This window comes from Sinohyriopsis cumingii, chromosome 11 (assembly GCF_028554795.1).
Source record: "Sinohyriopsis cumingii isolate HCF-2022 chromosome 11, ASM2855479v2, whole genome shotgun sequence".
Classification (NCBI taxonomy): domain Eukaryota; kingdom Metazoa; phylum Mollusca; class Bivalvia; order Unionida; family Unionidae; genus Sinohyriopsis; species Sinohyriopsis cumingii.
This window is the reverse complement of record NC_142971.1, coordinates 32,208,819-32,497,176: the sequence shown is the minus strand read 5'-3', so window position 1 is coordinate 32,497,176 and position 288,358 is coordinate 32,208,819. Positions and strand designations below refer to the sequence as shown.

General features: G+C 37.1%; 5 protein-coding genes across 8 annotated transcripts in view; 3 read left to right on the top strand and 2 right to left on the bottom strand.

The window, feature by feature from the left end:
- The window catches only part of LOC149787871 (uncharacterized), an 18,888-nt gene extending 8,117 nt beyond the window's left edge, over positions 1–10,771 (bottom strand). Inside the window, exons 1-2 of the mRNA XM_089974105.1 lie at positions 10,569–10,771; positions 2,748–3,432 (exon numbers count right to left, since the gene is read on the bottom strand). Of these exons, the coding sequence (XP_089830231.1) occupies positions 2,748–2,928 (181 nt within the window). The 5' untranslated portion in view covers positions 2,929–3,432; positions 10,569–10,771. The remainder of the gene's footprint in view (positions 1–2,747; positions 3,433–10,568) is intronic.
- Positions 10,772–70,772: 60,001 nt separating this feature from the next.
- Positions 70,773–142,027, top strand: LOC149787870 (monocarboxylate transporter 12-like). The gene is made up of 6 exons (XM_089974103.1): positions 70,773–71,131; positions 124,835–125,038; positions 125,966–126,109; positions 132,877–133,962; positions 135,880–136,005; positions 136,303–142,027. Exons 2-6 carry the CDS (start codon positions 124,849–124,851, stop codon positions 136,449–136,451), a joined length of 1,695 nt encoding a protein of 564 aa, XP_089830229.1. The 5' UTR covers positions 70,773–71,131; positions 124,835–124,848; the 3' UTR covers positions 136,452–142,027.
- On the bottom strand, positions 141,827–205,332 carry LOC149787868 (succinate--CoA ligase [GDP-forming] subunit beta, mitochondrial-like). Its single transcript, XM_089974104.1, has 11 exons — positions 205,234–205,332; positions 197,384–197,528; positions 176,653–176,752; positions 171,115–171,205; positions 163,972–164,124; positions 160,948–161,037; positions 158,860–158,956; positions 154,368–154,529; positions 151,380–151,522; positions 149,803–149,923; positions 141,827–149,072 (listed from the first exon to the last, which is right to left on the bottom strand). The coding sequence occupies exons 1-11, from the start codon at positions 205,306–205,308 to the stop codon at positions 148,954–148,956; spliced, it is 1,296 nt and encodes a 431-aa protein (XP_089830230.1). The 5' UTR covers positions 205,309–205,332; the 3' UTR covers positions 141,827–148,953.
- On the top strand, positions 201,881–203,050 carry LOC149787869 (uncharacterized). The gene is made up of 4 exons (XM_089975566.1): positions 201,881–201,947; positions 202,229–202,377; positions 202,532–202,660; positions 202,891–203,050. Exons 2-4 carry the CDS (start codon positions 202,250–202,252, stop codon positions 203,048–203,050), a joined length of 417 nt encoding a protein of 138 aa, XP_089831692.1. The 5' UTR covers positions 201,881–201,947; positions 202,229–202,249.
- A 76-nt stretch (positions 205,333–205,408) lies between the features above and the next one.
- LOC149787867 (cyclin-D-binding Myb-like transcription factor 1) lies at positions 205,409–267,007 on the top strand. 4 transcript variants are annotated; one of them, XM_089974101.1, is made up of 16 exons: positions 205,409–205,430; positions 208,541–208,783; positions 215,483–215,602; positions 217,396–217,448; positions 221,015–221,123; positions 228,512–228,588; positions 233,112–233,302; positions 237,940–238,049; positions 239,940–240,008; positions 240,566–240,725; positions 241,324–241,392; positions 248,551–248,633; positions 253,092–253,217; positions 257,719–257,909; positions 259,786–259,954; positions 265,243–267,007. In XM_089974101.1, exons 2-16 carry the CDS (start codon positions 208,543–208,545, stop codon positions 265,356–265,358), a joined length of 1,884 nt encoding a protein of 627 aa, XP_089830227.1. In that variant the 5' UTR covers positions 205,409–205,430; positions 208,541–208,542; the 3' UTR covers positions 265,359–267,007. The 4 variants fall into 4 exon arrangements, with proteins under 4 accessions (XP_089830227.1, XP_089830224.1, XP_089830226.1 ...); XM_089974098.1 differs by lacking the exon at positions 205,409–205,430 and adding an exon at positions 205,559–205,645; XM_089974100.1 differs by lacking the exon at positions 205,409–205,430 and adding an exon at positions 205,662–205,801.
- Positions 267,008–288,358: the final 21,351 nt, after the last annotated feature.

Below are 288,358 nucleotides of genomic sequence, written 5' to 3'. Positions count from 1 at the left end.
GTATCTAGAATCATCTAACAAATCTAAAGTGACAAGTAGGTTTTAAATGATGTTGTGTAAGTAAACAGTGACATGATGTCATATAACTTTCAACAACTTTTGCACAAAATCTTCACAAGTCAAAGCAGGTAGGAGAAAAATTAATCGTACCGTATTTACCGTACATGCTGGGACACCCTATTTGTTGGGACACCATAATTTTATTTTAAATGTAATTTTTTTTGTGCACTGTATGTTCTGGGACACCGTTTTTTTCTCGAGTCATAAGTTGTGGGACACCATTTAAATCATTTGGAAAATGCACTCAAATGTAAATTTTATTAAAGAAATGTTTTAAAAAACACTGAGTGTTGTTTGTTTACACTTTTCTTTCTAAATGCAAATTTGTTAAGAACAAGAGGTCAGGTAAGAATGAATTGTGTGTGTATATGAGAACGAGTTCAACTTTTTCTGTTCTAATTTATGCTTCAACAAAGTTTTTTGAAGACAAAAATGTCAAGGTTTATTTGCCATTCATGCTCGTTACATGACTTATTTTGGCAAATGTATAAACTATTCACTTTAATTACGTAAAAATATATTCACAGACAGAGAGAAAGAGAGAGATACCAGTAGGTGGTAATGGTACAGAGTGATTGTCCATATTATTAATTGTCCAGTCAACCGCCTCAGGCTAAAATCCATCAAATTCGTCCTCTTCACTGTTACTGCCATCTCATTCAGTATCTTTTATGATACTGTATTTACATCCATTCAAGTTATTGTTAATACCACAAACTTTAAATGACTTTCGGATCAGATCTGGCTTGTCCTGAAGCAATTTGAACATCTTTTATTTACACAGCAGTGATATCTGACATAATCCAACTGCTGAACAAACGTGAATGCCGCTAATATATTTTAAAAAACCTGTTGCCTAGTTCCTACTGGCTTGAAACTCAATTTCTGGATGTTCACTTGACACAAATTCCTTGGTATAAGTGCATATAGTGTCCACACTAACAGGGATCTGCAGATCGCATTGGATGAGAACCCAAATTGCAATTTTTCCATCTAACTCATTGCCATATGATACTGGTCTCCCACTCCTTGCTAAATGTCCCCATTCATTCAGCTGCTGAGAAAAATCTATTTTTAACCAATCTGCAATTGTTGATTTGGGGATTTTTAAATGTCTTGCTTTAACTTGAATTTTGTGCATTTTTGAGAAACTTACAACTTCCTCTTTTTGCTTTAATGTAAAACACTTGTAATGCCCTTGCCTGTTATCATCATTTTCGTAGACATCACCTCTCTCCTGACTGGGGTCTCCAATTTCATGACTTTTTACACCTGGTTCATTTTCTTTTACATCACACTCCTCCTCTCTAGCATGTTTTTTCGGTTGACCTACGGGCCTCTTAGGTGAAGCTTTAGGCAATGCATTTTCTTTCCACGCATGAGGCAAGGCCTCTTCACTACTCGAGTATTGCACTACAAACTTGTTTTATTTTTATTCCCCTTTATATATGCAATGTTAGTGATAACAATGACTGCGAGGAATCACTTTTTGTGGAAATGTGTGAGAAGTTTTTGTTTAAAGTGTTCCACTGTTTCTATTTATTTTCAAAATCCCAGTGAAAACCAGTGTAAAGAAATCAAAGTTGGCTTCCCTATGTCGGCAGACTTTGTATACATAAGTATATCCATGCTAAAAGGAATCCAAAGTCTGCTTCTGGGGTTGGCTTGCTTTGTAATAAATTAACCTTTGTATTTGATATCCTACCGGTAAGTTCAAACAATGAGTTTATGGGTGTTACAAGGTGTGTTGATTCAACACCTGGGCTTTCATTTATATGCCATCTGCAGTCATAATTGACACAAATGGGTTTCAAGTTCTTCAGTGTAAATAGTATACACAGCATTAACTTGCGTTAGTAATTCTTTTTGTAACCATGGAATCAAAAAGATTAGCCATTTCTACTCACAATGAATGTATTTCTAATAATGATTTTAGTTTGTGAGATATTGTCATATTGTTACCCTGGATATAATACACTCCGAGTTATTTTGTACCTTACACTGTGTCACGCATGAATGGCAGGTGCTTTCAAGCAATGGGGTTGATAATTCTCACTATCTCTCTCATTCATATGTGATTTTGCAGGATCCATTTTTCATTCTCATGACATTCATACCTTTGAGGACATCCAAACACGATTCGTTTCTCTTATTCATGTCAACGACCAACGTGTTGTGTTGTCTGACGAAAAGCGATAACACTATAGATACATGCGCTACTTATACGGAGTTCGTTGATATTTTTTCCTTTAACAAAATGCTAATGTCGACCAAAAAAGTGAAAAAATGATAACAGTACATGGTTAGTTTCTTTTATTTTATTATCAAATAAGCATTTTATCTATTTTATTGTAACATTCAGTGTGGCCGGTTGCGGCAGGGGGTGGGGGATACAAATTGAACACAATTTATTTTAATTCCTAAGTCTTGGGACATATGATGTAGGTTAAAAAAATTCACCCTAAGTTCAGGGACACAAAGAACAAAAAACTATTTTTTCATGTCCCACCATATGCAGTAAATATGGTATATATAATAATAATAATAATAATAATGACCTTATTTAAAGAGGGTAACACAATTAGCTAAAAACTAATCTACCTTGAGGCCCTCATACAAAGGAATTCATTTATCTGACATTTTGTCTGCACTTTATGTAAACTAAGCAAACAATGTATCATACTTACAACTAGCGTAGATATCAGGAGCTTTCTGAACTTGTCTCATTGGTCTGGAGTTTTTATCATTGCTCTTTCTGGAAGCAATGAAGCAGTAGACTATGATGCCAACTATCACCATAATAACGGCAACTCCAGCCACTGCTATTCCTGCTAGAGCTCCACTGGACATACCACCACCGTCTGACATTTTGTCTGATTGTTGTTAAATCTTCAAGGAAAATAACTATTGTGTTTGAGCAAAATATAATCCTGCTTCAAGTACTGTGAGGATCTTTCTCTTTCTTACATGTAAATGTACTTCTTTCACTACTTTCCGGAATAAATAATTCTTGTATGCTTGAACCAACATGAACTACAATGCAAGTACTCCAAACCTGTCACATATATCACTATATTCCTTTTATGAATCCAAGTAAAAAAAAAGATATCAGAATTCTGATGTCACATAAATTTTAAAAAAATGACCAGAATATACTCTAAGAATAAGAATAAACATGACACACTATCTATTGTTAGAGACAGTAAAGCTGAATTAGATGATGTATCAATCCTAATGCCAATGGCTGATTCAAAATACTCCAACATTAATTACACTTCTGAAATATATGCAGTAATGTGACTGTCCCTTGGAGAAGACAGCTGAATTCATTTCAAGCTGTTGAAAACTGTCCAAGTGCCCTCAATTATAAACCTGAAAGAGAACAATTCAAAATTAATCATTTCACAAAGGTTATTCTCTACAATCTACATTTTACTATGTAACTAATGTATATATTAACTTTCATCCTATGATTTTACTGATGACAAATGAACACATCTACAAATATATCCCGGAAATAAATACATGTAACATGTAAATAGATAAATTCCAAATCAGCACATGGATAAGGTAGTAAATGCAATGCTTACAACCAGTATGCTACCAATGCATCATTTAGTAAAGCTAAAATTATGTACAAGGTATTTACAAAATCTGACCCCCAAGTACCTGAACCATATTTTCCAGCAAATAGAATCCACACCTTATCTATGATCATTAACGTGTCAAAATTTTGAAGTATCCAATCTGAAAACGAAGCAATCCAAAAATAGTTTATTCAGGTACACTTCCTTGTAATAGCATTTCTCATGATATTAAATCACCTGCAAGTATTTATTTTCTTTCCAAAAAGGTGAATTAGACAGATGAAGTTATAAAAATGGGTTACTTAATAAGTTCAAGATATGCAACATACCTCTTTTTTTAAATTTATGCAGCAATAAAGCATTTGTATCTGGGGAGAGTGCATATGTGCTTGTGTTTACTGTCTATACTCGCTTACAAGTTGAGTCAAACTGCAATCAACAAAGATCCTGATCTGCCACAGCATAATTTGCCTGCAGAGTAGGGTCTATATTGTTTGCCCTACTGATTACTCTTATCAGACTGCACAGACTCAGATCTGCCTGCGTATTATGAGCCAGCAGATCTTGGTCTGTGAGGTTTGAAGTTGGACTTGTCTTATAAGCAAGTATATACTATATGTGTGAACATATCTGCTTCTTTCTACATGTATATACATAATGGAAACCTAAAGGTAGATAACTTTTATAACTAATTGTGTCTCTCTCTGAAAATAAATTATTATTACCATTATAAATGTATTATCTAGATGCAATTAACACTACTTTACAGTCATATCTCACAGGAGATTAAGCAAACTTTTAAAATTAATTATATGTGATTGAGGAACTCTCTCAGACCATTAATCGCCTTTTTAACAAGAACTTTCAATTCATACCTCACTCTAATCCTGCTTACATCTTTATATACGCAGACATTCACTGTACAATATCTGACACATAATCTTTGGATTTTATTATTCTGTATACAATCATGTTTATTTAAGATGTTTACAATGTATATTTATGTATATATGCATGGTTAATTACATAATTTATGCAAAATGACAGATGGATAGACTTTTCAATCACAACTGTAATTGTATCCATTCGCTGTGATTTTCAAAAAGAAATAAACAAACTGATCACTTTAAAAAAAAAAAAAAACTATATATTTGAATAGTAAAATTCTGATGGAAATCTCACTATGGCCTCTCAGGATCAAGAACTTTGTCAATTTTTATCTACTTATCCACAGACATTTTTGTCACACATTGGCAAAGTTACATATATATTTACACACTGGCATAGTTACATATATATTTACACACTGGCATAGTTACATATATATTTACACACTGGCAAAGTTACATATATATTAGACCCATCATTAACTTAACATCACAGTAAAAAAAGTTATGTCGAAAATCTATCAAATTATATATCTAAAACAACCTCCTTCATTGGTTGCAAACCACTGGCAAATGTGACTAGTATATAAACCATCCAGACAATGCATCTACCCTTCATCTAGGTAAGAAAACATTTCGTTTTATGATGTCAACATACTTCAGTCCTCTTCACCTGAAAAACATGTTTCTACTCACAAGAAACCATATACAAGTCGTTTCATCTATATTTCAAGAGCCATTCTTCTAGCACTCATTCAACAAGATTTAAATCTCTTTATGTGAACTGCCACATAGCTCAGCCTTCTTACGACAACATAAGTACCCTACTTAGGGAGGAATGTCTGAAGAATTCCCTTCAGGTTGAAACCAAATTTGGTCTGCCATGTTTTACCTTCATGCATTACACTTCTGGATACAATGATAGAAGATACTAACAGAAGAAATGTAGAGGAATTCCCTCTGATCTGCTGTGTGGTCTTGTCATCCACAGCTCATGACCAGTTTTATTATCTTTGTAACTCAACAGAGGGAAAAATTCTTCTTGACTCATGTTTAAGTCATTGCTGTTTCTGGTCAGAGTGGGGTTTCTATACCCTACTGCCACCAGTGCAGCCACTCTTTGGGTCATGTGACATTAGCACTCTGGTTTATGGTAGGCCATAATATAACGTGTTTGCATATGGGTGTCTCTACAGAAATGCACCAGTATTTCTTACTCAAGTCTCTCTGGAGTACTTTAGAACTTCTATTTAGCTGTTTTACTAAAAGAAACAGTCTATCAGAAGATAACTGTGTCCTAGTTAGTGAGCCCTAAAACTAAGCATCTACTATTTCCTATCTACTTACTCACCTTTTTAACAAAAGTATCAAGATAATCATATTCAAGTATGTCAAGTTACTAAAAATAGCTGACTACCAGCAATGGTACAGCTGTAAAAGCTAAACAGCATGTTAGATGTACAGGTTGCCAAGATTTTGAGCTGTTGCAGAACAATGTCTTAACCTTGAAATAAATATATGCCAGCCTGACCATTATCGATACACTCAACAGATATGAACCTTTCAAAAAGCCAGAAAATGTTTTAATTGGTAAATCATTGGCAAATGAAGTACTGGATTACAATACTAGCTGTACTATTTGCACTTCAATGAAAAAATCCACAATCTTTAAAAGCTCTTATACACATCAAATACATTTAAAATCTGAAGAGGTCATCGTACAACATGCATTGCTGTATATTTACTGACCTGCTACATGTGGCAAGTAATAGGTAGGTGAGGTGAGACCAAAGGGGAATTTCAATTGAAATATAGAATACCTCAGGGGCATCCATTATAAAGGATACCTCATTTTCAAAACAATATTCATGATAATCAGATTAAAGAAATTATCTTGTCTCACTCAAATATTTTATCTGCAACATCAAGCTTAAAAACAGAATATATATATATATATATATATATATATATATATATATATATATACACACACACACACACACACCAATAACACTCGGCAAATTGGATAGGGATCAATCTCTCTTTAAACTGAAGTTCAGTCCAGGCATTTTTAACTGCTGGTGTCTGATGGTAATCCTTAAGTAAAGTTGGTACATGTATGTGTACATCTTTATGAATTCAAGAGGGAGTTCATTAAAATCTGATTTGATGTGATCATGTCCTTAGCTACATAAAGTATATAGATTTGAAGCACACATTTTGAAGACTGTTTCATCTTTGACAATAGAAGCAGGCACTGACATTTTCCCTGGCATTATCAGTTTGTTTCAAGTTTTCATTAGTTAACATTTCCTGAGCTCTTTTCACACCCGGGATGGACACAGTATGTACCCATAAAAGTAAAATCAAACTTCAGAGACCCAGATCTGCCATTGTGTCATGTGCTGTCAGATTTAAGTACATACAGTTTGTATGGCATAATCAGTAAAACAGACAACAAAGAACCTGATATGCTAGTACCTTATGAACAAGATAAGATCTACATTCTTGTACTTGGATTTAACTTGTAAGTGACAATTTCTGATAATTATTATGAAGACAATTCATTCTGAAAACTAGCTTCTCGTGGGTCGGTGGTTCTTTCTGGGGTTTTCCCGGGTTCTTCCTCCACCATTAATACTGGCCGCCATGTATAGCCTATCATGTGCTGAAAAATGGCATTAAACCCTACAACAACAACAACAACATTCTGCAAAACAGTTGCTATTTTTGTCATGTGGTCAAAATAACAGGTTTTACTGACAAAATGCCTTATCAGGACTCAACACACAGACCCTAGCTAGTCTCCTTGTTTGAATTAAACAGCATGCATGCATACCAACATTTAAGTGATTTACTCGTGTGTTTTGAAGTAAATGTGACAAGTTTTTAAAAACTACATGCTTAAATCCACACACGAGTTTGAATATTTGTCAAAAATTCATGGTTGTCCAGCTGCAACAAGCTCTTATAGAAGTCAACTTGCACATGGGGGATTTGTTGTTGTTTTGGGTTTACTGCCATTTCTCAGCACAAGATACACTATAAATGGTGGCCAGTATAACTGGTAAAGGAAGAACCCCAGAAAAGCCCATTACAAACCACTGACCCAAGAGAAGCTACGGGCAAGAATTCTCACATAACCCACACTGGCCAAGCCCAGGATTCAAACCCATGTGACTGCGATGAGATAGAAGTGAATGATAAAGGCGAACATTTTAGAAAATTGAGCCACCTGATGCCTTAGGAGATTTGTGCTTTAAAAAAAATTGAATAATAAAAGTTTAAAAAATTAGGCAAAATATGAAATGTTTTCTTGAAATTGTATTCCATGTACATTTATTTACTGCATATACTAGACAGGTATATGAGACAAGGATTAGAATGCAAAATAGCCAGAAATGCATAATGGATTTAGAAATTGCTTGATTTTTAAGACAGAGAAATATGTTAAGGTAATAAACACTTTTTTAGTCTAACTCAGCTCAGTAAATAAAAATTATTGAACAATTGCTTTTTCTTGTATGTACCTTATTGTCCATCCACTTTCTAGTTCTGTAGTTGGTCAATCACTGACCAGATCTTCTTTTACGCACATTGTAAATTTATCAGAGGATAAATAATCCAATATTATTAACCAGTATAACTGTCAGGTTCTATACACTCTCCACATATGTATTTTGTTTATGAGCTATTTTCCTGTGTGCAAATACAGTGGGCAGTTAGATTGTTGAATTTTATATATTCTTAAGAAACAGCTGTCACATGCTCTACAAGACTTGTTTCTTCAAAAGACATATGAGAAACCATAATACATCTTGAGCAATGTGTGTCAAGCCGAAGATGAAACAAACTGCTATCACATGTTGGTGTCCTGATAATAAATGCATTTGCAAGTCTTGTTTCTTCTGGATATACCTTAAGGTGTTGGTAGCACTGACTGTTTGGTGGCATAGTGGTCTAAAGTGCTCGCCTTTACTGATCACTGCCACCTCATCTCTGTCCATGTGGGTTTGAGTCTTGGGCTCCGCCAATGTGGGTATGTGGGAAAGCTTGCCAGTGGCTTCCCATGGGACAGTGGTTCTTTCTGTGGTCTTCCTCCACCAAAATGTACTGACCATGTAATGTATAGCCTATCCAGCACTAAGAAATGGCATTAAACAACCAAAAAAACCCAAACAACAGCTCTGACTGTGCTTCCTTAATCTAATCATAAGCAGCCGAAACCTTTTGTTAAGCACCCCAAAACCAAAATTCAGGCTTATGACAAGCTTGCAGCAAGCTTATGACAAACTAGCCGATGTTGTGCAAACTAGTAAGGGTGATTGCACAAACTTGAGCAAGCTTGCAAAAGGTATATTTCGAAGCCTGTGAGTTTACAAGCTTGCAAAATCTAAAATTCAAGCTTGCACAAAATTGCAAAATGAATTTTTCCAAGACTGCAAGCTTGCAAAATCTAAAATACTTGATGTAAGCTTACAATAATCAGTCGTGAAAGTTGAAAGTTCTGCATGAGATCATAATCTAGTTTTTATTTATAGCATCTGATAATGCACCCGAGTTAAATAATATACATTTTTCAGTGTTGCAAAATGCTGAGAACTTGAATTACTTGTAATTAGCTGATACATAAACAAAATATATTATTCCAACATTTCTCTACGTTTAAATTAACTATATACATGTACATGTATTTCAAAATAAACTGAATTATTTCTTGACCAAGGCAAAATATAAAATGTTACTTTTTCTACAAATGTCTTTTTTCTCATTTTTAAATTTTTACAAATATTATACATGTTAGAGAAACAATGGAGATTTTATGCACAAATGAAATTCTTTATGTGATTGTACGCTCAATTAGCTATGCAGTCATTTTTATCTGGGAATGGAAGACTGGATAGAACGTACAATCAGCCAACCCACAAATCTCTTGCAAGAAGAGGGGACTTTGTGTAAGGTTTCTACAAAGTGGACCGTGGGTCGCTTACACATAGTCATTTCATTCATTAATTTATAATTTCTAACCTCAATGTCAACAAGGGGGGATGGGGGCAAACACTATAAAGTTGTTTTCAATTGGAATTAAACAAGGAGTTCCTTTAGTAACATGATCGCCAAATCTGTATGGGCGAGTCAGTGTTTTCATGAAAAAAATGTGATGTAATTCACCGTCTGTGATGATCTCAATAATTCTGTAAATTCTGGAGTTACATCTCTTTGAACATATGCATACAAGAGTTCCCCCATTTCGTTTCTTTAAAATTTTCTTTATAAGTATTACAACCATACACTGCAAAAAATTTGAAAGACACAGTTCGTACTGAAATGGACTGTTCTAGATACCAAAAGAGGCCAGTGAACAGTCTGTCTGCTTGATTACTAAGCACAAATTTCAGCAAATGTTGGTCTTCAATAACTTTGCTTGGAGTGAGGCTAGAATCTGTTACTAATATTAGTACCATCTGTCTTTGCCCTGTCCAAATGTCAGGCTACACTGTCACTTTTAGTTAATCAAAATCATGAAAATGTTGGGTTCATCTTATTCTTATATTTTTTTGCCAGCATGTCAGTTTCAACCATACTAGTATGTTATTTTTGGCGTCTGATTTCAACTTTTCTGTTCAACAGTTTCGCTACTATGGAGTCAAAATATTTATAATTTAAAACAATCAAAAGAGGCTGGGTACAATTCATACAAACTGCTATTCTTATATCAGTCTTATAATGACCGTGGTAACCTTGTTTTGAGGACTGGCCATTTTATTTGGCCGAGGAATTTTATTTTTTCCTTGCTTACTACACTGCTTCACGAACTATGATATGTAAGCAAAAAAAGAACTTATATCAATCATATCACAGAATGGAAACAATTATCTTGATGGAAAAGTTAAAATTATATACCAGACAGTCCCACTGAAACAGGATATCAAAGGAAGAAACGAAAGAAATAACACTGACAAGAATGAGTCAGACATGGCTTAAGAACTAAATTTACGCGATACCTTCATGTGAATGACGCACACGGCATTACCTGAAGTTACAAGTTTGTTGAATCCATTGGCCATTTTTCAAATCCATAGGCCATTTTACAAAAACACAATACTTCCTGCACAGATACTTTTCTGAACAATCAATGGAATTTTGTAAAACACGTCAGTATTTCTTGTGACGACCTACATATTTTCATTTGTACTACCTCGATATTCATCAATGCATACCTTTATTATACCTGTTCGTCCGTTATGGCTGATAAACAATTGATGGCGCCACCTGGCGTCAATTATGATATCGAGACCAGTGAACCTTTAAGCGATTACGATGACTGACAAAGCTGTTTTCCGTTAAATCACAGGGGTTCGTTACAAAGAAAATTAGGGGTATCCGTCCATGAATCAAGGGATGGAGGTTATATTGTTACAGGTTAGACCCCACCCCCATCCCTTGATTCATGGACGGATAATCCTAAATTTCTTTGTAACGAACCCCAGTGGTTAAAATGGGAAGTGTGTGTGTGTGTGTGTGTGATCTGGATTTTTAACGTAGCTTTAAAAAAAATTAATTCATATCGGTACGATGTCTGTAGTGTGGTAGTTTATAATGATGACTAGCACTGGGGCGTCATGCCGCAGACATGTATGATGATGCCCTAGACCAACAAGTTGTTCTCCACCTTTTTTTTTTTTTTTTTTTTCTTTCACTTGCCACATCAAATATTAAACGGCCACAGTACTGGTTCGCGTTTTGAAACTGACAGGCATTTTTAATCTTCCTCAAACATTTTGACAAGCACACTCACGTCAGTAGAGACAGAAGTGTAAAATATCGGTTAGCCAATGAAGTCACTTACAATGTGTAACACATTGTTTGGTTGTAAATTCAGGGCAAGTAGTGTAGCGGCCAGCTGCAGAATAATAAAAAACACGTCCGATCTTGTCCCTGTGCGAAAAGGTACTGACGTCAATTCGAAGCGAACGTGGTCAGAAAATAAGTATAGCCAATGAAATCGTTTATGATGAGTGATGCATTGTTTTTTTGTTTTTTTTTTCCAAGGTAGTGTGGCAATATAATGCCAACGCAAGAGCGTTGTTACCATTGCAGTGCAGACAGATTGGAGTGTAAACTTACAAACCCTTTGTTTCGTATTGTACCATTTCTTCTTGCCACATCAAATATTAAACGGATAGTAAATGTCTATTTAGTTGTTTGCTTCTCCGCGTGTGCGGATATTAGAATTTGGGTTTAATTTGGTTTATTACCGTGTGTGGATAGTAGATTATGGTTATAATGTTGCTTCTTCGCGTGTGTGGATAGTAGATTATTGGGTTTTGTAAGCGCTCATATACGTTTGTGTGGATAGTAGAGTGTGTGGTTATTTAACCTTCCCTTCTGTGTGGATGGTAGATTTTGGGTTTGACTTGGCTTCTTCGCGCGTGAGGATAGTATATTATGGTTACGATTTGGCTTCTCCACATGTGTGGATAGTATATTATTGGGTTTTGTAAGCGCTCACGTACGTTTGTGTGGATAGTAGAGTGTGTGGTTATTTAACCTTCCCTGCTGTGTGGATGGCAGATTTGGGGTTTGATTTGGCTTCTTCGCATGTGTGGATAGTAGATTTGGGGTTTGATTTGGCTTCCCCGCGTGTGTGGATAGTAGATGAGTGTTTAGTTTTGGCTCCTTCGCGTGTGTGGATAGTATATAATGGGGTTTGTGGATAGTAAAGTAAGAGTTTGTTTTGCTTCTTCGCGTGTGTGGATAGTATATTGGTGGTTATGTTTTGGCTTCTTCGCGTGTGTGGATAGTAGATTATTGGGTTTTGTAAGCGCTCACGTACGTTTGTGTGGATAGTAGAGTGTGTGGTTATTTAACCTTCCCTTCTGTGTGCATGGTAGATTTTGGGTTTGATTTGGCTTCTTCGCATGTGTGGATAGTAGATTTGGGGTTTGATTTGGCTTCCCCGCATGTGTGGATAGTAGACTGGCTTTTTAGTTTTGGCTTCTTTGCCTGTGTGGATAGTATATAATGGATTTGTGGATAGTAGTGTAAGAGTTTGTTTTGCTTCTTCGCGTGTGTGGATAGTACATTTGGGTTTGATTTTGATCCTTTGCGTGTGTGGATAGTATAATAAGGTTAGTTTTTGCTTCTTCGCTTGTGTGGATAGTAGATTGGTGTTTAGTTTTGGCTCCTTCGCGTATGTGGATAGTAAATTATTGTGTTTAATGTTTGGCTTCTTCGCGTGTGTGGATAGTAGATTATGGTTATGTTTCTGCTTCTCCAGTGCGTGGATAGTATAGTTTGGGTTTAATTTGGCTTCTTCGCGTGTGTGGATAGTAGATTTGGGGTTTGATTTGGCTTCCCCGCTTGTGTGGATAGTAGATTGTTTTTTTAGTTTTGGCTTCTTCGCGTGTGTGGATAGTATAATGGGGTTTGTTTTGCTTCTTCGCGTGTGTGGATAGTATATTGGTGGTTATGTTTTGGCTTCTTCGCTTGTGTGGATAGTAGATTATGGTTATGTTTTTGCTTCTCCAGTGTGTGGATAGTATATTTTGGGTTTGATTTGGCTTATTCGCGTGTGTGGATAGTATATTTGGGGTTTGATTTATGTTCTTCGCGTGTGTGGATAGTAGATGAGTGTTTAGTTTTGGCTCCTTCGCGTGTGTGGATAGTATATAATGGGGTTTGTGGATAATAAAGTAAGGGTTTGTTTTGCTTTTTCGCGTGTGTGGATAGTATATTGGAGGTTATGTTTTAGCTTCTTCGCGTGTGTGGGTAGTGGATGAGTGTTAGTTTAGGCTCCTTCGCGTGTGTGGATAGTATATAATTGGGTTTGTGGATAGTAAAGTAAGAATTTGTTTTGCTGCTTCCCGTGTGTGGATAGTAGATTTGGGTTTGATTTTGCTTCTTCCCGTGTGTGGATATTATATTATGGTTATGTTTTTGCTGCTTCGCATGTGTGGATAGTATATTATGGTTATGATTTGGCTCCTCCGCGTGTGTGGATAATAGATTATTGGGTTTTGTAAGAGCTCACGTACGTTTGTGTGGATAGTAGATTATTGTTATGCTTTTTTGCTGCTTCCTGTGCGTAGATAGTGTATTATGGCTATGTTTATGCTGCTTCCCCTATGAGGATAGTATAATTTGGGTTTGATTTTTTCTGCTTCCCGTGTGTGGATAGTATATAATGGTTATGTTTTGGCTGCTTCGCGTGTGTGGATAGTAGATTATGGTTTTGGTTTTTTTTTGTTGCTGCTTCCCGTGTGTGGATGGTATGTTTGGATTTTGTTTTTTTGCTCCTTCGCGTGTGGATAGTATAATTTGGGTTTGATTTTGCTGCTTCGCGTGTGTGGATAGTAAAAGAAAGGGTTTGTTTTTCTCCTTTGAGTGTGTGGATAGTACATAATATGGTTGGTTATTTGTCAGGTCATTATTGTGTGGATAGTAGATAATATGTGAAGAGAAAAGTAGGGGATGTTTTCCTTCACGTCCGTGCTTTACATATAAATCCCATAGCGTTCGTCATTCGCGCCATTCTACGGAATAAGCAAGGAAGAAGATGACAGCAGTAAGAGATATGTTTAACCAGTTGAAGGACATTTGGCATTGGATGGTGGATGGAGCCTATGTAGTGGAAAGGCTTGAAAGTGAATGGAAGGATGAAGTTACAACTGAAAATGATTTCATAGATTGATCTTAAAACACGAATGACTAATTGTTTACCAAATCTCATCTGATACATATTTCACTTGACAATAGAATGTTCTGGAATAAATAATCATTTCCATGGAAAATTTCATTGATCCTTGAACACAAATGCAAGTAAACTTCATGTTTACGACGAATAATCATAATGAAGGTCAGGCATGCAAAAACTCTATCCACCACCCCAATCGCGGACAAAAGCAAGCATACAATATACATTAAACATACATAACGGTAAGGTTGGAAATAAAGAAAGCATATCTAGTAATAAGAATGAATATGACACTAAAACAGGAATGAATTAATGACAGACAAATGCAATTAACACAGGATTGTCAATGCAGTCCACACAGAGTTACTTGTATTGAAAAATGATGACTAGTTTTTAGAATGAGGTTTTATAGATGTCACTTAACTACTCAGCTCACATTTACCGCGAAAATATTGTGACAATTTATTGCTAGATGACCATAATCTCAAATGGTCCATGGCACGACTGTAGTTTTTCTTTAATACAATAGACAGAAGAAAGAAAAAAAAACATAAGGAAACTAAGAACGTCATAACGCAATGAATATGACAAAGTGACCTAGGAAGTGGAAGCACTGTTACCTACTTTGGTGTTAATTTTATAGATGTACCTATGGCGATTTATGATCGGATAGTGCTGAAGGCAAATAGAAAGAATTGAACATAGACATAGCCACACGATTATTCTCACATCAACAAAAGTGTTAATATGGTCAAAAGTATGTATAGGGACAAAGAAAAGTGTAATGTTAACTTTTTGATAGTTGTAAGCCGCTTCCTTGTTAAAGAGTGTATTGGGTCGTGCGGAAAATGAAATGTTAGCACATTTAGATAATATCCAACACACTTCTTTTAGTACTATCAAGCACCCGCTTTTTTAATTACAATCCAAACAGACCACATATATAATACAACACTCGCTTTTGATTACTGTCTAACATGTATCAGGGCCTCTAGGAAATTAACATGAGAAGAAAGAGTCGAAAGTGTATAGCTTCAAATGGTCGAAAGTTTATGGGGTTCTACGAGAAATTAATATGGGAATATATATCTACTATCCAATTATTTAGTTTTCTACTATCCAACACCCTATAAACGCTCCTTGTAATGTCTAACAAAAAAGAACAGTAGTGAAGGGAGATACTATGGGGCATATGAGAATACATAAGGAAAAACAGGGGTTTGTACCCTGGGGCAGTATATGGGAATTTAATATGGTGGGACTGTAAAGTCGATGATGTTGTCTTCCATAAGCGGTAATCCATACGAATCAAAATATTCCACATGACCATCTTCAGGGAAAGTAGACGGCTACCCAGTGGGTTCCTGGGAAATGAATGTCGTATATGTTGATGACATAAGCTTGATGGGATTTTCCCGGGTTCTTTTTCCACCATTAATACTGGCCGCAATGTATAGCCTATCGTGTGCTGAAAATGGCGTTAAACCCTACAACAATAACAATAACAACCATCGACTCTTCGTCTTTGTCTTTTGGTTCTGCTTCCACGATATCATCACATTCACCATTCAAAGAAGGATAAGATTTTTCCATAGCTTCTAATAGTCTAGAATTACTTCTCTCAAGCTGTTGATTTCTAGAGTGTTGTCGAATTCGGCCTAAAGGATGACGTCCACCATCTCGGTTAGAGCTTCTGCACACGCATTTGACCAGATTTTATAGGGTGGAAATGTCCCTTGTCGCTGCCTTGGTCCGGAGTGAAATCAAAAGTCCACAAGGTATAGCCTCCTGAATAATTCTCGTACGAAATGATGAGGCTGTTGTTGGTCCCTAACTGTCCCGTGGCTTTACTACAGGGACAAGTACGATCTCAAGTAATTCGTCTCTGCAAACGTAGGTTCGAAGGGTCTGATACACATGGTTTTGCCATCGCAACTTACTTCGATTTTGGACACTATATAGTGCTTAAACTAGAAAAGATTGTCAATGACCACTCCGTTGAGGGCTTCGTTGCTGACAATACCAATGACGATTAAACGTTTGGGTAACTGTCATTGATGCAGATGATCTTATATCTTGGATCAGAGCCCAGCAGCAAGGGTGAAGGTTTTCACTTACTCGCGTCGTATCAAACACTTGGCGGTTGTTCTGCTCAAAGAGTGACTGATATCGTTTCCCACTTTAGGTAACACTTCCACACGTCGCACGTAGAGTCTGGCTTCTTGGATGATGGTTTTGTACTCGTTGGCATTAGCCATCAAATGGAAAAAGGTACTGCTGAGATTTAATCTCAGGCGGACATCCACCCCGTCCAGGAAATACTTTTCTTTCAACCGCATGTCCAAATGAAGACGATCCATCAGTTTTGCATTATTTTCTTTCAACGGTCGTTAAAGCTCTCATTGTGAGGATCGACAGTTGATGTCACGGCTGTATCATTAACTTATCATCGCCCTCTGTGTCAGGTTTCCATGCGACGCAACCATCCAAACGAGTGTTCTTGGCATCTTTTCGGTACGTCAAGAGATTTTCCAGGTACGCTTGGTAAGGATAAGTATCCATGCTGCTGCTGACTAGTTTGTTATTCAAGTACAAATCCATTTCTGTGAACAAGGAATACACGAAATTGTTGCCCGGGGCTACTCCAGCATCAGTTTCTGGAGCGGTGTGTCCGTTTAGATCACTCCGAATTTCAGGTATATGTAACTGCTATTCGGATCGATGTAATCTTCGGGCTGTCCTTTTATTTAAAATTCGACGGAGGCTGATTTTGTTAAAAAGGAGATGGGAGGAAATTCTACCCATTGGCATTCTTGCATCGTCATCTTGGTGGTTGGAATGGCAAACATATCCACTTCCGACTTGGAACATTCGAAAGACTCCGGAGCATCATTTTTTCTCTGTTATTTAATAATGAAAAACGTCTAATTCTCGGACGTTTCTTCTTTTCTTGGTCTTTCTAGTTTTGGGTGTGTAAAGTCCTCTTGAGGGGTGTCTTCGTCGTCTCTTTCTGCTTTACTTTGGTGTCTGGGAAACAGGAATAACTGACTGGGCAGCGTCCAGGACATTTATAGGAGTTTCTGGTCGAACCAAAATGTCTTTACCTGGTTGAAGCAAAACATTTTTGCATGCTCTCAAGAAGGCTTCTTGTGTTTTTTTGATTGTCGATGATGATATTTTGGAGAAATTCTTTGCCTTGCGTCAAAGCGGCATCTTTCAAGGCGTGCAATCCTCGCGTCATCATCAGTTTCAAAACCAGGACCACCGAACAAAACGCCAGTTTCAGCATATCTCTTAAACCATGTCCTCATTGCCGAGCGACACATCGGTATACAGGATACATAACTTACAAGTCGTTAGAGAATCGTTTTCAAAAATGGAGTTTCACCGTGAATTTCCCTTTGGAGAATGAAATATTTTGTCCAAATCTCCATTCATACCAATGTTGACACTGTCGAAATACGACTCAGTGACAGATAAATAGTGAGGATGTACAAATTCGCGTTGAACGTGATATGTTTTCCAACTTCCTCGGAATCCGCTTTGAAAGGAATGACTGGAAGTAACGGTGCGGATGTGTGTCCCACCACGTTGTACTCAACCCCATCAGAGTACACAAGTATCAAATTTAATCCTTGTAATGGACAACGTTTTGGCATACGAAAATTTCATCAGTAGGCGAATAGCCACTTTACGGTACTCGTTGATGACATTTCGTTGAATTAGGAAGCAACCGTGTCCACCCGATATTGACGACCAAAATAAATGCCTGCAGGAATTTTCAACATAAAGATGTACCAAGGAGTATTGGGGGACACTGTTCGTTTCATGAGATATTTACTGTTTCGTTTTGATTCAAGTATTGTTGCACTTGTTCATTCAGAACTTCGACCTCCAAAAGTGTTTTGATTTTCAGTGATGTTTTTATTATGTTTAGGCTGAACTATTTCGACCAAAACCACTTCCCAATGGGCTTCGTAATTCATATGCATGACCTGAGGTAATTTGGCCGCGAAACAGCACAAAGTATTGTAGGGAAACGCATCCATGGAACTGTCACTGGGTAAAGAATAGTAAAATTGGTTATTCATAATTCCAGAGTTATGCTGTCTGAGGGGTCACAGGAGGTCAGAGGAGTGTCTAAAAAAGGACTGTTGTTGTTGTGACTGTTGAGATGGTTACTGAAGTTGTTACCGTTAGAGTATTTCAGGGAAGGATTGGGGGTAAGATAACCGATGCAACTGCTCAGTAAAATGGTCCACAACTGTTTGTCTCCTTGTTGAAAACTCAAACTGGCAATGGCAGCACCAACGATGACACAATACACCACAAAGATTTGGCAGAAAAAAACGATTTGCGTTTTAGGCACACGTTCTCCACAATGCGCACCCAATCTTCATCGTCCACATTTCTCCTTTCTTGGGGACACCTACAGTCGGGGACGTACCAAACAGACGCTCAAAGACGGTCACTTCGTTTTCGGAAGTCACTTCTTGGTGGGCTCATCCGATGCTCTGAAAGTTGTACGATTTGACCAGGTGCGGTAAGACGTCAATGTACTTGAGAGTGTGTTGATGGATAACATAATTCCACATGCGTTCTTTCATGGTGCGTTGAAAACGTTCTCGATTTGGTTTCGGGATTCTTGGTGGTTCAAAAATGAATGTACTGTGTCTTCAATTCTTTTTGGAAAGCTTGGTTAAGAAATTCGGTGCCCTGTCGGTATGCCATCCAAGAGGTGACGACCGTTTTATTTCAACACAAGTTTTAGGGCTCGTACTAACTCAGTGCTCGATTTGGAAGTCAGTGGCACGAACCAGGCACATTTGGAAAAGACCTCGATGACACAAAACAAATATTTGTAGCCACGATTGTAGGTGGCCAAATGAGATATATCGGCTAAATCGGCTTGCCATTGATGACCGGTGCCCACCACTAGGGTACGATTTCTTGAAAATTTTCGTCAAATGGGTTTGTGTAAAGTGTACGTGGCTTGTTCTTGTAACCATCGTTGCACTTGAGGTAAAAGGACATTTTTCAATTGTGTTTTGGCAGCACGATACAATTTCTGATCTCCTCCGTATCCTGTAGGATGGGATGGATTGTAGGAAATGCTGGCTAACTAATTCTCAATCAGGAACTCATGGTTTCTATTTCTTTATTTTTCACTTCTGTCGAAGGAGCAGTGGACATCATCTTTTTAACCCAAGCTTTGAGTTATACTTGTTGGGGTGTGGGGGGAAGTGGTCAACAAGGACGCTGAAATCTTACTAGGGATGGGAGCTGATGTCGTTGTTTGAAATACTTCTCGTGCCTGTTCCTCCTCAGGCATCCTTGGGGCTGCGTCTGTTTTGGTCACTGGGGTGGTGGTGGTGGTGGTAATGGACTTTTTTAATTAGGATCTGAAAATCTTTTAAAGTCGGTCGAGCTGTTTCGTCTAAAGGTTTATGTTGAAAGAGTTGAAGTCATTGCAGCACTTTATCGTACCATTGCGATTTTTCCGTTTTGGACAAATCGCTGCGATCCATCAACAATTGCAATTCGAGTTGTATCTGGGACATCTCAGTCAAATGAGGATTGGGAGGTAAATGATGGGTGCGTTGCTCTTGCCAACGATGGTATTCCATCCATCGTTTGTAAGGCACTAAAAATAGTTTTCGTCCTTCCATCAGATTCCATAGGTCACGTCTGAGATCTTTTGAACCCAGATGTCTCTTTTTATCTTTTTGTTCCTTTTAGTCTTTGACCTATTCCTTGTCATGCAGCTCCCGTAATGAGTCCTGTAATCACTGTTCAAAATGATTCTTTCACCAAAGGTGAATAAAACAAGTGCAAAAATCATCGGCGTTGCACGATCTTTTCCTTTTGACGGATGGGTATTTTCTTTTGGACCATTTGGCCAAGACCGTGTCGATGCTTAGCTAAGCATTCTTTCTGGTGTTGACATAAAGGTATCGTGCCATTTAAGACATTCAGACAACATTCGCACACGGTATCGACGACGTATTTGGAGGCTGTTTGAATGAGGTGTTTTCGCGTGGGTGGCGGAGCTTTGTACAGGACGGACAACGCGTCCTAATGTTTGGCTAAACGAGGGGTAAGTCCTTTCCTTTTCTTTTCCTTGGGGGTAGAAGATGGGTGGCTTCTGGGGGGTGACATCTTTGTATGTTCCGGTTCACACACAAAAATACACTGATGTCGATGAATTGGCACACACCCTATTATCTTATTTTATGGAAAAGTTGGTTGGGTGTGTTACCAGTCTTTTTGACGAACCCTTTGACTATCGCTTCGTCAAAAATGTGATGACTTTTTTCTGTATCGTCCAACAACCCTCCTCTTTGGTTACTCCTCGTTTTCTTTGGAGGGTGTTGTCTTTTTGGGGGTAGACGTCGATGCTTGGCTAATTGTTTCTACGGATGTGGGGTCAAACGAAGAGACGGTTTCTTATCTTTTTCCATTTCTTTTTTGGACAGGAGAACGACGATGGTGATGGTGTGCACTTCTCGTGGGTGACATCTTCGTTTGTCACGGAGCACAAAAGTACTGATATCCATCGTTTACCCCCGGTCTTTTTTTAAAAAGTGGAATGCGTTGCCACTTATTGTCGGTCCGTCGTATCATTTTCATGGCAGGCATCACTCGATGTTTAGGGGTTCGCAACGGACTAAATCCAGTAAACTTTTTAACATCCCCGATCTCTCTTGGACTTTAATTTTTGGGGCAGGTAATTTGTTAGCAGCTGCCACTGCAGCTAAAGAGGAGGAGGGTGTCACCGCTGGAGGAGAATTTCCTGGAGACACGGGATTCCATTTGTTCATCGAATTAGGAAAGAAGTGTGTCAAATTGGGCTTGACTTGGCTTCTCAGCAAAAACGGAGAAGTGAAAGAACCTGAGGCTACTGGAGACGCTGTCACCGTCACTGCAGGTCGTGGCTTGGGGATGTAAGGTTTATTCCAGGCCGAAGTAACTCTCTTGCGGGTAGAAGTTGCTTTCTGGGTTTTGTTCTTGGGGGTTGTCTCGCCGCTTTCGTTATCGGATTTTGGTCAAAGCCACGGATTGGATGCGTAGGTATGCAATGCATTGGGCTTTTCTTTTTCTGGGGAATTTTCTTCTGAGTACGTTTCGGGTCTGGGGGTGGCTTTTTTTGGGGGGACGACTTTTGGGGCATTGGGATCCCATTTTAAGAGGTAGCGAATTATGGCTCCTCCTAGAGAACCGCTACCTCGAGGTTTCAAAATGATCTGCCGTTTGTTTTGAGTGTCTATCAGGGGATCGGCCAGTTTTGTTTGATGTGAGATGTGAATGATGCCCTGCAGTATCTGGCGTGCTGTCACGGTAAACCATCACAAAACTTCGCTGAGACTGGCTTCTAAGACACCAGCACATATTTGTTGATTTTTTTACCGCAACTCATGCCGTACAAGGCACGAATCAATTTTACGGGAAGGTGAGACTGATGAAACGTGACGTTGACGATGTGTGAGACAGACCAAAATATTACTGATTTTGTTAAGTCGACGGGGACCTGTATACAAAGAATTCCTAATTGTTTGTTAAACACTTGCACTTTATCTCTAGGACTTTTAAACAAGACCACGTAATGAGAACTGAGACTGATGGTCCACAGATTTTGGGTGATGTAAATGACACTGGCATTACGATCATGCCCTTTGCGCATAAACCACTGTTTAGTTTCTTCTTCGTCGAAGATGACCATATGGGTTTGACTGGGGTCAGACACGATCCCATCGTCTTCGCCAGGAATGCTTCAACAACACGAGGGAATCGCCTTGACTTTCTCGCAGGAGGTTGTACGCCGAATGCCACTCTTTGTAACACCGCACGATACGCTGAGGTGGACGATCGATCAAATGATTTTTATGTTCGGTCAAACGTTTGACAAATTCGGTTTTGCCTGAACCGCTGGGTCCAGCAATTAACATGTTAAAGGGATGACGAAGATACAGGACCTCCCAACTGGCACGATCTAAGTTTTATCGATGAATTTCAAAGTGGAAGAAAAGGAATGAAAGACAGCGAGGTAGCCACAGTGAATGGAATATCACTTTGGAAACGAACACAGACAAGACTAGAGTTTTTATACTTTTTCATAACACGTTTATTTGAAAACATTTTTAAAATTTAACACGAAAGACAAAAATACATGAAAGCCAAAGTTAAGTTCATCAATAAAATATACATCAAAACGATCAGATTGGAATATAAACTAATCATTGTACAACATTTGTTTGTGACGAAGGTCCAAGGGACGCTGGGTAATGTTCTTATAGTCTCTACACTTGACACAGTCAAACAGGGGTCCTCCCGGAATGGCCTTTCAACGGTGTCTTTGTCGATGACAGTCCTGTCCTGAATGGGGTGGTTTACCTAGGTGTTGGGTTCTTCTTCTGATACTGTGGCCAACACAGGTTTAAATGTACATTTTTCACTGGACGTTTGAATTTATGATCACTTATCTCTGCCGCTTCTTTTGGCCAAACATCGAAACGAAAAATTTTCCAGTCACGTACATCTTGCCAGTGAGGGTGTAAGTCACGAGCTAAGCACAAATCTTCATCACCTTCTTCGGTGACTAAAAGCTGACGAATCTTTGTTCCCGTAAAAGTCGAGAAGTATCGAGATGAAAGCGCAAGGCTTTTAACAGAATGAGTCTCTCGTGTACATTTAAAGGTACCACCTTCATGTTTTTGGTAGTACTGTGATCGTAAAGAGCCATCAAGGAATCGGCTTGTAAACAAATACCCAGAAAGGAAGTCACTAAGACAACACCACAAGACGACCCAGATTCATTGGATTCAGATCTCCTAAAACGTGTTGGTAATCCGCCAATCTGAACTGTTATTCATTTCCTTCCACGGCAACTTTTGTATTGTTAATAATAAAGGTCGTGGCATTGATTGGTTGTTTAGTTGGATTAAAGTGGTGTGCATACATAAATAAATACATGTACCACTAGTTTCTGACTGCACACCGGCCTGATAATTGTTCCTGGGGGAAGGAAAGAGAGTCTCATCCCCCAGGCGTTTATGTGCACAAAGTGCACTGATAATTTTAGCCTCAGCCACCCATTGCGGTCCGACTAGAGGGCTGTTTCATGAGAGGGAATAAACCCACGAACTCAGGATCCTAAAAAAAAATTGTTTACCAATCACTGTGGTGTCAACCAATGCAGTTTGTAACGCTAGTCGCGATTGGCCTGCGACAATGACGTCACACTGGGACACCTAATTAAGGCCGGTAGAAATGGTTCCACATCTCCGCACATATGTACGAATGTCCGGACGTGGGAAGAGGGGAAGATTCCGGCAAGAAGGCAATGCGCAGTAGAGTAACTGAACAACCAGCCCGTACTTAACCAAACTTAAATCCAGTTGTATTAATGGATCCTAACAAAGCTAATATTGTGTAAGCCACCTGTGCAGTTGAGTCAAATTCAATTAAGTGTTGCAATTTCCCTAACTCCTAACAATTCCTAATTAACCTAGTACAAAGTGTACATAATAAATAGCCATAACATTATAAATTAATTAATTGTCTAAGCGACAAATAAAAGTGTAGTCACTGTTAGGTAATTTGGTTTGAAATTCGATGCAGGCGACAAAAAGATCAAGTCAGTTCACACAAAGACAAAAAAGATTTGTCATATGGGTTCTCTAGCAAAAATGAGAACCAACTTCATTCAACCAGGCAATGTGATGTGTTGCTCGATCTTTTTCAAATCGAGAGCAAGAAAGTCAGCCAGGCAGGTCCGGAAATGGTCTCCACTGCTGTTTTCACAGTCAGGACGACTTTTCGGCATCAGCATTTATACTGTGCTATTAATAACCGGTCACTTGTAATCCGATCATTTTTGTTTATTATGATTCTAAGGCTGGGTAGTTAGGTCTCCCTTGGCCGCAGCAGGTGTGTATGGCACGCGCTTCCTTTTTCTTCTGTTTTAATTTTTAGTCATGGCCCACGTGCTGCATGCTTTTCCACTCCCTACTCCCTCCTTTTTTTAACTTAGTGACGACCACTCCGGTGCATTTTCCCTGTGACTTTCTATTATCTTCCATCGAAGCCTTTATGCGGCAATGCCCTTTGTTATTCACTGCAACAATTTGTCCTTTGTCTTCGTAGCACATGGTCGCTGCACTGCAACTCTCTGCGATGTTCACTGGACGAGGTTCCCTGGATGAATGCTTATGAATCGTGGCAAGGTAGCAAGTTTTTATACCTCATTTTATTGTAGGAAATAAGTGTACTTTCTGCACAGAGCCGATCGTTGAACCAGGTTTAGATTGTGTAAAAGATTTTGGTAACCCTCTAACTCTTCCTCTGGAATTTGCTGCAGTAAGTGTACCTTGTAGTAAATAGAATCAGTAGCAAACCAATCCTTCCGGTCATTGAGTAATTTCTGGCCACTGGAACGCTTTCATCAGAATCAGTCATCTTATTGCGTTTTAAATGTCTTAAGACAAACTCTCGGTAAATGCGATCTCTCAACTCCACAGGCAGACTACGAATGTTCTCTTGCAAAGTATCCATGAAGAGATTACTGGGGTCCTACAAAAGGTGGGTAGTGACATTGCAGAGACCATCGAGCATGTTCTAGATAAGCCGATTCTTTCTGCTTCCACTCGTGTAGTGACACACAACAATGGACACACTTGAATTTATCATCTTTGCCCAAGTATATAAATCCGACCCTGGCTAATTCTTCGGGTTAGGTCCTCCAGGCCACATTTAGGACACTTTTCGTGGAAGGTTTGGAAACGGCATTCAAAGTCGCAATATTCAGATCAACGCACTGGGAATGAATATTCTTCTTTCACAGGTTCATTTCGATGAGGGTACGGTGAAACCCGCAATACTTTGCTCAGGCATAGATGACATCCATAGAGTGTCAGCCGCATGGTTTCACATCGAGGATGACAATGACAATAAAAACCAGTAAAGAGTCAACGGTAACGAGAGGCATCGCTTTTGCATCCGTCAGGTTTGACACGTACAACATTACTTTCCATGGTAGGTGTAGTAGTATTAGTAGTCATAGCAAAATTCCCATAATGTTGTGGTGAATCGCTGAAATTACAGCGTACGGCATCCCTGCAATCGCAAGGCACATCATATCAATCCACTTGAGAATCACTAAACTTGAATAGTGTCTCTTTAAAAGGATTCATCTTTCTCGCTTGGCAATGTTAGTCACAATGAACTATCGGTCTTTGACGTTTGCACTTTTTATATGCTGACCAACCTTGCCGTATCCGTACGGTAAAGTGAAGTGGTTAGGAAGCCGTACTTGCTTGTGGTACACGATTTGATACAGTTTATCCAAAGGCCGACTGAAGATTTGGTGTGTGGCTAAACGTACAATTCGTGTGCACTTCTCCTTCTTGGTCCCGGTATTCATAGCCGTAATTTTTGGGACCGCCACTAGCAGGACTCAGAATCATGTCGTCGGGGTGCTCGTCCGTCCAGCCTCTTATACGGTCTCCCTCGATGTCAGGGTGCTGGTGACAAAGGCGATCGATGTAGATGCAACTGTCCGTGTCAAAATACAGCACACGATCTCCAAACAGTACTAAAGCTTCGTACAACTTTAAGCGATCATGGGCTGTCACGCAGGCCGCGATGATGACATTTCCAAATTCGCCGCTACTACATAGTCAAGTTCTTCTTTGTAACTGACCAGAGTCAGGTCTTCACGAATGACGTCCATGTGTTTTATGTATCTGGTTTGTCGTAAACCATCTGGAAGTAGTGGGAAGGTTCTGTCAGATATACCGTCTTGGGTAAATACGGCCGTTGTGCCATTTTTCCCCATAAGCAATTCAACATCACTTTGGCAAGCGATGGTCGACCTTCGTTTTCCTCGATGTGGTCTAAAGTGATGGCTTCCTGCTCCAATTATTTCACTTTAAATATCATTTGATCTTCGGGAGTGTGACACCAGGAAGGATAGCCGCCGACTTCTTGTTTCAGTTTCAAAAAGGCATCCAAGTAGTCTGCGAAAATATCTTTCTGAGTTTCGTCGCCTTTGTGGTACTGTTCTGTCTTGGGAACGTGGTAACTTCTAACAATTAGTATCACAGATCCAGAGCTTTGAACAATTCCACGCTGACCCACATTCCTGTCAAGGCACGTTCCTCCTGGGTATTCTGACAATATTGGTCTTGGCTGCACGTTTCGGCAAAAGTACGACACAAGGGAAGCATCAGTTTTCCTTGACAATAGTGAGGTAAAACGGGATGGTACACGTTCTTGGCAGACTTTACATTTAATCAACACTTCTAATGTGGAATGTTGTCCAGGTCCACGTGTTCCGTTAGCAATTGTGGGTGCTCTGCGTGAAAGTGACAATATTTGCACACGTAAGGATACAGCGAACACGCGTTCATGTATTTGATTTCTTCTCCTTTCTCAGTGGCCGCGTGGTACAGTAAACAGGGGGCATTCCTCCGTTCTCCATACAAACTGTCCAGGGGGTTTAGAGAGTCCACCAACTTGTGACTTTCCACGATACGTTTAAACTTGGGATCGGTTTAAAACGGTGATCGTACTCGGGTTCCCACATTTCCACGAGTTGGTATCCTTGCTGTTCTAACTTTAAGCGTCGCTGACAAGTGGCCTCGTACAAGTCTTCAGAGGTCCGTTGTAAAAACTGATTTTGGATGTATCGTTGAGGGTAGCAGATGTGACATCCGTGAAATAAGCAACCGTTAAACTCGTACACGATCTTAGTGTTTTCTTAGCCCCAGCCATCCACCGATTACGTTCCGATGGTCTTTTCACCTCCTCTGTTTATGGCGTGTTGGATCTATTTGTCTTCCTTGTCACGCAAAGAATGTAGCCAGCGTAGGGCTTTGACCGAGTTTTGACGTTTGACAAAATTGGTCTTTTAAGTGCGAATGACAGCCAGGGACTTCTCGGACATGAATCGCATGCGGTACACTAAGGAACAGGCTTTGTCAATGGTTCAGGCTTTTTTCAAAAGATCGACCTCTCCGTGCTCCATGAATAATTCTCGAAGTTTTTTTACAGCATCGCTGTAAAATATTCACGTCGGAACGACAATATTTTAACCTTTCTTCCTGAAAGTTGAAGGGGCCCTAGGCGTGAGTTAGGTACTAAGTGTATAAATCTTCTCGTTGTTCGGCGCGTATGTTGTCGGGGTCATAGTAGTGAACATCAGGCAAATGGAGTAAAACGGCATGTTGACTGACTTCGGTATTGAAAGAGTGCGGAAATAACATTTGGCCATTTCTGTCATTCCAAACGTTTTAGGCATTCGACTTAAAAGCATTGGTCAAGTAACTCATCGAATCTTTAAACTGCACTTGTCGCACTTGCATGGAAATGAGTTTGGCTCCGTTCAAAGTGACTTTAGGACGTTCGGGGCTTTGATCCGTATATTATTTCAGAAGAAATTGTCGATCGTATCCCTAGAAATTGTGAGCCATCAACGTGGCATAACGATGTCAATCTCCGTAACGTTCGATGTCCTCTTGGCTCCACGTCTCGTCGATAGGGTCTAAGATCCATTGGGCGAAATCTGCCGGCGCGTTAGGTCCTCGAAAGATTTTGTCACGTCCTCCAGGAATCTTGCTACAATGGAGGCAATGGCAAAAAATAGATTTCTGGATGCACTTCTCGCACGCTCCATGAGCCACGCAGAAATTAGGAATGTGAAAGCCCATGTTGTCGGGATCATAGTAGTGAACATCAGGCAAATGGAGTAAAACGGCATGCTGACTGACTTCAGTATTAAAAGAATGCGGAAATAACATTTGGCCATTCTGTCATTCTAAACTTTTTAGGCATTCGACTTAAAAGCATTGGTCATGTAACTCCCGAGAAATTGTGAGCCATCACCGTAGCATAACGATGGCAATCTCCGTAACGTTCGATGTCCTCTTGGCTCCACGTCTCGTCGATAGGGTCTAAGATCTATTGGGCAAAATCTGCCGGCGTGTTAGGTCCTCGAAAGATTTTTTCACGTCCTCCAGGAATCTTTCTAACATAGATTCCTGGATGCACTTCTCGCACGCTCGATGAGCCACACAGAAATTAGGAATGTGAAAGCCAGTTTCTTGCATTCATTCGAAATCGAAAAAGATGAAAATTCCTTTCTTCTTGTGGTCATCTTCTTCCTCTTGATGTTTTGAATTTTATTTTTGAATGCAGCATTCGTGTTCCAAGTCCACGATTTGGTGACAAATGTAACGTTTCTTTCCTGGACAAATATGTGTATTGGCATAATTGCTACGTATGCCTTGTCCACAAGTAGAACACAATCTCAGGAATTAACAAGCACTTTTCTGATGTGAACATGGCGTCTTCAGATGTTGGTAAGCGTCTGAGCTGACAAAAGTTCGCTGACAAGTTGGGCAATGCACTCGTTGTTGTCCTTCGTCAAGACAGGATTGAGAGGCCAAACATCCCTCACAATTTGATCCAAAACGCTTGTATTGCTCTCGAATGTTATAGCCATAATCACATTTCTCACATTAATTACCGTATCAAAGCAAGGTTGTGATACTGGTAATCGCCTCAAAATGTTCATCGTGATGATAGACGTGAATATATTTTCCGTCTTTGAAAGTTTTGTCTCAAAACAACAGAGGTCCACGCACATCTTGATGGTACACTTTCAAGGTGTAGCGTGGACCCAAGACGTCTGACAGTTTTTGCATTTCAGGAATGCCACAAGGTGCGTCTTTAGCCACACCAGCTTGTTGTAACATGAGTTCTGCTTCTCTTTATTATTTGGTTCGGTTCCATTTTATAATAGTTTGCCAGGCTCTTTTACATTCTACCGTATCGTTCTTATCGGCACACGTTCGTCCCACCACGATGGCACGGGCTAAACACATCTTGTTTTGAGTTTTGTTAATTTTGACCATTCTGCGCTTGATGCTGCGAAGGTTGTTCACCAGTAACACCTTTCTGCGACCGGACCCATTGGGAAGAGAAACGTGTTCATGTACAGTGATGTGAAACGTGTAGTTGAACTGCTGAAGGTGTTGAATCTTGTCGATGACATTGGAAGATGTCAGTTCAAGTCTGCTAAAGTCGATCCAACGGGGGTTCTTTAGACTGTCGTGATAAATGGAAAGTGTCAAATGATCGTCTTCTTTGGCTTAACATTGCCGTTTCAGTGTGGTTAACAAAGAATCCCACAAAGCGGTGATGAACCCCTCTGTTTACTTCAGCAGTACGTAGAACTTGAATTCTCTAAATTTCACCGTGTACGTGTAGGCCGTGGTTCTAAATTTTCTAGAGAAGCGCTTTTCCGTCTCTGGAATGTGGTAATAATTTTCAGGGGTTACTGGTGGTGGACTTTGATTTTACTTTGACTCTCTGTGTCTGGAGTCTGGCTCACTCGTGTCATCTTGAAAATCGCTGGCATGGATCTGAGCCACGACTTCAGCTACTGTGCGAGGTGATAGGCCACGTTTCTGTCTCTTGCCTTCTTTTCCTTTCTTCACGAAATGCGATCGTTTCATCATGAATGTATAATTGTTTGTTGGATAAATTTATATCCATCAATCTGGGTATGTATATGTCTCTTACCTTGTCCCTAACCCTGTCTCTAACCACGTCTCTATGTCTATGTCTTTATTTTTCCCATGAGTAGCGCGTATTCAGGTCAACGTCTTGCCACACTGTTGCGCCCGATTGAGGTCAGCCACTTGCAACATTGTTGCCATTGTTTCCCCAGTGTTCAGTACCGAGAAGTTACCCCTGTTAAATTCCCATTGTCCCTATACAGTCCCATCCATGTTCAATTCCTATCTAGTGTCCCAGATAGTTCCACCATGTTAAATTCCCATGTATTGCCTCAGGGTACAACCCTTGTTTTTCTTTATATGTTCTCAAATGCACCACGGTATCCCCCCTTCACTACTAAGAACAAAACAACAAGCTCACACCTACTATCAGACGGAAAGAGGATGATGTAAAAGAAGGGGATAAAATCACACAAACATACCATTCAATACACTACCTATACTATCTAATGCGCTCCTCCCCATTACACTATCAAAACGCTTTTGTAATATCTATTTAAAAAATCCCACATCTACTATCAGACGGAAAAGGTATGATTTAAAAGATCTTAAATAAATCACACAAACATATTATTCAACGCTCACTATTTTACTACTATCAAACAAATGCTGTTTATATGATATCCAACAACCTGATATCCATACCATCTTGTTTTAATGAAAGACAAACAACAAAACAAATATCGTTATTTTTTTATTAAAAAATTACATGTTTAATGATAATAATAGGAAGCTTCTTTAACACAAGTACAAACAATCAAACGACAAATAACCAAACATGATGGTGTTTGCAATGCTGACAACGTTGTGAATTTAAAATTTACTTCCGGTGATCAATGGCACTGTCATGTTTCCATCAATGCATACTTCGCTTCTGAGCTCAAGAGAAGAGATAGCCACTCTGTTCACAAAATCAATGTACAAGTATAGCATTATTTAGAGAGTACTCATGTTTAAACAAAGCCGCTAAATGTTATAACGGAAATCCAAAACTGCGTTGACGAAGTATTCAACTGAGTCGATTCAGTATTTCTTCTCATAAAGTCAGTAATGTTCTTCCTGAGGAGATTATCCTTAGAAGTCAAATCAGTCCACACTGTGATTGTTGGTAAAGTAGATTGCTACCTATTGGTTCATAATTTTATGACTGCCGAACGTGTTAATGACATAGGCTTCAACAACTTTATGTTTTGCGATGAGAAAGTTCATCTTTTCACACACCACAAGATTCAAGGACACTGTGTACCAACTCTGAGTCAGACGGCAAAGATGTTCCCAATATCCATTTTTTTGATGTTTTTCGCAGGTAATGCTAAGTCATTAATTCATATTTGATTTTTTGCCTGAAAACTTCTCTCAAGTTAATAGATTATTTGTCTCTCTACTCTCTTGCAAGAGTTTACATGTCTTTGGTCTCCAGAGAAGTCGATGTGGTAATGAATGTCAAGAAAGACTTTATACCACTTTCTACAAAATCTTCTCTTTACCAGATACTCTTCCAACGTTTCTTCTTGAACCATCATTATACATTTGTCGAGTATTTTCCAACTCAGATGATCGATTTGACATACATAACAATGTTTTCTGTCGAAACCTGCAATTCATTCAGCTAAGTCCTGGACAAAATAGTAAACTAAATGTTGGTATTTATCTGGCCTTATTGAAATCACGACTGCAAGCGATTTCACCAGGACATTGCAACAATGGAGAAACGCGCTCAGGGCAAATGAAGTCCATCAGTGCTTGCAGACTGTTGCTGGACAGTGACAAGAGATGCTCCATTCAATGAATATTAGAGACAAGCCAAGAAGCGCCGAGTAGACTGTCACGGAATTGTATATAATTATCGCTGGTTTTTTTTTTAATTATTTAGATCAAACTCGGGTTTCATTTTTGTGTATAGCGTTATCAGAAGGTGATTTATGTCATCGTTTATTATTTCGAAATGGTGAGTTCGGTTCATACTATGCTACACGAGCAAAGTGCCTATGATGGGGAAAACCGATATACCTTGAGCGCACAGGCAGTGTATGGCTACATTGACTGTGCATAAATTACCTCGTCGTCGAGTAAAACATCACATTACGAGAAGTCTTGTCAGTGATCTGTCGACTTTAATAACATGCGATCTCCACCTTTAGACGTATGTGAGTTAAATATTATTTTCTTATTTTGTATCCTTTAATTCCTTTATCATAAGCTACATCTCCGTTTCAGATACTCACTTTCCTCGTGTTTTAACTCCATTTATCTCACTATACTTATTGTTTAAATTTGTCATTTTTCTGTATTTTATTCCCGGAATTTCACCCCCAATCCAACATAACCACTTAGAAGCTGTGATCTACTATATTTGGTGACTGGTTGGATTACTGCATCAATTTTATTCGCAACACAAAGGAGGGAAGCTTTCTATTTGTGTTACAAAGAGGATGGGTAGGTAGATCTTTGTGTGAGGACTGGGGGTCAGTGACCACACGTATCTGCAGACAGTGTAAAAAGTTCAAAGCTTATACTTTATAATAAGATTGGGTCATGTCCACCTGTCTCTGATGCTAAGTTCTGCAACTACTAAACAAATATAAAGTCCTTTATTTTAGGAGAATTTTACTTTTTGAAGTAGGAAAGGTACACAATATTTGGCACATTGACCTTTGACCTAGTTATTACATAATATGATACAATGTGATTTATCCCATATCACCCATGTGAAGTTCATTAAGTGCTGATATGAATAAAACTCATGGTTAAAACAATTCATTTTATTCGCAATATGTAGTTAGGTAGTAGAGCAAAAATATGAAAACATCAGAAGATATAATTCAAGGACAATTACATACCCATTAATATAAGACACAGCTTGGTACCTCATAAAACTGTTTTTGACAAGCGAGAATAAGTACACTTGTTACTTGTACAGTCTGCCGGTAGCTTCTCGTGGGTCGGTGGTTCTTTCCGGGGTTTTCCCGGGTAGCAGCAGGGAGGGCGAATCATACAAGGTTTCCAGGCAAAACAACCCGTTCCACCAATCAATTTACAACAGTATCTCGCGTTCGGGAAAACAAACCCCTTCCTTAGCCACAACGACAGCAGAGATGTCTGCGCGTTAAAATAACGGGTTTAACCGGGTAGTCAAATCGGTTGACACGTTATTGCTTCCGCGGTTACCCATGAAAACCATCGTGGATTCGCCCTCCCTGCTGCTCCCAATTTTTAACTAAGGAATTAAAAATTTGGGTTAAACAATAATGGCCAACATCGGAGAATCACATTCTGCTAAACTAGCTCGAGAGCGACTAGAAGCAATAAAAAAATTTCTTCCCGTACGAGATTCTGTCAAAGAAAAATTACAATCGCGTCAGCAAGCACAGGTTGAATTTGCAGCAGGTGCAGAACAATTATTTAAACCAATTACTGAGCCAACAAAAAAGATCGCTGAGGCCACCGCGCTGACACAACAAGTTATCGCGGAATTACCAAAACAGATCAGCGAAGCAATAACATCTGGTGATAAAACACGTGCTGAAATTGTAGACGTTAAAGAAATTGTCGAGGGTCTTAAACCAGAATTAAAAACTAAATATTTCTCTCAGCAGGGTTATGCAGAGGTTATAGGCAATCCTGTTGCGGTCGCTGCAGCGGGATATCAAATACGTCATCAGCTTCTAAAACCAGAATTTTATAACACTCCAGAACATGAATGGAACGCTAAAGTATTTCGTGAGCATTAAGGTATTTCACAGATCAGCAAAAAATATAAGCGCGAATATGATGAGTTTGTTGAGCGAGTTAATGAAACGAAAAAGGGTTTACCAGCTGCTGAAACACCAACAAAGCATCGATCTCGACCACGAAGACAACCATCACCGACTCCGGTAACCGGTAGTGGTCTCGGTGATATCTGTCCTGATAGCGTTATCAACGATGTGTCACGGTTGGAGGTTCTCATCGGAGGAAAACGTGCTGGAAATAATTCTCCGGAAATAATTAATGAAGCGGCTGATATCTGTCAGCAACTATTTCGCAGCGGCATCATGGACGCGCCCATCTATCGCGAACTTATTGATGAGCTTATCGACGATTAGAGAAATAATAAATAAATAAATGTTAGTACACAATTCTCAACGCAGACCAGTCATGGTCCACGTAGTAAATTCACGACTACCTGTATACAGGATGACTTACGGAGACGGTTTTGGTGATGTTGTTACGAAATTCTTTGCTGGAGTGGCACCTAAAGCAATTCCGTTCGTAAAACAATTAGGAGCAAAAGCTTTTGATGCTGTTAAAGATAGCGCTATTAGCGCCGTTGGTAGCTCCGCCGGTAAAGCAGTCTCGTATGTCAAGGACAAACTAGCACGATTGGTGCGCAGAAAAAAACCACCACGGGTAGCATTACCAGCCACCGCAGACATGCCAGCGAGTGTCAATAAAGTAATAAACGAAGCCGCAAATCAAAGGCTGGCCGCGCTAGTCGACGAACTCCCTGAGCAAATGAACACAAGTTTGGTCGCGGGGAGTGGCCTTCGTTTTAGACGATAACTTTTACAATAAAATGTACAAATATGAATCTGACACCGCATTCGACGTAGACGAGCCAGTCTCTAAAAATGTGTCGGTACGTGATTATCAGTATTATTCGTATGACGCACGAGAACCAAACGGACGAAGACGAATTGAACTTCAGGTTCAGGATACAAGTAGATATTTTCTGCCTTCTGAAGCATTTATCGAGGTAGAAGGAAAAATTACAAAAGCCGACGGCACAGAATACGGACCCAACTTTAAAGTCGGTTTTGTCAACAACGGAATTATGGCGCTGTTTAGTAGCGCTATTTACATGATTGATGGAAAAAATATCGAAGCGATTCAGAATGATGTCGATGTTGCCACAACAATAATTGGTTTAGCGAGATATTCTGACGATTATACAAGATCATCTGGTCCATCAATGATGTTTGCCAAGGATAATACTGATCATCCTAATCCAGATCAATTTCGTTATGTACAGGTGCCGCGTGATACTGCAACTGATCCACAGCCAGCTGGAGCTATAGCAAGACCAGGTGCTGCATTTTTGATACCACAGAGCCACAACCCTGAATATAACCTAGGTTTTGCGACGCGTAAAGTAATGCTAAAAAGTAATAGCAGAAATTTTTCGTGTGCAATCCCGCTGTCTCATATATTTGGATTTTGCCGGGGCGTCAGAAAGGTAATTTTCGGAGCAAAGCATACAGTCGTGCTTGTTAGAAAAGGCGACGACAGTGATGCGCTATGGCGAGAAGCTGGTGATGATGGTAACGTAGAAATAACAAAACTGTCACTGTGGATGCCAGTACTGTCTCCTGCGCTTGCCCAAGAACAGCGACTGCTTTCCTTCATGGATCAAGGTGGCAAAACGCTGATACAGTGGCTTACAACAACCACAGATAGTATTCAAAGTAACGTTAATAATTTATTCACGTGGAATATAGCAACACAGCAGGGGGTTTCAGCACCGAGGCATATTTTCATTGCTTTTCAGGATATTACACGATTAAACTCACAAACACGTTCGCATGTGATATTTGATCGACTTGGTGTCACTGACGTTTCTCTGAGAATAAACGGTCATCAAAAACCAGCTGAAAATATACAATTAAATTTTGATAACAACCATGTTGCACGTGCATATCACCGATTGACAAAGTATTTAGCGCGTGATCTAAATATCGACACTGGTTTGCAAATATCACAGTTGGATTTTATATCTCATTATCCAATCTATTACATCTCTCTGGAGCATCTTGATCTAACCAGACAGTCTGTCGTTGATATTCACTTCAAGGCTAATGTATATAGAGACCTAACATCAGCAGGAGCTATAGCTAATTACAGAGCCGTCGCGGTTATACTTTCCGATAAAGCAATGTTGCTTGAAGGTACTGGCGGCAGAATGAGAGTCATTGATGCACCAGTGGAAAATCTATAAGTTTTCGAAAGCGTGTCAATTAGAACAATCCCTGATAAATAAAATGTCATATCATCACGCCAACGTCGCTCTGACTCCTGGTCAGATCAACAAACTGAAATCCAAGCAATCATCAGCGTCTGGAACGTCAATAACACTTAAACACGCACAACTTAGTGGTGGTCAAAATAAGTTATCGGTTACTCAAACACAGCTTAATCAAATTAATCGCGCAAGAGCATCAGGAACCGGAATCAGACTTGATTTTACTGCCACAGCTGTCCGTGACATGATTAAATCCGGTGGAATCTTTCCCTTTCTCGCAGCGATACCAGCGTTGATTGCCGCAGCAGCACCAGCTGTAGCAAAGGCCGCAGCACTAGGAGCAGTTGGAACCGCAGCAGGAATAGGTCTCAAAAAAGCACTCGGACAAGGATATAGCAAACAAGGAGGAAATGTATTAGCATCATTACTATCACGTAACCCAGCATCTAAAGCATTACTACAAATTGTTGGCAAAAGACCCGGATCATCCAGAACTCTTGCTTCCCAAATACAACAATCTGTTGTCCCAGCTATTATGGCATCAATGGCGCCAGCTATAGCAGCAGCAGGAGTACCAGGAAGATTCACAATAAGACAAACAGGATCAGGTTATAAAAAAAACAGGCCGCTGTCTCAGACTTCCAGGAACTCCCGCGTCATGGTACCCAAAACGGTTTTAAAAACACTTCCAGCAAGTAATTTTGATTTACTTGATGCTGTCAAAAAATTGCGCATAAAAAAATTCCGGGGTGTATTTATGCGAGATGAATTACCGGCACGGCCAAACAGCGTTGAGACAGGAATTATTAATCTTGACAACCGAGAAGGCCCTGGAACTCATTGGGTTGCTTACGCGATCGATCCACGTGGAATTATCTATTTCGATTCGTACGGGCTAGCATCGCCAGTTGAGTTTCTCAGGTACATCCAAAGATTTTCAATTCCAGTTTGGCAGTCAACACTGCCAACCCAAACACTAACTGATCCACCTATCTGTGGGCAGCAGGTGCTAAATGTTCTCGACGCAATATCAAGAAACCCAGCAACCCCTCCTCACAAAGTCGTGCACGAATACACCACATTTGAAAACGGCGGTAACAAATAATGGTTGACATTTACGGAAGATCAAGCAGAACCAAGGAGCGCCGCGAAGACGTCGATTTATCGAAGTATGCAACCAAAGATGACGTTGATAATCTTTTAAATCTGGCCGGAGTTGAACCAGATGAGGTTGTTATTTTTCAGGACACACACGGCAAACTAAAAACCAGTAATGTTAAATTGGGCGACATAATTATCAAAGTTTCTGGAGCTGTCCGGGACAACATCGTTGTACTTACTGACGGCGGCAAAATCAGAGATTCGTTGATATCAATTGCGATGCTGCGAGAGGACGCACGAAGAGTTGCAGCGACGCGTGTAGCAAAGACCGGTGATATAATGACAGGCGAACTCAGCATGAACAACAACAAAATAACTGTGTTAGCCGATCCAATAGGTCCCGAAGATGCCGCAAATAAACAATACGTCGACGCGCAGTACAAACTCGTTGTTGGCCTAATCAGCGACAGAGTAATAAAATCCGGCGACACAATGACACGCGAACTCCGCATGAGCGGCAACAAAATAACCACGTTAGCGAATCCCGAATCCAACCAAGATGCCGCAAACAAACAGTACGTAGACGACGTTGACGGTAAACTAGCCACGTTGCGGGCAGAGTATGATGTTCACGTGGGCGCGTTTGCAAGATTTCGAAGAAACGCTCAAAAAACTAGTGAGACCGTAGATAAGTTCTTTGGGGCTCCTCCAGTCGTCGATGTGAAACTCGCCGATGTAAAGACCGACATCAGCACGATCAAACAAACACACCAAGATATCGTATTGGGTATTCCTGATATCGTTAACAAAACCAGTCTGATTAAAGTCCCCGTTACAGTTACTCCCGGGCATATCACCAACATCGTATTCACGGTATCATCGGGAATTCGCAACATGGTCACGACAAAATAATACTATCAAATACACAGCAACAGCCACCGGTGTGTACAGGCTGTCTGTGTTTTCCGCTGCTAAGTTTGAAATCTTCACAACATATCCTTGGAGACACTCCACTGATAAGTATTCCGGGGTTTGCACTGTAATACTAAACAGCGGAACCGAGGAAACATTTATGCTTGAAGCCGAAGATGATAATTTAACCGCAACATCTTACTGGTGGTGTTTGGAATTCGTCGCAACAACTCCTCAGTTGGTGACCGCGTAATTGAAAATCGCCAGTGATTTTAAATAATGTCAACGATGACGTTGAATCCAGATGCTCAACAATATCGATACAATCAGGTACGTGAGTGGCAGTCAGCGTTGAAAAACACCGTTGACATGTGCATGACAAAAATAAAAAAACACCGACGCCGTGTGACCGTGCTGGACATAACAGTGTATTCGGTATCCGCGGTGGTTGCGTCCGCGGGTGTGATATTGTCAGCGCTAACTCTGGTAACCGCCGCTATCGCGATCCCCATAGCGATTTCAGCGTCAACGACGATCGCAGGAGTTGCCAACATCATCGCGAAAAAAATATCCTCGTGCGCGACGACAAAACTACACGAGTATCAACAACTGTCCAACGCGGCCAGCAGCGCTTACTCAAGGCTGTCTTCGTTGATATCATCCAGCGTCGACGACAACAACATATCAGATTCTGAATTCGCGTTGATGTCTAGCTGCTACAAAGATTACGAGCGCGCGGCTGAAACCGCAAACGGTTTTCATTTGAAAACGATGAAGATAAATAGCGATGGAGATACTTCAACACCGAGCGCTGCTCGACATAGCAGCAAATACAACTCCGACAAGGACCACAATGATATCAATATCGTCGCAACCAGAGTTCAGTATTAATTTTCCAACTGCAATTCCAGTGAAGGAAATCGCGTTGGCACAATTACGAGTATATCACAGTTGGCCCAACATCAGGTCGACATCATTTCACGGACAATTGTCGAATAATTCGTTTGTATTCTCGTATAAAAACCGCGACGACGGCACACCAGAATGGAGCACTATCACGTTACCAAATGGGAGTTATCAGATAGAAGAAATCAGCAAAGAAATACAGCGTCAAATAAAACGAATCATCGGAAGTGAAGCAAAAATTAGCATATCAGCACACGAGCCAACGTTGTCAACGGTCATCGAAATTTCAGCGCCGGGTTACGCCGTTGATATATATAACAGTTCAATCAGAACCGTGCTAGGGTGGCCGGCGGAGAAGCCACAAACGATACACCCACCAGAGCCTGTAAAATCGGATTACATAACTGATAACGAATCGTCTCATGATATCCGCGCAAATTATATGCTCTTTGAAGGACAGTCATTTGTACCTTTACCCATTGGCGGTGGCATGGCGATATTAGCGGGGCGGATAGAGAGGGGTCAACAGGACGATGTTCCTAGTTATCAGCTGGATGAGATAGATTCTAAATTATTTACTCCTATTAAACAGGAACATAAAAAAACAGCTACAACTGCTACGAGGATACCTCCAGGAACATCTTATTGATCCAGCAATTCCGCGTGATAATATCATCAAGACCATAGAAATATTAAATAATCTTGCGTCGGTTATGGAAAAGATAAATATGAAAATAATCAACATTATTTGGGATGATAATAATTGGTATAATACGGAGCTTGCAGCCACGTATAGATTAGAATTTGCAACCAAATATGGCATACGCGTAGAAGATATTCCTGATTTTAAATTTTCCGGATATAACGCACCCGAGCTGAGAAACTCAGTCTCTGATCTCATCGATAAATCCTTCGATGAGATTCTTGCCGCGTACAAGCGAGCACTACCATAACCTGACATCTTAAAACACGATAATTCCACATCAGGTGATGGCCGGCACATCTCTCCGGGGATAGTAAATATCACCGACGTCGTCGCGGTCAATCTTGTATGTGACGTCATCGATGGCAGTTACAGCGTAACCACGACGTAATCAAATCAAGCCCCGCAGGGGTTTATATTGTATTCGTTTACTCCTACACAACCGCCTGGGTTTTTGATTGTGCAAGAGCCAATCAATCCGGTGTTTCTTCGGTGTCATAACCCGACACTGACAAGAATAAATTTTAAAGTCACTGACCAACAACAGCGACTGTTGGACCTGCGCGGGGAAACGATCAGTATAAACCTGCTAGTGAAATCCTAGGACTTTCAATTAGCGATATCAAACGCGTAATAGTATATGTCTTCGAAACGATCTTACAACAAACAAAGTGATTCCGATGACAGCGACTGGGAACCCGAATCTGAATCTGAATCTGAATCACGAAGTGATTCCAGTGATTGTAGTGATTGTAGTGATTCCGATGATAGCCCGGTGGGCAACAACATAACAATCAACGACAGCAACGTCGTGATAAATTATGTTAAATAAACACAATAAATATATGGCGACTGAAGGATTTTACCAGCATGTGCGCGTGCACATACTTGACCGAAAAGAACTTGCCGACGCAATCAGGGCTGTGTTTACAAACAACGAAACGCAGCGATAGCAGCTGAAGGACACGCGGATACGCATAACAAATAATGGCACCGATAAAATGTTGCTGCACAGCGACGATATCACGCGGCTACACGACAGCGACTACTTTGTTGTATTCTTCAGCGATGATGAAATTTTGAATTATGCACACTCATGTTTGTCCCGGGAGCAGTTAGTTGATGTTCTCGCTGGCGGAAATATTCCTTGATATAACATTTAAACATATATATTTTGGTTAAATATAGTAATGAGATTTTCGCGTTTTATAGACAATCGCTGCCCAACCTGGTATCGCAGCAACAAAACAGTATATGATACCGGACCCAAATACCTGTCGGTGTTTGAAAATATCAAGTACGTCCCTGTTTGTCACCCCAATTGGGATGTTTTCCCACATCTTCGCGTGTCTCCGCTGTCGCTGCCGCTGAGGTTTACCCGAGATGGTCTTCTTCTAGAGGAGTATAAAGATTGTAAAAAAATTTTCTTTTTCAAAATCATGTACGGGTACAATAACCGCCACAGATCCCACGAGGACTACCACGAGTACAACTTCAAGGGACAACCGGTACACGGCGTTGACGCGCTTAAGGTTCTTGAACGGATTATGATAACATTATTGTTTTGTTGAGCTCTCGTTCGAAATCGTCGTCAAGTTGACACAGTTGTTGATCCCAGTCGGAAACACTCTGTGTTTTAGCAGTTGCTGCTGGCGGGGTGAATTTTATCCGCTTCTTCTTCTTTTTTGGTGCTGTTGCAGCTAATATGCTGTTATCTTGCTTCAGCTTGTTGAGCTTCTCGCTGAGCTCGCTGTTGCTGCCGGTTAAACTCTTGTTCGATTACAGCTCTATTTTTTTTCAGCTGTTGAATTGTCTTTTCGAGATGCATAGTTACGCCCAGTTCGAGACACTTCGCATCCATGGAGGCTATCGTGGCCGATAATTTAGTTGATTCTTCGCGGGCGTTCAGCAGGTCAATCACGAGCTGGTTATTAGCCGTGGTTAACTGCGCTGCTTTTTCTTCAAGTTGTTTGCAGCGCTCCACAGCGGAATCTCGCTGGCGTGTCAACGATGCTATCTCGGTTTGGTTTGGTTTTGTTGAAATTTTTGGTCTGATCGACTCAGGGTCTTGTTGGCGCCATATTTCGTAAATTCTGTTATACCCGACGTGAAACTGTTTGGCGATATCAGCGATCGGAACAACTCCGCGTTTAAGCTGAATTTGTTTGACTTGCTCAGGATCAAGAGTAATCCTCATATTGTAACCGGAATAAAAATTACCACGCGATAATTATTACGTGAGTTTTCGGCGGCGTAAAAAAATGTCTTGATAATTTTTTTTTGTCAAAAATGCTGTAAATGCTCGTAAAATAATTGTTATCGTAATTGTTATCGAAAACTGTTATCGAAAATTCTTTTCGGGAATTGTTGTTGAAAATTATTACTCGTCGATGAGTAATTTATCGAGCTTGTCCGAGAGAACCTTTGAGAGTTTTTCCTGCTCAAATATTTTTCCGATGTCGTCAAGGATCTTTTTCAGCGTACGGGCTATTGGCACGAAGACTTTGATCTGATCTCGATGCTGGCAGATAATTTTGTACCGGAGTTCATCATTGAGCAGCTTTATAGTTCTGTACTCGCGCTTGTGAGTTTTGTAACCTTGTGCGCGAGATTCTGAGATGCTATCATACTGATCCTGCAGCCAGTCCGCGCTGAATATCTCACTTGATGCTGTGTATTTTTTTATCGCCTTAATCTCATCGATAAGTGTTGCAACTGCTGTCTCGTCCATATACTTATAGCTGATTTGTCTCTTTAACATAAAGTTAAGGCTGATCAGGTTCATAGAATGATATGAGTTTATCGTGTTTGGTCGAGTACACAAATTTTGTCACGAGATTAATATTTCGATGGATTGATGCCGAGTTTATCTCGAAGTATTTAGCAGCAGAAGTCATCGACGGGAACTCAATTTCATCTGAATCCATGACAGCAACAACTGGTCTTCGAGAAATCTTTTGAGCAGCCCTTGTTGAGTTAAGGGTGTTCTCGCGCTGAGTAACAGCTCTTAGATTCTCTAAACGATAATCTAGTTTATCTCGGTTAATGTGATCGATAACTAATCCCTGCTTGATCGGACCGTGGAAACACTCGAAAACAAATCGATGTACAAGATAATGTTTTTCCTCGCCTGATTTACATACCCTAATTCGTTTATAGCCGCTATTATTAATAACTCCAAGTGATTTTTTTAATCTGTAGTGTCTAACTGTTCCTGTTGCTGAGGCTTCGTAGCAATCGTAGATTGGATGTCTTCTGAACTCCATTTGGTTATATTAGATGGCATTTGTTTGTCTAAATAGTATATCGGGTGATCGTTGATGTACTCCTGTTCGGTGTACACGCGGTTGTGTTTACGCAGATAATATCTGGCTAGCTCACGAAATCGTTTGCCGCCGCATTCCAAACATAACTTTGTTTTGCCGCGTACTGCAACACCGCACACCGCGCAGTTAAGTCCACCGTTGGATCCTCGCTTGAAATTTTGATTATGTGATGCGCAATATTCGCCGACACATTTTCGTTGGCACTGCTGTTTGGTTCCCATAATTTTCCACGCACAATAGTTTTTAGGCATATATATGATGTTTTTTTAATTAAACATATTTGCCTTACTGTTATATATGAATGAATTTGGAGGATCGTCATCGACGAGGTCAACCAGCAGTCGGTTTGATCTTGACATTTAACCAGCGATCCGCAACGAAAAAAACTGACCGAGCTAAACAGCATCATCGAACAGACGAAACAAGAATTTCTTGCCGACGGTGCATCCCACGTATTCTCTACTTATAAAATTATCAGCGAGTATTCCCCTGAAGAATTATTCGGCGACGATGTCATCGACGGCACAATGACCGATGATCGCGCTCGTGCCGTTGTCGAACATCTCGGCGATACCAATTACACTCTGCTGATAAAATTTATAACCGGAATTGTCGACGAGGACGGCGAGGAAAAATGGATCATCCGTGATAAACGCGATCCTGTTCTTGCTAACGGTAAAACAGTTTTGTTGAGTCGCGCTAGCAGACCAGGTATGCTTGTTGGAATTGATGGTCCATACTACAACAGAGCGTATCCTGAGACCGGAGTAGTGTACGGGTTGTATCCGATGGAGAATCCAGAAATCGATAAACTTTGCTCCGATGCGGATGTCTGCAGGAAACGCAAGCGTTTCTAAGCTGAACTGTGTAGCTGTGCGAGTAATGGAACATTTCAGCAACGCCGTGCGAGGCAACGGTTTAACACCATCAAGAAAATCCAAAATAATAACGTGGGATAATCGAGTCAGCAACAGCGGAGCAACAATAACTGATGTTGTCGCGTTAGAACGGCTGCTAAGATTCCCTATAACTGTGAAGTCGCTGACCGGAGAACAACTATACAAATCAAAATACAACTGTTAGGATCTCCGATTGAAATTATTGATCACAACAGTCACGCCTGGACTAAATCAGTTATGGTGTTTCCACAAGACCGTGTTGTAAGACACTACGACGGTAACATATTTGATTACATCTATGAAACAAGCAAAACAGATCCCGTGTCGGTGTGGTTGTTTAAAAGCGACAAAGAATCCGAGTATGATCAGTTTGTAAGACCAAACGGAGAAATATACAGAACCGAGTCGTTGCAGTGTGATATGAGAAAACTCGCAGAAAACTACTCAGTTCCCGCTGACTCGTTGGATCAGTTGTTGACGCGCTGTTTCACTGTTCCCAGTGTTGCCGCGCACATAGCCAGGGATAGAAACGCGTGGAAACCAACCAGCGACAGATTCCTTGAGGATGTCAAACTGAGTTGTGTTGAATACGGTCACGGCGGATTGTGGAATATTCCGTATGATTACCGCGACATGATATCCGTGGACATGACCGCGTGTTACCCGGGAAGCTTCCTTGGGTACGGAGAGTGCAGTGAATACTTTAACAGATTTGGTCACCCCACCGCGTTGATGACCAGAGTAGCCATCGATGGTCCGCTGCCCGATTTTGACCTCACAGGATTTGCCAGGGTAACATCGTTTCGATTCGCTGCGGGCTTGCATCCGATCAACTACGCGTGGTTTGGCAAGCATCTTGCCGAGAAAGCGTGGGCGCCTATTGTGCTGCTACGGTACATGCTAGACAGCGGCATACTAACATCGCTGACCGTCGGCGAAGCAATTATATGCTACCAGAAACAAACTGGTTACCAACGCCAGTTGTTTTCGTCGAAAAAGAAATCATTTCACAATGGACTCCAGAAAGGGTCAGCAGATACATGGCCGCCAGGGAAAGCGCAGCGAAGGACCTTGGACGAAGGTTAATAGGGAAGTTTACTCAGGGCGCAGCATTTGATCACAAAATACATCACAGCAGATTAATCCTTGATGAGGCCGAGCTGAATTTTATAATAGCTGATGCCGCCGCCAGAGATGTGTTTTGTCACCGCGAAGATGCGATGTTATCGAACGGGAAAAAATTAGGCACAATTGTTAGTTACCTTGACGGAGAGTCGCGTCAGTATACCCACCTGAGGTCGTCGATGTTGTCTTATGTTTCTATAAACCTGTTGTCGATGATAAACAGATTTCCCCGGACCGCGGTGAGAGTTGCAACGGATTCATTTTATATATCACGAGAACATCTGCCGCTGGTAAACAGCATTGTCGGGGAATCATCAGAGTGGGGATGCTGGCGAGTAAAAAAAGAGCGGCTACACGAATACTGTGAATCAACCGATGTTGAAATTGAAGACGGCTATGTTGAATCAGCGATGACATCTTCGCCAGCGTCAACGTTACCATCAGTGCATGATCCTGTTGCCAGACACAGAACCGTTTATCTAAACGGGCCAGGCGGCTGTGGTAAGACAACCAGAGTAATTGAGCTGTTTCGAAACTCAGATATGATAGTGTTAACTCCCACGCACAGACTTGCGCGAGAGATGAAACAACGCGGAGTTAACGCCTGTACTTATCACAGTTTTTTCAAATACAGCGGAGGCACGTGGACTCCTGAGCGGATGGGCACAAAGTATATCCCTGAGAAGGTTTTGTGGGATGAGGTAGCCGTTGTGCCGCTGGATACACTAAAGCGGTTCCTCGAGTGGTTGTTGACAAAGAATACTGCGGTCATCATGTGCGGCGATCACGGGCAGCCACCACCGTTTACGGGTGAGTCTCCGCATGATTGGTTGAAGAATTTTGTTGACTATTACAAAGAGATCGACGACGACATCAGGGCGATTGATGATCGACTAAAGAAGTTTAAGAAACTAATTAGGTTGCAAAACAATAAAACTCAGTGCATGGTTATGCGCAAGGTAATTCCGAGGACATCCATGAAAGACTTCCTTGCAGTGTGGACACCAAATGATCTTATAACGGCAAGTAGAAAAGTAGTCAGAGACGCACTTCAGCGGCGATTATTTCAGCTGCATCGAGAAAAGTTTTCCATGTTGCCGGTGCCGTTGTGTTACAGACCAACAGATACACGATTGCAAAATATTGATGTTGTCATCCCGGGGAAATCTGAGAAGCAGCAGCTGGTGTTAAATGATATTGTGTTGGTCGATATTGATGCCGTTGATGCTGCACTTGCCGCTGATAAATCCCCGTGGATGCTAGGATACGCTATGACAATTCATTCCGCGCAGGGATTAACCATCGAGGTCACAAAAGTCTGGATTGTTGATGATCGCATCGAGTGGTCAAATTTAGTTTACTTAGCCGTGCCAAGAGTGCGAAGAATGTCTCAACTGGGAAGAATTGTGCTAGATACGTCAACGACATCGGTCGTCGACGAGTCAGCGATGATCGACACGATAAGAAAAAAATTAACCGATTACAAGCACAGCGACAAAAAAATAATCAGGAGTTTGATTTGGATGTTGAATTCGTAATTACGCTACGACGTCAACAACGTAATCGTTGCGCGGAATGCAACTGTGTAATGTTATGGCGATATCCGAAAAATGACCCAAGACAGTTCACGTTAGACAGAAAGCATAGCAAACTTGGTCACACACGTGAAAATATCATGTTGACCTGTCTTGAGTGTAATAGACGCAGAGGCGCAGCTACGCTAACGGAATCACTTTAGTGATCAAAATCACTTCAGTGATTTAGGTGGCAATTGTGTATCATCGGGAATCACCTGAAGCTGCTCACGGGTAAATCCGCGTTGAGGAGCAGTTGAATCTAATCTGTAGATTGCTGGTCTGCCAGTTGATCTTGTCACGGTGGATATCTTGTGTGTGGTAACACTCCAAATGGGATCAGTCGCTCTTCGTTTACCACCTTCAAGTTCGCCTGGTTCGTATAAATATCTAACTGTAACATTACCCAACACTGGCTGTGTTGAAATATTATTTCGTTGTAATTGTATGTATTTTTTTGTGATTGCGATGGCAGGTTTCATGTTGGTTGTTCGAGTTATTTCATTATTTAGCGCAGTTATCACACTTGGTAATCTTGCAACCCATTCGCGCGATCTCGCATCCTGAATAAATTCTTTCGCGTATTGATACCCAAATAATCTTTCGGCAAGTGTTCGATTAAATCTCTCAACGATTGCCTGATCACGATGAATTTCAGTATGTCCTCGTCGTATGGTAACGTTATGTTGCTTCATCAGCGATGATACTGCACCCTGAAATTCTTTGCCAGGATCAACTTGTAGCAGATGTGGCCATCGCAGAGGTCCTCGCTGATAAATTCGTTTAAACGCATCGGCCACTTCAGATGCTGTCTTTGTTGTCAACGGCGTTGCTTCCTTGTATCTGCTTGCAACATCAACTACTGTTAACGCGTATTTGTACGTTTTCCGACGAACTGTATCATGTGGCAAAAACAGTATGTCGGCCTGATGAACTTCGTTGGGCACACTAACATCAAAATGTGCAAAATTGATTTGGCTAGGCGGCGGTAGGTAAATTTGCCATATTGCCTGTTTCGATAGCCAATTTTTGGCAGTAACCGCCGTAACCCCTGCTGCGCTAGCGAGTTTACTGATTGCCGCGTTACCTCTCCAGTATCCGATCGGGGAATAATAAATCGCCTCCATTATTAATTACTAGCGCCTAATACTAGTTTAGCTTTCATTGCGGATTTTATTAACCAATTAGCGAGTGATTCTCTGAGGGATTTATTTTTGATGGAGTTTAACGAGTGAATTAATTTCACGTCTGCGATATGTCGTTGCTGCAAATCAGGATTTTTATAAGCTACATCATGAACATGACAAGCTGCATCAATAGCATTTATCGGATACTCGCCAGGTTTAGGCTGATTGTCGCTGCCAAGTCTTATGTCAAGTCTGGTTCCAGGGCCGCAGTAGTTGTATCCGGGGAGATGTTTCTCTCCGGGATACTTTGCCCAGGAAGCGCCAGGGAGCTTTCCAAGTTGGGCTGTGATGTCACCACCGCTAAACCTTTTTTTTGGAATCTAAATTTCTTTGTGCCACATCGAGCACATTTTCCTGTAAGCGCTTCTCGGTTATATTTTGTTGTAATTGTTGTTAGATCGTTTGTGGGAGTTCGTGCCCGGCACTTCACACAATATAAATCCATAATATTATTCATTTGTATACAAATGGAAGTTACTGACTTTTCTGCGACGAAGCAGCGAGAACCAATTAAACATAACAGTGTGCTACCCAACTCTATCCGGATGATTATCATCGGGCCATCTGGGTCAGGCAAAACACAGTTGCTGCTGAATATGATAATGAAGTGGATGAAGTGGGACAAACTATATTTGGTAGCACCGTCCGTGGACGATCAGCGATGCTATCAGGTACTAAAAGATTTCAACGAGAGTGCAAAAGCAGCAATTGACAGCGACGAAGACATAATTGAGTTTATAACTGACATCAATGATGCACCTGGCATTGATGACATCGATGGATCAATTAACAATCTGGTTGTGTACGACGATGTGATGCTAGATAAGCAAACAAACCCGGCAAGAATATTTTCCCGCGGTCGCCATAAAAACACTGATGTGATTTATGTGACTCAACGGTATACACAAATTCCAAAAGTGATCAGAGACAATTGTAACATCCTCGCGGTGTTCAACGGAGTTGACGCACACACGTTAAGAAATATTCACCAAACCTGGTGCAGCGGAGATATGGATTTAGTTAAATTTAGGAATTTCTTTAGTCGTGCACAGCAGCGCCCGCACGGGTTTGTAACGATAAATTTACACGACCCGCGAACACGATATCGAGTTGGACTTGATACACTTTTTAGTTAAAAATTGGGAGCAGCAGGGAGGGCGAATCCACGATGGTTTTCATGGGTAACCGCGGAAGCAATAACGTGTCAACCGATTTGACTACCCGGTTAAACCCGTTATTTTAACGCGCAGACATCTCTGCTGTCGTTGTGGCTAAGGAAGGGGTTTGTTTTCCCGAACGCGAGATACTGTTGTAAATTGATTGGTGGAATGGGTTGTTTTGCCTGGAAACCTTGTATGATTCGCCCTCCCTGCTGCTCGGGTTCTTCCTCCACCATTAATACTGGCCGCCATGTATAGTCTATCTTGTGCTGAAAAATGGCGTTAAACCCTATAACAACAACAACAACAACAACAACTACTACTTGTACAGTCCCGAGCTATATCACAGATTATTGAATAAATTAGGTTTGGCTATAGGTATAACGGTACCAATTGTACAAGCCCAGGTGGACAGAGCTTAATGTGTAGGGAACATTGTATACAGAAATAAACAACAACACTAGCTGTGATTGGTGCTTTATATAAGAGTTGTACTTTCTGTTAGGCTTTAAAAAGTTTATCCTCTTGGCAACATGTGAGATTATGTTAATTCATATCTAGATCATTTTTTTATGATTTGTTTTTAACGTGGTACACATGGCTGAAAATATATATGTTGTGACCAGATAATTCTTACCCCTGTCTAGTTCCAGCAGAGTTATCTCTCTTAAATGCATTGGTGTAACTGTTTTGTCCTTGTCAAATTGACAATCTAACGTTGTATTCTATGACAGTTGTGACATGCATGCTGAGGTAGGATAGAAAGTATATTTATTTCACAAAACATTAGCATTGAGGTCTATGGAAAAACATATGGTACCGTGATACCTGCAGTAAATATGTATTAGGGTTTAATAATCGTATCGAACAAAGCGCAGAATCTGTGTTATCTTTTAATGCGAGGGAAATTTTTACACACACACACACACACACACACACGCACACACACACATAGGCCTACATACATACATACATACATACTACATACAGTTGGTGATAGCGTTCAGACTGTCCTCGCATTGCATACACATTAATCCTGATAATTTTAGTACTTTGTGTTACCTGCCTCATCTGTCTGTCTGTTTCTCTCTCTCTCTCTCTCTCTCTCTCTCTCTCTCTCTCTCTCTCACACACACACACACACACACACACACACACACACACACACATAACCATCATCATCAATGGTTAATCAGTGGTGTAAAGTAGCAGCTTTTCTCCTTTCTACTGTTTTTTATCTCTCTGTATCAATATCATCATCATGATAAGAAATAGTACATCTCTCATACAAGTATCATATTTTCTTCTTCCCTGTTATTTTCTGGTTGAAAAAATCTCGGTACAAACAACAGACGATTTTACCAGGTGGCAACTTCTATAACGTTTATCAAACACATTTTTAAATCTACCGGGTCCAGCATCCGTTCTAGGCTTTAATATTTGCAGTGTGATGACGTCATCAATCGTTATTTATACTATCATAACTGTAACTACGTACTTCTGTTCTGGAAATTTGTATAAAAGTATCATATGATGCAATCTGAAATAAAAAGCAAGTTAAACATGTTATCTTGTGAAATTACTTTCATGTCTTATTGAGCCCGTGGTAGAATGGACTACTTCCACCAGATGTATTTTGTTAGAAATGGCTTGTGACCGTAATGGTAAAAATAAAGGTTCATTCTATGGGCAGCCGTCACTGCCAAAATTGCATTAATCAAATGATGTCTAATTCGCCTGACTGGATTCATGCAATTGTCGCCCGAGAGTTATGCGTTGGTACGTTACTGTCTGTTGAATGGATAGATATGTGTAGTTTTTCAGTCTTCTTGCGATTCTGAAGCAATACAATATTCATAGGACAGGCCCAAAATATTTAGATAGGTTCAATCCATGGTAATATGCCCCCCGCCCCACGCCCCCACCCCCCACCCCCACCCCCCGTTGAATAGCCCTCTGCTATCAACGTCCCAAGCCCATGCCTGTGTGATCCGGATGAGTTCTTCCAGGCTTATGTAAACTACTGTATGCACCCGGTTATTAGTTCACAGAACGACCAAACATGCAATTGAAGCAGGTAGGTGTCTGACAATATAACGAATGTCATTTTATATGCATTTCAGTCTACTATAAAGGCTTATTACTTCATTTTTCCCTACCACATATCAACATTTTGTATGCATTCCAGTATACTATAAAGGCTTATTACTTCATTTTTTCCCTACCACATATCAACATTTTATATGCATTCCAGTCTCCTATAAGGTATCACGGAACCAATTGTTTTTCCATATACCTCAATGCTATTGTTCTGTGAAATAAATATACTTTCTGTCCTACTTGGGCATGCATGTCACACACTGCCATATAGAACAATGCTAGATTGTCAATTTGACAATGACATAACCAGGTACTCCATTGCATTTAAGAGAGATAACTCTACTGGAACTAGACAGGGGTAAGAGTTATCTAGTCACAACAAGCACATTTTCAGCCATGTGTACCATATTTTAAAAAAATCATAAAAAATACAAAATATGATCTAGATAGAAATTAACACAAACTCACATGTTGCCAAGAGGCTCAACATTTTTTTAAGCCAAACAGAAAGTACAACTCTTACATAATGCACCAATCACAGCTAGTGTTGTTCTTTAATTCTGAATACAATGTTCCATACACCTTAAGATCCGCCCACCTGGACTTGCGCAATTGGTACCGTTATACCTATAGCAAACCTTAATTTTTCCAATAATCTGTGAAATAGTTCGGGACTGTATAAGTAACAAATATACGTAGTCTCACTTGTGAAAAACAATTTGATGAGGTACTAGCCTATGTCTTATATGAATGTGTATAGAAATGTCATTGAGCTGTTTGAACTATTGTTTTCATACTTTTGCTTCACCATCAAAATCATCTTTTGAAATAAAATGAATTCTTTCAACTATGAGTTGTATCTTATTCATATCAGCACTTATTGAACTTCACATAGGTGATATGGGATAAATCACATTATGTCATATTATGTAATAACTAGGTCAAAGGTCAATGTACCAAATAGTATGTACCTGTCCTACTTCAAAATGTACAATTCACCTAAAAGAAAGGAATTTATATTTGTTTGGTAGGTGCAGAACTTAACATCAGAGACTGGTGGACATGACCCAATCTTATTATAAAGTATAAGCTTTGACCACTTTACACTATCTGCAGATACAAGAGGTCACTAACCACCAGTCCTCACACAAAGGTCCATCTACCCATCCTCTTTGTAACACAGATAGTAAGCTTTCCTCCTTTGTAATGTGAATAAAATTGTTTCAATAAGCCAATCAGTCACCAAATATAGTAAATCACAGCTTATAAGTGGTTATGTTGGATTAGGGGGTGAAATTAGGGGAATAAAATACAGAAAAATGCCAAATATAAACACTAAGTATAGCACATCAAATGGAGTTAAAAACAGGAGGAAAGTGTTTATCTAAAAGGGAGAGGTAGCTTATGATAAAGGAATTAAAGGAGGCAAAATCAGCAATGCGAGAAATGAGAAGTGAAAGTTTGATGACCTTACCTTGGACAAATATATGGGGCAGGGCCCAACAGGTCCAAGGACAGCCCAAAGGCAACTGTGCTATAACATCCCTTACAGGTACCCAAATTTCAAGTGAAGTTGTGTTCATTTCCATCTAATATAAAAGGGTGAATAATTTAGATAATATAGATACATATAAAGTATATTTCTTCTATACATGTATAAGAATTTAATAATAATTGGCATAAGATAGAGATAAACTTATCTCAGATCCAAGCAGAACATACCTTATCAGTTTTTAAACTTGTAAACTTTACTGTGAGAAATTATTAAATTGCTTCTACTTACATTTGCATCAAGATTGAGGGCTAATATAATACTTCACAAATCTTCTCTTTATTTTAATAACCGGGGCCCCGAGTGGCCGAGTGGTCTAAAGCGCTCTCCGTTATGGATCACTACCATCTCACCTCTGTCTGCGTGGGTTCGAGTCCAGGATTCGGCAAATGTGGATATGTGAGAAAGCATGCCAGTAGCTTCTCGTGGGTCGGTGGTTCTTCCCGGGGGTTTCCCGGGTTCTTCCTCCACCATTAATACTGGCCGCCATGCATAGCCTATCGTGTGCTGAAAAATGGCGTTAAACCGCACAACAACAACATTTTAATAACCAGTCACTGAAAATGTGAGATTTTATTTCCTTGAAATGTTATGACTGGTGTAAGGGAGATAACTGAATGATATACATAAGGTGTGGTAACCTCTAATACAGTATCCATGTAATATAGATGAGTTCATCAACAACCTGTATTAACTTCATTGCAATTAAATTATCTCAAAATACATTACTGATAAAGTGAGAACCTAACATTTAGACTCCTATATTTAGTGGAGGCCTCAAGAGTCATGTAATTTTAATTTCTAAGATGACGCAGCTCTTTCATATCACATAGTTCATATTTTCTACAATGCCGGCATGTAGAGTGCAGCCTTCCATAACCATGCAGATATCATCTCATGCCAATTTGGATTCTTGCGATGGGATGCAAAGTTTCAAGAACAGTGTGGATTTGAATGGAATGAATACGCACTGTGTGACTAAAATGGTTATCATTCTGTAATGTTGGACCAAACATGGAAATTCCACAAGAGCAGCTTGACAGAAAGAAATAGGATTAATTGAAAGTCAATAGTAGATTATAATTGGGCTTATACAAGTGCCAATGGGAAATGATGACTTAAGGAAACTGTTCTTGATTGTTGGTATTCACTGCTACTTCAACAAAAGGGAATGCAAGAGAACTGAACTAACTACATGAACAATTTCAAAGCAGGAAAGTGTAAAAAAAAAAATGGACAATTAGAGCAGGACAATTCAAATCAAAGTGTGAAGGAATACCATATCCTTAATAAATTACCTAAAAATTACTCATGCCAGAACATCCCACATGGTACAAGTGATCTCTCTACAAGTGTACTTAGAGTGTTCTCTATCCTGGTTTATGGCATGCCTTACAAGAACAAGAAAGCTGTTTTTGTACACATGATTTTTCATCTTTTGCAGGTAAAATAGCCAATATTTGGCTAAAATCAACTATATTATGTTTCCATAACTTATTTTGTTGCATGCATTCCAATCTAGGAGGTAACAGCACATACATAAAGGCATCAGGTAACACAAGTCTATATCTATCATAGCTATAGTTATCAAAAGTCCCCATCCAAAGCCAACTTGTGCTATTTTCTGAAGATTTCATACATTTTATTCTTAAAGAACTTTCAATATTTGACCAAAACTGTTCAGCACACATTTGTTTTCCTACATCAAACTAGTATAGTTCATAAATGCCGCCCACATGTATGCGTTTCTATGGATACACTGTGAGGCTATTCTTTCCTTTAGGTATCACGGTACCAATTGTTTTTCCATATACCTCAATGCTAATGTTCTGTGAAATAAATGTACTTTCTGTCCTACTTGGGCATGCATGTCACACACTGCCATATAGAACAATGCTAGATTGTCAATTTGACAATGACATAACCAGGTACTCCATTGCATTTAAGAGAGATAACTCTACTGGAACTAGACAGGGGTAAGAGTTATCTAGTCACAACAAGCACATTTTCAGCCATGTGTACCATATTTTAAAAAAATCATAAAAAATACAAAATATGATCTAGATAGAAATTAACACAAACTCACATGTTGCCAAGAGGCTCAACATTTTTTTAAGCCAAACAGAAAGTACAACTCTTACATAATGCACCAATCACAGCTAGTGTTGTTCTTTAATTCTGAATACAATGTTCCATACACCTTAAGATCCGCCCACCTGGACTTGCGCAATTGGTACCGTTATACCTATAGCAAACCTTAATTTTTCCAATAATCTGTGAAATAGTTCGGGACTGTATAAGTAACAAATATACGTAGTCTCACTTGTGAAAAACAATTTGATGAGGTACTAGCCTATGTCTTATATGAATGTGTATAGAAATGTCATTGAGCTGTTTGAACTATTGTTTTCATACTTTTGCTTCACCATCAAAATCATCTTTTGAAATAAAATGAATTCTTTCAACTATGAGTTGTATCTTATTCATATCAGCACTTATTGAACTTCACATAGGTGATATGGGATAAATCACATTATGTCATATTATGTAATAACTAGGTCAAAGGTCAATGTACCAAATAGTATGTACCTGTCCTACTTCAAAATGTACAATTCACCTAAAAGAAAGGAATTTATATTTGTTTGGTAGGTGCAGAACTTAACATCAGAGACTGGTGGACATGACCCAATCTTATTATAAAGTATAAGCTTTGACCACTTTACACTATCTGCAGATACAAGAGGTCACTAACCACCAGTCCTCACACAAAGGTCCATCTACCCATCCTCTTTGTAACACAGATAGTAAGCTTTCCTCCTTTGTAATGTGAATAAAATTGTTTCAATAAGCCAATCAGTCACCAAATATAGTAAATCACAGCTTATAAGTGGTTATGTTGGATTAGGGGGTGAAATTAGGGGAATAAAATACAGAAAAATGCCAAATATAAACACTAAGTATAGCACATCAAATGGAGTTAAAAACAGGAGGAAAGTGTTTATCTAAAAGGGAGAGGTAGCTTATGATAAAGGAATTAAAGGAGGCAAAATCAGCAATGCGAGAAATGAGAAGTGAAAGTTTGATGACCTTACCTTGGACAAATATATGGGGCAGGGCCCAACAGGTCCAAGGACAGCCCAAAGGCAACTGTGCTATAACATCCCTTACAGGTACCCAAATTTCAAGTGAAGTTGTGTTCATTTCCATCTAATATAAAAGGGTGAATAATTTAGATAATATAGATACATATAAAGTATATTTCTTCTATACATGTATAAGAATTTAATAATAATTGGCATAAGATAGAGATAAACTTATCTCAGATCCAAGCAGAACATACCTTATCAGTTTTTAAACTTGTAAACTTTACTGTGAGAAATTATTAAATTGCTTCTACTTACATTTGCATCAAGATTGAGGGCTAATATAATACTTCACAAATCTTCTCTTTATTTTAATAACCGGGGCCCCGAGTGGCCGAGTGGTCTAAAGCGCTCTCCGTTATGGATCACTACCATCTCACCTCTGTCTGCGTGGGTTCGAGTCCAGGATTCGGCAAATGTGGATATGTGAGAAAGCATGCCAGTAGCTTCTCGTGGGTCGGTGGTTCTTCCCGGGGGTTTCCCGGGTTCTTCCTCCACCATTAATACTGGCCGCCATGCATAGCCTATCGTGTGCTGAAAAATGGCGTTAAACCGCACAACAACAACATTTTAATAACCAGTCACTGAAAATGTGAGATTTTATTTCCTTGAAATGTTATGACTGGTGTAAGGGAGATAACTGAATGATATACATAAGGTGTGGTAACCTCTAATACAGTATCCATGTAATATAGATGAGTTCATCAACAACCTGTATTAACTTCATTGCAATTAAATTATCTCAAAATACATTACTGATAAAGTGAGAACCTAACATTTAGACTCCTATATTTAGTGGAGGCCTCAAGAGTCATGTAATTTTAATTTCTAAGATGACGCAGCTCTTTCATATCACATAGTTCATATTTTCTACAATGCCGGCATGTAGAGTGCAGCCTTCCATAACCATGCAGATATCATCTCATGCCAATTTGGATTCTTGCGATGGGATGCAAAGTTTCAAGAACAGTGTGGATTTGAATGGAATGAATACGCACTGTGTGACTAAAATGGTTATCATTCTGTAATGTTGGACCAAACATGGAAATTCCACAAGAGCAGCTTGACAGAAAGAAATAGGATTAATTGAAAGTCAATAGTAGATTATAATTGGGCTTATACAAGTGCCAATGGGAAATGATGACTTAAGGAAACTGTTCTTGATTGTTGGTATTCACTGCTACTTCAACAAAAGGGAATGCAAGAGAACTGAACTAACTACATGAACAATTTCAAAGCAGGAAAGTGTAAAAAAAAAATGGACAATTAGAGCAGGACAATTCAAATCAAAGTGTGAAGGAATACCATATCCTTAATAAATTACCTAAAAATTACTCATGCCAGAACATCCCACATGGTACAAGTGATCTCTCTACAAGTGTACTTAGAGTGTTCTCTATCCTGGTTTATGGCATGCCTTACAAGAACAAGAAAGCTGTTTTTGTACACATGATTTTTCATCTTTTGCAGGTAAAATAGCCAATATTTGGCTAAAATCAACTATATTATGTTTCCATAACTTATTTTGTTGCATGCATTCCAATCTAGGAGGTAACAGCACATACATAAAGGCATCAGGTAACACAAGTCTATATCTATCATAGCTATAGTTATCAAAAGTCCCCATCCAAAGCCAACTTGTGCTATTTTCTGAAGATTTCATACATTTTATTCTTAAAGAACTTTCAATATTTGACCAAAACTGTTCAGCACACATTTGTTTTCCTACATCAAACTAGTATAGTTCATAAATGCCGCCCACATGTATGCGTTTCTATGGATACACTGTGAGGCTATTCTTTCCTTTAGGTATCACGGTACCAATTGTTTTTCCATATACCTCAATGCTAATGTTCTGTGAAATAAATGTACTTTCTGTCCTACTTGGGCATGCATGTCACACACTGCCATATAGAACAATGCTAGATTGTCAATTTGACAATGACATAACCAGGTACTCCATTGCATTTAAGAGAGATAACTCTACTGGAACTAGACAGGGGTAAGAGTTATCTAGTCACAACAAGCACATTTTCAGCCATGTGTACCATATTTTAAAAAAATCATAAAAAATACAAAATATGATCTAGATAGAAATTAACACAAACTCACATGTTGCCAAGAGGCTCAACATTTTTTTAAGCCAAACAGAAAGTACAACTCTTACATAATGCACCAATCACAGCTAGTGTTGTTCTTTAATTCTGAATACAATGTTCCATACACCTTAAGCTCCGCCCACCTGGACTTGCGCAATTGGTACCGTCATACCATAAAGGCTTATTACTTCATTTTCCCCCCTGCCACATATCAACATTTTGTATGCATTTCAGTCTACGATAAAGGCTTATTACTTCATTTTTCCCCTACCACATATCAACATTTTATATGCATTCCAGTCTACTATAAAGGCTTATTACTTCATTTACCCCCCTGCCACACATCAACATTTTGTATGCATTCCAGTCTACTATAAAGGCTTATTACTTCATTTTCCCCCCTGCCACATATCAACATTTTGTATGCATTTCAGTCTACTATAAAGGCTTATTACTTCATTTTTCCCCTACCACATATCAACATTTTATATGCATTCCAGTCTACTATAAAGGCTTATTACTTCATTTTCCCCCCTGCTACATATCAACATTTTATATGCATTCCAGTCTACTATAAAGGCTTATTACTTCATTTTTTCCCTACCACATATCAACATTTTATATGCATTCCAGTCTACTATAAAGGCTTATTACTTCATTTTTTCCCTACCACATATCAACATTTTATATGCATTCCAGTCTACTATAAAGGCTTATTGCTTCATTTTCCCCCCTGCCACATATCAACATTTTGTATGCATTTCAGTCTACGATAAAGGCTTATTACTTCATTTTGCCCCTACCACATATCAACATTTTATATGCATTCCAGTCTACTATAAAGGCTTATTACTTCATTTTTTCCCTACCACATATCAACATTTTATATGCATTCCAGTCTACTATAAAAGCTTATTACTTCATTTTTCCCTACCACATTTCAACATTTTATATGCATTCCAGTCTACTATAAAGGCTTATTACTTAATTTTGCCCCTACCACATATCAACATTTTATATGCATTCCAGTCTACTTTAAAGGCTTATTACTTCATTTTTTCCCTACCACATATCAACATTTTATATGCATTCCAGTCTACTATAAAGGCTTATTACTTCATTTTCCCCCCGCCACATATCAACATTTTGTATGCATTTCAGTCTACGATAAAGGCTTATTACTTCATTTTTCCCCTACCACATATCAACATTTTATATGCATTCCAGTCTACTATAAAGGCTTATTACTTCATTTTCCCCCCTGCCACATATCAACATTTTATATGCATTCCAGTCTACTATAAAGGCTTATTACTTCATTTTCCCCCCTGCCACACATCAACATTTTGTATGCATTCCAGTCTACTATAAAGGCTTATTACTTCATTTTTTCCCTACCACATATCAACATTTTATATGCATTTCAGTCTACTATAAAAGCTTATTACTTCATTTTCCCCCCTGCCACATATCAACATTTTATATGCATTCCAGTATACTATAAAGGCTTATTACTTCATTTTTTCCCTACCACATATCAACATTTTATATGCATTCTAGTCTACTATAAAGGCTTATTACTTCATTTTTTCCCTACCACATATCAACATTTTATATGCATTTCAGTCTACTATAAAGGCTTATTACTTCATTTTCCCCCCTGCCACATATCAACATTTTGTATGCATTTCAGTCTACGATAAAGGCTTATTACTTAATTTTGCCCCTACCACATATCAACATTTTATATGAATTCCAGTCTACTATAAAGGCTTATTACTTCATTTTTTCCCTACCACATATCAACATTTTATATGCATTCCAGTCTACTATAAAGGCTTATTACTTCATTTTCCCCCTACCACATTTCAACATTTTAAATGTTAAATGAATAGTCCATATCAACGTTGTTACATCCCATATTGTAATTTGTCGGCCTCAAGAATGATGTGCCTGCATGTTTTTCTTTTATTTCAATGACTGTGCATTTTAAAAGCAACAAATTCACATAATAATTTTAGAAGATCTAAGATGGCAAACACATGAACTTATGAAAAAACAAACATTTGCTATACCAATATTTTTGCATATGACTCTCTTACACGTTTGTACCAAATATGTTTAACATTTATTGCAGACTGATTTGAAAATTTTAAAAAATACAATTAACGAACTGGATATTTATTTTCCTATTGATGATGTGTAAATTGAACAAATTATCAAAATTTACATAAACAGTAAATTTCATACATATTGAAATCCAAATCACACTCCATTTAGACTCATTACACACACACACACACACACGCGTATCTATACATTAATATGAGAAGTGAAAAGGAAGTTTATGTTAGCCAAGGAATGATATACATTATATGATATTTTCAATATCACCTTCCTGTATTGGTAACATTTACTGCATATTCTTGCTTGCGGGGCCACGCTAGGCTCCCACCCCCACCCCCAATAAAACCACCCACCCACCCCCCACACACACACATACATAAACATAGTTTATTCTTACTGGGTATTATGCACACTTTGAGTAAATAGGCACATATGTTTTGGCTTTGGTGCCCTTGCAAGGAAAATCAGGAACCCATCCCTCCTCCTCAACCCCTGACCTGATCCAGCCCTGATTTGTGTTGCAATACTTTTGAGACAAGGCAAAAATTTAGTGTTAAACCATGTGATAGGAGAAAAAAAAATCAAAACTCACCAGGGAAAATGATTTTGGAATAAATAATAAATATATTCAGAATATACTCAACTCTTGCTGATATCGGATAAATGCCTAATGTAATGTTTTTGATGTGTTATATAGGATAACTTGTGCTGATTCAGACTATAGGACTGTGCATATTCTTTCCATGATACCATGAATCAGCAGAGAGAGAGAGAGAGAGAGAGAGAGAGAAAGTTCATAGGAGAGTACCATTTTGTTTCTTCAAGTTTTCTAGGTGGTAAAACTGTCAAAATTTTAGAAAACTTCTACCGGTTACTCGTCGATTCTAACCATCGGTTACCCAGGTACCCGACAATGGAAATTATATTACATTTGTACAAACCTGAAGTTAAGTCCACATTTTTCATTCACACAGTTTCTTGTAAATTTCACCATCTAATGTCATCTGGTACAAAGTCCAAGAATTCATCCTCATTGTCTGATAGAGTTTTCAAATCATCTCGTTGTCCAGTAAATCTTCATTGTGTAGTCATCATAAATATCATCTGACTCCCTTTCCTTGGCCTCAATGTCATAATCGGATTTTTACTTAAAGTCTGATCTTGAGCTTTATTAATAACACTTCGATCATACAATTTGTTGAATCTATTAAAGGTTGCAAATGAACAGGTCATTTGTGCGGCAAGATGAAATAACCACCCTCTGTTACTTGCCACTGTACCACAGTCGCGGCTCAATCAAAGAGTTCTCACGTGGAAAAAGAAGATATAGGATCATGGTCAATTATTTACAGAAAAAGACACACCTCTGCTTGGCACTAAAAAAGGATGTGTAAGTAAGGCTAAACTCACAAGGATTGTCAACTTGAAAACAATGTGAGTGCTGCCTTTACAAGCACTGGTAGAAAACTTTCATACCGTTACGATAAACGATAAATCTGGAAAACTCCGACCCAAACTAGTAAAGATGCCAATTGGTATCCGGGAACTGATAGGTTATAAAATGTGCCATAGGCTACCCGTTTATCAGATATTTTCTTCATGAGCTCGAGAAGAGCTCGTTTCACACCAGCTGATTTATGGTTGGGTGATTTTGTCCCATCTCGCTTAGAGATTGACTGGCAAGTATTCACGGAAGAGCTTACAGTCAACCACAAGTCCACAATCGTTGTCATCTTCTTCACTGTCCTTTTTCTGTTCTCCTCGCTATTCTTTTTCATGCTCTTGCATGATGTATTTTTGGTGCACCTTTAGCAGATGCTTTATCTGCTCGGAAAATGGACGCACCCGCCCATCCACGAGTCTTTTGCTGCCTTGCAGGTCGGCTTTGGTTAGCCAAAGGATAAGGGAGTACACCCTATAAGAAAATCCGGAGTGGAGACCCTAAGGCAGCTGGACGATGTACTACATCCCCTTCTGGCAACTCCTTGGTCTGGAGAGGGATGGGCTCCGCCAGACGACTTTTGCCCAAGACAACTGATAATGCTGGACAAATCTGAACTTACAATACCGGATCGGTCGTCGCCCGGGTCAACAAGGACCGCGCCTGCCGTTGTCCACCAGGACGGAGGTGACAAGTGTGCTACTGGTACTATGCATCAAATCAGAGCGAGAGACAACATTGCCATCGCCACCTGGAACATTAGAACTCTGGCGCAAATTGGAAGACTTCAAGAGTTGACACATGAGCTGGAACACTACACATGGCACATTCTGGGACTCTGTGAAGTTAGATGGAAATCCCTAGGAGAACACCAAACCGAAGATGGGCATATATTATACTATAGTGGAGAGTGTGACAAGTCCATAAATGGAGTAGGCTTCCTTGTAAACAAAGCCATCAAGGGATCTGTGCTTGAATGCTGTCCCATATCTAGCAGAATCATTTCCATTCGTCTGAAAGCATCTCCCTTTAACATCACAATTATCCAAGTCTATGCTACAACTACCGATAATGATGATGAAGAAATAGAAGAGTTTTACAACAAACTACAGGGTATTCTAAACATGGTCAGTAAAAAAGACATCCTCATCGTACAAGGAGACTGGAATGCCAAAGTTGGCAAAGATGCTCTAAAAGACTGGGAAGTACATTGTGGACCTTCTTGCAATGAGCTTACCAGTGAAAGAGGGAGACGGCTGCTCGAGTTCGCAAGCTACAGTAACTTGGTACTAGCCAACACCCTGGGACAACATAAAGCTTCACGATGCTGGACATGGCACTCACCAAATGGAACCCATCACAACCAGATCGACTACATACTGTTTCAAAACCGTTACCGATCTGGCATCAGCAAAAACAAGGACATTCCCAGATGCTGATGTTGGGAGTGATCACGACCTCGTGATTATAAACTTTCGAGTGAGGCTGAAGAAAAATAGCAAGCCAAAGAACATCAGGCTCAAATTCAACTTTGAACAACTGAAGGACCCTAACATCTGCAAGTCATTCCAAGCCACAATTGGAGGAAAATTTGCTCCACTCCTTGTGATGGATGGTGATGTCAATGAGATGACATACACCTTCAACACAGTCATGACAGCAGCTGCCAAGGACATCATTGGCCTCCTTCGCCCGAATAAAAATCCCTGGGTTGCAGAAGAGATTCTGAAGTTGTGTGATGCCCGAAGAGACCTCAAAAACACCAGACACACAACAGGGGCAACCGAGAAATAAACAAGAATATCAGAACAAACTTGACCAAAGCAAAAGAAAATTGGATTGGACAAAAGTGCACAGAAATGGAGAACAGTCTGAAAAAGAATAACAGCAAAAAGGCATTCCAAATTGTGAAAGACCTCACAAGACAGAAACAAGCAAGAGTCAGTACCATTCAAGACAAAAAAGGAAAATGCATACAGAAGCGAGTGACATTGCAGAAAGATGGACTGTGTATTGCAAAGAACTCTATAACCATCAGTCCACAGGGGACCCAGAGGTGCTTGAAGTTCCAAACTCCTCAAATGATGATGACTTCCCCATTCTCAAAGAAGAGGTGGAGTCAGCAATAAGAGCACTGAAGAATGGGAAGGCAGCTGCAGTAGACAACATCCCAGCTGAACTTATCAAGAATGGGAGAGAATCAGTAAAAGAGCTACTAACAAAAATCTGCAACAAGATCTGGCAGACAGGTGAATGGCCAACACAATGGACCCAGTCACTGATTATAACACTTCCCAAAAAAGGTAATCTCCAGCTGTGCCAAAATTACAGAACTATCAGTTTGATCAGCCATGCTAGTAAGGTAATGCTGAAGATCATCATGAACAGACTGAAACCACAAGCAGAAGAAATAATCGCTGAAGAACAGGCCGGGTTCCGGAGTGGAAGAAGCACAACAGAACAAATATTCAATCTCAGGGGTCTGTGCGAAAAGTACTCGCAACACCAACAAGACATCTATCATATTTTCATAGATTTCAAAAAGGCCTTTGACAGAGTGTGGCATGAGGCATTGTTGGCCACAATGAAGAAGTATAACATGGGTCAGAAGTTAACCTATACCATCAAGCAGCTGTTCGCCAAGGCTACCAGTGCAGTAATTGCCCAAGGTTCTGTGGGGGCTGGTTCCAGACAACAGTGGGAGTGCGTCAAGGCTGTCTCCTGCCACCCACTCTTTTCAACATCAACTTAGAGCGCATCATGAGCGAAGCCCTGGAAAACCACTGTGGGACAGTCAGCATTGGAGGGCGTAACATCACGAACCTCCGCTTTGCAGACGACATTGATGGGCTAGCAGGCAGTGAAGACGAGCTTGCCACCTTAGTGAAGAACCTGGATGAAACATCTTCCAGATTTGACATGGAGATAAGCGCTGAAAAGACAAAGCTGATGACAAATAGTGGCAAACAAATCTCAGCCAAGATTAAAGTCAGAGGACATGAACTGGAAACAGTGAGCCAGTTCAAATATCTTGGTTCCATAATCACTGAAGAGTGATCAAGATGAGAAATTTTGTCAAGAGCAGCACAGACAATGGCAGCTATGTCAAAGCTAAGACCCATCTGGAGAGCCAAGAATATCTGTCTGAAAACTAAAATCAGACTATTGCGAGCTCTAGTCATCTCAGTCTTTTTGTGTTCATGCGAGGCAAGGACCCTGACAGCAGAATTGCAACGAAGAATCCAGTCACTTGAAATGAGATGCTACAGAACCATCCTTGGCATCTCTTACATGGACCACATCACAAATGAAGAAGTGCGTAACACCATCAGGCGCGAAGTAGGCCAATATGAGGACCTCCTCACCACCGTCAAAAAGAGAAAGCTGAAATAGTATGGCCATGTCACTAGAGCCAACAGTCTATCCACAACAGTCCTGCAGGGCAGCGTCCAGGGTGGCAGAAGGAGAGGTAGACAGAGAAAAAAGTGGACTGACAACATCACAGAATGGACCAGGAAAAGTTTTGCGGAGACACAGGCATTGGCACACGATCGAGACAAGTGGAGGGAACTGGTCAGATGTTCAGCAGCACAGTGCCTCGACGACCACACTAGGTCATAAGACTGATGATGATGATGATGATGATGATGCTTAGTCCTCTTGATTGTTGACCATTTGTATCTTTTTATTTTATTAATGAGATGTTTGGGTCCGTTTATCAATTCAATGTTAGGACAATCACTTAGTGTCATACCCAACAGACCCTCTCTTGTTGCATATATGTGAATCATGAATTTTCCTATCTCTTCTGTGGTTGAATTTAACATCTCTTGCTGCACCTCTGGATTCTCTTTGTGATGCACATTTCTTATAATGGGGTCAGAACTGCATGACATTCCCTTTCTTCTGTGTATAAGACAAAATATTCCCATGTCATTATCTCTGGCTTTTTCCCCTATGTACCTTCTGATATTTTGGATGCTAACTCTTCGTCTTTTGTCTCATCTTGTTTAATCTTCGAAGTATCCTCTCCTGAGATGATAGACTCGTCTATTGCGGACATCTTTATCATTACATTGCTAAATGTCGTGCCAGGTTGAATACATTTCTTTGCGTCTCTGTGGTCAATCTCTCGAGTAGTGTCTAATCCAAAACTGATAATAATACCATTGTGGTAGGTACTGAACAGACAATGTCTCATTTGTCTGCGAAAGTGACTTGATTTGTAATGGTATATCAAAAGCTGTGAGCAATGTCCAGCATAACTGGAAGCTCGAATTTAAGAATGAGAATGGAAGTGAAGACTTCACACTGGCCACAAGTAAGTTGTATCCATAATTTCCCCCTAGTTTTTAAGCAACGGCGATATCTACAATTCCGTCACAATGCATCGTTATATCAGTAGGCAGGAAAATGTTTTATTCGCAGTGGATGTTTTCTTAATGACTTCTTTCAACATTTGTCCCCATCTCAATTCAAGCTGGCTGACAGATAACTCCTGATCACACAATTTTTCTCAACTCCTCTGCATGTGAATGTGGTAGCGAGTCGATAAACGTGACGAGAACCGAGAAATGCAAAGCTGCTGACAATCGCCAAACGTTTTGCGTGGCTGTCTTGATGTTCTCATTAGTTACTAATTTACTGCAGTCTCTTTCAACATAATCATCTCTATTTTAGTATAATGAAAGATGCCTGATCTTTCGTAGGCTGATATTAAATTCATGATTCTGGACGTTCTCAAGTGAAGTACCAGAATTCTGGCATACTCTTTGTTCCCATCTATAAGCTTAAACAGATGTCTTGCAATCATGTAGTCAAGTTCAAACAAAACATTTTCATTTGTTTCGCTCAGTTCAGCCTTCTCCAACAAAATCATCGATAACCACTTTCAATGTGGCTATATCGTCATCTCTATCACTGAAAGGTGGAGGATGACGGCATACTAGTGGCGGTCATGGTGTGTTGTTTAGATCTTGATACTTTAGTATGATACTATCAGTACCGCAAAACACAGTTTCATGTTTGTTTGTCATAAATGGTATCTGTATTTCTTCAAGGAAGGTTTGAACACCTTGGAGAATATCTCTATCAGCATCAGCCTTTATCCTAATATTTGAATATTCCTCCTCTTCCTCTTCTTCTCCTTCTCGTCCTTCATTCATTTTATCTTTATAAATTGGATGTACATCCTCGTCATCTATATTACTGACATTAATATTTGGCAACAAATCACAAAATACATTTGGATCATATCTCCATTACCGTCAGCTGTTGTAATGGAGGTAATGCCTCCATTACTGGGAAGTGTTCGTTTCTGTCAGCATTACTAACATTATCCATTTTCTCCACAACATGAATGGCTAATGATGAAAAGGTGTCGTCTTGACCCAAGTTTTCTTGCTGAAATTTCGAATTTTCCATCGCAGCCACTTTGTTTAGAATTTCTTTGAAGGACTGTAAGGACTTGTTCAGATGTATTTCAGGCCCCATGTGGCTTCCTGCTGAAAACGTTCAAAAGCACACTCTTCGTCAGAGGTCATCTTTAGGAGCACCAATTATACATCTTCTTTTAACAGCTGTGGTACTTCCTTGCATGCACGATCTTCTCTTCACACAGTGGATGATGCCATGTTAATACATAGTCTGAATCCTTTGGAATGCCTTTGATTATGATGAGCAGGGTGCATATTTGATTTATCATCCTTTCACCAGGTTGTCCGTCTGTTTTAATGGTGAGCTGGACAAGATTGTCCATGAAAAATACAAGATGGCAGACTCTGGAATAAACCAAATGTTCAGAAGATGAGATGTCACTTGCTTTTACATAGTATAGTGGATATGGTTTCAGATATGTTTTAAAGTGACAAAGTTCTGAAACTGCTGCTTTCTTTACACGTCGGTCTCCATTTCGCAGAGGGACCCCGAGGGGCCGAGTGGTCTAAAGCGCTCTCCGTTACGGATCATTGCCATCTCACCTCTGTCTGCGTGAGTTCGAGTCTCAGGCTTGGCTAACGTTGGTACGTGAGAAAGCCTGCCAGTAGCTTCTCGTGGGTCGGTGGTTCTTCCTGGGGTTTTCCAGGGTTCTTCCTCCACCAGTTATACTGGCCGCCATGTATAGCCTATCTTGTGCTGAAAAATGGCGTTAAACCCTACAACAACTACAACAACAACATCATCAACAACAACAATAACAATCACTTCGCAGAGGGGCCCCGAGTGTCCGAGTGGTCTAAAGCACTCTCCGTTACGGATCACTGCCATCTCACCTCTGTTTGCGTGATTTCGAGTCTCGGATTCAGCCAATGTGGGTATGTGAGAAAGCTTGCCAGTAGCTTCTCGTGGGTCAGTGATTCCTTCCGGGGTTTTCCCGGGTTCTTCCTCCACCATTAATACTGGCCGCCATGTATAGCCTATCGTGTGCTGAAAAATGGCGTTAAACCCCACAACAACAATAACCATTTCGCAGACTTTGGTTTACACTGGCAGCTGATGTGATGGACAAAAAACGGATGTGATGTTATAGTAGTCGATGAACAACTCATCTGACATAACCTTGTACGAGACCACTGTCAGTTCTGTTAAGTATGTTCAAAATCAATATAAAAAGGACAGGTTTTAGGTGTAGAAATCATCTGACTATCAACGCCTGAGGCTGTCTTTGTTCACTAGTGATGGTTCTAATAAACACTGGAATGGTAAAGGAATGTGCAAGCGCCATTCTCTCACTGTTTTAAAGTGGTTCACATCTATGGCGTCTGCAAGCCAATGTTTCTCCTCCTTAAAACATTGAAAGCAAAAGGAGTAAAGAATTCTACATTATTCTGGGAGATCTTGGTCAGTCTTTGGGAAAGAAGAGTATGACTTTTATTTAGAGAGACACCAACCTTCAGAGAGATATTATCATATGGTTCAACATTATGCTGCACTTCCTGTAAATAGATGCAAATGTGTATTTCTGATTTATATGCACACATGTTTTTGCACTGAAAACATAATATTTTGAAACTGAAGAACAGATATGTCTCTAAGAGCATTTTTGTGTCCGTTTCTATTTTCTCTGGTTAATGGATACTTCCCAGATGGATAGTAATTCCATTTATTGTATCAGCAGCAAACATCCGAGCAACATTCCATTGACAGACCTTCAGGCACAACTGATTGAGTTCTTGTCCTTTTTCTGCCAGCTCGTTACATAATCCAAAGATTCCCATTTGCTTTCCTGCTCATTTTCAAAGTCTGACACTTCTTTCTTACAAAAAGTACTATAGTGCCGTTCAAACAGTTGAATTTTATTCCATCAGCTGTCGGTGAACTGTGTTTTATAATTAATAATTAAAGATGGAATCTTCAGCCCCTCAAGTTGTAGCTTTTTAATTGATTCTTCATACAGACCCAAACTTAAAATTTCAACAAACGCTAGTTTTTGATAAGGGTTCCATATTGGTTTGTTCGATTTGTTTGAAGATACAGACTGTTTTTGTTGTTCTAAGAGTTCATCACGTATCACTTTGCAAACCTGGAAGTCATCATAGTCATAAAACATATATCAAAAGAAATACGATAACAAAACCATTTTTTCTCTCTTCTCTCTGGATTATCCCAGTATCATGTCTCTGTAATTCTTGAAAAATATGTTCATCTTCGCAATATTTTTTCCTGTCATGAATTGAATGGTTAGATTTAAGGAACTTTACAAGATCATCTATGGCTATGAAAGTTCCATCTTCGATTTTATTGAAATATTGAAACTCCAGTGACGGTATACATATGGAAACCTGTTGAAGAATTAAATTATTGAACTATCTGACGTCAATAATTCAGTCAAACTAGATATTTGCTTAAAATATAAAGTTAGAAGTTTGGTACTGGATTTTATATATTGGAAGATAAAAGACTACAATTATGACTTATCAAGGAGATGAGAAATGGAGAGAAATATAAAATACAAACAAATATGACCACATATCAATTTCTTCAACTTGTTGCCTGAATGCTATTTACACAAGGTTGGTGCCAGTTATGATCAACTGTATGATTAAATGCTTTTATAAAATTCCATGTTCATTTACAAACATATATGCTAATTACCATAGTCTCTATCAATGTTACTTCTAATATAAATTGAGCAATAAAGTACTACTCTCTAATGAAAATACACTTCTAATATACTTACATAGTCATGCCTTAAGAACTTCTTGCCGCAACTAGAATAATAATTGACAAAAATGAGAATTAATGCGACATGAACTCTGGGTTTCTCGATTTGTGGATTTTGGAGAGAACACTGTTATTGAAATTAACTTATTGTTTTTGAATTGCTATTGAATTTAAGCTGTTAAACTGAATTGATAATATAATCAGTTGGAAATTACTGGTATAATGCTATTATATTTCTACATTTTCAATATATATATATATATATATATATATATATATATATATATATATATATATATATATATATATATATATATATAGAGCTTACAATAGAAGGTGTGTGTGTGTGTGTGTGTGTGTGTGTGATACACTGAGTTAGTGATATTACATAATACTGAATACAAACAATACATAATTCTTACCATTTCTACCTCTTGGAAGTCTTGATTATATTACATACTCCATCTTCAAGATAAAACTCAGCATTCTTGTAAAAAATCACAACACTTTTCAGACAATGTATTTGGAGTGCCTGTCAATCAAACACATCACAATAACAGTCAGCTAATCTTCTTTTGGTACAAAATATAGAGCTACAATCTATTATGCCCAATACAATATAGAAATCCCATATATAAAGCTAGCTTTCAAACACAGGGAACTGAAATAGGGGCATTATAACTGGACAGTTAGATGGGAGTCTAAAAGCAATTATGTTTAACATGAGTGAAATTCATACTTGCTGATAACAAGGTGATCACCAATAAAGCAAACACTGGCAGGATCTAAAGATAGTTAAACGCGTAAGAAAAGTCGAATCGAGCGGAAGGTTGTGGTCACGCTTGCACCACAGGTGCTCAACGCAAGCTTGATGTTAAAAAAAATAATAATCTAAAGGAAAAAAAATCATACAGAGTGACAAATATACCTTAGATTACCCCTATGACCCGTTCTGACATAGGACCCTCTCTGTCATAATATATGAGAGAAGGTACGGAACTTCCAAATACTTCGCTCCACCCATGATCCTCGATTTCCTTCTGCTATTTCTGACTTTAAAGGCACGCGTCCATACTATATGGCTTGTTTTACTTCTGAGATATTTTTCTATCTATCAAGCCATAATTGACTTTTCTGCGTTGTACCAAACTGAAATTACGGGCTGCGAAACGTGCGATTTTCGCGAAGTTTTCATGATAGAGAGGGTCCTATGTCAGAACGGGTCATGGGGGTAATCTAGGGTACTTTTGTCACTCTGTATGATTTTTTTTCCCTTTAGATTATTATATTTTTCTTAACATCAAGCTCGCGTCGAGCACCTGTGCCGATAAGGTGATTTCATGTTGTCAGAGATTTCGTCGTACTTCACTGATAAAACGTCAGACTCCTGTGATTGTACTATCCACCATTCCATTGATTTTTTGTTTTAACAAGCGTCCTCACAGGCCGTTTAGGCATATGATGATATGGAATGAGCTATGACTATTCATCTTATTTGTAGTTGTAGACCGCAACGTACACATTATAGACAAATGTGTAGGTGTACAAAGTTTAGTTACTTTGCACTGTAAATCTTTCGGCTGCTACTGGATATCATGGATAGCCGAATCACCAGGTCATAACACCGAAGCTCTGGCAGGCAAACTACATACACTGGTATGCAGACGACATTTTGACCATGAATGTACTTTGGCCGTTGCGAGTGCTATCTGCTGTTGGGAAGACAGGGCTATATAGAAGGTCATTCAACCTCTCCAGTGATTATTATATTTTGACGGTGGGCTGCTTTATATCCGCGAACATACTAAGGTAAAGTGATAAAACGTTTATTAATTTCTCACTTATGTTAATAGACTTTGTTTTTAAAGAAAACCAGCCTTAAACCGGGGACAAACATTTTATCTTATAGATCGATTTAGTTCCCACTTCGACCGGTATGTTCTATAAATTGTGCGTTCAAAATTATCGTAAATTGTATTCTTTAAAAAAGAGGCACAATAAAGTGAAAACATTTGTCCTACTTTGCAAAGTGTAAAGGCACAATACGCCACTAAATATACCTAGGGTAATGGGGCGTAATCGATATGTATGTTCTCCGTCTCTTCAAACGCTCTTAAAGGCTCTGTGGACTGGTATATATTGCCTATTTCCAGAGGAATGTGTGGCATGTGTTGTTATAACATTGCGTTTAGCTGTGGGAGGAGGTCATGTCATAATAATAATAATATAGAACCATAGGTTAACATGTTGGAGATGCTGCTGGGTCAAATGATAATTATATTGGCGCCCATAGGTTTAACATTGTGAGTAAATGGTAACGTTGTTAGAAATGGCTGACCTCAATTGGACTTTCATAATTAGAGTGTCAGAATGGTCTTCAATATAATAATAAGAACGTATGGGAAATCCTTTGTTAACATTACCCATTGGTTTTGCATGTATTTATAGAGTAATGATTTACGGGTTCAAACGGAAATGTTAATGTTAAAATGATTAAGAAAATAAGGGTGGTCATTTTTAGTCGGGAATGATAATGTTACAGTGGTGATAGGAAAAAAAGAGTCAACAATTTATGTGGACAAAGGAAAATTTAATGTTACATTTCTAATAGTCATTTTCAGTCGGGAATGATAATGTTACAATGGTGATAGGAAAAAAAGAGTTAACAATTTATGTGGACAAAGGAAAAATTTAATCTTAAAATTATAATATACTATCCAAATACACACCCTACCATCTAGCGAATACGGTACAAAGTATTTATATACATATACTTTCACACAAACTTGATATCACTCATACAAGGAATAGTAGAAAGTGCTTATTGACAAACAACTATGTCCTTACATACAAACATAATATCACACACGATATGGTAATGAGTGTTTATGTACACACACTTTAATACAAACATGCAATGACACTCACATGGAGGGTAGAAAATATTTATAGATATCCTACCTTAACGCGTTTATACATATGATCACATACAATGAAGGGTAGGAAGTGTATTTATACACATACTGACACACACAAGGAAGGGTAGAAAGTGTTTACAGAAGCACTACTGTATCCTTACGTACAAACCCACGCTACAAGAGACAGGACAATTGGTGTTTTAAGTTTTAGTTTGTTAACAACATACACGCATACTTAAATACATACATACACAGCACACAAAACAATAGAATGTATTTGGCAATTAAGAATAGTATCTCTGTTTTCAAGATATTTGGGTGGCCCTGTAAATTGCCATTTGATCTTAACCACTTTCATAACAATGGTTGCACTCCCAAGTCGGGCGCTGGAGGAAGCGAATATTTCATTTTCCCATTATCTCTTGGTGGAGACTTTGAGCGTCAAAGTATGTTTTGTAGCGGCCTTCTTCCAGTCCGATGTCTCCTCTGGCATCCATTCTGGATGACTCATCTGTCGGAATTCCTCCCGAATATTTATCAAGTTGGCATTGAGAAGAGCGATTTTTTAAATATATTTCTGTCCATGCCATTTTAGAATTTTGTTCTCAAAGTGTGCATACATTTCTACAAAAATGTTAGAAATACAAGGTTTAAGTGACTTTGCATTTGATCACATGTCTGTACTAACTCGAGCATATTTGTATTTATAGTTTACTGCATTTGTATGGGAAAATATGAATGAGTATAACTCAAAGCTGACGTCGCATGACGCAATACTCGATGCATGCAAGAAAGGGAAAAAAATCTTTTCACGGTCTGTTTGGTATTGGCATTAAACCGAAGGGTTTAAATCCTTTGGTTGCTGCAAATGTAATTAAAAAGGTAATTTTCCCTTCAATGTTTTTTGGAAGTGAATTATGGTGTAACATTTCAAAAAGTGACCTCGCTTTATTGGATAAAACTCTGAGGTATTTTGCCAAACATTTACAAGGTTTTCCAATACATACAAGATCAGACATTGCCCTGGGAATGCTAGGATGGACATCAGCGCAGTCCGAAATTGATAGAAGAAAATTGATATTTTTACACAGATTGTGTTTGATGCCTAACAATGTAGCAGCAGAGAGGGCGAACAGACCATAGAATTCCGACAAACAAATAAAACAAACAACAAAAAAAAAACACGTAGAAAGGTCCAGATTTTCACAAATAAACGTTTCATTGAGATGATTTTATTTTTTGTTGAAACCAACCCCATCAATAAAACCCCATCGAAAAGGTAGCTGAAAAATAAAGTACTCTACATGTTTATTTATTTTTTTGTTTAATTACTGGACGACCAACATTGGTAGGTGCCCTCTCTGCTGCTATTAATTAAAAGATTGTTATATTAAAAATAATGGTACATCCAGAATCTCATACTGCAAGAACAGCACGAGAACGATTAGAAGCAATTAAAAAATTTCTTCCCGTGCGAGATTCATTTAGAAAAAATCTACAAGCGCAACAAGAAGCACAAGTTGAGTACGAAGAAGACACTAAAAAAACTGTTTAAGCCCGTCACTGCAGCTACTGAACAAGTTACAACAGTCATCAAAGAGGATCTTCTTCCGGTATCAAAACAAACAGCAGAACAAGCTGAAAAAATAGCAAGAAGAACTAAACAGACAAAGAAGATTTTACGAGATCTTCCACCTGGCATAGCCAGGGAAATAGCTGCGGCTCAACCTCCACCTGTCGGTGAAGAAATACTTGAAAGTATTGGAAAACTTCGTACTGAAGTCGCCGACGTGCAAAAAGAGCGTGCACCAAAACCAAAAAAAGAAAACGTAGAATTGATTGCAAGATTTAATGAAGGTTTTATCGAAGATATTAGAAATACTAAAAGAGAAAAACTACCTGAAAAAATATTAATTAGTATATTAAATAAATCTATAATTTTAAAACCTGGTTATGAAAAAGTAAGTGATGATGATCTTATTAAATGGATATATCGTGTATATAGAAATAAAAAACAAGTTAGAAAAAATGATTTTGAATATATAAATCTTCATCAAGAAATAAGAAGACTTTATGGAGAGCAAATAAAACAACTAGAACAAGAAGAATTCTCCCAGTATCAACTTCCTCCACCTTTACAACGTAAAAAAATTTCTGCGCCAGCAACGACATTTACGCCGGTAGATACACCACCTGAATTTCGAAAAAATGACCCCCGGTCATCACTGAAGTACTTGCTCCGGTAATGCAACCACCAGTATTTAAAACACCTCAAGATGAACCTAAAACAGGATCTGGTTTATGTCCTGATAATATCATCAATGACGTGTCACGGTTAGAGGTTCTCATAGGAGGAAAACGTGCCGGAAATAATTCACCAGAAATAATTAATGAAGCATCTGATATTTGTCGGCGATTATTTCAAGGTGGTATCATGGATATCGGCGTTTACCGAGAACTTATCGATGAACTTGCTGATGACTAGTTGTTAGATAAATGGTAAATAAAAATAAGATGATCATACATAATAATCATCGCAAACCTGTACAGGTCAGAGCGGTAAACTCACGATTACCAATCTACAGAGCTACCTACGGAGATGGACTTGGTGATGTTATTCAGGCATTATTTACAAGGATAGCCCCAAAAGTAGCACCTATTGCAAAACAATTATCGATGAAAGCTATTGATATTGTTCGTGATAAAGCTCCTGGAGCAATTGTCAATGTTGCTGGTAAGGCATTCTCAGCGATCAAAGAAAGATTAGCACGATTATTGCGACGAAAACAACAATCACCGGTGAAACTGGCAAGTACTGAAATTATGCCAGCAGATGTCAGCAGAATAATAAATCAGGCTGCAAATCAAAAACTAGCGGCGATATCTGAAGAAGCAGAATTAAATTTGATAGCAGATCAAAGACTCAGTGAACCAGGGAATAATATTTCAAGCATGATATCAGGAAGTGGAATTTCTAAACCCGGTTTTCGTGTTAGACGAGAATAATTATAATAAAATGTTTAAGCGTGAATCAGACACAGCATTTGACATGGAAGCACCTGTCCTTAAAGATGAATCAGTACGTGATTATCAGTTTTATTCTTATGAAGCACGAATACCAAATCAACGTGGAAGAATTGAACTACAAGTTCATGATACAAGTAGATACTTTTTACCCGCTGAGGCTTTTCTTGAGGTAGAAGGTACAATTATAAAAACGGATGACATTAATTATGCAGATGCAGTAAAAATTGGTTTTGTCAACAACGGGATCATGGCACTGTTTGATAGCGCCACTTATATGATCGATGGAAAAAATATCGAATCGATCCAGAAAGATGTCGACGTTGCTACAACAATAATAGGATTAGCAAGATATTCTGATGATTATACAAGATCAGCAGGCCCTGCAATGATGTTTGTGAAAGATAACTCCAATAACCCTGAAAGCGATCCGTATAATATAAGACGACCAAGAAATTTTGCCGATAACGCTGATGCTGATGTGTGGCCAGTGGTTCATGGTGCAAGCGAAAATTTCAACCTGGGATTTTCAGCACGTAGAAATATGTTGTCTACTGGCAATAGAAGATTCTCATGTGCAATTCCACTATCGCATATTTTTGGATTTTGTAGAAATTTTAGGAAGGTTATTTTTGGAGCTAGACACACGGTTGCTCTTGTGCGAAAAGGTGATGATAACGATGCTCTGTGGAGACCTGTTGGTGATGCTGGTAAAGTAATATTGTCTAAACTTTCACTATGGATGCCGGTAATGACTCCAACGATCGCAGTAGAACAAAAGTTAATTTCTTTCATGGACACTGGTGGTAAATCCTTATTGTCATGGTTAACAACAAGCACAGACAGTATGCAAACTAACGTTAACGGTCAGTTTACATGGCATATAGCATCACAACAGGGTGTTTTTGCACCGCGACATATTTTTATTGCGTTTCAGAACCACAATCGATTAAACTCACAAACTCACTCTCATATGATATTTGACAAACTAGGTATCACAGATATTTCTTTACGGATAAATGGACAACAAGAACCAGCAGAGAATATACAGCTTAATTATGAACAAAATCACATAGCGCGTGCATATCATCGTTTAATGTCGTTCATGGGACGTGATCAAAATATAGATACTGGGTTGCAAATATCACAATTAGATTTCAGAACTTTATATCCGATTTATTATTTTTCATTGGAGCATCTTGATCTATCAAAACAATCTGTTGTTGATATACATCTTAAAGCAACACGGAATACAGGTGGTGCTGATTATAGAGCAATCGCGGTCATACTTAGCGATAAGGCCATGTTACTTGAAGGCGGTAGTGGTCGAATGAGGGTCGTTGATGCACCGGTGGAAAATCTTTAATCGTGTTATTTAGAAAAATATATTTTATATAAAAATGTCGTATGGTCATGTTAATGTTACTCTGACTCCTGGTCAGGTAAAAAAGCTTCAATCAAAAACCGCCAACAAATGCGGAACTAAAATATCACTAAAACGAGATCAAATTGGTGGTGGTCCAAACAAATTATCGTTGACAAATAATCAGATTAAACATTTCAATAAAGCCCTGGAATCAAAAACTGGAGTTCAATTCCATCTTTCCCCGAGCGCCATCAAAGACATGTTTAAGTCCGGTGGTATATTTCCGCTTCTTGCGGCTATTCCAGCGTTAATAGCTGCTGCTGTTCCAGCCGTAGCAAAAGCAGCCGCGTTAGGTGCTGTTGGAACAGCTGCTGGAATGGCTCTAAAGAAAGCAACTGGAAGTGGATACAAAAAAAAAGGACGCGGTCTAAGATTACCGGGATCTCGTTGGGGGAGAGGTCTGAGGCTTCCACGTTAGATACTCCAGCATCAAATTTTGATTTACTTGATGCAGCTAAAAAATTAAAAATAAAAGCCTTTAGAGGTGTTTTTATTCGAGATCAATTACCAAAACAACCAAACAAACTCGAAACAGGTATTATTAATCTCGATGAACGTTTTGGACCCGGTACTCATTGGGTATCATACGCGGTTGATCCACGTGGAATCGTTTATTTTGATTCGTACGGGTTAGCTCCACCTGCTGAATTTATCAAGTATGTCGCACCACTTCACGCAAGAACCTCTGGTTCCAGAGTTTGGTATTCAACGCTACCCACACAAACAATGACAGATCCGCCAATATGCGGCCGTGAAGTAATTAATGTACTCGACGCTATATCAAAATCATCCAAACCACCACATAAAGTCGTGCATGATTATACAAGTAACAGATTCGTTTCGCGTAAAGCGTTTTAAACAACATGTCTTATTATAATGGTTGATATTTACGGAAGATCTTCACGCGTTAAGAACAAAACCGGCGATGTTGATCTGTCGAAGTATGCGACTAAAGATGACCTCGCTGATATTATGAACCTGGCTGGAGTTGACCCAGATGAGGTTGTTATTTTTCAAGATCGATATGGTAAACTAAAAACGAGCAATATTAAATGGAATGATATAGTTCGACGAGTACTCGGTGCAGTTACAGATAATATTCCTGTGTTCACTGACGGTGGTAGAATCAAAGATTCGAGTGTATCATTTACAACCATCAGAGATGAAATTGGAAGAAGCGTTGCTAATCGTGTGAAAAATACCGGCGACACAATGACGGGCGAACTCAGCATGAACGGAAACAAAATAGTAGTTTTAAGAGATCCAACATCCGACGAAGACGCAGCAACGAAAAAGTAGGTTGACATTAGCTATGGTACAGTAGATAATAAATTATCCACGTTACGGGCTGAGTATGACGTTCACGTGGGCGCTTTTGGAAGATTTCGCAGAAACCATCAAAGAACCACAGAAGAATTCTTCGGCACTCCGCTTGTCGTTGACATAAAACTCGTTGATATCAAAACCAACATTGACACGATCAAACAAACACAGCAAGATATCAAGACCAACATTGACACGATCAAACAAACACAGCAAAACATCGTAGCGGGGATTCCTGAGATCGTTAACAAAACCGGTCTGATTAAAATTTCAGCTGGAATAACTCCCGGACATATCACAAACATCGTGTACACGGTATCATCGGGATTTGCAACATGGTCGCAGCAAAATAATACAATCAAATATATCGCATCAGTCACTGGTGTGTACAGGCTGTCCGTGTTCAGTGCTGCGCGATTTGAGATCTTCACAACGTTTCCATGGCGTCATTCCACCGACAGGTTTTCCGGGGTTGTATCTATTATATTAAATAGCGGAGCCGAAGAAATATTTATTCTGGAAGCAGCTGATAAGAAATTAACCGCAACATCTTACTGGTGGTGTTTGGAATTTGTAGCTGAAACACCTCAATTGGTTACTGCATAAAAATATATGGACGGTGCACAATACAGGTACAATCAAGCGCGTGAATGGCAGGCGGCGCTGAAAGATCAAGTCGAACAATATACAGTAAAAGTAAAAAAATATCGACGACGATTAGTTATCGTTGATGTAATTGTTTATTCAGTATCCACTGTTGTTGCTGGAACGGGTGTTATATTATCAGCGATGACAATGATGGCACCAGTAGCTGTAACTATTTGTATTTCAGCGGCAACAACGATTGCAGGTGTGCTCAATATCATCGCAAAAAAAATATGTACTTGTACGAACGAAAAATTATCCGATTGCATGATAAAATTACACACAGCGACGGTAGCATACTCGAAATTATCCTCGTTGTTATCAGCGAGCCTCGGTGATGGAATTATATCTGATTTCGAGTTTTCAATGATGACTAAAATATACGACGAAGGTATCGGTATTAAAGATGCAAATATTAATAATGACAGAATTACTCCAGCAGATCGTGACTAACACAACTCCGCCAAAGATAACGATGATCTCGGTAAGTTCATCTAATCCTGAATTTAGTATTAATTTTCCTACTGCAATTCCAGTAAAAGAAATAGCGTTAGCTCAATTACGGGTATATTACAGACGGCCAAATATCAGATCAAAATCATTTCATGGTACATCAGCAAATAATTCGCTCGTATTTGCTAACAAGAACAAACCAGATGGTACTCCTGACTGGATAGATGTTGGAATACCCACTGGTAGTTATGAGATTGAAGATATCAATGAGGAATTTCAACGTAGAATAAAATCAATAACCGGAAAAGAAGCAAAAATATCAATTAACGTTCATGAACTGACGCTATCTTCGACGGTTGAGATACATTCTCCCGATTACGTCGTTGATATTTATCAATCCACGATAAGATCCGTACTAGGTTGGCCGGATGTTCCCCCCGTGTATGAAGTACCACCAGAACCAAAAAAATCTGATTTTACATCATCGAAAAGTTTTCATCATAATATTAAAATGAATCATACAAGTTTCTGGTGGAACATAGAAAAACGTGTATGGGATAAACGGGATCAATTTCGTGTCGATAAAACCGGTGAGTACTACTGGATCTTACACAACGTTGATGGCGGTAATTCGTTTTACGATTTGAATATCAATAATGTCATTCATATCGTAAATTCAGATCATGAGGAACAACTGGTTGATTTACGTATCCTCTTTCATGAATATTTGTTCGATGTGACATCTACGCGTGAAGAAATTATTAAACGAGTAGAAATTTTAAATAATATAGCTGATACTATTGAATATTTTCATAATAGAATCATAAACCTGGTTTTTGAATCATCAGGCGATCATAGAAGATTTTTCGCAACTAAGTACAAAATATCCGAAGCTGACATTGTAACGTTTAAGTTCCCTGATTATAATCCGGATAAATTAAGAAAATCTGTCAATGATGTCATTGATGAATATTTTCCTAAAATACATGATGCATGGAGAAAAATAGCACCACCTCCAACTGTTTTAAGACATAAAAATGATCCACATGGCGGCGGCAGACACGTTTCTCCGGGAATCGTTAATATAACCAGCACTATCGTGGTCAGTCTGGTTTGTGACGTAGTCGATGGCAGCTATCAAATAGATCTCGGAAGATCAAATCAGGCTCAACAAGGATACATTTTATATACATTTACACCACAAGTTTCCCCCGGAAGTTTAATCGTGCAAGAACCAACTAATCCTGTTTATCTGCGGTATCACAATAATATGTTAACACGAATAAATTTTAAGCTCACAGACCACCTCAATCGCTTAATTGACGTACGTGGAGAGGAGCTTGTGATAAATCTGTATGTGAAATCGTAGATCTTTGATCAAGAATCTTCGATTCTAAATTAATCAAGTAAATATTATATAATGTACCAACACGTGAGGGTTTTTATGCACGACAAAGAAATACTTGAAACCGCCATCAGAACAGCGTTTTCACAAAACATGGAGCAATTTAACGTTAATTTAGTTATTGATGAATACGGAGGTGAGGATTTCTTATTAACACAGGAACAGTTAGATGAGCTCCGTCAAAAACATATTATCGAGATCATTTGTAGCAGAGATCAGATTCTAAATTATGCACATTCCTGCATTAAAGTCGATCAACTTAAAAAAATAATATTCCAGAATGAATAAAATAAGGAGTGGATAAAGAAATATTTTATTTTATTTTATTTTATCAGAAATATTTTATTTTATTTTATTTTATGAGAAATATTTTATTTTATTTTATTTTTATTTTATCAGAAATATTTTATTTTATCAGAAATATTTTATTTTTTTCTGAATTTCAGTGAAAAATTAACAAATTTCGTGTTTTTGATGGGTATTTTACCCATTTTGGGTGATTTTATCCATCAGATCGTAGGGGTAAGTTGTTTGATTCTCTAATTGATTTTAATTGAATAAAATATCAAAAACAGTAAAAACCAATAAATCAGTAAAAAAATTACATATTTTTTGAAATAATTTTACTGATATTTGAGCTAATTTTACTGATATTTGAGCTAGTTTTACTGATTTTTTCTAATTTTTGTTGGTTTTGGTATTTTATTCAATTGAAATCAATTAGAGAATCAAGCAACTTACCCCCACGATCTGATGGATAATTCAGAAAATAAAATAAATAATAAATCTGAGTACCAACTAACCCATCAAAATTACGAAATTGATTGGTTTGCATGATTCAGAGTACCAACTAACCCATCAATCTCAGAATAAATATATAATATTTCAGAATAAATATAATCTCAGAATAAATATAATAAATCTGAGTACCAACTGACCCATCAAAATTGCAAATTTGATCATTTTACATAAATCCGAGTATCAACTAACCCATCAAAATTACGAAATTGATTGGTTTGCATGATCCTGAGTACCAACCAACCCATCAATCTCAGAATAAATATAATCTCAGAATAAATATAATCTCAGAATAAATAAAATATTTCAGAATAAATATAATGTCAGAATAAATAAATAATTAATTCAGACAGGGGTGCTTTGGTCGTTTCCCGCTGATATAATTTTTCTTAAGTATCTTATGCGGGTACTGATTGTTTTATTCGTTTCGTACTCGTGTGATAACAGCGATCTGACCTTTTCTACTGCGACAGAAAGAGGAACAAATTTATTTACTTGATCATCGCTCACCATAGCCAGTGACTGAAACATAGCTGACTGAATCCGCTTTATGAACTTATATTGAGATGATAGAACGTACTTATTTTCGTCCTTAAGCTTTTCCAACGTTTCAAAATCAGATATTATTTTTTCAGGATTTAGTTCATCAGATATATTAATTCCGTTTTCTTCTAGTTTTTTGATAGCAGAAATAATGTCTTCGATATTTTCGTGGTTCATTATATAATATATAAATGTTTAAACTAAAAAAAAATTATCCCTAGAACCCCTATCGAGTCTTTAGCGAGTTCGTCGGGATGTTTCAAGGACAGTACAGCCAAGAACTCGCAGATTGCCATCGCATTCTACCAAGTTCACCAGGCACACAGAACATTTAATGAATGAAGAACCTCTGTTCGAGTCTTTTAGCAGGTTCAGATTATGCATGGACGGCACATATATTATGAAATGAAACCTCTATTCGAGTCTTTTAGCAGGTTCAGATTATGCATGGACGGCACAGCCAAGAACTCGCAGATTGCCATCGCATTCTACCAAGTTCACCAGGCACACAGAACATTTAATGAATGAAGAACCTCTGTTCGAGTCTTTTAGCAGGTTCAGATTATGCATGGACGGCACAGCCAAAAACTCGCAGATTGCCATCGCATTCTACCAAGTTCACCAGGCACACAGAACATTTAATGAATGAAGAACCTCTATTCGAGTCTTTTAGCAGGTTCATTATGCAATGAATGACGACACAAACATATATTATGAAATGAAACCTCTATTCGAGTCTTTTAGCAGGTTCATTATGCATGGACGGCACAAACATATATTATGAAATGGAACCTCTATTCGAGTCTTTTAGCAGGTTCATTATGCAATGAATGACGACACAAACATATATTATGAAATGAAACCTCTATTCGAGTCTTTTAGCAGGTTCATTAAGTATGTAATGAGATGTAATGAGATGAAATATATGTAATGAGATGTGATGAATGAATGAATGAAATGAAATGTAATGCAATGAGGCCATTTTCTCCGCGAGAACACCCACCCACAATAATCAACCCGTGGGAAATACAAAAACATGTATCTACCACGTTTGACATGATAGGATGGTGTTCTCGCGGAGGGGGGCTGGCGGTGCCCCAATTAATTATAAAAATCGCTAATATGCGTAACCACCCGACCAATTGTCAGTCATGGGATTCGATCCTGGACCGCGAGCGTCACTGTCCAATACGATACTGATTGACCTATCAAATCTTGTTAGAAACATATGTTTCGAAAGTTAATATATAACTAAAGAATTTCAAATATATTTACACTGAAATAGCGGTTTCTGAATAATAATAATAATTTCTACATTTAAATAACTACCCTGCATTAAAATAACGGTTTCTGAATTATAACAGCGGTTTCTGAATATATCTGTATTATGCAGACTGCAAATACCTGAGAAATCAATAACGGATTGTGAAATGCACCTGTACACTAACAACGGTTTCTAAGCTGATTGTATATAGCTACCTGCGGATCAATAACAGCGGTTGTAAAATTGCCCTGATTTCTCGTAATGTTGTATGATGGGAAATATTTAAAAACCATAAATATGCTTCTACGAGTAATTAATTACGACGTAATTAGTTAAACTGACCAATTACGATCATAAAAAATCAAAAATCTACGAAGAAAACTATATATTACAAAGTAATCTCCCCTTATATAATCAAAAATTCAGTAGTGTATGGAGGACATACTGTGACATAAATTAAAAAAATTAATTCAATGTGGTGATGATAGTTAATAATGTGGTGATGATAATTATTGATACTGAAAGATGATTTTCTGCTTATATTTCTTTGATAAAGCGGTTTTATATATATTTTCTGCTACTTTTTGTACTGAATGTGAGTGAATATCAAAATATTTCGCAGCAGCACACATCGAACGAAATATAATTACTTTGCCAGTTTCTGTGTTTGTGGAATTTACCGCCCTTCTAGAAACTGTCTTACATCTTCCAGTATTACCACGTGTATTATTCTCGCTGTGTGTGATAGCTTGTAAATTGGATAAATTATTGTTTTGAGTGTTCCCGTCAATGTGATCGATCACAAGACCGTCATTGATCACTCCGAAGAAACATTCGTACGTAAATCTATGACACAGATAATGTTTCTTTTTTCCATTGTATGTGAACATTAGATAACCAGCATTAGTAATATAACCAACTGGTCTCTTCAACCTGCAATTTCTAATCATACCATTACGATCTGATTCATAGTTTGTTATTGTGGGATGTGGGACAAATATATTTTGCTCCATTATAATAATATTATTTGTTTAAATCATTGTTTGTCTGAAATCTTGATATATAATCCTCCACGGATTTTATAGCATTTTCACCATTATTATTTTTTTTGTCATAATATCTTTTAAGCTCTCTGAACCGTTTTCCCCCGCACTTTCCACATAATTTTGTTTTTCCTCGCACTCCAACACCACACCGCAGACACGGTATTGGTCCTAGACTTCCTCGCCGTATGCCCTGTAAGTGCATCCAACAAAATTCGTCTCTACAGGATTTATTGCATCGATTTACTGAACCTATCATCAACCATCTGCATTGAGACATTGTATATATAATATTTTTTATTTAAATATTTGTTTTAATTATATGAACGAGTTTGAGAAATTATCCCAAGCTAGGCCTGTTAAGTATAAATTCAACCTCGACAAATTATCTTCTGACTTACCAGTACGAGATCTGGTTGATCCGAAAAATAAAAGTCTGATCTCGAAAATTCACGACGCCAAGGAAGAATTTTACACGGATGGTGCATCTCATACATGGTCAACGTTCAAGATTATAGGCAATACTGTCAAGGACGCCACAATGAATGACAAGCGAGCGGCAACTATCATTAACTACATCACTGAATACGAGGGTAATCAAAAATATTTCCTCAAAGTAAAATTTATTGTATTAACAGAAACAGGTAGTTGGATTATCCGTGACAAATATGATCCTGTCCTTGGTAATAATAAAACTGTCATATTAAGTAAAAATTCCAGACCGGGTCTACTGACGGGTGTTGACAAACCGTATTATGAGCGAGCGTATCCTGTAACAGCGGTTATTTATGGAATTTATGAGATAAATAAAAAAACCAACGTTGATAAACTTGCGCCGATGAAATTTTCAAGGATAAATTGTGTAGCCGAACGAGTAATAGAACACTTTACAAACGCGATGCGTGGAAATGGATTAACTGATTTAAGACGTAAAAAAATAAACTCGTGGGCTGATTCGGTTAAGGATACCGGTGCTACAATAAAAGATGTTGCTGAACTAGGAAAACTATTAAAATTTCCAATAACTGTAGCGACAATAACGGGGGAGGTACTGTACCAATCGAAATATAAATCGAAAGGAGCTTCAATAAATATTATTGATCACAACGCGCATGCATGGACTAGCGCAGTAACAATATTTCCACGTGATCGAACTGTTAGATTTTACCCCCCAGATAATTCTGGGGCAGATAGTATGTTTGATTTTATCAACGAAATAAGTAAAAACGATCCTGTATCGGTATGGTTATTTAAAAGTAATGAGGAAGGTGAATTTGATCAGTTTGTTAGACCAAATGGTGAAATATATCGAACAGAATCTCTCCATGACGAGATGAAAAATCTCGCGGATAAGTTTTTAGAGTGCAAGCACGCGGAAAATACTGACAAATTACTAACTAATTGTTTTACCATTCCATCTGTTGCGGCGCATTTCGCCAGAGAACGAAATTCATGGAAACCAACACGATTTGATTTACTCGAGGACGTACGCGCAAGTTGTGTCGAATACGGACACGGTGGATTGTGGAATACCAAGTATAATTACAATGATGTTATTTCGGTTGATATGGTTGCGTGTTATCCGGGAAGTTTTCTAGGATATGGAGATTGTTCTGTGTACTTTAAAAGATTCGGTCACCCCACAAACGAGATGACTCGAGTGGCAATTAATGGACCATTACCTGATTTTGATCTGACTGGATTTGCTTGTGTTGAATCATTCGAGTTTAACAAAAATCTTCACAAGATTTGTTATGTTTGGTTTGGCAGACATTTTTGTGAAAAACGTTGGGCACCTATAGTTTTGTTACGATATATGCTAGATTGTGCGATATTGACATAGTTGGTGGTCAGTGAGGCAATTATATCATATCACGCGCAGACCGAAGTTTGGTTGCCCATGCCAGATTATATCAATCTCGATGAAGTTATTAGCGAGTTTAAGGAAAAATGTCCTGATGTTTCCGAAGATGATATTATCAAAGAAGCTCCTAAAATTCTCGAGATTAAACTCAAAACCGCAAAAGATCTCGGTAGAAAAATTATAGGTAAATTTACTCAAGGTGGTGCATATGATCATAAAAGACATGACGCACGATTAATTTTAGATGATGCCGAGTACGATTTTATAATCGCTGATACAACAGCGAGAAATATATTTGTAAATCGAGAAAGTGTTTATTTATCCGACGGAACAAAATTGGGTACAATCGTTAGTTACATAAATGACGTCTCCCCACAGTATACTCATCTAAGATCTTCCATGTTGGCTTATGTTTCTATAAATTTATTATCGATGATTAATAGATTTCCCAAGACCGCAGTCAGAGTCGCAACAGATTCGTTTTATATTTCGAGTAAATATTTAGAATCTGTTATGAAATTTACAAGTAATGATGAACGATGGGGTTCGTGGAGGATAAAAAAAGAAATATTACACAATTACATAGAATCAGCAGATGTTCCAATGAGAGATTTTTATCGTAAGGGTAATAAAATATCAGAAATGTCGAAAGCGCCATCATTGAGTGATCCAATAACCAGATATAAGACAGTATATCTCAATGGACCTGGTGGATGCGGCAAAACGACTCGAGCAATTAATGTTTTTAGAAATTCAGATATGATCGTGCTGACACCCACACATAGACTTGCACGCGAGATGAAACAACGGCAAGTACAATCTTGTACGTATCATAGTTTCTTTCGGTGGCGCGGGGATACATGGACTCCTGAACGAATGGGAGAAAAATATATACCTAAAATAATTATTTGGGATGAGATATGTACGGTGTCATTAGATACATTAAAAACGTTTCTTGATTGGTTGTTGACGAAAAATACCGCTATAATAATGTGTGGCGATCATGGTCAACCGCCGCCTTTTGTTGGACCATCTCCACATGATTGGTTAAAAAATTTCGTTGATTATTACGAAGAAATAGATGATGATCATAGAGCTCTTGATGCAAATTTAAAGGAATTAAAAAAATTAATCAGATTACAATCAAACAAAATTCAGTGTGAAATATTACGTGGAGTGATCTCAGAGACCTCAATGAGCGATTTTTTAAATTTATGGAGACCCAACGATTTGATCGTAGCAAGCAGAAAAATAATCAGAGAAGATTTACAACAGCAGTTATTTCAACTACATAAAGAAAAATATTCAGAATTACCCGTACCGTTGTGTTATAGACCATCAGATACACGAAAACAGAATATTAATGTTGATATTCCAGGACCCTTGATAGAGTCAAGAAAACAGAATCTCGTATTAAATGATATTGTCGCCGTTGATATCAGTGTGGTCGAAGATGCATTACGCGCTGACAAATCTCCATGGGTGTTGGGATACGCTATGACGATCCACTCGTCTCAGGGATTAACTATTTCTGACACACGAGTCTGGATTGTAGACGATCACATCGCGTGGTCAAATTTAGTTTATTTAGCGGTATCGAGGGTCAGAAAAATATCTCAATTACGTAGAATTATAATTCCTGAAATCGTTGATAAATTTAACATCATCGATGATGATATAATAAAAAAAAAATTAATCGGATATAAACAATCTGATAAAAAAAATAAACGCGACTTTGATCTTGACGTTGAATTTATTATTGAGTTAAAACAGCAGCAGAATAATCATTGCACAAGTTGTAATTGTATAATGTCATGGCGGTATTCCAGTAATGATTCAAGACAATTTACCGTAGATAGAAAAGATAATAGTCGCGGTCATACACGAGAAAATATCATGCTGACCTGTCTCGAGTGTAATCGACGTCGCGGTGCAGGCACCCTTGGCGCTAGTGCTAGTTAAGTGATCGCGGTGGTAGTTGTGTATCCGCGGAGATTATTTGTAGTTGTTCACGTACAAATCCACGTTGAGGAGCAGCCGAATCTAATCTGCAGATTGCAGGTCTACCTGGTGATCTTGTCACGGTGGATATTTTGTGTGTGGTAACACTCCAAATAGGATCAGTCGCTCTCGCGCTACCACCTTCAAGTTCACCAGGCTCATATAAATATCTGACTGTGACATCACCCAATATTTTCTGTTTTTCAACATCTTTTCGTTGTGTTGGTATATTTTTTTCGTAATTGCATTAATGGGTTTCATGTTGGTTGTTCGTGTAATCTCATTATTTAATGCAGCTATCACGTTTGGTAATCTTGCAACCCATTCGCGAGATCTTTTATCCTGAATAAATTCCCTCGCGTATTGATATCCAAATAACCGCTCGGCAAGTGTTCGATTAAATCGCTCAACAATTGCCTGATCACGGTGAATTGCAGTATGTCCTCGTCGTATTTTGGTATTATGTTGTTTCATCAACGATGATACTGGACCAAGAAATTCCTTGCCAGGATCAACCTGTAGTAGCTGTGGCCATCGTAGACCACCTCGTGGTCCACCACCTCGTTGATAAATTCGTTCAAACGCATCGGCTACTTCAGATGACGTTTTCGTCGATAACGGTTCTGCTTCTTTATATCTACTTGCAACATCAACTACGGTTAACGCGTACTTGTACGTTTTTCCACGCACAGTATCATGCGGTAAAAACAGAATATCAGCTTGATGAACTTCATTAGGAACACTGACATCGAAATACGCGTACTTAATTTGTTTAGGACGTGGTAGATAAATTTGCCATATTGCTTGTTTAGATAACCACGCGCTAGCAGTAGAATGTTTAACGGCTGCTGCATCAGCAAGTTTACCAATTGCTGCTTTGCCTCTCCAGTATCCTCCCGGTGAATAATAAATTGATTCCATTTATATATTACCAGCCCCAAGCGCTAATTTACTTTTCATCGCGGATCTTACTAACCAATTAGCTAATTTTTCTTTGATATTTTTATTTTTTATGGAATCTAGCGCGTGAATTAATTTCACATCTGCAATATGTCTATCTTGTAGATTTTTACTTTTATAAGCTACATCATGAGCGTGACAAGCTCGATCAATAGCGTTTATTGGTTCCTCGCCTGGTTTTGGTTGATCTTGATTATCGAGCCTGATATCAAGTCTGGTACCAGGACCTCAATAATTATATCCTGGTAGATGTTTTTCTCCGATGTATTTAGCCCATGGAGCACCTGGAAACTTTGACATCAAATTAGCAATATCACCACCGCGCTTATTAGCTAAAAACGAAAATTTCTTCCTACCGCATACAGAACATTTTCCACCATACGCTATTTTTTTATTTTTTGTTATAACTTTAGCTAAATCAACAGTTGGAGTTTTAACTCTACAGCGTAAACAATATAAACCCATGATATAATATATATGGATATAATTGATTTCTCAGCAACTCGGCGACGAGAGCCAGTTAAACATCATCCTGCGCTACCGAACTCCATCAGAATGATTATCATAGGACCATCTGGATCGGGTAAGACGCAATTATTACTTAATTTGATAATGAGATGGTTGAAATGGGATAAATTGTATTTAGTAGCACCATCCGCTGATGATCAACGATGTTATGATGTACTTAAAGATTTCAGTGAAAACGCGCGATTACTGGACGAGGGTAATGATGTTATAGAGTTTATAACCGATATTGATGAAGCACCGTCCGCAGATGTTTTAGACGGATTTATTAATAATCTAGTTGTATACGACGATGTGATGCTAGATAAACAATCAAATCCAGCCAGAATATTTTCCCGAGGTAGACATAAAAATACAGATGTGATCTATGTTACTCAACGATATACACAAATACCAAAAGTGATCAGGGACAACTGCAACAATTTAGTTGTGTTTAATGGTGTAGACACACACACGCTGCGAAACATTCATCAAACTTGGTGTGGTGGTGACATGGATATAATTAAATTCAGAAATTTCTTCTCACGAGCGCAAGCTACTCCGCATGGGTTTATAACAATAAATTTACATGATCCAAGAACAAGATATCGTGTGGGTCTTGATAAAATCTTTTAACGTTTCTGATGAGCAGCAGAGAGGGGTGATGATAAAATTAAATTGAATTAAATAGATATCATTAATATAATGAACAACTGTGCGTGGTTGTGTCAAGGAACCACTAACAAATGTGATAAAAAAAATGTCGTGGAGAATATTGTAAAAAACATAATCATCTTATAAAGAAAAACCCTCATGCTGGTCCACGAAGTTGTGTTGGTTGTAACAACGGTGTTAGAGGATTATATCAGATTTGCAAAAATTGCGGTGGAGATCGATACAGAAGTTTAATGATATATTACAGAAAAAGAAAGAACATAAATCCAAAAATAGAAAAACCACCATCAGAACTTGAATATTACTTGAAACATAAAACAAATTCCCAAGATTCAGATGAAGATTCCCAGGATTCAGATGAAGATTCCCAGGATTATTCTGAATAACATAGCAGCAGAGAGGGCTCGTCTACAATTCTGTTTGGGACAAACAATAATCGTCGATGTGGTATTGACCTCTATGAAGGGTCACTATTTTTTGGGGTCCAAACACAAGGGTGACCACTCCCTTAAGTGGTCTGTCCCCCTCTCTGCTGCTAATGTACATACTAAACGTGTGTTTAACGCTGCGTTATGTCACTTCATTTTGAACGGATGCATGTCAAGCTACGGGTTAATTTCAAATTTATATTATACCTCAAAGAAGTTTGACTTGCTCGGGTATCTAACTGATTACTTACATCATTCTGAAATTCCAGATAAACATAATTGGAAAGAAATTGTAAGGTCAAAAATTGTTGGTCTTGAAAATAGCCTCTGGAGAGTTCGTATGTCTAATCAAGCAGATTTTGATAGATTCTCTTCGATACACGAATACCTACGACCTGCCTCAGTGTGGCAGTCGGCTAAAACAAGACAACAAACTAAGGTATTTACATATGTAGCTAAACTATGGGCTGCTGTTCCACAAACACAGCTTGATATGTGTATTAGATGTGGGAATGTTTATACAGACTTGATACTTCATTGTTGTGTTAGTTGCCCTTATATGTCGAACTTTAGAAATTCTTTCTGGGATTTCCTTACTGATAAATTTCCCCTGAGCCTGCACATTACGTTATTTAATGCAGAAGATGAGCTGCAACTACAGTATCTTTTAGGTAAAAGGTTACCATCAGGAGTAATCGACAAAGAAAACTCCAAGCTATTCGAATTGTATGCAGCATACTTTGTCATGCAGTGTGCAGCTATCTTCTGTAAATAAGGTACTGAAACTTGCAACTTATGCAATTGACGAACACTTTGTTGACTGATATTGTGTAAGAATTTGTATTCTAATATATAATTTTAAAAAAAAATAATATTTATTGATTGTATTCAGATAATTTATTCTTATATCATGTAATCTTCCATGGAAGGAAATAAAGATGATGATGATCATTACACAAATCAACATTATTACTGCGCATATAACTCCGCCCAGATAAATTTGAACTTAGTCGTGCGCTCGACATAACTTTCGAAAGAAAATGGCTTGTCTAGTTAAAATTGAAATTTGGAGTCATATTGTGAATGAATGTGCACTGCAAGAACTTTTCCATTTGATCTGGAATGAATAGATTTTGGTATTTTTCTCGATTTTAGGAAATTTCGTGATTATGGACTGGATTTGTATGTGACGATTCCACATGAAATACACGAGATTTAATAAGCATGGGGGAAGCGTGTTGACATCTGCAAATGTGTTTCTGTTTCTGTATTTGAATGTTTGAAATCATAATGTGGGAAAATATGAAGTCTTTCAATTGTAATTATCAAAAAGACGCTATGGAATTTAATGCTTATTTCATTTTGAGTGCAGTAAGGAGGATGCAATTGCACTTATCGAAATTACAGCACAGTTTCAAAATGTGTAATACAGATTGAAAACCTATGACGTGGCTCAGGTCATTCTGAGTTGCAGAATTACGAAAATACATTTTGAGGAAATTCAGGATGTAAAACTAAGTATATTTTATTTTGCCATTCTTATCACCAGCTAAAGAAGAGAGTATATGACTTGTCACTTGTATGTTATTTGTAAGGACATTATCTTGCATCTGTTATATAATGTAGCTAGCCTTAATCCGTAACATTGTATCAACGCGGAATGTGCCAAAACAGCTGGTATGTGGCAGTCCACGAAACATCTGTTTTAGTTAATTCAGAAACAAATTTAAACAACCACAACGTAAAGAGCCTCTTACACGAGTGTACATGATTTGTGTACAAATCAAAAGTGGTGGCGTCTGTGACCATTGTTTGTTTACAGTAGAAAGTAGTTCTTTTATCACGTGAATGCTATGTGTGTATTGTCGCGCGAGTTCAGTAACGGGTAATACTGAACGATTCTGACAATGTAAAATTAACGGGGGAAAAATGAGCATATAATAAATACAACGAATACACGTCAGTGTATTTTATTTCTTCTCCGTGATTCATCTCATAAGCGTGTCGAATTTGCTTGTCCGCCAAAGAAACTGTTGCGTGGGTTGAAAATTTAACATCATAACTTAATTCAATGTGTCTAAGTTCTGGATCGGTTTTGAAACTTCGATCGTACTCGTGCTCAGACATTTCTACCACTTGGTATCCTTGTCTTTCTAACTTGAAGAGTCGTTGGTATATTTGGGTGTATAATTCTTCCATGATAAACTGTGAGAAGGGATATTCAGGTTTCGTTTAGGAGCACAGCTGTGGCATCCCAGAAATAAACATCCTCTAAATTAGTGAACAATCTGAGGTATTTCAAAATCTCAGCCATCCACGGAGAGACTTCCAATTTTCTTCTTTCCACCGTTTCTAGCACGTTGTATCCATTTATCTTCACTTTCGCACAAGTAATGCAGCCAACGCAAAGCTTTGGCGGAATATTGACGGCTGACTGAAAGGTAATGGCTAATTTGTTCTCAGATATGAACTTCTTTTATATGTACACTAGTCCACACACATTAGCGATGATAGAAGATTCCCGTAAATGATCGTTACGCCCGTGATCCAGATATAAGTGTGAATATTTTCCACATCATCGGGATAAAATAATTACACTGGATCGGCACTAATTCAGCATTTCTTATTGAAAATCTAACCAGTTTGAGGAGTGAGTTTGGTACCAGCGTATAATGTTTTGTTTGCATATCGCCAGGGTTGTAGCAGCGGACGTCAGGCAAATGGTGCAGCAGCATGTGTTGATTTGCTTCGGTATTAAAAAAAAGTGTGGAAGATAACCTTTGGCAAAACGTTTTAGGCATTTCACTCAAAGTCATGACCAAATAACTCCTGGAAAATTTAAATTGCAACTGTCCCACTTTCATGTAAATAGTTGTGTTCCATTCATGGTAACTTGGCGTCATTCGACGCCTTGCCCTAAATAAAATTTCAAAATAAATCGTCCGTATTATCCCGAATAATTGCGAGCCATGTAACTGTAACAGATCGATGGCAGTCCTCATAAAGCTTCAAGTGTCATCTTGAGGGTCTAATATCTGTTCGGCCAAATCGGCAAGACTACGGGTTTTCAGAAAGATTTCTTCACGTTCTTTTAGAAATTTTCTCCAGTTGAGACAGTAAAATATATGTTATTGTATACTCTTCTCACAAGCCCTTTGATATAGTCAGAAATAAGGATCGTGAATGCCAGTTTCTTGAGTACATTCAAAGTCGAAAAAGACAAAATCGACTTGGTTCTTTTTCGTCCTGTACTTGTTTTCCTTAAAGTCTACCTCCAGTTCAATCTCATTGTTTTAATGTAGCATTGATATTCAAAGTCACAAATTTTGGTCACAAAAATCCCGTCGTTTCTTTCCTGGGCAAAAGTATGCCCTAGAATTATTGGTTCGCATAAGATGTCCACAAGCACACCACAATCTTAATATGTAACAAGTACTTTTGATGGTTAACTTGTTTCGGGCGATGTTGGTCGTTACAAGTGGGACTAACAGGTTCGCTTGCAAGCCGGGCAATGAATACGATCTTTTACTTCAAGAATGCATGGTTTGGTTGCTAGACAGCTACGGCATCTCCCTCCGCAATAAATGTATTTGTGGGACTACGAAGTCCTTGGTAACATGTTTCACAATAATAGGCGAGAAATACTGTGATACTAATAACGGTATCGAAATGATTTTGATGATGATGCGCGAGAATGTATTTTCTGTATGGGGAATAGGATCCTTGAAACACGAAAGCTTGGAAAACAATTTGAGGATATACTTTAAACGTATAGCGAGAATTCAACACATCTTGATTTTTTTATAAATATTTCAAGAATGCCATATACCGTATATTTTGATATGTCTGCAAAAGGAGTTCTGCTTCTCTTCGTGGTTTGGATCTGTAAGATTGTCTATTGATCTCCCATGATGTTTTCAATTCAGCGGTCCCGTTCTTCTCGGCATACGTTCGCCCCATGACGATGGCACTGGCAAATTACATCTTGTCTTTTGAGTTGTTGCTTCGATTTGGAACTAGGAATGTCGTCCACCAAAAACAGTTTTCTGATTCCGCTATTTCTGGGTGGTGAAACGAGGGTCTTGTGAAAAGTGGAATTTCCAGTGGTCGTGTTAAACACCGTCATTGGATTGTTGAACGTGTTGAATTTTCTAGATGACTTTAGACAGTGTACTATACTCGATCCAAATAGAAGACTTAAAACTATAATGTTGGATGGGTCTCCAACGATTGTCCTTTTTTCTTTGGCATTGTCGTTTCATTGTCTCTAACAAGGAATTTAGAAAATCTGTAATGAAACAGTATGCTTTCTCGGGTGGCACTTTAGACTTGGCCTCTTTAAATTTTACGTCGTAGTGTAAGCCATGGTTCTAAATTATCACAGTGAAGATGAAAAATCCATGCATATGAAGAAATTGAAAAACAAACAGAAAGTGTAAAAAATAAAATGACTTTTGCCAAAGAAAACATAAGTATCCCTATGTCTTGATTTTTTAAAACTATGGATAAGATACTTAAACACACACACACACACACACACACACCATTAAATAATGGAGAAAGGGAAATAAGTTTTACTTGATTGGGCAATTATTGAGCAGTATCTCTTTTCTAAGATTAATAATTGACTACCAAAAGGACCGTTAGGCGTTTGTTTTGACAAACGTATGGACTTGACACCATCAGCTCTAATTGTGCCAATCCCTTTTTCTCTTAAATGTCCCACTGCTTCTCCTTTTAGTTGCTTTTGGTAGTGTCACTAGTAACTGCTGCTGCTGGCACTTCAGTGAAGGTGAGCGTGATGGAAGGCTTATAAATTTTGGCACGTGAATTTCTCTTTCTTTTGGATTACCTAAAGGAGTCTGATATAATTTTTTCCGATACTTTAACTCTGCCAAAATGTATTGTAGCACACACAGTGTTTTTATTTTCACTCCCTTACTCATATCGCTCATATTTCAAAGTTTTCTTCTTCTTCTACTTCTACTACTACTCTCATTCTTTCCTCTTTCCTCTCGTTGCTTTCTTTGAATAAATACTTCTTCTGCCTATTCTGTTGTATAAAAAAGCTCTCCAACTGTTACTTCTGTCTCTTTCTGAAATTTATCCACCAGTGGTAAGGATGGAGAAGGAACTGAAAGTAGTACTACCGTCACAAGCAAACATTCTTGCGGAGAAAATCAGCCAATGTAAATTAAACCATCCTTCTCTTTGAGAAGGATACTGGTTACAGCTGCCTTAGTAGTCGTCGTCATCGTACGAGTATAAGAGTTATGTGCAGGAGGCGCATCTCAGTTTATTGTCTTTATTCCTTCAGCCATATGCATGGTACTCAAACTGTTATGCAATGCTAACTGTACGAACTCTGTTTATATAATGAATGTGACGTCAAGCGCCTGTTCTCTTTTGATTGGAAGAGGTACCAAGCGCTCTGACTGGATTTTGTACCGCTTGTTAGATTGGTGGAACATTTTAATTTGTTTGAATCCGGTTATATGCTATATTTACAAGTGCATTGTCCCATTGTTTCAACTATTCTCAGTACCATGTCAGCATGTACACAATGTAGACTACTGTAGTATCATCTATGCTTTTTTCGAAAATGCTGTTTAACTCGGACTACCTTGTCTATGTGATGGCATCGTGGGCCATCATCAAGATTACGTACACATCCATATGTAAGAGAAGAATTTATGTGGAGAACCAATGGTGTCTGAAGAGAGTATTGCTATACGGGCCTGTAAACTGCCCCCCCCCCTTGTAAAATGTGTGGGTTGATGGGCGGATTGTACCTTCTTTCAGTGTGTCCGCTTTATTCGGTTATAGTTATCTAGATGATGATAGCCCTCTGTGTTATTGCCTGGATCGAGTAAACTTATAGGCAGAATAAATAGATATCTGAGCAGATATATATAACAGAACGACTCGAGCAGCAGCAGGGGGGGCGAATCCGACATTTTGTCCAAACGTCATTTGGCTTAATTAGTACTTTCTGCACTCAGCGGATCCGGTGTCGTCAGCGCCTGGTAAAAAAAAAACGACGTCGTCGTCGTTGTCATCGTCGAGGGGCCAAATCGACAATTGTCCGGAACGTCATTTGGTTTAATTAATACCTTCTGCGCGCCGATCCCAGCGTCGTCAGCGTCCGGTAAGCACATCGACGACCGCGTCGATGTCATCGCCCCCCCCTGCTGCTAAGTGGTTATTTGCAATTTAACCGAATATTTGGTCAAGTCCGATACGATATCGTGTCCGAGGATCATGTAAATTTATCGTTACAAATCCATGTGGGGTCGACTGAGCATGACTAAAAAAGTTTCGAAAAACATTAAAGTCCATGTCACCGCCGCACCATGTCTGCCAAATATTTCGTAGCGTGTGTGTATCAACGCCGTTGAATACAGCAAGAATATTACAGTTGTCTCTGATTACTTTTGGAATCTGAGTGTATCGTTGAGTGACATATATCACGTCGGTGTTTTTATGCCTGCCTCTGGAAAATATCCTAGCTGGGTTTTTTTGATTGTCTAACATAACATCATCGTACACGACTAGATTGTTAACGTCGCCATCAATATCATCAATACCTGGTGCATCATTGATATCCGTAATAAACTCGATGACATTTTTTTTAGCGATCGCTGATGCATTCTCGTTGAAATCTTTCAACACCTCGTAGCATCGTTGATCATCTACGCTAGGAGCAACCAAATACAACTTATCCCACTTCATCCATCTCATTATTAAATTGAGTAACAATTGCGTCTTGCCGGATCCAGATGGTCCGATGATAATCATCCGGATCGAGTTTGGTAACGCTGCAACATGCTTAACTGGTTCTCTCGTTTTAGTCGCCGAAAAATCAATTATATTCATATCTCTATACATAAATTATGGATTTATATTGTGTGAAGTGTAGAGTGCGTACTGGCACAAATGATATGACAACCGCTACAACAAGAAATAACAGATCGGCCCTTACTGGCAAGTGTGCACAATGCGGTACAAAGAAATTTAGATTTATTTCTATTAGACCCGGAGATGTTTTTAAAAAAAGCGAGGAGGTGACATCGCAGCCAAATTGGCAAAACTCCCCGGAACACCGTGGGCAAAGTATCCAGGAGAAAAACACCTCCCAGGATATAACTACTGTGGCCCCGGAACACGATTAGATATTAGACTCGATGATCAAAATCAGCCCAAACCCGGTGAGTATCCAATAAACGCTATCGATAAGGCGTGTCATGCTCATGATGTTGCTTACAAAAGTAGCGATCTGCAACAGCGTCATATCGCGGATGTAAAATTAATTCACGCATTAAATGCTATTCCTGATAAATCCGTCAAAGAAAAATTGGCCTCATGGTTGGTAAAATCGGCTATGAAAGGTAAATTAATGATGGGCGCTGGTAATTAATAACAACATGGAATCCATCTATTATTCTCCGAGAGGATACTGGAAGGGGAAGGCCGCAATTGGTAAGCTTGCAAGCGCTGCAAAGGTAACAAAGACCACTGCGGCTAATTGGTTATCCAAACAGGCTATATGGCAAATCTATCTACCACCGCCTAAACAAATCAACTTCTCGCGCTTTGATGTCAGCGTACCTAATGAAGTTCATCAGGCTGATATACTATTTTTGCCGCATGACAACGGTTACAAATACGCGCTAACCGTAGTTGATGTTGCGAGTCGATACAAACAAGCGGAGCCGTTAAAAACAAAGTCGGCAACTGAAGTAGCCGCTGCGTTTGAAAGAATTTATCAAAGAGGTTCTCTGCGCTGGCCAAATCTATTACAAGTTGATCCCGGTAGTGAATTTCGCGGTGCTGTTTTATCAACGCCGAAACATCATAGCGTCGCGATACGACGAGGTCATACTGCGCTACATCGTGATCAGGCAATTGTTGAACGATTCAATCGGACTCTCGCTGAACGGTTATCTGGATATCAATACGCGAAGGAATTCATCCAAGAAAAACGATCTCGTGAATGGGTTAAAAGGTTGCCAGGTGTAATTGCAGCGTTAAATAACGAGATTACCCGAGCAATCAACATGAAGCCCAGCGACGCGATTAAATACGAGTATATACCCGGAAAATCAAAAATAAATAGCGTTTCCAAGCCGATTCTTGGCGATGTCACTGTTAGATATCTATATGAACCAGGAGAGCTTGAAGGCGGTAAAAAAAGAGCTACTGATCCTATTTGGAGTGTTACCACACATAACATATCAACGATAACACGATCAACTGGTAGACCACCGATCTACAGACTGGATTCAACTGCTCCTCAGCGCGGATTTACACGCGAGCAACTACAAGTGATACCTGACGATACTCAATTACCCCCGCGTGGTCTTAACTAGCGCCGTTGCGTCTATTGCACTCAAGACATGTCAACCTCACATTGTTTTTAACATGACCGAGACTGTTATCGATTCTGTCCACGGTAAATTGGCGAGCGTCTTTATCCGAATAACGCCAGCGCATTACACAATTACAACTCGCGCAGTGATTATTCTGTTGTTGTCGTAACGCAATTATTAATTCGGCATCAATATCAAAACGCCGCTGTTTTTTTTTATCCTGTTGGCGGTAACCCGAGAGTTTTCTATCAATGACGCTTGCATCGATAATGTCGTTGTCGTTGGTGACTCCGTCACTGACTTCGTCAACAACAATTCTTCGAAGCTGATTTATTCTCCGTACTCGGGACACTGCAAGATAGACTAGATTCGACCATTCGATGCGATTATCAACCATCCAAACAATTGTGTCCGTGATGGTTAGTCCCTGCGAGGAATGTATTGTTGTTGCGTATCCTAGCGTCCACGGGGATTTATCAGCACGTAGCGCGTCCTCGACGACACCGATATCAACGAGCACGATATCATTCAGCACGAGAATTTGTTTTTTTGTCCCCGACGCTGTCGGGGCTGGAATTTCAACTTCAATGTTCTGCCGCCGTGTGTCCGCGGGTCTATAACATAGCGGCACTGGACGCGTTGGAAACTTTTCCTTATGCAACGTAAACAACTTCCGCTGAAGTGTGTCCCTGACTATCTTTCTACTCGCTACAATCAAATCGTTTGGTCTCCATGTTTCCCAGAATTCATTTAACGGCGTTTCCGGAATCACCTCGCGGATTATTTCACACTGAATTCTATCCGGCTGTAATCTGATTAATTTTTTAACCCCGCGCAGTTGTTCATCAAGTGCTCGGTAATCAGTATCGGTTTCTTCATAACACTGGACAACAAATTTTTACAAAAGTCATGTTACTGAAATAAAATTAGTCAATTCTTATCAATTTTTATGTGCTGAACACGAATATGACAGTCAAATTGCAAAATTGGCTCTAGTTTTTTTGTAATCTGCAAGAAATTAATGTTTACATAACGAAATGCATTCCAATAGTAAAAGGTCAACTGTAATAGCCTACCTATAAAAAATCAAGTCATTGACTACATCTTAGATTTCTTCGCCTGTCTCTTGTACAGCTGTTCGGGAGCATCTCTGAGGAGTGTCCAGCAGTAGTCAGCCAGCATTGTAGTGGACCATTTTCCCTGGTATCTTTGTTCCATTGTTGCGATATCTTGATGAAAACGTTCGCCGTGTTCATCACTAACAATACCACAGTTGCTAGGAAAGAAATCCAAATGGGAATGAAGGAAGTGAATCTTTAGAGACATATTGCAGCCAAGTTTCTTATACTTCATCAACATGTCTTCTACTAGTTCCTTATAGTTTTCTGCCCTAACATTTCCGAGGAAGTTTGTAGAAACTAGGCGAAAAGCATTCCATGCTTGTTTCGCGTCACCTTCCAGCAAGTTGTTGAACCGGTCATCTTTGAAAAGCTCTCGAATCTGAGGACCCACAAAAACTCCCTCTTTAATCTTTGCTTCGCTGAGTCGAGGGAATTTTTCATGCAGGTATCGGAATGCTGGCAAAGTCCGGTCAATGGCTTTCACGAAGTTCTTCATCAAACCTAGTTTGATGTGAAGGGGTGGTAGCAAGATTTTCTGAGCCTCAACCAGAGCTGGGTGTTGGATATTCTTCTCTCCAATGGCTACATTCTGCCTGTGAGTCCATTCCTTCCTCATATAGTGCATTTCCCTTGCTCGGCTATCCCACTCGCATAAGAAACACATGTATTTTGTATATCCTTGCTGCAGTCCCATTAAAAGGGCAACTACCTTCAAATCACCACAGAGGTGCCAGCTGTACTTGTTATACTCAATGGAATTCAGTAGCTGCCTTAAGTTATCGTATGTCTCTTTCATGTGGACAGCATACGCTACTGGAATAGATGGAAGAATGTTTCCATTGTGCAAAAGCACAGCCTTGAGACTCAGTTTCGAAGAGTCCACAAATAGTCTCCATTCTTGTGGGTCATGAGTGATTTTTAAAGCATTCATGAGGCCCTCAATATCGGAACAGAATATCAGATTACTTTCCTTTCTGAAGAAAGGCTCCAATTGCTGGTGGCGCTTTCGATATGCAGTAATTGTGACATCTTCTTCTAGAAGATTCCATTGTTGGAGTCTTGATCCTAGCAATTCTGCCTTGTTCTTTGATAAGTCCAAATCACGAATCAGGTCATTTAGTTCTTCCTGTGTTATTCTGTGTGGGGTTGATGATGCACCACAGAGAAAATCTGGATCACTGCATGCTGATGGACCAGGAGAAGAACAGGTCGACTCACCTTTGTCTTCGTCAGATGAATCAAGAGAATATTCTGCTGGAGGTTCTGGAATAGGAAGTCCCTCACCATGTGGAACTGGTCTCAATGCAGACGGAATGTTTGGGTAGACTATTCTCGACTTCTTTCGCTTCGTTATTCCGCCGGAAAGAGGAGGAACCAAGCAGAAGTAACAGTCATTTAGGTGGTTGCTTGGCTCTCTCCACACCATTGGGACTGCAAACGGCATTGATGACCTTTTGCAATTCAACCACTGTGAAAGCTGTGTTGTACATGTAGCACAGCATACATGCGGAGCCCAAGGCTTGTCTTGGTCACCAACCTTGCATCCGAAGTAAAGATGATATGCCTTCTTCACTTGAGAATTGATACTTTTCTTCTGGTTGGCAAATGTCACTTCCCCACAAATATAGCAAAAATTGTCCGCGGTATTAACACACTTTCGAGGCATTACTGTTCTTTATTGTACGTAAATGGATAAAATAATAAGTTTTATGCAACAGTAGCTTGAACTGTCTCGCACAACGTCTAAAATATTTTAAATGCTGAACCTATCTGATTGGGCTTTATATAGTACACTGCTTACGTCAGCTTCAGCAGCCGCCTGGCATTAGTATAATAGGCCTACACATGTATAGTACACTGCTGACGTCAACTTACTTCAGCAGCCGCATGGCATTAGTATTGCATTGCATCAGAAAATGATGCAATCAACTGTGGATGATGTGAGCATGATGGTATTATGCAATGTTACATCATTATTCCGGATGTTGCTGCAGTCCTACTGGAGAAATTTACACAGTGAAACATAGAAAATGAGGTATATGAATATCTTCAAAACGAGAGCCAATACAAATTTTTCACGGTTATATTCGTGTTCGGCACACCAAAATACTACAGATTAGGGCCTTTTCAAGTCAGTAATGATTTCACTGTTGACCAGTGTAATAGTCCACGAACCCGCTCAACCAATCATGTGGACCCTCGCCGACAAATGGTGGTGGTTGACCATGGTCGCCACACATGATTACCGCTGTATTCGCGCGCAGCAACCACTCAAGAAACATTTGTAAAACATCTAACGAAACAGTACATATCTCATCCCAAATGATAACCCCAGGAATAAATTTTTCACCCATTCGATCAGGAGTCCACTCACCGCCGCTGTATCGAAAAAAGCTGTGATAAGTAACGGCGTCAACATTTCGTTGTTTTATCTCTCGCGCTAGTCTATGGGTCGGTGTAAGCACGATTATACTTGCCCGCGTTCGAAATAATTCAATTGCCCGAGTCGTCTTTCCTGACCCGCCACAGCCGCTTAAATAAACCGTCTTGTGTCTACAAATTGGATCAGAACACGATGGTGCATTAGACCATTCTGACAATTTATCACCGCGTAAGTAGTTGTTCTCAACGGTGACATCTGCTGACGGGGAATAATCGCGTCGTATTTCATTTTTAATTCTCCATGTACCCCAACTCTCGTCCGGACTAGTAAACTCGGCTACGTTTTCCTTATACGCTACGTCAACATAAAACGAATCAACGGCTACTCTAACGGCGGTGTCAGGAAATCTATTTATCATCGAGAATAAATTGATAGCGGCGTAACCCAGCATAGACGCCCTCAAATGCGGGTATCCCGGGCTGTCTCCATCGCTGTAGGTAACAACTGTACCCAACCTTGTTTCATTGGACAAGAAAGCTGTTTCGCAGTTCACGTATCTATTTTTCGCCACTGCGTCCTTGATTACGAAATCATATTCTGCGTCATCTATAATCAGCCGTGAGCAATATCGTTTGTAGTCGTGGTTTTTTCCACCTTGTGTGAATTTACCGATTATTCTTCTACCGAGATCTTTTGCCTCGCGGTTTCGTTGGTTGAATATCCTCCTGGACCATTCGATGATATATTCCTCGTCGGCATCGATGTGTTTTTTGGACTCGTCAATTATGCTATCTAGACGCTCCGGTTCTGGTAACCAGACTTCAGTCTGCGCTCGGTATGATATAATCGCGTCACTGACAATCAACGATACAAGCATGCTACAATCAATCATGTACCGTAGCAGCGCTATTGGCAACCACTTCTTTTCAGCCATGTGTCTACCGATCCAAATATAGCAACAGCGATGAAGTCCTGCCGCGAACTCAAATGATACTATGCGAGCGAATCCGGTTAAATCAAAATCAGGCAGTGGTCCATTAATAGCAACACGAGTCATTTCATGTCTGGGGTGTCCAAATCGTTTGAAATACTCAGCGGCGGATCCATACCCGAGAAAACTCGCTGGATAACAGGCAACCATATCAACGGAAATCATAGCGTCGCGGTTGTATTCAGTGTTCCATAGTCCACCGTGATAGTATTCCAAACAACTGGATTGTACATCCGGTAGAAATTCCTTGCGTGTTGGACTCCACGCATTTTTCCTCGCTGCAACATGAGCCGCAACCGATGGAATCGTAAAACAATTTGTTAGCAGTTGTTCATCATGCTCTTCAAATTCTATGGCGGTTTTTTTCATCCTGTTGTGAAACGCTTCAGTGCGATATAATTCGCCGTTTGGTCTTACAAACTGATCAAAGGTATCAGCGCTGCGAAGTAACCACACTGATACAGGGTCGTTTTTACACAAATAAGCGATAGCATCAAATAGTTTCCTCTCCGCGAGAAACACGTTCTCTTCCAGGAATTCCCCCGGGATATACTTTACCGTTCTATCCCGTGGAAACACTGTGATCGCGGGCGTCCACGCGTGTTCGTTATGATCAATAATTTTGATTGGGGATCCATTTGATTTGTACTTCGATTCGTATAATACTTCACCGGTTATCGTTGTAACGGTTATTGGAAATCTCAACGACGTTTCTAATCTCGCTATGTCGCTGATGGTTGCTCCACGCTCGCGCACTGTCTCCTCCCACCGGTTGATTTTGCTACGTCGTAAATCAGTCAACTTGTTTCCTCGACACGCATTTGTAAAATGCTCTGTTACTCGTTCTGCTACACAATTTATCCCCGTTGACTGTTTCATCGGCGCTAGTTTTCCGATATCAGGTTTCTTATTTAACGGGTATATTCCATAAACAACTGCTGTTTCAGGATACGCTCGTTCATAGTATGGTCTGTCAATTCCGGTTAACAACCCCGGCTTGGAGTCGCGGCTAACAATGACTGTTTTCTTTTCGCTGAGAACTGGTTCAAATTTATCACGTATGATCCAATCACCTGATTCCACCCGGACAATGAATTTTACTCTGAAGAAATACCTTTTACCGTCAAGTTGTGATATTATCGTTGCTGCGCGGTTGTCGTTCATGGTAGCATCAACAACGCCATCAATTCGAAATGTTGACCAACTATGAGATGCACCATCACGCTTGAATTCATCGATACAATCGCGTATTTTACTCAACAGGGTTCTATCGTTTATTAACGCTTTTGGTGTGTCCTTGAGGACTCTATCGAAATTGAACTTAATATTTTTCCGGGGCTTAATTGCTGCTAATCTCTCGAACTCATCCATATAATTAAAACAAGTATTTAAATGAAAGAATATAGTATAATGAATCACTGCAAATGGTTGATGATTGGGTCGACAACCCCGTGCAATAAATCATGTAGAGGTGAATTCTGCGGGTACCATTTACAAAGCGTTCGTAATGGTTCTCTTGGTCCCCTCCCGTGCTTGGTTTGCCACGTCGGTGTAAGAGGAAAATCGCAGTTGTGTATCAATTGTGGCGGAAAGCGATACAGGGAACTAAAACGCTATTATGACAAGCGAATTAAAAACGCCGTCATTGACCCCACCGCCGACTTCGTCATCAAAACCCCCCAAGACTACGTTGAAAGATTTATAATTAAACCAAATAATAAATTAGACAAATAGTATTATTATACAAATGGACCAAGAATTTCAGCCGCATCCTGTGCTCGTCAATTACGAGGCATCTCGCGACGGCATTGTTAGAAACCGCAAACTGAAGAAGCCGGTTGGTACCGTAAGTAATCAGGGGTATCTGGTGTTTGGTGCCGGAAAGAAGAAGTACCATGTTCATAGGACGGTATTTGAGGTATTCAACGGATTAATCGAAAATGGACTTGTGATTGATCATATTAATAATAATAAGACTGATAATTCTCTTATAAACTTGCAAGCTGTCTCGCAGAGTCAAAATACCAAAAAAGGCCAAACCGGTAAATACCCAAAGAAAGCAAAACCCGTAAAGTCATTTGATACAACAACTCACGAGGAAAAAATATTTCAGTCGATGAATGAAGCCAGTAGATACTTTGACATTTGTATCGCCTCAATACGAAAAGTAGCAGAACGAGTATATCAAACAGCAATCTCAAAAAAGACCGGGCATAGAATTCGATTTTCATATGTAGATACGAAGTCACCGGCGCCTATGGCGCTGACGAAGTCGCCATGACAATAAATTGTCCATTCCGGAAGAAAACGAATTATTAAACACCTTCGGAATTGATACACGGGGTTTCATTTTTTTTTATTTAAAAACAAGATGTTTTATAGGAATAATGAATATCGAAGACATCAATAATATATTAGCCGAGATTTCAAAATTAAAAAATCAAGGAATTGAATTATCTGATGGTCTCGACAGTGAAAAAATATTATCCGATTATGAAATTATTAACGAACAGTCGAAACGGGGGCGTTTTACCCTGGCCCGCGAGTACTTTTTTGTAAAACGATTACAACATACGATTAATGAAAACTTGTACCACAATGACGCAAATGCATTCATTGGACTATTTACTGCCGTTGAAATAATACGAAAAAAACTCGGACGTGTTTATGAACGACGCCGGGAGATTTCTAGCAAGATCAAAAACATTAGAAGGATTATAGACGAAAACTCCGGCGAGAAATTAGAAATTGCTTCGCAATTGCAATAATGGTAGGCGAATCACTTACTACTCGGCTAGCCAGAGAGCGGCTAGCGGCGCTTAAAAAGTTCATACCGTTACGAGACAGGGTCCGAGAGCAACTTCAAACGCGGCAGCAACTACAAACCGATTTTACTGTTGGAAGCGAACAACTCTTTGCCCCGGTAACTAAAGCGACCAAAGATGTTACCGCGGCAACTGTACCCGTCCTCGATGCGCTTGAAAGATAGCGGCTCAGACCGAACAAACAAAAAGGTCTTTAGAAACACTAGCGGCTGCTGCAACACGGAGGCCACCACCACTCGCTATAACCGAACCACAAGAACCTTATGTTACAATGGCCGACGAGGAAGAACTAGGCGCCACCGCAAGAGAACCAGAAGAAGAAATACCGGAAGAAGAAATACCGGAAGAAGAAATACCAGAAGAAGAAAAAGAGAGGAATATACCCCGTAATGTACTTAAGAAGAGCACAATAGATCAAATTAGAGACCTCAGGGACAGGAGGGAAGAATTAATTGATTTTACTGCCTCCAATTTTGCTAAGAGCATACGAGATAAGGAGCATATCAATAGCGGTTACAAGAAAAGTATAAAGTCGTTAAAGGATTGGACAAGAATAGTGTATTTAGCGAGTAAACACGAGAATGCATTACTACGTGGTGATGGCCCCGATTACGACGCATTCCACAATAAAGTAAAAAGTAGAATACCAAAAAAAGGAAAAGGATACTCTGTTGGTAAAGAATCCTACGGCGTTACCTGTACTAACAGTGTTCTCAGTGATATATCACGGCTAGAGGTACTAATCGGAGGAAAACGAGCCGGAAATAACTCTCCGGAAATAATCAATGAGGCCGCTGATATTTGCAAGCGGTTATTTACGGGTGGTATCATGGACGTTAGTGCGTATCGAACGCTCATAGACGAACTCGTGGATGATTAAAAAAATTATAAAATTATAAAATTATAAAATTATTATCGTTTTTGACTGTTTTTGGCCATTTTTTGCCATTTTTTGACTGTTTTTAACCGTTTTTTGGCCATTTTTGGCCATTTTTTGGTCGTTTTTCGAGGGCAAAAACCCCAGGAAATCATTTAGAGAAAATCGATGTTTTTGCTGAAAAATCGAAAAAAAACGACTATAGGCAACAAAAAACGACCAAAAATGACTAGAAATCAGGAAAAAACCGGAAAAAAACCGGATTTTTATCGAGGGCAAAAACCCCAGGAAATTTTGATAAAATTTATTCCGGTTTTCCACACGGCGGTGGGAAAGGGGAAAGGGGTGATCACAATCACTGGTGATCACAATCACTAATTGAAAAACCGGTGTTTTTATAATAAAGATGATCATACACTACAACCACGATAAACCAGTACTCGTCTACGTGGTAAACTCGCGATTGCCTGTTTACCGCGCGTACTATGGAGATGGTCTCGGTAGCACCATTGCGGGGTTATTTACAAGAATGGCCCCAAAAGTAGCGCCGTTAGCCAAACAATTAGGAATGAAGGCTATTGATGTTATTCGTGATAAGGGTATTAGTGCTATTGGAGATGTTGCCGGAAAGGCGCTTTCAGCCGCGCGGGATAAACTAATGTCATTGGTGAAATCTAAGAGATTCTCAAAAAGAAAACAGAAACCACCGGTGATGCCATCAACGACAGTGATGCCTGCAAATGTCAGTAAAGTAATAAATAACGCCGTGGAAGAAAAACTAGAGTCGTTGGCGACGACTCCGCCAATGGCGACTTCGCCATCCGCCGATGCGGCAACCAACGCGCTCATGAACGCGATAGCGGGAAGTGGTCTACGACGAAAACGACGTTGATGGATTTCAATTGAAAACATCAACATGAATAATAATAAAATGTTTGCGCGAACCGCTGATCCCGCGTTTGATATGGATGCCCCAGTGCGCAGGGATGATTCTGTCCGCGATTATCAATATTATTCTTATTATGCAGCGCAACCTGACCTACGATCGCGAATTGAACTTCAAGTCCAAGATACCAGTAAATACTTTCTGCCGTGTGAAGCGTTTATCGAAATTGAGGGAGAACTCGTGACAAATGCCGCCGATAATGCACCATACGCAGATGACCATCGTGTTCGAGTTGGCTTCGTCAACAACGGTATCATGGCGTTATTTGAGAGCGCCAGATATCTTATTGACGGGCGAGAAATTGAATCAATAGAACGCGAGGTTGATGTTGCAACGACGATAATTGGGTTAGCGAGATACTCGGATGATTATACAAGATCGGCGGGCCCATCTATGATGTTTGCGAAGGACACCACCGATAACGCTGACCATTTTCAGTACGTTAACGTGCTAATAAAAGAAAATACCGCAGTTGACCCACAGGCTGAAGCAAATAACCCAGATCGCAGAGCAAAACCAGGCGTTGATTTCACTGTTATAAAAAGTCTTAATGATAATTACAATATGGGATTCGCAGCACGAATGTCGATGCTAAAAAAACCACACCGGCAGTTTTCATGCGTGATTCCACTCCATCACATATTTGGATTCTGCAGAAATGTCAGAAAAGTTATCTATGGGGCTAAGCATACAATCGCGCTCACGCGAAGGGGCGATGATAACAATGCAATATGGCATGCTGCTGGCGTCGCTGCCGGTAAAGTCGTTTTAACTAAAATGGCATTGTGGATGCCGGTGCTGACTCCATCAGTTACCACGGAAGCGCGATTGTTAGCATTTATGGAACAGGGAGGAAAATCGTTGTTGAGTTGGCTAGCGGTAACAACTGATGCTAAAGAGGATAACGTCGCCGATACGTTTACATGGCACTTGGCATCAAAACAGGGTGTTTCAGCCCCGCGTCATATTTTTATAGCGCTACAGAATAGGGAACGATTGGGCAGTCAAGAACACAGCCATATGACATTTGATCAATTAGGAGTCAGGGATGTTTCGCTGAGAATAAACGGACAACAGGAACCATCCGAGGATATACAGCTTAATTACGGCGACAACCATATCGCACGTGTGTATCATCGATTGCTGTCATATATGGGTCGTGATCAAAACGTCGACACTGGTTTGCAAATATCACAACTTGATTTTAAAAAGCTGTATCCGATTTATTATTTTTCGTTGGAACATCTTGATTTAACGAGACAATCCGTCGTTGATATACACTTCCGAGCTCGTATAGCCCCGGCTGGTGTTAATTATAGAGCGGTTGCTGTCATTCTCAGCGATAAATCAATGCTGCTAGAAGGTGTTGGCGGACGAATGAGAATCATTGATGCACCAGTGGAAAACATGTAATTGAAAGCACAAACGCGTTTACAATAAAATGTCGTATAGTGTCGTCAGTGTAGAGTTGACTGATGGTCAAGTCAAGAAATTACGATCAAAGTCGGCTAAACAATGCGGAACCACAATAACGCTGAAGCCGTCACAGATGGCAGGTGGTAATCATAAGATATCGTTGACGGCACGTCAAATAAAACATTTCAATGATGCGATGAAGAATAAAAAGGGTGTTCAGGTAGATTTCTCGGCCGCAGCAATTAAAAACATGGAAAAGACCGGTGGGATATTTCCGCTGTTAGCTGCGATTCCAGCGTTGATTGCCGCGGCCGCACCAGCAGTGGCTAAGGCGGCGGCGTTGGGGGCCGTTGGTACCGCGGCGGGAATGGCATTAAAGAAGGCAACCGGGAAAGGCTATAAAAAAAACGACCCGTAGCCGGAAAGGGTCTAAGACTACCGGGAACCCCGTATTCATGGTATTCGGGAAAGGGTCTAAGACTACCGGGGACCGTTTATTAACGCAAGAGTCTATGACCCCCATGTCTAATTTTGATTTAATAGACGCCGCAAACGCGCTAGCGATAAAAAACTTCAGAGGTGTTTTTATGAGGGATCAATTACCGGCGGCACCAAGGAATATTGAAACAGGCATAATTAACCTCGATGGGTCCTCCGGAGCGGGAACTCATTGGGTTGCATACGCGATTGATCCGCGTGCAATCGTCTATTTTGATTCATACGGGTTAGCCCCGCCAAACGAGTTCATGCGGTATATCCGGGCGTGTTCAGCCCGGGCGTTTTATTCCACGTTGCCAACACAGCGATTAAGTGACCCACCGATATGTGGCCGTGAGGCATTGAACGTACTCGCGGAGATTTCATCATCGCGAAAACCACCTCATGTAGTTGTAAACGAATACACTAGTGGGGTCGTAGAGGCCCGGCGGGTTAATTAGAAACGCCGTTTTTTTTTACAATAACGATGATTGATATTTGGGGACGACCGGTTTCGGCGCTGAAGGAATCCACGGAAACGCTCGCCACCGATGACATAAAAAAACTAATCGAGGATGAAATCGCCGATACGTTGAATTTAACCAGTGTTGACCCAGGTGAAATAGTCGTATTTCAAGACCGCCAGGGTAAATTGAAATCCAGTAATGTGTCGCTGGATGATGTTTTAACACGACGGCGTGATGCCGCCGAGGACACTATCGCGTTGTATACCGGCGACGGACGACTCAAACCGGGTGAACATATATCGGCGGTAACATTAGTCAAAGACGGTTTTATAAGGTTGGATAGATCGGTGACCGAACTCGACGCGCAGGTGAAAAAATCTGCCACCGAGGTGAAAAAATCTATCACCGATATACAGCTCACTACCGCTAGTTTTTTCGGGACCCCGACGGTAACCGAACCGAATATTACAACAATAAGGAATACTATTTTGGATTTTGCAACGCTGTCGGGCCAATTTTACACGTTACGAAAAAATGTTAACAGGATCGATGACAACTTTGATAAATTCTTTGGTAAAAAAAATACCAAGCTGGATGAGATTACAACAACTATAAATGATATCACTGCGTATGGACAGGAAATAAAAACAATCAAAACTGATGTTGCAGCGAACAAAGGGAGTGTAGACGTGCATGAACGGGAAATAGAAATAATCGGCGCTAATGTTGCAACGATCATAAATAATGTAGACTCGCATACAGGGGAAATAGGAACGATCAAAACTGATATTGTAGCGAACAAAAGGAATATAGACGCGCATACACAGGACATAATGACAATCAGAGCTGATATTGAAGCGAACAAAAAGGGTGTAGACGTGTATAGAGGGGAAATAGGAACGATCAAAACTGATGTTGCAACGAGCAAAAGAAATATAGACGTGTATGGACAGGAAATAAAAACAATCAAAACTGATGTTGCATCGAACAAAAGGAATATAGACGCGCATACAGGGGAAATAGAAACAATCGAACTTGATGTTGCAGCGAACAAAAGAAATATAGACGCGCATACAGGGGAAATAGAAACAATCAAAACTGATATTGTAGCGAATAAAAAAGGTATAGACGTGCATGAACAGAGAATAGGAACGATCAAAACTGATATTGTGGCGAACAAGAATAATATAGACGCGCATGAATGGAGAATAGAAACAGTCAAAACTGATGTTGCAGCGAACAAAAAAGATGTGGACGCGCATACACGGGAAATAGATACACTCATTACTAAGGTTGCAGCGAACAAAAAAGATGTGGACGCGCATACACGGGAAATAGATACACTCATTACTAAGGTTGCAGCGAACAAAAAAGATGTGGACGCGCATACACGGGAAATAGATACACTCATTACTAAGGTTGCAGCGAACAAAAAAAATGTGGACGCGCATATACAGGAAATAGATATACTCATTACTAGGGTTGCAGCGAACAAGAATAATATAGACGCGAATTTGCGGAGAATAGAAATAATCGGAACTGATGTTGAAGCGATTAAAGACGGACTACCGAGAGTAGCAGAGCAATTCGAAAAAATAAAAATCCCTCATGAGAACATCATCAACACAGTATACACAATTCGGCATGGATCATTCGATTGGACTCCTACACAGAATACAGTAAATACTACCGCAACTGTTAAGGGCATTTATCGATTGACACTGGTTTCAATGATGCAGTTTAATATATTATCGTCGAGTTCATCCGGGTTTAACAATACAATATCAACAATTATAGACAAGAACGCAACTGAACAGTTTACAATTTATGCCGTTGATGGAAATTTAGCCCGGGCAAACATCACATGGTATGTGGAATTTGTAGCGAATCTAAGTAATTAAAAACACTAGCTCTTTTAAAATAAAAATGACCACCAGGGTAATTGAATCAGAGGTATCACCGACGTCACATCAATATCGATTCGATACCGCAAAAGAGTTTTCCGCGAACTTGAAAACGCTTTCCGAACAATACCGCGCAAAAATAAAAAAATACCGCAGAAAAATAACCACCATCGACGCGGTCGTGTACTCGGTGTCGGGTATAGTAGCTGGCGCCGGTGTTATTTTATCCACGGTGACCACGATAGCCCCGATCGCTGTTCCAATCGCTATCTCCGCGATGACAACAATTGCTGGAGTCGCCAACGCAATCACTAAAAAGATATCATCGTGTTTTCAGAAAAAACTCGACGAGTATACAGTAAAACATCAAATAGTATCCGACGCGTACTCGAAATTATCCGGGTTGATCTCGTTATCGATTGATAATTTGTTCATATCCGATGTTGAATTCTCCACGATGGTCCAGTTGTATAGCTCCGCGATGTCAAAAATCGAGGATTTTCAACTGGAAGCCGGAACCACCTGGTTGTTGAAATTAGACACTAAAGACAACGAATAATAATAATGTCGCTGAACCCCGAAGGGTCTCAATTACTTCAGCGGATCGCGGAGAACACCACTCCGGTACAAACAAATATGATATCGATAACGTCAACGAAGCCAGAATTCAGTGTGAACTTCCCGTCGCCGGTTCCAGTGAAGGAAATAGCGCTGGCAAAATTGCGAGTATATCACAGTTGGCCTAATATTCAAGCGGACGCATTTAACGGACAACAACCTAATAACTCGCTGGTTTTTGCACGGACAAATAAACCCGATGGGACCCCAGACTGGGAGGAGGTTACAATACCAACCGGGTCATACCAAATAGAACAAATCAATAAATAATTTCAACGCAGGATAAAATCGATCACAGGAAAAGAATCAAAAATCGCTATTACGGTTCATGAACCGATGTTATCGTCGACGATTGAAATAAGCACACCGGGGTATATGGTTGATATTTATAACAGTTCAATAAGAACCATACTAGGATGGCCTAAGAATCCACCCGCGGACGCCCCCCCCCCCCATCAACTATCCTCAGATACGATAACGGAGATGGTGGTAGGCATATTGCTCCATACAACGTAAATATTGCATCGGTGATAGCAATCAATCTGGTGTGTGATGTTATCGAAGGGAGTTACCAGGTGGATACCAAGCAATCAAATCAAGCTCAACAGGGGTATATCCTTTATTCGTTTTCACCAACAGCCCCTCCGGGATTTTTGATCATTGAGAGTCCGATTAATCCGGTCTATATGCGATGCCATGATCGGTTTTTAACGAGAAATAATTTTAGAATTACCGATCAGTCAAATAACCTAATTGACCTACAAGAGGAGGAGTTAGTGATCACTCTGTTTGTAAGATCATAGCAGCAGGGGGGGCGATGACATCGACGCGGTCGTCGCTGTGCTTACCAGGCGCTGACGACGCTGGGATCGGCGCGCAGAAGGTATTAATTAAACCAAATGACGTTCCGGACAATTGTCGATTTGGCCCCTCGACGATGACAACGACGACGACGTCGTTTTTTTTTTACCAGGCGCTGACGACACCGGATCCGCTGAGTGCAGAAAGTACTAATTAAGCCAAATGACGTTTGGACAAAATGTCGGATTCGCCCCCCCCTGCTGCTCGAGCCCCCGTTAATAGAAATCACAGTTTGATCAATTACATAAACAATGGTGATAATACAATGCATTAGGAAGATACACTTCTTTTGGAATAAACCTTTCACCGAATTTCAAAACACAAATATATTTGTAAAAATAGCTAATCTGTGTACTGATAGAATGAGTTCATCTTACGATCGAGTGAACAATCGAAATCGTTACCTTGTACAATTGCATAACCTGCTTATCTCGGGTTCACATAAATTCCATTGTACCTGTTTTCTGTACTTTCGTCTTTTGCCTTTCTTTTTCTCTCCCAACCTCCCTACTGTCTCGCCTTCTTTCGGCCCTCAAACGTTGTGTGGGTAGGTGGATATGTAAGCATGTAGATACACATATACCTGAATACGTCAGTGCGCAGGTACATCTAAGAATACTTCTGGGAATACGTCTGAAGAGCTATTTCCCCCTTTGAAAACAAACAGAGAGCAACCTAAATTTTCTGTCGGTTATCCTACTAGGAATAGAACATTACTCTACTCTCTTTATCAGATCTTACTACCGGTATTTAAACATACACCAACGGCTCTTTAATCGGGCCAAGCATGGCAGTCCAAACAAATCTAGTTTCATAAGATTAATGTACTTCCTAATGGCTAATTCATCACTTCGCATTAACACACGAGACTTAGAAGTTCCGCTCTTTCTCAATTACACAAATGAATGAATGAAATTCACTACCTGACTTTATGTTATGTTCAGCGAATAAACACATTCAAGTCTTTAGCATACATGAGATTACATAACATCGGTGAATTCACACGCAGTCTCGTAACTCATATTAACCAAAGTAATACAGAAAATTCTTAGAACCTAATTCCTATAAAAAAAAGACGACTAATTCAGATATTTCGACAACCTTATATAAAGACGAATATACATATATATATATATATATATATATATATATATATATATATATATATATATATATATATATATATATATATATATAACACAGTTATATTCATATCAAGAGAATTGATCTACGAATTTAAACAACTAAATTCATGCACATATTATCAATAATTCAAACAAAACATTATATTGGTATCAACGAATCTCATGAATTGGACGCAAACACCTTTTGTGCTTTCGAGCGTTTCTTACGTCTATCGCTGAAATTGTGTCCGTCGATCTTCCAAACATTCAGTCCCTTGGACAAATGTTTTACGCGCGAATTTCTTCCAAATTTACTCTCGGAGTCCACTGTACCTTTACTCTTGCAGCAAAGCTTAGGCTAATTAGATTTATCGATGGGGGAATATTTACAAGTATATGAAATTTAGTGTGGGAAACACGTCCCTGTTTAGCGTAACCAATCAGGATGAAATGCATTTACCGCCTCTTATCTAGGCGCCAAAATAGGAGTCAACTTGACCTTCCAGGTTTTCGACTAACGGTTTCTGGAAAGGACTATACTGAATAAGGGTCATTTTCTGCCCCCGTTTTTATGGGGGGGGGTTTATAAATATCACAACTCTGTTTCTCATTGTATTATTCGATGTATAAATCACCCTATTCTGTATGAAATATGCATATAAATTTCCTTTTCATACCTAAACATGACCTTTGATCATGGTCTGGTATGGGAAATTGAAGAGAAAATGCTACATTTGAGCAACTTGAAACTAGAAATAAGATATAAGCGCAGGCTTGATCAGACAAGGTATTTACACTGATTGATCAATTTTAATTAAATTTTTTAGGTTCTCATATTAACTTGTGTGTTCACGCTTGTGCTAATCACTTAACATTTAAAAAAATTATTGAATTTTGATATGTATCGTTGTCGTTGATTTCCCTGTTTCGCCGTAACTGCCAATGTATCACTACGCGTAAGCAATTAGATCTGAATTTATATAGTGCTCTACATTATTTCCTTCATTATTATATTAAAAAATTTCCCTGAATAATAACAATTCAGATATTTTAAAAACAATGTTATCCATTCATTTCTCTCTTTCTTCGTTTTTTCTAAATTGCCTATAATTAATTACCTTTTTGTCAACGTATTTTAGAAACAGTTTTCAGTTGACGTATAAGTTCGATATTCTATTTTTGTCTACGATGGACCATTTTGGAATAGTTTTAGAAACTAAACTATATATATATATATATATATATATATATATATATATATATATATATATATATATATATATATATATATATATATATATATATATATATATATATATATGTAGAGAGAGAGAGAGAGAGAGAGAGAGAAAGAGAGAGAGAGCTGTATAACCCATAAAATAATAAAAATGCCCTTATTCAATATAGGCCTAGTCCTTTTCAATTTCGACAGTTCCACTATGAAATCGAAGTTAGCCGTGTCCCTAATAGAATGCTTAATTTAAAAATCTCTACCGCTACCGATCCGACATTAGAAATCAATGCAGTATAGCTATTTAACAAGCGCCTGTCCCCATAAATCCAATTAATTGTTTTCTGTCCCAAACTAATGTGCTTTACGTAGATCGACACAAATTTGCCCTATCACAGGACCCTACATGCGAAGAGGTTTAAGAAGAGAACAGTGAAGATATGTAGTATGTGTTAACTAACTTTGGTTAACGATTCCAACGGCCCTTTTCGGGGCCATATAGATCTATAGAAAAGATTTATACAAATCTTAATTCTACAAATTGGTATTTTCTTTTTTTCTTCAAATATATGGGCTTTGCGTTTACACCCAAATTATCATGGATGGAGACTAAAGAAACATTAGTAGTTCATAGTATCAAATCTGTTATGGACATCTTTTATTAAAAATTAAAAATTTGGTAATTTTGTTGTGTAGATCCCTTTAAAATATTTGGTACAATGCTAAAACCTGTATTATATTATGGTTCTGAAATTTGGGGACAAGCACATTCGGATTGTATTTAAAGTGCTCAGAACCATTTCAGCAAACAATATTAATGTATCTCACGTAATGTAAATAATTCTGTTGCTATTGGAGAATGTGGCAGACTACCTGTATGTGTTACATATTACTCTAGATGTTACATATTACTCTAGATGTTACATATTACTCTATACTCTAGATGTTACATATTACTCTAAATGTTACATATTACTCTATACTCTAGATGTTACATATTACTCTATACTCTAGATGTTACATATTACTCTATACTCTAGATGTTACATATTACTCTATACTCTAGATGTTACATATTACTCTAGATGTTACATATTACTCTATACTCTAGATGTTACATATTACTCTATACTCTAGATGTTACATATTACTCTAGATGTTACATATTACTCTATACTCTAGATGTTACATATTACTCTATACTCTAGATGTTACATATTACTCTATACTCTAGATGTTACATATTACTCTATACTCTAGATGTTACATATTACTCTATACTCTAGATGTTACATATTACTCTATACTCTAGATGTTACATATTACTCTAGACGTGTTAATGCTGAAGTAAAATGTTACATATAGATAGAGCAGATAATCAGCAGAATACTTCAAAATGCTTTAAATCAATAGATTAAAACAGGATCGCATGAGACATTTATTATTTAACTATGATTTTGGCATTGTATGGATATCGGACAGAGATCTCGCTAGAATTTTAAAACTAGGAGTCCAGTACTCCCATTTTGGTAAAAAAAAAAAATAGGAGTCCCACCATCAAACGTTGCAGTCCCTTCTTTCCTACAGAACCAGCAGACGTGAGTGCATCTATTATTAAATGGAGTGGTTTTCGTCATGTAATCATTCACATTAATATATCTTCATTACAACAGTCCATTGACAGGATTGCAAATGTATGGTTTATTTATTTGTCTAATGGTTAAATAGTATCTGATTTGCTGTTGTTTCCCCGTATTTTCGCAAATACGTGTCAAGTCAGAAAACAGCTGAGACCTTAGAGCGCATCTCGCAAATTCCACAACATAGCATTGTCCATATGTTTCTGACCTACATAATTTGCATTTTAAAATTAAATCTTTAAAAAAAATAATACCTTGGATTTTCTTTCAATGATTTTTTCTGAAAACATTTGCCCGATGATTTACGAAAACAGACAATCTAATAAACTGGTACATCCCAGACTTAGCGAAGTCCGCCATTATTTCCCGTTAGGCCTACTGGTTCACTTATTTCAAACAAATTGTATGAAGAACTAGTATAGGCAACTAATATATATCCAGATCACCGATTCTAATCTTAAAACACAAGTTTGTTTTATCATCAAAGGATAGCATACAGGAAATTGGTAGTTGCTACCTTACTTGGCAAAGGGTTAATGGTCAATCAGCTATCAAAACATATGCTTGTGAATGGGCAAGAGTTTGTTTGTCAATGTAATTGATATAAAAACTAGGCCTAGCTACTGATGTCTTGATGAATACATTTCACTACAACACTAGAACTAACCGGGCTAAGGTGAGGGGCATTTTTTTAAATAAAAAGTATGGTCAGTCAATATACCTCTTAAATAACTCTTGTTCGTCCATCAGAGTGATACTGAATTTTGTCAATCCAAGTAAGGACTTATTCCAAACACTAACCTAGGCATCACACACTTTCTTACACTTGGCTCCTGTCCTATCCGAACTATCAATTCTAGCAGCTTTAGCATTCTTCTGAATCTCGTTACAATCTTCGTAAGTTTACCGTTTAACCCCAAAATACTTATCCAGATTTATGAATGGCATTTTGTTTAAGTCTCAACATGTCTAGATTCCTAGGTCACGTGCAGTACTTATTCCGATACATTCGGAAATGAACACAAAAACGAAAGCTAAAGTTGTTTATTTGATGTACTTTTATAAATGACCTCATGTACGTCTCTGGGTCTTTCTGGCTCTGAATTCAATCACTGTAAATATAAGTACATTTCCCATCCGGCCGCCAGTCAAAGCCTTTGAACTAGCCGTGCAGCTATTGCATCATGTTCTTTTTTATGTACTCTTGTAATGGCAACATGTATGTACATCAAGCTCTCTTTCAGTTACTGAATTCTGTCATTGTAAATATCAGCACAGCTAATTGATCAACACATTTTCCCACAAAGCAGGTGGCTGAAGCAGGACTGGCAAGTCGTTGAATTTAGCCGCATACCTATTACAGGCGTACGGAGGACTCCCGCCTCAGTGATTTTTTTTGCGTCCCAGATCAAAAATTGGCGTCCAAATACGCGTAATTAAGCGTTTCCGAGGTCTCTGTCGGAAGATATTGGAAATGTTAATTTATTAGTAATAGAATTCTTTCAAAGATTCAATCATTATAATAGCCATGCTTGCTATAATGAAAGCACGCAGTCGTCAAAATTGTTGGTATTATCAAAATTATAAAGCATTATTAAATTTTGAGAAGTATCTTTCCCTAGGATTACCCATTTATGTCTATAAAGATCTTTTCAGATTGAGATTTTCTTGTCATAAAATAGTTGTACTGAGATTGGTAGACACGATAGTGTTACAAATGTATAGCGTCTGTGTAATTTCTGTTATCTCGGTAATTTGACGTTCCTAGAAAATGAATATCGTGCATGTTTCGTTCGTAAAGATCATCAAGATCTAGACAAATGGTGCTATAATAATCTATCTCTAGCAAATTGTATGGATTGATGTCAACACAAATCCTTTTGTTATTCACGGAGTTGCATTATTTATGTCATTTGCTGCGTTGATTAGAAAATGTATACAATATTTAATAGAAACACAATATGTATATGTGCGCTTCATATGATTTTGTTTTTGTGTATGTTGTTGATAAAATAAAATTTAAAACATCAATCTTACCCCTTTTCTTGTGAGCATATGTTCTCATTTAAAGGTATATTAGGGTGTCTATAAACATTTCCTACCCTTCGTTATGTGTGATATTATATTTGTATTTTTATGGGACAGTATATTTATATAAAACTTCCTACCGTTTCGTTGGATTGCAGGGTTCTGTTTTTGGATAGTAATTAAAATTTAATATTTTGTTTCCCCTTGTCCCTGTAAATTGCCGACTCTTTTTCTCTTAATCACTTTAATATTACCATCTGTTCCTGTTTAAGCCCATAAACTGACAATTTTTCCACCCATCATATTAATATTACCATTCCCGTTAAGCCTATGGGTAATGTTAACATAGGAGTTCATACACATACCTATAACGAGGTACAATGGGGTCAACTCAAAGCTATTATGTAACCCCAATTGCGGCCAGCCACTAGTAACACATTTAGGACTACATAATTTTAATTATCATTTAACCCCATAGCATCCCCCGCGAGTTAAGTAATATAGGCGGTTATATAATTAAGATATGACCCATAGTACCATCACTTAGCTTCTGTTATGGGTTGGAGACCAAATCCATAAGGCAATTGGTAAAAACTAATATGAGAAAATATATTACAGAAATAATTTAGATAAACATAAACTTACAAAAACCAAAGTTTTGTTCAGAAGAGAGAGAGAGAGAGAATACCAAGTAGTTATTACTAATTTATGCATAGTTGATGCAAACAAATATCATAGCCAGTTATAACATTGGAAACAAGTGATAGATATTAATAATTTATGAAGTAAATAGAGGATCTCAAATGGGAAACGATTTAATATTGAATTTATGAAACGAGTTGAATAATGTCCAGATTTTCCGAGAATTGGCTAGCAAAAACTGGAGAAATTCAACGAATTTAATAGATTTAAAATTAAATCATTGCCAATTTGAGATTCTTTTTGTCGCATAGTTTTTATTTTAATGGAAATTGTATAGAAAGAAGGAATAATTTCGTTCATTATGGCTGTGATAATGCACCTTTCAATTGACGCGTATATAGTCCCAGACGCAGTTCCACGACAATTTGCGATTATTTTTTTTTTTTGCTGGTGCAAATTATCATTTAAATAGCAAAAGTCCTTCTGTATAAATGGAATATTTATATACAGACAAAATCATTTTTTAATCAGAGTGTCCAATACCTGAGATGTCACATTACTTGATACAGTATTAGTGAGCGTATTTAGACGATCCATATTTACACAAAGGTCTGTGAGTTTCATTACTTTACTATCCATAGTTGAATGAATGATCACCGGATGCAGAAATTCCGGAAGTGATGTAATGTAGTTGTGCCCGGATATTTCACTGGATGCAGAAATTCCGGAAGTGATGTAATGTAGTTGTGCCCGGATATTTGCATTATTTAATTTGGAACGACTACAGAAGACAAACAAATTTTATTATGAGTCGGAATTGCATCAAATAACAAGCATGTGATCGTTTCAGCTATTTTTCCGCTTAAAATGCTCGTGTTGGATAAAGATCTGTCAGTGGAAGACGTTCTTATATCCACATTCTCCTGTGAACAAAGGTTAATTTATTTACTTCTCTAAGTTAACATGTAAACCTCGCTTGTATATAGGGTGAATTCCATGTTACCGGTATACCGCCCCTACCCGCCACCGCTATTAATTGAAAAAAAAATCATAGATTGATATGCTATACATAATCTGCCAAAGATGACATAAAAAATTTCTGTGGGGTAAACTGACCATATTCAGGCAGACGTGACTACTTTTTGCCCGATTCCATTTCGGGAAAGAGTTAACAAACGGCCTCCGAAATGATGATAGCAACTGTGACAACAAAACGTTCCAGAAATGGAGGTTACGATAATTTTCCCACGATCGCAACCAATCATTAAAGAGAATACTACGCAAGAATTTCATGGGCTTATTTGAACCAATCAGAATCAGATAAACTGATAAGTTAACATGTTGCGATATCAAAAATATAACTACTAAATATAGGATCCAGTACTTAATATAGGTACAAACTCCACTTTTCATTCAATCTATCCCAATTACAATTTTAAAATCAATTCATTTTTCTGTTTGATAAGTAGAATGTATCGAATATTTAAAATGATGAAAATATAAATGTACTTGATTTACTTTACAACTAAATATGTATTAACTAGTATGACGTACGTCGAAATGAAGCTGTTTATTGTTCTCATCAAAGTATCTCAAAATATATTGACATGCGTGTTCTTGTTGCATACTCACGGCCAGGTTTGCTTCACACATGATAGTTGAATCAGTGAATAATTACATCGACAATTCAGTGTCTGAACTGTAACATTTTCCCCCATGATTAATATCCAAATAGAATTGGAATCTCCATTCCATGAATATAGTTCACACATCCACTTAACCTTTCACCTATCGGCTTGTGGTACATGTTGATGTAAGGGATCGATTAACAAAGAACAAGAGATGCTCACGTTCGGACTGTTCACTGTCAGTCGTATTGGAAACAAATACCGAATACGTGTTCAGTAGGTAGTGATGGCAAAATAGTATGTAAGTATGATTTTCCGTTATTGTATATGGGACATTTCTGATACAGGGCATATAGATACAAATAAATTTAATTATGAGATAATTCTCATTTAAGTTTCATAAATATTCATATAAGTGTAAAGTAGAAACATTAACGGTTTCATGAAATCTTAGCTGAAAATTGTTAATAGTAATTTTACGAGAATGATGATCATTTAAGAAAATAGTTTGATCCACCAGCTTTTATGAGACGGATTTTCTCGTAAACTCCTGGTCAAGCTGTTCCATGATATTCGTCAACCTCTTGTTATGAATAATGATGATTATTTAAGAAATGTCTTTGCCCATGGCGAGAGAGAGAGAGAGAGAGAGAGAGAGAGAGAGTTATGGGCTCTCTTGAAAGAGGGTGCCACTCATAACGGTGTAAATACAGCTACATCTTGAGGAATCTTTGGCTTGCGAGAGATACGGGACCGAGCTGTAAAGAGTCATTTTTGCAATTTACATTCTGCATGTCGCCCTCAACACAATACTGAAACCTATCTTCTAAGAGCAGTTAACAAACTTTTCTTTGCTATGGATAGGGGAGAGATTCCAGTCTTCACCTTCCTTGACCTGTCTGCAGCATTGGACACAATGGACTATGCCATATTATTGTAGCGTCTCCAGCATGTATTTGACATTGGCTATACAGCTTTACCGTGGCTCGAATCATACTTAGTTGATAAGACACAAATTGTGTCCGTATTTGGAAAACATTCTAACCCAGTTGATTTAGAATTTTTGTTTAAATTCATAAACAACGATTTGAGTATTATTTGAAAATATATCTTATCTACTACACATCCTGTGTCCTTTGATTACCCTTTGGTTAATTGCTTATTTGATCATTTACATAATTTGATATGATCTTTATAATCCATAAATTTAAAGAGTCTATCAAAATTGAATAACATTATTTAAATTTTATCATAAAGTATATATGTTCATGTGTGTTTCACATGTAGGTTTATATAAGGAATGTCGTTTCGATTAATAAAACCAACTGTATCTGCATTAAGAGAGTTTTTCTCTCTCCGTTACAGATCGGTTGTATGTATACTGTATGCTATAGACCACTTCTTATCATTTTGATCTTTCTGAGATTACAGTTAGGAATTATAGGACGAAAAATATATTTCTGTTCACTTCACATCAGTGTATTAAGATTACACAATGTTGCTCGGTGGGGACACATATATTCATCAGTACACGCGTCCCAAAGGTTAACGGGAGAAAATAAATCAACAATGTTTCACCGACTGTTATTCAAGGTTAGGGTCATAAGTCGAGCAATGGATCTCACTAAAATGGACACGAATTTTCTTTTGAAAGATCGAAATGCGCAGAAATCAAGAACAACGGACGCTCTAACAACGCGTGCCATACGCAAGTGTAATGTTTGAAAAAAGGGATAGCCTGGTTTAAACAACATGAACCAATTTTTTTATATTAAAAAAAATGATAATAACAAGCTCCTTATATGACGCATGACCCGCTCTGACACTCTACACTATATTGCTACATAAAGAATGGACTACTGTTGGTTAGCGAAGATCGAGCTTTGTATTCAGTTGCAGTGAAGAGGCTAATGAAAGAAAACTAAATGCTACCTAAAAGTGAATGTTTTGTTGATGAAATATGCTCATATGATTACAGAAAGGAAGTAATTTGGAATTATAAGGATTAAATGATCATAGTTAGGTATTTACCGATGTGTAAATGTTACCTAATCACTCACATGGTTAACATAAAGTCCTTCGGACTCTATTTACTTCGTGAGTGATTAGATACAATTTACACAGCGATATATACCCAACCATGATCATTTAATACTATAATCCGTCCGAGAAAAGCATCTTCGTACACAAAGCCTGCATCTATTGAACACGACATTTTTTAAAAACATTATTTAAAGTGCAAATATTACAGTTTATTTGAGTATCTCTAGAAATGCACATCTCTACGTACAATATTTTCATACAATGTTTAATTTTATACTGATTAACAACGATTTCCGGATTTCATGGGAAACGTTTGAGTCCAAAGGCCTGAAGTTTTATCGGGTGCTTCGTCAAACTTTTGAACACAGATATTATCGTTACTTTTATAACTTTTAATTTTTATTTACATAAACTGAAATTATGATGTTTCATCGAAAATGACTTCACTAAAGAAAACATGTCACACTGGCCATAACTGGTCCTGTCATACAAGACATAAGAATGGCCTTCTTATGTGACTGCATCAGCATGATCATCATGAAAGGCATTATTTGACCAAAACAGAGTTTGTTTGGCTCCTTTGCCAAAACTCCGTCCAAGATGGTATTTAATTGAAGAAGTTCTTACTTAACAGTTTATTATTGTAGGCTCGAAAAGTAGAATGAAGAATGCAGTCGATGGAAGGTGGGGCTACGTGATTGTGGCCGCAGCATTTTCTGTTGGATTTCTTGTCGACGGCATCCGGTATTCATTCGGACTGATTTATATACATCTGCTGGTCTACTTCCGTGGCGGTAAAAGTCAGACGGCTTGGGTAAAATCTATCTTTGTTGGGACTTTGAACATTATTGGTGAGTCAACTTTTCAGTCTCAGATAGCCTTTGCTAATTAGATATGGACCAAAAGAAGAAAACTCTTCACGTGAACAGTTTTCTTAAAGACAGTATGTCGGCAAAATTAAACGTAAACGTAAGCCTCCTGGAAATTATTGTATGTTATTTTCGATGAGCGTTTGGTTTTATGGTTCCAAATATTTATTTATTCGCACCCTTTTCAAGCATATGTTTGCAAAAGGGAAGCTAGCATGGAAACTAATACTTACAAGCTTGTTTTGGGACTAAAGTTTTTTTTATATATATCAACCAGTCCCAAATAACTTTACTCTTTGCAATTCTCTTTTTCACTTTTGATTAGCTGGAGATGAAACTCAGTCTCAAGTTGAAACTAACTGCACATTTAACTGCTCAGAGGCGGATCCAGAAATATCTTTTGGGTTGGTTGCGTGAACAATTAGGCTCTCGGTCTGTGGGAATGGAACCCCTAGTGGTACCCAGGGATTTAAGGCCCCGAAAGCTCGTGCATTGTACCAGTATCCAGAGCTTAATTTTAATCACGTGCCTTTAAAGAAAAATTACTCTAGGAAACGTTTCACTTGTGTCGTCTTAATTGGGGGTGGGAGGGGCGTCGGTGCCGCCCCTTTCTCCATCAGTTCGGCTCAATGTTACATGATTCACGTTTATTATTATTATCATTATTATTATTACTATTATTATTATTATTATTATTATTATTAAGATAATAAGAATTATATAGCTAACTTATATGTGATCATTTAATGGTCAAATCCTACATATAAAATTGATTCTAATTTAAATTAAATTTTGAAAGAATCGTACGTGTTGTTAAGACGAACCTTTCAAGAGAAAAATGTTGGTCTTTAAAAAGAATGAGGAATATTATCTACGATTAGAAGAAGTTATCTGCATTGCATTCTACAGCTCCAGTCGCAAGCATTTTGACCAAAAGATTTGGATGTCGACCTGTCACAATTACTGGATCTGTCTTCGCATCAGCCGGTTTCATATTGAGTCTTTTCGCCACAGACTTGTTCCATATGTACATCACCTTCGGAATCATATCAGGTATGACTAGATAGTTCACTTAAATAAACATTCTTAAAAAATCTACCACCTCAATTTGATAAAACAATAATAAAATGCTACTGGTAAATGCAAGAACATGTGCAGCTCTTATGGGGGATATATCTTTATCTACAGTGTACTATATATATATATATATATATATATATATATATATATATATATATATATATATATATATATATATATATATATATATATATATATATATATATATATATAAGAGAGAGGGGTGTATATTACATATTTACAAGATGTATATTCTCACATTTAAAGTAAACATACTATACATAGATTTGATTTGTACAACATGCAAACATGCGTAGTTAGTTTTTCAATTATTGTAAGATTACTTTCGTGAAGGTGTGAATGGAGAGAGAGTTAACTCCTCACGTTCCGAGAGTGTCCTCTACCATTTATAGTTCTTCGATTATTATTAGTACAGTGAGACACTCTCAGAACAATATTTGTTTTATGATAAGTCTCCACCAACTTTTATGAGAATGTTTTCTCTTAAACTCTTAGCAATGCTGTTTCCATGACCAGAGAGGGGGGGGGGGGGTTCAGGCTCTCTTAAAAGAAGTTTCACTCATGACGGTGTAGATACGGCTACATCTTGGGGGGGGGGGATATGGCAAGCGGAGGAACGGGAATCGCTGTAAGAAGAGACAGACAGTCTCCTAATTCCTTGACGAACTATTCTTTATCTGTAGAGCCATTATATTTAAAATACACGAAATATATCTAAGATTACACTTTTCCTTCGAGCTTACCAACTTCATACTTTTGTATAATTTCTGCATTTTAGAATATAATATAGATAGTTAAATCTTGATTAACTTGACGATAGCCAAAGAGTATAAAATTCAATAGTTGCGATTAATTCAGCTATCATTTTGAAGAATTTTAAAATTGAATACTAATTTGGAATAGGCAGCTAAACATTATTCTTTATTACTTAAATATATTTCATTTCCATATTAAATCTAAACATGAAGTTGGTAACGAACTCGTCTTTTGCAATAATAATTACCATAAATACAAATGATTATAAATTCTAAAACTATTAAACATTCCATTACATTGTAATATAAAATAAAAGAACTCCGAAAAATGTTGCACAAATATGAACTTTACCGTTAGAATCTCAAATATTAAAAAGTACCTATTCTTTATAAAAGTTTACTAACACATACGATTCTTATCTTTTACTAACACAGACGATTGTTACCTGTAAGAAAAGACTAACAGTCTCCTGATTCCTCGACGAACGGTTCTGATTTTGTGCAAACAGCTCTTTTTTATACACAATTTTGAACCTATGCCCATGGCCAAATATGGACACACGTATAGTTTTCTTGCGTTCGTTCGTCTCGAATCAGAGCGAGGCTCTCGTCTCTTCTCACAGAAACTGCCTGTTGACTACGCCATGAGACAGAGAATTCTGCCACACCAGCTTGATTTCTCATTCAGGAGGAATTTTTGGAATTTGTTTCTATAGCCTCAGTGGTGAGTTACCATCGAGAGGGCACTCAGGCCGCAGTGGAGAATAAACATAATGACCCTGTATTGCTTTTAATCTTTAAGGGATCAAGAGAATATGTGGTCAAAGGAAAACATAATGGTAAAACTACACTTGGTATCTAACACCCTATATTTACTACTCAGCATGCTGTTTTGTAGTAACCAACACCAAGTCTTGTACTGTCCGTTACCAGCACACATACTACCTTCCCACATTTACTATCCACCACCCCAAATTTACAATCCATGACGCCGTTTTGAGTGATCAACACCCACTCATCTAATATCCACTCCTGCACACTTACTATCAAACACCCCAAGTTTACTATCTAAATCATTGATTTGAGTGATCAACACATACTCAGTTTCTAGCCAACGGGTAGGGTGCTCCCAAATCGATAAGTATACTTGTAAATCATCACACATGGAGTGAAGAAAGAGAAAATACTTGGAGTGTTTTTACACCTACACAAACATAACCTTTCATAAACATGAAATAAGATGGAGAGAACAACACACTTAAGGACAGGTACTGACTTACTTTTACTATCCAAGGAGTGCATTAAAACGCCCCACTCTGACATTAATCTTTTATGGAGCCAAATGGGGTTAAGAATTTGTAATGATTCTGATTTGTCATCCAAGATGTAATTCTCTCATTAACGGTCACCCATTGTCGCTTGATAACCATTGGCGTAAAGTCTCTTTGCAATATTAATACATTGTGGGACAGATTTTGGTTCTGAAATTTGTTATTAATTTACGGTTTTGGTTTTACAATCTAGTGATAATACACTAAATGACCTTTCTTACCCAAGGTTAGTTCACTTCATTACAAATATGTTTGTTTCGCTCTAGACTTAATCTGCTGCGTAAAATGTTACCTATGAATAGAGACAAAAGTAAAATTTGTCACACTGCCAAACTAAGTCAACAGTTGGTGTGAAGCTAATTTTGTATTGTGAGGATGTAATAATTTCTGCCTCCGTTTGGAAGTAACAGAACTAAAGGACATCGAAAGTATGCATCGTACATCGGAGTGTTTGTTCTTGTTAAGAAAAGAATTTATTCTGTCAGTAAAAAATACAGAGTGATCATATACTTCTTCATTTATATTATGCTATAACTTCTGCATCATCGCCTTGTCTATAAAACGAACACCATCTACCACTCTTGTAATCACTATAAGGCTTGCAATGAAGTCAAAGGAGAGGAAAAAGAATCGGAATACACATATACATAAACATATTCGTATACTATCGTACACGGAGTTATGGAGGGGAGAAAAAAAGTAGGATTATTATCTTGTTACCGCTTCTCCTCCGTAATGGATAGTCGTTTCAACATTATGTTTTAACAGAAATGCTTCTCGTGATGCCTAGTTGGCCATAAATGAAAATGGAACCGTTATTACGTTCAATATGACCGCCATGGCGGACATCTTGAAAATCGTGTTATCACTGCTTCTCCAGAATAGATGGTCATATCAACATGTAGTTTTCTGTGAATAATTTCGTATTTTCAGCTAAAAAGGGACAACTAGCAAAATCATCTGCTTAAAGGATTTGAGATTTTAACGCTGTCTTCTAGCGTATGGATATCATTTTTATTTGGTGGTATAGAAAGTGCTTAAATCCAATATCACCCTTTACATGAAACATTGTTCTCTAATCAGATAATTGTCAGTGATCTATATTCAGGATCATCTTTCTTGAATTTAAATTAAGTTTAAATATCACATTATAATACCTCAGTTAGGTAACATAGCACCAGAATAAAGGAAAAGAAAAATACTAACGACTTGGTTAAGCATTAGAATCATAATTCCTTTCTGTGGATGCACAACCAGTTACTTGAAGAAAAAAGCGACGAAACTTTACGTGTTAATAAGTTGAAAAATCTGCAGTTTTTAGGTAAGTGTGGTTTTTATAAGATTAATCAAAGAATATCAGAGTCTGCACGAGTTCTAACATTTTTCTAGTCTTGCATATTCGTACATAATTTGTGATTTTATCTATTGTTAAATCACTTTTACATAGCTAGAGATTTTTGGTATTTTCATCACCCTTGGGATTAATTTCTTGCACTTGCTGTAACAAACAACAAATACATTAGAAACTGAGATGCACATCAAATTATACTTTGTATTTTCGTTATTGTTATTGTTATTGCTTACTTTACGACTTAACACATCTATTATCATCAACAAATCTCCCTCCTGCACATCCATCTTGATTACCACATAATTTTGTTTGTGACCTTTCAATTGTGTTTTAAAGATCCTATTTTATAACATAATGAATCTAAATAACATTTTTGACACAGTTTAAGGGACAACGTGAATTTCATGTGCTTCAGTTGTAACGCAATGAAGACATAATAACGAGGAACTATAAAATATGCCAGGCAATCTTGGGATTAATTGTACCAATACGTTTTCAATGAAATGGATTGCGGCAAATGTACCATTCAACCCCTTCCTAAATAAATTAGTGCAATAGATTGTCTTAAATAAAAGAATGATATTCATTGCATTTCAATCGAATTTTAGATAACATTTCTTGTAATTTAGGGTGTGTTATATTAACGTTTTCTGATGAAAATCAATTCTTATCTGAAGCTTACCCTTTTCTTTGTATACGAAGATTTCTCAAAAGGATTGCATTGATTGATCAGGTTGGTTAATATTTTTATGTTGTGTTCAAAATAAAGTACACCTGCAGAGAATAATAAAATTACTTGTAGCAATCAGCAAAAGTCAACAATCAACGAGAACAAAAACCGTTCAAATCTGAATGGAGGGACATGGTGAAGAAAAAAGATACTAAGCTCATTTCTATTTCACGGCACAAAATAAATTACACTGATACTGAATCAGAAAGTGATTTTCTTTTTATAGAATTTAAAAGAAAGCGTCATAGAACAAATATAACAAACGATGACATTAATATAAACTCACTCTTATGTTATGGACAGAAAACGTTATGAGAAAAATACAGCAATTATCTGAAGGAACAGATTAAATATATATATAAGGAAAATATGACTGACTCGGACATGGTGCCACATGTCTGCGGCATGATGTCCCAGTGCTAGATATCACTATAAACTGAAAAAATGCAGAGATCGTAGCGATATGGCAATTTTTGTTGTTAAAAATACAAATCACACACACAAATCAGTCCCATTGATTGTCGCCACGAGTGAAATGAAAAGAAAGTTGGATGAAAAACATAGACATGAAAATTGACTAGGAAGTACAAGAGACAAACCAATGAAAGAACCACAATCGTATGTAACTTTACACTATTCAACTTTCGACTTGAAGTGCTTTTCTAACAGCCAGTTGATGATCATTTATGATAATTACATGTTATAACTGAAATAACTTAACAGTCTGTCACGTGGAGATGGTAATGAAGCATGCTTTGGGTGAGATGAGACACTAAGAGATTGACGATCTTACAAGATTGGGACTTGTCTTATCATGCATCTAAACTCTGATACTAGCAGAACATCCGGCATCAAAGAAGGTACTTTTCTGATACTTGTGATTGGCATAAAGTAAATCAAAGCGCGTCATGTGCATTTCTATACTGCATTCAAAACTTGTTAATAAAATACGAACTGGATGAAACAAACGTTTAAGAAAATGGACATTCATTAATGGAATGTGACTTAATTTATGCTAACATTGAAAAAGAAGCTTACCAGTGAAAAAGAGTGACTTGCAACAAAGGTTAACCCCGACTTTGTAGTTCCACTTAAGTTTGAAGACTACTGTGGATTTAAAGAAATACACAAACAAAAAAAAACAACAACGTGAAAGTGGACAAACAGGGGGAAAAGTAAACTGTTTATTTAGATTTAAGTTGAGAAGAAAACGCCAAAGAGCCTCTTTGTGAACTGCATATTTATTTACAGAATTTTGACTTTAAAAGTGTTGCAGGTGATGTCTTAAAAAATTAGAGGAAGACCAAGGTCAATCAATGCCATAACGCCATCCAAAACTGTATGCTGCTCGGAGAGTTTATTGTCTCGTTGAGCTTCATGAACATTGCTATAGGAATGTGATCAATGCTTTGTCCCTCGAATCTGGTAAATCTGGGAATGTGATCAATGCTTTGTCCCTCGAATCTGGTAAATCTGGGAATGTGATCAATGCTTTGTCCCTCGAATCTGGTAAATCTGGGAATGTGATCAATGCTTTGTCCCTCGAATCTGGTAAATCTGGAAAAGACAAATGAGTATGAGCGGAACACCAATGAGAGTTATGCATCGTCTGTACCTGGTCTTTCTTTCTTGGAGCAAAATGAGTTATATTAATTCTAGCATTGTATTTTTTATTGACGAATGATCATCATAACTATTCTAAGTTTGCGGAAAAATTATACTTTTAAAGATTATAGCATGGTTCTTTCTCCATCACAAGTATATTGCAGCATAGACTGGCTTTTTCTGGTCAGAAAATATATATCACCCCATATGATATGTTAAACTGTCGCAAAATGATCTGCCAGGTATGATTTCTAAGCATGCTGAGGGGAAAAGTTCCGTTCTGTAAATTTACTCGACAATTATTTTGAAGAAGAAAAAAAACGTTTCTCATGTTATTTTAACATTCATTCATTTGCTGCTTAAGTAGTGGAAGAATCACTGATATGACAGTCATGGTTGTTTCTTTTATAAATTCCTAAACATGTTCAATCCAGATTAATTTTACTATGCAAAAATAACCATGATACTATGTGAATGATATTTCCCATTAAAGTGTTGTAGTGAGAAGAGGTTGCTATTCATTTGCTTAATGCTCCGGGACTGTATCATTCTCCATTTAGAGTTCTGATAAAAATGCTAATATAACATGTCTCAACTTACCTTCCAAATTTAGAAATGTTCCTAGAGGTAAAATGTGTTGACTGCATGTAACTTCATTTACCAACATTGAAAATAAAACAGAAAAAGGTAGTTGTTTAAAAAAATGAAATTACAGTTCATTCGGTGTAAAAACATTGTATTGCACCATCTTTTCTTAAAGAGAAGTGGTTCCTTAAAAAAATTATTACAAAATAATAAAGTTTGAAACTATAGATTTTTATATTCCATGCAGACATTTAACGTCCAATATCTGAAAATGTGAAAAAGTTTAGTTAACCCCTTTTACCATTCAACCCTTCTATGGGAAATTCATAAAATGCAGTTGAAATTAAAACATTTTTTTTCAGGAGCTGGTTGCGGACTAATGATGCTACCTACAATAGTGGCAGTAAGTCAATCTTTTAGCAAAAGAAAAGCCATAGCAATGGGAATTGCAGTCTGTGGATCTAGTGTTGGTACTTTCGTCCTCAGCCCTATCACCGAGATGCTACTAGATACCTATGGTTGGAAGGGTACCATGCTGATTGAGGCTGGTATTATCCTCAACTGTATTGTGGGTGCCTCTATGTATCGAACACCATCTGTGGTAAACGAAAGTTTTAGAAAAAAGGTGCAAAGAAGTCCTTCTCAAGAAGAAGAAGCCCTTCTCAAGGAACAAATGTCTGCCTTGCATCCAAATCAGGAAGATGAAGAAACTGACCATAATAAAGTATGTGTGGAGGAGAAGATTGTAAATGCACATTCTAAATCTGCAGTATCATCAATGATTCCTAGCAACTGTGTAGTCAGTGACCAAGATGAAGATGGACTGAATGCCCATAAAATTAGTGCCATAATAGCCTCCCCTCCAGATAGAATGACTACTGATGGGATCGACATTTCAAACCCTAGTACTTTTATAACACAACACCCTTCACACACTTGCTGTCTGGAGACTGGCAGACAATCACATGCTCATGACATGTGTAAACAGATGAGAGACATCATGTCTTCTGTTATAATCAAAGAGAATGTGACTGTCAGTACAGTTACCCCATCAAATCCATCGAGCAACAAACATGGAACAAGCTGTTCTAAATCATTCGTAAACCTCTTTAAAGTTAACCTACTGAAAGATGTAAGTTTTCAGATCTTTCTACTTTCTACAATAATCTTAAGCCTGTTTTATGATGTACCATTTGTGTACCTACCTGATTATACGCTGGAGGCAGGCTTTTCTGAGAATGAGGCAGCCTGGCTACTTTCTGCCATTGGTATTGCTAACACCATAGGGCGAGTTCTCCTTGGCTGGCTTGGGGATAGGCCAAAGGTCAACAGATTCATCTTGTACAACATGACACTTGTTGCTGCTGGTACCACAACCGTGTTATCCCTCTTCTGCGTCAATTATGTGCTACTTGTTATCAATTTTGTTGTTTTCGGAATAGCACTGGGTAAGTTTCTTTTAACAGTTGTCTGGCCGACAAAATTACGGCATTTCTTATTAAAACCACCTTGAACTAAAAGGCGGTAAATGTTTTAAATCAAGGTAGTATGTAATATTACTTATTGTTTTAGTAATTTAGCTCCGTGATTTATCCCACTAGCATGGAGTGAAAAGTATAGGTACTTAGGAAAAACTTCTTTCAATTAATTTTTCAAACTTTACATCAAGATCTTTTTAAGAATTCTAATCTCTGGATGTCGATACATTGATAACATATTTCCTTGCACATATTGTTGCGAATTGCTATTAAGTGAAAGGAAATGGAAATTATTACGACTGTACTGATATTTAAGATGCTGAATAGTAATTATCAAACAATCACCCTCAAAATTAGGGACACAGAGAAACAATATTAAAGTTAATTTTTAAACTCACATCATCCGATAACTTTATCAGTTGCATTATATGTTAATGTTTGTTCTCTTAGATGCCATTAAATAAATATAAAATTAAACGTCTTGGAGTTTCCTTGGAAACTGACTGGCAGCTTTTGTAAAACAACGAATGATTTTCAAGACTATATCATTCTGAGTAAATTACTCTCACAGGTTTTTCAAAACTTTGAAGTCTTCGCCAACATGTTGGAAAGTCTTTATTATTAATAGTCACTCTTTATGTTGCACTAGAGTACAGAGGATGGGATTGAGTACTGTTTGTTTTAGAGTATGGAGGTTGGGATGGAGTGCTGTTTGCTTTAGAAAATATAGGTCCTCCTATTCCCTTATTGCTGCATCAAAACTGCAGATCTTGGAATCAGTTTTTGATTTACATAGCCCCTTATAATTGCTTTTCTTTAATTATTAGTTGCCTCTGATAATTGCAAACACAAATTTGAAGTAAATGATACCAACTCTCATCAGATTGTATGCCACGACCCCATCAAGCATGAAGTCACCACTGCTATGCTATGAGAAAATCGGGAACTTGTCTCAGTTTGTCCATACGCAACACTTCCATGATCTCATTCATCATTGTCATTATCGTACATTGTATCAAACATCTGACGGTGCACGAGATTATTGCAGAGATTCTTTGTCTCAAACTGGAAAACTGGGGCACGTAAATAGACATTGATGGTGGATCCACCCCATCTCAATATACTGAGAGACACCCATGCCCGTGAACTTAATCATACCTTCTTCCAGTATATGCATAATTTAGTTCTAAAGATGTTCATAAATTGATACAAGTATATTTTAGATCCAATTAAAGCTGATGTATCAGAGTCTGAATCAACTGGAAGCTTAGATGCAACAGGACCAACCACAGAGGCTTGTATTTGCATGGATCACAGTGTTATCCCTCTTACACCATTCATTCAACGATACGAAGTGCTAATTAGAACGTTCTCTTAGAACATGCAGTATTTATCTTGACTGCTGCTTTAAATCAAATCAACTCTATTTTGATCCTGTTGCTAGATGCCATACTTGCCTACAAAAGACCATGTCAAAAACACTTCAGTTCTAGAAACTAACTGGCAGTATATTCAGACATCCATGTGAGTATGTCTGAATGCAATGTTGCATCATTCCACTGAAGGAAAAAAGAAAATAAAAACCATTAAATTATTCTGAAATATATATGGAATGGAAATAAAAAAGAATGTACAACGTGAAATAAAGAGAAATTAAAAAAACAAAAACATGAATGCCGCAATGCTGTGTCTGAAAAACTGCCTCAAATGCAAAATTCAACCAGATTTATGTACGTACGGACAAGGATCATGCTATTTGTTTGAACCACAGTTGTAGTAAGGTCTGGAGAAAAAGAAAACCCATAAACCCCTTCCAAACATAGACCTAGGGATCAAGATGCAATAACAAATGGAGGTAAAATTAACAAAGTTTTAATCTCTTTACAGGGGGATGTGTAGCTTTATGTCCGATAGTATTATCAGACTTATTTGGAGAGGACAGCATTGCAGATTCTTTTGGTTTTAGCTGCTTTGTTGGAGGAATATGTTCTCTTGTCGGATCGCCTTTTGCAGGTGTGTAATGAAAACTCATTTTCTCTCCGAAAAATGAATCATTTAGATTTTTTTGTAAAGTTGAGAAGAGCGAATGACATTAAGCAAATCCATAACAGATCTATTTGGTTACTTCAAGTATGTTGGGTAACCTTTTAATACATGTGATATGTACATTGATCGTATATCTGTATATAAAATAACTGAAATGTTTGAACATGTTTACCATAAATTCATTTATTTTCGTGAGTATACATTTTGTAACGAATATGGCAAAAGTCAAACACGAACAAAATAATTTTGTCTTTTCTTTGGCAGGATGGCTGTTTGATAAGACGGGGAGATATGACTTAACATTCATAGCGACTGGTATTGGATTGGCTTTCTCAGGACTAGTTATGTTCTTGATCCCATTATGTCGGCGAATGCAGCGAGGAAGCCTTAGACTCACTAAATGTGTATGCTGAGTTTCATACTTTAGTGTATTTAATCCTTCGACATGTATACAGAATGTCCTTCAAAGAAACAAATAGACTTGTGAAGCAAATGGTCTTCCCTCGTGCAGAGAAGGATACACAACCAACATGGATTTTAATTTGTACTATGTATTTGCAATCAGGATTATTTTAGAAAAATTAACATTCCACTAAATTTGTGTCCATTACCATAGCACTTTGCAGATTTCATGTACTCTCAGATATTTTGTATTTGGCAGGATATCTAATCTGTTCACTGATATTTCATACTATTAGGTGGACTGCTCCAGTGGCCTAGTGGTTAGAGCGTCCGCCTTGGATGTGGGATGTTGCAGATTCGAACACCGTCCGAGTCATACCAAAGACTTATAAAAATGGTGCTAACAGCTCCCTCGCTTGGCACTCAGCATTAAGAGCTTGGTGTTAGGACTGGTTGGCCTGGAGTCAGGATAATGTGACTGGGTGAGATATGATGCTACATGACTGCGGCATGATGCCCCAGTGCTGGACATCATTATAAACTGTCACACTGCAGACAACATAGCAATATGACTGGGAAAAAAAGCCATGTTAAAATTCCAAAACACAAGCTCATACTATTAGGATTTCCTTAGTCTTGGAAAACCAATTATGCCCAACAACAACAAGGCATACCCAAAAACTTGGATAGGATTTCCTTAGTCTTGGAAAACCAATTATGCCCAACAACAACAAGGCATACCCAAAAACTTGGATAGGATTTCCTTAGTCTTGGAAAACCAATTATGCCCAACAACAACAAGGCATACCCAAAAACTTGGAACTTTTCCACAAATGCTGAACACAAAAAAGAAATCCCTGCTTCAAATAAATTATCTGAGCTACTTCTACTACATCTTTCCACTGATTGTTTCAAGGGTTTATTTCTTTATGCATCATGCCATAAATTCAGTATAACGGAACCTTCAAACTGTATTGTCAAGTTATAAATAAACAGAAGGTTGAAACCGTTAATATTGTTTTAAATCAAGTAACATCTATCATAGTGTCAAAGAATCACCAATGCCTGACAAAATTAAAAAGGAAAATACTGATAAGTTCCAAGATAAGCTACTTTTAAAATAATCTCTTAGGATTGTCAGTGTTTAACAGCAATCTGATAAACCTAGCATCTACTTACAGTGGATTACATTTTTCATCTTAGCATTGGTTATAAGTTACATAAATCAAATAATTTCGGGGCCCCGAGTGGCCGAGTGGTCTAAAGCGCTCACCGTTACGGATCACTGCCATCTCACCTCTGTCTGCGTGAGTTCGAGTCTCAGGCTCGGCTAACGTGGGTACGTGAGAAAGCCTGCCAGTAGCTTCTCGTGGGTCGGTGGTTCTTCCCGGGATATTCCAGGGTTCTTCCTCCACCAATTATACTGGCCGCCATGTATAGCCTATCTTGTGCTGAAAAATGGCGTTAAACCCTACAACAACAACAACAACATCAAATAATTTCTGTGTCAAAACAAAACAGTGATTTAAGATACAGATCTCCGAGTAGGTATTTTATGTAGTACTTGACTTTTCCAGATTAATACTTTACTTTGTCCAGATTTCCAGTATTTGCTTTCACATCGTAACTAGGAAAATATTTTTTGAAACAAGCTAAACAGAAATGGCAAATCTATCTATTACCAATCTAATGCCAGCCAACCATGTCCCCATAATCTGTTCTACTGATGCATTTTAAAATACAAGTATACTACATGATGTTACAGTCTGTAAATTTGAAAATGTTGAAACTTAATGTGAAAAAAGCAAAACTTTTATTGAAATCATCATACCCCTCTCTAATTCATACTTTAGCAGAAAATGACTGCTACATGGTGACACTAGAAACAAGCACTCAGTACTTCTTTTATTGCCATAACTGTGCCTATTCCAGCAAAATATCCAGCAGCGACACAACTGATTTAACATAATATTTTTATTGACAGTGCATTTATATATTACTTAAGCCATCCTGAATTTCTCCACAGATATCAGCCAGTCACCGGTTCTTGATTGGCCTCATTTGCTGAGCGTTATGGGAGACCAGGCTAGCTGTTATTATGTTGTTCTTACATATTGCCTATGCATTCTGTTTCCCCTGAATTATGATGCCATCATCCAGACCATGTCTTTGAACTCTTCAGTACTTTTCCTCAATGCAGCTTCTTAGGATTCTGGTTTCTTCTTCCTCCGTCTATCAAGTTTCTTAATTTAGATTATACCGCTCCGGACGCCTAGTGGTTAGAGCGTCCGCCTCGGAAGCGGGAGGTCGTGGGTTCGAAGCCCGGCCGAGTCATACCAAAGACTTAGAAAAATGGTACTAACAGCTTTCTCGCTTGGCGCTCAGCATTAAGAGGTCAGTGTTAGGACTGGTCGGCCTGGTGTCTGTAGCATGATGCCCCAAATGCATTAGCTTGCGGGTGGACTACAGATAATGTACGTATGCATAGGAAACGGGGTGGGGTGAAACCTTGATAATAATTTGTCTAATATGTAACCTGTTTGGGTTCAGTCGGCGTTTGAATTTTAGTGGACACTAGAGAAACTTTTTAAAGTTACGCAACTTATTTCTTTGATGCAGCTAGACATTCAACATCCGTGGACTGTTTCATTAAACACGTTAATAGTATTAAGCCTTGATCATTTCTGCATGGATTAAATATAGGCCGTTCTATAGAATTTGGGGGTGGGGGCATCACGTGTATGTATGCAGGTGAGGGGTGTAAAAAAGTATGCATGCATACAGGAAGGGGTCAAGCTTGCCAGATTTTTATGTACTAATTGGATAACCCCTTACTTCATCGACACAATCTCCTAATGTAGTTGATCAATGCTGTAATATGAAAGCTGCATCTTATGACTAGTACATGGACCTTTTTGCATGATTATCTCCTTCTGTAGTTAAGCTAGTTCAGAATATATCACATCCTCAATTGTTTGACTGAATTACTTCCATGCCGTTATTGGCTCATTTTCTTCAACAATTGGGGCGATCTTCTTGCCTTCTGTCATCAGGTATAGAAATATGTTGTTCAGCAGCTGGAACAACTCAACATTTTCTGAGCAAGTATAATTTCTGACACTTGTCCAGATTTGTATATGGAATATATGTTGTTGTTGTTGTTGTTGTAGGGTTTAATGCCATTTTTCAGCACAAGATAGGCTATACATGGCGGCCAGTATAACTGGTGGAGGAAGAACCCTGGAAAACCCTGGGAAGAACCACCGACCCACGAGAATATATGGAATGTAAAGGACAAATCTGAGTTTTATATTTATCATGAACTCTCATTTCCATCTATGTAAACCCTTTTATGATTTTTCTATGCCTGATCATCAAGGACAGAATGCTCTTTCGTCGTCAATCTTAGAACATCTGTATTCAATTTATTTTGCAGTTGTCTTTCTAATAGGTACTCATGATTTTTGTTTCAGAATATAGCCTTGTTTGGGCCTAGGTACTTTCCAATTTGTCAATTTTAAAACTGCTTCCTTAAGGATTCTGTTGTTACTGTGGTATCTTTTTGTCGATCAACATTTTGGAACCACACATTGACCTTGCCTATTATGGGATGTCAAGTCCATTTTCTTTTATTTTTACGATGTTGAAAATAGTTGTTTATTTTTTACGGAATCTGCTAAATCATTCAGAAGAAATTCAGTCCCTGCCCCAGCACACATTAGTTTGTAAAGTCTCTAATCGTGGTGCAATAGCCGCAGTTTTTTGGTCACATTAAACCACTTGGCTACATTATCAAAATGGTATGTTATTTACAGAAAGTTATATTTGCATAAGTAATAAATAAAAACAACCACTAACAAAGCAGAGAGTGTTTCTTTTTCTTCAGGTTTGGGTTACAAAACTTACAAATTTTCCCAATCCACTGATTTAACCTTGACTTTTTTTTCCAATGTTACAAAATATTAGTCTAGCCAAGACTAAATACACGGCATGCAAAATATCTATAAATTATTTTTGAAGGCAAAGTTATTTTGCTACATTCTTAAACTTAAAACAGAATTTGGCCTTTAGGAATGCAAAAATTGGATAGGTTTCCCAACATTTTTCTGTTGTAATTTAAAAATAACAGACTGAATCTCCATTCATGACACTAGATAAAAAAATTGTTTTCTTTGTCAAACCAAAGACTGACAGAGAGAGAAACCAATCTTTTCGGTTGGAGTTACAAAGTTTTTTAAAGACTGCAAAGTTACTGTAAGGTGCTAGCTGACTTTAGGGGGAACACATATATTTCAATGTTGAAATCATTTGTGTGTTTGTGTGTGTGTGTGATTTGGATTTTTAATGTAACGTTTAAAAAAAAAATCTTTCATATTGCTACAATGTCTGCTGGGTGACACGTTATAGTAATATCTAGTACTCTGCACCATGCCACAGACATGTAGCATAATTTCCCACCTGGTCATATTATCCTGACACCAGGCCGACCAGTCCTAACACTACCTCTTAATGCTGAGCGCCTAGCGAGACAGCTGCTAGTACCATTTTTATTAGTCTTTGGTTTTGAACCCACGACCTCCTGCATCTGAGGCAGACGGTCTAATCTTTAGTCAATGTTGAAATCTAAACAAAACAAAGCTAAGTGAGCAATCAGAGAAAACAAGCCTGAAATAATCTTACTATAATTGATACATCAAAAGTTAGATCAAAGACTAAAACAAAGTTTGTCTATTTCGATCATGTATGTTGCAAAAAAATACAAAATGCACCACCAAGTACCCTCTATTTCCACCTACGCACAACAAAATTAATTTTAAAGAGATCAAAGATTCCAAAGCTGTTAGAAAAATTATACAACAGCATAGAAACTTTAAACCAGATTAAGTTTAGCACTGCTACGGGTGTTGATAATAAGTGCTTGAAATACAATTCAAGTTTTCGGATGTCGAAGTGAATATCACAGGGTAAAATGCCAACTACTGGTACAATTCTAAATTACTAAAAACCAATATACAATTATCAATACAGACAGCTACTGAATAGGATACAGTTTATGGGTTTTTTAAACCTAAAAATATATTACTTTCCTTAATCAGATCAATGACAGCACGATTTACTTTGACAGCAGCTATTGCTAGGCTTACAACCTTTTGACTAACACAAAATAATTTTCTCAGTGACTTTATCTCATATAATGTAAGTGGAAATTTAAAGCACTTACAACCAGGTACCATAAACAAATGAAAAATAAACAGGACAGAAGAACAAACAAGGGATACTGCATCTGGAAATGGGGGTTTCTAATTATTGCAGCTTTTTCCTATGTACCATTATGATGGTCAAGTATATAATCTCTGCAGCTCTTCACAAAAATATATGAGAGGGAGATGGAAAAATATTTTATTTACTCTGTCATGATCAATTAATCCCTTCATATCAAAGCAAACAACACAGTTTTATTCAACACTCAACATTTTAAATTATATAATTATCAAAATAATTTATGTGTAAAACCACTGAAATAAATCTTCCACTATCTACATGGTTCATATAAAATACTTTTGCAACAAAATATTCCCATTGACATCATAAATAAAAACAGCAAAAACTGACAGCATAAGAACAATTATTAGCACAATTTTTTTTAATTACTAACATTATTTGCAAACTACATGTATTAATTATTTTAGAAAGATGGACAAATTTGGTAGATAGATGTTTCCATAGATAGTTAAATTACTGATGAGGTAACATTTGCCAACAAATTCAAACACCATTTTCAAAGAAGTCTGTTGTGAGCAAAGTAGGTCACAATGGCCTAAATAACAGATATTTGCCAATATATATAATCAAAATAAAAAAATCTAGATCATTCAAACTAAAATGTAGATCATATCATATCATGGCCTATAAGTTTTCAGATGCTTCTATTTATAAAGTTTAATAGCTAAAGGATGAAGAGTCACAATAAAATATTGTTAACAAGAAGCTTACCTATAAAAATTACTCATGTCTATTGTTGTTGTTTTTCCTGTGACCAAAAGATATTCCCTCGATGTCCCAAATTTATACACCAAATCTTTAGGTTTCAACTTACCCCATAATGCAAACCATCCACAAAGTTTGGTCCAGCAACCTACTCTGGAACAAAAACTTTTCCTTTTAATTTCATTGGCAATGAACTTGATCTTTGACCTCTTGATTCCATAATCAATAGGCATCTTCCTTACCTTAAGCGAAAGCCCTTATCAAACTTTGGTCAAGATATGTCACCCAGAACTAGAAACAATATTCTTCTTTCAGTCACATGACAATGACCTTTGACCCCCATATCAGTAGACCTCTTTCTTACATAAAGTAAAGGTCATCTACAAACTTTGGCGACAGTAAATGGTCAAGAACTAAATTTTTGTGCATAAATCTTTTTCAGTGACAGTGACCATGACCTTCTGAAACCCAGAGCAATAGGCTTCAATCTTAAGCCACATGCCCGCCATTCATAAAGTCTGGTACAGGTCTTGATTTAGAACTAATGTTGTGAGGGAAAAAATTATTGTACCCCCAAAATAGATAGGTTTCCTCCTTAACTCAAATACAAGCTGCCTGCAATGTTTGGTAATAGTAAGTGGAAGAGAACACGAGTTACTGACCGATGTCATAACACAATGGCCGGTGCATGAAAAATTATTAAAATATGAAAAGTAGGTCAGGCAAAAAACCCCACCAAATTTAGTAGGGTAATACTTCTACAAATAATGCTACGTATACAGTTCCACAAACATGGCAGGAAGAGTCTCAAATGCATAGCTAAGTAGAAACTTGCCAGAAATACTTAAGCAATGTCTGACTTTTTAAAAATAATAGTGCAATATTCCAAACCCAAAACCTCCCATCCAGTGATGGAGATATAAACGACAACTTGCCCAAACCTTTGACTATGGTGGGATGCAGACACAATGCCAGAATGAATACATGGGCCATCTATTCTCTTTGAACAGTCAAGTAGTATGGTCTGCTACCTTAAATGGTAAATCTTGTCACAAATATTAGGTGCCATAACAGACTGCTAAATATAATGTTAAAAGACTTTTGTATGCATGTTCAATATTTCTACTAACCCACTTTCTCAAAGTTTAACTAAAGTTGCATGGATATATTACCATTAGTTACTCCAAATTTAACATGCATCAGATTTACGTATCAACCTGATAATGAAAACAATATAATACCTGGGCTTCCATTTATAGACAGATCCTGATCCCTAACGGCAGAGTGTGTTATTTATGTATCCATAATTATTATATGCTCATTTTTTCTCCGTTAACTTTACAGTGTCAGAATCGTGCAATATTACCAAATACTGAACTCGCATGCAAATACACATATTACATTCATGTTCATAAAGGAACTACTTTCTATTGTAAACAAACAATGGACACAGACGACAGCACTTTTGATTTGTAAATAAATCATGTACATTTGCGTAGTAGGCACTTAACATTGTGGTTGTTTAAGTTTGTTTCTGAATGAACTAAAGCAGATGTTTTGTGGACTGCCACATACCTGCTGCTTTGGCACATTCCGCATTAACTTCGTTGATACAATGTTTCGATTTAGGCTAGCTGAACGACAGATGCAAGAAAGGGTCCTTACAAATAACATACAAGTGACAAATCATATACTGTCTCTTTAGCTGGTGATAAGAATGGCAAAAATATATACTTACAGTTTTACATCCTGAATTTCCTCATAATGTACTTTCTTATTTATGCAAATCGAATTACATGAGCCATGTCAAAGGTTCTCAATCTTGATTATACATTTCGAAATTGTACTGTAATTTCGAATATAAGTGCAAATTACATACTCCTTACTGCACTCAAAATGAAAATAAGCATTAAATTCCAGTGTCTTTTTGATAACTAAAATTGAAAGACATAATTTTTTTCCCACATTATGATTTAAAAAATTCAATGACAGAAACAAAAACACATTTTCATAGTGGAATTGTCACATATAAATCAATTCCATAATCATGAAATTTCGCAGAATCGAAAACAAATACCAAAATCTATTCATTCCAGATCAAATGGAAAAGTTGTTGCAATGCACATTCATTCACAATATGACTCCAAATTTCAATTTTAACTAGGCATGCCATTTTCTTTTGAAAGTTATGTCGAGCATGTGACCAAGTTCAAATTCATCTAGGTAGAGTTATTTGCACAGTAATAATATTGTTGTTGTGTAATGATGAATCTGCACTTCCGTATTTAGTTTGCAATACTGTATACATTCAGTTACTTTATTTCTTATAGTCTATTTTGTTAATATAATTAAGCATTAGGAGGAATAAAAAAATTAGCATATAATAAAAAGGTCACTGCCATTGTATGGGAAAATATGAACTCGTTTTTTCAGATGGATATACTGCAATCCCAAGGTCGTGCAGTATTTCCAATCGAAAAACTCATTCATATTTTCCCATACAAATGCAGTAACCTATAAATATCTTCCATTTATAAGGTCAATGTTTCTAATACAAAATCTAAATCAGAAAAGATAATTTCTATTATCTATTATTTTCTTTCTAAAGTAGGGTCCCTGAGGTGTTCTTTTTTTCACTTGAAATTTCCTTTTCGTACCAACAAGATATTATTTGGCATATGTGTAGCACACAAGTAAATAAACAATGTTACATTTGGCCTCACATTTCTTCTGTCAGTACCTTCACTAAGAATGAATTAACTTTACACTGAAACTGTATAAAATCTTGTGAGTTCTCTGTCATGAATTTCCAACAGAGATAATTTGTTTAAGCCCAACAAGTTATGGGCAGTAACCTTTGTTCAAATGACCACAAATAAATATAATAAAACAAGGGAAGATTTTAGAACATTTAACCAGTATGCAATAGTGTATAAACCAGTGACCAATGCAACAATTCATTCTGATATAAGGACAGACCCTGTGTTGATTGGTTGTTTTTTTAGCATTTTATGGGCTATATCCTGCCAAAAAAACATGATCCAAGAGCTTTTCTCCAAGGTACTGAACCTGTGTACCAATCCAATTGCGAGTCACATGCTGTTACCAGCTGAGCTACCCTGGCTCCAAACACCTATTACACTATTACTATCCTTCATATCAATTATCTAAAACAAACTGCAGACATGCTAATCTTTAAAAGACCTTTGCAGTCAATATATCTTGGGATAGCTTTCAGTAATGTGCAATGATAGATCATGTACTTCTATTGTCGGCTTGGACAGTATGCATTTGAAAAACTCATAAGTATGGTAGTGAAGGCAATATTATGTTCAACTAAAAAATGTCACACTTCAGCATTAATGACCTCCAGTTCAGTTTGAGAAACCACAGTTCCAAACCCCAAGGTGGTCAATGTCTACTTGCTTCATATGTCATCAACATAATCTTTGTCTTTTTTTTAATTCATGTGGTGGCAGCATCTGTCCTGTTGTCAGCAATACTCAAACTAACATGACAGGATGCCTCATAAATGGTGTAAGCAATAATCAAACAGACATGACAGGATGCCTCATAAATGGTGTGAGGAATAGTCAAACTGACATGACAGGATGTCTCATAAATGGTGTGAGCAATACTCAAACTGACATGACATGATGCCTAATGTCATGAGTAATACTCAAATTGACATGATGCCTAATAAATATTGTAAGCAATATTCAAACTGATATGACAGAATGCCTAATAAATGTCATGAGCAACACTCAAGATGTCCCCACTGCCTTCAACATAGCTTAGTTTGATGGATGACATCTGTAGATATCAAAGCATAATCTTGATCATTAAGGCAATCAACATGAAAAACATGGGAAGTAGTACTTGGCTTTTAAAAAAGAATGGAGGTGCAAATGACAAGTTAGTCTTGTTCCCTGACCAATAAAACTGAACTAATATGAAAACCAGGATGCAGACCAAACCTGGACAAGCAAACATCCAGATCTGATGGAAATGATCATATTTTTGCATCTTTTTGGTACTGTTCCATAAATCTGTAATTTAAGGATCATTTGGGTAAGCCTGATGGTTAAGTCATAAGATGCTGGCAGGTCTGCAAACATATGCAATGAAGATTAAACAATTTACTGCCTTGTTCACACCAGCACTTTTATTTTGGAGTCACTCAGGTTTAAATTAGGTAGCAGATTTTTTGTGAATCAATGTACAAAGGTTCAGTAAATCAAGATCAATAAACTGTGGGGTAAAGATTAAGTTTCACACTGGAGTAACTCAACCAGTCACACATTCTTCTGCCATAGTACACAGAAATGTGACATTGGAGTTGTTTCGATCGGCTTATACACAACCCAAGATCATTTCGTACGTACACATAGCAAACGGGGTGGGGTGGGGGAGGTGGTGGGGTGCAGTGGTGAAACCTTGATATTAATTTATCTAATATGTAGCCTGTTTGACTAGGTTCAGGCAGCCTTTGAATTTCAGCAGACACTAAACAAACTGTTTAAAGTTACACAGCTTATTTCTTTGAAGTAGCCAGACATTCAACATCAGTGGACTATCTGTTTTACTAAACACGTCAATATTATTAATCGTTAATGGTTTCTATATGGATTAAATATAATGTGTTCTATGGAATTCGGGGGGTATCAAGGGTACATACGAAGGTGGGGGTGTGCATAAAAAAGTATGCATGCTGTACAGGGAGGGAGGAGGGGTCAAGCTTTGCCAGATTTTTGTGTACATACTAATTGGATGGCCCCTTATAGATGAAAATATAAATTTCAATTTTCAAATGACTATCAGACCCTTAAGTGTGAGGTTATATTTTTAACTTCTTTTTAGTGTTTTTTACACCAATACTGCACCATGCTCTGATGGTGTTCAACTGGGCTTTGAGTCATGAAATTTTACACTTTCTCACAGTATTAGTAGATGGTCTAGTTCAATTTTCATACCATCACACCATTTTTAAAGCATTTACCTATTTTTTTTAACAATGGACAAATAAAATTTGGGAGACATATCTATTTTCATGTGTAGATGACCTGACTGTATTCGGGGATCATTAAAGCAAGTTTTCAATTTTAAAAAACCCCACATAATTTCAAGGCATGGCAGATGAGTTAAATTTGGCATGCATAAACAGACAAAAGGAACATTTTCATGCCACTACAACAATTTTCAACTCTTTCTAGGGGTTTTAATTTGTTTGTGCTTGGGATTTTTTTAACAAAACAAATCTAGATTATTCTTATTGGTCTTATTGTCATGTCTCAAATACACTGAACTAGTTTATATTTATTGGACCTATAGTATTGTCTCGAATATATAATCACATGGGAACCAGTTTATACTTACTGGTCCAATAGTTATGTCCTGAATACAAGGAAACCAGTTTATACTTATTGGTCCAAAGGTCATGTCTCAAATACAAATACAAGAGAAACTAATCATTTGTTTCTTACATCACTAGCATCATTACAACATTCGTACTAAGATATGATCTAAAATTGAATGAAGAGCAAAAGGCCATTCTGTTCACTCTTTAAGCTATGTGAACACAACTTTATTCCAGAGTAATTAATGAAATCGCTTGAATAAATGAGGTATGAATTATAATCTTGCTCCTTGTTAACCAAACACTTTATTTTAATACATACGAATACATAAGTAGTGTAGTTCCCAAAGAGTAGTGTTAGTCAACTTTTCACAAAACGTCCTTCTCATTGGTATATAACCAAAATATGTCATAAAAAAATAAAAGTGGCAAACTACCATCGGTTTATCTAAAAAAAAAATTTCATGTTGTGATAGAAGAACAATCGAACATTTAACAAATCGTAATAATCGGATGTAACATGGTATTTATAACAAATCTATGGTTTATTAACATTATTAACATAACAAACAATATAAACAATCAATTAACCTAAGAACAACAATGAATCAACTCTGATGAAATTTTTAATCGATCGTAGTGCTTCCAAAAAATCAATGTTTAATTCTAAAATAGGACTGATCTGTCCAGACACAACCGATTAAATCAATCCAGCAGCACACTATTCTGCTTTATTTTTTTAATTTAAAAATGGTATTTATTTTAAACCTTCTAATATTACCCCTCCAAAATAATGTTATCTGTATTATCTACACATCATTTTACAGGCTTGACTGCATTAACCAGACTTAATTTTCTACTGCTTCCATCCCCCAAAATCTCCCTCACTGAATGAAATGTTATCCCTGCAGATAAATAATGTTATGTATATATAAAATAATATTACTAACATTTTATTAGTACATTATTTCTTTTAACTAATTAAAACCTTGTTTAAAATAAATTAATAAAGTAGTTCAACATAGAAAATCAATGTTAAATTATTACGATGTCTTGACAGCTTTCGGTGATCAGTGATTAGAAAGTCTCAGACTGGTTACTGATTATATGAATCATTTAAAGTTTCATACATATAAAATATTATTAAACCACTAGCTTATCACAGGTCATCAAGTGCACTTTGATACAGCTGCCACAGCTTTTCGTCCGGCATCCTCAAAATCATTAGCTGGAATAATATTTAGGCCACTCTCGTTCAGGATTTTCTTTGCTGGCTCAGAATTTGTACCTGATCAAGAGGATGGTGAAAATTTAATTTTGATGTCTGAGTAATCTCTGTTCACTAATAACACTGAATAAATCTGAATCAACAGTAAGCGTATATATCACATTGATAAAAGAGACACTGTTTTGAATAACGATTAAACATGTTTTTGTCTGACCTAATTTAATAGTTTACATTTACTGCTTAACATTTACCAGCACAGTACCATTATGTCATTAAAACTGTATGTCACACTGTTACACAGTACTCAACAATGTTACTAAGCAACACATATTTGTAACAACAACTAGCAATGTGAAACATAAATGTAAATGAGCAACAAGTATTTGTAGCAGCATTTAGCAAAGTCAAACATAAGTGTTACTAAGTAATGGCTATCTGCAATTATCTCCTAGACAGAATCTCTTATGTCTGGTTATTCCACACAAAATTTGTGTAACTTCTTAAATATTAATATCATTATGCCACTTGCTGCAACGAAAATATAGTATTTTCGTTTAAAAAAATTCATGTCACAGGAACACTTGTGTATAATCTGCTATGTATAATGCAAATGCTAATAGGCATGTCAAAACCCAAGAAAATTAAACTGTCCATGTGACTAACTTTTCTTCTAGACCAGTGTACATTTCACAGAATAAGCAAGTAATCTGCTTCTTTCTTCTAGTTGTGTATACTTCCTTTTTGCATAAAACTAATTAATCAGAATAGAGATCAGTCTAAGTTTGCTTACCTTCAAGTCTGACCACAAGAGGTACAGTCAACTTGGCTTTCTTACATGCACTGATGATACCATTAGCAACCGTGATACAATTTACTATACCTCCAAATACATTGACAAGTATACCTTTCACCTGGAATAAATAAAATAACAGCCTTGTGAGTTTGCAATTGTTCCCCATTTATCCAAAGAAACTATACATAGTGATATTTTCATGCAAACAATATTCAGATTATGCAACAAATATGCATACCCTAAAGCTACTAACATAGATATTTCCTTAAAGTAAAAAAGTAAAAGTACACAGCCCTCCATTGGTCAAACCTAGTATAAAAATATGCACTATGAAGTGCACATCTTTCCAAGCACTCGTCAGTTTTTTTCTTAGAATTTACCACCAGTCATGCTTGGTGTATTGTCACCACCTAACTGTAAGGGTTGATTCTGTCTCAAAAACAGTTCTTACATGAGCTTATTTTATCATGCAACCATATAGGGAGAGACGATGAACCTCCAGAATGAAGAATTCCCAACATACAACACAAAGGGAGCTAACTTTTCTAACAGGTACATACAAGTAATGGGCACCCTGCTTATGTTTACACTGTTGTGATGAACTTAAACCTAATAAAATTCTCCCCAAATTATTTATTTGTATGCACACAGTCATGTTTGTTATGTCAAGTATGATAATTTGAATTAGATGTTTGTTGAGGAAGATGTGTGAGTTCCATTAATGGATTACAAATGCACATCAAGTGATGCCATGTTAAAAAAAAACCACAAATATAAATCCATAATAATGGCAGTGGTTTCATGTTCACTTCCCCAGTGCAGAAATAGATTTTGGAAGATTTTTATTTGACGCATGTTCTCCACTTTACAAAATATTTAATAAGTGACTTAATTAAAAAAACTATAAACAAACATTGGCAATAAACTAGCCATCTGTGATAGACCCCCATGGACTAATTAATGGCTGTAGGATAGGCCTGATGCATACACATGTATGTCATATGAAGCAACTAACATAGGCAACCTTCATCAATTGAAACACATCTTATGGCAATGTTACAGCTATGTTAGTCCTGGAATACATCTCCTGATGATGTTACAGCTGTGAGGGTCTTGGATATTTTAAACAAGTATGGGTGATATAAAAAAACTTACTATGTACTTCATGTATTTTATCCATTTTAGCCTTATCTTTCTTTTACTTGCCTTTTTGGGGGAAACCTAAACTTAATTGGCACAAGCTAGCCATTACAGAGCTGATGTTCCATCAAAGCCTATTCAAACACACAAATATGTACATAGTATTACAGACCTGTCAAAATAATCTTCAGGAATAAAAGTTAATAAATCCATTATTATTCCAATCTAAGCCTTCATGATATCATATCCAGCATAAGCTTAAAAATACTACATGTAATAGAATAATCAACTGGTTACTTTATTACCTGTACAATTATTATAAAGCAATCCATTCATAGAGAAGAATAAAAATCTTCCCAATGAATCATAATAGATAATATGACAAATATACATGCATGTTATTAGAATTCAATTAGACTGCAATTAGATCTTACATGAGCATCTGCTGTAAGGAGTCGAAATGCATTGTACACCTGATCTTCTCTCACAGCGCCACCTACATCCAGGAAGTTGGCTGGTTCTCCTCCTTTAAGTTTAATAATGTCCATGGTTGCCATGGCAAGACCAGCACCGTTCACTGCAATACATAATTAATGATGAATAGTAGGTTGTTGTTGTTCTAGGGTTTAACGCCATTTTTCAGCACAAGATAGGCTATACATGGTGGCCAGTATAAATGGTGAAGGAAGAACCCGGGAAACCCCCGGAAAGAACCACCGACCCACGAGAAGCTACTGGCAAGCTTTCTCACATAACCACATTAGCTGAGCCTAAGACTCTAACCCACGCAGACAGAGGTGAGATGGCAGTGGTCCAGAATGGTGAGCACTTTAGACCACTCGGCCCCCCTGATGAATAGTAGAACTTTTTCGGGTTTAAAAACTGAAACAAATACAAACATATTTTTAAAACTATTAGCTCATGATAGAGTAAGCTGCTATTGTATGCAAATGATTTGTAAACAAACAAGTTACTCGAAAAAAAGTCACTATTAATAAAGATCGGATTCAGATAATGTTATGTCTAATGCAGTCTCAGATAATCAACTACTAACAAATATATTCTGAAAATTATATATATATATATATATATATATATATATATATATATATATATATATATATATATATATATATATATACTTTCTCAGCAAGAAAAGGACAAGTGATTTATACAACCAGCATTCTTCCCTCTATTTCTTCCTGCACATGGGGACTAAGCCCTATTCATAACCAAGAAATGTATAGCTCCACCTTTCAAGTACAAACACCTTATTAGCGTTATCAGGGAAGTTAATATGTGCAGCCAGAATGGATTCCTGGTCTGTCCGTATCCATGAGTCATGACTTGGAACCAATGAGATCGACACCCACTGGATTCTGAGACCCAGTGGTTAATGTGATGGACTCATGACCAGAAGATTTTGGGTTTGATTCCCACCTTCTGATCAGCCTAGGTAAAGTGTTCATATACTGAACAAAATCACATCATTAATATGCATGCTGTTATTATTGTTATGGGGTTTAACACAATTTTTCAATACAAGATATACTATACAGGGTGGCAAGTATAACTGTTGGAGGAAAAACCCAGAAAAACCCTGGAAAGAATCATTGACCCACAAGAAGCTACTGGCAGTCTTTCTCACACACCACATTAGCCAAGCCCAAGACTCAAATCCATGCAGACAAAGGTGAGACAGCAGTGATTTGGAACAGACAGCACTTGACCACTCAGGGCTCTCCATTAATATTCACGATTAGCAAGCGCTCATAACCAAACTGATCTGAAATCTCAATGATAAAAGTTTACAAAAATCTGACCAGAAAATATGGCCTCTAAAGTGTTGTTGTTGTTGTCGTTGTAGGCTTGACATCATTTTTCACCACAAGATAGGTTAAACATGGTGGCCAGTATAATTAGTGGAGGAAGAACCCTGGAAAACCATGGGAAGAACCACTGACCCACAAGAAGCTACTGGCAAGCTTTCTCACTTACCCACATTAGCTGTACCTAAGACTCTAACCCACGCAGACAGAGGTGAGATGAAAGTGATCCAGAATGGTGAGCACTTTAGACCATGTGGCCACTCATGCCCCCCCCCCCCCCCCGTGTTCACCGGTTCATCTATACAGATGTAAGATCCTCCTCATTAATGTGTGCATGCTCATGATATAAGCTTCTATACCAAATCTGATCAAAAAGTGAAGCCTTTAAAGTATTCACAAACAAGTGTTAAAGTACACAATGAACCAAAGCACATACCTTAAGATAACATGGCATTTGCCATAGGTGGTGCTCTACAGTCTTGTATTTTGCATAGGGTTAGGATTTTAAAGAACAAGAATTTCCCCGGCTTTCCTCACTGGTTATACTCGCTATTTAAAAAAGACCTTGTATATCTTAGTTTTAATTCAAAGAACCTTTAATTCCCTTTATTTTGGTGTATGATTGATGGGTGTAATATGGGTTATAGAGTATACAGCTTGGCCTTACTCCAGATGTACACCTTTCAAAAAAGTGCTAGCTCCACTTGGTCATTTTCACTTCCTGAACTTCAGAGGTAAATTGTATAAAAATTAATGCTAAGCGCCAAGCGAGGCAACTGTTAGGACCATTTTTGTACGTCTTTGGTATGACTTGGTCAGGGATTGAACCCACGACCTCCTGCATCCAAGACAGACACTCTAACCACTAGGCCAGTCTCAAAATGTAGTGAGCGTTGTCATATCATGTCATTAATCATGTAATGCAAATTTCTCATGAAACGTAATATATCACTGAGCACCTGTAACCATGTTGTATGCTCAATATGAATTTGTTTATAAAACTGTGATCCTTTTAGAAAATTAGAGCTATAATATTAAGATATGTCAGTGAATACACAATAGGACATTGCAATATTTGGCTCCATCCAAATCATAAAATCCATTACTACTTGAAAACAGAAAATATTTAACTATTAAAGCAAGCATATTCAAACACATCTATGCTAGTCAAGAATCTTCAGTCCACTCCATTTCCCATCAATGTGGAGAAATGATCTTGGTCAAATGAAGGTTGTGAAGATAAGCCAAACATGGCTTGTTAGTTTGAGTTCCACTGAATCTCAGCCACATCTAAGGTACAATGTAATTCTACACAGAAATATTATTTTATCTATTTTGATCAATATATCCACAAAGTAATCCATCTCTCTTTTTTTTAAATCATGATTAACTACAATGAAATGTATCATGTCTGTACAGGTCAGCTGTTCATTAGACAGTGCTTGTCTGCATTTTAAATGCATCATGTGTTGTTCACCTCAATGGGAACAGAGCAGTACATGTGATTGGTTATGGTAGGAAACTGACCAAAGCACAATTTGCTTTGATGATTAAAGTGACATAAAATAAAATGAAAAAGTTTCAGTCTCTTACCTAGACAACCAATGCTTCCCTCCAGCCCGATGTAGTTAAGATGGAGTAGTGTGGCCTCCACTTCCCTGGGATCTGTCTCAGACAAGTCATCCATTGCAAATATTTCCTTCTGTCGGTACTCAGCATTATCATCAAAGCTTATCTTGGCATCAAAACATACAACTGTTGAAGATTAATAGAATCTTTTATATGCACTGATGTAAGATAGGAAAATCACACATGAGTCAGGATTTTTCATCAACACAATGCAAAGCAATATTGTGCCTGATGCACAGTTCTGACCCTGTGGACAGTATTTTCCTATGCAACACTGTTGCTTCTGTTCATCTCCACACAGTCAGTATAGATCAAGCATAAAATAGCATAAAATGTACAAAATGCATATTCAAAATCATTTCATTATTTACGGACAGGGTATAATGTTTGGTTTACACTTAAGTAAACATGGAAATTAAGTTAAACTGCAGACAGCTGAGGTGATTACTGCTGCAGTTGTTGATGTGGGGTTTAACGCCATTTTTCAGCACATGATAGGTTATGCATGCCGGCCAGTATTAATGGTGGAGGAAGAATCCGGGAAAACCCCAGGAAGAACCATTGACCCACAAGAAGCTACTGGCAAGCTTTCTCATATACCCAAATCAGCCAAATTCTAGACTTGAACAAACGCAGACAGAGGTGAGATGGCAGTGATCAGTAACTGAGAGCGCTTTAGACCACTTGGACACTTGGGGCCCCTGATTACTGCAGCAGAGTAATTGGAGACAATAGTGGTGTGACATATATGATGATGTCAAAGACACAATTCAAACCAGTGATACTCCAATAAAAATGTTATTTTGAAGTTATGTGATGTAAGACAACAGCTATGAGCTGAAAGATAGAGATACAATATTTTCCACCAGTGAGAGCATGAACATACTTGTATAGGTATGAGAGAATAATGGGTTATAGAATTTTATTTAACATTTAAACCAATTCTTTTATGCTTTATACAAATTAAGGCAACTGTAAATCACAAAAATGTAATGAAAATTCCTTAACAAGTAAATCAAATCAGTAAACATGTTACTTGCTAAACATTAAATTAAAGAATATAGAAGGGCGATTATTCTCTGAAGTTGTATAACACTTGCTGAGTTTAAAAGATTCATGAAAACTGAAAGACACTTAAATATTACGATTTACAGTATATTAAAACTTGTTATAAAAGGGCAAAGGACCACATTAATTGGACCATTATGGACAGGCGGTTGAAATTTATTAAGATATTAGGAAAAGGGAGCCATGAATTCTGCCCCATATATGGACTGTACAGCCAGCGAGAATGAAATTTCAGGTACTTTTCAATAAGTTATCAAGGAGATCCAAAAGTTCTAAAAGAATATTTTTTTCTTATGGAATACTTGAATTTCCCCCTTATGTTGATTTTTTTTTTTACACAGCATAGTTACTAAAGCACAAGAAAAAACACTGAACTAATAAGTATACCACTAAAGCAAAGAGATGCTACTCCATCTGGTAACTATTGAAGTTGTATATCATTTGATGCACCCAATTTTATTCCGTTTATTTATTTATTACTTTGGGAATGTAAATAAATACAGAACAAAGCATCATGGATTTCAGAAACTGAATGTTTAGGTTGTGGAAATTAATCCATCCATGATTCTGTCCATCAAGGTTATTGTAAATGTCCACAGCATGGGCTCGTAGTAGACAGATTAAATATTATTTCCCCATCCGCAAAGTTATAGAAATGTAATTATGTACAAGTGGCTGACTACCACATTACATGTAACTAACTTGTCTACTAGGTGGAGCAGATGTTGCAAAATGCTATAGCTTCATAAAAAACCCTGAAAAAGTTTCTACCGTAACTTAATGTAGTGCATCATACATAAGCTAAATATATATCTATATGCCTGGTATAATGTCTGAAAATGCTAAGCCCTATGTTTGCCAAAGCTATAAAATCAATCTCTAATTGCTTGAATTTCTACTAAAATGTGGTTCATATTTTTAATGGCTTTAAATAGGTATCCCTGGTAAAAATTCTTTACCTACTCTGTATTGGAGTTGAAGAGGTTTTTTTTGTCAAAGTCTCTAAATCCCATTATTTTCTGTTTATTTTGAACCATTTGTATTAATTCTAGGGTCATCACAAATATTGTCCATGTGTTCATTTTGATTACTGCAGCAATACTGGCTCATTCAACTTTCAATCTATTCAAATTCTGATGATTTTAGTTTATGTTAACTACAACAAGGCCAAACTATAAAATCAAATTAGAAATATTGGCAAAACAAGCTCAACACAAGCAATAAATACAAAAGAGACATATAAAAATAAAATTTCTATTAGATTAATTTCAAAATTTCTCTAATGATCAATGTCAATGAGTAATCTTTCTCTCCTCAGCATAAAATAAACTCAATTTGTTACAAGACCTGGAAGATTTATTTAAACTTTTTTAAAACTTTGGTTCAGAAGAGCTTTTGCACACATGTCATAGCTATATGCTGCTGCAAGTGAAACACTTCTATTATATGTGCTGTGTCAAAGATTAATGGGGAAAATAAAGTCATATCATTTTGCCTGATATATTGCTAGAAACCAGATTTATGAAAAAAAGTTAATTATAGCATTTCTCAGTCCATATTACATGTCAAAAATTAACTTTTCACAAAAAAATATCTTCTAGTTTCATGTTTGGTTTTGAGAGGGAAAAAAACAACATTTTTCTATAAAAAAATTCTCCCTTCAAACATTGGTTCTAAAATTAACATTAAAGCTTGACATTTTTAGATGGCTGTTAGGAACTGTGAGTACATGTTCTCTCTAACTGACTAATGTCACTCCTTGGCTGGTGCCTGATGACATTTTCATGAGAAAAGTTATGAAAAAAGTAACATTTTTCTTGAAATCTCTTTGTTTATGACATGAACAGCCCCTAATAGAGTACAGCTTTTAGTACAAATTAGACAAAGTTTGATCATTTCAAACTGTCATGCTCTCAATTAATCAGTGTCATTTTCTAAGTAAATGGAGAAAACAAATGGATTTTTTTAATACTGAAGAGCATGTTCTAGCGTATTATATATCCCTTGTATTTTGACAATATACAATGCCAGTTTATTCATAATAAATGACCTTGAGAAAGAGTTATGACAACCATACAAATATACTGTACTTCATCATGCATGTGTGCCATAAATAGTATGGGATTTGTTTGTATTTGCAACGTGTCATAATTATTAGTCTAAACGTTTATTTTCATTTTCAAAATATGTTATTGCCATAGGTGTCTCTGACATTTATTCAATTTGATAAATTTTATTAAGCTGTTTTCTGCACACAAACTTGTTTCAAATCTTATCTAACCAGTGAATGCAACAAATGATATTATATTACATTAACATTTTTGTTTCTTATTTGTATACTGCTTTCAATAATTTATTCAAAGAGGCCTTGGAAATAGTAACGAAATTAAAGAGGAACTATGACGAATTAATAGCTACTACAACAAGCACTTGGTTTCAGGAATCAACAGATATAATCCAGGGATTCCAACCAAATATAATTTCTTATGAAAGTACAATGAAATTATCACTTGATGCAAAACAGTATGTACATTTCTGCATGTGTATATCCCAACAAGTACATGTACATTTAGTCGATCAACAAGGATGCATGTTGTAGCCAATTTTTCTCATGTACATCCTGTCATGGAATGGGATTGTAGGATATCCAAGAAATTTAAAACCTAATATTTTTTTCCACTTCAGGCACGTCCATCTGCACATATTCCTAACTAGGCCAATGAAGAATACCACAGGCAATGTTAATACTGTAAAGTTTGTAGTAGTAAAGGTATGAAATTGACATCTGTCATGGTTGGGTCTATAGTGTCAGCATTTCCCCCATCCATTTGTTCAGTCTGTTGAGTCACATGGCAAAAGGCTAAAACCAGCAATGGATACTATAAAACCGAAACTCCCCTTGGCTTCAACAGTCTGTGTTGGAGTTCCACTAGATTTAGTGGATATTCACTAAATCTAGTGCATCCACCAGACATAATGGACATATCAAACACATAATCCTTTGCCCTGTGTCCATTTCCACCATATTGAGTGGGCAATCTGAAATCCAGGATTTGTGTACTGTAACAAAAATCTGATTTTAAAAAAGTGTTATTTTATTCAGTTTAATGTTTTGTCCTCCTATAGAGAAACTCGAAGAATTCTGAAAAAAATTCAGAGTTTTTTAAAATAAATTCCTAAATTTTTCAAGGATAAAACCAACTCTGACATAATTCATGGAGTTTTCAAAACCATCCCTCAAATTCAAGGACTTTCAAAGTTGTATGAGTGATGTTTCAGGAACAGTCATCCTTTATATCCAGATAGCTACAGATCGGTTAAACATTTTCTGCAATATTTGTGACCCTATAAAAAGGCATTAATTTAAGTATTTTACTACACAACATACCTCTACCATCTGGAGTTTCAGCAAATGGATTTATTTCTACTTGAGTGGCATCCACATCTATGAAAAAGTTATATAATTTTGTCACCTGGTAAGCTGCCTGAAAAAAAGGGATAGATTTTCTGTCTTGAACGGTTTCGTATTTTACACTATGACAAACAACAGCTGTATCAAGATCCCCCCCACCCCCCAGTAACTATGTACATTCTTGTTATATGTGGATGCATTTCTAAATATTATTCTAGGAAGTTACAGTAGGTGAGATGGTAGAATCTTGGACTTCTGATCCAAGGGTTGCTGGTTTGATATACACCAAAACAAGTATTCAATATAGTTGCCTGAGCGTGTCCTTGGTAAGGGGACATAGTTCTTATTTTCAGTCTATGATGAGGACAATAACTGTTTAAAGTACAGTTAAAAAAGATCAACCAACCAATCATATTGCTCAGATGGTTTCCAACAGCATCATGAATTGTACCCGATGCCAAAACTGATATTACAAAAGCAATGCAATATTCGAGGGTCAATGGAATGCATTGTCCACATTAACTCAAACTTAATAAAATTATTCAAGCTCCTGTAAACAGAACTTCATCCATTTTTCAGTATATTTGCAGAAAAATGTAATTGTTGGTGCCTTTATGTGCAACTCCAATAAAAAGTATGTGTAGTTAAAGTTTTATAAATTAAAATTAGTGTCATCATGAAGACATCACTTTCGATAAACTAATAAAAATTAAAATTAGTGTCATCATGAAGACATCACTTTCGATAAACTAATAAAAATTAAAATTAGTGTCATCATGAAGACATCACTTTCGATAAACTAATTAAAATTAAAATTAGTGTCATCATGAAGACATCACTTTCGATAAACGAATAAAAATTAAAATGAGTGTCATCATGAAGACATCACTTTCGATAAACAAATAAAAATTAAAATTTCAGTTATTTCCCTTTGCATGGCCTTAGGTGTCTATGCAGAATTTTTTTTGTTTGCAAGGCCTCAGGGGTCTCTATGTAGAATTTATTTCTCTCTGCATGGTCTTAGGTGTCTCTATGTACGATTTATTTCTCTCTTCATGGTCTTAAGTGACTATATGTAGGATTTATTTCTCTCTACATGGCCGTATGTGATTCTATGTAGCATTTATTTCCTTTTGCATGGCCTTAGTGGTCTCTATGTAGGATTTATTATTCTCTGGATGTCCATATGTGTCTATGTAGAATTTACTTCTCTCTGTATGGCCTTATATGTCTCTATGTAGGATTTATTTCTCCTTTCATGGCTGCAGGTATATTTATGAAGGATTTATTCTTTCATGGTCTTAGTTGACTCTTTGTAGAATTATTTTTCTGCATGACCTTAGGTGCCTAAAGGAATTACTTTTCTATGCAGGTCTTTTGTGTCTATGTTAAATCTGTTATTCTTTGCATGGCTGTAGGTGTCACTATATAGGATTTATTCTTCTTTGCATGGACTTTAGTGTCCCTATGTAGGATACATTTCTCTTTGCATGGCTGCAGCTGTTAAACGGCCACTGGGTGGTGAAATATCTGGAGTTAGTTTTGGTTTGATTGGGTTCATTCATGCATAAAATTGACACCTGGGCCAAAAATTAATTTTGTTTACAAAGCTCAAATTGATTTAAAGAAAGAAAACTTCTGGGCTAGAAACATGAGGTTTCAGTTGTGTGATTAGTCTTGTAATATGAAATAAACTTAAGCAAAGCTGATTACAAATAGCAGAAGATGACATTCAAAGAAAAAGTCCTTTCATTTTACATTTCTAAAGACAGTGTAAAGTATAAAAGGATTAACTCAACTGATTCATTTTCTGTCTGACTGGAAGCGAACACACCTCTGAATTGGCACCTGATTGGTCCATTACACAACTGATTATTTTGCTTGGTTGCACACCTGTACACAGCAAGCCATATTTATCACTTTGAAAATGCTATCTTTAAGCAAACACTAATGTTTCCAAACATACAAATCTCTCAAGTGGTATTTAATTTCTTTTTCCATCTTTGACATTTTTGTTATAACATGATTCTAGTAAAGTCATCAGTTACACATTTAGCACATTACTTTTTTGAGACTGTCCCCTGTAAATCCAAGCTTTTCTGCTACTCTTTGTGCTTGTTCTGGTTGGATTCCTTGGATTATATCTATGGGTTCCTGAAACAAATAAAACAATAGCTTAAACATTCACAGCAATGGTTCCCAAAAATGCTGTATTGCTTGCAAACTACACCATGATGTAACCCCTAAATGTGACTCAAAATAATGACAACAAAATCTGCATGTGGAAGATGTGGACACAGGGTCTATTTCAGAACTTAAAATTTCGGTAAGAATTCTCCTTTTCCTTTTAAAAACAAAGATGATGGGAGAATTTCTGAAGAGAAGAGGGTTTCATAAAGAAATACATGTAGGGTCTGCAAACTGAAAGGATGATTTTTGCACATTTGGTTGAGTTTTTAGTGCATTATTTGGAAAATCCATGTGAAGCTCACAAACATGCATACTAGAATACAGCCTGGTTGACACCAATGCCAATCTCAATATGAAGGTCATACCCATGTCTCAGCAGGCTTTACAGTCTCAGCTGGCTTTACAGTCTCAGCAGGTTTTACATTCTCAGCTGGCTTTACAGTAACACAGAACCATTGTCATGATCCAACTTGGCAACAGCATTTGTGATGGTTGTCTTATTATCCTCCAAAGATGCACAAGCTAACAAGTTTTAGTAAAGTACTATAAATATAAGTGTCATCATTAAATCTATGAATGAGATGATGAAAATTTCTGGAAATATTATGCTGACGACATGTCTGCAAGGTCAACAATGTTTGCCTAAAAGAACACAACATTGTATTAAAAATGTTTACATCAATGAGTTCTATGATTTGCAAAGTATAACTGTAAAGGGCTGATATCAAAAGTAACCAATATGTTTATTCTATCAAGTATTAGAGGACAAAAAGGGTTAAAAATAGATCAGTGACCTTACCATAGCTGCCAACCTTCCAGGCTCACAATTAGTGAAAATTGAGATAAAAAGTTGTGAAATTGGACATGAATTGGTGAAAAATACCATGACAATAACTCCACCCACTCCGATTGTCAATACTACACTATATCAAGATCGCAATATAAAACTAAAACACTACATATATGCAAAAAATTTTATTTATCAAGACATGATACTGTGGCAGACTTGAACTTCCTCAAGTGCTTGATCGTAAATTTGTTTTCTAAACAGTTCAGACTTTTTGCCTGCTGGTTAATATTGGCAACTAAAATTGCTGACAAATTTTCCACAGCTAAGGAGGCCCTAAAGTCTGTCTTATTTTTCCTCACTAGAGAAAATACTCTTTTGCTGTCACTGTTGCTGTGAGGTATGCACAGGAGCTGCAGCACTTTTGGTCCTTCCACAGAAAATTTGGAAGCAATTTTCGAGTCCGGGAACATTTGTCAGAACAAATGTTTAGCATGGCCTCCAGCTGATAAAGGTTGATTGCAAGTCTTCTGCCGATGGCTTAAAATGTTCCAGAGCTGACATATGCGAATTCTTAATTTTCCCAACTTCTACGTGTTTATTGCAACCGATGTGCTTCCTCACATTGCCTCTGCGACTATGCCAATACTACAATTTGTGGCACACTGAGTGCAAAATGCATGATGTATATCAATGTTTAAAGGCAGAATGCATGGCCAATTTTTGAGATATTCCAAATTAAACTTCACTTTTTGAGCAATATATTTTTTTTTGTTGGTGGTGAGGACATTTTCAAGATCTTACATGCAATGCTGAACGGTAACTCAAATCCATGTTGATGACACCTGCGCAGAGCAAAATTCCGGTTAGGCCTGTTTCTCTCAAAAGCATTTGTAAAACTACTCTTATACATATAGATTAAAATAGGATAAAATGCTTGCTACCGGGCCAACTGTACTAATCGGCTGTAGTTCTACTATTATCGTGACCAGCAGTACCGGACTGTTTCGGCAACTGCAAATATCATGACTAAGCGCTTAACGGGAAATCAGTTATTTTATTAAAGATTTAAAATAATTGAGAATTGAAGAATTCGTGCATTTTTGGCTTGCGGCATGAATCCGTGAATTGCTGAAAAAGTTGTGAAACTCATTCCAAATTTGTGAGGGTTGGCAGCTATGCCTTACCCTTGAAGATAAAATCTTGAGTCTGATATATGATGCCATCAAAATGAGACACACAAGTGTAACCCAAACAACTTTTATAATATAAAGCAAAAACAAAAGAAACCCTAAAATACTGACCTGTGACCTAAACCTTCAAGACCTCAAATAAGCATGTGTGTGATTTGGATTTTTAACGTAGCTTTAACAATTTTTCAGTCATACCACTATGATGTCTAGCACTGGGGCATCATGCCACAGACATGTAGCTTGATGTCCAAACCAGTCACAATATCTTACGCCAGCTGACCGGTCCTAACACTAACCTCTTAATGCTGAGCACCTAGCAAGGCAACTGTTTATTCTGGCATGACTTGGTCAGGGTTTGAACCTGCAACCTCCCACATTTGAGGTGGATGCTCTAACCACTTGGGCCACCAGAGAGGTCACCTCAAACGAGCAATGCAACACACTTTTGCTAATGGCAATATATAAGTATACAAAGCTTCAGGCATTTATCTTAAACAACGATTTTGTTAGAACAGAGAACAATAAATGCAACTGAAACCTAATTTATTTTGACCCTGATACTGAAAACTGGGCCACCCCCACCCCCAATGTAAAACCTGACACAGAGTTTTAGTGATGATAAAATAGTTATACAATGTTTCATCCCAAATGGCCCTAAAATTATCGAATGAAAAGGAAAAGTGGATGGGAATGTGGATGCTAGGAGAAAAATAATCAATATAAGCATTGGCACAAACTCCTAGTTGGGGTACATTACTACTTTTCTACTGGGATTTCTATTTGCCTGTTTCAAGTCGATCATTGTTGGGGTTACATTACTACTTTTCTACTGGAATTTCTATTTACCTATTTCAAGTCAATCATTGATGCTACAATGTTTTTGCTAGACATCAAAGGCATGACAAATAGGATGTGTACCTTGAATATAGATTCTGGATCCTTATGAGACATTTCCTCTATATCCATTCCTCCATGTCTGCTGCCCACAATGACAGGGCCCATGTAGGTACGGTCCAGTACAATAGCAAAATATGTCTCTTTCACGATGTCAAGGGCCTCAGCTACCATGACCTGGAATTTTAGGGAGAAAAAAAGTACCTGAGAGTCATGTCATCAAAGTGATCAAGAAAAAACTATGTATCCTCCAAAGTAAACATGTCTCAAATATTATGCAAGCAAGGATCAAATAATTTCATTACCAGTATTGGAAACAAAATTGGGATTGGTTTGTTTTATGGGGTTTAATGCCATATTTCAGTACAAGATATGCCATACATGGCAGCCAGTACACTTGCTGGAGGAAGAATCTGTGAAGACCAAAGGAAGAACCACTATGCCCCAGAAAGATAATGGCAAACTTTCTCACATACCAATGTTGGTTGAGCAAAGACTCAAATCATGCAGACGACAAAGAGGAGTTATGAGTGATCTGTAAAGATTAGCACCACAAACCAGTCAGCCAAACAAAATAAGAAGAAAAACCAAAAACTGGCACAAGCAGGGTCCATGCTGGATTCTAACAGTTGGGTCAAATGACCTTTCTCTCCAGCTAGAATAAGGCCTAATTTTCAAAAACAGGAAGAAGTACATGTAAAAAGTTCATCATTTATAATCTTCAAAGTAGACACTTTACACTTGCTTTTGCATAATTTCATGTCAGATGATTATAATATTGATGAATATTATTAAAATTTTATAAAAATATTAAAATGTTTCTTATTTTGCTTCACCACAGCTGTTGTATACTATAAAACAGCAACACCAGAAAATAGTTACAGCAGGAAATTTGCAAGTTTCCATAGCAGAAGTCTCTTTTGCATAAATTTATAGGACGAAATACTGGATAAAATGATTGATTTTATTTCAGTAATGGACCTGGATTTGTCTACTGCATCATAATATGGGGTGCAATTAATCCAAGGTGAAGTCAAGGTCTTATTTTGGCATGTTCAGATGGAATGACAGAGGGAGACTATTTCACACAAATTGCAAAGCTGCTGCCAGGATTTCATCTAAAGGGGGGAGCTGCCACCTTGTCACAAAAATAAGGGGAGTGAGTAGAACAACAATATCCATCTCTTTTGTACTGCTCCACTCTGTTAGAGCCTTATTAAAAGCAAACTCTTTAAAAGATGTTGTCTCTAGTTGCATAAGCATTAATCTGTTGATTGTTTCTGAGCTAATAATGTTCCTTACCTAAGTATGAATATTGTTCTGTGCTGAGAACCCCCTTTCACAGTGTGCTGTCTTAAAGGGGCATATACAAAACTAGCTTAGACAGCTAACTGTTCTTTATGGTTGCTATGTGCAATTTTCCAGATCTCAAAGGTATTGCCTTTTGGATGCTTCTGCTCCAGAAAAAAAGATCTTTCACTAACATAAGCTCCGCCAAAGATTCACTGTACTGACTACTAACATGCCAGATTTACTGGTCCATAATGCTGTACCGACTACTAACATGCCAGATTTACTGGTCCATAATGCTGTACCGACTACTAACATGCCAGATTTACTGGTCCATAATGCTGTACCGACTACTAACATGCCAGATTTACTGGTCCATAATGCTGTACCGACTACTAACATGCCAGATTTACTGGTCCATAATGCTGTACCGACTACTAACATGCCAGATTTACTGGTCCATAATGCTGTACTGACTACTAACATGCCAGATTTACTGGTCCATAATGCTGTACCGACTACTAACATGCCAGATTTACTGGTCCATAATGCTGTACTGACTACTAACATGCCAGATTTACTGGTCCATAATGCTGTACTGACTACTAACATGCTAGATTTACTGGTCCATAATGCTGTACTGACTACTAACATGCCAGATTTACTGGTCCATAATGCTGTACTGACTACTAACATGCCAGATTTACTGGTCCATATTGCTGTACTGACTACTAACATGCCAGATTTACTGGTCCATAATGCTGTACCAACTACTAACATGCCAGATTTACTGGTCCATAATGCTGTACTGACTACTAACATGCCAGATTTACTGGTCCATAATGCTGTACTGACTACTAACATGCCAGATTTACTGGTCCATAATGCTGTACTGACTACTAACATGCCAGATTTACTGGTCCATAATGCTGTACCAACTACTAACATGCCAGATTTACTGGTCCATAATGCTGTACTGACTACTAACATGCCAGATTTACTGGTCCATAATGCTGTACTGACTACTAACATGCCAGATTCACTGGTCCATAATGCTGTACTGACTACTAACATGCCAGATTTACTGGTCCATAATGCTGTACTGACTACTAACATGCCAGATTTACTGGTCCATAATGCTGTACCGACTACTAACATGCCAGATTTACTAGTCCATATTGCTGTACTGACTACTAACATGCCAGATTTACTGGTCCGTAATGCTGTACTGGCTACTATCATGCCAGATTTACTAGTCCATAATCATGTACTAACTACTAACATGCCATATTTACTGGTCCATAATGCTGTATTACAATTTTGTGTACATTAATGTCATGGTCTACTTGTTCAAAATGAGGTATTTTGATCGAAAAAATACTGTTACTTCTTAATTTCATTTTTTGGTTCTTATTTATTAAATTTATCTTAACTCTTATACTAGGTCCAGATGGTTTTGTAACACAAGGTCCCCAAGTGTTAAATTTTGATGAGGAAAGAAATGAAAATTGCAATCTACTTTTAAATTTTATTTTAATTCCGCTTGTTAGTCTGCCTTTTCTAGATTTAATTCTGAAATACTGCTGAAATGAGGAGTTGACAAGCATGCCATCTCTTTCTGTCCAACCAGCATATACAATGAACTCAGATTTAACACCATTTTCACTGGCATTTCCATTAACACCTTCCAAGGTCTAATAATATGATATTCTAACTTTAACAATAAACAATCAGACAGCATTTGCCAAACAAAATCATCATTTAAAGATGATCCATGGTGGGAATTGGCCATTTTGAGTTTTCAAGGTAGCCCTTATTATAAACAAGCATTTGTAAAACTTCCTTGATTCAATGTTTAAACATTGACAGAATGCTTGTTCCAGGGTCCAATGTGACATCCAAATTCAGTTTAACAACCATTCAGGTTAAGCTAAAGAAACCAGATGTGTAAATTGTTATGAAGAAAGACTCGTTGTGACAAGCACTACCATATTTCTACCAGCGTGACTTATGTTGCAACAAGCACTTTAGGGGTGAATGGCTGAATAAAAATTGTATACTGCATTGAGTACATTTAATATGCATGACTTGAAACTAATTTGTGGGAGTTCTAGCACATCACAGATCTCCATGTGTGTAAAGCTGTGCAAATTTTGCAAGATTTGTGCAATCTCACACCCTGGCAACATCTGTGAAATTGCCCCAGGCATAATACAATGGCCACATTTACCAAAGCAGACCTATAGTTATATCATGATTGAGTGCTAGAAATTCTGTTATTTATTCACCTTCTGTATCATCTAATTCAATGAATAAATACAGAGTTTCCAGCACTCAATCATGAAAATCTGTAATCACCAGCTCCCAAAATATGGAATTAGGTTTACTGCAAAACTGCAGATTTCTTAGTATTAGCCCATCCAGCTGCCCTAGGGAGATAAATTTCTTGTGCAGCTGCTAGATTTGTTTTGTACATAGTAGGTCTGGTAGTGTTTCTCTCTTTGGAAGAATCACTGGAACATCTGTATTTCCATTAGAATCAGATGTCAACTCTGTGTAGACTACAATAATGTCACCTTCACCATTTCCTATAGTCTCTTTGGGATTTCAGCTTTGGCTGTGACCAAAATTTATTATTAATGTTTAAAAAAAATAAGACTGGGCAATTGGTGGCCCTTGTGTTTATCTGTCATTATTTCTTTCCAACCGTGTTCCTCTTTTCCCTCATGGGGCCCCGAGTGGCCGAGTGGTCTAAAGCGCTGTCCATCACGGATCACTGCCATCTCACCTCTATCTGCGTGGGTTCGAGTCTCAGGCTCGGCAAATGTGGATATGTGAGAAAGCTTGCCGGTAGCTTCTCGTGGGTCGGTGGTTCTTTCCGGGGTTTTCCCGGTTCTTCCTCCACCATTAATACTGGCCGCCATGTATAGCCTATCTTGTGCAGAAAAATGGCGTTAAACCCTATAACAACAACTTTTCCCTCATGAAATGCATTAATAATCATGTCTGCTAAGTTGCTGTTGATATGAACATCACCTTACTTTTGTTTCTTTAATTTTTGTAAATAATTACACAAAAATGGACTTGTCTTTCCTTTTCATGTCTTAGCCTTTTCCCCCTCATTGATCACATGTACATCAATTCAGAACTCTGTACCCTCATAAGCGTAATCTGGAGTTTCATATTTCTCTTTTTTCCAGTAGGTGTCTCTCATTCCATATTCTGAAAACACTGTAATTCAATCTTTCTATCATGGCCCCTTGGGCCATTTGGCTACTCCGAACACCGTAAATTTAGTGCCTGCTCTGTTGTACTCATTATTGGCTACTTTGAACACCATATAAAACCACCATAAAATCAGTGTCAGCTCTGTTGCACTCTGAACACCATATAAAACCACCATAAAATCAGTGCCAGCTCTGTTGTACTCATTCTTGGTTACTCTGAACACCATATTATACCACCATAAAATCAGTGTCAGCTCTGTTGTACTCACTCCTGTGCTACCACCAGAACTAGGTGTTTGTGTTACTAGCATTAGACTTCATCAAATTCTCAAGGGAAGGGATGTTTATTATCATTATTTGAGGTCACTGATGAGGTTTGTCAGTGTGTGATATCTTGCTGCTACCTATGACGTTTGTCAATATGTGATGTCTTGCTGCTACCTATGAGGCTTGTCAATGTATGATAATGTCTTGTCAATACCTATGAAGTTTGCCAATGCGTGATAATGTCCTGCTACTACCTATGAGGTTTGGCAATACGTGACAATGTCATGATGCTAACTATGAGGTTTGTCAATGTGTGATCTCTTGCTGCTAACTATGAGGCTTGTAAATGCGTGACAATGTCTTGCTGCTACCTATGAAGTTTGTCAATGTGTGATGTCTTGCTGCTACCTATGAGGCTTGTAAATGCGTGACAATGTCTTGCTGCTACCTATGAGGTATGTCAATGTGTGATGCCTTGCTGCTACCTATGAGGCTTGTCAATGTATGATAATGTCAATACCTATGAAGTTTGCCAATGTATGATAACATCTTGCTACTACCTATGAGGTTTGTCAATGCGTGACAATGTCTTGCTGCTACCTATGAGGTTTGTCAATGCATGACAATGTCTTGCTGCTACCTATGAGGTCTGTCAATATGTGATGTCTTGCTGCTACCTATGAGGCTTGTTAATGTATGATAATGTCTTGTCATCAATACATATGAAGTTTGCCAATGTGTGATAATGTCTTGCTACTACCAATGAGTTTTGTCAATGTGTGACAATGTCTTGCTACTGCCTATGAGGTTTGTCAATGTCTTGCTGCTACCTATGAGGTCTGTCAATGTGTGATAATGTCTTGCTACTACCTATGATGTTTCTCGATGCGTGACAACATCTTGCTACTACCTAAGAAGTTTGCCAATGTGTGATAATGTCTTGCTACTACCTATGATGTTTATCAATGCATGACAACATCTTGCTACTACCTAAGAAGTTTGCCAATGTGTGATAATGTCTTGCTACTACCTATGATGTTTATCAATGCGTGACAACATCTTGCTACTACCTAAGAAGTTTGCCAATGTGTGATAATGTCTTGCTACTACCTATGATGTTTATCAATGCTTGACAACATCTTGCTACTACCTAAGAAGTTTGCCAATGTGTGATAATGTCTTGCTACTACCTATGATGTTTATCAATGCATGACAACATCTTGCTACTACCTAAGAAGTTTGCCAATGTGTGATAATGTCTTGCTACTACCTATGAGGTTTCTCAATGTGTGACACCATCTTGCTACTATGACATTCTCTATGCAAGACATATTGCTACTACCTATGAGATTTGTCAATATGTGATAATGTCTTGCTACTACCTAAGAGGTTTTTCGATGCATGACAACATCTTGCTACTACCTATGAGGTTTGTCAATGTGTGATAATGTCTTGTTATTACCTAAGAGGTTTCTCAGTGAGTGACATCTTGCTACTACCTATCAGACGTGTCAGTGTAAGATAATGAAGTTTGCCAATGTGTGATAATGTATTGCTACTTCTATGAGGTTTCTCAGTGTGTGATGTCTTGCTACTACCTATGAGGTTCTCAATGCATGACATCTTGCTACTACCTATGAGGTCTGTCAATGTGTGATAATGTCTTGCCACTACCTAAGAGGTTTCTCGATGCGTGACAATGTCTTGCTACTACCTATGAGGTTTCTCAATGCATGACAACATCTTGCTACTACTTATGAGGTTTGTCAATGTGTGATAATGTCTTGCTACTACCTAAGAGGTTTCTCAATGTGTGACAACATCTTGCTACTACCTATGAGGTTTGTCAATGTTCTGATGACTTGCACATCATATCTGCTACTGTGGCTGATGTCAATGTCAGAGCCATATATATTATAATATGATTGTGAATCACTTCTTTGATGCTATAAAACATGGCCAATCTTGGGTGTACCCAGGTCTAAATATCTAAAGGCTACTTTTGCCAGAGTTACACCATGCTTCTTGCCTGTGTCAATCAGTTTTGCTTGCATATCTACATTAAGATAATATGTGAAAACAGACTGGTTAACACATAGTAAAGAAGCCAATCTGATGCAGCATCATGAATGTGGCTGGGCTGAAACTAGTTCTGTTTACACCCATCAGAGGTATGAGGAAAGGGTGGCCTATGTTCCAATTCTTTGGATGTAATTGATCCAAGGTTTAGATTCATAATTTTGACTTGATTTGTAATGTATCTGTACAGTCAAAAATCAATTAAAATTTATTTTTATGTACAATTCGAAAGGCTGGCATCTCTGAAATAATGATTATGTAAATAACGAATGGATGATGAAAAACATTAACATTAATTACCCACCTTCTTCACTTTAACCCCTTCACCATGAGTTTGTTTCGTAACTAAATTAAACCCAATCATGTTCTTCACAATCTCTGGGATTTTCTTGGGACTGTAAGATAAAATATTATATATCACATTCATAATCACAACTGGGAATCAATAAATTTATTGATCACATCATATACACTATCTGGATTGAATTTTATTTACATGTATCAGATTATATTCACTGTTGAGACTAAACTTTATATATCACATATTCATTATTGGAAGTAAACAACTTTGCATATCACATTATACTGTCTGAGACTAAATAACTTTATGCATCAGATTATACTGTCTGAGACTAAACAACTTTATGTATCACATTATACTCTCTGAGACTAAACAACTTTATGCATCACATTATACTCTCTGAGACTAAACAACTTTGCATGTCACATTATACTCTCTGAGACTAAACAACTTTATGTATCACATTATACTCTCTGAGACTAAACAACTTTGCATATCACATTATACTCTCTGAGACTAAACAACTTTGCATATCACATTATACTCTCTGAGACTAAACAACTTTATGCATCACATTATACTCTCTGAGACTAAACAACTTTGCATATCATATTATACTCTCTGAGACTAAACAACTTTGCATATCACATTATACTCTCTGAGACTAAACAACTTTGCATATCACATTATACTCTCTGAGACTAAACAACTTTGCATATCACATTATACTCTCTGAGACTAAACAACCTTATGTATCACATTATATTTACTATTAGAACTAAATAACTTTGCATATCACATTATACTGTCTGAGACTAAACAACTTTATGCATCACATTATACTCTCTGAGACTAAACAACTTTATGCATCACATTATACTGTCTGAGACTAAACAACTTTATGCATCACATTATACTGTCTGAGACTAAACAACTTTATGTATCACATTATACTGTCTGAGACTAAACAACTTTATGCATCACATTATACTGTCTGAGACTAAACAACCTTATGTATCACATTATATTTACTATTAGAACTAAATAACTTTGCATATCACATTACACTCTCTGAGACTAAACAACTTTACCTACCACATTATACTCTCTGAAACATTTAACCACAATATGCAAATTTACAAGGTTGTGGATCAAGTTTCCTGAAACGTGGCTTTGATACATTTTAAAAGAAATATTTACCATTAAAGTTACAATACAAGGCTGTCATGTATAGTCTATCATGCACTGCAAAATGATGTTAAACCCAAAACAAGAATATTAATTTTTTTAGCCACAGTAACTAAGTTAAATGCTTCATAATTAATTAATAGCAGTAATACCAAACAATGAGGTGGGAAAAAATAGGCTAAATCTGCTGTCCAATCCAATGAGTTTTTCCACAAAAATGCTGATTTTAATCTGTATCAAGCAATATGCATTCTTAATTAATGATGACATGCCAAATTAAACAACAGTCCCTCAAATGGACTGACACTTTACCATCTCAAAAGAATTTCCAGGACTTCAAGGTAAGAGCATATCTTCTTTTTCACTGTTGAGTCTTAAAACCAATTCTGATATTCCTGAGAAATAAAATATTCAAATCAGCCACTGTGGTGGCAATCTTGGATGAATGATGATCAACATTTTTCATTTAGGATAAACTAGACACCACTAGAAGATACAATGCCAATATGACCATCCATTTAGAAGGAATAGTGATAACAAGTTTTAAGATGACTGTCACAACTGCATTTTAATTTTCAATTCATGAAAACCGCATGCTGACAAATTTCTGTTCATTAGGAGTAGCAACAACAAGTATTTCAAGAGGACTATAATGGCAACCATATTGGATGTCAGATCTACACCCGTATTTCTCTGAAACTCAATTACCCCGACTGCTGACTTTTTGACCCTCACATCCAAGGACCACTTCCATATCTCAAGTTCAAGACCTACACAAACACTGAACAAAGTATCAGGTCTAAAGCTTAAGTATGTAAAAACCATGTTCTGTCACAATAACCTTAATCTAAACTTCGGCCAATGTGGTTATGTGAGAAAGCCTGCCAGTAGTTTCTCGAGGATCGGTGGTTCTTTCCGGGGATCTCCTGGGTTCTTCCTCCACCATTAATACTGGCCGCCATGTACAGCCTATCGTGTGCTTAAAAATGATGTTAAACCCTAAAACAACAACAATTCATCTAGAGAACAAAATAGATAAGTCTGTGTCTTACTCAAGTGCTTTCCATCCACAAAGTTTAGTCCAAGTCTGTCAAACAGAACTAAAGTTATTGCTGAGAAACCATTTTTCTTTAAGTCAGTGACCTTGACCTTTGACCTCAACATCAATAGCTTCATTAGCAAACTTGACCTTTTGCCCTCAAACTCGATAAACCTATTTCTTACACAAAATGCAGGCTATTCACAATGTGTGGTCAAATGCATGATGTTACTGTACAGAAACCAGTTTTCTTCTTTCAGTCAGTGACAATGACCTTTGATCAAAAAATCAATAGGAGTCTTCCTTACTCCAACTGCAAACAATTCTCAATGTTTGAAAAAAGTATGTGACGCGATGCTTAACTATGGTTACTGTGCAGAAACAATTTTTCTTCTTTCACATACAATGACCTTGACTTATTATCTTTTGACCACCACCCCAAAATATAGACTTCTTTTGCACAACATATCTACTGTCTTGTGAAGGTACATTCTCAAGAACTTTAGTTATCTTATGGATAAGTAAAAAAAATTTGACAGACAAGGTCATGGAATAATACTGTTTGCAAAATTGGTGAATGAATAAAACAAAGAGTATTAAAAATAGGAAATGCATGCAACATGGTAAATAATGCAGTGTTTGTACAACCATGAAGATTTTTTTCAAAGAAATTTCAAGGAGTTTTGAAAGGGTTCCAATAGTTTCAAGGATTATTTTATCTTTCAGAAATTGGACCTTCTCCAGCTTTTTCTATGTAGTGTTGTTATCTGATCCAACAAAATGTATTCCATTTAAGTGTGAAATAAAGAAAATTACTGATGAAATAGTTTTCATTCTGTTAGTTTCACATGTGAAAATACAAGCTTTCCAATGATGCCATTGAACACTAATGTGTGTGTTCCTTTGGAACTTACTCTTGCATCAAGAAATACGAGCATTTTGTGAGCTTGAACAGTAAATGGGAGCTAAATAACCTATAAGGCGTGGAATTATATTTGCCAATGATGTGTGACTTTACACAATTTGCTTCTTTAAGAACTTATGTCCCTTTAAATTACCTTGACATCAAATGTTAAAAATCATGTATGCTGCACTGCTCAATTATATTTGTTTCTCAACAAATAGCTGCAAACCCTCCAGGATTGCGATTAGCAAAAATAGGAATAAAAATGAGTGAATTTTTACATAAATTCATGAAGTGATCTTCGAGTCCGGGAACATTTGTCAGAACAAATGTTTAGCATGGTCTCCAGCTGATAAAGGTAGATTATGTTCAACAAAAAAACTCACAATGTTTCAGCGTTGGTAGCTTGCAGTTCTTTCGTCGATTGCTTATAATATTCCAGAGATGAAATCTGCTGCGAGTTCTTAATTTTCCGAATCTCTATGTGCATTTTGCTACCAATGTGCTTCCTCACATCGTCTCTGCCACCATGCCCAATGCTAAAATTTGTGGCACACTGCGTGCAAAAAGCATGATGTATATCAGTGTTTGATGGCTGAATGCAAGGCCAATTTTTGGTATATTCCAAACTAAACTTCACTTTCTTTCCAATAAATATCTTTTTCCTTGTTGGTGAATACATTCTCAAGATGCAATGCCAAATGGTAATGGTATAATGATATCAATTGTAAAAGCCCAGGTGGGTGGAGCTTATGGTGTTGGGAACATGTGTATTTTTTAAGAGTAAATTAAATTTAAGTAAATTTAAGAGTAAATCTGGTACACACAGATGAAAATATGTCTGTTATGACTAGATAACTTTTAACCCGTAAAGTTCCAGCAGAGTTATCTCTCTTAAATGCAATGAGTACCTGGTTTTATCCTTGTAAAAATGATAATCTAACATTGTTCTCTATGACCATGTGTGACATGCATGCTGAGGTAGGATAGAAAGCGTATTTATTTCACAAAACATTAGCACTTAAGTCTATGGAAAAACAATTGGTACGGTGATGCCTATAGGTACCACGGTACCTATTGTTTTTCCATAGACCTCAATGCTAATGTTTTGTGAAATAAATATACTACAAATCAGTGTTTGCGGTGCATGCGTGGGGCAAAATTCTGGTTAAGCCCCAGTTTCTCTCAAAAGCATTTGTAAAACTACTCTTATATAGATTAAAATATGCTAAAATGCTTGCTACCGGGCCAACTGTACAAATCAACTATAGTTCCACTAATATCATGACCAGCAGTTCCGGACTGTTTTGGCAACTGCTGATATCATAACTAGGACTTAATGGGAAATCGTTTTTTTTTATTATTAAATATTTAAAATAATTGAGAATTGGGAAATTTGTGGACTTTTTTCATGTGCCATGAATCAGCGAATCACTGAAAAAGTCAATAAATTCATGCCAAAATCATGAGGGTTGGCAGCTATGCTGACCCCATATCACCAGGCATCTTTCTTGTCTCAAACACATGCCATCCATAATGTTTAGTACATATAAAGAACACAAGATATCATGGTGTAATCAATTTAATCTTTGACCTTTCTACCAGCAAATCAATCTATTTCAGATGCTTTACACAACTGCAGGCCATTTAGAAAGTTTGTTGAAGATATCTGGCATACAAGTCAAGTCCAAAATCAATATTGGTTTTCCTTGCGCCAGATGCAAACTACGGTATGTACGACTTATTAGGCAAGTTCAACTGCAAACTGCACAGACCCAGATCAGTGGCAGATCAGGTGCTTTGTTGTTTTTTTTAGTTTTTATAAGTGAGCACATATAGTACTTACAAAGTTTGGTAGAGAAACAAAAATGGATGGATGGACAGCATCATAATATGTTACATGTATACTCTGTCTTATGTCTGGTATAAAAAAGAAAGTTGACTAGAAATGTGTTTATACAAGATGGATCCATCCAGGCAATATATCAATAAAAATGTTAAACTCAACTTAATTTAAATGTTAAGCTCACCTTAACGTAAAAAATCTATGATGCGCAAGGACAAACTGTTGATAGATGTTGCTACACTTGCAATACATATCCTAACATAACTGCCAGCAACTGCAAAAGTGCATGTGACATCATAGAAATGAAAAACACCATGAAAGACGCTCAGACATGAAACATGAGTCACAATGACATCTACATTTGGTGAAAGGGTCTTGCCTTCTGCGCCTACAAAATCCTGTCACCACAGCCAAAACAGCATAAAATACTAAACTTAACAAATGTGTGATGACTGTATGGATAGACGAGTAGAAAGACAGAAAAAGCTTAAGTCCTATATTATACTGCCCTTTAATAGTTATGGTATTGTAAACAAAAACAACTTAGCAAACATAACTACTTACTTCTTTGTCAAGTGAACACCACCTTTGAAACCATTAGAGAAAGTCCCTCTGCCTCTACCGCCTGCTAAAATCTGTGCCTTTATCACATACTCAGCAGCCTCTAAAATAAACAAAAGGCCCAAGTGGGGAAAGATGGTATACCTGGATGACATGTGCCTGAGGCCCAAATGCAATGCAGTAAGTGAAGAAATCTGAGTCAGATGGGTGCAGGGTCAAACTACAATCTCACTTGGTCTTGTGGCCAGTTAAGCAGCAGGGGGGGCGAATCCGACATTTTGTCCAAACGTCATTTGGCTTAATTAGTACTTTCTGCACTCAGCGGATCCGGTGTCGTCAGCGCCTGGTAAAAAAAAAACGACGTCGTCGTCGTTGTCATCGTCAAGGGGCCAAATCGACAATTGTCCGGACGTCATTTGGTTTAATTAATACCTTCTGCGCGCCGATCCCCAGCGTCGTCAGCGTCCGGTAAACACAGCGACGACCGCGTCGATGTCATCGCCCCCCCCTGCTGCTATGATCTTACAAACAGAGTGATCACTAACTCCTCCTCTTGTAGGTCAATTAGGTTATTTGACTGATCGGTAATTCTAAAATTAATTCTCGTTAAAAACCGATCATGGCATCGCATATAGACCGGATTAATCGGACTCTCAATGATCAAAAATCCCGGAGGGGCTGTTGGTGAAAACGAATAAAGGATATACCCCTGTTGAGCTTGATTTGATTGCTTGGTATCCACCTGGTAACTCCCTTCGATAACATCGCACACTAGATTAATCGCTATCACCGATGCAATATTTACGTTGTATGGAGCAATATGCCTACCACCATCTCCGTTATCGTATCTGAGGATAGTTGATGGGGGGGCGTCCGCGGGTGGATTCTTAGGCCATCCTAGTATGGTTCTTATTGAACTGTTATAAATATCAACCATATACCCCGGTGTGCTTATTTCAATCGTCGACGATAACGTCGGTTCATGAACCGTAATAGCGATTTTTGATTCTTTTCCTGTGATCGATTTTATCCTGCATTGAAATTCCTTATTGATTTGTTCTATTTGGTATGACCCAGTTGGTATTGTAACCTCCTCCCAGTCTGGGGTCCCATCGGGTTTATTTGTCCGTGCAAAAACCAGCGAGTTATTAGGTTGTTGTCCATTAAATGCGTCCGCTCGAATATTAGGCCAACTGTGATATATTCGCAATTTTGCCAGTGCTATTTCCTTTACTGGAACCGGCGATGGGAAGTTCACACTGAATTCGGGTTTCGTTGACGTTATCGATATCATATTTGTTTGTACCGGAGTGGTATTCTCCGCGATCCGCTGAAGTAATTGAGACCCTTCGGGGTTCAGCGACATTATTATTATTCGTTGTTTTTAGTGTCTAATTTCAACAACCAGGTGGTTCCGGCTTCCAGTTGAAAATCCTCGATTTTTGACATCGCGGAGCTATACAACTGGACCATCGTGGAGAATTCAACATCGGATATGAACAAATTATCAATCGATAACAAGATCAACCCGGATAATTTCGAGTACGCATCGGATACTATTTGATGTTTTACTGTATACTCGTCGAGTTTTTTCTGAAAATACGATGATATCTTTTTAGTGATTGCGTTGGCGACTCCAGCAATTGTTGTCATCGCGGAGATAGCGATTGGAACAGCGATCGGGGCTATCGTGGTCACCGTGGATAAAATAACACCGGCGCCAGCTACTATACCCGACACCGAGTACACAACCGCGTTGATGGTGGTTATTTTTCTGCGGTATTTTTTTATTTTTGCGCGGTATTGTTCGGAAAGCGTTTTCAAATTCGCGGAGAATTCTTTTGCGGTATCGAATCGATAATGATATGACGTCGGTGATACCTCTGATTCAATTACCCTGGTGGTCATTTTATTCTAAAAGAGCTAGTGTTTTTAATTACTTAGATTCGCTACAAATTCCACATACCATGTGATGTTTGCCTGGGCTAAATTTCCATCAACGGCATAAATTGTAAACTGTTCAGTTGCGTTCTTGTCTATAATTGTTGATATTGTATTGTTAAACCCGGATGAACTCGACGATAATATATTAAACTGCATCATTGAAACCAGTGTCAATCGATAAATGCCCTTAACAGTTGCGGTAGTATTTACTGTATTCTGTGTAGGAGTCCAATCGAATGATCCATGCCAAATTGTGTATACTGTGTTGATGATGTTCTCATGAGGAATTTTTATTTTTTCGAATTGCTCTGCTACTCTCGGTAGTCCGTCTTTAATCGCTTCAACATCAGTTCCGATTATTTCTATTCTCCGCAAATTCGCGTCTATATTATTCTTGTTTGCTGCAACCCTAGTAATGAGTATATCTATTTCCTGTATATGCGCGTCCACATTTTTTTTGTTCGCTGCAACCTTAGTAATGAGTGTATCTATTTCCCGTGTATGCGCGTCCACATCTTTTTTGTTCGCTGCAACCTTAGTAATGAGTGTATCTATTTCCCGTGTATGCGCGTCCACATCTTTTTTGTTCGCTGCAACCTTAGTAATGAGTGTATCTATTTCCCGTGTATGCGCGTCCACATCTTTTTTGTTCGCTGCAACATCAGTTTTGATTGTTTCTATTCTCCATTCATGCGCGTCTATATTATTCTTGTTCGCCACAATATCAGTTTTGATCGTTCCTATTCTCTGTTCATGCACGTCTATACCTTTTTTATTCGCTACAATATCAGTTTTGATCGTTTCTATTTCCCCTGTATGCGCGTCTATATTTCTTTTGTTCGCTGCAACATCAAGTTCGATTGTTTCTATTTCCCCTGTATGCGCGTCTATATTCCTTTTGTTCGATGCAACATCAGTTTTGATTGTTTTTATTTCCTGTCCATACACGTCTATATTTCTTTTGCTCGTTGCAACATCAGTTTTGATTGTTTTTATTTCCTGTCCATACACGTCTACACCCTTTTTGTTCGCTTCAATATCAGCTCTGATTGTCATTATGTCCTGTGTATGCGCGTCTATATTCCTTTTGTTCGCTACAATATCAGTTTTGATCGTTCCTATTTCCCCTGTATGCGAGTCTACATTATTTATGATCGTTGCAACATTAGCGCCGATTATTTCTATTTCCCGTTCATGCACGTCTACACTCCCTTTGTTCGCTGCAACATCAGTTTTGATTGTTTTTATTTCCTGTCCATACGCAGTGATATCATTTATAGTTGTTGTGATTTCATCCAGCTTGGTTTTTTTTTTACCAAAGAATTTATCAAAGTTGTCATCGATCCTGTTAACATTTTTTCGTAACGTGTAAAATTGGCCCGACAGCGTTGTAAACTCCGAAATAGTATTTTTTATTGTTGCAAGATTCATTCGGTTACCGTCGGGGTCCCGAAAAAACTAGCGGTAGTGAGTTGTATATCGGTGACAGATTTTTTCACCTCGGTGAGAGATTTTTTCACCTGCGCGTCAAGTTCGGTCACCGATCTATTCAACCTTATAAAACCGTCTTTGACTAATGTTATCGTCGACAGATGTTCACCCGGCTTGAGTCGTCCGTCGCTGGTATACAGCGCGATAGTGTCCTCGGCGGCATCACGCCGTCGTGTTAAAACGTCATCCAGCGACACATTACTGGATTTCAATTTACCCTGGCGGTCTTGAAATACAACTATTTCACCTGGGTCAACACTTGTTAAATTCAACGTATCAGCGATTTCATCCTCGATTAGTTTTTTTATGTCATCGGTGGCGGGCGTTTCCGTGGATCCTTTCAGCGCCGAAATAGGTCGTCCCCAAATATCAATCATCGTTATTGTAAAAAAAAACAGCGTTTCTAATTAACCCGCCGGGCCTCTACGACCCCACTAGTGTATTCGTTTACAACCACATGAGGTGGTTTTCGCGATGATGAAATCGCCGCGAGTACGTTCAATACTTCACGGCCGCATATCGGCGGGTCGCTTAACTGCTGTGTTGGCAGCGTGGAATAAAAAACCCGGGCTGAACACGTCCGGATATACCGCATAAACTCGTTCGGCGGGGCTAACCCGTATGAATCAAAATAGACGATCGCACGCGGATCAATCGCGTATGCAACCCAATGAGTTCCCGCTCCGGAGGACCCATCGAGGTTAATTATGCCGGTTTCAATATTCCTTGGTGCCGCCGGTAATTGATCCCTCATAAAAACACCTCTGAAGTTTTTTATCGCTAGCGCGTCTGCGGCGTCTATTAAATCAAAATTAGACATGGGAGTCATAGACTCCTGAGTCAATAAACGGTTCCCGGTAGTCTTAGACCCTTTCCCGAGTACCATGAATACGGGGTTCCCGGTAGTCTTAGACCCTTTCCGGCCACGGATCGTTTTTTTTTATAGCCTTTCCCGGTTGCCTTCTTCAATGCCATCCCCGCCGCGGTACCAACGGCTCCTAACGCAGTCGCCTTAGCCACTGCTGGGGCCGCCGCGGCAATCAATGCCGGAATCGCGGCTAACAACGGAAATATCCCACCGGTCTTTTCCATGTCCTTGATCGCTGCGGCCGAGAAATCTATTTGAACACCCTTTTTATTCTTCATCGCATTATTGAAATGTTTTATTTGACGCGCCGTCAACGATATCTTATGATTACCACCTGCCATCTGTGACGGCTTCAGCGTTATTGTGGTCCCGCATTGTTTAGCCGACTTTGATCGTAATTTCTTGACTTGACCATCAGTCAACTCTACACTGACGACACTATACGACATTTATTGTAAACGCGTTTGTGCTTTCAATTACATGTTTTCCACTGGTGCATCAATGATTCTCATTCGTCCACCAACACCTTCCAACAGCATTGATTTATCGCTGAGAATGACAGCAACCGCTCTGTAATTAACACCACCCGGGGCTATACGAGCTCGGAAGTGTATATCAACGACGGATTGTCTCGTTAAATCAAGATGTTCCAACGAAAAATAATAAATCGGATACAGCTTTTTAAAATCAAGTTGTGATATTTGCAAACCAGTGTCGACGTTTTGATCACGACCCATATATGACAGCAATCGATGGTACACACGTGCGATATGGTTGTCGCCGTAATTAAGCTGTATATCCTCGGATGGTTCCTGTTGTCCGTTTATTCTCAGCGAAACATCCCTGACTCCTAATTGATCAAATATCATATGGCTGTGTTCTTGATTACCCAATCGTCCCCTATTCTGTAGTGCTATAAATATATGACGCAGGGCTGAAACGCCTTGTTTTGATGCCAAGTGCCATGTAAACGTATCGGCGACGTTATCCTCTTTAGCATCAGTTGTTACCGCTAGCCAACTCAACAACGATTTCCCTCCCTGTTCCATAAATGATAACAATCGTGCTTCCGTGGTAACTGATGGAGTCAGCACCGGCATCCACAATGCCATTTTAGTTAAAACGACTTTACCGGCAGCGACGCCAGCAGCATGCCATATTGCATTGTTATCATCGCCCCTTCGCGTGAGCGCGATTGTATGCTTAGCCCCATAGATAACTTTTCTGACATTTCTGCAGAATCCAAATATGTGATGGAGTGGAATCACGCATGAAAACTGCCGGTGTGGTCTTTTTAGCATCGACATTCGTGCTGCGAATCCCATATTGTAATTATCGTTAAGACTTTTTATAACAGTGAAATCAGCGCCTGGTTTTGCTCTGCGATCTGGATTGGTTGCTTCAACCTGGTCAACTGTGGTATTTTCTTTTATTAGCACGTTAACGTACTGAAAATGGTCAGCATTATCGGTGGTGTCCTTCGCAAACATCATAGATGGGCCCACCGATCTCATGTAATCGTCCGAGTATCTCGCTAACCCAATTATCGTCGTTGCAACATCAACCTCGCGTTCTATTGATTCAATTTCTCGCCCGTCAATAAGATATCTGGTGCTCTCAAATAACGCCATGATACCGTTGTTGACGAAACCAACTCGAACACGATCGTCATCTGCGTATGGTGCATTATCGGCAGCATTTGTCACGAGTTCTCCCTCAATTTCGATAAACGCTTCACATGGCAGAAAGTATCTACTGGTATCTTGGACTTGAAGTTCAATTCGCGATCATAGGTCAGGTTGCGCTGCATAATAAGAATAAAATTGATAATCACGGACAGAATCATCCCTGCGCACTGGGGCATCCATATCAAACGCGGGATCAGCGGTTCGCGCAAACATTTTATTATTTATCATGTTGATGTTTTCAATTGCGATTTTCTTTGAATTCTGTTTAAGACCACTCTCCCCCTATTGTGTTCATGGGCGCGTTGGTGGATGACTGAGCCGCCAACGACTCTAGTTTTTCTTCCACGGCGTTATTTATTACTTTACTGACATTTGCAGGCATCACCGTCGTTGATGGCATCACTGGTGGTTTCTGTTTTTTTCTCCTCACCAACGACATTAGTTTGTCCTTTGCTGCAGAAAGCGCCTTTCCGGCAACGTCTCCATTAGCACTAATACCCTTATCACGAATAACATCAATCGCCTTCATTCCTAATTGTTTGGCTAACGGCGCTACTTTTGGAGCCATTCTTGTAAATAACCCCGCAATGGTGCTACCGAGACCATCTCCATAGTACGCGCGGTAAACAGGCAATCGCGAGTTTACCACGTAGACGAGTACTGGTTTATCGTGGTTGTAGTGTATGATCATCTTTATTATAAAAACACCGGTTTTTCAATTAGTGATTGTGATCACCATTGATTGATCACCCCCTTCCCACCGCCGTGTGGAAAACCGGAATAAATTTTATCAAAATTTCCTGGGGTTTTTGCCCTCGATAAAAATCCGGTTTTTTTCCGGTTTTTGGTCATTTTTGGTCATTTTTTGTTGCCTATAGTCGTTTTTTCTCGATTTTTCAGCAAAAACATCGATTTTCTCTAAATGATTTCCTGGGGTTTTTGCCCTCAAAAAATGGTCAAAAAATGGCAAAAAACGGTCAAAAAACGACCAAAAACGGTCAAAAAACGACCAAAAACAGCCAGAATTAACAAAAACGATAATTTTTTTAATCATCCACGAGTTCGTCTATGAGCGTTTGATACGCACTAACGTCCATGATACCGCCCGTAAATAACCGCTTGCAAATATCAGCGGCCTCATTGATTATTTCCGGAGAGTTATTTCCGGCTCGTTTTCCTCCGATTAGTACCTCTAGCCGTGATATATCACTGAGAACACTGTTAGGACAGGTAACGCCGTAGGCTTCTTTACCAACAGAGTATCCTTTTCCTTTTTTTAGTTTTACCCTTTTTTCAACTTTCTTGTGGAATGCGTCGTAATCGGGACCATCACCACGTAGTAATACATCTTTATGTTTACTCGCTAAATACACTGTTCTTGTCCAATCCTTTAACGACTTTATATTTTTCTCGTAACCGCTTTTGATATGCTCCTTATCTCGTGTTTTCTTAGCAAAATTGTTGGCAGCAAAATCAATTAATTCTTCCCTCCTGCTGCTGAGGTCTCTAATTTGATCTATTGTGGACTTTCTAAGCACATTACGGGGTATATTCCCCCTTTTCTCTTTTTCTTCCGGTGTTTCTTCCGGTGTTTCTTCCGGTATTTCTTCTTCTGGTTCTCTTGCGGTAGCACCTAGTTCTTCTTCGTCGGCCATTGTAACATAAGGTTCTTGTGGTTCGGTTATAGCGAGTGGTGGTGGCCTCCGTGTTGTAGCAGCCGCTATTTTTGCAGGGAGTGTTTCTAAAGACCTTTTTGTTTGTTCGGTCTGAGCCGCTATCTTTTCAAGCGCATCGAGGACGGGTACAGTTGCCGCCGTAACATCTTTGGTCGCTTTAGTTACCGGGGCAAAGAGTTGTTCGCTTCCAACAGTAAAATCGGTTTGTAGTTGCTGCCGCGTTTGAAGTTGTTCTCGGACCCTGTCTCGTAACGGTATGAACTTTCTAAGCTCTGCTAGCCGCTCTCTGGCTAGCCGAGTAGTGAGTGATTCACCTACCATTATTGCAATTGCGAAGCAATTTCTAATTTCTCGCCGGAGTTTTCGTCTATAATCCTTCTAATGTTTTTGATCTTACTAGAAATCTCCCGGCGTCGTTCATAAACACGTCCGAGTTTTTTTCGTATTATTTCAACGGCAGTGAATAGTCCAATGAATGCATTTGCGTCATTGTGGTACAAGTTTTCATTGATCGTATGTTGTAATCGTTTTATGAAAAAGTACTCGCGGGCCAGGGTAAAACGCCCCCGTTTCGATTGTTCGTTAATAATCTCATAATCGGATAATATTTTTTCACTGTCGAGACCATCAGATAATTCAATTCCTTGATTTTTTAATTTTGAAATCTCGGCTAATATATTATTGATGTCTTCGATATTCATTATTCTTATAGAACATCTTGTTTTTAAATAAAAAAAAATGAAACCCCGTGTATCGATCCTGAGGTGTTCAACAATACTGAATACTTTGTTTTCTTCCGGAATGGACAATTTATTGTCATGGCGACTTCGTCAGCGCCATGGGCGCCGGTGACTTCGTATCTATATATGAAAATCGAATTCTATGCCCGGTCTTTTTTGAGATTGCTGTTTGATATACTCGTTCTGCTACTTTTCGTATTGAGGCGATACAAATGTCAAAGTATCTACTGGCTTCATTCATCGACTGAAATATTTTTTCCTCGTGAGTTGTTGTATCAAATGACTTTACGGGTTTTGCTTTCTTTGGGTATTTACCGGTTTGGCCTTTTTTGGTATTTTGACTCTGCGAGACGGCTTGCAAGTTTATAAGAGAATTATCAGTCTTATTATTATTAATATGATCAATCACAAGTCCATTTTCGATTAATCCTTTGAATACCTCAAATACCGCCCTATGAACATGGTACTTCTTCTTTCCGGCACCAAACATCAGATACCCCTGATTACTTACGGTACCAACCGGCTTCTTCAGTTTGCGGTTTCTAACAATGCCGTCGCGAGATGCCTCGTAATTGACGAGCACAGGATGCGGCTGAAATTCTTGGTCCATTTGTATAATAATACTATTTGTCTAATTTATTATTTGGTTTAATTATAAATCTTTCAACGTAGTCTTGGGGGGTTTTGATGACGAAGTCGGCGGTGGGGTCAATGACGGCGTTTTTAATTCGCTTGTCGTAATAGCGTTTTAGTTCCCTGTATCGCTTTCCGCCACAATTGATACACAACTGCGATTTTCCTCTTACACCGACGTGACAAACCAAGCACGGGAGGGGGCCAAGAGAACCATTACGAACGCTTTGTAAATGATACCCGCAGAATTCACCTCTACATGATTTATTGCACGGGGTTATCGACCCAATCATCAACCATTTGCATTTATTCATTATACTATATTCTTTCATTTAAATACTTGTTTTAATTATATGGATGAGTTCGAGAGATTGGCAGCAATTAAGCCCTGGAAAAATATTAAGTTCAATCTCGATAGAGTCCTCAAGGACACACCAAAAGCGTTAATAAACGATAAAACCCTGTTGAGTAAAATACGCGATTGTATCAATGAATTCAAACGTGATGGTGCATCTCATAGTTGGTCAACATTTCGAATTGATGGCGTTGTTGATGCTACCATGAACGACAACCGCGCGGCAACGATAATATCACAACTTGACGGTAAAAGGTATTTCTTCAGAGTAAAATTCATTGTCCGGGTGGAATCAGGCGATTGGATCATACGTGATAAATTTGAACCAGTTCTCAGCGACAAGAAAACAGTCACTGTCAGCCGCGACTCCAAGCCGGGGTTGTTAACCGGAATTGACAGACCATACTATGAACGAGCGTATCCTGAAACAGCAGTTGTTTATGGAATATACCCGTTAAATAAGAAACCTGATATCGGAAAACTGAAACCGATGAAACAGTCAACGGGGATAAATTGTGTAGCAGAACGAATAATAGAGCATTTTACAAATGCATGTCGAGGAAACAAATTGACTGATTTACGACGTAGCAAAATCAACCAGTGGGAACTAACCGTAAAAGAGCGTGGAGCGACCATCAGCGACATAGCGAGATTAGAAACATCGCTGAGATTTCCAATAACCGTTACAACGATAACCGGTGAAGTATTATACGAATCAAAGTACAAATCAAATGGGGCCCCAATCAAAATTATTGATCATAACGAACACGCATGGACGCCCGCGATCACAGTGTTTCCACGGGATAGAACGGTAAAGTATATCCCGGGGGAATTTATACAAGATGGTTTTCTCGCGGAGAGGAAACTATTTGATGCTATCGCTTATTTGTGTAAAAACGACCCTGTATCAGTGTGGTTACTTCGCAGCGCTGATACCTTTGATCAGTTTGTAAGACCAAACGGTGAATTATATCGCACTGAAGCATTTCACAACAGGATGAAAAAAACCGCCATAGAATTTGAGGAGCATGATGAACAACTGCTAACAAATTGTTTTACGATTCCATCGGTTGTAGCTCATGTTGCAGCAAGGAAAAATGCGTGGAGTCCAACGCGCAAGGAATTTCTACCGGATGTACAATCCAGTTGTTTGGAATACTATCATGGTGGACTATGGAACACTAAATACAACCGCGACGCTATGATTTCCGTTGATATGGTTGCCTGTTATCCAGCGAGTTTTCTCGGGTATGGATCCGCCGCTGAGTATTTCAAACGATTTGGACACCCCAGACATGAAATGACTCGTGTTGCTATTAATGGACCACTGCCTGATTTTGATTTAACCGGATTCGCTCGCATAGTATCATTTGAGTTCGGGGCAGGACTTCATCGCTGTTGCTATATTTGGATCGGTAGACACATGGCTGAAAAGAAGTGGTTGCCAATAGCGCTGCTACGGTATATGATTGATTGTAAAATGCTAGTTTCGTTGATTGTCAGTGACGCGATTATATCATATCGGGCGCAGACTGAAGTCTGGTTACCAGAACCAGAGCGTCTAGATAGCATAATTGACGAATCCAGAAAACACATCGATGCCGACGAGGAATATATCGTCGAATGGTCCAAAAAGATATTCAACCAACGAAACCGCGAGGCAAAAGATCTCGGTAGAAGAATAATCGGTAAGTTCACACAAGGTGGAAAAAACTGCGACTACAAACGATATTGCTCACGGCTGATTATAGATGACACAGAATATGATTTCGTAATCAAGGACGCAGTGGCGAAAAATAGATACGTGAACTGCGAAACAGCTTTCTTGTCCAATGGAACAAAGTTGGGTACAGTTGTTACCTACAGCGATGGAGACAGCCCGGCATACCCGCATTTGAGGGCGTCTATGCTGGGTTACGCCGCTATCAATTTATTCTCGATGATAAATAGATTCCCCGACACCGCGGTTAGAGTAGCCGTTGATTCGTTTTATGTTGACGTAGCGTATAAGGAAAACGTAGCCGAGTTTACTAGTCCGGACGAGAGTTGGGGTACATGGAGAATTAAAAATGAAATACGACGCGATTATTCCCCGTCAGCAGATGTCACCGTTGAGAACAATTACCTACGCGGCGATAAATTGTCAGAATGGTCTAATGCACCACCGTGTTCTGATCCAATTTGTAGACACAAGACGGTTTATTTAAGCAGCTGTGGCGGGTCAGGAAAGACGACTCGGGCAATTGAATTATTTCGAACGCGGGCAAGTATAATCGTGCTTACACCGACCCATAGACTAGCGCGAGAGATAAAACAACGAAATGTTGACGCCGTTACTTATCACAGCTTTTTTCGATACAGCGGCGGTGAGTGGACTCCTGATCGAATGGGGGAAAAATTTATTCCTGGGGTTATCATTTGGGATGAGATATGTACTGTTTCGTTAGATACTTTACGAATGTTTCTTGATTGGTTGCTGCTCACGAATACAGCGGTAATCATGTGTGGGGATCATGGCCAACCACCACCATTTGTCGGCGAGGGTCCACATGATTGGTTAAGGGGTTTTGTGGACTATTATGAAGAAACCGATACTGATTACCGAGCACTTGATGAACAACTGCGCGGGGTTAAAAAATTAATCAGATTACAGCCGGATAGAATTCAGTGTGAAATAATTCGCGAGGTGATTCCGGAAACGCCGTTAAATGAATTCTGGGAAACATGGAGACCAAACGATTTGATTGTAGCGAGTAGAAAGATAGTCAGAGACACACTTCAGCGGAAGTTGTTTACGTTGCATAAGGAAAAGTTTCCAACGCGTCCAGTGCCGTTATGTTATAGACCCGCGGATACACGGCGGCAGAACATTGAAGTTGAAATTCCAGGCCGGACAGAAAAACAAATTCTCGTGCTGAATGATATCATGCTCGTTGATATCAGCGTCGTCGAGGACGCGCTACGTGCTGATAAATCCCCGTGGACGCTAGGATACGCAACAACAATACATTCCTCGCAGGGACTAACCATCACGGACACAATTGTTTGGATTGTTGATAATCGCATCGAATGGTCGAATCTAGTCTATCTTGCAGTGTCCCGAGTACGGAGGATAAATCAGCTTCGAAGAATTGTTATTGACGAAGCCAGTGACAACGATGACATCATCGATGCAAGTGTCATTGATAGAAAACTCTCGGGTTACCGCCAACAGGATAAAAAAAAACAACGGCGTTTTGATATTGATGCCGAATTAATAATTGCGTTACGACAACAACAGAATAATCACTGCGCGAGTTGCAATTGTATAATGAGTTGGCGTTATTCGGATAAAGACGCTCGCCAATTTACCGTGGACAGGATCGATAACAGTCTCGGTCATGTCAAAAACAATGTGAGGTTGACCTGTCTTGAGTGCAATAGACGCAACGGCGCTAGTTAAGACCACGCGGGGGTAATTGAGTATCGTCAGGTATCACTTGTAGTTGCTCGCGTGTAAACCCCCGCTGTGGGGCAGTTGAATCCAGTCTATAGATCGGTGGTCTACCAGTTGATCGTGTTATCGTTGATATGTTATGTGTGGTAACACTCCAAATAGGATCAGTAGCTCTTTGGAAACGCTATCTATTTTTGATCTTCCGGGTATATACTTTTCTTTAATCGCATCGCTGGGCTTCATGCTGATTGCTCGGGTAATCTCGTTATTTAACGCTGCAATTACGCCTGGCAACCTTTTAACCCATTCACGAGATCGTTTTTCCTGGATGAATTCGTTCGCGTATTGATACCCAAATAACCGTTCAGCAAGAGTCCGATTGAATCGTTCAACAATTGCCTGATCACGATGTAGCGCAGTATGACCTCGTCGTATCGCGACGCTATGATGTTTCAGCGTTGATAAAACAGCGCCGCGAAATTCACTACCAGGATCAACTTGTAATAGATTTGGCCAGCGCAGAGGACCCCTTCGGTAAATCCGCTCAAACGCATCGGCTACTTCAGTTGCTGACTTTGTTTTTAACGGCTCCGCTTGTTTGTATCGACTCGCAACATCAACTACGGTTAGCGCGTATTTGTAACCGTTGTCATGCGGCAGAAATAGTATATCAGCCTGATGAACTTCATTAGGTACGCTGACATCAAAGCGCGAGAAGTTGATTTGTTTAGGCGGTGGTAGATAGATTTGCCATATAGCCTGTTTGGATAACCAATTAGCCGCAGTGGCCCTCGTTACTTTTGCAGCGCTTGCGAGTTTACCAATTGCGGCCTTCCCCTTCCAGTATCCTCTCGGAGAATAATAGATGGATTCCATGTTGTTATTATAAACGCTAGCGTTTTCAATTACCAGCGCGAGAAGCTCCGCTTCCAATCATTAATTTACCTTTCATAGCCGATTTTACCAACCATGAAGCCAATTTTTCTTTGACGGATTTATCAGGAATAGCATTTAACGCGTGAATTAATTTTACGTCCGCGATATGATGCTGTTCCAGATCGCTACTTTTGTAGTAAGCAACATCATGAGCATGACACGCCTTATCGATAGCGTTTATTGGGTACTCACCGGGTTTGGGCTGATTTTGATCATCGAGTCTGATATCTAATCGCGTTCCGGGGCCACAGTAGCTATATCCTGGGAGGTGTTTTTCTCCTGGATACTTTGCCCACGGGGTTCCGGGGAGTTTTGATAACTTGGCTGCAATATCACCTCCTCGCTTTTTTTTAAAACATCCCCGGGTTTAATAGAAATAAATCTAAATTTCTTTGTACCGCATTGTGCACACTTGCCAGTAAGCGCCGATCTGTTATTTTTTGTTGTAGTGGTTGTCATATCATTTGTGCCAGTACGTACTCTACACTTTACACAATATAGATCCATAATTTATGTATAGAGACATGAATATAATTGACTTTTCAGCGACTAAAACAAGAGAACCAGTTAAGCATGTTGCAGCGTTACCAAACTCGATCCGGATGATTATCATCGGACCATCTGGATCCGGCAAGACGCAATTGTTACTCAATTTAATAATGAGATGGATGAAGTGGGATAAGTTGTATTTGGTTGCTCCTAGCGTAGATGATCAACGATGCTACGAGGTGTTGAAAGATTTCAACGAGAATGCATCAGCGATCGCTAAAAAAAATGTCATCGAGTTTATTACGGATATCAATGATGCGCCAGGTATCGATGATATTGATGGCGATGTTAACAATCTAGTCGTGTACGATGATGTTATGTTAGACAATCAAAAAAACCCAGCTAGGATATTTTCCAGAGGCAGGCATAAAAACACCGACGTGATATATGTCACTCAACGATACACTCAGATTCCAAAAGTAATCAGAGACAACTGTAATATTCTTGCTGTATTCAACGGCGTTGATACACACACGCTACGAAATATTTGGCAGACATGGTGCGGCGGTGACATGGACTTTAATGTTTTTCGAAACTTTTTTAGTCATGCTCAGTCGACCCCACATGGATTTGTAATGATAAATTTACATGATCCTCGGACACAATATCGTATCGGACTTGACCAAATATTCGGTTAAATTGTAAATAACCACTTAGCAGCAGGGGGGGCGATGACATCGACGCGGTCGTCGCTGTGTTTACCGGACGCTGACGACGCTGGGGATCGGCGCGCAGAAGGTATTAATTAAACCAAATGACGTCCGGACAATTGTCGATTTGGCCCCTCGACGATGACAACGACGACGACGTCGTTTTTTTTTTACCAGGTGCTGACGACACCGGATCCGCTGAGTGCAGAAAGTACTAATTAAGCCAAATGACGTTTGGACAAAATGTCGGATTCGCCCCCCCCCGCTGCTAGTTAAGCTAATAAACATTTGTTGCAGCTGTATATAAATGTCCTGAAAACTGATTTTATTATTCCCAAAATCTTAAGCACAATCAAATGTTTAAAAAGCACACCAATCAAGCATGACCCAAACACCAATCAATTCTTGTCATAGCCACTTACACAAGAAAATGTCAAAATTGTTTGTCTAAGTTTTAAACTGATTGGTCATTTTGCAATTACATGTGCACTGAATTAAATAGCAATTGCAAAAGTCATGGATATTTTTCAAGCAAATCATAATCAAATGATAAACTTACTTATTATTAGCTTAGTACATACATGACAACCCCTGGCGAGGAAAAAGTGTAATCCAAGTGGACAAAAAGACTGATCAGCTAAATCCAAGTAGAGATATAGTAATCCACATATAACATGATAAAGATTCAATGACCATAGGCACAAAATGATTTATATATCCCTCTCGACTTTTAACATCAATTACTGCTTCAAGCTTTCATATATAACACTTTGAGCTTTAAAAAACAACAGAATCTCATACTGCATTTCAAAACACTTTGTACCAGCTCAGACTATAAATGTTTTGCACACCAGTAGAGCAGTAAGTGCTGGGTTATTACAGAGCCTGGATCTAAATTCAGTTTTATTTTTGTTAACAATGCTGAACAATCTCTCAGTCAGCATTAGAATGGTAAAGAACCAATATTCCTTTCATAACCTGACAAAGAAGAGGAAATTTATATCTTCCAGTTATTGGGTCTTTTAGCTGGCAAATAAGATGAAAAAATCAACTCTGTCCCCATGAAGTACATTGTCAGGTAGAGTGCCAACTTGATACTTCAGGAGTTCTCCTAATTTATCAGCAGCCTTTCCTGCAGCATGGTGCACTATATGACAGAGACAACCTGATAAATACAAGGATGGAGACATTTTTCAAACTAATGAATGCAACTCCTTTATGAATTCCAATCACTGATGCAGTATCAGCTAAAAAAAACCCATACAGTTCTGCCAACTTATGTTTATTCAAAGCATTATCAAGCAAATTAAAAAAAGTTTTCTCCAGTGGAATCTACTGTTAATTCTGGTAATGAAAGAAGAGCACTCTAACTTTGCCCTTTTCATTGTCAAAGTCTCTTACGCAGACTGTGTACAACATTTTGACATAATCATTACTCCTGTCTGTTGCAATACTAAATGGCCCAATTTTCATGGCTTCTGCAATTTTAAGTAAACTATCTTCTGCTAAACACCTAACAATATTAGATGATTTTGTACTTGCACATGCATATTTTCTGCAATTTTGGAATCAGGAAACAGCCATTTGAACTAAAGACCAATGTAGTTTTCTACCGCTAGGGGCAGTCCGTGTTCTATTAATAACTTGGTAGATAACACTTCTGCATTTATAAAATTTGTATCCACAATTTAGTTCTGCTGTAAAAAAAAGAAATTACCTTAGAATTGGAGTTACTAAAATGAGCTAATTCAAGTTTTATTTAGTTTTACCACCATGACCAATATTAAAATACTTTCCATGCAGCCTGCAATGGGTGTGAAGCTGTCATAGAATGGAACGCTGTATTGTGTACTTCATGTATTTATCTGAGTAGGTTTTTCATATTTTCCTAATCCATCTGTGAAATTATTTTAAAAATATTTTTGCTCTAACACACGTTATCGACTAGATTAAATCTGACTTGACTTTTAGCACCAGCTAGCTACAGACTGGTTATGTACCAGATATAAATTTGAACAAAACAATCTGCGCGCAAAGAGTAGGTTAGAAAACCAGTCAGTTCTCTCCTAACTAAGCCATACAGCTGCTATAAATAGAAACCGAGGTCACAAGTTAAAAGTAGAAACCAGCATGTTTCTTGGAATAGGTCAACTGCCGTAAATAGAATATAATACTGTTAGGAAAGTGCATGTAAGTCTTTGGACAAGCATACTCTTATGTAGTAGTTACACAGAAGCCATCTTTTCTAGAATATGGTCGGAAAGATTAATGGGATGTTAATCAAAATGAGAAAACAAATTATTCATTTTTTTTGGAAGGGGATATACCGAAAACGCATAATCTGATTACAGTTACGCGTAAAGCATAATTCAGTGAAAAAAGCGTAATGATTATGCCAAAAGCATAATGGTTGACATGTATGTTAGTATCCCATAAAGGGCCGATCAAATCTCTTAGCCCGACATCTGGGACTTTACATTTTTGAAGTTGGACAAATAAAATTGTCTATGATACTAGTCCAGGACAATGTGCTTTCTTTCCGTTTTTGTAGGCAAACTCTTATTTTTATGCTTTAATTACTTTATCTACCTTTATTTGACCAAATTAATGCTTGAATCTAGCTCTGTTTATTCATTCACAACCTGTGATACTACAGTTAGTAGTCACTGATAACTGTCATATGTGCACTAGTTCTATTACTGATTGTCTTCATTTTGGGCTAAGTGATCAAATTATCAGCCAATCAAAACACTTAAAACAAACAAATCTGGATGATTAATTATCAGTTCTTTAACAACCACGTTACATTGTTTTCTCATCACAGATAATCATGATCAGAGCATCCAATGCAACGAAATTAATGAAAGCAGTTTATCCAAATAACTGTCAGTTTCATTTATGAACTGATTAAATGACTACTTTTTCTTTAATTTTTTAATCTATTATACTGAGGTCAACTTTAACATGCAGTTATAAGTTTGAAGTGAAACAATGCTAAAAGAGCAGTCTTTGTTTGCAATAAAATGTCAAAATCTATGTACTTGTCACTTTAGCAGAAGTAGTTGTCAAATGAGGTAAAACAAAATCTATTTTGATAAAATAAGTTTACTAAATTATTTTTGCATGAAAGGTCATAATGAAGATTCAGTGAAGGAACTTTTGCACGAAAAGTGGATGGATAAAACTTACGGCTGCCACTAAATCAGAGGTAACTCCAAAAAGGCACAAGTCAGACTGTGACAGCAAAAAAAAGGGTAAAAAATGACGTAGAAATAAATGTTCAGCCACAATGGGTTGATAATTATCTATGGTATGAAATCAGACCCGGAAGAAAAGATGTTTTGCAGCTAATGCAAGCAATATCCCAAACCAGCACTGGTTGGAAATTTAGGTAGTGAACTGGTAAATAAAACTGAAAAAATTCCAGATTTAATCAAGCAAATCACATGACATAAAGCAACAGTATATGCATGACACTTGCCAGCATGTGCAGAAAACCCTTGAAGTTAAAGATGCTAACACCAGAGGTCTCACTAGGATTTTAAAACTAGGAGTCCAGGACTCCCATTTTTGGTAAAAATAGGAGTCCCATCATCAAAAGTTGCAGTCCCTTCTTTCCTACAGAATCAATACAGACGTGAGTGCATCTATTTTAAATGGCGAGGTTTTCGATGTGTAATCACTCATTGACAGGAATGCAAATTTATGGTTTATTTATTTGTCTACATCCTTGTAGTACGTTTACAACACTAGAACTAACCGGACTAAGGTGAGGGGCATTTTAAAAAAAGTATGGTCAGTCAATGTACCTCTTAAATAGCTCTTGTTCGTCCGTCAGAGTGATACTGAATTTTGTTAATCCAAGTAAGGACTTATTCCAAACACTAAGCTAGACATCAGATACTTTCTTACACTTAGCTACTGTCCTATCCTAACTATCAATTCTAGCAGCTTTAGCACTCTTCTGAATCTAGTTAAAATATTTGTAAGTTTGCCATTTAACCCCAAAATACTTATCCAAATTTATGAATGGCATTTTGTCTAAGTCTCAACATGTCTTGATTCTGAGGTCATGTGCACTACTTATTCCAATACATTCGGAAATGAACACAATAACGAAAGCTAAAGTTGCTTAACTGATGTACTTTTATAAATGACTGCATGTATGTCTCTGGGTCTTTCTGACTCTGAATTCAATCACTGTAAATATAAGTACATTTTCCCACCCGGCCACCATTCAAAGCCTTTGAACTTGCCGTCTAGCTATTGCATCATGTTCTTTTTGATGTACTCTTATAATGGCAACATGTATGTACATCAGCGGGTTTTTCAGTCACTGAATTCTGACATTGTAAATATCAGCACAGCTAACTGATCAACACATTTTCACACAAAGCAGGTGGCTGAAGCAAGACTGGCAAGTCTTTGAATTTTGTCGCACACCTATTACATGCACGGAGGACTTCTGCCCCAGTGATTTTCTGCGTCCCAGATAAAAAAATTGGCATCCAAATATGCATAATTAAGCGTTTCTGAGATCTCTGAACACTCCACTTGGAAAGGCCATTTTAAAACTCAATAAGAATGAAATGAGAAACAAATAAAATGAGAACTCTTTAAGATGGCAAACACCCCAGCCCAATATGTTTTTGGATGTGGAAATGATGCATGCTCTCCAGGACAATAATGGTCTTGGTGCTAACTGAAAGAACAGATTCAGTGCAAAAAACTTTGTTTTGTTAATTTGTCAAGTATTAAGATGTTGGTAAAAGTTTGAATCCCAGAAAATTCCTTTCCATTCTTGCTAATGGAAGTAATGAAGCTACCATATCCGAGTGTGTGTATGTGTGTGTGTGTGTTTGGGATTTTTAATGTAGCATTAAAAAAAAATTCAGTCACACGTCAAAGATGCCTGCAGTGTGGCAGTTTATCCCCTTGGGGTGCAAGAGTGAGAGTCAAAAATCTCCTTGGTGTCAAATTAAAAATTTGGGTGTCTCTGAAGCACAAATGAGGGTAAAGGGAAACACTGTTATAGTGATGTCTAACACCCAGTCACATTATCCTGACACCAGGTCAACCAGTCCTAACACTAACCCCTTAATGCTGAGCACCTAGCAAGGCAGCTGTTAGTACCATCTTTGTAAGTCTTTGGTATGACTCGGCTGGGGTTGAAATCCGTGATATCTGGCATCTGAGGCAGACGCTCTAGCCACTTGGACACTGGAGTGGTTGTTATCATATCCGATCAAGAAATATATACAAGATATTGATAGTAAAAAAAATTAAAAAATTAAACCCTTTAAAGAAATAAATTTGTTGTATATTGTTTCTTTTGTTTTTATTATTGATTAAAAAATCATCTCGTCAAACCACGACAAGAGAAATTTCCGACACCACTTGTACTGAACAAAGTGGCTGAGAAAAAAAATTTGATCAGCGCTGCCATATGGAATTTAGCATTAAGTCATTTGAGAGTTTTGATGGTACATTTACAGGATAACCAGGTCTGGAATTCAAATCTCTTGAGCCCAAGCTTCAGATTTGTTTCAGCCAATCATATATGATGTTACTTTTGAAAGTCACTGATGATTGCATGACATTATTAAAAAAATCAGTCTAAAACTCAAGCTCTGAGGTTTGTGATCCACAGGTTGCTTATTGGATCTTTTCAAATAATATTTTGTATCTCACAATCGAAACCATCCTTCATATAAGGCTATCTAAGAACCTTGCAACAACACTGATTTTTTTAAGACTTAAAAACTCACGGAGTCGACTTGAAACTGAGGCTGCCTCCTGTGCATTTTCCACGACTTCAAAATGTTGTACATCTATGTCATGGTCCAGCAGCAGCTTTTTGCTCTGGTACTCCTGCAAGTGCAGACCACGCACTAGAGCTGTCCATACACATCCCTGAAACAATAATGAATGACTGTAAACCAATGAACAAAAAATGACTAACACAGAAAGATTCAGGCTTTGTGTATCTCAACAAAAAAACTGGAGGCAAGAAAAAAGTTTAACGTGTTGAAACATACTGAACAGAGATCTCGCTAGGATTTTAAAACTAGGAGTGCAGCACTCCCATTTTGGTAAAAATAGGAATCCCACCATCAAAAGTTGCAGTCCCTTCTTTTCTACAGAATCAACACAGATGTGAGTGCATCTATTTTCAGATGGAGAGGTTTTCGTAATTAAATCACTCACTTTAATATAGCGTCATTACAACAGTCCATTGACAGGATTGCAAATTTATGGTTTATTTATTTGTCTGCGTCCTTGTAGTAATTTTAGGCAATGGTTAAATAGTATCTGATTTACTGTTTTTCCCCCGTATTTTCGCAAATATGTGTCAGGTCAGAAAACATCTTAGTAAAGCGCATCTTGCAAATTCCACAACATAGCATTGTCCCATACATTCTGACCTACATAAGTTGCATTTTAAAGTTAAATCTTTACTAAAATAATTAAATACCTTGGCTTAGCTTTCAATGATCTGAATATGTTTCTGACAATATCTGCCCGATGATTTACGAAAACAGACAATCTAATAAACTGGTACATCCCAGACTTAGCGATGTCTGCCATTATTTCCCATTAGGCCTACTGGTTCACTGCCAGTTTCAAACTAATTTTATGACGAAATAGTGTAGAAGAGGCAGTTAATATATATCCAGATCACCGAGTTTGTAAGTCAAATGTAATTAATACAAAAACTTGGTCTAGCTACTGATCTATTGATGAATATATTTCGCTAAAAACACTAGAACTATCCCGGCTAAGGCGAGGGGCATTTAAAAAAAGGTATGGTCAGTCAATGTACCTCTTAAATAGCTCTTGTTCGTCCATCACTGATATTAAATTTTGTCAATCCAAGTAAGGATTTATTCCAAACACTAAGCTTGGCATAAAATACTTTCTTACACTTAGCTACTGTCTTATCCTAACTATCAATTCTAGCAGCTTAAGCACCCTTCTGAATCTCGTTACAATCTTCATAAGTTTGCCGTTTAACCCCAAAATACTTATCCAATTTACAAATGGCATTTTGTCTAAGTCTCAACATGTCTTGATTCTGAGGTCACGTGCACTACTTATTCCAATACATTCGGAAATGAACACAATAACGAAAGCTAAAGTTGTTTATTTGATGCACTGGTACATCTCTGGGTCTTTCTGACTCTAAATCACTGTAAATATCAGTACATTTTCCCACCTGGCCGCCAGTCAAATCTTTTCAACTGGCCACCCAGCTATTGCATCATTTTTTTTAATGTACTCTTATAATGGCAACATGTATGTACATCAAGGGGTGCTTCAGACACTGAATTCTGTCATTGTAAATATCAGCACAGCTAACTGATTAACACATTTCCCCACAAAGCAGGTGGCTTAAGCAGTGGCAAGTCTTTGAATTTTGTCACACACCTATTACATGCGTATGGAGGACTCCCACCTCAGTGATTTTCTGCATTCCAGATATAAAATTGATGTCAAAATACACGTAATTAAGTGTTACAGAGATCTCTGCAGTATCTGATTAGGAATTATTAAAATTATTTATTTTCTGCAATTAAAAAAATGCTCTGATAACTTTCTTGGAAACAGAGACTCTAATTTATACTTAAATTTCAAATGATTTCTTCATGGATTACATCATTGTGATCTAACAAAAGACTTGACACATCAACACCTGAAAAGCCATCACAGGCATATAACACTTTCAGCATTGGGCTTAATTTGGTTTTCCATTCAAGTTTACTCACAACTTTTATTATTAGGCCTTGTGTTTGCATTTCGAGGATTATTCTCATCTGACCTTGTTAGTTGATCTAGGAGAACACTACATAGCACCATTATTTAGACAGTAAACATGGAAACACAAATATCTGGGGAGGAGTCTTACATTGTAGGACTATGACATCTCACCTCTGCCTGCGTGGGTTCTACTCTCCAGTGCCACCAATGTGGGTATGCGAGAAAATGTTTGCTGGTAGATTCCCTTGATCAGCGGTTTTCCCTCCATATATCCTGGCTGCCAAGTATAGCATATAATCTGCCAATCCTACAACATAAGACACATCACCCGATATTTTTGTTCTGGGGGTAATGGGTCTTACTGCCTAACTAATGGTGCTGTGTAGGTGTTTTGATGTTGCCTAACAGTGTAATGAAAGTCAAATTTTCAGAAATATCACACATAACTGGCAACCAATAATGACACTTTTCTACAAAGTGAAGTTATAATGTTTTTGTCAGACTTCACTTACCTGATGACTTTTCTCTAATAAATTCAAATTCTCACAAAAGAAACAGACCTGTTTTCAAGTTTGGTTGGCCTACATTTCAGTTGGCTGGAAAGCGATGAAAGCCGTGAATGTCAAAATTGGGTTAAGTTGAAATATTATTCCTCAACAAAATGAATACAAATATTATGCCTATTGGAACTGCAAGCAACATTTCAGTACATTAAAGAAACATAACCCCACACATGAACCTACTTCAGCATACCTCGGCTACCGTCGCATTACAACATATTCAAATGTATGCCAATGGAACATGAAAATGCATCCATTCGCGAGTGTCATATTTTCATTATGCCAGGATAAAGGGTACCTGGACGTTTCGCCCCATGGACGTTTCGGCCCAAGACATTTCGCCCCACTTCAATGGACATTTCGCCCCACTTCAATGGACATTTCGCCCCACTTCAATGGACATTTCGCCCCACATGGTACATGGACGTTTCGCCCCATGGACGTTTCGGCCCAGGACATTTCGCCCCACATTAATGGAAATATCGGACATTTATAGAAATTCATCAGCATTACACCACGTTCTTCATTTTACTTTAAAATGATCAAAAATATAATTAAGTGTCCCTTGTGATCTGATTTCTTTGGCATTATTCTAAATAGTTAAAGAGACGGCCTGCTCCAGTCGGGAGAAGTACAATTAAATAAAGTGTGAACCCTCACTCGAGTACAGCCTGTCTCAGTGTAATGGTAATGCGAGAAACGACACACATCATCAATTATACAAAACAATATGGTTTATTTGTCGTTTAAATATAATACACCGTTTATTCGCCCAAATTCCAAATTAAATTTAAAATAAAAATCCCAAATTAAATTTAAAATAATAAAACAATGACAAATTATCATTGGATAGATTGTATCCAATAAGAAAATATAATAATAAAACATGGATAATTTGATTTAGTGGCTGTCCCTTCCTCTAGCCAAGGTCAACTTGAAATTATGGGGAGGGATTTCGAGTAAGGTGACAAAAACCGGACTAGGATGAACAACCCTATAGATTCCACTAGGGAAATACATAAATACCCCGACAAAATTTTGAAATTTTTTGTTCAAAAATCTTTTATAAAGTAAACAAACGACATACCTTTGGGGAAAACATACACATTTAAAACAACTTTATTTTTTCATAAGCAGAGGTGCATCTGTCTGGTGCCATAAAGAAAAAAATGTTCTGGCGTTCACTATTGCTCCCAGCAAGTGTTAATAGGACTTAATTACAGCCAGGTAACTTCTTTGATCTTCATATTTAAATAATCTACTAAATGTGGTATCAAGGTATTTAAGCTGCAGCCAGGGTTTTGAGTAAGTTGTGTAAGCTTTTATGAAAATGAAATTACAATTTAGCACAGATGTTATGGCGTTCACTAATAACAAAAACAATGACATATAAATAAACAACGTTTGATCTTAGTATATCAAGATCTGAGTTTTAGGATAAAAATTATGATTCTTCAAGTGCATTGTCCGACAGATCGTTTGGTATAGAAGGTCGTGCACGTGTTTGCATGGAATTTTATCAGTGGCTCTATAAATTGCAGTCTTTCCTTTTCTTGGTACTAGTTGTTTTAATATCACATAAATCAATAGATCGAACAATGTCTTCGTGCATTTACTGCAGAAAACCAGTTACCCGTCGTCAGCAAGCCATAGATTGCGATATTTGCGGCCTATGGCAACACAGAGCATGTGGAAATACTGGTAAGTTTATTTATTTATTTATTTCTACATCATATTACGATCACTCCGTAATTGAACTGGCTTAACAAAATAAATACATTTTTTATAATAATTTTATGTATCTAGTGACCTTTTCTCGCATGTTATTGTTCTTGTTTCAGTATATCCAATGTCTTTCAAAATAAATGTTATCATAAGAAGTTGACAGAATTAACTAAATGATACTAAGAAATGGTTTCTATTTACACGTTTATCAAACTACAAGTATGGTCTCCTTAGACGTAAAAAGATATCTTTTCAGTTTGTGTGCGACCTGTGCAGTTCTAAACCTGAGGTAAGATTTCATTACAAACAAAATATTTTAAGAATAAAGACATGCTACAGTAGCTGGTTCCTATTCGCATTCGATGTACTTAAGCTACGGTTAAATACAAATTGCGAACAAAACGTGAATCGCTGCCTACTTTCTCCATATCACAAATGCTGGAAGATTAGTAAAAATAATTTTTCTTGTATCAAATATTTCGTTGTTTTTCTTGGGCTACACGACGTTCCATTCTAGTAAGCATTCTTATGTGCACTTTTATAATGTTTTAATATTAATACTGTTTACAGGCAGATGGCTACGATGTCGAAATGGACTTAAGCGGCATACCAAATACATCAGACAGATTTGAAATGTATACCGGTACAGCACGGGGGCAGATGGAGAGCACGAGAAATTCAACGTCGATTTCTATCAATAAAGATGATATTTCGACAAGGTGAATGTTATTTTATTTATTAGAATCGTACGGGTGCTTGCATACGTCTTTATGTGTAAATACCATATTCGGTATAGTTAAACTTGGTTTTCTATATATTTGATTGTATGTTTTCAACATTTTCTGACAAGTTCAGACATATTTCTAATTACAGGCTGGATAGAAGTCAACAAGTGAACGAGTTTATGGTCAACAATGATGCTGCATCAACACTTGCAGCCGATATCTCTTCATTTGACGTTGAGCGCCCACACAGATCTTTGACACCAGAAGAAGAAGAAGCGTAAGTTAAAAATCGAAGCTGACAAGAAAGCACAGAAAATCGCAACAATTTATTTCAGTAATATTGATGTACATAAATCATTATAGAGCCTATCTTCTAATCAAAGAATGATCCTCTTTTACTCAATCTTGTTAGGTATTTTGTAAACATGTGTTCTTTTACTGATGCATATTTTTTGTTCATGTAAAATATTCGTTTTTTGATAATCACGATTTTTCTCCTTTCTTTAGGTCAGTTAGGAATGAAACTGTTTATGGAGAAGTGCCAGTGGATTCTGAGGATCGTATAACCTTTGAAGTAGTAGCCACAGGATCCACTCGAGGAAAAAGGAAATTAATATCTAGTGCTGGATATAGTTTTGTCATTTGCAGAATTACAACGATGACTTGATCCAGAGGCAGTGAATGTGCAGTCATTCCTACGATATGTGGAAGACACCTGGATTCACAATGACATATGAACTGTTGACTCCTGGTCAGTTTATGACAGAAGCATCCGAACCAATAATGATGTGGAAGGGTGGCATAATCGTATGAACAGGAGAGCAAGAAAGGGAAATTTGCCTTTCTATCTCCTCATAACTTTACTTTAAAAGGAAGCCAGAGAAATTGGATCTGTAGTTCGTCTATTGCAAGAGGGGAAGATAAGACGGCATCAAAAGAAACAGACAACAAAAGTTCAGGGTCGCCTTATCAAGTTATGGGAGAAGTATGGAAACCACCAAATCAGCACGAACACCTTGCTTAAATGCTGTGCCAAATTGTATGGCCCGTGTTAGACATAGCAACAGTAAAGCTGGATGGAGTATTGCTTTCCAAAACTGGACATATTTTATATACACGTGCCTTTTGCATTGTCCATATGTTGCAAACATTATACTTCAGTAGAGATAATATGTATATTTGTATTTCAATTTCGTATAGTGGTAGCTGATGTTTTACTTGCATGCATTTTTAAAAAAAATAAAATCATAGTTACTGTTTAGAAGTATACTTTTGCACATCATAATTTGACACCTATACCTTGTCACGAGATGTAATTTTGATTAGTGATGTGTGTTGATTTAAAAATGCAAATACATGCTTCATATTTCAAAAATATAAATCTCTGAAACCATTTTTATATCTCTTTATTGTTAATTACAATTAACATTCCTCGCCCCCCGTGTTTTCCTTGCTCGCGATATGTCGGGCTATTCTGTGCACAGCTTTGAAAAGATGTAATGTATGACGATCGGGCTATAGAAATGAAATACATTAATTTGGATTGTTTCTGTCAGTAGTTCAGTCGAGTAATTAGGACCCGATTTATAGCTAGTTTTACAAAATTCAAAGTAACAATGCCAATAACTGGCAGGAGATAAAAGCCAATTAACCCGAGCTTGAAAAAAATGAGTAAAGTTCAACATTTAAAAAAAAAAGCTATTTTGTGGGCGACCACAAGTCTTTAATCATCGTAGTTTTTATGTTTCGAGAAAGGAAAAAACCTAACTCCATATATACGAGCTTGATATTGACTGTTAGAATTACAAAGCCCCCTTTTAAGTTGTGTCTAATTTACGCTCGCTGATTGGGTAAACGAACAGCATGATTGATAAGTGGCGATATGCCAGTTTCCTACAAAAGGTAAAAGTGGTTTTCATTAGTTTGTGTAACAGCGAAAAAAAAAATACTGCCGTATTGAAAATGATCACTGAAAAACGATATATTAATTAGCTGATCAGTCTTATTACATAAATGAAAAAGAAAAAGGAAAATATTCTGATATAACGGCACGCTGAATGTAATTGAAATGGATGAGAGTGATGGGATTATGGGGCATGAAATTAAATCTAAACGGTAGGCCCCTAAAGTAAAATGAAGACAGTGGTGTAATGCTTGTGAATTTCTATAATATCCGATATTTCCATTGATGCGGGGCGAAATGTCCTGGGCCGAAACGTCCATGAGGCGAAACGTCCATATACCATGTGGGGCGAAATGTCCATTGAAATGGGGCGAAATGTCCATTGAAGTGGGGCGAAATGTCCTGGGCCGAAACGTCCATGGGGCGAAACGTCCATAATCCGGATAAAGACAGCACAGTAAGTATATTAATTACACATAAATTAGTGATAGAGTGTCGATATAGACTGCCAAATGTGAGATATTCCTGAAACTGACTACTCGTTCCGATGTCGCTTGACATCGGTACACGGGTACACGATATACAAGCCCGTTATTTGGATAGTAAGACAGCACTAAAACAAAAACATGTGTTATGTATTACACTGTAGGACTAATTATCTGCTGAAAAATGGCGTTAGGCCCACAAACTAAAACCGTCTGCTACCTTGCTTCGAATGCCTGGAGGACATTAAGTCATTTGTGTCCACGTTCAGGTAAGAACATGTGAAACAATATTACTCTATTTGAAATAATCGAATGACCCGTTACATCATTTGATATTATGCTTGATGTGGAAGGTCAAGCAATTCCGCAGTGTCGACAAATGGTATCTGGTATCTAAATCTTCAAACGCATATTGATATTCTCGGGATCATGAATACATATATATATATAAAGTTATAATACCTTCAATTTTACACGGTTGGCAAGACGAGAGCATCTTAAAGTTGACCTAAACCACATGTTCATGGGCGCAGCCATATTTGAAATCACGTTCAATGTCAATTCTCGCGATGAAAAAAGGGATGCGGATGAGGACTACTTTAAGGAAAATTAAAGGAAATAGCTCTTATATTTAAATGAGAACATTGCCATTTCTTGAGGTATTGTTATGACATTTGATTACAGGAATCGCTTAAAGATATTTTGAAATATTAAGCTGATGTATGGTTAACAAACTGTGGAAAATTTAGAAGTACTAGAAGTAATTAGTTTCGATGGTTACTTGGGATATCAATACGCATATTTTTTTGAGAGTCCATCCTGGTCCTTTTTCATCCTGGTTCTCCACGAAGCACCCGTACGAAAACATAGAAAGGTGAAATATCCACGTGTAGTACACTTCATTGGTGAATGTTACAGCATATTTGATTTTGCAACTATATATCGTTTCTGACGGACTTATAATGGTTGAAACTAATAGCATATTGTTTGAAGAAAATTTCCTTATTCTTCTATGGCGTTGGCAGCAAATGTCAGTATATCTGTTTAATGATTCTTTATTACAGAATATTGCTAAGATAGTCGACCGAGTTCACACAACATCTGAAATGTAAAAATCTCTAAAAATGGGTTGAGAGGGGTCAGATGAAACTATCATAATATTATTTCGAAATAATGAGTTTTCAATGTTGAAGGGCTTTGGAGTAAATTTATATGCTTCATCGATTCCTTTATTCATCATACTGCAAAATATACTGTTCATAAATGTGTTGTAAGCAAGCTGTCGATTAATAAATAGGGTTGGGAAGATAATGTTGGCTAAAAACGAGAAAGGACAAGTTAAACAAATGGAACAATTTGCTTATAAAATAGTTTCCTTTCAGTGGGTGGGGGAAGCACCTAAATGAATTCAAATGGCAATCTCTGTGCCAAACCAAGTAATGTTAAAGTAATTATTTATGTATGTGATCGGATTATCTGAATGAGAATGGTATTATCAAAGATAATTGAGCCTTATGTCAATGCCTGTAGTTTCATTGTCATTCATAGCCTAACTTGATGCAACGAGATTTGTTATGCTATGAACCATCAATAACTATATTTGTTGATATATTAGACCATTAAGTTGTTCTCCACCACAAAAAATGTCACATAAATAAGAAAGGCAGAGAATTTTTTGGTCTTGTTGCAAATAATCAGTGAGTTAATCTTTTATTAATAGAGACAACCTATATTTCAATACCATCAGTTTTAAAATAGATTTACAAATTAAAACCATTGAAAAGCAAGGCTCATAGGGTAACACCAAGCTTCTCTGAGGAAAACAATGATGACAGATTGCATATACACTATATGTTGGACTGCAGTGTGTGTTTAATTGCATCATATGACATACTATGGAATGTTCCTGATCATGCCCCTAGTGAGACAACCCTGCAGTAGGAAGATACTTTCTGAACTGGCTGCCATTTTGTGCCAGGATTGATTGAAGATTTTTATATATACCGTAATCATTTTGCAGAATGGACATATTCTTGGCACGGGTATCATATTTTATAGAAGTCATTATATTGGAAAATCTATTTAAGCTTTCTGCAATTGGTTCCATACTGGACCTATGATTTTTGATCAAATAGAAAAATGTGGATACAAAACCATGTGCATTCTTTAGAAAATATTCCGAAAGTAATATAATAAACAGGATCAGTACAAAGCAAACAAAAATCCAGTTTTCATTGTAAAAAATATTTAATTTATTAAATTAAATAAATGTTTAGTGTAACATAGCAAGTTTATCATTGGTTTTTGGATTCCTGATGATAAGACATGTTAGTTTATTCTTTACTGATAATATTGGGCAGTAACTCTTGGAAATATTTTGCTTTATATGCCTGTATTTCTTATGCAGTTCTTGTTGCTGTTGTATTTTGAGAGAGATTCTGTTCCTGAAAAATGCAATAAAATATAAACGCTCATTCAGCATTAGGGTTGTGCAATTATTGGTACCAGGATTTGATAAAACTGAAGTCATTCTGATCACCATGCAGTGACTTTCTCATTCCCATCCTTTGCTTCAAGCAATAAGTATCAGTAACACGAACATTAAATTCACACAACTAATGCAAAACCAGAGTGTCATTTTTGTCAGGACTTTCTCATTTCACCAGCATGTCATGAACATATTGAAGGCAGCATATCTGGAGCTGAGATACATCAGCTTCATTTGGCAGTTTTCTTGATGTTGATGCTGCCAAAACACTTATTCTGTCTGGTTCATCTATGTATCTACTGCAGACACTTCAAAAAGTTCAAAACTAAGTCATATGGATAACATTACTGTATGTACCAGGGCCCAGCTAACTGGAACAAATTTACTCTTGAACTTGTACATAATGATACTGTGATCTCATTCAAGAATGCTTTTAAAACTCCCCCATTGCGGCTACAATATTATTATTATTATTATTATTATTATTATCATTATTATTATTATTATTTGTTCTAAACAACAAAACATTTGCCACCTGTAATCAGCAATACACAAAAGGAAAACATTACTAACAATGGCTGGATTTGTTATAGACCTATTAGGAAAAGGATAAGACGTAAATGAGCATGCAAATGAACCATTTTATTTAGAAATATAGTGTAGAATTGATGATAGATAAAAGTTTGCAGTTCAGACATTAAATTGTTTGATACAAAGTAATTTTTTTGTACATGATTTTGAAGTTATATTCAGTAAAATTTGTGCAAGTTTTGAATAATTTGTATTGACTACTTCAAAAACTGATGTATCCAGTCATTACATGTTAAAAGAGTACATCTCAGCATGGGCAAATACTATATATACTCACTAATAAGTCATATCCAACTGCAGACTGCACAGACCCAGATCTGTCATCACATAATGCACTGGCAGATCTGGATCTGTGCATTTTGTTAGGAGTAATCAGTAGAACAAAGACATTATATGATGGCAGATCATGTATTGTGTTGTTTGCAGATGGACTCTATACGTGAATATATATGGTAGCTGATGAGAGAATCATGATTATATGGATAATCTTGATTTTCAGCTAACTGTGTCAGTCAGCATAATTCTCTGTAAACTTGAATCTAGATCTAGTCATTAGCCATTTTCTAAAAGCGTTTTATGGTCAGTTTTTATATGTAATTAACCAAAGTTAGTCACCTTTTGAACTGGGCTTCAAGATCATAAAATGAATATAGTATGTATTCTTTATGCTTCATTCACTTTTTTCATCAGGAATGAGCCAGTCAGCAGATAGTAATGATTCCGAGTTAGTGGCAGACAATAATGATTCCACCGAGGTCGTTGCTGGAAGTGAGAGCAATGTGGAGGTGATTGAATCAACTAGTGAGACCCTGGAGATACCAATCTCATCCACAGAGGTAGTGGCCCAGTCACCAGTACAAGTGGACAACAAAGAAGAGGAGCTCATTAACTCATCTGGGAAACAATACATTATAGTCACTTCTAATGGTGATAGTAAGTTTAGATATTTTACAGTAAATTGTGCTAATGGATATAAAGCTGTCTAACATCAGAGCACTCTTCATTAGGGTAAGACTGGATAAAATGTGGTCATGCCTTGGTGACCAAATAAATAAATGTATATTTTCTGATGTTAATTTTAACTGGATGGGTCATGAAATGACTTTATTTACTTTGTACATCACCAAATCTTCTTGCTACAGTCTGCATTTGCTTCAAATACAACTGTATTGTATTCATCTGCTACAAGTTATTATTTTTGGTAGCCTGAAATTATAGTCAGGCCATCAGTTGGGCTGTTCATTCATACCAGTCACATATCAGTCTCTCTGATCAATGTTGTTTATGTGGGGATAAATTTCCTGGACCAACCATTTGGTAGTTCATTTTCCACTGGACAGAATATACAGCACTTCAGAACATGATTTTGTCAGCTCACTGATAGCCTTCTTTTCTGGACATTGGAAGACTCTCTAGTTTCTCCTTTTGTTGCAGTTGAAACAGCCAAAGCAGAGATAACATTATACTGGTATATGCCAGGATTTGCTTGTAAAACATTTCCTTATACTGGAAAAAAATAACAAACTGTGAAATTTGTTTTAAGTCTTGAAAGTTAACTGTCTCAACATTATAATCCGATATATTCTCTTCATGCAGATATAGTTCCATATTGCCATCCGTAATTGACAACAGCAACAGTGCACCAGAAAAAGAGTCGGCTTATCTTTTATTTAGGGCACAAGTTCCCATGGTTATCAAATTACTGAAATATAGTATTCGATTGCTGCAGCTTGCAAGTGAGGAAACCTAGAAGCCAGTTTCATTATGTGTAATTGCTGTCAAAACAAAGCCTGATGCCATCAAAGAGATATGCTGACTATCCTTCCGGTGCTGTTGTTTGTGGCTAATTGCAGTTGATAGAAGCAATAAAAGCACCCAAAATTCTGCTTCATAGATGTTAATCCAACCTTTTATTTTCATTTTGTTCAAACAAATTAGCAACTACATTTTTGGATGTAGAGCAACTCCCTGGGTTGGATTATGCTGCTTTCTATTTATAGACAATGCTTAGTCATGTGATCTTATAAGCCATGTTGAAGTTGAAGGCTTTCACTCAAACCAACCCACTAAAATTAAACATTTAACAGACCTGCCAACCCTCACAACTTTGGCGTGAATTTCATGACTTGAGATTCACGGATTCACGCCGCATGCAAAAAAAAATCATGAATTTCCAATTTCTCAATCTGCTTTAATCATGAATAAAATAAATATTATCCCGTTAAGTGCAAGTCAAAATAGCAGTGATCACTCATACCCATAACATTCCTGCATTGCTAGTTGTGATGTTAGTACAGTAGTCCCCCTCTTATAAAGCCACCCCTATTGCAGCAGGGAAGTGGCCTTATAATGAGGGTGGCCTTTCTATTAGGGGATGACAAATGCCAATAGTAAATACATATGAAGAAAGTCACAAGTACATTTAATTCTACATCATTTAATATTTTCATTAAAAAATCACATGCATGTTGTGAAATAAATGTAAAACAAACTGTGTCATCATTTTCAAAAGAATGTTATGAATAACCATTGATATAGTTTTAAAACTGTCTTTATAATTATCTAACAGATCACATCATCTGTCACTTTGTTGGTAACAGTCTAAAAAACAAACCAGTCTCGTCACAATAAAAAATATCCTTGCTGTCATATCCCCTGCATATATCATTTAGTCTTTTGTTCCAATCTTCGACACCTTTGTTATTATAATCAGCTGATTCTCCACTAAGGACAGAACACTTAATATTGTGTCGCACTTTAAATCTGTGCATCCATCCATTACTTGTGGTAAAGTCATCATATCCCAATTCAACTGACAAAATTGTTGCTTTTTCTTGTCATTCAAAAAATCAGGATATAAACATCTGGCTCAAACAATCTTCCTTTCTCTGTCCTTTTCACCTTCCCACTTCTGCAGAATTGTTTCATTATCTTTCTGACATTAGTTTTCTGCAAGGAACGTCAAACCCCCACCTCTCTGTCAGTTGAATTACTTTCACTTTCTCTTCTAAACTGAGAATTTTTCTTTTCCTCGATGACATGTTGAGCTTTTTGCAGTAAGTTATTCATGTTGCCAACTACAGTACTGATAAAACAATTTTTTATGCATCTAAACAAATTGCCATGTGTTTTTAAAGGAAGTGATCTTGTCACGTGAATCGTTAGTTGCGGTCTGATACCCTATTCTTTTTTATTCTTTACACTAAGTGAGAAAAGCCAAGATGGCTTCGATATGTACCATTAAACATCACACAGATTTGACCTTGTGGCCATTGGAATTTGTAATTTTGACAATTATTGTCAGTAGTAATAGCCACTAATTATCAAAGTCAACAAGCTCAACATCTTACTAAGGGAAATCATAAAGGCTATCAAACCATTTTCCTGCTGACTTATGTATTGTACATCGATACTGCCACTTCTTAGCTGTTACTACTGTTCAATAATTGTAATCTTAACAATTATCAGACTGACTAAACCTGACATCTTATGATAACACAACAGTAAGGCTAATTGGATTACTGGGTACATGTACTTACCCTTTTGTATGGACTAAAATTAGAGTCTTTCTCGGCTTTATGGAATAAATGTGGCTTCTCGTAAGGCGTAAAGGATATAATATTAACCTTAGTGGTACATGTACTTTAGTCAACACTTCTTTCAGTAATGAAAACCTGACATCGGGAAACAGAAATCGGATTACTTAACACACATTATGAATAAAATACTGGTTCTGGATACATATTAAAATAAAATGCGGCCGCTTTTGAGGGGTAAATTTTATATTATTGCACTAACATGCTGGTCACATTAGCCGGGTGGCCTTTAGTGAGGGGTACTTTTGAACACAAACTCATCAGTGCCAACAGATTGTGGCTGTAAGGAGCGGGTGGGGGCCGTTCAAGAGGGGGACTACTGTATAACTAGATTCAATTTTTACAGTTTGCCCTGTAGCATGCATTGTAAAGTATATAATCTTTATTTAGAACAGAAGTTTTACAAATACTCATGAAACAAATGTGGGCCCAATGAATATTTTAAGTGGTGCATGTACATGCTTGTAGCAACAATTTAAAATAAACACTGAATGATGACATCTTTTTTGAGTGTAGAAATTTTTCAGATATTGAAAATTTAGGATGCATCATAATATGCCTGAGTTAATATTTTCCATGCTTGTGCCGACACTAATAATTGTTAATTGTTTGACATTTCATCTTATGGATTAATACCATTTCGTAATTAAGCAACACAACAGTTAAAATGGTTTCACCTCCATGGAAAAAGATATGTATTCCACAAAAAGTGAAAATACAGATTGGAGAACACCAAATATTGGCCTTGCATTCAGCCATCAAACGTTGATGTACAATATGCTTTCTGTAGAGTAGTATGCCACAAATTTTTTAGAATTGGGAATATGCACAGAGGCTCATATGGTTGCTTACAATTTACCTTTCATACATGTACTATATAATATTATTATATAGTAGATGTATGAAATAAATTGTAAGCAACAATACAAGCCCCTGTGGGTCTGTGTCAGAACAATGTGAAAAAGCACACAGCTTGCAGATAACACATAGATATTGGAAAAATGAAAAGCACCCAGCAAATTTCAGCTCTGGAGTACTTTAAGCCACCTACTCAAGTCCTGCATGCTACCATTGCTGAAGCATTGTTTATGACTTTTCTTGTTGAACATAACCTGCTTTTCTCAGTTGGAGATCAGCAACAGTGACAGTGAAAGAGTATTTCACATTGTAAGGAAAAATGTTTTAAAACAAATTTACCATAGCCTAATTGTACAAGTTCAGGTCTACCACAGCATCATATCATGACAAATAACACAAAGTTTGTGTATATCAGTAATTTTGGCAGCAAATAAATTTGTACTTGTAATCAGTGTAAATAATGTTTTATTTTTATTTTGGGATTTTCATATAATACAGTACTGACCATCAGAGTGGATATAGCTAGTGCCGTGGTATATGTTTTCACTAATTGTTTTCAAAACTCACTAATTTTTGTCCCTCTTAACACTAATTGCAAGTCTGGAAGGTTGGCAGCTCTGATTTTATGCAGCACATGTAAAGACCATAACATTTACTTTATAGGTGAACTCTGAACCAGAGTTGTTAATTCTGTGTGAATGAAGTTGGGGACTTGTCATTGATGATGGCGGAATGGGAAAGTACAAGTTTCCTCTGACCCTTTCCATCCCATTTTAGATCTTTTGGGGTATGGGGTCAGAGCTAGTTGGCTATCAAAATGTTTGAATTCACCACCACCTTGAGAAAGCCATATTCATGAAGAATAGATCACTTGCCAGCAATGTTTTTGTTAGTATCACCTGACTACCGCCGAGATTTGTGACATTTGCTATCTGATTGATGAATCTGGTTTTCTCCATGTAACTACAACAGTTTCTGGTCATTGTTTTCGGAAAAAATATGTTGAGAATTAAGTATCCTTAGTTCATTTTACAAATATTATGTGACTTTCATTTAATATTTTAAATTTTGTGCACAACAACTTTGGGAAGGGGTTTCCTGTTGATATCACGCGACTATAGGACCTCTGATATTGTGGACATGTAGGTTATATGATTTCTTTAGTCACATGACCAGCAATGCAGATGGCAAGTACCAGGTCATATTTCATCCAGTTTTGTCCCATTGATCAATGGATTAAAGATGTAGTGAATATTATAATCACAATTTCTGAGAAAACAATGCATCTTTCTATGCTTTCATGCAGGTATGGCAGAACATAAGATTGTTTAATTTTTCTAGGCCAGCTTGAGTAAGCAGCTACCCTGTTCCATCTATTGTCATTAAATGTTAAAATATCTAAAATGAGATGGGAAAGGTCAGAGGGCACTCAAAGTAGGGATTACACTATTGACATTTGATTTGTGATGTTATTTATTATCAACACTGCTCCTGTAAATGTCAGATTTTCCATGTTTGCACTTTGCCAATCTCAAATAATCTGTCTGCCAGGACATGTTTATGAGCAAGGTTGCAGACTGCATCACCCAGGCCAGAAGATGGTCTTTGTCCAAGGTCTACAGTGCAAAGTATAGAATCTTTTGCAGTTGGTACGGTATGAATTTCAGTCATCCTAGCTGTCCCTCTCTGAATGGAGTGGCAGATGTTCTTCTTTTCCTGTTATAAGGCAGAGAGAATGTAGAGTTTTTACTGTTAAGAGCAATATGGCACACATATATCCAACAGATTTAAGTTCTTGAAGAATGTGGCCATTGGTTTGGACCCTCATATTTCCAATCATATCAAGGTATTTGAGCAGCAGAGACTAATATCTCACTGATGCCTAAATGGAATATTTCATCGATGTTGTGGGCTTAGTCAAAAACCATTGTGTGAAGTTTTACCTTTGAGAAACTTTCTCGTTAGAGTGTTTTCCCTGCTCTCTTTTGCATCTATGAAAAAAGGAGCAAGTTTCATGCCATGTCTATAGAAAAAGTTGTTTATGGTTCATCAGCAATTATGAGTCTGTCTCATTTGTCTTTTTTGTTGATGTTGTGGGGTTTAACACCGTTTTTCAGCACATGATAGGCTGTGCATGGCAACCAGTATTAATGGAGAAAGAACCTGGGAAGAACCACCGACCCATGAGAAGCTACTGGCAAGATTTCTCACATGCCCACATTAGCCGAATCATAGAGTCTAACCCACACAGACGGAGGTGAGATGGCAGTGATCCATAATGGAGAGCACTTTAGACCACTCGCCCACTCAGGACCCTGTCTCATTTGACAACCAGCTCTTCTGGTGAAAGACAAGTTTCCATTGGTAGCCCGATTCGTATAGTCTTAATCACATTTGTACCTGGGATGGACTTTTATGCTGAGTTCTGTTTTGCGGCATTAAAAGGTAGAAGTGTTCAGGTGATGTCTCGGCATCCACCATATCAGGCAAATTATCATTGCTATAAAGAAAGCTTATCCATCCCTCTAGGAGTGACCTTCAAGAGAATAAAAGCCCAATGAAGTCAAGTCTGTTATTTTATGAGCCTATTTTAATCAGTGGTCACTGGGGGATGTCTTGTGAGAGCCACATTTTGGCAGATAGGCACCACTTTCTCATTCTTTTTTCTTTGCCCTTTGATGCTCTGGAGCAGATTGGCCATTTTTTGCAAATCATTGTGGGTAATTTTTTGCAAGATATTCTGGCTGCTACAACTAGCATTTCGTTCTCCTTTGGAAGAATTTTCATTGCTATAAGGAATGAAATAGTACAAGTATAATGCTATCAATTTTAAGCATAAAGCCTTGCTAAACTGATTTATATTTGTGAACATGTCATCAGTTCTGTACTATAAATTATACTTAACTGAAAGTGAAATTTGTTTTAAACATGGGTCTGTTTCAGTATTACACAATGTTTGTGAAATAAAATTATAGTTTATAACAAAATCATCAACATCAATACATGCTATAATAAACAACTACTTGATGCTTCACATTACATGCACAACACTTTCTTATAGATCAGGAGAGAATATTTCACAGATAAAGGGAGGTAACTCTTAACTGGATCATTATTTCTTGGACCTTTTAGAAGATGCTTCACCTTATATTAACAGAGAACTTGATTTACTTTGCAGCTCCAATAGGCATTGGCACACTCCAGGCAGATGACAGCTCTAGCAATGCCTGTGCACCTGGCACTAAGAGGTTCAAGATTCAGGGGGAAGATGGGCACTCATATTTTCTTACAGTAGCAGGTGGTTTTCAACTTCACAAAATTTTACACAAAACTTTACAGTAATTTTTAAATGTAACTGTTCAATATCTGCAAGATGTATTCTTGTAGAATGATTTATTTATATATTTTGATTAGCAGCAGACTGCACTGTATGAAGATCTGTTCATGGCACAAGGTTCCTAGTTATGAGTAACATTTAATGTGCAGATGGCAAACTAACAATAAAGGAGAAGTTAAAGAAAATGAAAAGTGATGCAGCTGCTGCTCATGAAAGGAACTTTGAATATCAAAAACTTATCTATTTGTGTTAATAAAGTTCATCATCGTCTGACATGGCGGTATTGGTCTTTTTTTAAAAATCATTCAGCAGAATTTTTTTCATCAAAACTATTTTTTGGAGTTCTAGAAAATTAACTTTTTCCGATCTACATGTTACTCCTAGCCCATGTAATAATACTCTTATTAGGAAACTTAATGTTTCCTTTGACTGATTGAAACATGAATATTTGCAGACTCAGTCCATTGCTGCCTTATTACTTTGTTTATGGAGTTGTCACCTTGTGTATATTCATGAAGAAAGATTGTAACATAGATACATACCAAACTCAATAATGTAACAGGTTATGTGTTTACATCATAAAGTTTCCAATGTTGTCTATCTTATCTTTCATGCTATAGTTGTTTTACAGAACTTCATTACTATTCTTTGACATGATTCCTTTTTTTTTCATTCTCTTTGTTTAATTTCACTTTTGGTTTATTCAGTTTAGCAGCCTGGATTGTATGACTAGCCTTCTCTTCAGATATTTTCTACTGGATTAGATATAAATTAAATCTGTTGTTGCTTCAGGCAGCAGTTTGCATGTTCTCTACATGGGTTAGCTTCTTAAAGGAAGACTGAGTATATTTGTTAGCAATCATAACAGCAAACTCAAGATTGTTATGCCAGCCTGCCAAGATGTGTATGTATGATCAAATCACTTGGAATCAATACATCATTAGATTTAATGAATGGTCTTTACTTTTAATTGTTGTTGTTGTAGGGTTTAACATCATTTTTCAGCACAAGATACATGGCAGCCAGTATAACTGGTGGAGGAAGAACCCTGGAAAACTCCAGGAAGAACCATTGACCCACGAGAAACTACTACTAGTTTTCTCATGTACCCATGTTAGCCAAACCTGAGACTCGAACCCACACAGTCAGAGGTGAGATGGCAGTGATCTGTAACAGTGAGCACTTTAGACCACTCAGCCACTCGGGGCCCCCTTTACTTACAATTAGATAGGGCTTAAAAAATGTGAGAGGTATGTTTGACACTCTGCAAAGTTAAATCTCATTCTTATTTATTATGTTTACATGCAATTTAGACCGGTCTTGTGGCCTAGTGGTTAGTGCATCCACCTCAGATGCTGGAGGTGGTGGGTTTGAATCCTTGCTAGGTGCTCAGCATTAAGAAGTTAGTGTTAGGACTGGTCGGCCTGGTGTCAGAATAATATGACAGGGTGGGACATCATGCTACATGTCTGCAGCATGATACCCCAGTGCTAGACATCACTATAAACTGCCACACTGCAGACATCATAGCAATATGACTCAAAAACTGTTAAAGCTATGTTAAAAATCCAAAACACACATGCAATTTATGATATGTTCCATATACTGAGCTCTGTCATGGCTTTTAGAATAAGAAATAAAAATAAAGAAACAAAGTAAATTGAAATGAGGTTGCCATCAGTTCAGATCAGACATGAAGTCTCACATCCAGTAAGCTTGTAGAATTTTGTGATCAGTTTTTATTTATTTTACAGATGACTCTCAGAATGGATGGTCAGAAATGAATGAAGAGGCAGAAAGCAACAAGGTATGTTTTCTAGGAGAGACTTGCATTTTGGATTATTACATTTCATTCTGCCAGCACATTTTCCACAGTATTCTCTTAGAGCAATTGTTACCTTCACTTCCCATTGTGTTAAAAATGTGAACTAGTGTTTTGTGAAAAACTTTCGTCTTCAAATGTGACAAAAAAATTATTCTGATGTGATGACAACAATCCTGATAAATAACAACGCATATTACAAGTGCATTTTTCCTTGATGCTTTTTGGTTTAGATAGCAATGATATATTAGAATTTGTGCAAAAATGTTCAAATATCCATGAACACAATATTTTGATGTCAGTTAAAAATAGCAATAAAATATATGACCAGAAAGAAAGAAAAGGAATCTAAAAATAAACTTGGACTGTTTTTCCCAGACACTCATAAGATAGTATACTGCAAGGTACATACTTGCTTGTGTTGTGACTTAATTATTATAAATAATTGTTTTTAACTTTTACAAAATAAAACTTGCTACACTGTTATGTATTATTACTGACCATTTCATATTCTCATCATTTATACTTCCATCATCATCATATTCCAGCACCTTCATTTACACCTTGCATAACAAAAATTCTTTAAAACGTTGTGAAATTTTAACCATTTACCTTTACAACATTCTAATATTAAGACCTTTCGGTACCTTTTACTTATTGAGGGGGGCCCGAGTGGTCTAAAGCACTCTCCGCTACGGATCACTGCCATCTCACCTCTGTCTGCACCGGTTCAAGTCTCGGATTCAGCCAATGTGGGTACGTGAGAAAGCTTGCCAGTAGCTTCTCGTGGGTCGGTGGTTCTTTCCCGGTTTTCCCGGGTTCTTCCTCCACCATTAATACTGGCCGCCATGCATAGCCTATCGTGTGCTGAAAAATGGCGTTAAACCCCACAAAAACAACAACATCATTTATGCTTCCATCATCATCATATTCCAGCACCTTCATTTACACCTTGCATAACAAAAATTCTTTAAAACAACGTGAAATTTTAACCATTTACCTTTACAACATTCTAATATTAAGACCTTTCGGTACCTTTTACTTATTGAGGGGGGCCCGAGTGGTCTAAAGCGCTCTCCGCTACGGATCACTGCCATCTCACCTCTGTCTGCGTGGGTTCGAGTCTCGGATTCGGCCAATGTGGGTATGTGAGAAAGCTTGCCAGTAGCTTCTCGAGGGTCGGTGGTTATTTCCAGGGATTTCCCGGGTTCTTCCTCCACCATTAATACTGGCCGCCATGTATAACCTATCATGTGCTGAAAAATGGCATTAAACCCTATAACAACAACAACAACAAAATTACTTATTGGGGCCTTGCATTGACATGAGGGCGCCAGTAGGTCTTTCCTAAAACATGAGTTACCTAACCAGAAAATTGTCCATGAGCATACGTGATCATCTAATTTTGGAAGTGACCTTGTGATGACACACTAGCAATGAATGTTTTGAGAGTAACATTGAGGAAGAACTGTACAGAAATACTATGTAAGGAAATAATGGTGTAATGAATTCACGTAATACTAACCAATAGTGGGGACCGCTTACAGTGCTACTAGTGGGAAAAGACTATGTTAACCATCTACGTTATGTAAAAACCTTTGGAAGCCTCTTCCCCTTTCTCATGGAAGTACTAGTGGACACCTTCACCCAATTCACATTCATGTGTGTTTGGACACCTCTGCACCATCTGCAAAAAAGCATGTTCGAACACCTACTGTTAGCAGCCATTTTTGAGCTGGTTTTTGTAGTGCCACCTTTGCGGGGAAAAACCTATTATGTACTACATGTGTTGAGGTAATTGACCATTATGTCACATCAGATGGTTGATATATAAGATTGAGTCATAATCTGCTATTTAACATAATTGGTTCAGATTCTTCACTCTCTAGAATGGATGCCTTAAATTTCGTTCAGCACCTTTTGGAGTCTGTATGATTAGTATTATGACTGAATGCTTCAACAAATCAGATATACACTCTAATGCTGATGTAGTGTTATGTATATCTCTATTTTTTGTAACTCCTGGATACATGGTTTTAGTTAATTTTCTTATATTCATAGTTGTAAATTGCACAGAATATTTTTTGTTATAAATTGTGTGCATGACCTGGATCTGCTAAGAATTCAAAATGCATAGGATCTATAAATAGATGTTTATGTTTGTGTTGACAGTTATTAGCAATAATCTTAAAATAATAAGACTTAAAATGGCACCTGTGGCATAGTTTCTCAGTGGCTGATGGGATCTTGATGTTTTGAAAATAATTATGTAGCTTCCCATTGGTTGCATGAGGTCCCATGATTATGCTTAATTTGACACAAAATCAATAGTTTATATGGTCAGGTGTGGTCTATTATGAAGTACAATTGCAATATACGGTGCATATATGGAGAAAATTAAGATTCTTTCTGATTTTTGGAGTCATTCACACTTATTGTGTTCCTGTTATAAGTCTGCAGATGTGTTTTATGTTGTACTTATATATTTAGAAGATGATAAACATTTGTTTGGACTTTTCAGTGGAAATAGAAAGTGCTTATTATTGGGATTATTTTTTTTAAATTCTGGAACTGTTATAAATTATTTGAAGGAATTCTGGATGATGCCATTTTGACAATGTCAGGGTTCATGGAGGACCAGTACATTTCTGGTATTGAAATTTATGAGGAGCTTTTCATTTATTGGTATGGTTCCAAATATGAATCATCTGTCATTCCCCTGATAACTTTATTCCCAACTTCTCCAATTTCCTGCCCGATATCAACCATGCTTGACAGAAAGCATCTTTGCGTAAAGGCCTTTCCAATTTTTTCAAAATTTTACCAATCCATGATCAAATATGGCTGCCTTGACAAGTTCAGCAGAAAAGCTTCTGAATAATATACTAAATAGAATTTGACAAAATTTGACTTGGAAAAACCCTGACCTTACACAGAGACCCTTTCAAATTTGTATAATCCAGTGTTCTTGCTAGGCAGACATAGAGGGATGCCAAGCCCCAAATTCCACACCTCGTCCATATTTCTGGCTTTAGATTAAAATAAAAAATAAAACTTAATTGACTTCACAAAAGCTACTCCACCACAGTTCACCAGACATGATAGTATATTGACATGGAAGCTTGTAACATTTGTGAAAATAATGTTGATTAACTGTTCATTATGGCCTTTGTTACTAAAAATAACAAATGTTTTAAGGGAATTGTTCTCAAAAGCAGGCTAGCTAAAGTTGGCCAAATTTGGCAGAAAGCATCCTGCCATACTTCCTTTCAAGTGATGCTGTTTTGAAAGGATCTTGTTTCCTATTTCATTTTACGATGCTGTCAATACTGTGCTAAAGGTGTTATTTAAACCACAAAAACAATCTTAATTCGCTATGGCTGATATTACGGTTAGGTTTCTTTTACAAAAGCATCATACTGATCCAGATTTCTGGGTCTTGCATTTGGCTTTCAGTAAATGTTGACCAGTGAGCAGGTAATAAGCAGCCCCCTTCCAGCCTCTTGTTAATTTTTTTGTTGAATGATGCATGTTTTTACTGTTAATTGTAGGGTTTGCTGTCTGGTAGGCAAGAGTCAAACAAGAGAAATCTTCTTGGAGCTGATGTCACACAAGCCTGGTTCACATCACGAGATGATAAAAACAGTCTGCACAGCAAAGGTTAAATATGTTAATATATATAGACACACACTCAAGACTCCTTATCTTCTTATCAGAACATTTCCTGAAACATGGTATCCAGTGAAACACTATATATGTGGCTCTTGTATTTCTATTTCAGATATATTCCCTGATCACATTAATGTTAGGGATATAAACCTGCTACCTCTCCCCAACCAAGCCTTAGTAAAAAAGAATAAAATTATCTTTTCAATCTCATAGAGATAAAGGACAGTAACTCTTTTCCATTACCACCCCTTGTCCCTACAAGGTGTTGGTAATTTTTAAGCTTCACTGTTGTATAACAATGTCTTGCAGGTCACCTCCCCTCAGTCAAAAGTCAATTTTGTGTTAAATTTACACCATTCATACAGGATTTAAAATTTATTTGCATTAATATTCATTCCTAAACAGTTTTAAATTTGTGAATGTTTTCTGAAATGTTTCCCTTTCTTGTACTTGACAACTTTTTGACCATATGGTACAGTAATTATGTATGTTGCTATTCACTTTTGTGCACACTGCTTATTACTTTCTTGCCAAGTTAGTAATGGTATTTGTTTTAGCGACTTGTTAACTCGCTGCGTGGATAGTTTATAGATTTTGTTTCATCTTTTCATTTCAGTGAAACTTCTCGGAAAGGTGTAAAAATGTAATTATAGGTTTATGGCTAAAGAGAATGTTTACAAGTCATGCCTTGGGTGTACAAAATATACTTTATCAATACCATGCAGTGTGTGCACAACTTGGTCCGAGAGCATAGTCTACGGTTTTGCAAAAGTCAACCAATTCAAAGAAAGTGGTTGATGTTGGTGTAAATTTTAAATTCCTACAAGTAATTATGGCACAGTGGGGGATTGTACCCCTATTTTTATGCAGTCAAGGTAGCATTAGTCTCCCTGCATGGCCGAGCCGGGCCTGTACATCTGGGCACATGTGTTTTTTTTAAAGATCAACACAAAGCTGTCCAGCCATTTCAGTCATGGGATCTTACTGAAAGATTTATCCATCTCACAAGGCCTATGACTTCATCTTTCGACAATTATGGAGATATTAATCTGTCTGGCTTACCCTGTTACAGCTACATACAGTTAGAATTACAGGAATGTTATTGATAGATCCATTCATCTTGCCGGGACTACGGTTTTGATCTCTCCACAGTTATGCAGGTCTTAATGATCGATCTGTCCATCCTACCATGCTACAGCTATATATACAATTTCTGTTACAGGACTTTTAGTGATAGATCTATCTCACCAGCTCTGTCTTCATCTATCCACCATTGTTTAGATTTTAATGATAGGTTTGTCTGTCTTAATGTGCTTATGGCTACATACAGTTTTAATTATGGGGGACATTAGTGATAGATCCATCTGTCTTATCCAGTTTAAAGCTACTCAAACACAAATTTGTGGAAGACTTTAGTGATAGATTCATTATACATGGACAATTGCATTGCATCATCATTGCCACAGGGAATGGTTTATTCTGAAATAGAAATAGACCATGAACAGTCTGGTACAAGACACATTCCACTGCTTTTCATACTGAACTCCTGACATTAGATGACTGCTCTATTTTTTAATAAGTGGATTAAAGCAGCAAAAATCATTGTTCTTGATGCATTTTGATACAGATTTAGAACATTGTTGCCATGTTTCTGTTGATGGATTTGGCCTCCTTTGCAATTTTCTGACCGGCAGGGGTAGTGGGGGTTGGCCAGCCAACATGCCTGGGAGTCAGTGGCCCTGACTGCTTGGGTCATTAACAGAGAAGGTGTAATAGTGTTTATTGTCATTTGTATTGGTTAAATATCACCATATTTAGGTAAAAGAGAGGGGCATAAATTAGTGGTATTGAGTTATTAGCTTTTCGTTTGGAATAATATGGTTTCATGGTCTTGCGGTATGTGATTCAAGGCTCCTAGCATCCTGATAATAAAAGTGTTATGAAGAGTCCCAAGTGTGTGTGTGGAGGAGGAGGGGGGCACCAATATTGTCAACGAAGTTAGAGATGTTTAATTACTTTCAAGCATGAATTTAATTCATGCCATGAGAAATGGGAACTTGCTGACTTATACCAATACCCTAACCTACATGACCATGAGCCAATTTTCCCAGAAGTATGGAACACAGTTAAAGGTAACCACTGGAGGTGCACGAGAGCTGTGTTAAGAATCAAACGGAATTTGATATGTATAAGAGTTGTGCAACATGGATAACATTACAGGGATGGTCCTGGCTTTTAAAAAGCTGTCACCAAAAAAATCGCCAACCTCATTATTTGTCGCCAATTTTCAAACAATGTCACCAGAACAAGTAGTGAATATTTTTCCAAGCCTGTTTATGTGAAAGACAATGAAAATTGAAAAAGATGGGATAGTTATTGCTTTATTGACAATAAGCAATACACCCGTAATATTACAAAATAAATCATTACATGACTGTTTTGCACTACTTCCTTGGTCTTTGCATTACACATCACCATTAATGCATAGGTATGACTCCTGTCAGCTGAAATAAATGCATTAACAAATGTAAAATATCTACTCTCCTGACATCTACAGACTCTCTCTGTTTTTTAATAGAAACATCAGGTATTAAGCAAATCTATATTATGTATATTATTTTCCAAACAATAGTTTTGTAAGGAACTTTAGTTAATGACATTTTAATAATAAAATCCTATGATCGTACTTTGCAATGAAATATAAGTGACATATAATACAACCGTCAATTTATGCATTCAGGAATTAAATGCCCCCGCCCCCCCCCCCCCCCCCCCCCCCCCGACTAGCTTCACAAAGTACATCTCCGTCAACCAGGAGTTAAGAAATTTATTTTTTACATGCTTTGCATGTAGTGAATTGCTTCCTAAATCCCAAGAATGATCACTCAATGCTGTAGATTTTTTCTCGACAAGCAAACTTGGAGCTCCATTCCCACAAATGAAATTTACATGAGTCAACACCTGGTATTAATGTACCGTATATATAAGCATTAAGTACCATCATTAAACCAAAAGAAGGAATGAAGAAACATATCACAGAGCATATGGCCCCCCCCCCCTCAAAAAAAAATAAATTCAGAATAGATATGTTATTTAGTAAGCAGTGTGGCATGCATATATGTGTTACCAATATGGAAATAAGGTGGGATATAAGATGTGGGAAGTAGTTATCACACATATGGTAGCTTGAGACCACATTTGAACTGTTAACATAAATTCACACTCATTGTTGACATTGTTAGTTATAACAAAAAAAGAGCATTGTTTATTTGTCAATCAATTGCTAGTGGTTTCACTCACTGTAGAACATGCGGTTTCTATGAAGTATGTCGAAGAGGCTTGAGTCTAACTTTTAGCTATTGTGCAGTTTGGTCATAGCTGACCAGAATATGAAATGGAGGCACATTGGGGGGGGGCAATAATGCACTCCACAGGGGGAAACGGCACGTCTTTTGAGAATTTCTTGTGTATTGGACCCGAAAATATGGTGAATAGTTAGTGAAAACAATGCTTAAATATGCCTTTAAAAAAAACGATGGTAAGTCCCAGTCTGCATGTTTTTGGATTCAATCTCCTGCTTGGTTTTTTAAAAGATTTATTTTTTGCATGACCTGCTAGAATAACTGATCAGTATTAACTAAATTTATTCAATGACTATTTGAATTCTTTGGAAATCTTTCTTTACATTTGAAACTTCAACACAGAAGGGGCATTTTTCGTTGGTATTCAGATTTCTTGGAACTATTGGAATTGAAAGGACTTTTAGTAAATAGGAATTCATTCACCATGCTCTAAGTTAATGTAATTCTTTCACTCCTGTATTTTGAGAAATAAATTATTTTCAATTATGCAAAACTTGTTTGTTTTGTTATTTCTTGTTGCGTAGTTTAAGTACCTGCAGTCATAACATGGGATTGATGGCAAAATTAAAAGATCAATGAGCAAAATAAACATATTACTTACCCCGTCTGGATTCATGTTTGGTGACGCACTCCTCCTTCAAAATATCACAACCTGTTGTAAATGAATTGAACTTGTGCTTTGATACATATATCACAGAACATCTGCTTTAACTTTATGTCATATCTCAGCCACGGATGTCCAAGTTTCCAGCTGTCAAGAATTTTTCGGGAACTTTTGACCCGCATGATGTTGGACTGTCAGATATAACATCAGGTTCAGTAACTGTTTTCTGATGAATTTGCACTAAATCCAAATGCTGCTAATTTTGTTAACTTACTCTTAGGATGAGATGATGAACATGCAACATCTAACTTACGTTTACCCATGATAAAGTTGAACTGTCAACAGTATATAATTCTGATTGAGATTTTTTCCATTTGCTTTGTAATTATTCACAGCAATTGGTACTTCAAAGGTAATCAGTTTTCTCTGAAGTTTCAGCAAAATTATGTTATTGATACATTTAAAAAAAAAACAGAAGGATTGTAGCTGTTTCTTTTCACATCTTCAGAGGTCGGTCGATTGTAAGTATAATCTGGAAGCATGACTGAGTGTATCGCAGCATAGAGTACACAGGCCAGATGCCAATATAAGTTGATTATGATGTAACAATGCACTGTAAATATGGGTTTGTCAGTACCAGCAAAGGATTTGTTTATGTAACATAGATTCGAGTGCATTGCGATTCCAAGCTTATGGCTTCCTTTCATGGTTCCTTTGAATGTCTCCACTCTGAATCCATGATTGTATGTACAAATTAAACAGCCCAAAAGGTTTTTGCTAAACAATTGCCAGATGGTATATTTTGTCGCCAATATGGAGAAAAAAATTGCAATTATTGACATTGCCGAAGCAGAGGACAATCCCTGCATTATAAAAATAGATATGTATGCATATCAGGAATCGTGAATTTGCTGTATTTACTTGACATGACCATCATATTAGTTGTGCACTTGACTGACTTCACAGTAAGTATATTTGTTTGATGTTCACTACCAGTCCTGCAAATGGAAAATAATTGGAGAAAAAATATAATTACATGATTGCTGCAGTGTTTAAACTAGAGGCATTGCAAAGCATGTGCTTTATAACATGATATTATCTTTTAGTCTGATTTTTAAACAGTAAGGTGGCCACAAATATTTTGTTAAATGAAATTATTTAGTTTCCTGAAAGAAAATAATTTTTTTCATAGATTTGATTTTTTAGCTTAATGTCAAGCTTGGTCACAAATTAAACATTTTAGGTGGTATAAGTATGCAAAAGAACTTAAATATTCTCTGAATCAAAACTTTGCCTGAGGTTCTTAAGTAGCTGAAAGCTTCAAAATATTTTATCATATCTTCATTTATACATAAAACCCAAACCATCCTTTTTAATAACAAATACTTTTTTCCTCAAGAAAAACTATTAAATATTCCCATACTATTGAAGAAAGGCAAGGGTTACATTGTTTTACCAAATAACTCTGTCCATGACTCTCTTTTCAATTGCTGGGTTAAAATTCACCAGGTACATTTGTATGTATTGTAATTTGAGAGAGGGTATATAGTCCTACACATTCGTCTCTACATCCTCAGGTACAAGCATCTGTATATGTGGATGCCGAGTTTGGGTGGGGGCTGAAATAAAGCAAATTTCTCTTTGACCCTCATACAAGTAAAATTGTTCTGTAAGGGGTGACCTGTCATTATTGAGTAGGATTTACAGTTTTTGAAAATAACCACTCTAAATTTTGATTAGATAAAGACAAAACCACAATGTGAAATATGCTTGTATATTGACAAATTAAATTTGTGTTATCTTTGTGATAAAGTCATGTGTACATGTATATGGAAAATTAATCTGGATTTGCTTGAGGTGGATTACCAATATTTTGGAGATACTGAGATGACTCTTGAATTGAAATCTTGTAAATAAGTTTAGATTTTCTGAAACATACCCTTTCCATAATTTAGAGTAATCCAAGTTATTCCATTACTTGATTTTCTCACCAAAGATAATCCTAGATGTTTGTTTCTTAGGTTTGAATAGCTTGGTTAGTTAGGTTTGGCAAAGTACAGTATTCAAAGTAGTGTTGAATATAGCTTCCACAAAACCAAACTTGTGTGGGCAGAGTGAATTGGGAGAAAATATTTGATTGTGATAGTAACCCCTGTTGAGGATACCAGTTTACATGATTGCCATTAGGAAGAGCATATTTTATTAATCAGTTGTCTATCTGTCTGTTATCGATTGATTGATTGTTTTTTTTTAACGGCGCATCAGCACTCTTAGGCTATTTAGCGCCAAACAAAGTGTTACTTGTATAATCTTTTAAAACTTATAAAAGGTTCTACATCGACCAGCGATATAAAAGAACAAATGGTTGAAATTAAAAACGGTAAGATGGTAACGGTGCAAAATAAAGCTTCCCGATCAACGGGAGATGTAAAAAAGATGAATAGGTATTAAAATGGGACGGAATGTATATTGCATAAAACTGCACAAGGTGATAGCATAAAAGTCAGAGTTTAGAGTAAATATTTACTGTCTGTTATCAGTCTTTTTTCCAATCAATAATTTGAGTTCTCCAACATCAATCAATGCAAAACTTTGTGGATGGCTTGCAATTGAATTAAGGAAGAAGTCGGTTGATCTTGGGCTAAAAAGGTAAACAGTTATGGCCAACATGTATAGAAAAAGAAAAATAGCTTCTGAATAACATTAGCTCAACATAACAGACTTGGACTAAACTTTGTAGATGATTTTGGGGTCAAAATATCCAAGGTCAGAGTCACTTTACTTAAGGTTTATGCACAAAATATTGCATTCTTGACCATGTACCTACACCATCTTTGGGGATGACATGAAAATTGGTTAAGATGGAAATAATTTATTTCCTGATTTAGATCAGTTCTACTGGCTTTCTATTAGGGAAAACTGATCTTATCTAATTGAATAATTTGCCATCATACTAATGTCTTTGTGTAGTTAACAAGATGATCTTTGACCCTCAACATGTGCTAATTTAATGAATTTTTAAATGCACATTTGACCATTATTTTATTCACTTTTAATGGCTGTCTTTTTTTATACATTATGTACTAGCTTATAAGTCAAGCCCAACTGCAAACTGCACATAGCCTGATCTGCTGGCATAGTATGCTACAGCAGATCAGGATCTTTGTTGTTTGCTGTTTGACTTGACTTATAAGCAAGTAGTTATGGTACTTATCCAGTGCTGTGACTCTTTTGGGGGATAGTTGCTCAGCTAAGAGTAGCACAATAAAATGCTCACTGACCAATACATTTTCAAGTAATTTCGAATAGCTTAGACCCATAGTTATATAAAACTATTAAAATTTATCAAAATTAAGTGCTCCAACACTTCACATGCAGTCCACATTCATCCTCTCTGTCCTTTTCAATTGCAGGTGCCAGCTGGAAGCAGGGTCAGTGGAGTAAGGAAGAAGTTGAGATCCTACAAGCCAATATTATGAAATACTGCATTGTGAGTTTTAGATTTTGTAACTGTTTGATCAAATACTTGAATACCATGATGCCAAAAGAGTTTATCATTAGCAAATGGTCATGTATAAGAACCTAAGAAAACTTTTATCATTTGTTTTGGTACTTTGTAGCTCACCTGTCTGTCAGGTTATAGTCAGACCTTGTGAGTGCCATCCATCATCAGTTGTCTATCACCCATCTATCAGCTTATTCTTTTTACCTCTCTTTAGTCCATATTTCTGAGCTGGTTTAAATGAAGCTCGGGACATGGGTTTATATTACCAATATTTTGGGTGATTTCAGTAATGAGAGAGCTTCACACATACACCATATATGACCTGGGCCACACCAGAGAAGCTGTTTTAAACAACAAAAACATGACCCATCATGATAAAAATAATTTGTTTAACATCTTGGCCTTCCTGCCCCCATAAAAAATTGTTTAATCCTTAGCTGCCCTACTCTTTACCAATTAAAAAATCTTTAGCCACAAAATTAAAAAAATTAGGAGGAAAATCCTTGGTCACCCTACCAATTTTTTTTCCACAGACTTCCTAGGCTACCCAACCAGATTTTATTTGTATTAGCGGGAATGAGAGTGAGGGTCAATGGCTATCCTACCAACATATCTAAGGTCACCATTAGGAAATAATAAATTTCAGAAAATATCTTACCCTAACTGCTGAAAAAGCAACAGTCCTGTTGATCACTTTTGACAGCATTTTTGTGGTAATTTCATATTGATAAAGTATGGGAAAGAGCATTCATTATATATTAAGAAAACAACACCCACTAATGCTACTTCTATTATATGCACTGGTTAATAATGTGAATATTATTTTAAATACTTGCAAATATTTTAAGTGAAAAGTACATTTTCTTTACATTTTCATGATTTTTTTTTTAATGCAGTTTTTATTTAGTTTCTGAAGTTAAAAAAAATTACTATTTTAAATCATAATTTTGTTTCAGAAATGTTTAATTGATATTGGTGTGATAAATATATTGGGTTTGTATGGTTGCCATGTATATTAACCCTTTCAATTTTTTTGCTTCAGTGATGGAGAAAAGAAAGGCATAGGGTTATGGCCTTAGATTTGTTGTTTTATAATTATAAAATCAAGATTCTGGATGATTTTTTTTATGGACAAGACTAGTGTTTGTTTATGAGGTCATGTTGTGTCTGATTGGCTGGAGTTTTTTTAACCATTCTAGACACTACTTTTTATATGATTTCAGTCAAACTTTGTAAATAGGCCTGTGTCATCAAGATTATGATTGAATGTGATTATGAATGAAATTCTTATATGTTCATGATGTGACCTTGCCTCCAATTGGCTGAGTATTTTATTACCTTAACAGCTAACTATATTTCTGCTTAAAATTTTTTATCAGACTTGAAAAATAGTCTTATATTATGAAGATGAATGAATTTGATTGTGAGAAATAAATATGCATATTAATGAGATAATCTTTTATCTGACTGGCTTAGCATTTTACCATTCTGGAGACAGAATTCCATTCAAAATTTGCTCTACCTTCATAAGAGAAAGTATTTATTGTCATTGTTGTAGATGGGTTTTGTACTAAGTGATGTAAGAATATGTTAATGAGATACCTTGCATCAGCTTGGCTGAGCTTCTGACCTCTCTAAATATCAATACCTTTTTATCCAGTTTCTACTAGACTTGGTAAATATATTATATCAGGGTTCGCACAGATTTGAAAAGTACTTGAATTTTCAACTGCTGGATGAAAAGTGCTTATTTTTTGAAAATCCACTTGAAAAGTGCTTATTTTTAATGTCAGTGGGAACAAGTGCTTGAAAATGAGCAAAAATCCTTAAAAAGTGCTTGAATTTTTAAGAAAATAAAAGACCAGATTTTTTTTACCAACAAAACCTTGATGGAATAATTGCAGAAAATGTCTGATCGACTATATGCCTTTTACTTTCTTTGGCTTGGTTGGGAACTAAGGAAAGGGAGATTACTCAAGATTTCCATTTAGCAGCATTGTGGGAATGGCAATATGGTGGCTCTCTGTTTCTTACATCGCACCTTGTGGCCTTGGTTTCTACATGAAAATGATGCCAGGGAAGTGTGTTTTTAATCATGAATGGAAAGGCTCCTATAAGTGGGCCAAGGAGACCCAGAACAGACATAGAGCTATGGGTGAGAGTGCCCTTAAATCACACCGTAAAGAGGCAGAACAACCATGATTTAATTAATATTGGCTCATGTGGACTTCATACTTTGCATAATGCATTTAAGGCAGGTGCACTTGTTATAGAATGGGGAATCGCTTCACTTCTGCGCAGTCTGTACTATCTTTTTAAAGATTCATCTGCCAGGAGAGAAGATTACCAGCTATTGGCTGGCAATACAATCATGCCACTAAAATTTGTAGACCATACATGGTTACAAAATGTACCCGTTTCCCAGCAAGCGTTGCAGGTGTGGGATTCAGTTGAACTTTATGTCAAGAAGGTTCAGTCAAAATGGTTATCTAAACCTACTAACAAATCTTTTGATGTAGTAAGTCAGGCAGTGAAGGACAATCTAATCAGAGAAAAGCTGAAGTTTTTTTATTTCATTGCAACTATAGCCTTTCCTGGCTAACCACCAGACAGTCTTCAAATGCTTGATGCAGAAAGTTGTCAAGCCTGAAGTTTTGGACAGGCAACCACACCAGAAAAGTTGATATGGATAGATTTAGAGAAGACCAATCTTTTGACATACAAGAAGGTGGACATCAGTTTACTAGCTGAAGAAAAGTTGAGAAGTGCAACCATGAGTGAAAAGAAAGTAATAGAGTTCAGAATGGAATGTGTGGCATTTGTGATTGAAGTGTTGAAAAAGATTACAGTGAAATCCCCAATCACTTATTCTGTGGTCAGAAATATGGTATCTTTGTGTCCAAGGGAAATGACCAGACATACAAATATCAGCAGGAACAAATTTAAGAAGCTTAAGAAGTTGATTATTGCAGCAAAAAGAATCAATGTGCTTGATGGTGGAGTCATCCTGCAACAATATAATGACTTTCTTGACAGTATAATAGTTATTGGTACTGATAAGGTTACAGGCTTTGATCCATACATGGATAGACTGGGGAAAAAATTCAGATGCTAGGTATGGGAAGCTGCTGGAGATTGTTATGCTCCTGTTGACCCTCTCTCATAGACAAGCAACAGTAGAGTGTGGCTTTTCTGTGAACAAGGAAGTAGAGTGTGAAAATTTGAAGGGGAAAAGTGTGGTTGTACAGAGGATTATATGTGATTATGTTAGAAATGTGAGAGGAGTACTGAATGTTTCAGTCCCCAACCAGCTTCTTGTAAGTGCAGCTTCAGCAAGGCAGAAGTATGAAACTTATTTAGAGAAGGAGAGGGAGAAGTCTGAGTCTGGGCAGAGGAAAAGAAAGCATGTTCTTGATGACATTGAAGATCTGAAAAGAAGAAAAAAGCAGGCCAGATTAGATTATGAAATACTTGTTAAGAAAGCAGATGAACTCTCTATAAAAGCAGAAAAGACACTAAAGTGGCAACTTCTTACACAGGCCAATGCTAATAGAAAAGGAGCTGAGGAGAAACTTGGAATTTATGAAGGTCTTTGCAATAAGCTGGATGCTAAGATCAAGGAGTTGAAGCGACATTAAGTACAGAGGAAGAACTTGTTAATAAACTTTTTGTTAGTTTGACTTTTTGTTTATTGTACCTATGTTAGTGAACTTTATTGGGAGAGGAAAATGTGGTTACATGAGGTTGTTCCAAATGTAGATATCTATGGTGAGTTCAGATATAAGACTCCTTGAAAATCAAAATAAAGTCCTTGAAAAGTCCTTGAATTTTGTCATATTTTACTTGCATGAACCCTGTATTTTTTATCCAGTTTCTACTAGACTTGGTACATGTGTTCTATTATCATGACTTCTATTATGAGAGCAACAAATCTTTAGAAAGAATTTTTATCAGGATGTAGTAAAATAAGTAAAATCAACATGATATAAAGTCAGTGAAATATTTTAAATAGGTTCTGTTCATTTAGTACTTCTTACGACTTATTGAAATGGTCAACTGGCAAGTTATGTAACGTAGCTAATTGCAGAGTTTACAGCAGTCGTGGTTACAGAGGATTAAATAAAATATCGAAACACTTTTTACAAACAAAGCACAGTCACTGGTTGCATTTAGCAGGTGGTTGCTGATGGGTTGTGAATGACAGGAATATTATACAGAAATATCCTTGGATTAGCTATAATTACTATTTAACCAGAAGCAAGAAGAGCCAAGTGCATAATGTGTGCATGTCTATTCATTTATTTGTCCATCCATGTCCTAGATTAAGATAAACCTTTTTTTTCTTCAGTTAAGCTCAGTTGTAGAGTTTTTATTTAATGAAAAATATGCTCGACAAAAAGGGGATTTCTTGTATAGTTGTTGTGCAAGATCTAATTGAGTAATGACAGGTTTTCAGAGATTCTTCAAACTACTTTTGAAGTTATCAGCTTTATTGACTTCTTCTACAGGACAGCAACATTTCGGACCCTACTGAGATTATATTTGAGATGTCTAAGGATGAGCGGAAAGATTTCTACCGGACAATAGCTCAAGGATTACAGCGCCCCCTGTTCTCAGTCTACAGAAGGGTGACCAGAATGTATGATCAGAAGAACCACATAGGGCGGTATACTCCAGAGGAAATGCAAAAGCTGAGAGAGTGAGCTATTAATTTAATTACATCCCCACATCTTGCAGCAGGGCAACTTGATTTGGTGATGTCATTCTGGCCAAGCTTGCATGCAGTGTTATGGCAGGAGGACAACAGGGTCAAGACACTAAAAAGTTGCTTTGTGGTGACAAGGGGCTCAATACCCATCACCCAAAATAAGGCATGTTTTACAATTATCAAATTGTATAAGCCTTTTGAAACTGGCCAGAAATTAAAATTAAAAGAAAATTGAGTTCAGTTAAATTTAGTTTGATTATTGTACCAAATGTATAGTGCAGACATTATATAATGTAACAGTTGAAGAACAAATGATTGAAAGAAATGATGGTGGCAGTCTTATAGAGTGCAATGACTTTGCTGCAGAAAAAAGTTGGTTTTGGGCAATTTTCTTTGATGCAGGAAGTATGCTTTTGTAAATTTAGCCACAATATTTGCAAAACCTTACACATGCGTTCTTTAGAAATATAAGATTAATATTTGGATAAGATATGAAAATCTTTGGAAATTAGTATAACAGAAAGTTTTTCTTAGATGTTGATTTACAGAGCATGATAAGAGGAAGTGTTGTTTTTGTTATCTGTTAAGTTTGGGTAGAAATTACAAAAACAGTGGGGGGCCGCGAGTGGCCCAGTGGTCTAAAGCACTCTCCATTACCGATCACTGCCATCTCACCTCTGTCTGTGTGGGTTCAAGTCTCAGGTTCAACCAGTGTGGGTATGTGAGAAAGCTTGCCAATAGCTTCTCGTGGATTGTTGGTTCTTTCAGGGGTTTTCCCAGGTTCTTCCTCCACCATTAATACTGGCTGCCATGTATAGCCTATCGTGTGCTGAAAAATGGCATTAAACCATACAACAACAATAAAAACAATGATTTTGGTTTATTTGTGATTTTGGTTTTTCATAACTGCAGGTACTATACGAAGCTAATTTGATTATAGGTGTTTATTATCTATCCTGAGCTTATTTTGGATATCCCAGTATCAGAAAGAGTTACTTAGTTTAAGAAAATGCTATGAAACCAAGGACTCATTACATCTTGCTCACAGGCCCTGTGGGATACTCATGGACAGACACTATAAGAAGCTCTTCTGTACAATATTAGCATACTGATGATGCTGTCAGTATTCATAGGAAGCAGTCAAAGTTCAGCTGTTGTTCTACTATTACATGACTGCTTTGGTACACCCAATATAGTCTTCTTGACCTTAACAAGGATGGGATTGCATACATTTTTACCCAAACTGATAAACAGATTTGAACTTTTTATATTGAAGATTGTACATTCCAAATATAAAAAATGTTTTCTTTGAAGTATTAAATACACATCCTAACAAGATAGCCAGTACACATAGAATTATAATGTATTATATACACACAATCACAACCACACAGCAAATAAAAAATTCAAAACATTTTTTTAAAAATTGATTGGACTATAGAATACCGTAGTTGCTGACTTTCCTGATAGAACATTGAAGGGTTTGAAATTGATGCAAGTGTCATTACTGTCGAGGATGACATGTGCACTACTGACGGCAACTAATGTTGATAATGTGCTGTTGTCAGTGTTTAAAAAGTATAAAATTGTCCCTCTTGTTAGTAAACTTCACAAAGCAAACAGACAACCAAGAGTTTTGAAATTTGGTTTCACTCAGCTTTGCTTATTTCATTCATTGCTCATCATTCACTGAATTACAAAGTATTTTGACATTTGCCTTCAAAAGTGAATCACACACACTTCCACAACGTTAACTTTATTATTCCAGCTACCAAAACACTTGTGTTTTGCATTTATATATGGAGTAAAATCCTGCTTAAAAGAAACATTACTGCTGGTCATGAAATAGTCATTAATCGTTAATAAAGATGGGTGGAGCTTTTCATTTCAGGCATCAAAGTTTAATGGTTTGTTTCCTGAACACAGCAGCCTCATTTTATCAAAGCAGATTTTTGTAACAATACTATGTTGTAGTGTTTATGATGTAAAAATTGTATTTTTATGTGGGACATGATCTGGTATGTATGTTATACTCCAAAAAGATGAAATTTGGCTGAGATATTTGCATGCATATGCAGATACATGTAACTAGATGTGATTAGATTTTCATGCCATTATTGCATTTTTTGAAAAATTTACATGCTTTTTGTAAAACTTTTTGTACATTACTGTTTGCATCTGGAGCACGTTTTACAAAGACAAATCTAGTTACTTGTATGATGGAGGACAAGATTAGTTCTTCCTTTTAATAACACTGTTCAAAGATACCAGAAATGTGGTCTAATGTACAGGCAAAGTTTCCTGGATTACATTGCAGCCATGATTATATACTTAGCAGAATGACACAGGGATAGAAAAATACCTTGCAAGGATGCTCAAAATAACTAAAAATCAAAGCTGTGAAATTAGTTGACATGAAGCCCAGCTGGGCAGCCAGTTGACATAAGGTTGAAGTCCAGTTGGACAACTAGTTGATGTAAAAGCTAAGTCCAGTTGGGCAATTGGCTTTTTGATATTCTAATACAATAAATATGACTGTGAAGATTAAAAATCAGTAAAATTAAATAATAATAAATCAATATAAATTGACAATTGGAACTTTGGCCATTATTTTCTCATAATTTTGCAAGAAATCCAATGATTTATTTTGAATAATTGATTGATCACTGTTTATAATTACGATAGAGACTAATTGGACTGCCATATGTAGTTGCTGTGCACTCAGATTTATCAGTTGTCCTGTGAGCAACCATGCTTTTTGAAAATTATTCAGCTTTTCCCAAAAGTATAATCTCATGATCATCACCAAATTTATTGTTTTCATCAGTCTTACTGGAACAGTTGTGAAATTTGGACATTTCCACGATGAGACTTAAGATGCTATAGAAGACAGCTGTATGTTTCTTACACTCAAATAGACAGGATGTTTGCAAACCCAAAATGGAGGAAATTCAGTAGACAAATCATATGTTACATGCTTAGGCTCTAATAAATAGTAACAAAAGAAAAAGTGAAAACAAGCTCTGAAAAATTTAACAAATAATTTATTTCCCTGGACAAAAAATGTAAAAATTGAAACAATAAGAACTTGCGCTTTTAAGAAATCAAATCCAGAAATAATCCACAAATTTGATTTTAGAAGTCCTAATAATGAAATGTTTTAATGAATTCAAATTCAAATCCTGACAAAAAATCCAAAATAGAAAAGAATGAAGTATACTGTAGTCAGTATAGCACTGATGTGTTTACAGTTCTTTGTGAACCACAGAAAATAATATTCCAGTGTTTGAATTCCAAATAAAATTTAAAGAAATGTCTTTGTCCAAGAATTCTGTATGAGCACTCAAATATTTCCAGGAAAAAGAATTATTCTTTCAGAATCCAAATAATTTAAATAAAGATTAAAATGTACTCCAAACTGGTCACAACGAAACACTTTCCAGTGTCCAAAGTAAAAGTGCAAACTGAGAAATATCTCTCTAAACATCACTATTAAATCTAACTACTGCACAATTTTGTAAAACCCAGAATTGTGAAATAGAGGTTGTTTACATATCTAAAATCACGTACTCCCAGTATGATCTTGATAAAAAGCAATCATTTTACTCAGAGAATAAAATAAAAATAGAAAGTTGTTTACTTGTCTCAGTGATTTCTGAATCAATGTCAGGAACTAAGTAAAAAAAAAAAAAAACAATGTTTCTATTATTATTAGGAGTTTATGAAAAAGAGTCAGAGCAAACTGAATTTTCAGAAAAAATCCCAAATCAAGTAAACAAGATTACATTACTTTGACATGTAATGAAATTAAAATAATATTTTTATAAAACTTACAAACAATTAAATTAAATCAAATATAAATTAAATATGCACAACAACAAATAACATTTATGATCACAGTCCTCAGATAACAATAAATCTCAACAAAACTCAACCATCAGATGCGGGAGGTTGCAGATTCAAACCCTGGCCAAGCCATACCAAAAACATAAAATGGATACTAACAGCTGCCTGACTTGACACTCAGCATTAAGAGGTTAGTGTTAGGACTGGTTGGCCTGGTGTCATGATAATGTTACTCAGTGAGACGTCATGCTACATGTGCTAGACATCACAACAAACTGCCACACTGCAGACATCATCGCGATATGACTGAAATTTTGTTAAAGCTACATTAAAAATCCAAACACACATACACTTAAGAAAACTTTTCCCTGATGAATGCAAATTGTTAATATACCTCAGTCATTGACAAAATATAATTTTCAAAATGATCATTTTAAAGAAAGAGAATATAACTCAATGAATTATTTTTCCCAACCTTTTAGCACGTTTGTTAGAATTTACTATAACTAAGTCAGTGACAAAGGATATTTTTGAAAGTAGGTTTGAATCAAACAGATTATAGGTCTAATTGTGCCTAATTTTGGCCTTGTCTTTTTTACAGTATTGAGCTATCATTAACATAAATGAGATCACTCAGTTATGACCATATACAAACTTGACGAGAATATTGTTTACCCATTGATGTGCAGAATATGGGAGACAATCATGTGTTGTCTATAATAGATATACATGCTATAATTGTTTCATCTGTCTGTATTGATGCATTTTGTGTCTCTAATTAGGCTGCGTATGAAGCATGGAAATGATTGGGCAGCAATTGGAACTGCACTTGGTAGAAGCTCGTCCTCAGTTAAGGATAAATGTCGATTGATGAGAGACACATGTAATTCAGGTACCTTTTTTCCTACTCTCAACCATAATACTTCAATTGCATGCTTGTATTTTTTAAAATTTAGTCAGTGTAGAAATTTATTTCAGTCATTTTTTATGGATGCTTGTTTTCAATACATATTTTGAATACTCATTACATCATCAGACTGGTATTTTAGTTATTTTCATGGAAGTTAATGCAGTGTGTAAATTCATTCAGTTACTTTATTCGTATTTGTAACAGACTGGTTTAATTTTCATTTTTAAAATCAGACTTAGCAGAAGTGTGGATGAATTGCATTACTAAAATAAAGTTGCATAAATTAGAACTAGGAGATTGCCAAGACATGGAGAAATGAGGATGTTGTGTATCATTTCAGAATTGTGGACTCATATTTGTTCATTAGCTCATTTCAGACTGGAGATGATTCCATTGTAATTCATATGGAATACAATTCTGGTTTTATGTTCATCATATTCAGTTGTGTAATATGTCATTATTTTAAATTGACTCTTTTGAAAAGAGGGAAATAAAAATATATGGTACACAAATACTATATCATGCATTGACAGAATGAGTATTAAAAAACCCAATTTAAGTTCTTACATTTGGAGATCAAAATGAACTTCATTACTGAAGAGGCAAGTGATGGCAGTGATGTGCTTGCAGAATTGTTTGAGCATAAGGGCAATTTTGGATGGAAAATTGACATTTTAGCAGATTGTGATTTTGGCTTTGACACAGTGAATAGAGATGATGATAATAGTTAGTAAAAAAAATGTATTACAAAACTGAATTTTAACATGCAGCGATCAAAATGGTGGATAGAGATGAAGCAGAAAGTGATGGCACTGATGCAGATGCTGATTTTGATTTTATAAAATGAGGGGGGGTATATTTTAAGCAGATGGGATCATAACTTTGACTATACTAAAATGAACTGTGCAGATGATAACTTGTTAATTTTTATTTTAAACTGAATATTCAAAATGATGAAGACTTTGATGATTTTCAAGCAAACTGTACATTTTGAGAACTTCATAAAGTTTGCCCATATACTGAGGTTGGATGTGTGCATAATATGACATTATATTGCATTCCTGGAAATGACCAATGTAAACCCATGAAAACTGATATTTTCACGTTAGAATTTGTTTTGGAATAAATATACTGAAACAGAAAGAATAGCTTTATCTACTTTACAGTAACAGTCTGTTCTGCTTTCTTTTCAAATCTCATGTGAGTAAATTTAATAACATTTGAATAACCTTTGACATTCTTAATGGACATTTATTATTGCTTTACCACCTTAAATGGCATAAAATTCCCCACATTTCGTACATATAAGAGGTAAAATGATTTTTGGAAAAACGTAAAGCGGTTTTTTGTTTACTTTTCTTTAAGTTGAATTTTTTACATAGAAAATTTCTTATGAAAAAATATGACTTAAAGGAAAATGTTATGCTTTTTAAAAGAGTATATAACTTATTATTAAATTATTTGAAAAGATGTCCTGTAAAGAACAGATTGACCAGTGTCACTGCATTCTCTCACCATTGATTGAACAAATTTAAAGTTCTACACAACTATTTGTCTGATTGGGCTTCAGTATGAAAATGGATTAAATTGTGGAAAGATTCTACTGTGAACATAACATAATAGCAAAAACATGCAACTGGTTACTAGATTTTCAATTTAAAACTTACGGCTGGTTACTAGATTTTCAGTTGCACATTCTGGGGTTTTTAAGTCTGAACATGTTAGATGTGCTGGCAGAGAAGCAACTTAAAACAAATTTGCTGAGCACCATGGTAAAACTTTCCGATTATTATTTTCTCACTTCTTTTTTCTTCTCTCTAGTGAACACTTATGATTGTAGATGTTTGTCAGAATGATTTTGGTCTTTTTAAGGAAAATGGCTGCCAGAGGAAGAGAAGAGGTTGGCAGCTGCTGTATATGATTTGTCAGGTGCAAAGCCAGGTATTTAACACTTTGTATGCTCATTTTGATGGTGAATTACATAGCGAAAACGTATGATAAGAGTAGAATGTAATATACACTGTAAAATGCACACACACACACACACATGTGTGCACATTTGTGTTAGATTATTTATTGTATGTTTCAGGGTAATTGTGGGCTCTTCCTCTCACATGCATGTAAGGACAATTACCCTGTGATAGAAAACAATTCAATAAATATTATTGCAACAAAAACACTGGCACTTGCATTAAGAACTTTTCATGATGATGTGTGTGTTTAGGCTGCAGAATTCGATTGGATTTAAGCAACAAAAGTGATGAGATGTCTATAAAAGACACAATATGGGGAGACAATCAGCTTAAAGTCGTTGTTATTGCTCTTCAGAGTTGTTAAGCTCTTAAGGTAGAGATTTTCCTTTGGCTTTGGAATTTCTGCTTCTCAGGTTTACAGTTCTCAGTAAAGTTAAGTAGTTTTAAGGTGTCATTCTAAAAACATTATGCACAGTTGGTGGGACAATTTTACAAATTTCCCATTACAATACTTTCCATTTCCAGGAGAGAATGTTACTCAAGGTCTTTCCTGGGCTTTTGTTGCTGAGCGTGTCATCACAAGATCAGAGAAACAGTGTCGTACAAAATGGCTGAACTACCTCAACTGGAAACAGAGATCTGGAGCTGATTGGACCAGGGATGATGACATCAACCTTGTGTTGAAGTAAGCTGGAATATACTCTGGCCTCTAGTTAAGCCCTTAAAAGTGGGGTTTTGTTTTTAATTATCTTCAGAGCCATTATTTTCGAGATCCTACATCACCAGTATTTCATTCAGACCCAACCTAAAGTTCAATTAGACATAAATGTCAGTCAGATTGCAGGATTTTAGAACAAGTTTCAGTCCAGACAAGATTTCCATGAGCAAAATCAAAGCCTTTGTTTGGCTTGCAGAAGTTTGCACTTCACAAAACTGTTTGTGTCAGTTGTCAACCTATGTTCATAATATCAGATCATGTCAATTGAAATTTCATTTTCACTTTTTAAGGACTTAATGCATAGTATTCAAATCTGTTACGAGACTTGGTCAGGTTCAATTTTAAACATTTTCTGATTAAATTTGACTTTAGGTATTCCCCTGCTTGTTGAACCAGGCTTTCTTTGGTTGTACTATATTAGCAATGACATAGATGTTGTATGGAATATTTCTAGTTTTTCTTTTTCTTTTTCTTTTAGAATTAAAACACTTATTATTTCAGATTTTTGAAAGGGTTTCTTACCAAGAAGACTAAACAGTATGTGTCTTTTTTTATACATTTTTAGAGTCAGTACTCTGCCAGTAAAGAATGATACAGAAATAGACTGGACAGAACTTGCACAAGACTGGCTAAGGTAATTCATTTTTTTATTTCAACCTGTACAGACATAAATTGATGATCAATTTGATTATAGGCAAACACATTTATTTCTTACATTTAAAAATCATTTTAACCTGCAGTTTGTGCTGTGTTTGGTCCTGTTTATAAATGCTTCTTTTCCATTATCAAATTTTTATATAAAAATATACTAATGTGAAGCTATCCTTTCCCATTTGCCACTATTATAATTATTTATGTCAAGAAGGCCTGAAATATTTGTATAGGTATAAAAAGGTAAATGAAGAACCTGCAAATATACCTTATGTCACAGAATTGTAACCGAGTGGGTTTTTGGACGAAATGAACAAGCCAAACACAATGTAAGAAAGATGGAAATTTATGAGTGAGTAAAAAATGATGTAAAGTATGATGTAAAAAATACAATTGAAAATAAACAAAACAAATATTGAATAAAATGAAGTGCAGATCCAAGAACCCTCATGGGCTGCACATACCCCTTAAACAGTACGTTGTTCAACAAGAACAAAATTATAAAGATTCAAAAATAATCTTACACACGATTCAAAATACTCTTAACACACCTCAAGATTCAAAATAATCTTGATACAACAAAAGATTCAAAATAATCTTTGACACAACTAAAGATTCAAAATAATCTTTGACACACCTAAAGATTCAAAATAATCTTTGACACACCTAAAGATTCACAATAATCTTTGACACAACTAAAGATTCAAAACAATCTTATCACGACTAAGATTCGCAATAATCTTATCACGACTAAGATTCACAATAATCTTATCACGACTAAGATTCACAATAATCTTATCACGACTAAGATTCACAATAATGCTATCACAACAGATAGCGTTGTTTTGGAAGCTCCAGATGACTCCATGAAACTTTAGACTGCTTCGTACAGCTTCGGACCGCTCTAGTTATATTCACAATAACATTTCATATACATTCACGGCTACAGACACGGTCAGCTACCATAATAGTCAGCTACTATGACAGTCGGCTACGAACACAGTCAGAATCATCTTCCAAAACAGAAACAGCTTCCAACACAGACACAGCTACTGCCAACACAGACACAGCTGCCAACACAGACACACAGACGCAGACACAGCTACAGATTCACATACGCAGCTATAATAAAACCAAATGGGACATAATAGTTTATGCATAATTTCTATATATATGATATTACTTTTAAAAATCTGCGTTGTAATAAACATTATTACGCGATAACACAGTACAAACCGAATAAGCTTCGCCTATCAAATAAATAGAATGTAAATTTAACACTTACCCCTATGGCTGGAGAATAAAGGAGAGTGTATACTTCTTGACGTGATCCAAAAATGACCAGTGTGGTTTTTCGTGATTCGTCTTACTTGAATCCATAGGAGAGTGAGTGCAAGTCGGGGTAGAATACCCGTGCACCTCATGTTAGTCACAAGTAATCTGTGGCTAGGTACATGATATACACTCGCTTACCTAGAAAAACATATTCACCCTATATAACGTTGTACACATGTACAACGAGAAATAGTCTAATTGTTTTAAGACAAAACCAAGTTATTTCTTTGTCTTATTCTGTGACACCTTAAAGGTACTGCATGTTTTGACTCTTTAGTGTTGAAAATTTCATGGTTCTCCTTTTTGAATACATTCCCAGATCACATTAACATTAGGAAGAAATTTTACAAGCTCTTGAATCCAGCTATCATGGAAAGAGTGTATCTTTCCTATGTATATACCATTTAGATGAGGGGAAGAACACTTCCCCATACCTCCCCTTGTCATAGCTACGTCACTTTGGTTCTTTACTTAGTTTCAGCTTTCACTAGGTACAATGCACATCTTGCACGTCATAAAATCCAAGTTATATCTTGTGAATTGATAAACAGAGTCTATATATTTTTTAGTGTAAACGTATTTATGTCATGTTGCAGTCTTTATTTTGTGAAATTTATTAATGTTAATGTGAATTTCTCGCAATTGTTGATTTCATTTTTAGCTCTATTGGTCATAAACCGGTAGAACTTCGTGCAACATCCCTCATCCTCCAGTCCGTTAGTACCAGTTTGGTTATTGCTGCTCTTCCTGTACTACTTGGAGGATTGCAATGAAACGTTTCAAATTCATCCTGAGGTCTAATGGGTCGTAAATTGAAATGGTGCTACTCAACCATCCAATTAAATATTATATCAGCATGGTGTTTTCATTAAAAGATGTCTAGTTGATCCTAAATAACAATGGTTCCAATGTGATATCTAATATGGACACCACGTTAGCCATCTTGAAAATCTTATTGCACTCCTCCTGAATGGACTTAGAAAGGACTTCCCAAAAAGAGGCCTGGCAAGTCCATGAGAGTCAGACTGAAGTACTGAATTTGCATTGAAAGACTTCACTTGCTGTCAGATTGGGAAAATTATGTTGACCACCTAGCCTGTTTGAAAGTGAACGTTGGGTCAGCTGCAGATTGAAGAAGGTGCTGGCAGCAAGTAACCGTATCATCCATCCAGCTGATATCCAAGCTAACTGGCCAACACACTCGTAAGTCAGACTGTGCTTGTTGCCCATTCATGTGGAGACATCTTCTGGCTGAAATAATCAATGCTTGTTACTTAATAATTGAAGAAATATAGTGTGCCACATTTGGTATAGGCATAACATTGTGACTTGCCTTACATTGATCCTACAGTGGTAGCAAATGGAATGCAGTTTTATATTGGCCATGAAGGAAATGAAGATTTGTGCTGATTTCTGAGAACTATACTGTCTGCCAGAAGTAGGTCACCATGACCTATTTTTCATGTTTCAGTGACTACTTTTACCTTAGGTATATGATCAATGTGTAATTAATACAATTTAAAAATGCACAGTCATGTGGCTTTGTTATGGATACATTGAGTTCTAATTCAGATAAAAAGAATGCAACTTTAACTTACATTTTATGCATCCACTACTTTGATCCATGGTTTTTAGTCAGTATTTGGGGGCCCTAAGTGGCCGAGTGGTCTAAAGCGCTCTCCATCACAGATCACTGCCATCTCACCTCTCTCTGCGTAGGTTTGAGTCTCGGGCTCGGCCAATGTGGATATGTGAGAAAGCTTGCCGGTAGCTTCTCGTGGGTCAGTGGTTCTTTCCAGGGTTTTCCTGGATTCTTCCTCCACCATTAATACTGGCTGCCATGTATAGCCTGTCTTGTGCTGAAAAATGGCATTAAACCCTATAACAACAACAACAACAACAATTTAGTCAATATTTCGAGCAATGTTGTTAGTAGAGTTACATACTTTGATTTGGATACTTTGTACTTTGCACCACCATTCCACATTTGTTATTTCATGCTTCCTTGACATAATTTAAAGTTGCTTGGTGAGGATCAGTATGTGATACTGTTGACTCAGCAAGTCCATGTATATGCCTGTTTATCAATCATGTTGAGAAGGAATCAGGTTATATCTCCAGTGTCCTTTTCTTTATATTGTTCCATTCATCTGCTTCTGCTAATTGCTGAAATCAGAATACAAAATGGTTAAATGTTCCCAAAATGCAAGCTGTACTGTTGGCAGGGTTATAAACCTTTATTATGAAAAAAATTAATATGAATTGCCTAACAAGCTGTGATTTCCATAGAAATTGGAACAGCAGTTTCCAGTTGACACTGATGTCAAGAAAAGTTATGCCATGCCCTCTTTCAAGAGCTATTGTTAATTTATTTGTAGCTCTAGGGGTCGTAACACAGAAGAGCTTATGGGATGGTCATTAGCACAAGTTTGTTATTGTTACTCTTGCTAAACTACTTTAATCATTACCTGAAATTTTATACACGCATTCATCCCCTGGTCATGTTTGTCCTAAACGAAAAAATGATGCTGCCCAGATATTCAGCCACAACAGCAGCCATCTTGAAATCTTGTTATTACTACTTATCCTGAATGAAGGGTCATATCAGCACAGGTTTTAAAAAAAAATAAAAGATGCCTTTTGATGTTGGTCCTAAACGTTGTTGTTGTTGTTGTAGGGTTTAATGTCATTTTTCAGCACAAGATAGGCTATACATGGTGGCTAGTATCATTGGTGGAAGAAGAACCCGGTAAATCCCTGGAAAGAACCACCGACCCATGAGAAGCTACTGGCAAGCTTTCTCATGTACCCACATTGGCCAAGCCCAAGACTATTACCCATGCAGACAGAGGTGAGATGGCAGTGATCCATAACAGTAAGCGCTTTAGACCACTCAGCCACTCAGGTCCCCTGGTCCTAAATGAAATAAATAAATAAAAATGAAAGTAAAATACTATATAAAAAGGTGCCGATCTGACATCCAATACTGTTGCAAGGGCAGCCATCTAGAAAATCTTGCTATTGCTACTCCTACTGAATGGATGGTCAAATCAGCATTGGATTTTCAGGCATTATTATGTCTAGCTGATCCTTAAAAAAATTGATGCCAATTTGACATCCAATATGGCAGCTCACAGCAGCCATCATGAAACTCTTGTTATTACTATCCATAAACAGAAAGTCATATCTTGAAAATATTGTTGTCTCTATTCCTGCCCAAATGGATGACTATGGTGGCGCTGTACAGTTTCGTAATTTTGCACAGGATTAGGATTTTAAAGAAAAAGTTTTCCCTGGCTTTCCTCACTGGTTATACTGGCTATTTACAAAAGACCTTGTATATCTTAGGTATAATTCAAAGAACCTTTAATTCCCTATATTTTGGTGTATGATTGATGGTTGTAATATGGGTTATAGAGTATACAGCTTGGCCTTACTCCAGATGTGCACCTTTCAAAAAAGTGCTAGCTCCACTTGGTCATTTTCAGTTCCTGAACTTCAGAGGTAAATTGTATAAAAAAGAGCTGATAACTTTCTTTACTTTTTCATATTTGGTAATTCATTCATTGCACTTTCAGAAGCAGGTATTGTCTAGTATGGCAAAATTCATTTTCCTTTATTTTAGTAGCTGCTATGGATAGTGTACTTTAGACTAATTAAGGCTGACTTTTTAGCACAAGGGAGCAGTCATTTTAGTTAGCAGTGTGTTTAAATCATGTACAATTTCCAAAAGTACAATATCCAAAGAAATATCATCCATAATACATTAATGTAGCATAGAGGTATGCCACCATTCTCTCCACTGTTCATGTTTTAAATGCAAACAACTTCACCTTACATACGTCACTCTCTCAAAAGTACATAATAACTGGTGAGCGCCCCCATAAAGAGGATATAGGTATTATTATTGTATGATTTAATTATGATTGTATGGCTGAAACATTTAAGTCGCAAGCATCAAAACAATCCTTTTGAATAATTCTCCTGCATTTCCCCCCACAGAACAGTATTTATGAGTGTCAGAGTCTCTAACAAGTCCAGCCCTACCCCATGATAAAAAGTGAGCTATTTTAAGAATGCACATTACATTTTGTAAACATAGCAACCAATGTTATGCTGAATGACAGGAACATGAAACTAGCCATAATTATTTTTGAGATGTCAACAATGAATTTTGAAAAAGGAGGGAACACATCAGGTTTATAAATGTCAATGGTTAAAGTGTAAAATATTTGCCTATTGTTTAATATGGAAGAAGCGAATACACTTTTTCATCATTTATTTTTTTATTTCATTGCAAATAAATGAAAAGAAACATTTCCACTATATATTTCTTTTACTTATTGCAACAGTTTTAAATTTAAGTTGACTCTATTCCTATATTCTAAGACTTCTGATTTCCCCATAATTAAGGTCACTACTCACACAAACATGCCTCATGGCAAATTATGTAAGCAAGAGCAAAATGAGCATAGTTAGCTTATTTTCATGCTTAACATCAATATGAATGTACCATTTTATTCAGAACATAATACATAATTATATGAAAATAACAAAAAATAATTGCATACATTTTTATATATGCTTTAAGGTGGCGCTCTGCAGTTTCGTAATTTTGCATAGGGTTAGGATTTTAAAGTAAAAGAATTTCCCCGGCTTTCCTCACTGGCTATACTGGCTGTTTAAAAAAGACCTTGTTTATCTTAGGTATAATTCAAAGAACCTTTAATTCCCTATATTTTGGTGTATGATTGATGGTTGTAATATGGGTTATAGAGTATACAGCTTGGCCTTACTCCAGATGTGCACCTTTCAAAAAAAGTGCTAGCTCCACTTGGTCATTTTCACTTTCTGAACTTCAGAGGTAAATTGTATAAAAAAGAGCCGATAACTTTCTTTACACTTTATATATTTGGTAATTCATTCATTGCACTTTCAGAAGCAGGTATTGTCTAGTCTGGCAAAATTCATTTTCCCTATTTTAATAGCTGCTATGGATAGTGTACTTTAGACTAATTCAGGCTGATTATTTAGCACAAGGGAGCAGTCATTTTAGTTAGCAGTTAGTCATCCACATTACATTAATGTAGCATAGAGGTATGCCACCATTCTCTCCATTGTGCATGTTTTAAAGGCAAACAACTTCACCTTACATATCTCATTCTCTCAAAAGTACATAATAACTGTATCAACATATTTACAGCAATAGACTTTTTATGTTACCTTGTTGATTCTAAACCAAAATGGTGCCAGTCGTGCATTCAATATGGCTGCCATGATATCAGTCCTAAAAATCTTGCCACTACTGCACCTGAATGGATTCTGACACGTGTTTTCATCAAAAGACTGCTAATGATATCCACATTGTCCTAACAAAAATAGTGCCAAGCTGATATCCAGTATGTGTACCACAGCAACTAATTTGATAATCTTGCTATTGCTGAAGAATATCAGAGATGGTTTCAACACTCGACAGTTAAAAGGAAGAAATGCTTTTACTTTAAATACCTGGAAATTCTTTTGCAAAATAGAATGTCAGTCCCTTTGGGTGTATAGTACAAAAACATTGATTAATGTGTAGAATAATTTATGTGTTTGGCAATGCATTGAAACCAAAAACCTTTATTGATCTTTGGATGATCAAATACAGTATCACTGATTTGTTTTCAGTTCTGGATATGATTGTATCACATGTGACACCTTTAACTGATTTAAAGTATGTGTAATAAAATGATTGTTGTGGTATTATCACAAAATAATTTTTCAATGACCAGTTAAAAATTGTTACTAAATTATCTTTTTATAGTGCTCGGTCTCCACAGTGGTTGAGAGGAAAGTGGTGGTCACTGAAGAGGCACATACCAGATTATCAAATTTTACCATTTCCAGGTGAGAGCTATAGCCATGAATGCCGATTTACATATTTTTATTACAATTTTATAGTGTATTACAGTAAAACCTGTTATGAGAGACCGCCCCCTCTGCCAACCAAAAGCGGTCTCTTAAGACAGGTGGTCTCTCATAAGAGGTGTGTGAAAATGGACTGGTTTTCAGGGTCAATAGTTAGCATTGTTGAAAAATAAATAATACCCATACTTACTGTACATGTATCATATCCTTTATTCATAAATCTTGTTAAATATTGCACGCATTCCTCTCAAAATGTCTTTATATAATAAAGATATACATCTATCAAACAACGAGAATAAAATTTATATTTCAACATCACATTAATATGTACAAAAAATGAACAGTTAGATATGATGTATATATCTTATTCTATACACTTTTTCACTTGTTTTTTAAGAAATCCATTATACTTCTTTGTTGACATGTTTTACTCAGCTGTTTGGTCTGAACATGTATCTCCATTTCTGAGCAAAGAAGCAAAATTTTGGGATCACCATGTTGTAAAGCATGTTCTTTAATCTCTTTTAAATGTTCTATGACTGTAGAATGTGAAATAACCTGAGGCAGAATTTCACCAACAGATGACTTCATTGTCACTATCACTGTCTGCAGTTGGAGAAGTACCAGATTTACCTCTCTGAAGAATATCCTTCTCCCAGTCAGGCCCTGGGAATACATTAGAAGTTTCTAGACTGTGATCCATATTGGCATATTCTTCCAATGTCATGCCATTGAGAAGAGGTTCCATTGATGGATGCACATCTTGTTCACTCTCTTTGCTCTCTGGCATTATGGCTTCAACACTTACAGAAAAGCCACACTTGGCAAAATACCTTTCAGTAGTGTATGAAGACAGAGCATCCCACAGAGACTTGATCCATAAAATGGCATCTAGAACAGTGACAATCTTAGATATTTCAGTTGCTGTAGAGCACTCATCCATTTTGGAAAGAATGTGTCGCAGCAGTTTCTTCCGATAATGAATTTTGACAGTCTGAATTATCCCTGCATCACAAGGCTGTAGTTTAGATGTTGTATTTGGGGGCAAAAAGACCAGTTTTACATTGCTAAACTGACAATCTGGGTGTGCACTGCAGTTGTCTACAATAATTAAAATGTTCCAATTTTTCCTTTTCATTTTATTGTTGACAGTTACAAGCCATTTACTAAAGATGTCTGATGTCATCCAAGCCTTTCTGTTGGATTCATAGGCAACACGCACAGATCTTAAATTATATGACCTAAAACATCTTGGGTTGCGCGATTTGCCTATAATTAAGGGGTCCAGTTTTTCTCCAGTTGCACTACATGCTAACAATAGTGTCAACCTCTCCTTTGCTTTTTTCCCTCCTTTGTGAACATCATCTTTCACCACTAGGGACCTGTCAGGAAGTCCTCTGTAAAAGAGTCCTGTTTCATCAGCATTAAAAATATCACATAGGTTATACCCTTCTGTGATGGTCAGTAGTCTTTTTTTTTTCCAGTTATCAACTGTCTGTAAATTCACATCAGCTGATTCTCCACTGAGCACACTTGCTGTGATATTGTATCTATTTTTGAATCTCTCCAGCCATCCGTTTGATGCAGCAAAGTCATCATAATTCAGTTCTGCTGAGACAATTATTGCCTTTTCCTGAATCACCTTTCCACTTACTGGTATGTTTTTACTCCTTGCAACACAAAACCACTCCCATACTCGTTCGTTCAGATCTCCGTAAACTGTCCGTCGTGTCATGGCATATTTCCTCTGTGCTTGTGCACCTTTCTGCCATTCGTTTCTAATGGACTCCTTGTCTTTGATTACATTTTGAACTTGCGTTTTACTGACACTTTAGCTGACTGCTCTTTTGTGAGCGGTCTCCCCTTTTTCATTTCTTTCAATGGCATTAAATCTTTCTTCCGGTGTTAAAATTTTTCTTTTTTTCAGTGGAGGTTTTGCCATTGTTATTAGTGTTGACGTTATAAAGACTGTTGGTTTTGATCAGGTTTTGGGGAAATGTGGAATAAATATATATTATCTACCAATGAATGAAACCAAAAGACAATCAACTCATCAAGAAACAATACATTTATTCTGAGACGAAGTTTAAATCAATAGTGTTATAGCTCGATAAACAAAGGTTGCGACCATCTGCACCCAGGTAAACAGATGGTGGCTTGGTGAAACACTAACAAAAGAAATAAAAAATAATTTAAAAAAAATCTGGAAATGATTCTCATTTACTAGTATTAAAGACAATGAGCTCATTCACCCTCCAGGCATTATGGATTAACTGGAAAGACAAACGATGTACTCAAACCTATACTGAAGCCCTTTCAAATGATTTCTCACTGGGACACAAGGACTACCGCCATTTTGTGAGTTTTCATAAAGATAAAAAAAAAATACAAACCTCTAAATTGACTGCGTATATCCATCATTACTCCCTTTGATGTTACTCTTACTGGCTATTCACATGACTTCGGCACTACAATGGCGGTTAGTGACATGTACTTTAGTCTGGTTTACTGCAGTTTACAAATGACACAGTATGCTGGAGTTGTAAATTTCACAAAACTGGTACTGTAGCAAAACAAATTCTTTTTAAATACTTTATTAGAGCAATCTTGACTATTTATGCAGTCTTTATCTCAATATATGGTTGTTCAACTATAGTGTTATTTAATGTGCACTTTGTTTGCATACTACATTTATCCTGAGCATGTCAATCTGTTTTGTTTTTTTGGCGATGCGGTCATTCATAGCAGTGTCAAAATGCATATTTTGCCAAGAAATCGCGGTCGTTGTTCGCGTTCAGCAGGTGGTTGTTCATAACAGAGCGTTTATATAGTAAAATCAATCTGTGCATTACGATTGTGGTCAGAAATGACAGGTGGTCGCTTATAGCAGAGGTCGCTTATGACAGGATTTACTGTATTAGAGGAGAGAGAAATTTTATTAACTACCTATAGTAAAGAAATATTGTGATTAGAAAACGTAAATGATGGTATGGCTAATTTTGGCTTAATGATTTAGACCCTGCTGTATCTATTGAGGTAGCTTATAGTGTTTGCTCTTGTTTGTCTATTCTTTCACATCACATTTCCGTAAGATTTAATTTCTGCTCAATAACTTTTAAAAGACTTCCAGCATTCAAGCCATATTAAGTGTGAGGCTTTACACGCAGAAGGCCTAGACCAAGTGTCAGCATACTAAATTATTTATACACAACACTCACTTTAACTAGTCTACATGTCTGACTTTCGCTGAAAGGTCATAAAATCAAATCCACAAATACAGAATGCTGTATTAAATCATTGTCGAATTCCTTTTTCAAAATTTGTAAAGTTCTTTGTCCTTTTCATGATGCAACATTTCAGTTTAACGAAATCCCATGCCTCTAAGATTTCATAAGAAGTCATATAACATTTCATGAGTCACTATCAAATTATAATGAATCTGTGACACATGGTTTCAAATTCAAGAAACCCATCTGTATTCTTGGAAATGTGTTATGTACAGTTACTATAAATGGAAAATAAGGAAAATATTCACCGTACATGTCCATATGGTCACACACATCGAAAATATAAGATCAGTAAACAGAAGTCTATAATAGATAAATGTACAGCAGGCAATAGTTACATGACATGAGTCTTGAATGTTGCTCGTTATTCTGTGCCTCACTCACTCCTGATGTTGCCAGATATAATCTTTGATATGAACTTGGAAACATTTTTTTTACAGGAACTAAACTTGTTCCCTATAGCTTATTTTGTTACCTGAGTACCTGGGTACCCCTTGGGATCTTTAGCTGTCTATTTAGAAAGAAAATATCATCAGTAATTGGCAGGATTTGGGGTAAATCGCTCAGAATATTGTTATGTAAGAAGTCCAGTAAATCATGCATTTAGATATCTTGATCAAACTAAACCATTACAAACGGTCTCACTCAGTCAAATTTAAATTGAGATCTTTGACATAATGGAGATCTGAGAGCAATGATAAAAGTTTTACTGACTTTTGTACTCCCCTGTTCTTCTACAGTTAGTAGCCTATCAGATAAAGCATTGTGTTTCGTGTTAGGGAAAATTATCATTAGCAACCAAATGTTCCAAATTATGTTTTCACTTTTAGCAGTATGAAAGTTGTAATATGATGGTGAAACACAAGTTCAACAGAACACGACATTGTGTTGGTCCGTATTGAGCTGTAGAATTGAATCAGAATTCTCATCAGGACCTCACATTTTATTTATCATCTCTACACTTACATTATTCATGGTAAAAATGAAATATTTTTGCTTTCCCAGTGAAAGGTGATTACTGACTAGTGCTTGCCATAAAAGTTAGTTTTATGTAAATTTCTTTATACTAACTGAGGATTTTAGGTCATTGGAAAATATTGTAACATCTTAATGGTTCACTCAGACTTCAAATTTTGTTCTCCTGTTTCAGAACTTTTGGAGTGTATGAAAACATTCCATTTGAACAGTATGCGATTGAGGGGCAGCAGCATCAGCAGTGGTGTGCAGAAATTTGAATTGGCACCAGATATGACGTACATTCCAGTTACTTTTGCAAGTCAGTCTCCGCAAACACAGCTTGTAACATTTATAAAGTGCAAATTGTGCAACTCTCTTTAACTCAGGCATGTTTCTCCATGAGAGAAAGGAACCGAACTTGAAACAAAATAATTGCATTGTCTTTCCCATTTGAAAAGACAAAAGATGCTTCTTATAAAAAAAATGGCCTTTATATGGGTGCATATAGAAAGTGTTAATGAAACTAATTAAAATTTATAACATGTATCTACACATAATGTATGATACTATAGCTGTTGACACAATATTTACCATTAAAGTTAATCTTACTTGTTACAGGCACTAAACTCTACCAGTTCATGGGACTTTCTTGGTGCAAACTGATGCATTTTATAACCTGGTGACTGTATAGATACAGATAATTCTTGGTTCAGTATTGTAATAGTATTTTAAAAGCATGTCTTTATGTTTTTTTTCTTTCTGAGTCTTGATTGATATTGACATTGCTTAGGCTTGGGTTTCATGTTACCTTTGATAACATTTCAGATTTATTTTGCCATTATTACAAGTTAACATTTACGGTAGTTCTGCCTCCATTATGAAGATTTTTTATTGGATATGGAAAGTGTTCTCTTCCAAGGATTAAACTGAAGAAAAATTTTCTTTCATGCAAATCAAAGCAAGTTTATGAATAGGCAAAAACAGTATGAGTACACAGCAAAATAGCACATGCAATTCAGCCACTCGTATGATTTGTGAGCATTTTCCATTTAGCAGGACTGAACCAGTAACAATCTTAATGTTCATGGGCATAATGAGTAGCCTAAATGTTCATGGGTATAATGAGTAGCCTAAATGTTCATGGGCATAATGAGTAGCCTAAATGTTCATGGGCATAATGAGTAGCCTAAATGTTCATGGGCATAATGAGTAGCCTAAATGTTCATGGGCATAATGAGTAGCCTAAATGTTCATGGGCATAATGAGTAGCCTAAATGTTCATGAGCATAATGAGTAGCCTAAATGTTCATGGGCATAATGAGTAGCCTAAATGTTCATGGGTATAATGAGTAGCCTAAATGTTCATGGGCATAATGAGTAGCCTAAATGTTCATGGGTATAATGAGTAGCCTAAATGTTCATGGGTATAATGAGTAGCCTAAATGTTCATGGGTATAATGAGTAGCCTAAATGTTCATGGGCATAATGAGTAGCCTAAATGTTCATGGGTATAATGAGTAGCCTAAATGTTCATGGGCATAATGAGTAGCCTAAATGTTCATGGGCATAATGAGTAGCCTAAATGTTCATGGGCATAATGAGTAGCCTAAATGTTCATGGGCATAATGAGTAGCCTTAATGTTCATGGGCATAATGAGTAGCCTAAATGTTCATGGGCATAATGAGTAGCCTAAATGTTCATGGGCATAATGAGTAGCCTAAATGTTCATGGGCATAATGAGTAGCCTAAATGTTCATGGGCATAATGAGTAGCCTAAATGTTCATGGGCATAATGAGTAGCCTAAATGTTCATGGGCATAATGAGTAGCCTAAATGTTCATGGGCATAATGAGTAGCCTAAATGTTCATGGGCATAATGAGTAGCCTAAATGTTCATGGGTATAATGAGTAGCCTAAATGTTCATGGGTATAATGAGTAGCCTAAATGTTCATGGGTATAATGAGTAGCCTAAATGTTCATGGGTATAATGAGTAGCCTAAATGTTCATGGGTATAATGAGTAGCCTTAATGTTCATGGGTATAATGAGTAGCCTAAATGTTCATGGGTATAATGAGTAGCCTAAATGTTCATGGGCATAATGAGTAGCCTAAATGTTGGTTAATCAGATAAATTTAACTATGGCCACTAACAGGAAAAGATGGATATAATGTAATGTGTTTAGATCCTGGGGTTTTTTTCTGCCAGAGGTACAAAAGTCTGTGTTGTTACAATTAGACACTATGACTGACCATGTTTACTTAACAATGTAAATAATATCTTCAAAACAGAATAACAGTTGTTTTGGATAGAAAGTAAGTCTTATGTGTTCAAATCGGTTTGCTTTTGAATGCACAAGTCTTACTTACATCAAAACTGCAGACACTTGGAGGGTCTACAATTTTATGAAATAAAACAAAAGTGCTAATGAGAAATAAATGTGTGAATAGTTCTTAGGAAAATCATCTGTTCACAAGCCGATGTTGATCAGATATTGAAATGAATTAGGTAGTTCTGTTAGCTGCAGAAAATAAAGATGGAAATAATAGAAAGTTGCAAAATATTATTATGAAGGATAATCAATACTTAGGAAGTGTGAGAGGTTATAAGTTATCTGGGAGATTCGTGGTTTACAGTTTACTATTATGAAATAAAAATTTTGTGGATTACTGGATCCTTTGAAACGTAAAAGCAAAGAACAGGGTACCTGTTTTGAACTAATTTGAAAGAAAAAACATGGTACCCCTCTCATACTTAAAAGCAATTAACAGCTTCCTGTCTGGGCAAACTTGCAAGCAAACAACAGGGTATCACTCTTGGAGTAACATGAATGTAAACAACAGGGTATCTGTATTTGACTAACTTCAAAGCAAACAACAATTTACCTGTCTTGGACTAACTTGCTAGCAAAACTATAAATTTCTGTACAGTCCTGATTGAATCACTTTTTGACATTATAGAGCTCAGAAGAAGGGTGCTGCTTTATAGCACATAAATGTGGCTATGTGATTAATGAAATAAGGTAGCAAGATTATTCTTGGAAAAGACAATTTCAACAAAAATTGTGTTCAAAGTGGACATTCAGAAAAGGTCTTTAACTGCAATACTGCACAAAAAAGAAATGAACTCCAGTGCATAGAAATCCAAGTTATATTATTAGACCACTGGGAATCATGTAAATGAAGAGTACAAATTAAAGATACAAAACAAAAATATCATGTAAATGTAAATTTGTAGGGATCACCAAATCACATGCTGAAGGAACAGAATATACAACAAAAAGCAACATGTATTTGGATATTAGTGTAAGGTCCATTGTAAATTGATGCAGGAAAGGAAGATTAATCGCTGCAGTTTTACATTGTGGCAAGTATAGTTTTCATTGAAATTAAAACCATAGATAGATGGGCATGTGTGTAACAATTGAAGTATTGTAAATGACATTAATGGACATTAGCCAATGGCAGAAAGATGGTCCTGGCAAACCAGTATATCCATAGCTTGATTGCATGATTGATGGTTTAGAGTGCCTTCATCGGGGATGGATAAATTCCTGACTTAACTGAATACCATAGAAATGTCCTTAAATTACAGAAGTTGACGATTGTATCCCATTATCCCACTCAGACAAGTTATGGAAATTTGTTCACACACCCAACTCTTGACCATTTTTGAAAACATAAAGAGATCTTGTTGAAATTACATTATTTCTTCATCAGATGCATTCCCTAATCTTATAAAAATAAATTTAGCATTGCAGACATGTGGATTGAATCTGTTGGATCTGGTGAACGTCTGAGCTCCAGTGGTATTCACCTCAATTTTTTTTCTTGATAAGAAAATATTTGTTTCTCGTTACCTTGTTTTAATGTCACCTGTTGCATGACCATCAACCTTGCAGCCTTCATGTTAAGGGATCAGTTTATTCAGCATATAGGGACTCAGCCATTTTTTCTAAATGAAGGATACCAGTTATAGATGTTGAATACTCAGAATTTCATCTTTCTATTACGAATTCACCTAATGTTAATGTATCAAGAAATGTATTCGATTAAAAAAAGGTAAAGTAATTTTTGGGTATATTATACCAGATCACATTTCTATTAAGCTCTTCCACAGCTCCCAAACTGTGAATATCCTTATTGATGTTTTGCTCTAGCTTAAACTAGTAAACATCTGGCATATAGGCACATATAGGCAGCCACCATATGCTGGGATTGGAAGGAATTTCTTCCCTTTTCCATGTTACATAGCCAGAAAAGACAACATTATCACCATTCCAGTAAGTCTGGATCACAAATGTAGCAAAGTTTATTTTTGTATGTTAACATGATCAAGTAAGTATTCTTGGAGAAACAAAATGTAGTAGCATGCGATTTTAAGAAATATTTTGCACATATTCTAATAAAAACTTTATGATTAAAAAATACTTGAAATTAAAACATTTTAACATAATAACATTATGACAAATTCAGTTATTTCTATTAATTTATTATATGACATTTCTTCTATTTGTTAATTTATAGCCAGTGGCATACTAAGGGTAAACGGTGCCCAGGGTAACAATGAAGGCACAAAGGGGTTTGAGTGCCCCAAGACCTCTGGCACCTGTCTGCCCATGCCCCACCCCCAATTAGTACATTACTGTTTACAACACACCTATTGTATAACTTCATATCAGTGGGGGAAAGAATATGTTTTCAAAATTAGTTGTTATGGTGAAGTGGCAAAAAAAATGTATCCATAAATCTAATGAGATTTACAGTATCGTGTCCATGGGTTTTGTCATTTGACAGAATTGATGTCATTTTGTATTCTAGATGTGACAGATGGGACAAGTGAGGAGAATGAAGCAGCACTACAGGCATTTGAAGTGCTGCAGCAGCTGCCATCTAGTTCTGGATCTGGTACTTTTCTCATCACCCAGCCCCAGGTTAATGCTTCAATATCCCTAACAGGGACGCAGATCGGGACTGACCACATCATTGTTCATACACTGCCAGTCACACAAGTTAGTTACTTATTATTTTAAAATTTTGTTAATTATACCATGGGTAATATTTTTTAGATACACATTCATACAATGTACAATATGTTTATACTTGAAAATCTGAATGACTTTTATTGCTGTCTATGTTTGCTCTAGGAACATTTAAATATTCGTCAAAATTCCTATACCTGAAGATTAACTGCATGCAAAGAAATTCAGGACTCGGGCAAAAATAAATCCAAGCAAACATCATGTTGACTTGATGCACACCCGATACAAAAATGGGTTAAAATGATGAAAATATTATGTTTGGAGTTAGTGGGTTTAAACCTCTTTAAAAACAGGGTCCCTGATATAAATATATCATAAAAGACAGTGTTTGTAACTTGATAAATTGCATTATGCACCTTACCTATTAAAGTAATATAGGTATCAATTTAATGTGGAGAAAATGTTCTTTTCAGTGAGCTATGACACATCTTTATAGTTTAGATCTGTGAGATGTTACGAGTCAGAGAAAGTCTAGATTATTGTTTATTATTTTTGTATGTTCAGACCATGTTATGCTTACCTTTATGTTCACTCCATTTTTGTGATTTAGATTGATTTTAGTTTCATGCTTGTGTTGGGAACCTGTGTAAAAAAGGAAATTAGCTTCCTATCTGAAATTACTTGACTATTGGCATATGCTTGATGTAAAGTGTGGACAAAAATGTAGAAATGCAGTGATATATTCTCAGGTGCAAATCTGCATCTGTTCTGCCCAGCAATGAGTAGATAGTAAAGATTACTTGGCACATCCAATATTTTTTACCCAGTCAGGATGAGAAAAGTGATTTTCCTCAGCCCCAAGAAAATGTGTCCTTGAGGCTGATACAAATCTGGAACCTTCAGTGATATTAATTGCAGATAGTGTGTTTTTGAATACGTTTCATAAGGAGGTCACACACCAATATCAAAATTTTAGTTCACAGACTATTTAGACTTGATGAAAGATATACAGGTACAATCTTATTATAACATCACAGTCAGCCCCATGAAAAAACATCATGATTTAGCTTGATTTTAGTTTCATGCTTGTGTTGGGGACCTGTGTAAAAAAGGAAGTTAGCTTTCTATCTGAAATTACTTGACTATTGGATAGTCGTATTGACATATGGTTTTTGCCAGTCATTTTATTTTATCATGTTTGTCTGAAATGAAAATGAAAATGTTGCCAATCTGAGATCCAGCATTGCTGCCACAGCACCTATCTGAAAATCCTTATATCACTTCTCCAAATGAATGGAAAGTCATATTGACATGATGTTTTCACCCGAGGACTTCTTAACGTGTCTAGTTCTAAATAAAACTCATGCCAATCTGACATCTAATATGGTTGCTACAGTGGCAATCTTGAAAACCTTATTTCTACTCATCCTGAATGAATTATCATATCAGAAGGGGGTTTTCACTGCAAAGCTTCTTATAATGTTTTCTTCAATTAAACTGTTGCTGGTGTGATGTCCATTATAAAGCCATCTTGAAATTCTTGTTTTCACTGCTCCTTTTAAACGGGAAGTTATTTTGACGTGGGATTTTCATGGTGTCTCTAGTTGGTCTTAAATTTAATAGATGAACCCTCAGTTTGGCCATCATGATGACTATCTTGAAAATATTATCTCAACTTCTTCCAACTGGATAGTATATTTACATGGGGTTTTCACTAATGGACTTATGATTTCCTGGTTGGTCCTAGGTGAAAATAATGCTATGTCTAAACTATCAAACATCATTTTTAAGTTTCCACAGAGTGCAGCCTCACATCACTCCAAACATGAGTAACAACAACACATACACATGGATTCATCTTATTTAATATTAAGCAGTTTGACCACATTATTATGTTGTGTTACAGTCAATAGGAGAGACCTGCATCAGTACAGATTCAGATGGTGGTATGGTAGGCCAGTCTGATGTTGTTGGTTCCACAGGAGACATCAGTGATCTGGTTATGCCTGCACCTGCCTCACCTACATTTGTACAGACCTCCAGCAATGATGGGGAACTCATGTCATCACTCTCGGGTATACATACGGTCACACACACACACACACAGAGATGACAGTATATATATATATATATATATATATATATATATATATATATATATATATATATATATATATATATATACAGGGCTCAAATTTAACACAAATTTCTTTGTAGCCAGAAGGACTAGTATATTGAGAAATTTACTAGTCCTGCCAAATCTTTACTAGTCCTTTTCACAAAACAATGTCACACAGCTTTCATGTACATTTACCAATTCAGTTTTAAAGTTCGCACAACCTGCAACAAACATACACTAGTTACACCACATAACGTTCCTTTCCTCATCAAAATTCAGCCATTCCCTGTCTTTTGTCCATTTCTTCTGAAACTTTCCATTATGCTTTTCCCTATCATAAGAATTATTCTTCATCATTCTCATTCAACCTTTGCTTTTTTCTGGTGGCTGAACACCTATCAAATGCCACATTTTGCCTGTCTTATAAGGAGGGAATTGTGCCTTGTTTTGAAATACGAGATGTTATAGTATAGCTGACGTGAATTATTTAAAGCAAGGAAAGGAGTGGCACAGTGACCTTTATATAAGAAAGTCAGAGCAAGAAACAGGTTTCAAAACACGTGTATTTGCCCCCTCCCACAATTAAATGGCCTCTCCCTAACAAAGACATAACTTCAGCAGATGTTCTGCATGATCAAAGCAGTGGCTGTTATAAACATTGTTATAAAATATTAGCATCAGAAGATAGTGTTAGTTTCAGCTTGGAAAAGGTGTGTTCCCATCAAATGAAACCATCTGACACTCAGTGCATTGTATTTAACAGCTCCAATTACGGTATGATAAGTCGTAAGTTTGGTAATTGTTCCTAATTAATCGAACCTCAGTGTATTGTTGAAATTAATAATAAGGCAGAAAATTTTCAAATCTTAGATGCCCATGCACAGAGATTTTAATTCCCAACAAATGTATGACATTCTGCTTGGATATCTCCACGTGTAGTCAATTATTTGTTCATTCTTGTAAGGGAAAAATATAAAACTATTCTTATCATCATAGAAAAAGTAGTTGTATGGAAAAGATGTGTCAATAACGTAATCGTAATAAATTGATCTAATTCTTATAATTATTTCGATAGAAATGTAAAATATGCAGTTTCCTGTTTGTGACTGTTGGAGCGTTTGGGTAGCAAGCAAATAAAACCCACAAACCTTAAACAAAAAAACGTGCAAACTAATTTCTTTGAATAGTTTTTGCAGCGTTCTTTTGTGTGGTATACCGTTTTGTAGTTTGTTACTATGGTCAAGTGAATAAAGTATGATACCACGTCATTTTTTCATTTAATTGGTTATCAGATTAATTAGGATCAATTACCAAACTTTCGTTATTAATGACGGGGCCATAATTTGCGCTGTTAAGTGAAATGCACAAAATCGGATGAATTCTTGTTATAGAAACGCACCTTTCTGAGGCAGAAATTTACTTCATCTTCTCATGCTAATATTTTATGACTGTGTTTACAATAGCCACTGCTTTGATTCTACAGAACATCTGCTAAGTCAAGTCTTTATCAGGGAATGGCGTAAGCTGACTATTGATAACCAAAACTTACTAGCAAATCAGACTATTAACATTATGAAAGTTACTAGTCCTACAGGAAATCTGCTAGCCTTGGGCTAGCGGACTACCGCTAATTTCGAGCCCTGTACATACATACATATATATATATAAACATATATGTATTATACATACATATATATATATACACACATATATACATTAATTTTTAAAAAAATTATTTTCAAAGTTGTAATGGAATTGTATATATTTTGAGTGACAAGCATTGCATATTCCATGTTATTCCTCTTGGTACCTACAACAGGGTACCTGAATTATATCCATGTAATTCATTATTTTAATGTTTTAAGAAACAAGGCTTAGAAATAGTTGTTTCTGTCAGCACACCGATATTTGGTAGTGGTTTCTTCAGTTTGAGACATTGATTGTATGTGATCTGGTATTGTTTTCAGATATGGTGTTTGAAAATATGACCATGTGCTCTAGATCAATTGACAGTTACTTCTGTTGGCTAACTTTAGCTAAAGGGATATGGCATATTTAAATAATAGGACCAATCACAATTATTGTTTTATACTATATTGGCTTGTGGGGTAATGGTTTACAAAAACTCTCTCATGCAAATCATACAGCTATCTATTTAGGCTAAGGTTAAATGATAATGTGAACTTTAATGATGCAGACATAAAATATAAACAAGTTTCTGGTCATGAAAATTTCTAGAAAAAGTATGAACAGGAAGGGAAAATAAGATAAAGGAGATTGATTAACTAGCTTTCATTTCCTGGTCTCAGTAGATTAAATGCTTGAAAATGATGAAAAATATGTATCATATGTAACATTCCATTAGTAGGAATAATGCTAAGTATTTTGTGCAGTTAAGAATAATTTGAATAATTTTCATGACAGCAGTTTTTGAGGGCAGTTTTTGATTGAGCAAGCAGAAAAATCTGCTAGGTAATCTGATTCTCAAAGCTGGTTGCCTAGAGACTTTAAATTTTATGTTTTCTACCCCTGTAGATCTGCATGTTTGTGTGTGTGTCATGTGTATCTATCCGAAAGTCAGAATATTCATCAGCAATAGATAAACATCAATCTACAACCCTTCAGTGGATTGCCATATATTATGTCATCATGCACTGATAATAACAGATTCAGATCCCTTCAATTAGGGTAATGTCCAGTGAAAGATCTTGTATATCAGGTACCATTATCAAATTGTTTGTTTGTTTCCTTGCTGGGGTTATATATATATTGCTGTTGTTGTTGTAGGGTTTAACGACGTTTTCAGCACAAGATAGGAAAAGTCATATCAGCATGGGATTTTCACCAGAAGACTCTTTGTATGTAGTTGGTTCTAAATCAAAATGGAGCCAATATGACCTACATTGTGAACACCTTAGCAACTATCTTGAAAATTGTATTAATTGTTAATCCTTAATGGATGGTCACATTGAGATTGAGTTTTCACCAAAAGACTTCTTATGATGTCTAGTTGGTTCTAAATGAAAGTGGTGCCAATCTTGACACCACAATTTCAATTGACTCGTCGTCACCATACAGTTGGGATACAGAATTTGAGCGGCAACCATTAGCAGCATTTGAACCTGTCTCTATGGATTTTGTACATACAATCTGGATGAAGATTGCACCAAAGTCATGTGAACTTGATCCAATTCCAACATCACTGCTGCTTGAGTGCTTAGATCCAGTATCGCCTTCACTAACTGATGTTATTAATACCTCTCTCACATCCGGGAAATTCCCATCATTTTTCAAAACTGCCATTGTAAAGCCTCTGCCTTTTTCTAATATCATTGATATACGTGCTATCGTGATTAACTCTAAAAATGATTTAGGGTCTCTGGTAACACCTAATCGCTTATTAATCAATTCAGTGTCTGAAAACGATTTAAAGAACTACTGCCCAGTTTGTAATCTCCCATTCATATCAGAAATCTTAGAAAAGTTCGTTCTATCCCAGCTTGTATCTCATCTAAATTCAAACAGTCTTTTTAGCAATGTACAATCTGCATATCACCCTTGCCACAGTACTGAAACTACTCTTCTAAAAGTAGTTAATGACATTCTCTCTGCGTTGGATAGTGGAAAGATTACAGTCCTCACCCTCCTTGATTTGTCTGCAGCATTTGACACAATAGACCATGATATATTACTTCACCATCTCCAGCATGTATTTGGCATTCATGATACAGTGTTACTGTGGTTCAAGTCCTATTTGGTCAACAGAACACAAATTGTATCAGCAAATGGAATACACTCCAGCCCAGGTGATCTATGTTGTGGTGTTCCACAGGGGTCTGTTCTTGGACCTGTTCTCTTCATTCTGTACACTCAGTCGCTCTCAAGTGTCGTAGATCATGATCCAGTGGCTCACCAATTGTACGCTGATGACACCCAAATATACAAATCTAGCCACCCAACTGAAGTTGATGCTACCAGCCAAGGTGTAGAGAGGTGCATTTCTGATGTGAAATCATGGATGAGTCCATTCTGATCACAACACAAAGACTTTCTCATTCATGTCCTTTACCTCAAACAATAAATATCAGCAATGCCAACATTAAATTCACACAATCAGTATGAAACCTAGGTGTTACTCTGGACAGTACTCTCACATTGCACCAATATATCATGAACATATGCTAGGCTGCATATCTTGAGCTGAGACGCATCAGCTCAATTCGCAAATATCTTTCAGTTGATGCCACTAAAACACTTGTGTGTTCACTGGTACTTTCAAGACTGGACTATTTTAACTCAGTTCTGTCTGGTTCATCTCAATATGTACTCCAGAAACTTCAAAAAGTTCAAAACACAGCTGCTCGGATCATACTTAGAGTACCACGAGTACCACAATCAGAGCACACATCCCCACTGCTCTGTACCCTACACTGGCTATCCATTTGATCCAGAATCAAACACAAAATTTGTTCTCTGTGCTACGTTTCACTGTCGGACTCTAGTCCAACATACCTATCCAATCTCACCCATGTGTAAACACCAGCAAGATACTTACGCTCCTCTTCTGACACTCGTATACTCATTATTCCCACTATGGAAACAAAGTTATATGGACAGCGTTCTTTTGCATACCATGTCCCAGCAACATGGAATGAATTGCCCACTGAACTTAGACACAAAGACACAGTGATCACATTCAAGAGGGCTCTCAAAACTCACTTATTTCGACTGCAAGAACAAACTTAAAGACCTAATAATGTTTCCTACCTGAAATATTCTCAGCATGTTTTTTATTTTTTAACGTTTTTCTAATTTCATGGTATTTGTTTTTGTAATAATATTATTATATGTTTTTTTATCTTATAGGTGTTGTCTAATGTTGTAAAGCGCTTGGAGCTTCTAAAGATTAGGCACTATACAAAGTCCTCATTATTATTATTATTTTGATGGCCAACTTCAGAATTTTGTTATCACTACTACTGAATGGATAGTCATATTGACATGGTGTTTTCACCACAAGACATTTTTTTATGTCTAGTCCTGTATGACCACATTGACAAATTTGAAAATTGTATTTATTGTTCAAGAATATCAGAGATGGTTTCAACACTCAGCAGTTAAAAAGAGCAAATGTTTCTTATCTTGTATTCTTGGTAATTCTTTTTGAACAGTAGAGCATCAGTCTTTTTGGGGGACTCTTGTTTATGATAAATGTTACATAAGAATATATATTGATTTTTGCAGATCCCATGCTCAATGCTGATGGAAATGATTTAATTGGCACCTCTGATACAGAGAAAAATCACAGTCATTCAGATGACCAGGATTTGCATGTTTCGATAGAAATGACCGACAGCTAGTGTCAAGCCTGGTTCCAGGAGCAGTCATGTGAAATTAAATCTAGATAGACATTTCCTTATACAGATGTTTGCATGTTACTTTGTAATGAAAATATTTTCACTTAGTTGTTTGATGTTAATAACTCTACAATTTGACTATTAAAAGTATGTATTGGGATTATCAGGTACACCAGTAGTGCAAAGGATTCTGTGTGTGGAGAACGTGCTGCAGCCTCTTTAGGCTCAGATATGTCCCAAATTTTATGAAATCTCATTTTTCCATAGATATTTATTCAGCAAATTTTCTTCTAAAGAACCTTATCTCTATTAATGCAGTGTTGCACCTCAGGTACAGGATCATTAATTTCCCACAATTTTTGTCCTTTGTCCCCCAAATCTTGTCCGCTGTGCACCTTGAGTGTACTTTTTAGTCAAGAAAAAGAAATAAGTGACTACTTTTTTTAATGTATTTTCTCTTCATATCTCAGTTGGTGACAGCAGTGACCAAAGTTACTAAAGGCAATAAAAACTGAAAGATGTCCATTGATGTCAAGGTTTTTGTTACTCTGGTGATCTGCAATGTAAAGTCTTTGACAGCTGCTAGTGTATTGTATATACTTACTTATAAGTCGAGTCAAACTGCAAGCAACCATAGCATAATGTGCCTGCAGATCAGGGTCTATTCTGCTTGTTTCAATGGTTACTCCTAACAAACTGCACAGATCCAGATCTGCCATCGCATGATCTATATATGGTAACCTGTTTGTTAGGTTGAAGCCATACCTCCAGCAATGGAGGTTTCATTTGTTTTTAGGACCATTTACTAATAAAAGGAGCACATTTACAGCTAATACTGAACCTGTCTTTTTATAAATGATTTATTAATTTGAAAAGAAAAGTAATTAAGCAGAAAAAGGGAATTATAAATGCTGGTAGATGAGTGAACACTAAAGCCGAATGAGAACAAGACACAGAATGGAAAATTCCATCGTGCAGCTCATTTCAAGTAAATTATATGTTAAAGAGTTACTTGAGCACTTTTGAGCAAATTTGTTACAAAAATGTAAGTGTCCAGGAAGAGCTGATAGTACTTCAGTGCTTGAATGGTTTCCAATTCATTCTTCAACATTAGCCCAACATCATGGTAAAATAATTTTGCTCAGTTTGAAATACATGCATTTGTGTCAAACTTTACATGTACATTTTGATACTCTCTCTATTCCTCGCAATTTGTTGGCAGTGATCACTAATTATAATGTTTACTATAGTTTGCAAATGTCATTTGGAATGACAGTGCAGACAAAAATGTTCTTTAAAATGCAATGAACAGGTGAAACTAGTCATTTCAGCATGCATCTTCAATTTTTTTAAGAAATGAATGAATAAAGAGTGACAAAAGTAGGACATTCATGACCTTTGTGTTGAAAACATCAGTGTTCTCATAGATGACATTATTTACACACACACATACACACACACATGAATAAACTACACATATGAATAAACTTTAATGTACTCTTTAGAAAAATTGGATGGCATTTGGAATCCATTTTAAGGATTTTGACACTGCCAGCAATTATGTTTGTAAATTTGTCTTGATTTTTACTAAAATTTTATTTACTGCTGTTATCGTTATGTTCTGAAATAAACATTTCATTACAAATTCACAACTCTTTTTAGTTCAGTCTGTCACATATGAGATTATATTAATGGTGATGTTACTGGTAAATTTGTAACCAGACTGGTCCTCTGGACGTCTTGCTTGACTATCTCAATGACACTTGTCCTAGACTCCAGAAACATGAAAATTGGTCTGGAGATGCAGCCCAATGAGCACTACTGCCTATTGCAGAATTAGGTCATTATGGGCCACATTATATATTCAACTGGTTTAGGTTACACTTATATTCGATGTTGATTCCAGAGACACTTTTTATGCTAGCAGTCTTTCCAGCGGCCTAAGTTTACCATCCTTTCCCCACTTTTTCTTCACATTTTGGTTGACTCCCATGTTTTTCAGTTGTTCTTTTTTCTTCAAAATAGCTCCACTATCCTTACATTTTTAAAACTTTTATGTTGACATTAAAATATTTTTATTGATTTGCTAACACATAAGGAGAGGAATCTGTTTTTCTCCTCATTATCTTTAATCTCCGTAATGTTTATCAAAAGGAAAGATTCGTTCTGATGAGATTAATGTCTTCAAATCCCATCTGACTACATGTTTCATGTGCTGTGATGCATACAGTTTGTGAGGAAGATGAGCTGAAGTGATTTAGAATCATTGTATAGTGTATTTCCCAGTGCAACATCAGCATTAAAATTTTAATGCTTTAAAATCAGCTACATAATACATGCAAGATATAAAGTGTAGTAGCATTGAATACAGATTCTTTTTTAACCATATCTATTGTTGCTAATTTTCTAGCTTTACAACTGTTTCTATATGGGATATAAAGCAATCATATTGCTGTATGTCGGTGGTTCCAACTGTTTTTGCTGTGACCCTAAACTGACCTCCAACAGGACCTGATGACCCTTTGTGACCCTACTGAGGACCCTTCATAACCCTGATTTGGGTCGTGACATAGGTTGGGAACCACTGCTGTATGTGTATAAAAACAGATAACAGTGATGATCTTTCTAATTTAAAAAGAAAATCTGATTCATTTTATTTGTGTTTTGGTGGGTGAAAAATTATGTACGTTCAGAAGATTAAGTTTTATTTATTTTTTTTCAAGGACACCAGTTGTAAAGAAGTTTAAAGGCACACAAATAATGATTTGCTTTCAGCAGGGTTCCTACAGACTGGAAAAAAGTTTGGGGAAAATAGAATGCTTTTTCTAGACTTGGAAAAATATTTTGTCCTAAAGGTCTAGAATAAGGATGGAAGTTTGGGATGCGGTGTGTTATTTAAATTGTTGCATCATGAGGTTGTATGAGGCATCAGCTGCTGGCAAGACGTGTGACCTATCACCTACTCATGATATTATAGGTAATACAGAAACCACATGCTCATTTACAGTGACACAGACTTCAAATACATGATGGGTCTGGAAAACGTCTGGAATCATATTTGCCTACTGTATTGACCTTGTTTCAAGTATCTGAAAATGTCACAAGATAGCAATGCACATAAACTTTAGTCAAGGGTAAGAAAGACTCATCTTAACAACACAATGGTTCTTGTTTTGTTTGCAGCAAATCAATTCACCAGAAGTAAGGAGCAAATGAGTCATGCTGAAATGTAAAGGGACTGAAAAAGTGATACTCAGCAAACTCAGACAGTTTTCATACCATCATTTGGAGAGAGTAGCGTATCTAATGGACATCCTAGAATAGTACCTAAATTCACAGCCAGTGGCTCTGCAATCAGAAACCCATCAGGAACAAGTTACCATGACAAAATAGCTGTTGTATGTATTGTTGCAGTTCCTGCAATGGAACCCCAGATTTCAATGTTTTCTGAATCAGTTTCTGAAGATTTTATAATGAGCACAAGTTATATTTCTTTGTTTCAGATGAATTTGGGGCCTCATGAAGGAAATCTCACAAAAATAAATAGCAGCAAAATGACATTTACCTTTCAGTTTGACAAAACAGTGAAAGATCGGGGAAAAAATGACTGTGATGTTCTGACTTGATTCTGGTTAGATGAGACTTGTTAGGTTGTAATTTGGTTCTGTTAAGCTGTTACGTTTGGTCATGGGAAAGGAAATGATGTAGGACAGGCACTAGATGGTATACTAACAGTGGAGGAAAACGAGCACCCTCCATCTCAGTTTATTTAATTAGTAAGTGATAGCTGTAATGTTCATAAGAGTGTAGTTCTTTGTTAATACCCGTATGAAAGGCTTTAGTTTTCCAGGGCTGGTACAGTTTTTTCCATGTGCTTTACATATTGTTCACATTGCCTTGTATTGGTATTTTGTGAGAATATTCAGAGCAGTTAGCTTTAGATCTGTTTCACCGGTTTAAGTTATACATTAGTCATAGGGAAGATTTTATGAATACTCCGATATAATTTGGAGGATGGTCTGTTTGTAAGGAATGTGCACTGCATATGGCTCACACTTTAACCAGTTCAGACAAAGACTTTGTTTGGATGCTTTACCTCAATAATTTCCGAAAGATTTAGAGGCAAGAACAAGAGAAGACAAATATGAGAACCTTCTCATGAAGAATGAAAAGTACAAAAAATTCTGTAATAGTTTGAAATACTGTGACTCTATAGACTTAAAATTAGTAATAGAAAAGTGTGAGAACCAACAAGTTTTGTAAAATTAAATGATTTATTTCCCTAGAATACAAAAGCAAAAATGAATAAATTACTTACAGTATTGTGAAATAAATCCCAAATAATCATAGAATTTTGAACTTGAGTCCTAATGATTATAGTTCTGAACAAATTTTATTCTAAAATAAATCCAATGCTAGTCCATGTCATGGTGATGCGCCAAAAGCCTTTTGTTAGATCACAATAATACAATCCAAGAATATATCCGTATTTGAGTTTTCACTGTAAATCCCGGTCTCTATTTCCAAGAAAGTTATTCTAAATACTTTGTATTTCCAGAGAGGAATAACCTGAATTAAATAAGTTGAATAAATAAATTCTAGCCCAAATGATATACTGGACACAACAATAATACAGCTGATTCTGCTCTGATCTTATAGTACAAATAAATAATTTTTCCAGCAACAAGAGTTTATACTCCTCTACCTGACCTCAGGTCACAATTAGCATTGTCTAAATTAAACTATTACCTAATGGAAAATTTCATTCTGGAAGGTTCCAAATGTTTATGTGACAAAATCTTAGTTATAATCAGGTCTGTTTCTAAAATTATAATAATGAACTTAGTAAATATGATGTCCTTGACTCAGGCCAAGATAAATGTTAAGCTTACCAAATATTGGCCAATATGATGTGTCACTTGTAATGTATGAGTGAAAAGGTCCCAGAGGATTGGATATAAGATGATAATGGAGACCTTAAGAGAGTTTACCATTATTAGAGCAAAATGTTGAAGATGTTAAGTTTGAGAGGAATGCTCTGGAGTTCTCATCTTGAGAATGTTGTCGAATGAGTTCTTTGTTTAGTTCATGGAAATGCAGATACTGAAAGACGTATCAACAAATAGAATGTTATTGATACAAGACCAAAAGACTGTAAATTAGGCTATAGATAGACTAAGGCTTGTCAGCAATGATGTCATGGTATACAAATGAAACATTAATGGTATTCCATTATCTCTGCACTTGCTTAATGTTGTGAAGAATTCACACAGTACATACAAAAAGCATGTTAAGGAGGAAACAGCCAAGTCAGAACTAAAGAAATGAAAAGTAAAATCAAATATAGCAACTTGACAGAAACTATAAAGAGCAATGAGAAAGAAAGATAGCTATAAAAAAAGTATTCAGAACTGAAAAAGGTGAAAAAGCCATGCGAGAAGAGCTTCCTTCCCGTTTGTTTGCAGCAGATACCAGTTTAAGTGCAGTAAAGAATAAGAACTTTAAGGAAATCAGGGTAATCTGTAGACTTCTGCTTGGCAAAATCGAACCTGCAGAAGTCAACAGCATTAGAAAAGTGCAGGCATTAAAGAAATGAAATTACCTGAAAAGAAAACTGATGAATGCGCATGTAGAATTTTGTATACTACTGGGATAAGGCATTCATCAAAATGAAAATGTCAGCCTCAAGTATTGAAGCTGTTAATCAATTTCCTCCACTGCAACAATAAATAGTACAAGAACAAAAAGAACCACAATCTCCTGGGTCACGAATTACTCGGTCACAACAAAAACCTCTTCAGCAAAACCCTAGTGCTTATAGAACTATATTTGATCAAAAAAAATCATAGAATACTTGATTATCAAGGATTATCAGCAGGTATTGCTGCTTTTTGGAAATAGAAAAAATTATTTAAAAGACAAATTTGTTGAATGGGTAGAACCTGGAAAATGGATTGCTTTAGTATATACCACCCATAAAAATCGAAATTCTTTAGATACTACTAGTCAGGATTTTATTAACTTTAAACAAGAAGTAATGGGACATAGAGATAAAAGATATGAAAGACTAGCTAAAGAAACAAATAAGACTGTTGAAGAAGTTAAGCAGCGACATAATGACCTTGATGAAATTTATGAACCTAAGTCAGGCACTACTGGAAGTGGTTTTAACTCAACTACGCCAGGAGGAAGTGGTTTTATTGCTTGTCCTAACAATATTCTTTCTGATGTAGATAGGTTAGAAATTTTGATTGGAGGAAAACATGTTGGAAATAATTCACCGGAAATCATTAATGAAATATCTGATATTTGTCAAAGATTATTTACTGGCGGTATTATGGATATCAATGTTTATCTTTCTCTCATTGATGAAATTGCTGATGATTATCACAGTGATTAGATAAATAAGTAATAAATAAAATGATTATACATTATGCTCAACGTGTACCAATCATGGTTAGAGTAGTAAATTTGTGATTACCAACCTATAAAGCAACTTATGCAGATGGACTAGGTGATGTCGTTCAAGGTTTATTTAGAAGGACAGCCCCAAAAGCAATACCGATTGCAAAACAATTAAGGACGAAGACTTTTGAGGCTATTCGTGATAAAGGCATCGGAGCAGTTAGTAATCTTCTGACTTTCCAGAATATATAAACTTAAATACAGGTGATGTAAGAAACATTGCAGGACTTGCAGAAACATCCACAGTAATATCAATGAATGCAAATTACAATTTAGGATTTGCAACACGTCGATCAATGCTAAACAATGTTCGTAGAAGTTTTTCATGCCCAATTCCATTATCCTACATCTTTGGATTTTGTAGAAATGTTAGTAAAGTTATTTTTGGTGCTAAACATACAGTTGTACCTGTTAGAAAAGCTACTGACGTGGTGGTCTTGATGCTGGTAAAGTAATACTAACAAAACTCTTGTTGTGGATGCCAGTAATGACTCCAACAGTTGCTGAAGAACAAAAATTACTTTCTTTTATGGATCAGTAAATCATTATTATCATGGTTAACAGTAAATACAGATAGTGTTCAAAGTAATGTCAATGGTTTATTTACATGGCATATAGCGTCACAGCAAGGTGTTTCTGCACCATGGCATATTTTCATTGCTTTATAAAATGCTGAACGAGTAAACTTGCATATTTGCCATACTTAGAGTTAGTGAAGTTTCTTAAAGAATAAACGGACATCAAGAACCATCTGAAGATGTATTGTTAAATTTTGAATTAAATCATGTAGCACGTGAATATCATCATTTAATGACTTTTATGGGATGTGATCGAAATATAGATACTGGTTTCCGAATATCAGTTAGATTTTACAAAACTATATCCGATTAATTACTTTTCACTGGAACATCTTGATTTATCTACACAATCTGTCGTTGATGTTCGTTTTGAAGCTCGTATAAACTACAGAGCGATTGCTGTTATACTCGGCGACAAATCAATGTTACTTGAAGGTGTTGGTAGATGAATGAGAGTTACTGAGCTCCAGTAGAAAACATGTAATTAAATCACTTATCATATTATTAAAATGTCATATAGGAACGTTAATGTCATTCTAACTTCTGGTCAGGTGAAAAAATTACAGTCAAAACTTGCAAGTAAATGCGGAACAAAAATATCACTGAAAAAAGATCATGTTTCTAGTGGTGGTCCAAACAAATTATCATTAAATAAGACTCAACTCAAACATTTTATTAAGGTTTTAGAATCAAAAGCCGGAGTCCAACTTCATCTTTCTCTGAGTTTCTTTAAAGACTCAATTAAAACTGGCAGAATATTTCCACTTTTTGCAGCTTTACCGGCGTTAATAGCTGCTGAAGCTCTAACTATTGCAAAAACAGCTGCACTTGGTGTTTTAGGTGGTGCTGCTAGAGCAGTTACTGATAAAATAACAGGTAAAGGATTTTTAAAAAAGGTGGAAAGGCCTAAAAAATACCAGGAACCCCTTATCGCTAAAGAAAAGGTCTGAGACTACCAGGAACGCTTCATTAAACCGTCCAATGTCTAAAATCGATTTACTTAATGCTGCTAAAAAAAATTAAATATAATTTTTTAGCGGTGTTTTTATGCGTGACCAGTTACCAAAGTAACCAAACACTTTTGAAACAGGAATTATTAATCTTGATAACAGTTCTGGTCCAGAAACCCACTGGGTTGCATACTCAATTGACCCACGTGGAATCGTTTGATTCATATGGGTGGCACCACCAATTGAATTTTTAAAATATTTAAGCAATAAAAAATATTCCAATCTGGTATTCAACATTACCAACACAAACAATGACAGATTCGCCGATATGTAGCATCAACTTCAGCTGGGTGGCTAGATTTGTATATTTGGGTGTCATCATCGTACTTTTGGTGAGACACTGGATGATGATCTATGACACTTGAGAGCGACTGAGTGTACAGAATGAAGAGAACAGACCCCTGTGGAACACCACAACATAGATCACCTGGACTGGAGTGTACTCCATTTGCAGATACAATTTGTGTCCTGTTGGCCAAGTAGGACTTGAACCACATTAAGGCTGTATCATGAATGCCAAATACATGCTGGAGATGGTGAAGTAATATATCATGGTCTATTGTGTCAAATGCTGCAGACAAATCAAGGAGGGTGAGGACTGTAATCTTTCCGCTATCCAGCGCAGAGAGAATGTCACTAACTACTTTTAGAAGAGTAGAGTCAGTACTGTGGCAAGGGTGATATGCAGATTGTACATTGCTAAAAAGACTGTTTGAATTTAGATGAGATACAAGATGGGATAGAACAAGCTTTTCTAAGATTTTTTTTATATGAATGGGAGATTAGTAACTGGGCGGAAGTTCTTTAAATCGTTATCAGACATTGAAATGATTAATAAGCGATTAGGTGTTACCAGAGACCCTAAATCATTTTTAGAGTTAATCACGATAGCGCAGAGTAATATCAATGATATTAGAAAAAGGCGAAGATGTTATAAGTAGAATAACTGATATCGCTTAAAAATGAACTGATTAAAATTCCACACAAGCAGATTATGAACCTGGTATATACAGTAGCGTCTGACCAATCATTATGGTCACCAGTCAATAAATCCAATAAACATCGCGCTGAGGTTACCGGCATATACAGGTTCTCCGTACTTTAAATTATTTGTTAAATTCCCACCTAATTAAGATATAATGAGTATTCCGATCAACGTTCAGCGTTTTAGATACAATCAAACTCGTGAATGGCAAACAAAATTAAAAAATATCGTTGACGAGTATATAGTAAAATTAAAGAAATAATGCAGACTTGTAGTTACTGTTAATATAATTGTTATTCAACGTCTGCTGTTATTGCTGGAACCAACAGTTGTAACAATGTGTGTTTCAGCTGCAACAATGATTGCCAGTATTCTTAATATCATCGCAAAAACAAAAAAAAATCACATGCACAAATGCAAAATTGCATGATTATATAATAAAATTATACACAGCGACGTTAGTATACTCCAAATTAGCCTCGTTATTATCAACAAGTCTTAGTGATGGAAAAATATCAGATTGTGAGTTCACGGATATGATCAAAATTTACAAAGAAGCAATGACTATGATAGAATCCATGCCCAATTTGGAAAATTGGAATTTAGATAATTGGGATTTAAATAACAATGTCAAATCCACTGACATCGCCAAAGAACTACTTCAACAAATTGTAAATAATACAACACCGTCAAAAAATACAATGATAACAGTAAGATCAAGTAATCCGGAATTTAATATTAACTTTCCAACTGTAATTACAATGAAAGAAATTATTCTTGCACAAATACGAGTTTATCACAGTTGGCCGAATATTGGATCAAAATCATTTGGTGGATTACAGGCGAATAATTCGCTTGTATTTGCAACTACAAACAAACCAGATGGAACCCCCGACTAGTTAGTTGTTTCTATTCCAATAGGAAGATATCAAATTTAATAAATCAATGATGAATTTCAGCGCAGAATACAATCTTTAACTGTAAAAGGAGCAAAAATGTCTATAACAGTTAATAAACCAACATTACAGGCTGCGATAAAAAAAATCGACAGATTACCTTGTAGATATTTATCAATCGTCAATCAGATATGTTTTAAGATGGCCTGAAATCCCGCAGGTTTATCAAGAAATACCAGAACGGAAACGAAATGATTTTAATACAGACAAAAAAATATTTATAAAACTGCAAGAATTTCGAACTTGGTTTCCTTGGAAATATCATAATGAGGAATATTTTATTGCGTCTGGTGGTATGAGGCTTCCTAAATGGAGAGGTACTGTACAGATTTATGATAATGAACGTAATACGATTATCAGCGAAAATTACCTTAATAAACATTTTTTTTCAAAAGTAAGTCTGAACACTCTAGGTCATTTATAGATTTACAAAATGTGTTTTCGTCTCTATCTCAGTATTATAATGATGATATAAAACAACAGATCATTCAGACAATACATTGTTGTTGAAAAATATATTTGCTACTGGTGATGAAAATGTTAATGTTTTCAACAAACATTTCAAACCGATAACGTTAAAACAGGTTTTTTAATCATTATAAAATAACTGAATCAAATTTACTACAAGTTATATGACCTGAATCTAAAAACCGACGAATCAGTCAATGATATTATCAATGAATACTTTCACAAAATACTCGAGTCATGGAGAAAAATAGCCCCTCCTCCATGTTTTCTTAGACATAACAATGGGCCATACGGAGGCGGGCGTCATATTTCACCAGGATTTGTAAATATAACTTCAACAATCGCAGTTCATGTTGTATGCAATGTAATTGATAGCAGTTATCAAATAGATCTTGAAAAATCAAATCAAGCTCAACAATGATATTATCTGTATGCATTTACTCCACAAGTACCTCCTGGATATTTGATTGCACAAAAACCTATTATTCCTGTTTATCTACGATATCATAACAATTTATTATAAAGGATACATTTCAAACTATCAGAGCAATCCAGACACCTAATTGACTTGCGTGGAAAATTTTTAAATATAAATTTATACGTAAGATCTTAACGAGATAATTTTTCAGAGTGTTTAACAATTAATTATTTAATCAAGAGGTATATTATATAATGTACCAACATGTGGAAGTTTTCATACACGACGAGGAGGAGGTACTTGAAAACGCCATCAGAACAATAATGACAGTCTCCAGTCAACACAGAACAATTTAGTGTTGATATAATTATTGATGAATACAGCAACGAAGACCTTTTACTGACGCAGGAACAATCAAATCAACTGCGGCGAAAACATATTATTATGATCACGTGTGATAGAGATCAGATTATGAATTATGCACATTCCTGCATTAAATTTGATCAGATTAAAAAATAGTATTTAGTTTTGAATGAACAAATCTGATTTCATTAAAGATGTGCATATTATCTATAAAAAATTACAAAATATATTATAACAAAATATTCTTTTTACTGATTCTCGCTCAGATTTCAGACAAATAATGAAAATCAGTCAGATTTTATAATTTGATTGGATATATGCTACTAAAAAAATAATGAAAATTAGTCAAATTTTATAATTTGATTGGGTGAGAACCCCAGCGATTTTTTAAACGATTTATCGATCGATCGATAAATTTTCCTTTTTCTGCAAATTAAAAGAAAAAACTTTCAAAATCAGATATATTTCAGTAAAAAAAAATAACATTACTTTGGACTGTGAATCATGAAAATTTAGCGATTTATCATTTAGTGAATCGCTGGGGTTTTCACCCTTCAAAAATCTGCAATTTCACTGATTTCTTTTACTGACAAATCGACTAAAATCGGTGAAAAAAAGGATGAATTTTGATTAAATTTCACTAAAATCTCGGAAAATCAACATAACAAAAACTTATAATCAGAATAAAATTAACTTTTATTTTCACAACCACTAGTCATAACTTTCATTTTCATCACTAGCAACGTTGTTACTACAATCACTTTCATGAGTTACAACGCTTTCGCTTTCACGATCTGCTATAATCTTTATCAGTTGTCTTACGCGTGTATTGATAATCGTTTTTGTTTCGTATTCGTCAGATAATTTTGATCTAATGTTTTCAATCGCCATTTAAAGCGGGACGAATTTCTCCACTTCTGTATCTTCCACTGTTGAAAAAGATTGTAACATAATTTGCTGGATGGTTTTAACTAATCTGTTTTCCGCTAATAGGTGGGTCGGTGGTTCTTTCCGGGGTTTTCCCGGGTTTTTCCCCCACCATTAATACTGGCCGCCATATATAGCCTATCGTGTGCTGAAAAATAGCGTTAAACCCCACAACAACAACAAAAATCCGCTAATAGTGTATATCCACCTTCAAATTTACGATTTTCTAATGATTCAAAATCAAAAACAATTTTTAAAGATCAACTTGAATTTTTATACCGTCATGTTTTAATTTTTAATTGCAGAAATAATATCATTAATATTTTCAAAAATATTATGTCATCATTGACCGTTTTTGAGGACGACACAACCTGTAATTTTTGTTTTGAGGACGGCACAAATACATATAGAAGCATATATACAGCATTGTATAAGCATATTTACAGCACTGAATAAGTATATTTACAGCGTATATATACTTAATTCTAAGGACATCAAATTCACGTTTGTCTAGTGATAATAGTCAAAATTATGCTTAGCTAGTGAGAATTGCCAAATTGATATTTTTCTAAAGAGAATAGTCAGATTTATATTTTTCTAGTTTTCGAAATTGACGTTTGTTTAGTAGGAATAACCAACTTAAGATTTGGCTAGTGAGGATAGCCAACGTGAAGTTTGCTTAATGAGAACAGTCAAAGTGACGTTTGTCTGGTAAGAATAGCCAAATTGAGATTTGTCTAGTAAGCTATCATACAATCTTAATTATAAGGACGGCACAATCTTAAATTTATAACTTACTTCTAAGGACGGCACAATCTTAAATTTATAACTTATTTCTAAGGACGGCACAAATACAAATAATTTTTGTTTTAAAGGGACCAACATGCAAAACTGAAAGTCGCGCAAACTTCATATATAATTTGCTATATGTATCTTCTGAAATTTGTACCGTTTATTTTTACTCGTTACGAAGAAACTTATGAAAACCCGATCATCTCTCCCGATCCGTCTTGAATAGAACAACGCGCTTCCCTCCCCCTGTAAACATAGTGGGTGTGATGACATTTGAGACACTGTGTACACACTGGCTTTGTTGATAATGAATTATGGAGAACTCGCCCTGGGAGAACTCATCCGAGGTGTTAGGAGAAGTCGCCCCGTGGTGGTCGGAGAAGTCGCCCTACTGCGCATGGAGAAGTCGCCCCAAGGGTCATATATAGTAATTCTGAGATGTCGCCACGTGGTTGTTAAGGCTTTATTTATTGTTGTTTTTCTTCAATTTAATAACTTATCAATCTATAAAATTTGCAACTTTTCAACTTTGCCATTTGATCAGCTCCGCTTCTGTACTTAACGAAAACAAAGTGGTATCTATCCCTTTTTTCTGCTCTTCAAATCATTAAATGCATTTTAATTGCAAAAATAGAGCGGGTGTAAGCACGATGTGACATCTGCAGTTTTATACATGAAAGGGCTCCAACCTAATAACTAACGTCATCCTGAGACGACTGTATGGCATGGACCTTTATAACCCGAAATCGACTGAATTCTTGCCGTCAAAAATCCAAAGGGTTATATAACCCTTTGGATTTTTGACGGCAAGAATTCAGTCGATTTCGGGTTATAAAGGTCCATCTCTCTCTAACTGAAACATTTAATCTGATTTTTCATTGAGATTTGCAAACCACTGACGAATTATACTTGAACTCGATTAAAAGCACCATTGACGCCTACTCAGGAAATCCGGTCGCTATTGACTTCAACATCATGGCTAATGCACATAATTCGGACGGTTTCTGAAAGCTATCATGTACTACGCCCATCACTTAGTTTATTTCTTCTTTTTGTGTCAGTGTTCGTAATTTTATTATTTTTCAATGAAACAAACTATTTAAAGTTGAACGAGAAGTTTAAAAAATATTTCACTACTAAATTGCCGATGCACAAAAAACATGATTACGTATTTTTATTATATATAACAAAACCATGAGCACGTGTACTAACGGGATTTTGATACTGTAAATGCATATTTGAACTGCTCAGCTTACTTGGGACATAACGAGACGATCATCTTTACAAACAAAATTAAATGTCACATTTAAATCCTGGACTAAACTGAATAACATTTCACATGGTCCGAATCAACTTGGAAGTTTGGAGAAACGGTCATATATATGGGCCGAATCAGTCAGCAAATTGTACCGAATCAGCCTGGTCCGAGTTTGAGAGTAATTACCACATTAATGAATAATGTTAGCATAATAGATTTATCAATCAAGAAAGTTAACAGTAGCATTTGTATAAAAAATTGTATCGTGATGTTCTGGTGTGTGTAGATATAAAAAATATAAGAAGTTTATATAAACACACAGACTTTCAATTATAAGTGATTTATTTTTCTATTATCAACATTACACAAACAAGATGAATGCAGAATGGGAAGGAGGGGTTTATTATACAACGAGTGGAAAACAGTCTTGAACGTAAGTGTGGAAGTAAAATGCATATTCATCCGATGCAGTTACATACAAAATCAAACATGCATAATAAATTGATGTTGGAAACACTGAATGAAAAGCGTAAACATTTCTTTAATGTTATTTCATCTGGTAAATAATTTCATCCTTTTCAAAGATGGAGGAAAAAAAAGTAAAATAATTGAGGATTGTTCCAGAACTGCTATTATTCACGCAATTTAGAGCTGCGCATTGAACCATATTGTTTCTACTTGACACTTCGCTGCACAAATTGAATACAACTTTTATATGTTAAGAGTCTCAAATGACGTCACATCCTGTTTGTATGGAAGGGAGTTAACAAATTAACAAGGTTCTTTCCGTTTGATCTCGGAAAACAGGACAATATTATGTATGAAATGTTTGTGCAAATACAAAAATATAATATATGCAAAGAAAAAAAGTCGGGATAGATTATATACACAAACTATTAAATATCCTTCTATTTACAATAAAATTGTGCAGGTCGGTTTTTTTTTTTTTTGGCCCCTTTAAGGACGGCACAATACATATACGAGAGCCTTCTCTACTTTCAACATATTTTTGCACACGCACCCCCAATAATCAAGCCCGGGAGAGTACAAAAGAACGCCCAACACGTGTTGCTATGGTTGGAGGGTGTATTTTTTTCTGTTGAAGTTCGAGCAATTAATGGGAGACGGTGCCTGATGACCCCATCACAATTTGCTTCGTAATTCTTGATGATTGATGTTTGACAAACTCATTTTGTTCCATTTATATATATTGTTATTTGTTTAATTGATTATTTACATATATAAAAAATCATTACTTTGAAAATCTTGCTACGTAGTCTTCAGCACTTTTATAACTTTGTCATTATTGTCGGTGTTATATTTTTTTCTTCATAATATATTTTCAGTTCTCTGTATTTTTACCACCACATTACACACCCAATCGCATTTCCCCTCTAACTCCAACACCACACTTCAGACACGGTTTTGGTCCCATACTAAAATTAAGGACGCTTTGTCAATGGTATCCGCAGAATTCGTTTACGCAGGATTTATTTCAAGCAGTCGTAGAACCTCTCATTCTATCATTAGCCACTTGCATTTATTGTTTGTATATATATATATATATATATATATATATATATATATATATATATATATATATATATATATATATATATATATATATACATATTATTTCAATTTAAATGTTTGCCTTAATTATAATATGGATGAATTTGAGAGATTATCTAAGATTAATCCTTCTAAAGATAAATTTAATCTTGACAGAATATCCCCTGATTCACTGATAAGAGCTATGGTTGATCCGACGAATAAAACTCTGATTAATAAAATTCAGGGCGCCAAGAAAGAATTTCGCAAAGATGATGCACCTCATGTGTGGTTAACGTTTAAAATCGTACGCAACACCAAAGGTGTCGATGCTACGATGAATGACAGACGATCTATCATTAATTATCTCGAGAATCGAAAATAACTTTTTAAAGTAAAATTTGTTGTATTAGCAAAAACAGACAATAATACCTGGATTATCCGTGACAAATATGATCCTGTCCTTCATAATAAAAAATTGCCATACTGAGTAAAAATTCCAAACCAGGAATGTTGGCTAGTATTGACAAACTGTATTATGAACGAGCGTATCCTGTAACAGCAAGTATATTCGCGATATATCGGATAAACGATAAACCCAGCGTTAATAATTTAAAACCAATGAAATTTTCAAGTTTAAATTGTGTAGCCGAAAGAGTAATAGGGCATTTTACCGTTTCGATTCGTAAAACCTAACGGATAAAAGACGTAAAATAATAAACAAATGGGGAGAATTAGTTAAGGATACCGGAGCGTCTGTCAAAAATGTCGCTGAGCTAGGAAAGAAACTAAAATTTCCAATAATTCTAAAAACGATAAGTGGAGAGATTTTGTATGAATCAAAATATAAATCAAAAGGAGCTTCGATTGAAATTACTGATCATAATGGGCATGTGTGGACTAGTGCAGTAACACTATTTCCACGAAATCTAACTGTTAAATTTTATAACGATGATATATTTGATTTTATTAACGAATAAGTAAAAACGATCCTGTATCAGTATGGTTATTTCAAAGTTCTGATGATGGAAACTATGATCAGTTTTTACGATCTAATGGCGTTATTTATCGCACAGAATCTCTCCACGAAGAAATGAACAATCTTGCATTAAAATATACTTATGATGCTGAACAATTACTGAGTAATTGTTTTATAGTTCCGTCAGTAGCGGCTCATTTCGCTAAAGAGAAAAATTCTTGAAAACCAACTCGGTTTGATTTTCTCAATGATATAATATCGAGTTGTGTCGAATACGGACACGGTGGATTATGGAATAGTAAAACGATCATAAACATGTTATCTCGGTTGATATGGTTGCATGTTATCCCAGAAGATTTCATGGAATGGGAAAATGTTCTGTATATTTTAAAAGATTTGGACATCCAACATACGAGATGACCAGGGAATCCATAAACGGACCATTACCAGATTTTGACTTGACTGGATTCGCTTGTATTAAGTCGTTTAAGTTTGCGGAAGGTCTTCATCCAATTTGTTATGTCTGGTTTGACAAACATTTTTTAGAAAAACATTGAGCACCTACAGTATTATTACGATATATTCTGATGCAAAAATAATGATATTTCTGACAGTAAGTGAAGCAATTATATCATATCAACCGCAGAAAAAAAGTTTGGTTATCACAACAAAAGAAATATTCTGATGAGGAAAATCCTGATATAATCGATTACGAAAATAAAATCCGAAAATATCACGGCAGAAAAATAATCGGTAAATTTACCCAAGGAGGATCATATGATCACAAACGACATCTTACAATATTGATTACAGATGATGCTGAACTAGATTTTATAATAGCTGATACAACGGGAAAAAATACATTCATAAGTCGAAGTAATATTAATTTATCTGACGGAACTAAATTAGGTACAATTGTGGGTTATATTGATGATGAGTCACCGCAGTTTCCTCATTTAAGATTTTCAATGCTAGATTACGTTTCGATAAATCTATCATCGGTGATAAATAGAGTTTCTAAGTTTGCCGTCAGAGTCGCTACGGATTTTTTTTTATATCAATAAAAAATAGTCAGGATTGTTTGAAAAATTAAATATCGGCACTTATGCATCATGGGGCGGGTAAAGGTCTCGTAGACTACCTTAGGTTGGGGTGGGGTGCTCCCAGTATTATCTTTAATTATTACAGAAGACCCAAACTGGCTCGTTTTTGCTAGAAATTGATGTAGTGATAGAGATGCAAAGCTCCGAGCCCCCAGTCAGCAATGCCGACAGTTAAATTACTGAATACACAAAAAGTGAAATTCAAATAAACAACAAATTTAATGCCATTCAATTACAAATAGTCCTTCCTCAAATGAAATTAAATATTCAAACCCCTATCACTCGCCTTTCACTCGACCAAGTGACGGCCTATTTCATCATCTGACAGTGTGATAAATTGTCATCCTCTCCTGTGTTTCTACTCATCTGTAGTAATTTTTTTACTGGTACCCAGTACACCTTCAGTCCAATAACCACGTCTTTCCCCCTTCCACTTCCTCCACTTCCATTCTCTCCTTTTCTTGTCTCCCAGAGACTCGGGACCAACTGTACCAGGGTATTTCCCTTCTCTGTCTCCTACAGCTCCTCCGGTCCCTAAAAGCTTCCTGTCCGAACAGACACAAGGACATTAGTATATTCCTCTAGCTGTCTAGTCTCACACTAAACAACAATCTATCACCAGATAAGCCATTACCTAATTTGGTCACGCATTCGTGCACATCGAAATACCCATACTTTATGGCATGGTATACACGGTATCAACTGCTTATCATGCATATATTAATAGATTTCATCACATCGGTATATATAGATTCTCAATCTTATTATACAGATATCCAATATCCATGCGCTGATATATCCTTACACATTATACTCCTATAAAGTATTCACAAATAGTCAAATGCCCCTATTAACTAATGTTGCACACTGCAACCATTATACAAAGTTATAATTCAATTCAACATTCGCAAATCTATAATATTACATGAATAAATGCACGAGGTTACTACGAATTAACCAAATAGCTAATTACAATATTAATTCTTTACATAAACATTGCTCATATCTCAAAATATGCATGTAGATCAAACACTACAAATGAATCAAACCCTACAAATGGTAACACTACGTACTAATGATTCTGGTAATGAAGTATACATACTGCACATAATTAAAGTACAATTATCTTGCCGTAATAGATTGCGACAATCGAGCATATAAGTCACTGACCTTTCCGAAGCTCCTTTGTAATTCCCAGAATAACAATGTTTCCCGCCAATTTCGAATGACGTCGGAGTAGCTTATAACTTCCTTATGTAATTCCCGCAAGATGGTTTACTTTCAAGACACTAGATTTAAATTTGCGATTCCAATTGTTGCCAGACCCTTGCTCAATTCGAGTGGATGTCGACTCACCCATGATCTACATAATTAGCAGACATTGCCTTCTCCCCGGCAGTCTGTCAAGGGTGGATTTACGACCCCCACTTAATGTTCATTTGAGCTAAACACCGGCAATTCATGCCACTTACCTGTGAATCGCACGCAGCCAAATAAGGCGTCAGTAAAAGTTCCTATGCATGTTATATACAACTGGCTTCCCATCCGTCCTTTTGATGTCGGCTTACACTATCGTAATATAAGCCGATCGGCCAGCTGTGTACACATCGCGTTGACACTCATTGTTCGCAAGGCTGACACTCGCAACATTTATGAAGCGAATAATTAGCCTCAGGGTCTAGCATATACATGTTGCAATTTCGCTATTGTTCCTTACTTATAACGTAACAGGGTGAATGGAGAATAAGACAAGAAAATATACTCGATTTTTCTGAACCCGCCGACATTGAAATCAATGATATTTATTACAAAAATAATCAAATATCAAAATTGTCATCTGCACCGTCAGTGTACTATCCCGTATCTAGATATAATTTTTTTTATCTCAATGGGTCTGGAGTTCTGGTAAAACAACTCGTGTGATTGAACTATTTCTGAATTTTGATATGGTCGTTTTAACACCTACACACAGACTCGCAAGAGAAATGAGATATTAAATCATGTACTTATCACAAATTCTTTCGAAGGAAGGGAGATAAATGAACTCCTGATTGAATGGGCGAAAAATCCAGTGTCGTTAGAAACATTAACAACATTTTTTGGTTGGTTATTGACAACAAAAATACTGCTGTAATAATGTGTGGCGATCATGGCCAACCGCACCTTTTGGTGGATTATCTCCGCAAGAATGGCTGAAAATCTTTGTGGATTATTATGAAGAAATAATCGATGATCATACAGCGCTTAATCTAGATTTAAGAGAGCTTAAGAAATTAATCAGACTATAATCTAATAAAGTTCAGTGTGAAATAATGCGTGATATAATTTCAGAAACTCTTATTAACAATTTTTGGAATTTATGGGGACCAAATTACTTAATAGTTGCAAGTAGAAAAAAGTCAGAGATACACTTCAACAACAATTATTTATGTTACATAAAGAAAAAAATTCAAATCTACCCGTACCATCGTGTTATCGACCAGCAGATACGCGACGACAAAATATCGACGTTGATATACCAGGACACTTGACAGAGTCAAGGAGGAAACAAAATCTTGTGATAAATGATATTGTTTTAGTTGATGTCAGTGTTGTTGAGAGTGCGTTAACTATAGACAAAATTCCATGGACGCTAGGATACACAAAGACGATTAATTCATCTCAAGGATTAACCTCTCTGACACAAATGGTTGGATCGACGATGATCGTATCGAATGGTCGAATTTAGTTTAGCTCACAGTGTCTAGATTTAGAAAAATATCTCAGCTGCGGAGGATTATCATAGACTTGACAGAAAATAATAATCAAACTCCTGGCAATAGCGATGATATGGTAAGAAAATAATTAGCTATAAACAATATGACAAAAATAAAAAATAAACGCGACTTTGATCTTGACGCTGAATTTATCATGACATTAAAACTAAAACAGAATAATCATTGCGCGAGCCGTAACAGAGTAATGTTGTGCCAGTATTAAAATAATAATCCAAAACAATTCTTGGCCATACACGTGAAAATGTGATGCTGACATGTCTTGAATGTAATCGAAGTCGATGTGCTAGTTTTTTTGTAATTGCATTAATAGGTTTCATGGCAGTTCGAGCAGTTTCATTATTTAACGCATCTATCACACTTGGTAATATTTCAACCCATTCGCGAGATCTCATATCTTTCTGAATTATTTCCTTTGCTTATTTATATCCAAATAACCGCTCAGCAAGCGTTCAATTAAAATGTTCAACAATTGCCTGATCACATTGTATTGCAGTATGTCTTCGTCTAATTTTGACATTATGTTTTTTCATTAGAGATGATACTGTACCAAGAAATTCTTTGCCAGGATCAACCTGTAATAGTTGTAGCCATCGTTGATAAATTCGTTCAAAAGCAGAAGAAACTTCAGTTGCTGTTTTAGTTGAAAATGGTTCAGCTTCCTTATACCTACTTGCAACGTCAACGATAGTTAACGCGTATTTATACGTACGTGATTGACTTCTTCTAATTTTAATAGTATCATGTGGTAAGGGGTCCCGAGTGTCCGAGTGGTCTAAAGCCCTCTCCGTTACGGATTACTGATATCTCACCTCTGTCTGCGCCGGTTCGAGTCAATGATTCAGCCAATGTGGGTATATGAGAAAGCTTGCCAGTAGTTTCTCGTGTGTCGGTGGTTCTTTCAGGGGTTTTCCCGGGTTCTTCCTCCACCATTAATACTGGCCGCCATGTATAGCATATCGTGTGCTGAAATATGGTATTAAACCCCACAACAACAACAACAAAAAATCATGTGGTAAAAAATAAAATATCTGCTTGATGAACTTAATTAGGTGTGCTGACATCAAAACGTGCATGCTTAATTTTTTTAGGTGGTGGTAGATAAGTCTGCCATATTGCCTGTCATGCTAACCATGCTTCAGCAACATAACTTGTGACATTTGCTGCATCAGCGAGTTTACTAATAGCTGCTCTACCTTTCCTCTTGGGGTATAACAATATAATAAATCGCTTCCATTATTTCAATAACTGGTTGGTTAATTACCGACTCCGAATAATAATTTACCTTTCATCGCAGATCTTACCGACCAATTAGCTAATGCTTCTCTGTAAGATTTCTTTATTATTATAGAATTTAATACGTGAATTAATTTTACGCCTGCAATATGTCGTTGTTGCAGATCTTTACTTTTATAAGCTACATTATGAGTGTGATATGCTCGATCAATATCATTCATAGGATACTCTCCAGGTCTGGTTGATCTTGGTTATCAAGTCGGATATCAAGTCTGGTTCCAGGACCACAATACTTATATCTATGAAGATGTTTTTCTCCTGGGTATTTGGCCCATGGTGTTCCTGGTAATTTTCCTAATGAAGTAGCGATATCATCACCAGACACTTTGTGTCCTGACTGTGTCAGGGAAATATTTTTATATTTATTTGTACCACATTTTACACAATTACCTGTAAGTGCACGCTTTATTCTTCTTCTTCTTCTTCTTATTATTATTATTATTAATCCACTTGTGGGGGTGGATGCTCTATATTTAACGCAATATAGATTCATATAATTTATTATATTTCTATAAGATGGATGTGATTGATTTCTCAGCGGCACGAAAACAAAAGCCAGTAAAACATATTTCAGCATTACCGAATTCTATTAGAATGATAATAATAGGTCCATCTGGATCCGGTAAAATGCAATTATTACTTAATTTGATAATGAGATGGTTAAAGGGGGACGACAAGTTATACTTAGTTGCACCATCAGTTGATGATCAGAGATGCTACGATGTACCTAAAGATTTTAATGAATATGCAAAATTGTTAAATGAAGATGGTGACGACCTTATTAATTTTATTACTGATATTGATGAATCACCGTCCGTAGATGAATTAGATGGATTTATTAATAATCTCGTAGTATACAACGACGTATTGCTAGACAAACAAACAAATCCAGCAAGAATATTTTCTCGAGGTAGGCATACAAATACTGATGTGATTTATGTTACGCAGAGATATACACAAATACCTAAAGTGATCAAAGATAACTAATATTTTAGCTGTGTTTAATGGAAGTGGGGCGAAATGTCCATTGAAGTGGGGCGAAATATCTTGGGCCGAAACGTCCATGGGGCGAAACGTCCA

Excerpts from the sequence above, each read along its gene's own strand:
- LOC149787870 (XM_089974103.1), top strand. The coding sequence starts at position 124,849 with ATGAAGAATGCAGTCGATGGAAGGTGGGGCTACGTGATTGTGGCCGCA. Across the intron at positions 133,963-135,879 it reads TGTTTTCGGAATAGCACTGG|GGGGATGTGTAGCTTTATGT; the intron begins GTAAGTTTCTTT and ends ATCTCTTTACAG. Across the intron at positions 136,006-136,302 it reads TGTCGGATCGCCTTTTGCAG|GATGGCTGTTTGATAAGACG; the intron begins GTGTGTAATGAA and ends TTTCTTTGGCAG.
- LOC149787869 (XM_089975566.1), top strand. The coding sequence starts at position 202,250 with ATGGACTTAAGCGGCATACCAAATACATCAGACAGATTTGAAATGTAT. Across the intron at positions 202,378-202,531 it reads AAAGATGATATTTCGACAAG|GCTGGATAGAAGTCAACAAG; the intron begins GTGAATGTTATT and ends TTCTAATTACAG. Across the intron at positions 202,661-202,890 it reads ACACCAGAAGAAGAAGAAGC|GTCAGTTAGGAATGAAACTG; the intron begins GTAAGTTAAAAA and ends TCCTTTCTTTAG.
- LOC149787868 (XM_089974104.1), bottom strand. The coding sequence starts at position 205,308 with ATGGCTGCGCCCATGAACATGTGGTTTAGGTCAACTTTAAGATGCTCT. Across the intron at positions 154,530-158,859 it reads TGAAACTCCAGATGGTAGAG|TTGTATGTTTTGATGCCAAG; the intron begins GTATGTTGTGTA and ends AATCTTCAACAG. Across the intron at positions 149,073-149,802 it reads TCTTGTGGTCAGACTTGAAG|GTACAAATTCTGAGCCAGCA; the intron begins GTAAGCAAACTT and ends CCTCTTGATCAG.
- LOC149787867 (XM_089974101.1), top strand. The coding sequence starts at position 208,543 with ATGAGCCAGTCAGCAGATAGTAATGATTCCGAGTTAGTGGCAGACAAT. Across the intron at positions 221,124-228,511 it reads AAACAGTCTGCACAGCAAAG|GTGCCAGCTGGAAGCAGGGT; the intron begins GTTAAATATGTT and ends TTTCAATTGCAG. Across the intron at positions 240,009-240,565 it reads TTTGTCAGGTGCAAAGCCAG|GAGAGAATGTTACTCAAGGT; the intron begins GTATTTAACACT and ends TTCCATTTCCAG.